Here is a 288,358-nt window from a genome sequence, read left to right as displayed (position 1 = left end):
CTTCCTCGGTTGATAGTTGTGAGTTAAGTTTTTATTTGGGGCAAAATTTTAACTTAACTCACAACTTTCAAGTTGTACATCTCTTTTTTTTTTTAGTCAACACAGGTTTCTCATGAGACAAGTAAGATGGTCTGCTAGTCCTGTCTCTTTGAGAATTTTCCACAGTTTGTTGTGATCCACACAGTCAAAGTCTTTTGTGTAGTCAATGAAGCAGAAGTAGATGTTTTTCTGGAATTCCCTGGCTTTCTCCATGATCCAACAAATGTCAGCAATTTGATCTCTGATTCCTCTGCCTCTTCAAAACCCAGCTTGTACATTTGAGAGCTCTCAGTTCACACACTGCTGAAGCCTAGCTTGAAGGATTTTGAGCATAACCTTACTAGCATGTGAAATGAGTGCAATTGTACTGTAGTTTGAACATTCTTATTAAACAACATGTATTAAACAACTACTAATTTGCCCATTATTCTTTCACTTTGTTTAGTTACAAGTGAAAGTGTTAGTCACTCAGACATGTCCAATTCTTTGTGATCCATGGACTGTAACATGCCAGGCTCCTCTGTCCATGGAATTCTCCAGGCAAGAATACTGGAGTGGGTTGCCATTCTCTTCTTCAGGGGATCTTCCCAACCCTGGGATCAGACCCAGGTCTCCTGCATTGCAGGCAGATTCTTTACCATCTGAGCCACCAGGTTGGATGTACTCAAAAAACAATTTGGAAAATAAAAATATTTCTTATTTCAAGACACCTTTGCCAATGTAGTTAAATAGATTGATTTAATCTGATCACACACTTTTCATATATTTTCACAAAACCCCACAGTGCTGTGAACTATGTTCATTGAATTAATGGGAAATCTCTGCCAGGAAACTTAATTATTAACACCAGCTCTTTATCAAACCAGACTTTTCTTCTGTCAGGAGTCTAACTTTATTTCAGTTCAAAATGATGAACTATTACACATCTTCTTGAGAATTCTGATTCTTCTGAATTCTAATTCTGACATGGATTTATGGATCTGGTGGGAGTCTTGTCCATGAGTTTGGCTCCTGTTTGAAACAAGGAGTCCTCGCTTCTCTTCATCTTCCCTTTGCTTTTGTCTCTCAGGGCTCTCCTTCAGAGCCATGAATCTGGATCAAGAGCCAGAGCATAGAAGAGGCCAGGTCATAAAATTGAATCAGTCATCACTCTGGCCAAGAGACCCGGGTTCAGTCCCTGGGTCGGGAAGATTCCCTGGAAAAGGGTATGGCAACCCACTCCAGTATTCTTGCCTGGAGAATTCCATGGACAGAGGAGCTGGCAGGCTACAGTCCATGGGGTTGCAAAGAGTCAGCCATGACTGAGTGACTAACACTAATGCTTCAGTTCAGTTCAGTTGACCAGTTGTGTCCGACTCTTTGCCACCCCATGGACTGTAGCACACCAGGCTTCCATGCCAGGCTTCCCTGTCCATCACCAATTCCCAGAGCTTGCTCAAACTCATGTCCATCAAGTTGTTGATGCCATCCAACCATCCGACACTAACACGTAACACTGCCCAATACAAATTCAGAATAACCTAACTGGGGTCAAAATACCCCAATTCTAAAGCTAGATTTCACCCTTCATAGAAATATCCCTACAACAAGAAAAAACATAAACTCTTTGGTGGGTTTATTGTGTTTTAGTATATGTGCTGCCAAAGCAAGCACTTGGGTTTATGGTGTTTTGCTCACAGGAGGTTATTCAGACACCATCTCAAACTGTCCCTCACTTGTCCTTGTCTGTTGCTGTTTAGTCACTCAGTCTCTTCGTGACCCCATGGACTGTAGCACCCCAACCCCCACCCCTGGTCTCCTCTGTCTGTGAAATTTCCCAGCATGAATACTGGAGTGGGTTGCCATTTCCGTCTCCAGGGGATCTTCCCATCTCAGGGATCTAACCTGTGTCTCCTGCATTGGCAGGTGAATTCTTTACCGCTGAGCCACATGGGAAGCCCTTAGGGGGTTTTACATCCCTTAGGCAATGCATCTTTGAAGGATGAAGGAGGACTAAGAGGCTTGTCTTCCCACAGCAAAAGAGAAGAAAAACAGTTGTGGAAGAGGCATAGATGCATGTTAGCAAACAGAACACATGTTCATTAGGCAGCTGGAAATTGATACCCTTTAAACTTTCTTGTCTGCGTGTGTCCCCTTGGTCACTGCCACCCCCAGTGTTGGGCTTCCCCACTTGGAAGGCTGCTACTCTGCTCCATGGATTTTTTTTTTTCTTTCATAACCCTCAGCACAACCTTTGCATACCTTATTTATTTCCTTGTCTATTATCTGTTTCTCCTCAGCTTCTCTGGTGGCCCAGACTGTAAAGAATCCACCTGCAATATAGGAGACCCAGGTTCAATCCCTGAGTTGGGAAGATCCCCTGGAGAGGAGAATGGCAACCCACTGCAGAATTCTTGCCTGGGAAATTCCATGGAGAGAGGAGCCTGGTGGGCTACAGTCCATGGAGTGGCCAAGAGTCAGACATGACTGAGCAAATAACACTACAGCATGGAAGAGGTTCAGAAACATCCATCTGGATGCCTTGCTCCCTGCCGTGTCCCTGGAGCCTGGAACACTGCCTGGTACACACTTGGATGTTCAACAGATCTTACTGAATGAAAGAATAAATCGTGTGTCTTATAGCTCCCTGCTGTCAGCGCTAGTAATAAAAAGGTGACCAGACTCCCTAGCTCTTCCAAGAAAAACAGTTAAATCTCCTAGAAACTCCCCTGTGCCACTTACCCGACTCCCAAACCCTGTGAACATGCTGCTCCATTGTAAGGATAGTCCTTGCCCTGTCTGAAGGCAGCTGGGGACACGACTGGGGGCTCAGAGGCTCTGACCATTGCACTGCCAACATAAAAGCTGTTTGCTTCCAGCTTTATTAACTTCTAAGCCTTTTCCTGTTTTCCCATCATGGCCAAACCCAACTCTTGGCAGACACTAAAATCCAAATTTTTGAATTAGATTTCTGAACAGTGATTAAAACAGATTTGGGACCTCAACAAAAGAGATTTCAAACTACCAACAGTATCCAGACTATTCCAAAGAAACTGTGCCCCATGGAGGAGGTGGGGTGGGGTCTCATCCGGTGTGTCTCTTGGCCTCATCTCCCGCGACCGCACCGTCTCCTCTGGGCAGGGGATTCCAGGCTGGCATAGCACGAGGTCTGCGGCGGGGCTGCTGTCATTACCAGGCATGTGTGCAGGAGCTGGCAGGAAAATGAGTGAAGCTGCTGTTTTTTTCACTGACTCACAGCAGCCTTGCCCACCAGCATTTTCACAAGCTCACTTTCCATTCAGGGAAGCTGAGAGAGAGAAAGACCAGGATTGATGTCTTCAAGGCCACCACCCTTCAAGAGAGCAGTAAGATAAACACCAGCCTCCAGCCCTGTCCCAATTCGACTCCCCAGCCTCCCATACTGAGATGCATTCATTCAGACTGTTTGCCAAGCAGTGCTGAGTCTCCATAATGAAGAGCCCTCTGAACACACCAATGAAAGGAGCTTTCTGTGTATATTGGTCTGAATTGTAAAAACGTCCTTCGGCCCCAATGCTTGTCTGTCCGTTAAAAACTCAGTATTGATCAGGAAAAAAAAAAAAAAAATAATAATAAGCCAACAAAATAAAACAAAACAAACAAAAAATGGACTCTCTGCTCTCAACCCATTGAAGGAATCAGCAACCCTTGTCTCCCAACCATCCAACACCTGAATTCAAACCCATTGGTGGAGTCAGTCAGCTTTTTCTTTTGGGTGGAGGATAGAGGAAGGGTTGTACATAAATAAGCAATTTGTTGTTGTGAAAAGAAAAAGTTTCCAGGGGCCTGTGTACGTTGTTTTTGCATTTCTTTGGTGCAGTGTGGAGCCAACATCAGATTCTGAGTATGTCAAATGGGGCATTTCATCTCCCGGGGGAAGGGGATGTTCACACCCAGGCCAGGCCTGGTCAGAGCTCTCTATTCTCCTGGAGTGTGTGGATCCCTCTCTGTGTCTAGCAGAGAAGCCCAAGGCCGCCCCCACCCCACCTTCCCCATAGGACAACAAAATTCACAGGAGCCTATTGATCCACAGAGCTGAATGTTTTCCTTATTGCTTCAAGCAAAAGCACCATGCTTTTAATAAACTAGGGGAAAACTGTGAAGTGAAGGGAAGTGAAGTGAAAGTCACTTAGTTGTGTCCGACTCATTGTGACCCCAGGACCTGTAGCCCTCTAGGCTCCTCTGTCCATGGGATTTTCCAGGCAAGAAAACTGGAGTGGTTTTTTTCCCCCATTTCCTCCTCCAGGAGATCTTCCCAACCCAGGGATCAAACCCTGGTCTCCTACACTGCAGGCAGATTCTTTACCATCTGAGCCACTAAGGAAGCCTCAGACTAGGGAAAAACTGAACATGGTTCCTCGGCCCAAGACAGCTGCAGGGCCCTGCATGAATGACAAAGACTCAACTTTTCTCTACCAAGATGAGGGATAAGAGTGGAGAGGTTGATGGTATGTGAGGTGAGATTAATGGTAAGGACAGCTAGGGGACAGCCAGGTCCAGGCAAACCTCACATCTTCGCTGTTGGGCAAGCAGTAGGTCCTGAATGAGCCAACTAATGAGTTACAAGAGTGAATGAATGAATGACAGCATAAATCCTGAGCCACTGTGAGACCAAATGAAATTATGAAATGGCTATAATGTGTCTTTGGCATCCCAGATCTTTTTATTTTTGTGCGCCTTCTTCTTCTTGGCAATATCCAAGAAACTAGTCTCGTTGTTAGCCGCTCAGTTGTATCTGACTCTTTTGCAACCCCATGGACTGTAGCCCTCCAGGTTCCTCTGTCCATGGGATTTCCCAGGCAAGCATACTGGAGTAGATTGCCATTTCCTCCTTCAGGGGATCTTCCCAACCCAGGAATCGAACCTGTGTCTCCAGCACAGGCATGCAGGTTATTTACTTCTGAGCCAACGCAGGAAGCCCTCTAGTCTCCTTGACATCTTATCAAAACCTGCTCTTGGGAAAAGGAGAGAAAGCCATTCACAGAAAACTCTGCCAAACTGATAGTGCTACATGCCATCTTCGTACGTATACTTGCATTCTCAAAGGAATCAGGTTTCTAGGAATGTAAGCTAAGAAGTGAATACTGTTTATGGAACTTTCAGCTCTCAGGCAGTTTGCAAGGAGACAGAGGTATGCACTGAGATTTGGAGAGGTGCTCCCAGGGCTTTTCAAGCATCCCAGAAACCTTACAAATCACCTGATCATTTTGTCTTTATATCATCAGGCTGACTGGAGGTTTATCATGTGCTGTTGACTCACCCTCCTGGCTGCGTTGGGCTGGGATTCCTCAATGGTGAGGATCTTCTAGCAGGTCCAACAAAATCACAAGTCTCCTTTCACAAATACTGATGGAGAGCATACCAGAGGAAGATGAATGTATCAGCAAGCTCCTGACTGCAGGGAGCTCAGGATATCCTTTGCTGCTGTTTGTCACTAAGACATGCCCAACTCTTTGCAGCGACCCTGTGGACCATAGCCTGCAGGCTCCTCTGTCCGTGGGATTTCCTAGGCAAGCATACTGGAGTGCATTGCCATTTCCTTCTCCAGGGTATCTTCCCAAGCGAGGGATGGAACCCACATCTCCTGCATTGGCAGGTGGATTCTCTACTGCTGAGCCACAAGGGAAGCCCTGAGTGGAATGAGGTGACCCTAATGCTGGGAGGAGATCCAACCAGGCAGGGGGACAGGGTAGGGTCTTCAAATTGTGGATGCACACAGCTTTCCTCGGGGGCATGCCAGCAAGGGATGGAGTCCTCAAATTCTCAAGGTTCATAAGTTTTCCTCTAAAACTCCTGGGGAAAAGGGATGCCATTGTGATAACCCTTTCGCCACTTGCAAAAGAAAGGCAGCTCCCTATCCATCCTGAATTTTGTTTATGGAGCATTTTTCTGGGATGAAAAAATCTCTGTCACCAATGTGATAAACTGTCTTTTCTTGTTTTTTGTACTTTCCCACTTAGAAGTGAATTCAACTGGTTCTATACTTAGTAAATCCTTGCTGGGCATTTTTCTTTCACTCTTACATAATTTTAACTATAAACTATGAAGAAGATCAATTTTTATGGTGATCTATTTTCTTTCTTTTAACTTACGCCACAATGTTAATCACTAGTTTCTAGTCTGATAGATACTATTTATAAAGGAATAAACCTCTTTATGAGGTTATTATGAGGAAAATAATTCTTAAATAAAACATTAAAATTTAGCACATCTTTAAACATAGTCTTGATCCTATGCTTAGCAAAAGGAGGTTTTTGGTCATCATTATAATGCCCTTTGGGTGTGGTATTAATGGACTTTAAAAATTACAATGAAACTTCATTAGGCAGCCATTACTCTTACATTAGGGGCTTCCCAGGTGGTTCAGTGGTAAAGAATTCTGCCTACCATTGTAGGAGACACAGGAGACATGGGTTTGATATTTGGATCAGGAAGAGCCCCTGGAGTAGGAAATGGCAACCCACTCCAGTATTCTTGCCTGGAAAATTCCATGGACAAAGGACCCTGGTGGGATACAGTCCACGGGATTGCAAAGAGTCAGACACAAATGAGCACACATGCACTCTTGGATTAATATTCTTTCTGCTCTGAATCCTTAGTGAAAACATATGCTCTTTATTAAATATTCAAAAATTGTATACTGGTTTTATTGTCAAAAACCTGTGTAGTATTTATTAGCAAATAAACTTTCCCTTTAAAGAAACATCTTTTATGAGGAATTTTTGAAAAGAAATTTTGATAGTTATATAATTAGTAATTGACTGAACTGGACTTTTCAGTTGGCTTAGTGGTAAGGAATCTGCCTGCCAATGCAAGAGATTCAGGTTCGATATCTGGGTCAAGAAGAGCCCCTGGAGGAGGAAATGACAACCTACTGCAGTATTCTTGCCTGGGAAATCCTATGGACAGAGGAACCTGGCAGGCTACACCATGGGGTCACCAAAGAGTCAGACATGACTGCCTGAGTGACTGGATAACAACAACCAATGTCTTGCCTTGTTTGTGTACCTGCTGTTAGGAGCGGGGTTTGGCTCGGGTTGGGGTGTTCTGAATTTAGGATCGGGGTCCTTAACAAGGAATGAGTTAACACTCACGTGTTGACATTGTGAGATGACATCAGGGGCTCTGCTGGTGACACACTGAGAAAATGCAATGGTCTGTGTTCATCCAGCCAAAAATGCGCACCTGAATCTAAACATGAGGACAGATCAGACAAACCCAAACTGAAGGACAGTCTACGAGGCAAGTAGCCTGTCGTCTTCAAGAAGCATCAGGAAAGATAAAAAGAGGCTGAATCAGAATTCTGAGATCTGAAGACGAGTGAAATATGAGGTCCTGTATTAGATCCTGAAAAAAAAAATCCATAAAGGACATAATTGGTACAATTGTCAGCATTTGAATATGGACTGTGGATTAGACCTTAGTGCTGTTTCAATATTAAATTTTATGATTTTGCTAATTCAACTGTGTTTACAAAAGAGAAGATCTTTGTCCTTAGGAAATCCACTCCCAAACATTTAGGGCTAGAGGACTTGATAATGAAGCCAATATGCAAATATTTGTAAATACAGAGATAGCTGATGGTGCAAATGGAGTAAAGGACAAATTCGTGAATCTAGGTCAAGGGTATATAGGAGTTCTTCAACTGTTCCAGCTTTACTGTAAATTTGAAATTATGTCAAAAGAAAAAGTTGCAAACATACAAGGAAATCTGAGCATATGGTGATTTTTCTATATTCCTGTTTTCTATATTTGTTTTATGAATGTATATTTTCATAATAAAAATTAATACATGCACACCATTTGAAAAATTTGTGAGTGATGCTGACACTTTGACATATAACTGGACAATTTTCCAGGTCTTGTATCAAAAAGCATCAAGATGTATGGCTAAAATTTCATAGGTAAAATTTTTATTTAATTTTTTCATGATCAGTGCACTTATTCATTGTGTCATCAAGTCGCAACATGATTCTTTTTTTCCAATTACAGTCAGACTTCATCGTATTTCTCTTTATGATATGTTTGCTATGTTCTACTGAAATAGTTTGGGTATCATTAGGGGGGGCTCCAAGGAGTTCTGATAAATAGTCCTTCATGTCTCAGGACAGAGCAGAACTCAGCGAGAGACAAAAGTGATAGATAAGAAATGATTTGTTAGAATAGGACACTTGTTCGGTTTACCTGTGGGTGGGTGAGGGGTTGCCACACCCCAAGAACTTATTGAACTACAGTTCTATAGTCAATGGAAAAGTTGGGAGGTGGGGAAGAACTTCTTTGTCTTCCTTGAGTAGATATCATGCTTCCGTATTAGCTCTTCCTCAAGGTTGAGCAGGGGTATTTTCTTGTCCCTACGTGGTCAAATTAGGTCCACAAATTATTGTTTTTTATGTGTGCAGAGAGCATGTCCTAGGGATAATTAACTTGATGACACCAATGGGCAGATTGTAAGCCTTATTCTCTACTATTGTTTTATTGTTTGGGGGGGGGTGGTGCTGCTGCTGCTGCTGCTAAGTCGCTTCAGTCGTGTCCGACTCTGTGTGACCCCATAGACGGCAGCCCACCAGGCTCCCCCGTCCCTGAGATTCTCCAGGCAAGAACACTGGAGTGGGTTGCCATTTCCTCCTCCAATGCATGAAAGTGAAAAGTCAAAGGGAAGTCTCTCAGTCGTGTCTGACTCTTAGCGACCCCATGGACTGCAGCCTACCAAGCTCCTCTGTCCATGGGATTTGCCAGGCAAGAGTACTGGAGTAGGGTGCCATCGCCTTCTCCGTTGGGGAGGTGGGGTGAGTATTGTGCAAAGAACATGTCTTACAAGCCAAACAGCATGCTTGGGGTTCACTAACTCACTGAGCTCACTAGGCAGGGTGTAGGTTTCATGCCACCATCATTTTATTGTTTGGGGGCATGTCTTGTGCTTCTGTTGCTTGGTAATTTAGTTGCTAAGCAAGGTAGCTTGATTCCACCGTTAAGCAAGCCAATCTGGCTTTGATGCAAGTGATTTGTTCCGTTTTATGAGTCAAGCAAGGGCTTGCCAGGTGAACTTGCTTGCCAGTGCAGGAGATGTAAGAGATGTGGATTGGATCCCTGGGTCTGGAAGATTCCCTGGAGGAAGACTTAGCAACTCACTTCCAGTATTCTTGACCAGAGAATCCCATGGAAGAGGAGCCTGGCAGGGTACAGTCCACGGGGTCGCAAAGAGTCGGACCGATGTGACTGAGCATGTACGCATGCACAAGTCAAGCAAGCCCACACTGTTTCAGAATTTTCCCATTACTTTCTTCAGTGATCATTAATCTCATTGTAGTCTCCCAAAGTCCTCTAAAGTTCCATCTCTATATACAATTCCCTCATGGGGTTTCTAAGCTAACTATCTCACTCATGTCCAACTCTTTGTGACCCCATGGACTGTAGCCTGCCTGGCTCCTCTGTCCATGGGATTTCCCAAGCAAGAATACTGGAGTGGGTTGCCATTTCCTCCTCCAGGGCATCTTCCTGACCCAGGGATTGAACTTGTGTCTCCTAAATCTCCTGAACTGGCAGGAGGATTCTTTACCACTGAGCCACCTGGGTAGCCCTACTTCCCATTAAAAATATACTTTTTTAATTCTATGATGAAAAGAGAGGTGGTACCTGGTTTTTCAAAAAAGTTTTAGGGAGTCAAGCAAAATTGTGTGCTGCCCATTGAAACAGGGCGTGTGACAGTTTGACTCTGACAGTAGGAGGGGTACTCAGCATTGAGGCGACTCCTGGAGAGAAACGGGGTACTCTGGCAAACAGAGGTAACCCAGTGGGTCAGAAAGCCATGCCAGTTCCCCAGTAGTGGGATGGCAGGAACCAGCCACCTGGTGGGGTCTCGATGTGGAACACTGGTTCCTGAGTAGAACTGAGAGATAATCAGGTTTTCCAGAAGGGACCCTGGGCTCAGAGAGCCAGACAGGGATCCAAGAGACTCAGGAGGCAGGCTCAAAGTGAGGGTTGGACCAGCAGGGGATGAGTTCATGCTGAGTTCCTGTTCATTTGGGTTTCCTTAGGCCAAAAGGAACCAGTTCCATAGAGTCCATGTCAATGGACATCCCTGGGGACTTCCCCAGGAGTCCAGCAGTTGGAACTTCACCTTCCAATGCAGGGGGTAACAAGGTCTATTCCTGGTTGGGGAGCTAGATCACATGTGCCTCACAGCCGAAAAGCCAAAACATGGAACAGAAGCAATCTTGTGGCACATTCAGTAAAGACTTTGAAAATGGTCCACATAAGAAAAAGAACCTCTCCCCTGGAGGCTAGGCCTGGCTGAGGGTTCAAGGGCATAGATGGTCACTGGAAGACATGAGAGGCAGAAAGACCAACAAAGCAACCAGCTGCAACCACAGCAATCAACTGCAACCGTAGCAGTTCTACTCTCAACTGTGCATAGAACCCTCCAAAGTGGGAATAGCTCACCATTTCAAAGAAGAAACTGAGGCTCAGGTTGACTGAGACCAAGGTGGAGCTGAATTGTGATTCCTAAACAGTGAGGCCTTTTCTGGTAAAGTGGGTTCCTTCAGCCCCAGCACAACTTCCCACCCTCCACCCCACCCCCACCCCCACCATCCCTACTCTCATCTTCATCCCACCCTCCTGCTAGATACATTTTGAACCCAACTCACTCACCTAAGCCCAGCATTTATCCCTGAGTCACAGAGGTGCCTTTAATATCATTTATATCTCAGCTCTGGAGCCCTTTGTGTTGAGAAGCAAGAGAAGATGCTGAGAAGTCTTCCCGGGGAAGCTCTGCCTGTTGCCCTGAGACTGTGCAGAGGCCTCAGGGAACACAGGGCACAGCAGTGATCCTAACACTCATTCTCCAGCATCCTTCAGGGAGGAGGGTCCCAGGCTGAGGGTTCTGGCTCTGCTCCTTCTGCATCTTGGGCCCCCACCTGAGGGTGCAGGAGAGGATCCCACTTCTCAGAAGTGACTTACAGACCTCTCTTTCCAGATCCTTAAGCAAGAGAGCACACTACCCAACAGGTTCAAGTCCTGCAACAGAGGGATTGTGGCTCCACCTGTCATTCCAGAAGAGCAGGAAAATCTGTGTGGTCTCTAAATGAATGAATCTCCAAGTGGGGCCTGAGAACTTGTTAGAAAGGCAAATTCTTAGGTACAACCCCAACCTGTGGGTCAGAAACTCTTAGAGTGGGGCCCAGCTCTCAGGGTCTTAATTTTTTTCCCAGCATCTTAATCTTAACCAGGCACATCTGATGCACACTGGCTTTGGAAGCCCCTTGGGAAACCATACTACTTTGAAAATCTGTTTCCTTGGATGTAAAATGGGTATTATCAGTGTTTTTAGTGCAAAGGATATCTTGAGGTTAAAAGAGATAATTCCTAAGGTCCCAGAGTTCCTGGTTAAACGTCACTGTTATCTCGCCAGTTACCACTCTAAGAGCTCAAGCTGTTTCACAAGAATGTAGGAATCTGGGGCTTTCCTGGTGGCTCAGTGGTAAATAATCTGCCTGACAATGCAGGAGACATGGATTTATTTGATCCCTGATCCAGAAGATCCAGGCAGGCTGGTTCAAAATTGGTTCAAAAAGAACGTCAAGGCTGTATATTGTCACTCTGCTTATTTAGGTTCTATGCAGAGCACATCATGTGAAATGCCAGGCTGGATGAAGCACAAGCTGGAATCAAGATAGCTGGGAGAACTATTAATAACATCAGATATGCAGATGACACCACACTATGGCAGAGAGCAAAGAACTAAAGAGCCTCTTGATGAAAGTTAAAGAAGAGAGTGAAAAAGCTGGCTTAAAATTCAACATTCAAAAAACTAAGATCATGGCATACGGTCCCATCTCTTCATGGCAAATAGATGGGGAAACAATGGAAACAGTGACAGATTTTATTTTGGGGGGCTCCAAAATCAGTGGAGATGGTGACTCAGTTCAGTTCAGTTCAGTCGCTCAGTCGTGTCCGACTCTTTGCGATCCCATGAATCGCAGCATGCCAGGCCTCCCTGTCTATCACCAGCTCCTGAAGTTCACTCAGACTCACGTCCATCGAGTCAGTGATGCCATCCAGCCATCTCATCCTCTGTCGTCCCCTACTCCTCCTGCCCCCAATCCCTCCCAGCATCAGAGTCTTTTCCAATGAATCAACTCTTCGCATGAGGTGGCCAAAGTACTGGAGTTTCAGCTTTAGCATCATTCCTTCCAAAGAAATCCCAGGGCTGATCTCCTTCAGAATGGACTGGTTGGATCTCCTTGCAGTCCAAGGGATTCTCAAGAGTCTTCTCCAACACGACAGTTCAAAAGCATCAATTCTTCAGCTCTCAGCCTTCTTCACAGTCCAACTCTCACATCCATACATGACAACTGGAAAAACCATAGCCTTGACTAGATGGACCTTTGTTGGCAAAGTAATGTCTTTGCTTTTCAATATGCTATCTAGGTTGGTCATAACTTCTCTTCCAAGAAGTAAGCGTCTTTTAATTTCATGGCTGCAGTCCCCATCTGCAGTGATTTTGGACCCCCAAAAAATAAAGTCTGACACTGTTTCCACTGTTTCCCCATCTATTTCCACTGTTTCCCCATCTATTTCCCATGAAGTGATGGGACAGATGCCATGATCTTCGTTTTCTGAATGTTGAGTTTTAAGCCAACTTTTTCACTCTCCTCTTTCCCCTTCATCAAGAAGCTTTTTAGTTCCTCTTCACTTTCTGCCATAAGGGTGGGATCATCAAAAAAGCAAGAGAGTTCCAGAAAAACATCTATTTCTGCTTTATTGACTATGCCAAAGCCTTTGACTGTGTGGATCACAATAAACTGTGGAAAATTCTGAAAGAAATGGGAATATCAGACCACCTGATCTGCCTCTTGAGAAATTTGTATGCAGGTCGGGAAGCAACAGTTAGAACTGGACATGGAACAACAGATTGGTTCCAAATAGGAAAAGGAGTACGTCAAGGCTGTATATTGTCACCCTGCTTATTTAACTTATATGCAGAGTACATCATGAGAAATGCTGGGTTGGAAGAAGCATAAGCTGGAATCAAGATTGCCGGGAGAAATATCAATAACCTCAGATATGCGCTACAGCCATGAAATTAAAAGACGTGTGCTCCTTGGAAGAAAAGCTATGACCAACCTAGACAGCATATTAAAAAGCAGAGATATTACTTTGCTGACAAAGGTCTATCCAGTCAAAGCTATGGTTTTTCCAGTAGTCATGTATGGATGTGAGAGTTGGACTTTAAAGGAAGCTGAGTGCTGAAGAATTGATGCTTTTGAACTGTAGTGTTGGAGAAGACGCTTGAGTCCCTTGACTGTAAGGAGAGAAGGACTGATGCTGAAGCTGAAACTCCAATACTTTGGCCACCTGATTCAAAGAACCAACTCACTGGAAAAGACCCTGATGCTGGGAAAGAGTGAAGGCAGAAGGGGAGGACAGAGGATAAGATGGTTGGATGGCATCACCGACTCGATGGCCATAAGTTTGAGCAAGCTCTGAGAAGTGGTGATGGACAGGGAAGCCTGGAGTGCTGCAGTCCATGGGGTCACAGGGTCAGACACGACTGAGTGACTGAACTGAAATGAATGCAATGACACCAATAAAATGCATTAACGTGATGGGGAAGTAAGTTCAGATTACCCTATCTACAGTTTTCTCTTTATGTTTCCAACCCCTGCACTCTCCAGGGTCTCTTCCTCTCCTTATTTCAGGTGTCAGAGCCTATCTGAGAGCCCCAGGACAAGACTTCACCTGGGAGATTGTCAGAAATTCAGAATTTCCCCAGGAGGCTTTACAACATTCTAACAGTGATTGACTGGGTCACTGGTGTTTGAGAAGGGTTGCCTGGGGCTCTGTTTACTAAACATTCTTGGGGTTTCTGCCTTAGGAATTCCCTAAGGGTCTGATTACAATCTCCCCATATGATTCTTATGACAAAGTAAATTTGGAATCTAGGGGTTCACCTTCTCCTTAGGATCTGAAAAAACCCAATTTTCACCCCAGGATGGAGCTTTGGGGCATTCATCTTCTGGCTCTTTTTGTTGAATGGAACTTATGGCATTTGGGAGTGGACCACCTTTCCAACGCCTACCCTTAAGAGAAAAATATTTAATTCCAAGAGTTCAAAAGGAAATAAAACAAATTCTCTTCTTGTTGCTAACATCCAGTACCTGAGATCAGAACCAGTAAAATGGGGATTAGGGGGTCAAGGTCCGGGATTAGAAGGGACGAGCCCCAGCTGGAAGTGCCCACAGGTTGGTGACCTGGTGGGTCCCTTTGACACCCTTGGGCTGTGGCGCCCCACCGACTGACTGCGCGGGTGGGCCCGCGCCCCGCGGCGCTGAAACCAAAGTAGGGAGAGGTTGGATCGCGCGCTCAGCATTTTCCCCACAACTGCCGAATCCCACGAGCCTGCCAAGCTCCCAGCCAGCTCTCTAGGGATGCACCTCCGACCCCCTACGCCAGCCAGAGCCCGCCCGCTCCCAGCCCCCAGGCAAGGGCGCAATTTACCAGTGGAAACCGCCTCTGGCCCACCGACAACAGGAGGACGGCCGCATTTTTTTTTTTAATGCCATCAAATTCAATATTTACAAGAACAATCCCATATTTGGCGCTAAAATGACTGGCCACACAAGAAACAGTTTACTTCTTATAAGAAGAAAAACCCAAGCTTGTGCCTTACTCTTAAAAAGAGAGAGAGAGAATAAATACAGTTTAAAAATCACCCCCCAAAATCGCTTATTGCATGCGCCCCCTTTCCCTCTTGTCGGGGAACAAATAGAAGCCAACTTTGCCGGGACCCATCGGCAGGTCCTAGCACCCCCCGCAGCTGTGGCCTTGTAACTTTAAACCTGGCCTGAGGTCATCGTTTTCGCGCTGGCCAAACACAGGCAGGGGGCGGTCCTAGCGAACCCGAGACTGGGACCACCTTAGCGCGCGGACTCACCCCGCCCTCGCCCTCGTCGGAGAGATAAATGCTGACTCCGATCCGAAAGTTTCCAACTGCAAAGTTTGCTCCTCCGGCAGCTGTTGCGAGCGAAGTAACTTGGGGATTCCTTCCCTCACTGGGACTCCGTTTTCCAGGCCCCACGTCTCGCGCTCCATCAAGGGAAGGCCCCCGGCTACGGAGCTTTTTCATCTTTCCCCAGCCCAGAAACTAGCTGCTCGGCCCCCCACCCCAAAGAACAAGTCAGCTAAGAAAAATGTGGAAGGTGCCAGTTCTGTTCTTCATTTTGGGAAGTGCATCGTTCTGGGTCCTGGCAGAAGGAGGTAAGGCCAGCGGGCGGAGCTCCCCGAGCAGCTAGCTGGTGGGGACAAGCGAGCCGGGACTTGCGGGTTGCCGGGGCCTGGAATGTGAGGTTGCCCGGGGGAGCAGTGTGCGCGCCAGGGTCTGGAGGCCCCGGGAGAAGGAGAGACGGCGGCTTAGCCGGTGCCAGGTCCCAGGCAAAGAGCTGAGCGGGGTGCCAGGGAAAGACCCCGAATCCACAGGTAGCAGGTGGGGAGCAGAGGGTCCCTCGGGGGCGACCCACCTCCTGCCAACCCTTCCTGGCTCCCGAGAGACAGATAGAAGGCTAGCAGCCAGGCGCCTTCCACTGACGGTGATGGGATTTTCTCAGGGCTGTGTATTGGAGACATGCTCATGGCCTCAGAAGTACTGGCCCCTTAGAATTGTGAGGGTCGGGGATGAGGGTGGGATATCCCTGTGCAGCGACGGCCTCCCTCTGGGGGCTGCCAGTGTGTAAGACAGCACGTTGGACACACTCAGGGTTCGGTCAGGGGGGATTCGTTATATCCTCTGTGGAGAGGGCAGTGTGTGGGGGTAAGAACTGAACTGGAGGGTCCTGAGTGTATGAGGGAGTGGCCCATTATTAACACTGATGTTTAAGTTCCTTTGGGGCCACGTGTGGAACTTGGCCAACAGTGTCAATGACCACGTGTTGGTGACTCCTTAGACCTTCACTTCTCTAGAGCTGAGAATGAGGACACTGCTTGCCCATCACTCTCATTATCTCCTCCTTCTTCCCTCTTCTTACGTCTCCTCCTCTTGCCCCTTGCTGCTGTGTTGGTAGCCTCCAGTCACATTGGTCAGTGTTTTCTTTTTCTTGGGTTTTAGTTTGATCTGTTTCCACTGTAGAATATAAGCTCCTGTGGACACAGCTGTGTCTTCACCTTGATCTCCAGGGCCAAACAATATCCGGCCCTTAGTAGTTGCTCACTGAATATTGGTTGAAGGCATTGTAAGCTAACTAGGGATCTTTGCAGTTGAAGCTTGAGGAAATGAAACTCTTTTACATTTTGCAAATTGAGGATGGAGGTAGCCCCGGTGGTGCCGGAGGAATCCTGCTTGAAGGGAGGGGCTTGAAGGAGGCCTCCACACAAAGACAATAATACCCAGCTCCAGCCAGTGAGTGATTCAGGGTGTTTCCCTGTGCGCGCTGTCTGCTTGGAGACTGAGGTGCTCTCTGTGCTGTGCATGTATGCTCAGTTGTGTCCAACTGTTCTGTCAGCCCATGGACTGTAGCCCAGCGGGCTCCTCTGTCCGTGGGATTTCCCAGGCAAGAATACTGGAGCAGGTTGCCATTTCCTCCTCAGGGGATCTTCCGGACTCAGGGATTGAACCCGAGTCTCCTGTATCTCCTGCATTGGCAGGCGGGTTCTTTACCCCTGTGCCATCTGGGTGGGAAGCCCTCTTTTTGTTGGGTGGTGAGCTATTCATGGCGGTCCTGTCTTTGGAACTTCTCTCTCTAGAGCGACATACATGGCTCTGCATTTCAGTTACATTTCCTTTTTGGCCAGACTGCAAATGACACCATTTTGTGCTCAGCAGGGCAAGATGTGGGAGGCCCCCCAAATTGAGCCTCGTCCCAGCTCTGCTCAGGAAAGAGGGCCACTGGGTGGCATCCTCTCCCCTCCCCTAGCCTCCCCCACTCCCACCACTCCCCTGCAACCCCCTTGCCCCAGGGAAGAGTTTAGCTGTAATTATCTTTAAGCCAATTCTGAATATCAAAGGTACTCCTAAACAGAAGTAATAATTTAAAAAAAAATAGTTGTGGCTGAAAAACCAGCCACTTCTGGTAATAGCAACTCGATTGGCAAAGACTGAAGCACCCTGGCCCTGTCCCCGGGGGCTGTGTGTCAATGCAGAGTTACTGGGCTGCTGGCTAAGAGTTGAGGCCCAGGAGGGGTTTTGTCTGAGGATAATGAGCGAGGCAACTTGAATATGGATGAATAACTTCTTTGAGCTGAGCCATTGTGGGCTCTTGTCGGGGAGCTGAGCTAGGGGTAATTATGGTGATGAATTTTATTATCCTTCTCTTAGGAGTCTACTCCCTACTGGGCTTCCCTCTTCTAAAATTATAATCTGGTTCAGTTTTACGATCTGGTCCTCTGGGTTGAGATGTCCTCTGGGTCTCATGAGATGTTAGTGGATTTAAAGGAGCTCAGTGGTCCACACATCTGGCATTTTCCTCCACTGTCAGGCCCCACCTTCACTCTGAACTTTCATCCAAGACACGTACACAGGCCGCTCCGTAAGATCGTTTATTTTGTGAAATTCTGCAGGCTGCTGCTTGCTGAAAACTCACATGTGCTTTTTCCCGGACCAGTCCACCCAGGATTAATCATGCAATGAACAAATTTCCCTGTGCTTTCCCCAAAACTCTTGCCAGTTTCAGAGGCTTGGAAATCTTCATGAGTTGCTAAGAGTTTTGTTGCACTTAAGGTATCTCAGGTCTGTTAGAGCCTTCTCGAGGGAGGCTCTGATGACACTGGCATGTGAGATCCAAGATAGCATTTAATATAGGAAAGCACATTTCTAAAAAGTATCCTTGCTTGAGAAGGCTAAACTGGGACATGGCAAGAGGGAGGAACCCAGGCTGATCAGAGGTACGCGGCGGCCTGCCCCTGCTTCCTCTGGCCTCTGAAGTGAGTAACCAGTGAGTAAGTCTATACTGAGAATTACAAGGACCCCCAACCTTGGCATGAAAGTGGATGGTGTGATCGAGCGGGAGGGACACCACCTCTCTCCCATGCCCACCCCCCACCACATGCCAGGAACGTCACGGTTCCCTCATTAAATCATCATGCATCCTTAAATTATACATTATTATCTTCAGAATATGCCAGATTCCAAAAACAGGCCTAACTCCAAACCTCAAGCTTTTTTTTTTTTTTAACCTGCATTACACATTGGGGGGGAAAAAAAGGTTGAACTTGAAATTAAAGGTTAACCTTGCTTTAAACTCCTTAAACATGAAAACAAAAAATCTTCAAGGTATATAAAGTTCTTTACATTTGATACTTACCGTAATATTCCTTTTAGAATGAAAATGTCACGGTACATTAAAATAGGATTTGTTCATGCTTTCCCCAAATAGGAACTCAGCATCTCCTGATATGCTGGATATGAAATTCTAAGCACTTTTGAGGAAGGCACACCTAACATAAAGCATTGCACTTCAGTCCTTACCAGCAAAACGATGAACGTGTGCTTTAAATTCCACTGGCTTATCTGAATATTTGTCATATTTCTGGCTTCCAAGAACAGGCGTGCCAGGTTACAGCTTGTGGAAATATTACGGGGGAAGATGTTGAGAGAGGAGAGGCTCATGTAGCTGGCAGTACCCTTGTGAGACTTGAAGAAGTTAAATCAACTCCTGTAAGGCTCTCTAAGGACCCTCCCACTCCTTGGGTATTCCAAAGAAATACTCAGTGAGAGTGTTTTGTTGGAAGAGAATCAAATGAGTGGAGTCATCGGGTGGGCTACAGAGATAAATCTTGGGATTCCCACAGGGGTGAGCAAAAGAGATAAAAACACCTTTAAAAAAAATTAAGTATTTATTTTTTGGCTGTGCTGGGTCCATTGCTGGACCCTAATTGCTGGACTAGGCTTTTCTCTAGTTGAGGCGAGCCAAGGGCTACCCTCTAGTTACGGTGCACAGGCTCCTCACTGCAGTGGCTTCTCTTGTTGCGGACACGGGCTGTGAGGTGAGCAGGCTCAGTGTTGCAGCCCCCGTGCTCAATAGTTGTGGTGCACAGGCTTAGTTGCTCTGCGGCATGTGGGACCTTCCCAGATCAGGGATCGAACCCATGTCTTCTGCATTAGCAAGCTGATTCATTACCACTGAGCCACCAGGAAAGCCCTAAAAGCACCTTTTGATTGGAGTTCTGAATCTTTTCCCTACTGATTTCTTAAAACCTTGGGGGAAAGGGAAGTGATGGGGCATTTTATCTGAGGGTTATGAGATGGAGCCAGGTTAGGGAGCAACTGGAATTCTGCCACCTTCATCCAAGGCAGGAAACTGAGGTGACTGTTTTCCTTCCCTTGAGACTCACCCCAGTGCCCACCAGCCCGCCTGCTCCTGGCGGCCAGTCCAGGGCAAGCGTTCCCTGGAGCTTCAATGGGTGGGGACGGATGGGTTTTCCCGATTTTTCACCTGGCCCAGTGCCTTTGCCTCAGGAACTGCTCAGAGGAGATGGGTTTAATCCTCTGAGGGAAATTTGTAGATCTGGCCACTTCATATACCTACTTGTCTGAGCAGCTGCACACTGAAATTGTCAGGGCAACACTAAATTTTATATGGGGGCGGGGAACCCCACAAAACACAAAAACAACAAATTTAGCAATAGGATAATCACCTTTCCGGAAGGTGACCTCTGTCCAGAGGGTCAGTGTTCCAGACAGTAAAGAGAGAATGTCACTGAGCCCTGGGGGAACAGGAATGATTGTCACTGATACATTTGTAGCAGATAGGGAAGGGCCTCTAGAAGATGCGTCAACATTACTAATGAGAGTATTTCCGTAATTCATCACACTGTCTTCATCTGGGTGTTGAAACACGACTTACTTAAGCAGAATTGTGATCCAATGAATGGTATCCTGCCTGGAGGAGTTTGTCTGCCTAGAATCTAGACAGGGAGGGGAAAGGAGTAAGGACTAGATGATGTGAAACTTGTCCTGCCTGAGGAATGCGTTTAGTTAAATATTTACTGAGTAACTTCTTTGTGAGTCAGGCAAGGTAAACGGTATCCTTGCTAACGGCTACTGTAAGGTGTCCTGTCTGGTGGCTGAAGGGCTTCTGGTCTCAGTCCAAGTGCCCCTAGGACTGTTCTGTCACAGTCTGGAAATGTATTCCCCCCACGTGCCCTTAGTCTGTGTGCACCAGACAGCATTTCAGGTATTTCACTCTTGAGAAGGGCATGCCTGGGATAACAAATGTGGATAGAGACCACTGAAGAACTATTTCCCTTTGTAGATAAGCTATTTGAATTCCTGGACTCATAAGAGCGTGGCTAGGGAGATCAGTCCTGGGTGTTCACTGGAAGGACTGATGCTGAAGCTGAAACTCCAGCACTTTGGCCACCTCACGCGAAGAGTTGACTCATTGGAAAAGACTCTGATGCTGGGAGGGATTGGGGGCAGGAGAAGAAGGGGACAACAGAGGATGAGATGGCTGTATGGCATCACTGACTCGATGGGCATGAGTTTGAGTAAACTCTGGGAATTGGTGATGGACAGGGAGGCCTGGTGTGCTGTAATTCATGGGGTTGCAGAGTCAGACATGACTGAGCAACTGAACTGAACTGAGGGAGAAAGGATTTCATCTGATCTAGATCACCCTATAATAAGATTAAATTTCTGAATCTGTAACTAAAGGAACTAGATTCTAGATGTGCAGTGTTCACAGCATTAACTATATATTAGCATTGAAATGTGAAACTGTTAGTTGCTCAGTCATGTCTGGCTCTTTGTGACCCCATGGACTGGAGCCCACTAGGCTCCTCTGTCCATGGGATTTCCCAGGCAAAAATACTGGAATGGGTAGCCATTCCCTTCTCCAGGGGAATCTTTCCAACCCAGAGATCAAACTCAAGGGATCAAACCCTGCATTGCAGGCAGATTCTTTACCATCTGAGCCATCAGGGAAGCCCAGTAAATGGATGTTATTGTTGTTCAGTTGCCCAGTTGTGTCTGACTCTTTGCGACCCCATGGACTGTAGCACACCAGGCCTCCCTGTCCCTCAACATCTCAGGAGTTTGCCCAAGTCCGTATTCATTGCATTGGTGATACTGTCCAGCCATCTCATCCTCTGATAGCCTTTCCTCCTTCTACCCTCGATCTTTCCCAGCATCCAGGGACTTTTCCAATGAGTCAGCTGTTTGCATCAGATGAACAAAATACTGGAGCTTCAGCTTCAGCATCAGTCCTTCCAGTGAGTATTCAGGGTTAATATCCCTTAAGATTGACTGGTTTGATGTCCTTGCTGTCCAAGGGACTACCAGGAGTCTTCTCCAGCACACAGTTCGAAGACATCAGTTCCTTGGTGTTCTGCCTTCTTTACCGACCAGTTCTCAACCCTATGTGACCACTGGGAAGACAATAGCCTGACTATACAGATCTTTGTTGGCAGAGTAGCGTCTCTGCTTTTCAACACACCATCTAGGTTGGTCATCGCTTTCCTGCCCAAAAGTAACCGTCTTCTGATTTCATGGCTGCAGTCACCGTCTGCGGTGATTTTGGAGCCCAAGAAGAGGAAATCTGTCACTACTTCTACCTTTTCCCCGCTTCTATTTTGTATGCAATAATGGGGCCAGAGGCCATGATCTTAGTTTTGTTTTGTTTTTTAATATATTTAGTCTTAAGCCTGCTCTTTCATTCTCCTCCTTCACCCTCATCAAGAAGCTCTTTAGTTCCTCCTCACTTTGTGCCATTAGAGTGGTATTATCTGCATATCTGAGGTTGTTGATGTTTCTCCCTCCTCTCTTAATTCCAGCTTGTAACTCATCCAGCCCGGCATTTCTCATGATGTGTTCAGTGTATAGGTTAAACAAACAGGGTGACAGCAGACAGCCCTACTTCTTTCTCAATCTTGAACCAATCAGTTGTTCCATACAGGGTTGTAACTGTATGGAACTATATAATAACATCGTGTGTGTGTGTGTGTGTGTCCTGTGCTCAGTTGTGTCCCACTCTTTGGGACTCCATGGACTATAGTCTGCCAGGCTTCTCTGTTCATGGAATTTCCCAGGCAAGAATATTGGTGTGGGTTGCCATTTCCTCCTCCAGGGGTTTTTCCTGACCCAGGGATCACACCCGCTTGAGTCTCATGCTTGGCAGTCAGATTCTTTATCACTGCCTCACCTAGGAAGTGAGTGCTTGGTGTCAAGCACTTTGCAAGCCCTACTTGATTAATCCGTCCAACATAACTTGAAGATAGGAACTATTTGTATTTTGTAGATAGGTAAAGAGGCTCAGAGAGATTCGGTAACTTACACACAGACCCAGGGCTAGTAAATGACAGTGGTGAGACTTGACTCCAGGCAGTCCAACCCCAGAACCCGTATCGCTAAACATTCAGCACAACAGCCAGCTATTCTTAGATTGAAGCTGCCAAGGACTCTCAGAGTTGTCAGCCAGTTGATTCCTTCAAGCAACTTTTACAGCATAACATCACAGTTATTTGTTAGACACATAATTCAGATTGAAGAACTAGACTGATATTGGGGTACCTAGTTAAAGGACATAATCCCTGTCCCCGTAAGCGTTTATAGAGCACATATCTTAATAAGAACTTTAAGAGTTAGGAGTCATACATGGGATTGCGGTTCACACAGGGAAGCAAGGCAGATGTCTGTGGCAGATACAGATAAGAACAGAAAAAGTGGTGTAAAACGGCATGTCCTGTGTGACACACAGCATTACCAGATGCAGGTTCAGAGATGAGATTCTTGTGGGCCTCGGGAACTGGAGAAACCCTTCGGGGGAGGATGGGACTTGATCTTGGTGGTGAAAAATGGTGGGGTTGGTTGGACAGGGTGGTAGGGAAGGGCATTCTAGGCAGGAAGGAATGCTCAAGCAAATGCACAGAAATTAGAACAATCTGGAGTTTGTGTGGGGAAAGGTATGGGCGTCCAGGGCTGGGAAAAGCCATGGAGGCTGGCTGGAGTCAAGCGTGTCGAGTTGGGGAATTGCAGGAAATCTGTTGAGAGGAGGCTGAATCCAAGGTGAGTGTGAGCTAAACCTTTTTCTGTAGTATAGTCAAATGGGAGCAGAGTGGGCCATGAATAGTGGCTGTTGGGGAAAAATGTAATGATAAGGGCACCACATGGGATTGAATCTAGTTTATGGGGGACTAGTCTGGGGGAAGGGGAGAATCAGGAGGTAAAGAGACTAAGTGTAATGACAACACATGGGAGAATGAGATCAGATTTGGGGGAATAAGAGCCAGCAAGACTTACAGCACAGTATTTCCAGGTTTCTTTTTTTCATTGTTTTTTGGGCTTTGCTGGGTCTCCCTTGCTGCACGCAGGCTTTCTCTAATTGTATCGAGCGGGGGCGACCTGTTGCAGTGCACGGGCTTCTCACTGGGGGATCTTCCCGGACCAGGGATCAAACCCATGTCTCCCGCACTGGTAGGCAGATTCTTATTCTCTGCCACCAATGATCCTCTAGGTTTCTTATTATTCTTTCCTCATTTCCTGATTTCTTACTCACATCTTATAACATTCATCACTATATTAAAATTTTTATTGATATGTAATTCTCGTGTTGTAAAACTAACCCCTTTAGAATAGACAGTCCAGTGGGTTTTAGTATATTCAGAGTCGTGCAGCCATCACCACCGTCAGTTTTAGAATATTTTTATCACCCCTTCCTCCAAAACCCCAAACCATTAGCAGTTGTCCCCATGTCCCCCCATCTCCCCCAGCAACCACTAATCTGCTTTCTGTCTTTATGAGTTTGCTTATTTTAGATATTTCATATAAATGTCATCATATAGCATGCAGTGCTTTGTGTCTGGTTTCTTTTCCTTAGCATGGTGTTTTCAAGGTTCATGCATTTGTAGCATGAGTCTGAATTTCATTCCTTTTTATAGCTGAATAATACTCCATGGTGTGGCTAATACTGCATTTTGCTTATCCATTCATCCATGGATGGACATTTGGGTTGTTTCCACTTTGGGGTTATTATGAATAATGCTGCTATAAACATTCATGTACAAGTCTTTGTATGGACATATGTTTTCATTTCTCTCAAGGATATACCTAGGAATAGAATTGCTGGGTCATATGGTAGCTCAGGGACTTCCCTGGTAGTTCAGATGGCTGATAGCTCAACTGGTAAAGAATCCACCTGCAATGCCGGAGACCCCGGTTTGATTCCTGGGTCAGAAATATTCCCTGGAGAACAGATAGGCTACCCACTCCAGTATTCTTGGCTGGAGAATTCCATGGACAGAGCAGCCTGACTGGCTACAGTCCAAATGGTTGCAAAGAGCCAGACACAACTGAGTGACTATGCACACACACACACACACACACGCTCTGTAGCTCTTTGTTTAACTTTTTGTTGTTGTTCAGTCGCTCAATCATGTCCGACTCTTTGCAACCCCATGAACTGCAGCACCCCAGGCTTCTCTGTCCTTCACCGTCTCCCAGAACTTGCTCAAACTCGTGTCCATTGAGTCGGTGATGCCATCCAACCATCTCATCCTCTGTTGTCCTCTTCTGCCTTCAGTCTTTCCCAGCATCATCTCTTCTGATGAGTCGGCTCTTCACATCAGGTGGCCAAAATATTGGAGCTTCAGCTTCAGTTTCAGTCCTTCCAATGAATATTCAGGCCTGATTTCCTTTAGGATTGACTGGTTTGATCTCCTTGCTGGCCAAAGGACTCCCAAGAGTCTTCTTCAGCACCACAGTTCTAAGGCATCAATTCTTCACTTATCAATTAACTTTTTGAGGAACTGCCAAACTGTTTTCCAAAGTGGTTCCATTTTACATTCCTACCAACAGTGCAAAAGTTCCAATTTCTCTATATCCTTGCCAAATCTTGTTATTTCCCATTTGGTTGAGTGGTTGGTTTGTTTTTTTTTAATTGTAGATATCCTAATGGGTATGAAGTGGTATCTAATTATAATTTTGATTTGCATGGCCCTAATGTCCAGTGACATTGTACAGCTTTTCATGTGCTTGAAGACCATTTATATATCTTCTTTGAAGAAGTATCTAATCTTGTTTTCTCATTTTAAAATTGAATAGTCATTTTTTATTGTTTAATTCCGTATGTATTAATATTTTGGGTACTAGACCTTTATCAGACTTAAGAATTGTGAGCATTCCTCCCACTCTGTGAGTTGGCTTTTCAATCTCTTGATAGCATTCAATGAAGCACAAATTTTAAAAACTGATGAAGTCCAATTTATCTATTTTTTCTTTTGTTGCCTCTACTGTTGGTGTTTTATCTAGGAAGCCATTGCGTAATCCAAGGTCACAAAGATTTACTCTTATATATTCTTCCAACAGTTGTATGGTTTTAGCTCTTACATTGAGGTCTATGATTCATTTGAAATTAATTTTAATGAAGTAATCGTGGTGTGAAATAGAGGTCCAACTCCATTCTTTTGCATGAAGAAGGCCAGTTGTCCCAATACCATTTGGTTGAAAAGATGATTCTTTCCACTGAATTATCTTGATACCTTTGTCAGAATGATTGCCCATAACACATGTACCCCAATGTTCATTGCAGAACTATTGACAATAGCCAGGACATGGAAGCAACCTAGATGTCCATCGACAGATGAATGGATAAAGAAGTTGTAGTGTATATATATATGATGGAATATTACTCAGCCAAAAAAGGAATGAATTTGAGTCAGTTCTAGTGAGGTGGATAACCCTAAATCATATTATTCAGAGTGAAATAAGTCAGAGAAAAGCAAATATCATGTATTAATGCATATGTATGAAATCTAGAAAAATGATACTGATGAACCTATTTGCAGGGCAGGGATGGAGACGCAGACATAGAGAATAGACTTGTAGACACAATAGGAGAAAGAGAGGATGGGACAGGTTGAGAGAGTAGCAGTGAAACGTGTTATTGCCGTATGTAAAATAGCTAGCTAGTGGGAAGTAGCTGTATAACATGGGGGCTTAACCCAATGCTCTTTGACAACCCAGAGGGTTGGGATGGGGGGTTGGTGGGAGGGAAGATCAAGAAGGTTGGGACATATCTATACTTATGACTGATTCACATTGTCCTATGGCAGAGGCCAACACAACATTATAAAGCAGTTATCCTCCAATTAAAAATAAATTTAAACAGTCACTTTCCCAGAAATGTGTGGGTTTATTTCTGGACTCTCAATTCTAGTCTCTTGGCTTATACATCTGTCTTCATGCAGTACCTCGTGGTGCTGCCTACTGTAGTCCTGCTGACTCTTTGTAGTAAGTTTTGAAATTGAGACGTGTTAGTCCTCCTCTTTATTCTTTTTCAAATCGCTCTGGCTGTTCTTATCACTGTACTTTAACTGTCTGATATATATCTCTCGCTCCTTAGAGAAGAGAGGAGGACCCATCTTATTCAGCACTTGAAAGAAAATATGGTTGGTAAAAACATTTGGCAGGAGGAAGAGGGGAGAAACCCAGCCTTTTGGCAGGAATGACAAGAAGGCAGGTGATAGAAATCAGATTGGAGGGATGAGAGATAAGGAACCAATTTGATGAGAAAGAACAGTAAGTTATGCACTCTTATAGACACAGTGAGTTTGGGGTAATAGTAAGACATCTAGTCTGATGTAACTGATGTGTTCCTGGGGAGAAACTCAGCTAAAACGGCACAGAAATAATAAGCCCTACTTTGCTGCCTGAATTCCCCATTCATCGGAACAAGGGGAGAAAGATGACAAAGAGGGTCAGAAGAGTATTATTTTTAAAAAAGTTTACCGAAGCACACTTCAAACTCCCAAACCAGGCTTCAGACCAAGGCCAAGGGCAGTCAGTGGAAACACAGCTACATTCTGTACATTCCTGGAGGGCCTCATCCTCCTGGGCTCACAGCTGAGCTGTGTGCAAGCTGTATGCGTGGATGGTGAGGTCAGAGCCAAAGGGGCTTCTCTTTTCACTCTTGCGAAATCAGGGCCCGCCCAGCTGACAGCCGTGCATGAATCAGAAGCTCGGTTTCCGAGCAGATGGTGAGGGTTTCCCAACACAGTTGAGATGCTGTGTTCCAGGCCAGCACTTCTAAAGCCTGCCATAGTCATTTGATTATTCAAGTATTAATAACTAAGTGGTTCTCCCTAAGAGGTGGCCTCCTGGCCAGGTTCCGGAAAAGTTATACAAGAGCGTTGATTCCAGTCTACAGCACTATGGACTCATTTCCTCCTTTACTGAGAACATTCTGCTTTTGGTTAAGAGAGAGACCTTCCCTCAGGTTGAGTAATCTTGATTGAGGTTGTAACCAACAACCTCTAGTTTTAACATTTGAAGAGGGGTCCTGAGCCCTGTTTGCAGTTGAAGTGAGCTGATTCATTCTCAGTCCTAAAAAGCCCTGTTTACAGTTGGATAAGCTGATTCATTCTCAGTCCTAAAAAGTGTAAATACTCATTCATTCATTCAGCTATCAGAGACTGCTAGCAGGAAGAAAGTCTTGAATGCAGAGTTATCAAGACCCTGGTGCTAAGAAAGATTGAAGGCAAAAGAAGAGGGCAGCAGAGGATGAGATGGTTGGATGGCATCACCAACTCAATGGACGTGTTTGAGCAAACTCCGGGAGATGGTGAGGGACAAAGGAGCCTGGCGTGCTGCAGTCTGGATAAAATAAAAATAGCTAGTGGGAAGTTGCTGTATAACACAGGGCGCTAGTGAGTTGAGTGTACATGAATTAAGCTTGCAGAGAGTTAGACATGACTTTTAGCCACTGAACAACAGCAACACCAGTTTAGAGGAGGGTACTTCCTCCTGACACCTTGGTGGGGGGTGTTGGGGAGGAGGGAGCAGTCTCTGAAGAAAGGGATGTTTTACCTGGAGCATAGGTAGGGTCTGGATGGGCAGTGATGGAGTTGAGTTGGGGAAGAAAATGAGTGGGAGCTGTGGAAAAGTGACCAATACGCATGAGGGCTGTGTTACACAGTGGTTAGAGCCGGGGATTTCTCTGGAGTCTGACAGATCCTGATGTGTAACCCCTGCATCACCCCTTGCTGACTATGTGGGCAGCTTACTCTCAAGCCCCACCATCCTCATTTACAAAATAGGGACGATGTTAGTTTTCAAGGCTTTTTTGAAGACCAAAGGAGAGTGCTTGGCACAAATGTTTGGTCACCATTATTAAAATATCTGGGGCTTCCCTGGTGGCTCAGTGGTAAAGGATCCACCTGCCCAGGCAGGTGAATGGAACGGCAACCCACTCCAGTATTCTTGCCTGGGAAACCCCGTGGACAGAGGAGCCTGGTGGTCTACAAAGAGTCGGACACAACTGAACAACTAAACAACAAAAATTAAACTAATATCCTCATGGGAATTAACTGGGAGGATTGGTAAAGTTTACGCAGTAGGTCTCAATTCCTTTCCCTCCATCGAAGGGGAAAGAATGGATGTGGTTGGAGACATATTTTATGGGCTGTGAGCCTGCACCTTCCACCTGCCAATGACTTGGCGTGAGTCCTTCCTTCTGAAATGAAATGGGAGTCCCCAGCCATCGCCAGCCCCTCCCCTTTCTTGATTGCTGTGCTCAGCTGCAGAGACTTTCAGAACACTGCCTTCAACTTTGGGAGGTGACCCAGAAGGGCCACCCCGCCCACAGCCCAAAGAAAACTGCTCCCCCCTGAAAGGCATCCTTGGGGCATTGAGCACAACAGCCCCTTCTCTGAAGTCAGGGGATGGTTGCTGCTCCAAATATTAATGTGTAGCGTTTCTTCTGATTTCTCTAGAGGAACTAGTGACACTTGTCTGATCTCTGCAGCCTTGACATGTTTCTCTTGATTTTTATGGGAGAGGAACACATTGCCGATGCCAGCAGTGAGCAGTCTCAGCCCTGTGTTGGAGGGACTGACAGGACTGGACACAGTTAGTGGGCAGGCTGCTGCTCATTAAAAATCAAAGAGCAGAACAGCAGAGTTCATCCTTATAGGAAAAGTATCCTATTTTCAGCCCTGCTGTCTCTTTCATCAGGAGAAGGCGTTTGACAACTCATGGGTGAAGCACAGGGGACAGTGGCAGGAATGTTATAAGGGATAACTCAAAGGAAATCTGCTGTTTGGTTAGAAGTGTACTCGTTCAGTCAGCCACTCAACAAACGCCTACTAAATACTTAACCTATGGTGCCAGGAATGGGGAAAAGGGGATGGTATGCGCTGTGAGTAGTACGGTACTGCCTGGAGGAAAATTAAGAGTGCGTTCATCCCTGTGGAATGCTGAGTGGTGGGGCCAAGCCCTCTCGGAGGGCTTGATTTTCCGTGGTCCAAACTTTGATCCACTAAGCAATTTACCAGGATCCTTGGAAGGGGTGGAGGTGGGTGGGAAACCCATTGACCATATCAGTGATTGTACTGACCACAACCCTGGGTCTGCCAGGAGTTGACGATCAGATGTAGGGCTCTGGATTAGCAAACGGCTTTCAATATTCCCAAGAAAGGCTGGCTGTACAAGGTCTGGATGTGGGCCAGCCTGTGAGACCAGAGGGGTCACTCAAGATGTGATAAATAAAAGCGAAGTCCAAACACCTTTTATTCTGGTTGCAGAAACCCAATTCATGGTGATTTAAGGGAGTGCTATCAAACAGCTATTTGGGACGTTCTGAATGAAGATGAAAGATAGTATAGTGGGTGGTCTGCAGAAAGTTGGAAAACATTGGAGATTGGCACCTCCCTGCAGTTTGGGGTGTGTTTGTTTTCAGGCTTCTGAGCACAGTTTCGAAACATGATAGAAAAATAATACGTAAAAGCCTGTGCCTGGGCAAAGGATGAGAAGCAGACCTTTTTGGTTTTGTTTTCTACATAGATGTTTTGACCTCCCTCTAAAAACATTACGTTCTCCCAAACTTCATTGGAATTATTTGTTTGTAAGCTATCTTACAGTTTTTCCTACAGGGAAAATCCAGAACTTCCTAGGATGTTGCAAGAAAAGAAAAAGAGCATTCTACTTCTCGATGGCCACAAAGGCCATGCAGTCATCCATCTTCAAAGGGTTGTTTGTGCATTTACATGCTGGAGCAGCTCAAGATGCTAGAAAATCTAGACAGCATGAAAGATATCTTAATCTACCAGTTTTCTTTGAAAGCCTGAGGGTAACTCAGCTTGACTTCTTTTAAAATCAACTTTCCCACTTTAATCTCCAGCCGCTCAATTCTGAAGCTTCAGGTCAACAGAAAGAGGACCACAGGGAACTTCTCCCTCATGTGGAGATGGAAAGTGGGCAGAGGCTCTTTGCCAAAACTTAGGAAGGAGACTTCGGAGGCTGTTCTCATAAGACACAGTGGAATCCCAGACTTAGAGAATGAGCTTGTGGTTGCCGGAGGGAAAGATGGCAGGAAGGGATAATTAGGGAATTGGGGATGGACAGGTACACACTGCTGTATTTAAAATGGATAATCAACATGGATCTACTGTGTAGCACAAGGAAATTTGCTCAAAGTTACGTGGCAGCCTGGATAGGAAGGAAGTTTGGAGGAGAGTGAAGACACATTTATGTATAACTGAATTGCTTTGGTGTTCACCCAAAACTATCACAACATTGTTAATTGGTTATGTTGTTCAGTTGCTAAGTCATGCCCGACTCTTTGTGACCCCATGGACTGCAGAATGCAAGGTTTCCTTGTCCTTCACCATCTCCCAGCGTTTGCTTGAATTCACATCTATTGAGTCGGTGATACTATCCAACCATCTTATCCTCTGTCATCCCCTTCTCACTCTGCCTTCAATCTTTCCTAGCATCAGGGTCTTTTTCAATGAGTCAGCTCTTTGCATCTTGGCCAAAGTATTGGAGTTTCAGCTTCAGCATTAGTCCTGATGAATACTTAGGGTTGATTTCCTTTAGGATTGAGTTCTTACCACCCTCCAAAAAAACCACGAGGTAAAATCTAGTAAAGGACTCAGCACCGTATGGGACAGCCTGCTTTACTCAGTTCATCCATTCATATTCTAAATGTTGTTATCCACAGAATGGCAACAGATGGTAAAAGTCTCGCCTCTGAGGTTTCCTGCTTATTTCCATTTGTTGGGATAGTGACTTTAGATGCTTTCCAGTTAATACCTGTCCAGTTCTTTCCCTTCCTGCTGCTCTGCCCTGGTGTAAGCACTGCCCACTTCTGCCTGGACAACAGTCTAAGTGATGCTCAGCTTCAGTCTGACACTGGCACCTTCCCCAACACCTACATCTATTCTGTGGCACTAGAGTGGCTCCTGGGGCTGGAGTTAGGTCCTTCCCACACTCAGAGCATCTTCTGGCTATAAAATGAAGTTCAAATCAAAAGCCCTTAGTACAGAATTCCACCAGTCTGGCCCTCTACCCCTCCCCGGTCTTGTCTCTCACTGTCCAGCCACATTGATCAGCCTGCTTCTCAAGTGTGTGGTGCTGCATTCTGGGCTTCAGGGTTAGTGAGACCAGCTTTTCACTTACCTGGAGATCACTCAGTCATTCGACAAATACTCACTGAGTGCCTACTCTGTGCCAGTATCGTAGACAATGGGGACATCAAGAAGAAACAGCCTTTACTGAGCTTGTGTTCTAGAGGGATAGTCAGTTAGTGAATATACTAATTCACTAAGTAGTATGTTATGATTTCAGTGGATGGTCAAGAAGCCTCCTGAGAAAATGCCCTTTAAGCAGAGATCTGAAGTGGGTGCAGGAGCACCAGCTTGAGATTTTCCTTGTCTGCCTGTTGAGAGTCCTTCCTCCTATCCCACCCCAACAGTACCCAAATCCATAAGAATGGAGACCTCACCTGGTTCACTTTTCTGTTTCCAGTGCCGAGAACAGGGCCCAACATGCAGGTATCATTGTTTAGTCACTCAGTCAAGTCCGACTCTTTTTGCAACGCTGTGGACTATAGCCCACCAGCCTCCTCCATCCATGGGATTTCCCAGAAAAGAATACTGGAGTGGGTTGTCATTTCCTCCTCCAGATTCCAGGGGATCTTTCTGACCCAGTGATTGAACTCGCCTTGCCTACACTGGCAGGCAGATTCTTTACCACTGAGCTATCAGGGAAGCCCCCAGCATGTAAGTATTCTGGTAAATAGAGGTGAACTCAGAAAGGCTCCAGTCTCCATCCATCATTGCTGCTGCCTTTTTTTGTAGAACCAAGAGTACCTCGGCTCTGAGAAGTACAGCCTTTGTAAGGCAGACCACGCCTGTCTTCTAACCTGCCACTTCTGGAACTTCAGTCCTAACAAGGGAACTCATTTGAGGAAATAGAAATTGTGGTCACTACATAATTAGACTGAGGGATTCTAATAGATGGTGTCTCATAAGGGGAGGTGAGATGGTCAAGGAAGCAACTGCTTTCTATAACCAGGATTATAATTTAAGGGAGAGTGAGGATGGGGGTGAAAAGGAAGGATGTCAGAACCCAGGGAAGGGCATTTTCCAGCAACAGGTACCCCAGAGGCATAAAAAAGGGTTTGAGGGGCCAATGAGCAGTCTAAAACACTTGGCTTTGCATCTGCTTACTGACCAGGCCAACTCAGAAAATCGTTAAACTTCTGACCTTGTTAAAGAAAGTTATTCTGGTACTTGTTCAAACAGTTGGAAGATTTTATTCAAGACTATTGCCTCAGGGAAGAGAGATGGGGGTTCAACTCTGAGTACAACGGGGACAGCTGAGGATTCATAGCCAAGAAGCAGAGAAGGGCAGTGGATGGAAAATTGTAAAGAAGAGACCTCAAAGGTAGGGGGATTCTTGCTAAAGGCAGGCCAGGGATTTAGAAATCAAAGGTGGGAGATGGAGAACTTGATTAGAGAGAATCAAGTGATTCTCTATAAACTGACTTAGCAGGGTTCTTGCTGAAACTAGACTCTGTAATGATGAACACTGAAGCCTGAGGACATGGCCTCACTGAGAAGAGGGCTCAGAGGAGTTTCAACAAAGGTTGGTCAAGGAAGGTCTCTGTCAGCCTCACTTTGCTCATCTGGTAAGTGGGGACAAGCACACCAGCTTAATTTTTGGATGAAAATCTAATTTATATTCCCATTTTACATCATGCTTCAAGATAAACACAGGACAAATAGATTCAGTGTAAAAACAAAAACTTACACAAAATGTAGATGAATATTTACATAATCTTGAGAAAGAGTTTGTAAGTATGATATTCAGAGAGACAAAACAAGCTTTATCAGTTTGACTAATGGCAGACCTTGCCACTTATAAGGTATATGCAAATGCCAATTAATTAAAAAAATTATTGCAGCATCTATTCCAAAGAATATATATTTTTCTCAGTTTTATCACTCTAGTCTACCCCAGAAAACTTAAAGAAATATGCTTTATTTCCTGATTTTGTTAAATAAAATGCAACTTGAGCTTATGTTGCATTTGTTCATTTCCTTTTTCCTATTGATATTTCAGTTCTCTGGATTAATTTATTTTTATTTATTTTGGACTGGACTGAGTCTTCACTGGTGTGTGGAGGCTTTCTCTAGTTGCAGCAAGTAGGGGCTACTCTACTCTTACCTTGCAGTGTGCGTGCTTCTTATTGCGGTGGCTTCTCTTGTTTTGGAGCACAGGCTGTAGAGCACAGGCTCAGTAGTCGTGGCACACAGGCTTAGTTGCTCTGCGGCGTGTGGAATCTTCCCAGACCAGGAATCAAAAGTCCTCTGTGTTGGCAGGTAGATTCTTAACCACTAGACCACACCCTCTGGATTAATTTAATGGTGCCAGACGAGTGTTATGAACCAATTAGCCGTGTAGTATATTGATTGGATGCCATAAAAGGTTATATATTAGTTCCCTGTCATACAGAGTGAAGTAAGTCAGAAAGAGAAAACAAATGCGTATTAACACGTATATGTGAAATCTAGAAAATGGTACAGGTGAACCTATTTGCAAAGCAGAAATAGAGACACAGATGAATAGAACAAATGTATGGACACCAGGTGGAAAGGGGAATGAATTGGAAGATTGGGATTGACATATATACACTGCTGCTCCTGCTAAGTCACTTCAGTCGTGTCCGACTCTGTGCGACCCATAGACGGCGGCCCACCAGGCTCCCCCGTCCCTGGGATTCTCCACTACTGTGTATAAAATAGATAACTAATGAGAACCTAAAGTATAGCACAGGGAACCCTAGTCAATGCTCTGTGGTGACCTAAATGGGAAGGAAGTCCAAGAATATATTCTTAAGGCATAAAGAAGACTTAAAAATTATTTAAAGATGAATACCATAAAAGAAAAATGGTCATAAGAGAAGACACTCCCATCAACCAGCAAACATAAGGAACAACTCAGTACCGCAAATCAGAGAAATGTAAACAAACCAAAAAATTGAAAACACTTACTCAAAGGCTTAATCAAGAATTTGGGACTGTTGTAAGACAATCACAGTGACAGTGTAACTAATGTTCCATCAAATTCTAAATATTGTAAATGAAATGCCATCCCATAAATATATGGAAACTAGAATGATTTCTTTGGGCTATTAGATTTTGATGCAAAGATAAAAATGATTCACTTGTGTTAATATTTAGTTATATCCAGCAGCTTCAGCTGCATGCAGCAAATTCTGATAAATTCTCATTTCATTTTTATCCTGTTACAAATATTCTCTAATTTTCCTTATTATGGCTTCTTAGATATACCTATCATTTAAAAGTGGACATTTCATTTCCAAATACGTGAAATTTTTAAAGTATCTTTGATGTTAATTTCTCAGTTTGACAGTTATCATTTAATGGTTCCTTCTCTGTAATCACCCTTTGTGTTTTCAGTGTTTGAACTTTATTGAGGCTTTCAATGGCTAAATCAAAGATCTCTCTTGGTAAATAACACATTGCATTTGAAAATATCTGGGCTATTTTCAAATATCTTTTGATACTGATTTCTAAAATAATTCCACAGTGATAAGAGAACAGACTCTGAATGATTCCAATACCTTTAAGCCATGACATTTTTGCATCTTGTTTTATGCACCTGGATATTTTCCAGTGTCTCCTGGTTTATAGTCTATGGGAACTTGAATTTGTATCCTGCTGTTGTGTGAAAATTGTATAACTCTTAATTATGTTGAATTGGTTCATAGTGGTTTTCAGGTCTACTATATCCTTCTGCTTTTCTGTCTATTCAGTCTATTAAGTTTTGAGAGTTTGATATTGAAGCTCCAACTAAAAATCTTACTTTATCTACTTAAAAAATAATTGTAATATGTAATTTTAATACATAATGAAAATGCAGAACAATGTAGCTTTGTTATGTATTTTCCATATCTCCTGTAAACGTGTTGTCATACTTTCATAATTAAAAAAAAAAAAAACCAAAAAAATGATTCATAACTAGTACCTTCATCCCTGATAAACATCTCTTCAGTGCTTATTGGCTCTCAAACTTAAACACCTTAGGATCAAATCAATTTATCACATCATCTTCTTAGAAGTAGTAGTTTTTAAAAGAATAACATGTACACACCAATTCCAAAGCACATGGATGGCTTACAGACAGAGTTGAAAATTTCCACGGGTTCTGACCCACAGGCTGGGGGAGGCTGGGAGTGGCAGGGAGGTGTTCGTGTGAGCACAAGGGGACATCGCTCTAGAACAGACTCTGTTATTGCAGGTTCGTCACTGCATTTACATAAACAGTTGTGTGTGTCGACTATGCGCACACGTGTCTTAGGAAGAAGAAAATGATTGGAGAGGAAAGACAGCAACACATGATTTGAATTTCACCATTCAAGAGAAAAGGATGTCAAATGCTGGCTGGACACTCAGCAGTTCATCCGCAAAGCCTTCAGCCGAAATAATGAGAGAGACAAGTGAACATCCCTTGTTAAAGATCAGCTTTCCCAGGGAGCAAAAAGAATGCCAGGGCAGTGAGACAAAAGACATGCCTCTTCATCATGAGTGTCATTCATAAAATGCCCCTTTGTCTATTCAGAGCGATTTTAGTCCTTGGCTCTGTGGGCCAAGGGTAGAAAAGAGCAAGAAGGAATTTTTATCATTAGGCTTTCAATGAACTGAACTTTCTACGAAAGAATTCAACTTTAACTAACTTAGTCCTGTACTTATTTATTTTTTTTAAGCAAGGGTGGTTTGGTTTTGCTTTTTAAAGCTAGAGGATGCCATATGGTAAGTGATTTTGCTGAACACTCCAGAAAATGTTTTTAAATGGATGGTTTGTTAAGTGTATTTGAACCTGGAGTGGAAGAAAAGAAAATAGAATGCTAAGTTTTTTAATAAAGACTGCTTGCCTGGCAAAGGGATATTTCCCCTTGAAGTTGATAAATACAAACAAAATTTGCTGAGATCATAATCTTAAGTCCTTAATGAGAGCTGATCACTACCCCTACTCCCACCCTAGCAACCAGCCAGAAAGGGAGCAATCTATTTGCTGGCACTGAGGTATCAGTTAGTTGCTAACTAATGAAAGCCTTTCCCCACCCCAGATGAGAAAAAAATGCATACGCTTGGGAAGCACTGATTGGCAGCACCAGATCAGTAGTACTCAATGCAAAGAGAAGGCTCATGAAACAAGAGAATTTACTCTAGAGGCTTCCTTCCTCTGTGCATCAGCAAAGAAGCTGTGATCAAATATTTATTAGCTGTGGCTTTGGCTGAGCTATCTAAGCACAAGAGTAAGAGGGAGTTTTAAGGCAAGGGCCAGACATCTGCTCTTTAATTAAGCACAGAAGTCTCCAACCACCCCCTCCCTCTTGCTCCTGAGCTGTGTGTGCTTACTTATTTTGCAACTGTATTTAGTCACGAAATTTCTTCCAGAGCCTCTCTGAGTCTAGGGAGGGAACCCATGACCAATGAGTCAGATTTGTTTTAACTTGTGAAAAGGGTTATTGATGAATTGAGATGGCATTCCTACTCGGTCAGGATAAACTCCAATCATTGTGGAAGAGGGTGAAGAAAAGGCCACTTCAAGTTGTCCTCCCTGCGTCCTGGAATTCAACTTGCGGTCCCACCCCCACCTACTCCCTGCTCCTCTGGAAACCTTTCTCATTGGCACAACAGGGTCATTCGTCCAGTGGTAATACAGAAAAGCCAGGGCCAGGGGTTGTCAGGTCTCTCTTTACTTTAGCTCTGGGTGCACTAAAAGTTCTGTTAGTTATCTCAGCACTCATATTACTGATCCTCCCTTGTAGATGATGATCCCAACTGCAAAAGAAGAGGTTGAACTCTATGTCAACCTCTATGTCTATGTGTATGAGATCTGTAGTTAGAGCCAGTGAGTTTAATCATTCAAGCAGACAGCAGTCTCAAAATTAAATGGAGCACGAGGTTGATGTTAACAAGAAGGAACCCCCGCCTTTGGACATTCTGATTTAGTAGGTTTGGGATAGAGCCTACTAATCAACTTTTTTTTTTAAGTTTACTATCTAGCTTTATTTTACTTCATTTAAGTTTTTTTTTTATGTATTTATTTCTAATTGGAGGATAATTGCTCTACAATGTTGTGTTGGTTTCTGCCATACATCAAAATCAATCAGCCATAGGTATACGTATGTACCATTGCTCTTGAACCTTTCTTTCAACTCCCACCCCATCCTACCCTCTGGGTTATCACAGTGCTCTGGGTTGAGCTCCCTGAGGCATACAGCAAATTTCCACTGGGTATCTATTTTATTAATACATGTGGTAATGGATGGGGCTTCCCGGGTGATTCAGACAGTAAATGCCTGCAATGCAGGAGACCTGGGTTTGATCTCTGGGTTGGGAAGATCCCCTGGAGAAGGGAATGGCAACCCACTCCAGTATTGCTTGGAGAATTCCACGGACAGGGGAGCCTGACAGGCTAGTTGATGGCGTGACAGAGTTGGACACGGAGTGAACAGTTTGACACTTTTATGGTAATGTATATATGTTAATGCTACTCTCTCAATTCGCCCCATCCTCTCCTTCCCTCACCGCGTCCACAAGTTTGTTCTCTATGTCTGTGTCTCTACTGTTGCCCTACAAATAGGTTCATTAGTACCGTTTTCCTGGATTCCATATATATGCGTTAATATATGATAGATATTTTCCTCTTTCCAACTTACTTCACTCTTTATAACAGAGAGCCTGCTAATCAGTATGTTCAGAAATCTTTCCAGACTCTAATTGAGAATTTTTCTGGGTCTATATGAAATTCTATTTACCTAAATGCATTAATTCTTTATATGAAACGGCACCAGAAAGAATCAGGTTCATTATTGAAAGAAAAGTCAAGGTGTAAACACACACGCACGCACAAACACCCCACTGTCCAGCACGCCTCAGTGGGAACCAGGGAAGGTCTGGCTGCTTCACCTTTTTGGAGTCCCATCTTCCTTTCTTTTACAATGGAGATGACCAGGCTGTTCTATATATGTAGAATGATTTGTTAAGCCAGAAGGAAAACTCCCTAAAAAGGAAAAAATACCCAGCGGAAATGAAAAAAAAATCTGATTGTAGCTGACCAGTTAGGTCTGCCCATATGATTTCACCTTGAGGTCTGACTCAATCTCCCCTTTTCAGCCAGCACGGTCCGGCCAGAAGACGATGTGACTACAGGTGTGACAAATGAGAAGACGACCCTGGGTGTGGAAGATTACACGACAACCCCAGCTGCCAGTAAAGAATCCTTGGCAACTCCGGTGAGTGTAGCAGGAAGAGAGGAAGTTGCTTCATAGGCATGTGATCACATGCAAGGATATTTTGAGACTGGCTTATTTCAGTATGCTTGAGCTTAATGCCCCCAGTGTTCATCCATGTTGTAAGAATATTTTCATGTGTAAAAATATTTTCCCTTTGGAGGCTGAATAATATTCCACTGTATGTAAGTATATATTACATTTTCTTCATGCATTTGGATTGCTTCCAACTCTTGCCTATTGTGAATAATGCTGCTATGAACATGGACGTGCAAATAGCTTCCAAACCCTGCTTTTAATTCTTTTGGGCTTATACTCAGAAGTAGCATTGCTGGATCATATGCCCGTTCTATTTTCAATTTTTCTGAGGACCTCCATTCTGTTTTCCCTAACGTTGCAACCATTCTACGACCCCATCAACAGTGCACAATGGCTCCAATTTATTTTCTGTTCGTTTGATAGTAGCCATCCTAACTGGTGTGAGGTGATAATCTCATTGTACTTTTGATTTGTTTTTCTCTGATAATTAGTGTGATTGAGTATCTTTTGTTTGTTTGTTGGCCATTGTGTACTATATCTGGAGATTGATTTACTCAAGTCCTTTTTCCCATTTTAAAAATCAAGTTATTAGATTTTTTTGTTATTCATTTATAGGAGTTCTATATACTTTTATTAGATAAGATGATTGTGAGTATTTCTTCCATTCCATAGGTCGCCTTTTCATTCTGCTGATTGTGTCTTTTTATGCACTAAGTTTTTAAGCTTGATATAATTCCACTGATCTATGTTTGTTTGTTTGTTTGTTTTGCCTGTACTCATTAGCTTGTTGAATGCTATATTGACATGAACTTTGGAGTCAACAGAACCATTTCCAAGTCTTGTTCTGTTGCTTGTTGGCTATGTGAGCTTGGGCATATTATCTGATCTCTCTAAGCCTTGTTCATACTATAGGGCTAATAATAGAATTTACTTCTTGAAACTTCCCTGGTGGTCCAATGGTTAAGAATCCGCTTTCCAGTGCAGGGGATGTGGGTTCAATCTCTGGTTGGGGAACTAAGATCCCACATGCTGTGGGGCAGCTAAGCCCATGTGTCACAACTACTGAGCCTGCACACTCTGGAGCCCTCAAGTCACAACTAGAGAAGCCTACACCCAGCAAGGAAGACCCAAAGCAGCCAAAGATAACTTACAAACAAAAAAAAGAGAACTTACTTCTTAGGATTTTTTTGTGGTGTTAATGAGAATGTATTTAGAGGGCATGGCAAATGGTAAGCTCTGGGCGAAAAAGGGCATTAAAAATAATACCACATAATATGTGCTGAGTAAACGTTACAGGAAAAAAAGTACCATTCACGTTCAAGGGAGGAAAAGAATTAATGCCTAGTGACCCAGTATTTTCTAAAAAGTTACACCTCAGGAAGTCAGCATGCTCAACATTTGGGATTTATTTCTGGAGTAGACATGATTTTATTCCTGTCTCCACTCTTGTTTCTTGTGTGTTATCTTGTTTCCACTTTAAATTTATGTCATCATATAGCATATGCATTTAAGCTCCTTTAAGTCCATTTCTGACATAAGACAGAGTATATATTTTACAATATTAAGTTTTATGTCTGTTTTGCCTTCTACATCTCCAATAGATGCCAGCAGGAACAAAGAATGTAACACACGGTCACAGAGAAGATCTGCCAACTGCCGAAAGCACAACAGCCAAGAGCACGCCTGCCAGGAGCACAACAGCCAAGAGCACGCCTGCCAGGAGCACAACCGCCAAGAGCACACCTGCCAAGACCACAGTCCATACCCACGTATCAGCAACTAGTCACTCCCAGGGTAAGAAAAGCAGTCGCCCCAGTACGGGTTGATCTTTTTTTGCACCATCAATGCATCCCCAACAATCCAGGGACAAATATAATCATCAATATGGCACACGTTGGAATGTAAGCACTAATTTTGAACCAAGCTTTGTGTGGTGGGTTCAGAGCTCATATTTATTGGGTTGTTGAATTCTGCTCTCTACTTCGAATGACAGCTAGTGACAATGCCCCACAAAAGTAAGTGAGATAGCTACCAGTGTCATATCGCTGACCCTAAGCTAATATAATGCTACACAAAAAAGCTCTGTGTTGACACCCAAGTGGGTAAAAGTTAGCCAACCTATGTATATCTTAGTAGATTCTGTCCTAACATTGAAACTCAACATTCAAAAAACTGATCCAGTCCCATCAGTTCCTGGCAAATAGAAGGGGGAAAAGTGGAAGCAATAACAGATTTTATTTTCTTAGGCTCCAAAATCACTATAAATGGTGACTGCAGTGAAATTAAAAGACACTTGCTCCTTGGAAAGAAAGTTATGCCAAACCTGGATAGCATATTAAACAAAAGTCTGTATAGTCAAACTATGGTTTTTCCAGTAGTTATGTAAGGATATGAGAGTTAGACCATAAAGAAGGCTGAATGCCAAAGAATTGATGCTTTTGAATTGTGGTCCTTGAGAAGACTCCCTTGGACTGCAAGGAGATCATACCAGTCAACACTAAATAAATCCTGAGTATTCATTGGAAAGATTGATGCTGAAGCTGAAGCTCCCAATACCTGATGCAGGAAGCTAACTCATTGGAAGAGACCCTGATGCTGGGAAAGATTGAAGGCAAAAGGAGAAGGGAGCAGGAGAGGATGATATGGTTCGATAGGATCACCAACTCAACGGACATGAATTTGAGCAAACGCCAAGAGATAGTGGAGGACCAAGGAGCCTGGTGTGCTGGAGTTGATGGGGTCACAAAGAGTTGGACACAACTTAGCGACTGAACAGCAATAACATTGCTAACATTTACTATCTTACTGTACATTGAGTTCATGTCTGTACACATGATGCAAGAATCTATTCTAAGCCTGTCTTACCAGGCTTTGGGGTTATACTTTACAGCTGGTATATGCAGCAATGTGAATGGAGGTGCACCTTGGGGAGAAATTCTGAAGGACAACTTTGAGTCTGCATCACTATTATGAGGTTTAGACCATCACTAATGATTGTGAGGAAAGATGATTGCCATTACAACTTAGTAAGAGGAAGAGCTTCCTATTTCCAGAGCTTTCTTGAAAGAAATTCAGTTATTTGGAATATTTTTTAAATACGCCTTATTTTATAGTAGATAGGGGTGGAAGAGAAAAGGAACTAATCTTCTAGTAACTGCAATGAATGCTTGCTAACTTCAGCAATTTCCTATCATATATACCTAGTTAGGTGTTTTCATCTTTAAATTAAAGTAAACGTAAGGACCTCCCTGAACCCAAGATTCCTAAAACCAGTTGCACAGCTGAACACCTAGAAAGTTATTCCTTATTGTTTGATATACAATTCCCAATCACCAGTCTGGTTTTTAAAACTCTAAAGCACTTCTGCAGATTTTTAAAATGCGTTGTATTTGTACACCTATGGTCACAGCAGCATTATACACCATAGCTGAAACATGGAAGCAACCCAACTGTCCACGAATAGATGATTGGGTAAACAAAATGTGTCATATACATGCAATGGAATATTCTTTAGCCTTTAATAAGAAGAAAATTCTCACACATGCTATAACATGGATGAACCTTGAGGACTAAATGGAATAAACCAGTCACGAAAAGACAAATACTCTGTGATTCCACTTAGATGAGGTAAATAGAGTAGTCAAAATCACAGAAAGCAGAATGGTGGTTGCCAGGGGTTGGTGTGGGGAGGGAATGGAGATGGGTAGAGAGTATCAGTTTTGCAAGGTGAAAAAGAGTTGTGGAGATGGATGGGGCTGATGGTTGCATACCAGGTGAATGTACATAATACCATCAAAGAGTATACTTAAAAATGGTGAAGATAGTAGTGTTTATATTATGCGTACGTTACTACAAAGATAGAAAAGTTTCATAATATGCTTAGAAAATGATGCCTAAGGGTTACTCTAAGATACTAAAGAAATGGTTGGCATTAAACACCAAAGCGAACTAAATAGGGTTAAACAAGGAAAGAATCAATATAATTAATCATTGGAAACATTTCAAAATTTTGGAGAAGCATTGATCGTTTGTAACAAGAGCTGACAGCTTATTCATGGCAAGCCGCAAATGGAGCATTCCAAGTTGAGTATTTTTTTTATATCATACCAGAATATTTCTCCTATTCCTTAAAAAGAAAATGTCTCAATTTCCTGGAAAATACTCATGATTACTTTCTTGTCTGTCTTCTTCCCCACCCTTTCACAAATACTGTGACTTACGGCACATTCCTACTTCATGCATCAGTGTTCCAAGAAATTTTCACATGTGAGTTAAAATGTAATTACAAACACTTGGCTTTTTAAGAGGTAATTTTATTAGGACTGCAAATGCCTTTCCCATCAAACGCCCAAGTTTGATGATGTTCATGTGCATGATACATTCAAGTGATCACAGGCGGTGTAATTGGGAAGAGGCCTAGGGAGTATAAGTCTAGTAAACTTTAATTTAGTGATAAATCATCCACAAACTTTATTTTGGTAATATATTTTCTGGAAAATGGTGCCATTGATGGTGATAATGTGTCATGAGCCACCATGTTAAGACATGAAAAGCAAATGTTTGCCCTGCCTCTACTGGTAGTTGTCAGCCAGGTATAACATTCAGGGAGTTGATAGGATGACACCTTTGTTCTGGGCAGGCCTCAAACCCAGAAGTCTCCCAACTGCTTTTTTATGTGAGTTGGTGTGATCAGCTTGAGCTTCATGTAAATGTTCTAGAGCCATGGGTTCAGCTCATGCAGGAAGAGATGGGTTCAAGGACCTGTACTCTGGGGCCATGAAGTTAAAAGTAGTTAAAAGCTACTTGGAAGGAAAACTATAACAAACCTACACAGTACATTAAAAAGCAGAGACATCACTTTGCCAAAAAACGTTCATGTAGTCAAAGTTATGGTCTTTCCAGTAGTCATGTATGGATGTGAGAGTTGGACCACAAAAAGGGCTGAGAACTGAAGAATTGATGCTTTCAAACTGTGGTGTTAGAGAAGACTTTGAGAGTCCCTTGGACTGCACAGAGATCAAACTAGTCAATCCTAAAGGATATCAACCCTGAATATTCATTGGAAGGACTATTGCTGAAGCTTCAGTATTTTGACCATCTGATGCAAACAGCTGACTCTTTGATACAGACCCTGATGCTAGGAAAGATTGAGGGCAGGAGGAGAAGGGGACGACAGAGGATGAGATGGTTGGATGGCATCACTTGACTCCGTGGACATTAGTTTGAGCAAATTCCTGGAGATAGTGGAGGACAGGGGAGACTGGCATGCTGCAGTCCATGGGGTCTTAAAGAATCAGACACAACTTAGCTATTGAACAATGACAACTCTGGGGCCATCTTGAAAGGATGTCTTTTTTTTTTTTTTTTGAAAGATGGACCTGATACAGAGTGGATAACTTCTTTTCTTTCCAAATCAACCATTAGAAAAAGTAACCATCTTATAGTTGATGGTTGGCTGGTTTCACTTTTGATTAGGAGAATATTGGATATCTGATACTTTGCAAATCGTGAGCTAAGATTCTAGGGGTGAGCCTGATTAAATCACATCTCTCTGTTGTCTCATTAAATTAAGGCCTCTCGACTTTTTCTTTATAAACAACTACCACCCAGAGGAGTGAAGAGCTCAGTATACCAACAAGTTGATGGGAGAAACAAAAGGCCTTTATTTTTTAATAGAATTGTGTAAACATTATCTGAAGAAAACAATGTTATTTCTTTCTTCCAGAGAGGTATTCATAGTTAAGCAACTTATATCCACATGCTAGGTAAATAAGAATATTCACATTTGAACCACTAAATTAGAGTTAGCTGCAGATAGAAATCCTATAATAATAGTGCCATAAATACAAAGGGAATTCCAGAAAAACATCTACTTCTGCTTTATTGACTACGCCAAAGCCTTTGACTGTGTGGATTACAACAAACTGCGGAAAACTCTTAAAGAGATGGGAATACCAGACTACCTTACATACCTCCTGAGAAATCTGTAGGCAGGTCAAGAAGAAACAGTTAGACCCAGACATGAAACAACAGACTGGTTCCAAATATGGAAAGGAGTACGTCAAGGCTGTATATTGTCACCCTGCTTATTAAATGCAAAGTACTTACTTATTAAATGCAAAGTATATCATGAGAAATGCCAGGCTGGATGAAGCACAAGCTGGAATCAAGACTGCCGGGAGAAATATCAATAACCTCAGATATGCAGATGATGCCAACCTTATGGCAGAAAGCGAAAAAGAACTAAAGAGCCTCTTGATGAAAGTGAAAGAAGAGGGTGAAAAAGTTGGCTTAAAACTCAACATTCAGAACGCTAAGATCATGGCATCTGGTTCCATCATTTCATGGCAAATAGATGGGGAAACAAATGGAAATAGTGAGAGACTCTCTATTTTTGCTGCTGCTGCTGCTAAGTCGCTTCAGTCGTGTCTGACTCTGTGCGACCCCATAGACAGCAGCCCACCAGGCTGCCCTGTCCCTGGGATTCTCCAGGCAAGAACACTGGAGTGGGTTGCCATTTCCCTCTCCAATGCATGAAAGTGAAAAGTGAAAGTGAAGTCCCTCAATTGTGTCCGACTCTTCGTGACCCCATAGACTGCAGCCCACCAGGCTCCTCCATCCATGGGGTTTTCCAAGCAAGAGTACTGGAGTGGGGTGCCATCGCCTTCTCCAACTATTTTTGGGGGGCTCCAAAATCACTGCAAATGAAATTAAAAGACTGCAGCCATGAAATTAAAAGACACTTGCTCCTTGGAAGAAAAGCTATGGCCAACCTAAATAGCATATTAAAAAGCAGAGATATTACCTTGTCAACAAAAGTCTGTCTAGTCATAGGTATGGTTTTTCCAGTAGTCATGTATGGATGTGAGAGTTGGAGTATAAAGAATGGTGAGCACTGAAGAATTGATGCTTTTGAACTGTGGTGTTGGAGAAGATTCTTGAGAGTCCCTGGGACTGCAAGGAGATCCAACCAGTCCATCCTAAAGGAGATTAGTCCTGAATATTCATTGGAAGGACTGATGCTGAAGCTGAAACCCCAATACTTTGACCACCTGATGTGAAGAACTGACTCACTGGAAAAGACCCTGATGCTGGGAAAGATTGAAGGCGGGAGGAGAAGGGGACAGAGGATGAGATGGTTGGAAGGCATCACCAACTCAATGGACATGGGTTTGCGCAAGCTCCAGGAGTTGGTGAAGGACAGGGAAGTCTGGTGTGCTGCAGTCCATGGGGTCACAAAGAGTCAGACATGACTGAGTGACTGAACTGAATGAACTGAAAATACAAAAAGTGTAGTCTCATTAAGCTTAAGTGCCCTGTAAGATCTGGATTTTCTATGAAAGAAAAGGAAATTGATATCATAAGATGGGTGATATCACAGTCTTAACCACAACTTTCAAAACATTTTGCTCTCAAAATGATGTTTCTTCAAAATAAACCTCCTCCCAATGGGTGAGTTTTTCATGATCTTGACTTTGGACCAAAGATCAACAGCCTTGGATTCTTTTGTTACCCTAACTTCTGAAATCTTCGACCATTTATTTAAGATCTCTCTGGGCGAGTTACCTTGACTCTGCTCTCTACAGTGGGTGGTGAAAAAAGTAACGTTTACCAAAAAACTATGGACTCATAGGTGTGAAGAAGCATTCATAAATTCAATAAATAATAGTTTTAAAGACAGGATCACATCAGAGCCTGCTTAAAAGTCCCCTGATCCGATTTACTTAAGAAAGTATCCTCTTTGCTTGTGTTTTGCTACCTTCCACTTAGAGTAAATCCATCTTGTGCCAATTGTTAAATTATAGTTATTAACTCCTAATAATTCTTTATCATTGCAACTCTCTCTTTATAGGGAAAACAGATGGAGAAAAACCAAAAAGCACTCAGAAAGGTGGGTTAGATTTTGTTATCAAAACATTCTTATGGGAGTTTTTAAGAAGGTTTCTTTGAACTTTAATCTTTGTGATGAATTAACATTCTTTCCTGGATTGTAATCAACTGGGAGCAGAAAACCTTTTGAAAATGTTTCAAATCTCTTAAGAGAGAAAAGGGAATTGCCTGTATTTGAAAATAAGCAAACCACAAGTGAGTCTTCACAACAGCTGTGGAGAATGGTGTCATATCACAATATATGGTTCCTAAGAATGGAAATAGGGGCTAATTTAATAGCTGTGTGTACACAAAAGCTACCCAGTAATCAACAGTGAAGCCACTTAGTCGGAGTGGTATGCTTCTTGATATATCTTGAGGTCCAGAAATCTTTCCCTGATTAGATTAACCCCAGCTTTTCTCCCCTTCTAAGTCACCTCCTACTAGATAGATAGAGGACAAACAATGTAGAGCATCTTTTGTTATCTACGGTGGGCCTATGGCGTGGCTTATTGCTGCTGTATTGTTAATCTGGGGACTCGGCTTTTTTTCTTCTGTCTCATTCAGGTGGCTTGTCAGTGGGGACCCTGGTTGGAATCATTGTTGGGGTCTTACTAGGCATCGCAGTCTTTGGTGGAATCATCTCTGTGATTGTTCGGAAAATGGGAAGATACTCGTAAGTATAAACCTTAGGCTCTTGTGATGGTAAATGAAGGGAGTGGTTTCCAACCTTTGAACTAATAGACACTGTAAATAAAGATCATGTGCAGAAGCCACCAACCTCCCTAAGCAAAGAGAGCACCCCAGATGGCTCTTCAGTTGATTTCCATTGCAATCTGACCCAATTTGACCTCTTAATTTTCCAACTCAGTGAACTTGAAGGAAAGCCCAACCAAGTTTTAACGATACCCAATCACCCTACTACCAGTCATCAGAGGTAGGTGGTTCTCAGAAGAACATTAGTGGCAGACCCTATTCTGATGAGGAATTCCACTGGTGCTGGGGCCCCTCCCTCCACTCCTGACCTGCATGCACCCAAGGAAAGGAATTATTTCTCCATTAAAATTTCCTAGGAATTCAGAACATTTCAAATTCATAGCCAGAGGAAAACATTTTCTTAGTTCTGTTGGGGAGATATGATTGAATGGGGAGAGGATAAATGTTATACGACTGGGGGAGGGGGTGGTCAAGGGACATAAGCAGCGATACAGTTGCAGATTTATGTGTCTGGAAATGCTCGGGAACCTGACCCTAGGTCAGGCCTGAATCTGATCCTGAGAATCAGGCCTAGAGGAGGGATGAGCAGGGAGAGAAGAGCCCCAGGACTCAGAACTGGAAGATGTAGACAAAGGACCATCAGAACAATGACTCACCGGGTTAGTAGTCACAAAGAAGTGACAGTCACCTTTCTCTTTGTCTTCACAGGCCCTAAAGTGCTAAAGAATTGTGCTGTCCTGCCAATACATTTTAAAAAAGAGTTTCCGACATCCCCCCCTGTGACGTCCCTGAGCACATGGAGAAGATGACCCGTGGAATTGCTTCACCACCACACTCAAAATCCACGGTGATCCCTCCACTCGCTAAAACTAACCGAAGGAAAGATTATTCATCAGACGTGCTCCTCTAAGCCTTTGTCTTTTGAAAAAAAACTATTGTTTTAATATAAATTTTGTGTGTAATTTAAAAGGCAAAATGCATAGAAAATGGAGCAAAGCTGTGTTAAACCTGATTTGTAACTAAATAGACAATAGATTGGGTTGGCCAAAAAGTTTGTTAAGGTTTTTACCGTAAGATCTTACAGAAAAATCTGAACAAACTTTATGGCCAACACAATCAGTGAATGTCAGAAGCTGTAATTGTCTTTGTTTTTGTCTTTGTAATTAGCCTTTGTTTTGACTCTCCTCTGTTATTGTTAAAATGCAAAGGAATCTGAAAATATTTATACCAATGGCGTCCTTGGGGATAGAGCTATGTCAGTTAGTGGCGTAAGTGCTTTGCAGTTTCTGATCTGTTAAAACATACACATTCCAGTCCAATGGGGTCTGTTTTTAGAGCCTGATTTGGTATGGATAATGAAGTAGAAAATTTATACTTGTATAATATGTAATTAGCAACTGGCTTTCACTGGTCCAGGTAAAGCATTTCAAAGACCTCTGTTTTAGATCATAAATAGAAGTCTTACTTTGGGGAAGGCATTTTGTTTCTCACACCAAGGGTCTCGGTGTACTCTGCTGTCTTCTTCATCAATGACTTGATGAATCAAAGGTTTGTTTGTACACAAGTATAAATTTTTTACTTCCATTTTCCTCAGATGATAGAGATCCAGACCTGACGGGGTGGCCTTCTCACTTCCCCATCACCCAAGTCCTCTATATTGGCTTCTTTGTTCTGGAATATGAGGACCTCAGCCCTGGAGGCCCAGTGATGCCAGGGGCTCAGGTGTTCCAGGGACTGAGCCGCAGTGGTCCCCAAACCCTGTGTGTGCTTGTCACAAACAAAACCTGTTGGCTTCCTAGCGTTCACTTTCTGCTTCAGAGGAAAGAAATGGGAATGCTAATTTTTAAAAGGCAACTGGATTTAGAGACTTTATCTTAAAATGGAAGCTGTTTCTGATTTTCACGAGATCCCACATATTTCAGTGGGGTCATGATTGACAGTTCTGTATGGGCACCATCCAGCTCAGGACATGTCTTCCCGTAGGCCAACTGAATTCTTTCCCCTACACAAAAAGGTTTTACACTGAGCAGATGCTGTTATACATCACAGTTGCGGTTATACATTTCTGATAGCCTCTGAATTCATCAGGTTCATAAAACAGGGAAAAGTAGACTATCAGTCAGAAAGCCTGGCCTGTTCCCCTACCTTTTGCAGTAATGGGTGGATGTAATTTGAAACAGTATGCCCTTGTGTCACTCAAGTCCAGCTAGTCCAATATCCCAGGTTCAATAATTGATCATCAGCTGATGGAGAAAATGGGCTTTGGAAATGCTTTATGAATCTCTTAAATACCCTTCCATTTCATCACTCAGATTTCTGAACAGGAGTTGGGAATAATGTTAGTTTCCTCTTTCTTATTCTCTTTTTTTTTTTTTCTTACTGTGAAAAATAATAGTCAACCCCAAGTCATACACTGGACCTATCACCTGCTGGGACAGGGCTATGGGTTTCCTGGTCACATCTGTGTTGTGCTCAATGCAGTGTAGACATGTTTTAAAATAAAACAGATGATTGAGTATAACAGTGAGTCAGATCTGTGATTGGGAATCTCCATCAAGGTTGGATCACCCCTGAGTACATCTCCAGATGAGATTACACGTTATATAAACATCTGCCTCTTGACTTGATTGGGAGTGAATTATAAATGGTCATAGGAGGTACATCCATGGGGAAGAAATATAACTGGACCTTTTACCCAGGGCTCTGGCAAAGTAGGGAAGTTAAGGTCAAGTGGAGGAATGGGAGGAAAAGTGGCACTTTGGGATTAGTTTTGCTCACTCTGGTCACAAATTGTTAACAAGGTTTTGCCTGGCTCCTGATTTCTCTGCCCTGGAGACTGGAGCCAGGAAAGGGGAGCAGTTATACCTTGCTCCTGCCAGCCTACCTGGGAACTTGACCTCAGGTGGGTAGGGCTTGACCACCTAAGAAAAGGTGGTAATAACCCTTGTGAAGGTTTTCTAACTGCCTATGGCCTGGGATGCACATCGCTGCAGAATTCCTGTTCCTGGGACATCTCACTGCTTCTTGACCCTTAGCGCAAGCACTCTGCAGAGTCTAGAGACTGGAGCAGCCAGGCCCTCTGGCCCTCTGTCAGTCTACCTACTCCACACCCCCATGCACAACGCTGCATATGGGACTAATGCCACACCTGTGTCTCTCCCCTCCAACTCTATCTCTATTCGTAAAGGCTAGATTTAGCATCATACCTTCCTCATAATACTCAGTTTTTGTTAAGGCAGGTTTGTTGAATTTGCCAGATGTCTGGAATCCTGAGTGCCTGTTTCTAAGTGGCGAAACTAATAGGAGAGGACTTGAAACTATGCATTTTCTAGCAGAAAACTAACCACATCCACCTAAGTCCCACAGACTCCCAGGCCATCCGCTATGTCAAGTGTCAATTTATACACGCCACCCTCAGGAGACTATTGGGACCAAACAGACTGCCAAGAGCGCTGGGACTTTAAGGAAGCAACTCCATCCTCTCTTCTCTTAGAGATGCCTGGGGACCAAGCAGTGCTGAAGTTAACTGTGAGGTAGCAAAGCATTGTTTGGGCTTCCCTGGTGGCTCAGATGGTAAAGAATCTGCCTGCAATGCAGGATACCTGGGTTCGATCCCTGAGTCAGGAAGATCCCCTGGAGAAGGGAATGGCTACCCATTCCAGTATTCTTGCCTGGAGAATTCCAGACAGAAGAGCCTGGCAGGCTATAGTCTATGGGGTTGCAAAGAGTCGGACACGACTTAGCAACTAATACACACAAAGCATCGTCTTAACCCTTTTTTCCTTTCAACCTGGGAAAAACTAAGTCTTCAAAAAACAAGACTTAGTTCTGCTTTAGTGAACAAAGAATGAGTAACTTAACCTCTTACTCTTTCCATCTTTATTTTAATTTATATTGATTTAGTATCCAGGGTTGCTCCTGACAAATGCTTTGATGGGGCATAATGCATATTCTGACATAAAAACTTTGCTGAGATCTGAAGTCCAGTGGAAGTAGAATTTCTCTGAAACAGAGCTGGATCTTAGCACATACAGTTGGAGCACACAGTTCTCTACCTGTGAGCATCAGCGAACCTGGCGTTCCCTGAAAGCAAGCATTTCTCTTTGCTCTTCCCCAAAGCTTGAAGCTAGGTTAGATGTAAATATACCTTGTGACATGATTACCACAATCAAGCTAATTAACATGTCTATCACCTCACATGTTACTTTTTCGTGTGTGTGGCAAGAACACTCACTGTCTTAGTAAATTCAAGAATACAGTGCAGTATTATTAACTATGGGCTTCCCAGGTGGCACAGTGGTAAAGAATCCACCTGCCGATGCAGGAGACCCAAGAGACATGGATTCCACCCCTGGGTTAGGAAGATCCTCTGAAGTAGGAAATGGCAACCCACTCCAGTATTGCCTGGAGAATTTCATAGACAGGAGCCCGGCAAGCTACAGTCGATGATGTTAACTATAGTCACCATAGTGCACACTTGATCTTAAGGATTTATTCATCTTGCATAACTGAAACTTTGTATCCTTTGACCAGCATCTTATATCAAAACATGTTGTACACCTTAAATTTATACAATTTTTACTTCTCAATTATACTTCAATAACGTTGAGGGGAAAAGCCAGGTTAGGATGTATAGTGGATCCATGGGCTTTTAATTTAATAAACGCACAGGATGTAACCACAGTTCATGGGCAATATGCAGGATAAATGTAAAATCTCTTGGAGGAGAAGAATAAGGTTGGTGTAAGGAATGTGAGATTTTGGCCCATTGGCCCAGCACACATAATTCAGGCAAAATGCCAGCCTGGATTCACCAACCATTAATCCTCAGCACTTTTCACCCTGGGGGTCATATTATCAGACACAGTTGCAAAGCACCCAATGCTTTTTCTGCACCTAAGTGGGGCCACCACACAGAGTCCCATGCATTTTCCTGAAACTTTGTTCCTCCCATGTTCTTTCCTATCCCTTTCCCTCCTAGCACCTTTAATTTTCCACAGATGGCAAGGGGTTGAGAAAACAATCTCCTGCCAGTCACAAGGGGAATATTCCTGAAGGGATGGTGACCCTCCAGATGCTACCTGAGAGGTTATGTCAAATAAGTGCTTGAATACAACCTAAACCACAACAGCGCCCTGTGGGTAAACTCAGGAAGGCAAAAGATGTTCCGAGTGAAGGGAAAGCTTGAGCCTTCCTTTTCCTTCCCTTCCCAGCCTTCCACAGAGCATCTGGGCATGAGACTGAGGCTGTGGATGGTACAGGGCTGGTTGGCAGGAGTTGCAGGGTGTGGATGTTTGCCCAGCAAGACCCAGGGACAAAGGACACTGACGGGTTAACAGGGTGTTTGGGACTGCTGGAGAGATACACCCTCTTGGGACAGAAATAATCTGCTCATTCCTTCATTCAGTAAACATATTGTCAGACCCTGCTCTGGGTCCTGGGGATACATAGCGAGTAAAATCAACAAAATTCCCAACCTGCTGGACCCTTCACTCTAGCATGGGAGACAGACAGTGCTCAAAATAAACAGATAAACCATAGTGTGTGTAGGAAATTAGGGGGTGGAAGAGGCAATGGAGAAAAGCACCAGGGGGAGGGAAGAGGAAGAGCAGGGCAGAGGGACCACAGCGTTGCTTTGGTTAGGCAAGGAAGACCCCACTGGGGTTTGAGCAAAGCCCTAGAAGAGGCAAGAGAGGGATGCCAAGTGGGCATCTGAAGGAAAACATTCCAGGCAAAAAGGAAATATCAAAGGCCCAAGGTAGGAACATGTTAGGGGGGTGGTGGGGAAGCAGAGAAGCTCAGAATGATGGAGCAGAATGAGCAGGGAGGAGAATGGTAGGTGATGAGCCCAGAGAGGTGGTGGGGCCCATCTAAACAGAAGCCATTGGAAGGTCCCGAGCAAAGGAGTGGCATAATCTGAATTATATTTCAAGACACTCTTATTTCTGGCTGGGAACTGGCCAGATAAAAAGCCAGTGTGATCATCTAAGCAAGAGCTGATATTGTCTTACCAGCTTCCCTGGTGGTCCACTGGTTAAGAATCTGCCTTGCAGTGTGGGGGATGTGCGTTCTATCCTTGGTCAGGGAACTAAGATCCTACATGCTGCAGAGAAACTAAGCCCACATGCCTTAACTAGAGAGCCCTGCACCACAAGGAAAGATACCACATGACCCAATGAAGTTCCCTCATGTCACAACTAAGACTCGAAACCAAATAAATTTTTTTTTTTAATGATGGTGGCTCAGACCCAGATGATGGCAGTGGAGGTGTCTTGAGACGGTCTGGTCTGGTTGTATTTTGAAGAAAGTCCGCAGGATTATCTGATGCACCAGACATGGGATATGAGAAAAACAGAGAACTCAAGACAACTCCAATGATTTTGACCTGAGCAATTGGAAAATGGAGCTGCCATCACTCACCAGGGAAGTCTGTGGATGCAGAAGGTTTGGGAGAGGCAAGCAGTTCTGTGTTGAACATGCAGAATTTGAGATGTCTGTTAGAGATCCAAGTAAGGGTATCTCAAGCAGCCACCTGGCTGTATGAGTCTGGAGCTTAAGCCGGAGATCTGGATGGGGGCATAATTTGGGAGTGGTTAATACATGATGTCAGTGATACTGATGAGATCACCAAGAGCATCAATGGAAAAAGACAAGTCGAAAATCAGAGCATTCGTGGACTCCAAGATTTAGAGGTCAGGGGTAGGCAGACGGGTTACCAGAGGAGTCTTCCATCATTGCCTGGATGACATACACCTCACACGTGCCTATGTGTGTGCTAAGTCAACTCAGTTATGTCTGACTCTTTATGACCCTGTGGACTGTAGCCTGCTAGGCTCCTCTGTCCATAGGATTCTCCAGGCAAGAATACTGGAGTGGGTTGTCATGCCCTCCTCCAGGGGGATCTTCCCGACCCAGGGATCGAACCCATATCTCTTACGTCTCCTTGCATTGGCAAGCGGGTTCTTTACCACTAGTGCCACCTGGGAAACCCCGACGTACACGTCAGGATTAGCTGTTTCCCTTTGTCCTCATTTATACCATTGAACAACCTCTGATGAGTAATTCAGTTTTCCAAGCAGCTTAATGCTGGGATGGGGTGCTGTCGATAATGGACACAAATACACCCAACACTGAAAAAGAATCTCACTCATTGAAAATTACCAACCTGGTATGTGGGGTTATAAATCAGTTTTAATGAATCTTATTGGCATGACTTAAGCCCTAGGAGAAGGAAATGGCAACCCACTCCAGTGTTCTTGCCTGGAGAATCCCAGGGACAGGGGAGCCTGGTGGGCTGCCGTCTATGGGGTCGCACAGAGTCAGACACAACTGAAGAGACTTAGCAGCAGCAGCAGCAGCAGCAAACCCTAGGATCAGTTCCATTCTTATGCAATTAAGATTTAAGGATCATAAATCTGAGGACCAGATCCTTTGAGAATGATATCCACATCAAGTTACCAGTGCTATGAAGGCATCTAATTCTCTTTTTTTTTAATTAATTTTTATTAGCATAGAGTTGCTTTACACTGCTGTGACAGTGTGTGCTGTACAGAGAAGTGAATCAGCTATACCTAAACATCTATCTCCTCTATTTTGGATTTCCTTTCCTTTAGGTCACGCAGAGCACTGAGTAGAGTTCCCTGAGCTAATACAGGAAGTTCTCATTGTTATCTGGTTTAAACATGCATGTGTGCTTAGTCGTGTCTGACTCTGCAACTCCATGGACTGTAGCCCACCAGGCTCCTCTGTCCATGGGATTTCCCAGGCAAGAATCCTGGAGTGGGTTGCCATTTCCTACTCCAGGGGATATTCCCAACCCAGGGATCAAACTCGTGTCTCCTGCATTGGCAGGCAGATTCTTGTATACATCTCAATCCCAATCTCCCAATTCATTCCACCCAGGCATCCAACTCTCCTCCTTGCACAGCACTTCTGTTGTAAGTCTTAACTGTAATGGTGCCTCCATGACCTCCCACAATCTAGCTTCCACCCACCCCACTGACTTGCTCTGACCCAGCTTCCCCCATTTGTCAATGCCAGCAGCATTGGTCTTGTCTACTTGGTCTTGTCCTAGGCAACAAGCCCCAGCAGCCAGCCCTGTGGACCTCCTTCTTGCTTTTGGTTGGCCCACCATGTTACCAAGCCAGTTGCCCCTCGGGCCCTCTGCTTGCTGCTCCACTGGTTCTTTTCTTGTCTTTCTTTCATCCTCTTCCTCACAGGCATATCTAAGCCTCACTATTCACTTCTCCCTTGGAAAGCTTATCTACTCTCACAGCTTCAGTGACCAGAAGCTCCAGGAGGGCAGGAGTCTGTTAGGTTCTCTGCTACGTCTTTGGCCCCTGGAGCAGTGCCTCGCACGTAGCAAGTGAACAATTCTGTCACCCTTTACATACACACCGCCACCCTTCTCAAGATCCTTGAGTAGAACCTTGACATTATCGCAAAGTTAAACATCTGCTTTCCATCTCTCCCTGCTCTTACCTGATCTGTATTCCATGAGTGGGACCTTCCCAAGGCATCTTTTTGCACATTTAACCACCATATTCTAAGATCTGTCCCAGTGGCTTCCCACAAAATAACTTGAGATTCAGAGCTTCTACACTTTTTCAGGGGGCTGCTATCACATTTGTACAGCCACTTTTGTGGAGTGGAAAGAGCTTGAATTTAGACCAGATTCTGGTGGCTTTAGTTCCAGGCTCTCCCATTTCCACCATGGAGGAAATGCATTAACACTTTTATGTTTCTAGGCTCTTGATTGCAAGGACCAGAGACTCACCCAGGTGTCTTCATGCATGGCTTCATATTCTATGGCTACTTGTGAAAACAAGGGTGAAAAACCCTATGGGAACCCCCAAGCAGAAGCAAAGCTCAACCACAAGGAAGTGAGAGTGTTCTCAACAGTGCTGGGTTCTGAATTATCTGGACACTTCCATCACTGCACTGGACAGTTTTCATTTGTCACTCTGAGTCTATTCTCCTTCTTTCATCACCTGGCTCTGTGACCAGGCAGGCAGACCTGAATGACCAATTCTCTTGCTTTCCAGGTTCTGGTTGGGTTTGGCTAGTGGGAGGCACTGACAGGTGATTTGGGAAGAAAATCACCCCCAAAAGAGACCCAGGTTGGTGTATTTATTCCTCCAGCCCCTTCCTTGTCAGGTCAACATGTTACTGGTAGTTGTGTTTCTTTACCAAAAGCCACAGCTCCTGGGACTTGCCTGGTGGTCCTCTGGTTAAGACTCCATGCTCTTCAATGCAGGGGACAGAGGTTCAATCCCTGGTTGGAGAACCAAGATCCCATATGCCACATGGCATGGCCAAAAATTAAATAAATAAATGAATAAAATTTAAAGCCACAGCTCCTATTGAATAAAGCTATAGGTCTGGCCGGGTTCCAGTAACAAATTCTCCTTTTGCCTAATTAGGACTGTGGACCCCCATGGTTGTTAATCCTAGGAGCCTCATCGTTCCTTGTTGGTTTCCTTAACCCTGTGTCACCGTTGGTAAATTGTCCCTTTATCCAGCTCTTCTCCATCCTTCTTTTGAGGGTACCACATGTTTCCAGCTGGGACCTTGACTGGTCCAACCACATGAGAGTTTGTCAATGTACAAATATGAGGGTGATTTAACCCCGCATTTTCCCTGTCACTACCAACCAACAAACCAGTTCTGTCTTCTGGGCATCTAGTCTATGCTTCCTGGCTTCTGCTTATTTACAACTTGCACTGACTCACAGCTCACGTAACACATGGTCCAGTGGTGTCCCCTTAAACACACCTGCCTCCCCCCACTTTGGCATCCTATCTCCATGTGTTCTCTCAGCTTTGATTCCTGCCACTAATGTCTGATTCACTCTCTATTTCCCAGACTATAATGTCCAAAGAAATCTGCACAGCCCGGTTATCTCGGTTGGTCAGAACTTTGTGTGCCGGGTCACAGGTGGGTCGCAGACCACTGTAGGTCCTCCATCTCCTAGTCATTGCCTCTTTCTTGTTGGCAGAAGTTGGTTCTGGAAGAAAGAGCATGGGAAAACCGTATGTTTCAGAGCTTTACTGTTTCTTATGTAAAAATAATACTTATATCCTAGAGTTGTTATCAGCCTTAAAGGAAATAATAAATGTTTAGTGCCTGTCTGAAAACACAGCTACTGCTCAATCATGAGTAGCAATTGTTCCAAAGATCACTTCTTACTTCTATTACCATAGCCTCATTTACTCTCACAACATCCCTGTGAAGTAGGCAAGACAGAGATTATCCCCATTTTACAGATGACAAAACTGAGGATCAAACAGTTGCCTAAAATTATAGAGTTACAAAATGCCTGAATCATCAGCAGTGAGCAGGTGTCTCTGGCCCTCCATTGTTTAAAGTAAAAGTGAAAGTCACTCCATCATGTCTAACTCTTTGCAACCCCATGGACTATACAGTCCATGGAATTCTCCAGGCCGAGATACTGGAGTGGGTAGCCTTTCTCTTCTCCAGGGGATCTTCCCAATCCAGGAATCGAACCGGGGTCTCCTGTATTGCAGGCAGATTCTTTACCAACTGAGCTATCAAGGATCACATTTTTAAAATCAATGCCTCTCTATCAGCTCAACAGTAGTATATTTTGAAAACACAGTTTCTTCAGCCAGTGGAAAATACAGAACTTATTTTGTTTTAATTTGGAAATATTTTAAACATACAGAAAAATACAGAGATATACACATTTCCCATTGAAATGCACCCAATTCAGGAGAATGGTCCTTCTGGGAAGAGAAGAAGGAAGAAACTGATGTCATGAGGATTCTTGACAAATTTTTATTTCTAAAAAAAAAATTATGTAATAAATATGAGAAAATGCTAGGGTTTGCTGAAGCTGAGTGGTAGGTATATGAGACTTTGTTATTGCTCTCTGTATTTTTAGCAAACCCTAGCATTTTCTCAATGAATTAATTTGGGGGATATTTAAATATACAGACTTGACTAAGAATTACTTGGCATCTTTCTTATGAATGTGATACTCATAGAAAGAAGGTCTAAATTAATTGGATTTAGTGGCCAATAATTTTACAATAATTCTTTGTCTCTACCCATCCATTTTCCTTCAAATGACTGTCTGATTTTTTTCCTATATGAAAATATTGGAAGGAAATACATTTATTATTTTCAAAATGATAGAAATATTTCACCTACATTTCATGAAAACATTTTTGGAGCTAGTTAATTACTTCTAATAAAAATACAACAGTGAGATTCAGAGTCAGCATTTTTTCTAGGTACAAAGTGATATATCAGATGTTGGAAGATATTTTCTAACTTGCAGAAGAAAAATAATTTAAAAACATGAAGTTGGCTCCTGAGAAAAATCCTTCTGGTGATCCACAGTCCAAAATATTTATGAAGCAAATGTTAAAAATGAAAAGATTCCATAATAGACATTTTCTCTGAAATGAAAAAGAACTGCTATGCACACAAAAATTAAATTCAACATTTCCCTCTTTTAAAGAAAAAGTAAGGAGTTCTTGATGTTGATTGAGAATTTCTCCACATATCATTTTATCAGTACCATTTTCAGAAAGTTGCGGCTTTCTTGGCTGTCCAATGGTTAAGGCTTTGCTTTCCAGTTCAGGGGATGCAGATTTGGCCCCACATGCCTCAGGGCTAGAAAATCAAAACATGAACAGAAGCAATATTGTAACAAATTCAATAAAAACTTTTAAAATGGTCCACATTACAAAAAAAAATCTTAAAAAAAGAAGGTAACGCTCCAACCTCACCTGTAGTGGTTCAAATGTGGCCCCCAAAAGATATGCCCAAGCCCTGGGCCTCAGTCCCTGTGCAGGGGACCTCACTTGGAAAAAGGGTCTTTGCAGACATAATTAAGTTAAAGCTCTATCTCAAGATGAGATCTTCCTGATTAACTGGATGGGCCTTAAATCCAGTAACAAGTGTTCTTAGAAGAAGAGGAAAACCCAGACAGAAGCGGTAAAGCATAAGGGAGGCCATAGGAAAATGGAGGCAGAGGTCAGAGTGATGCAGCCACCAGCCTAGCAACACCAGGGACCCGTAGAAGCAGGAGGAGGCTGGAAATCTCCCCTCGAGCCTCCAGAGTGAGATTCACCTGCAGACTCCTTCATTTGAGACTTGTGGCCTCTGAAACTATGAGGAAAAAAATACCTGTTGTTTTAAGCCACCCAGTTTGTGGTCATTTGTTACAGCTGCCCTAGGAAATATAAAACATCCCCCTACCATCCCCGCTGAGTAACCCATCTGCAAGGGCAGCTCCCCTCTGCCCATCCAGCCCATCCCAGATGGAAAGTGACACACACCTCTTCCACTCTGACCTTGAGCCATTCCCTTGATTCTAACAAACAATGGTTTGGCAGCCACTACACTTCCTCTGGGACAGACAGATGTTACTAAACCTCCCCATACTGTCATTCCAACTTTGCACTCAGATTGGAAGAATCCATGGTGAAAGAAATGTGACCTAAAACAATAGGCAAAGTCAACCCCTGCAGGATGAGTGGAACACAAAGGCAAGTCCAGCCATACTCACCTCACCACCCTTTGTGGTGACTAACCCAGAAAGGCTTCAATGACGATAAAACCCCAAAGTCTATTGAGTGAGCATTCAACGGATATTCACCCAGCACCTTTTATGAGTCAGGCACTGCCATCGGTGCTAACAAGGAGATGGAATTATTCTAATGACTCATCAAATGTGCCAATAATAATAATCCTTTGGGTCTGGTGGCTAAAGGAGAAACTGTTTGGGGTCTGAGAGGCTCTCTTCAGTCATAGACCTCCAACTTACAATGGCAATGGTTTTCGCAGGTTGTTGTCAGACAGTGGTCGCATGGCTACACAACACCAGAGATGGTTGTGACAAAATTAAGAACTTCTCTGTGCCACTTACCTCCCTCTTCTTCATCTACTCCTCCCCCCACCCCAGGCTCCTAGTCTTACCTCCATTTCCATAGGTCTGCCGGCACCCCACTCCAGCACTCTTGCCTGGAAAATCCCATGGACAGAGGAGCCTGGTAGGCTGCAGTCCATGGGGTCGCTAAGTCAAAGACTCAGCGACTTCACTTTCAATTTTCACTTTCATACACTGGAGAAGGAAATGGCAACCCACTCCAGTGTTCTTGCCTGGAGAATCCCAGGGAAGGTAGAGCCTGATGGGCTGTCGTCTTTGGGGTCACACTGAGTCAGACATGACTGAAGCGACTTAGCAGCAGTAGCAGCAGCAGTCCTCAGTTGACTACTAACAGATCCACCTAAAAGGAAAAAAATAGAGTAGAAAGAACCATCTTCAAGATCAAGGATGGGAAAATCTGGGACTTCCCCGGCTGTCCAAAGGTTAAGACTTCGCCTTCCAATGCATGGAATTCGGGTTTGATCCCTGGTCAGGGAGCTGAGATCCCACATCCCTAGTGGCCAAAAAAACAACAAACAGAAAACAGAAACAATATTGTAACAAATTCATAAAGACTTTAAAGGTGGTCTACATCAAAAAAAAAAAATCTTAAAAAAAAGAAAGGAAGGAACAACCAGACTTGGAGTTTACTCTGTAAAAATTAAAATAACACAGTCCACCCCAGCTCATAACACTGCATCTGAGGAAAATAGTATGTGTGGAAGTGTTTTATAAATTATAAAGCAATATAAAACAGTCAAAGGTGTTGTTATTTATTAGGCAATCGTCGCATCCGAGCACATGATAGATTCTCTTACATGAATGCATCTAGTCCTTCCAATAACCACAAAATGTATCACTGTTGCCCTTTCTTAGGGCTTCTCTGGTGGCTCAGACAGTCAAGAATTGGCCTGCAATGCGGAAGACCTGGCTTCAATCCCTGGGTCAGGAAGATCCCCTAGAGAAGGGAATGGCTACCTACTCCAGTATTCTTGCCTGGAGAATTCCATAGACAGAGGAGCCTCAGGGCTGCAGTCCATGATGTCGCAGAGTTGGACATGATTGAGCAACTAACACTTTATTTTTGGTGGGGAAGCCAAAAGTTGGAATGATTGAAATTACCCAAGGCCATGCCATAGCGGGTGAAGGAGCTGCAGCCCCACATCCATGGCTTTTTCACTATAGGGCTCCAGTATAAGGTATTATATCTATAGACGCTCACTCAGATGAATGTTTATGTCTCATCTAGAGAAATAAATTGTTTTCAAAATCTAGGAATATCGAAGGAGTAGCACTGATGGTGGAAATTCAGGCACTGGGACAGGGAGTAAGATGTGGAGCCCCATACCAAGGTCATAGTGTGGAGGCTTGGACCAAGGTCACAGGACAAAAATTTCTGAAATTAACGCAGCCCCATAGCAACTGTTGCCATGAGCCTCCTGATCTAAACTGGCCAGTTCTTTTGGCATGTTAGGTAAAATACCCACCCTATTCACTACCCTATAGCATCCTAACCAATCACCTAATGCCACTCTTCCGGTAGGAATTTTCTCTCTTGTGAGGCTACAAACTGGCTACTAGCCTGTGAAAGGGGTCTACTCTCCCTTGAGCCAGCCCACTCTTCTAATAGAGTCTTATGTGCTAATAAACTTTATTCTCTTCTCATTCCACTTCATGTCTGGAAATTTTTTTCTAACCCACACAGGGACCACGACATGAAAGATCTTTTGAATGGAGACCCTGCGAGAGTACCTGAAGTCATGCCATGGAAGCCACCACCTGCTTCCTGCACACTCCTTCATGTTTATGTCACAGACCTGGGATCTGGCTTCATAAAATCTTACTCTTTGGTGTAACCCAACTCATGGGGCACCTCTCCTGCTGAGGGAGGTCAAATCATTGCTACTGTGAGTTCTGCAGCCATGAAGCCATGGTAGGAGCACATTCTCCACTCACACCCCACACAGAGGGCCACCCAGGACTCAGGTGTGAGGCAAGTGGAGCTCTGGATGCCTTTGACATGACCCCATCCTCCAAGTAGTTCAGGTGGTGAAGAATCCACCTGCAATGCTGGAGACCTGGGCTCAATCCCTGTGTCAGGAAGATACCCAGCAGAAGGGAATGCCAACCCACCCCAGTATTCTTACCTGAAGAATTCCATGGACAGAGGAGCCTCTGTTCAGTTCAGTTCATTCACTCAGTCATGTCCGACTCTTTGCGACCCCATGAATCGCAGCACACCAGGCCTCCCTGTCCATCACCAACTCCCGGAGTTCACCCAGACTCACGTCCATCGAGTTAGTGATGCCATCCAGCCATCTCATCCTCTATCGTCCCCTTCTCCTCCTGCCCCTAATTCCTCCCAGCATCAGACTCTTTTCCAATGAGTCAACTCTTCGCATGAGGTGGCCAAAGTACTGGAGTTTCAGCTTCAGCATCATTCCTTCCGAAGAAATCCCTGGGCTGATCTCCTTCAGAATGGACTGGTTGGATCTCCTTGCAGTCCAAGGGACTCTCAAGAGTCTTCTCCAACACCACAGTTCAAAAGCATCAATTCTTCGGTGCTCAGCCTTCTTCACAGTCCAACTCTCACATCCATACATGACCACAGGAAAAACCATAGCCTTGACTAGACGAACCTTTGTTGGCAAAGTAATGTCTCTGCTTTTGAATATGCTATCTAGGTTGGTCATAACTTTTCTTCCAAGGAGTAAGCGTCTTTTAATTTCATGGCTGCAGTCACCATCTGCAGTGATCTTGGAGCCCCCCAAAATAAAGTCTGACACTGTTTCCACTGTTTCCCCATCTATTTCCCATGAAGTGATGGGACCGGATGCCATGATCCTAGTTTTCTGAATGTTGAGCTTTAAGCCAACTTTTTCACTCTCCACTTTCACTTTCATCAAGAGGCTTTTGAGTTCCTCTTCACTTTCTGCCATAAGGGTGATGTTATCTGAGGTTATTGATATTTCTCCCGGCAATCTTGATTCCAGTTTGTGTTTCTTCCAGCCCAGCGTTTCTCATGATGTACTCTGCATAGAAGTTAAATAAGCAGGGTGACAATATACAGCCTTGACGTTCTCCTTTTCCTATTTGGAACCAGTCTGTTGTTCCATGTCCAGTTCTAACTGTTGCTTCCTGACCTGCATATAAGTTTCTCAAGAGGCAGGTCAGGTGGTCTGGTATTCCCATCTCTTTCAGAATTTTCCACAGTTTATTGTGATCCACACAGTCAAAGGCTTTGGCATAGTCAATAAAGCAGAAATAGATGTTTTTCTGGAACTCTCTTGCTTTTTCCATGATCCGGCGGATGTTGGCAATTTGATCTCTGGTTCCTCTGCCTTTTCTAAAACCAGCTTGAACATCAGGAAATTCATGGTTCATGTATTGCTGAAGCCTGGCTTGGAGAATTTTGAGCATTACTTTACTAGCATGTGAGATGAGTGCAATTGTGTGGTAGTTTGAGCATTCTTTGGCATTGCCTTTCTTTGGGATTGGAATGAAAACTGACCTTTTCCAGTCCTGTGGCCACTGCTGAGTTTTCCAAATTTGCTGGCATATTGAATGCAGCACTTTTACAGCATCATCTTTCAGGATTTGAAAGAGCTCAACTGGAATTCCATCACCTCCACTAGCTTTGTTCATAGTGATGCTTTCTAAGGCCCACTTGACTTCACATTCCAGGATGTCTGGCTCTAGGTGAGTGATCACACCATCGTGATTATCTGGGTCATGAAGATCTTTTTTGTACAGTTCTTCTGTGTATTCTTGCCACCTCTTCTTATATCTTCTGCTTCTGTTAGGTCCATACCATTTCTGTCCTTTATTGAGCCCATCTTTGCATGAAATGTTCCTTTGGTATCTCTGATTTTCTTGAAGAGATCTCTAGTCTTTCCCATTCTGTTGTTTTCCTCTATTTCTTTGCATTGATCACTGAAGAAGGCTTTCTTATCTCTTCTTGCTATTCTTTGGAACTCTGCATTCAAATGCTTATATCCTTCCTTTTCTCCTTTGCTTTTTGCTTCTCTTCTTTTCACAGCTATTTGTAAGGCCTCCCCAGACAGCCGTTTTGCTTTTTTGCATTTCTTTTCCACGGGGATGGTCTTGATCCCTGTCTCCTGTACAATGTCACGAGCCTCAGTCAATAGTTCATCAGGCACTCTATCTATCAGATCTAGGCCCTTAAATCTATTTCTCACTTCCACCGTATCATCATAAGGGATTTGATTTAGGTCATATCTGAATGGTCTAGTGGTTTTCCCTACTTTCTTCAATTTCAGTCTGAATTTGGCAATAAGGAGTTCATGGTCTGAGCCACAGTCAGCTCCTGGTCTTGTTTTTGCTGACTGTATAGAGCTTCTCCATCTTTGGCTGCAAAGAATATAATCAATCTGATTTCGGTGTTGACCATCTGGTGATGTCCATGTATAGAGTCTTCTCTTGTGTTGTTGAAAGAGGGTGCTTGTTATGACCAGTGCATTTTCTTGGCAAAACTCTATTAGTCTTTGCCCTGCTTCATTCCGTATTCCAAGGCCAAATTTGCCTGTTACTCCAGGTGTTTCTTGACTTCCTACTTTTGCATTCCAGTCCCCTATAATGAAAAGGACATCTTTTTTGGGTGTTAGTTCTAAAAGGTCTTGTAGGTCTTCATAGAACCGTTCAACTTCAGCTTCTTCAGCGTTACTGGTTGGGGCATAGACTTGGATTACTGTGATATTGAATGGTTTGCCTTGGAAACGAACAGAGATCATTCTGTCATTTTTGAGATTGCATCCAAGTACTGCATTTCAGACTCTTTTGTTGACCATGATGGCTACTCCATTTCTTCTGAGGGATTCTTGCCCGCAGTAGTAGATATAATGGTCACCTGAGTTAAATTCACCCATTCCAGTCCATTTCAGTTCGCTGATTCCTAGAATGTCGACATTCACTCTTGCCATCTCTTGTTTGACCACTTCCAGTTTGCCTTGATTCATGGACCTGACATTCCAGGTTCCTATGCAATATTGCTTTTTACAGCATCGGACCTTGCTTCTATCACCAGTCACATCCACATCTGGGTATTCTTTTTGCTTTGACTCCATCCCTTCATTCTTTCTGGAGTTATTTCTCCAATGATCTCCAGTAGCATCTTGGGCACCTACTGACCTGGGGAGTTCCTCTTTCAGTATCCTATCATTTTGCCTTTTCATACTGTTCATGGGGTTCTCAAGGCAAGAATACTGAAGTGGTTTGCCATTCCCTCCTCCAGTGGACCACATTCTGTTAGATCTCTCCACCATGACCCGCCCGTTTTGGGTTGCCCCACGGGCATGGCTTAGTTTCATTGAGTTAGACAAGGCTGTGGTCCTAGTGTGATTAGACTGACTAGTTTCCTGTGAGTATGGTTTCAGTGTGTCTGCCCCTGTTGCCCTCTTGCAACACAACCGTCTTACTAGGTTTCTCTTACCTTGGGCATGGGGTATCTCTTCACAGCTGCTCCAGCAAAGCGCAGCTGCTGCTCCTTATCTTGGACAAGGGGTATCTCCTCACCGCTGCCCTTCCTGACCTTCAACATGGGATAGCTCCTCTAGGCCCTCCTGCGCCCTTGCAGCCACGTCTCCTTGGACGCCTGGCTGGCTATAATCCATGGGGTTGCAAAGAGTCAGACACAACTAAGAGACTGATAACATACTCCAGGGAAGGACCTGATCGAGGAGGTGGGGGATAGGAGTGGGAGAGGGGAAAGGCAGAGAAGAAAGTTCTGGGAAGGAAATCTCACTTTCCTAGGTTTGGGCTCAAATTCCACACTGCAAAGCCCCATGTCCCAAATTACAATTCTCATACTTCCCACTCCAAGAGGCATGCCTGGAGCAAAATGCAAACTAATCAAGCTTCTCCATTGTCCCTGGCTCTACTAACATGGGGTCAAGGCTAGGTGTTCCAGAGAGACTAGAGCCATTGAAAGTTTGATGTCCCAACTCCAGGGCTTAAGATCTGATTTGGAGAAGCAATTAAAGGGTAAAGCAGTACTGGTTTGATAGTGTGGTCAAAACCTTTTGATCCGTAGTAGTAAAAAATGTGAGTGCTCACTCCCAGCGTAGTATTAGATTCATTCACATGAAAACTGTCATTTTTGTAGGATAAAAAAAAAAGTTCAATACCTTTGTGTAACCCAATATATGTTTATAAATTGCATACATTGGGTTGGCCAAAAAAGTTCGTTCTGTTTTTTTTATAAAATGTTAAAAACCTGAATAAAACCTTTTGGCCAACCATGCACCTCCACCAGATTTCATAACGAATATTAGAAAGGATTCGCTTCTTTCTTTTTTTGAAGAGATGGATTGAATAAAAAGAAGAGTTCTCAAACCTTCCTTTTGTATCCCAAACGATCTTGGTATGCCCTTAACCTTCCACCCCTGACTCACTAGATCACTGCTGCAGACAGAGAGGTCTCACCCCAGTCCCCAGAGGGACCTCCAAAAGTGATCATTTTAGCATGACATGCAAACCTTTAACCATCCTGCTGTCCCTCTCCCCTGGGGCCCCATGTGCAAACCGTCTGCAGGGGAAAGTTCTGGGCCCTCAGGTCAGACCACCTCAGTGACCCAAGGCCTGAAAATAGTTCCCAGCTAATCCCAGCCTAGCCTGGGTCACCATCTCAGGTGGGTGGTGGGGGGTATGAAAGGCAGCTACGGTGAGCAACTGGGTGGAGGACATGAAACCCAGGAGATCACCAGAAAAGCAACACAGGCCTTAGTCACAGCCTGTTCAGCCCTCCAGCTGTGGTCTGAGTCCACTCAGTAAACAAGCCAGCATCGCACCAGCTATGGGCCTCTTTGTCTGCATCTGTAGATTTAGGCATCAGACCAAACCCACGGGCTCCTCCCAGTAACAAACAGTTGGGTGAACATACAAATATCTCCATTCAACTCGTTGCTTGTTAATTTCTCTGAGTTGAGGAGCACAACACTTAAAACCCCTGTGCAAATCAATTCTGAGCCCATTTTAACAGGCTAGGCCCTTTGTATTTTCACATAGTTTCAGGTATAATATCTAGCATCCAGGGGGTTCATACCCATCACTTCTGGTCTGGAGGATCTCGGACCTGGTAACTGAATGTCCTGGACATGGAATAGGACGGAGCATGGGGGAGAGGAGCTGATGATTGTTATTTAATCTGGGAGGGGGTGGTCTGCAGCGTTCAGCAAAAAGGTAACACATTTAGAATCAACCCCTGTGATTCTTAAATTCAGAGAATCTTATCCTCTTCAATGGCTCCATCAGACATCTTGAGAGAGGCCATGGAAATCAAAGATCTTCTGGAAAGAAGGCCCCAACATCCTTTGAGATTTCCAGGATCTCTTTACAGTAATCAGAGGGAAGCCCTGCCAGCCACTGCACGGGTCTGGGCTTCAAATTACAAATAACATCTGAATATCACTTCAGGCAGAAGTCCCCATACAAACAGCTTGTTTCATATTCATGATGAATCCTAAAAGGAGAGGCTTCCCTGGTGGCTCAGATGGTAAAAACAAAAAGATACACACAGTGCAGTGTTGACTTATATATAGAAGAAATTCAGTAAAAGCCAATGATTACAGGAAAGAATAGACTCTTTGATGGCTTCAAGAAAGACTCAAAATTATGTTTAAAACATTATACACATATGGCAGAATCTGCTTTAAATAGAAATAGGAGAAAACACAAATTTGCATCCAAATACCATAGCCCAGGGAAGAATCTCAAAATCTCGTTTGATGGCACCTAATATATTCTGACACATCACTGAAGCTTATTATTCTCTGGGGTCTCTGGCTAATAGTTTTACACCAGAATTATAGTGCCTCCTTATTTAAGAAGAAGACCAAAGTCTTGACCTGAACGCTGAAAGTCAGGACATGCATTGCAGATCCCTCCAGAGAATGCAATTTTGTGTGAAGAGACAAGCTTAGGGTACCTATTTTATTTAAAATAAAACAAATGATGCTCAATTTTCAGAAATTATATTCAATCCATCATCAATCACCATTTATCCTGAAAAGCCACAATTGCACTTAAGTAATTTTTCAATGGAAGAAATGGAATCTGAATTTTATAAGTACTTGGATCATAGCTGACAAACTAACTTTGAAATGCCCTTCATTTTAAGAAAAGTGAACCCTCCTACACTGTTGGTAAGAAGGTAAAAGGGTGTAGCCACTGTGGAACATAGTATGGAAGTTCCTCAAAAAACTAAAAGTAGAGTCTCCATATAATCCAGCAATCCCACTCCTAAGTATATGTCTGGACAAAATTCCAGTTCAAAAAGATACATGCACCCTTGTGTTCATAGAAGCACTATTCACAATAGTCAAGACATGGATACAACCTGAACGTTCATCAACAGATGAATGGATACAGAAGACGCAGTATATATACACAGTGAAATGTTAGCCATAAAAAATAATGAAATAATGCCATTTGTAGCAACACGGATGGACCTAGAGATTATCATACTAAGTGAAGTAAGTCAGAAAGAGAAAGGCAAATATTATATGAAACCACTTGCATATGGAACCTAAGACACAAATCAACCTATCTATGAAGCAGAAACAAACTCACAGATACAGAGAACAGACTTATGGTTGCCAAGGGGTAGGGTGAGTGGTGGAGGAATGGAGTGGGAGTCTGGGGTTATCAGATGCAAATTATTTATATAGAATGAATGGACAACAAGGTCCTACTGTATAGCACAGGGAAATATATTCTTACTTTGTGATAAACCAGAATGGAAAAGAATATAAAAAAGAATGTATGTATGTATATAACTGAATCATTGTGTTGTATAGCAGAAATTAACACAATATTATAAATAAACTATACTTCAAATAAAAAATAAAATAGCCTCTATTTTAAAGTGGTCTGACTGTAGACAACTGGTTTGTAGCATACGTCATACTTGGTTCTCCATACAGGTTCAACAGCACCCAAGCTGGTCTATAGTAGAGGCTTTCTACTCCAAGATCAGTCCTCAATCATGACCTTGGATGTCACAGCAATATCAAATTGCCATAAAAGTTTCTTAGTATTTACTTTCAATTTCTGGACTTTTTGTCATGAACCAGTAACAGTTTTTAGACTACCAATTAGTCCACCAATGAATCAAGTACAACTCCCAACCCTATTTTTTTTTTTAACACATGACTTCATCCAATCATTCATTTACTCAGCAAATAGCAGCTGAGCATCACGCATGTACCAGACATCAGGGCTAGAGGAGTGAATGCTTCAGAGAAGGTCCCTCCCCAGACAAACACAAACATGCGATATAAATTCGGATTGTGACAACTGGTACTCAGAAACACAAAGCAGAGAAAGGGATGGAGAGAGGAGGACGGTAAGGATGCTATTCTGAGACACTCTGAGTAGTGGAAATGGTGAACATCTGAGTCAAGAAATGAACGAAACATGGGAGGGGGCTGTGTATGGTCCTGGGAGAATTTTGGTATTTGGAGGAAAAGTAAAAAGGCCAGTGTGCCTGGTGGAGAGAGTGAAAGAGAGAGGAGTTATGAAATAAGTATGCGTGGGACTTCCCTGGTGGTCCAGGGGTTAAGACTTTGCCTTCTAATGCAGAGCATGAGGGGTGAGCTCCTTGTTAGGGGACTGAAGTCCCACATGCCTTGAGGCCAAAAGATCAGAACATACACAACAGAAGCTATATGGTAACAAAGCCAATAAAGACTTTAAAAATGGTCCACATCAAAAAAAAAAAAAAATCTTAGAAAAAAAGAAAATTAGAATGCAGAAATGAGAGGTGGCTAGATCACATAAGGCCTTTAGATAAGAAGTCTGGTTAAGACTTTAGATTTTATTCTGTGTTATGAGGAGCTGTTAGAAGGTTTGGGGCAAGAAAGTAAGTTTGATGTGCAAAAAAAAGGTTGGATCCAGTTAAAGTGAATAAATTTATAGGAATGACACCCAAGGATCCTCATCTTATGACGTTCACACCCTGTGTAGACCTCTCCAACATAAAATAGGCCTGACCTTTGTAACTAATAGAATATTGCAGAAATGGAAGAGTGTGACTTCAGAGGTCAGTTCATAACAGGCCATGTAATTTCCTTCTTGCTTTTACTCTTGGGAAAAGACTGAAAGTCAGCTGCCATGTTGTGGAGATGCTCAGATGACCCTCTGGAGAAGTCCAGGCCCAGGGATTGAGCCCTCATTTCCTGCATTGGTTGGTGGATTTTTTACCACTGAGCCACTGGGGAAGACCATGGAAAAATCCACATGATGGATAACTGAGTCCTCCTAACAACCAGCACTGACCAGTCAGCCACATGAGTGAGCCGTCTTAGAAATGGATGGTTCAACATCAACCACCACTGTCCCTCACCACAGCCCAGCCGACATCTTGACTGTAACCTCTTGAGAGATTCTGAGCCAGAACCTCCCCACTAAGCAGCTCCCAAGTCTCCAGGCCATGGAAACTATGAGATAACATGAGGTCTTATAAGATGCTGACCTTTGAAGTAACTTGTTATGCAGCAACAGATAACTGATACAGGGAGTACTTTTGGAATCTTGGAGACTATTTTATCAATGCAACATAGAGGGTAAGGGGATTCTGAAAGAAAAGCTGACTGGTACACCAAGGTGAATAGCACTTTGAAAGGGTGCCAGCCCCAACCTATATCAGTGAGAATTCTAGAAATCAAGATGAAAGTTGCATCAGGGAGATAGAAGAGAATGCAGAGGTTGGCTGTCACCTGGAACACTTGGGAAAGCTCAGGGAAGATCCATTTTCCACTTAAAACGATCTCTAAAAAGAGAATAACCAGTCCTGGTTGGAGATAAGGCTGGAGAACTGTGAGTAGACCACTATTCATTCAAACAATATTTGCTGAGAACCAAGAATGTGGACAATATCATATGCTAACAAATATATGTAGAATCTAGAAAAATGGTATGGTGAACCTATTTTCAGGGCATGAATATAGATACAGATGTAGAGAACGGACCTGTGGTCACAGCAGAGGAAGGAGAAGGTGGGATGAACTGAGACAGTAGCAATGACATATATATGCTACCATGTATAAAGTGGATAGCTAGTGGGATGTGGCTGCATAGCACAGGGAGCTCAGCCTGGTGCTCTGTGATGACCTAGAGGGGTGGGAAGAGGGTGGGAGGGAGGCTCAAGAGGGAGGGGGCATAGCTGATCCATGCTATTGTACAGAAGAAACCAAAACAACATTGCAAAGCAATTATCCTCCAATTAAAAATTTTTTTAAATGTTTATGGAATAATAAAAACTTTTTTCTTTATGCTCAAAGAACAACAACAACAACAAAAAACAAGAACATGATAAGTGTCAGAAATGGAATAGGACACATCCCATTTGGATGGATGTTTCTGTCATGGGGGTCGGAGACACCAACAGTGATCAAATAATCCCACCAGCAACTAGGAGGTGCAGGTGGGCAAGTACATTGAAGGAGAAAAGGATATAAAAATATATGGCAGGGACATGAAAACTAGTTTGAGAAAGTTTTCCTGAAACTGAAATGTTTGAGTTGGATCTAAAGGAGATCTTCCTGAAAGGCTTCCTGAAAAAGTAATGTTTGAGCTGGATCTGAAGGACTAGGAGGATTAAGGGGCATTGACGGGGGGAGGAACATTCCAGCAGAGGGAGCAGCATGGAGGGAAGCCCAGAGGCCAAAAGGACAAAAAGGCCTTTGAGGAACCAAAGGCCAGTATGGTTGGATGCAGAGAGCAAAGGGAGTGAAACCAGAGAAGGCCAGGCAGTGGGCAGGGCCAGGCCAGGCCCAGCCTCATAGCATGTTAAGGATTCAGGTTCTTTCTTTTTAATATTTTTAAAAATTTATCTATTTTTTAATTGAAGGATAATTGCTTTGCAGAATTTTTTTTTGTTTTCTGTCAAACCTCAACATGAAGGATTGTTTTTTAACCTAGTAGCAATAGGAGACGGAGAAGGCAATGGCACCCCACTCCAGTACTCTTGCCTGGAAAATCCCATGGATGGAGGAGCCTGGTAGGCTGCAGCCCATAGGGTTGCGAAGAGTCAGACATGACTGAGCGACTTCACTTTCACTTTTCACTTTCATGCACTGGAGAAGGAAATGGCAACCCATTCCAGTGTTCTTGCCTGGAGAATCCCAGGGACGGGAGAGCCTGGTGGGCTGCCATCTATGGGGTCACACAGAGTCAGACACCACTGAAGTGACTTCGCAGCAGCAGCAGCAGCAGCAGCAATAGGAGACCAGAGAGTCCTGGTTCTGCCATTGGTTCCCACTAAGATCAACTGATGTTATATTGACTCTCCAATTCATTTTTGTGTTTTCTTCCCATCGTATCCATTTGGGACATCAACCAGTTCCCCAGATGAGATGATTGTTGGTTGACAATGGTAGAAGATGGTGTCCAAAGGAGGCTCAAATTGATGCTTTTGAATGTGGTGTTGGAGAAGACTCTTGAGAGTCCCTTGCACTGCAAGCAGATCAAACCTGTCAATTCTAAAGGAAATCAGTCCTGAATATTCATTGTAAGGATTGATGTTGAAGCTGAAACTCCAATACTTTGGCCATCTGATGCAAAGAACTGACTCACTGGAAAAGACTGATGCTGGGAAAGATTGAAGGCAGGAGGAGAAAGGGATGACAAAGGATGAGATGGTTGGATGGCATCACCGACTTAACAGATGTGAGTTTGAGCAAACTCTAGGAGTTGGTGATGGACAGAGAAGCCTGGCGTGCTGCAGTCAATGGGGTGGCAAAGAGTTGGACACGACTGAGAGACTTAACTGGAAAGGAGGTTCATCTGCGTTTGTGCTTACAGATCAGTGTGAGCTCTGAGTTACCAGCCCCACAGCTCCTCCAGAAATAACACTGGGGAGTCCAGGGAGGCAACTGTGGCCTGGCAGGATTGCTGCAAGGAGAGCAAACCAGTTAATCCTGAAGGAAATTAACCTTGAATATTCATTGGGAGGACTGATGCTGAAGCTCCAATACTTTGGCCTCCTGATGCAAAGAGCTGACTCATTGGGAAAGATCCTGATGCTGGAAAAGATTGAAGGCAAAAGGAGAAGGGGGTGACAGAGGATGAGATGGTTAGATAGAATCACTGACTCAATGAACATTAATTTGAGCAAACTCAGGAAGATAATGAAGAACAGGGGCACCTGGCGTGCTGCAGTCCAAGGGGTCGCAAACAGTCGGACACAACTGAACAACTGAACAACAACATCATTGCTCTGGGTTGGGGATTTGGATGAAATTCAGCCCACCTGTCATTATTCCACAGAGTCTCCTTCAGGATGAAGGCTGTGTCTCCAGACTTGCATTGTGCCTGAGAACTCAAACAAATATTTGCGTGCATCAACTTTCCTAAATTTGTCAGATGACGTTCAACATTACCTACGATGGATGTTAATTTTTCTTCAAAGCAAGCACAGTTTTCTTGGCTCTGAATGTGCATTCAGGAAATGGAAATGATCATTGCTTCAAGTGAACTGTTGCTCTGGAAAATTATAACATTTCATGCTGCTATGGGGACAGTCCACAACTATAGATTTGCATGCCAAGGCAATGTCATTGGGAAATCAACTGCGTGCTCAGATGCTCAATCATTTCTGACTCTTTACAACCCCATGAACTAGCTCATCAGGCTCCTCTGTCCGTGAGATTCTCCAGGCAAGAATACTGGAGTGGGTTGCCCTTTCTTTCTTTAGGAGATCTTCCTGACCCAGGGATTAAACCCCTGTCTTCTGTGTCTACAGCATTACAGGCAAATTCTTTACCACTAAGTCACCTGAGGGGCTGGGAAATCATGGGGTTGTATTGAAAGGACTTTGACATTGTCAGCAACCATTAAAGCAACAAGCCTGGTTGTCAGAGGGGGAAGAGGGACCCAGAAGCTACACCATGTGGTGCCAAGTCTTCCTGGTTCCCAACTCCTTGGTGATCATCTCCAAACTCTGGGAGCAGATACCATGGGATGAACGCTGCTGTAGCCAGTGAGGACAGTTTGATCCATAATGAGATACTGCACCTTCCTCTGGCCATTGTCACTGCACAGACTTGTCATCTATAAAGAGAATGGGTCATCTGTGACTGATTCCCCAACATCCATTATCTCTGAACAGTCATTCTAGGTCAATCTCAGAGCTCAGTTTCCTGGTCAGTGACTGATTTAGAACAGCTGTGCTGTGCTCAGTCTCTCATCGTGTCCAACTCTTTGTGACCCTATTGACTGTAGCCACCAGGCTCTTCTGTGCATGGGATTGTTCAGGCAAGAATAGGTTGCCATTTCCTTTGCCAAGTGATCTTTCCAACCCAGGGATCGAACCTAAGTCTGCTGTGTTTCCTGCATTGGCAGGCAGATTCTTTACAACCGAGCCACCTGGGAAGTCCCTGATATAGAACAGGTGGGAAAATTCCAGACTCCAGAGAAGACAGAGCAGGTCTTCTGGGGCTGGGGCCCTCGGGATAAGGAGCTTTATTTCTGAGACTCCATTTCTTCATCTGCATCTTCCTTAAAGAGCTGTTTTCGAGGATTAGTTTCCTGCTTATTAAGAAGTTTTTACTAAAAGGGGTCGTTTCCCTAGAACAGTGACTTATAAACTTTTTGATCTCAGGACCACTTAGTATTAAAATATTATTTAAAACCAAATACCTTTTGTTTAGACTTCCCAGGTGGCACTAGTGGTAAAGAACCTGCCTCCTGATGCAGAAGATGTAAGAGATGGGGGTTCGATCCCTGGGTGGTGAAGAACCCCTGGAGTAGCAACCCACTCCAGTATTCTTGTCTGGAGAATCCCATGGACAGAGGAGCCTTTTGGGCTACAGTCTGTAGGGTTGCAAAGAGTCAGACATGACTGAAGTGACAACACACACATTCATTTCAAAATACAGTTTAAAAAAACATGATATAGTAATGTAGTTTAATGAAAAATAACTATATATTCCAAGACGAAAACAATTTTGTGAGGAGCGACATTGTTTTTCATTTTTGCAAATCTCCTAATGTCTGATATAACAGAAGACAGCTGGACTTTCATATTTGCTTCCAAATTCAAGCTGTAGGTTCGGCGTTGAAGTACATGAAGAAAATCACACAGATAAGTGAGAAAACAGAGCCCCTGCCTCTTAAGAGGCTTCCAGGATCCCTCAGAAATTCTTGGACCACATCCTAGTATGCTCAGAATCACTACTCTAAAAAACCAAATATCCACGAGTTGATCCAGAGACAAGGTACTGTGTTTGCTAGAAGAGAAATCTTCCAGATAGGATTTGAAACCGAGGGTAGTCATCAGTTAGATCTATTAAACTCGAACTTGCTTAATAAATAATGGACTATAACCTGCCTTTATTCATTGGGTTCACTTTAATTGTTGTACAAATATTTGCATGTCCTCCAAGCCTCATGTAGCCAAAACAATAAGATGTTTGCTGGAGTTGTTTCTCAGGAACTTGGAGTCAGCTGTGTCCAGTTTGAGCTTCAGCCTGTTGAGTCTGGTTAGGACTACTGACCCTCCAACTGGTCTTGCCCAACAATCCAACCTCAGAACATTTTAACACCCCATTTTCTGAACATCCATCGCATGAAGAAGCCTGTAGCTCAGTTGCACCTGTGCAGAAAGACAATAACCTCACCATTCTCTTATTTCCAATCACCTTTCCCCTGAATCTTTATCCCACTAGTGTTCTGAACCCCAAGCTCTGAGGGAGACAGATTTGAGATTTATTCTCTCATCTCTTCACTTGGCTGCCTTATAAGTTAGACCCTTTCTCTGCCACAAATCTCAGGGTCTCAGCATCTGTCTTTCTGTACATCAGGCGAACAAACCTGATTGGTTAACCACGTAAGTTGGCTGTCCAGTCACAGAACAGGAGTCTGGGGATTTTAAAAATTCATTTGTCAATAGACTTCCATGCTGTTTAGGCTTCCATTTAGTTTAGAACATACACTGACATTCTGATGGACGGTGCCTGTGGTACCCTGACAACTGACTCAAGGAATCACAGGATCTCAGAGTCTAAAGGACTCTAGAATTCTCTGCCAGTTCTGTGTCCTATCTTGTAGTTCAGGTTCTGTTCAAGCACCTCCCCTAAAAGGACGTTTGCTGCTCATGGGACAGTTCAAAGAAGCAATGGGATTGGGACTCACCTGACCAGAGTCTTAACCTACCATTAAGGAACTTCCCAAGATCACACAGTTCATTGTTGACACAACCCAGTGTTTCCTTACTTTGTATGTTAACTGTTTTTGAGCCCAGTTTATAAAATCATTTGTCTTTGTATGTGTCTACATTGAAGAAATATTTCCTTCTGGAAATAAACCAACCACTTAGTTTTGCATGGTATAATTTAAGCAGCCACAGCAAGTCTAGGAGCTGAGGGACACTTCTACTAAATGAACTGTTTGAATTGGCTTGTTAAGTTAAAGACAAGCATGGTTTCCAAATCAAATGTTTCTTTAGTGTGTATTGAAGTCCCTGCAGCTCATATGGCCAGTTGGAGCACTCCCACCTGTCTTTGAAAGGCCCTTCCCTTAACCCCTTGCAAAAGTCACTGTCGGGAGCAGTGGGCAGGAAACTTCCTGTCCAGAAGGTCCATCCAGTGGTGAGATATTGATCTTTTTGGCAAAGAGCCTCAATGATTCTGTTTTACTTTTTACATTTTTATTATAAAAGTTTTCATAACAAAAGCATAATGAATGGGATAAACCCCCATAGACTCTTTCCTCCAATTTAGTAATTAGCACTTATGTTTCATTGCACTTGCTTTATCAAACCATTCTTTATCCCTCCCTTCTTCCTTTTCTTCTTTCCTTCCTCTCTTTCTTCCCCACTTTGGTATTTAAATCTTATCCTCAATACTCTGTCATTTTGCCTTGAAAAATTTCTGTAGATATTTCTAAAATATAAGGCCATTTTCCCACAACACCATCATGTCATTTAACTTACACATTCCTTAGATGTATTAGTCTATTTATACTCTAATTTCTCCACTCATTGTCTCCGATGTCCTATGGCTCTTAAGTTCTTTTTAAATCTGGAACAGCCACTACCTCTTCCCTCTGTTCTTCTTATGCCCTTGACTTGTTTTAGAAACTGGACCAGTTTTTCTATAGGATGCCCCACATTCTACATTTCTTTCATTTTTTAATTCTGAAGTCCTTTAACATATTGGTCTGTCCCTTGTTTCTCCTGTAAACTAAAGATGAGGTCTAAAGTCTTGATTAGATTCTTTGGCAAGAATATCTCACAGTGGTACTTTCTATTGTATTCTATTTATGGATGTACTTTCTATTTTATCTCATACCATCCAATCTGGTTGTGCTACATTTAGTGATGCAGTCTGATCCCTCCATTGTAAACTTCCCTGTCAATCATTCTCCATTAGGTTTTGCATCAATTCAATTTCTGGGCCAATTATACAATTAGAAGTTGAAAATAGTTATTTTTTTCTACCACTTAAATTCAATTATTCCTTCTAAGTTTGTTAGCTGGGATTCTCCTGCAAAAAGAACTTTTCCTCATCATCTAGAGCTATTTAGGAACCTGAAAATGCAGTTCATATAGAACAAGCAGGATAAATGCTTATTTCTTTCCTTTTAATGATCAACTCTCAGAGTAAGGAGTTTGCTCTGGTCTATAACAAATACCAGACTGCATTAACTAGCTATAACAAATACCACAGACTGAGTTAACTAGCAGACACATATTTTTTTACAGTTCTGGAAGCTGCAAAGTCCAAGATCAGATTCAGTATCTGGTGAGGACCCTGTTCCTGGCCTGTAGACAGCCACCTTCTTGCTGTGTACTCACATGATGGAGTGAAACAGAGGGAGCTCTGGTCCCTTCCTGTTTTTGTGCCATGCTGTGCTCAGCCACTCAGTCATGTCCAACTTTCCAGTCCATGGGGATTCTCCAGGCAAGAATACTGGAGTGGGTTTCCATGCCATGCCTTTCTCTGGGGGATCTTCCCAACTCAGATATCGAACCCAAGTCTCCCACGTTGCAGACGTATTCTTTATTGTCTGAGCCACCAGGGAAGCCCAAGAATACTGGAGTGGGTAGCCTATCCCTTCTTCAGGGGATCATCCCAACCCAGGGATTGAACTGGGATCTCCTGTTCTTAAAAGGACACTAATCCCACCATGGGGGCTCCACCTTTATGACCTCAACTAAACCTGAGTTCCTCTCAAAGTCTCCACCTCCAAAACTTTCACATTAGGGGTTAGGGTTTCAACATATAAATTTGGGGAAATACAAACCTTTGGTCCATAACAGTGTGATGCCCCAGCTACCAGTAGTGGCTTCAGTGAATTTTGTAGAGCTACTATTTCCATTCTTTATTCTCGCTCTGATTTTATTGTGAACCCATTGATTCATATATATATATATACATATATATATATGTATATATATATATTTGTTTGTTTGTTAAGTTGTAGCATGTGGGATCTAGCTCCCTGATCAGGGATCAAACCTTGGCCCCTGCATTGGGAGCCTGGAGTCTTAGCCACTGGACTGTCAGGGAAGTCCCTCATTGTGGTTTTAATTTATGCTTCTCTACTGACATGATATTGAGCATCTTTTTATATACTTCTTTGATATCTATACATCTTCTTTGGTGACTTGAATGTTTAAATCTTTTGCTCATGTTGAACTGGATTGTTTGTCCTATTATTGAGTTTTTTAAAAAGTTTTCTTTGTACACTCTAGGTACAAGTCTTCAAAAAAATTTTTTTTTAATTCTGGCTATGCTGGAATGGGAAAGACTAGAGATCTCTTCAAGAAAATCAGAGATACCAAGGGAACATTTCATGCAAAGATGGGCTTGATAAAGGACAGAAATGGTAGAGACCTAACAGAAGCAGAATATATTAAGAAGAGGTGGCAAGAATACACAGAAGAACTGTACAAAAAAGATCTTCACGACCCAGATAATCATGATGGTGTGATCACTGACCTAGAGCCAGACATCCTGGAATGTGAAGTCAAGTGGGCCTTAGAAAGCATCACTACGAACAAAGCTAGTGGAGGTGATGGAATTCCAGTTGAGCTCTTTCAAATCCTGAAAGATGATGCTGTGAAAGTGCTGCACTCAATATGCCAGCAAATTTGGAAAACTCAGCAGTGGCCACAGGACTGGAAAAGGTCAGTTTTCATTCTGATCCCAAAGAAAGGCAATGCCAAAGAATATTCAAACTACCACACAATTGCACTCTTCTCACACTCTAGCAAAGCAATGCTCAAAATTCTCCAAGCCAGCCTTCAGCAATACATGAACCATGAGCTTCCAGATGTTCAAGCTGGTTTTAGAAAAGGCAGAGGAACAAGAGATCAAATTGCCAACAACCACTGGATCATCAAAAAAGCGAGAGAGTTCCAGAAAAACATCAAATTCTGCTTTATAGACTATGCTAAAGTCTTTGACTGTGTGGATTACAATAAACTGTGGGAAATTCTGAAAGAGATGGGCATATCAGACCACCTGACCTGCCTCTTAAGAAACCTATATGCAGGTCAGGAAGCAACAGTTAGAACTGGACATGGAACGACTGGTTCCAAATAAGAAAAGGAGTATGTCAAGGCTGTATACTGTCACCCTGTTTATTTAACTTCTATGCAGAGTGCATCATGAGAAACGCTGGGCTGAATGAAGCACAAGCTGGAATTAAGATTGCCGGGAGAAATATCAGTAACCTCAGATACGCAGATGACACCACCCTTATGGCAGAAAGTGAAGAAGAACTAAAGAGCCTCTTGACAAAAGTGAAAGAGGAGAGTGCAAAAGCTGGCTTAAAGCTCAACATTCATAAAACTGAGATCATGGCATCCAGTCCCATCACTTCATGGCAGGTAGATGGGGAAACAGTGGAAACAGTGGCTGACTTTATTTTTGGGGGCTCCAAAATCACTGCAGATGGTGATTGCAGCCATGAAATTAAAAGACACTTACTCCTTGGAAGGAAAGTTATGACCAACCTAGACAGAATATTAAAAAGCAGAGACATTACTTTGTCAACAAAGGTCCATCTAGTCAAGGCTATGGTTTTTCCAGTAGTCATGTATGGATGTGAGAGTTGGACTACAAAGAAAGCTGGGCTCCAAAGAATTGATGCTTTTGAACTGTGGTGTTGGAGAAAACTCTTGAGAGTCCCTTGGACTGCAAGGAGAAACCAGTCCATCCTAAAGAAGATCAGTCCTGGGTGTTCATTGGTAGGACTAATGTTGAAGCTGAAACTCCAATACTTTGGCTACCTGATGCGAAGAGCTGACTCATTTGAAAAGACCCAGATGCTGGGAAAGATGGAGGGCAGGAGGAGAAGGGGATGATAGAGGATGAGATGGTTGGATGGCATCACCGACCCAATGGACATGGGTTTGGGTGGACTCAAGGAGTTGGTGATGGACAGGGAGGCCTTGTGTGCTACGGTTCATGGGGTCACAAAGAGTTGGACACGACTGAGCGCCTGAACTGATGCTGGGTCTTTGTTGCAGCACTCAGGCTTTCTCTAGGTGTGGAGCACAGGCTCTAGAGCACACCTGCCTAGTAGCTAAGGCACACAAGCTTAGTTGCCCTGCAGCATGTGGGATATTAGTTCCCCAACTGGGGATCAAACTCAAGTCCCCTGCGTTGGAAGGCAGATTCTTAACCATGGACCACAAGGGAAGTTGCCTAATATATTTATTTTGTGTTAATCGGTTGTAGTCGTTATTCTTTCTGACACAAAGATTGTCCCATTTCAGGCCACGGCAACCTCACAAACTGAGTTTTTGACATGGCCCCGTTAGTCTTTAATGACATCCTTTATTCTGGCATGAGAAGCCCCAGAATCAACTCAAACATTTCCTGCTTCAAATTTGAACTCAGCCATTTCTCTACAAAACCTTGTTTGTTTTAGCAGGAAATGGCATGTTCATTGTATTGAGCTGTTATGCTTCTGTTAATTTATTTAGGAAATACATATTTTTCAAAGAGAAAAAGCCTAAAATATTCACAGTGATTTTTCTGCTTCAAATTTAACATCATTGGGGTTTTTCTTAACTTCTTTGATTTTATATTTGTGTGTCTTTGCTGTTATACTATAAATCTTCATTCCTAAGAACAATTTTTATTGCTGCAATGACTCATTAAAATATGATACACATATAATAATTTCTTAATTTCAATGCCAATATTGCTATTAACAAGATTATTGAATGAAGTTTACATTTTCTTTGCAGTTTGATTTTTTGACCTTAGAATATATCCCAATAATGATGTACAGTTCAAATGTTACATTCAAAAGTGACTTGAAGTAGCTCTAATATTTTTGTGATACGACATCAAGTTGACATGTAATTTAGTGCTAGTTTTTATTTGTTTTCAATTTTTAAGGAATGCTTCTTCCCACTGCCCCTCTCTCCTTTTGATTTAATTTTCTTTTTTGAATTTGTAAAATAATTCCTGATTCCAACCTCAAAGCTTTCTAGCAAGATATATTCAGAGAAGCCTCATTTCCTTTCCTGTTTCTGCCTCTCATTCCCCATTCTTCCCAATATTTCTCCCGTTATTTGTCCTTCTTGCTTTGAAAAGGCAAGAAAATACAAGAAAGCATTTGTGTGCATGTGTATTTCCTCCCCACCTTCACTCAAAAGGTGATATACTAGGACGTCCTTGGTGGTCCAGTGGTTAAGAATCCATCTTGCAAAGTAGAAGATTGCAATGCAATGCAAAACTAAGATTCCACCTGCTGAATCTGAGCATCATAACTACTGAGCCCACGTGCCACAACGGAAGATACTGCATGAGGTGACAAAGATCCTGCATGCCACAACTAAGCCCCAATGCAGCCAAATAAATAAATAGATATTGTTTAATGTGCTATACTAGATACACTGTTTTTCAGGTGATATTTTCATTTCTTTTGCCAATGTATCTTGGATAGCCCTCCATATATATGTATATTGAGATGTTGCCTCATCATTTTCATGATATGTTGTGCTCCATTGTCTGGGTTTTTCATAATTTAGTCAAACATTTCCTTATCGATGGGTATTGGGTTGTTTCCAATCTTTTACATTATAAAGAATATTGCAATGAATAACATAAACATGTCATTTTGTTTGTTTGCAAATATATCACCAGAATTCTTAGAGTATATTTTTCTAGGAATATATAAATATATATATGCAATAAATATACTTTATAAATAAATTTATAGTTTATTTATATTTATATTTTATATTTATAAAATATTTTCTATTTATATTAAATTAAATATTTATCTAATAAAATATTTATAAATATATATTTCTAGGAGTAAATATATTCCTAGAAACAGAATTGCTGCATCAGGGGATAAATGCATATGGAATTTTGCTAGATACTGTCAAATGGTTCTCCATCTACCAAGAATATAAGACAATTCCAATTTTCCCCACACATCTGCCTATGGTGTCTGTTGTCAAAGTTTTCACTTTTTGTCAGTTCGATAGGTGAGAAATGTTATCACAGTGTGGTTTTCTCATTTTATGAGTCAGGCTGAGCATCTTTTCACATCTTTAAAGACCATTCACTTTTCATTTTCTATGAACTGTTTGAAGCTTTCATCCATTAAAGTAAAAATCACTGGAAGCTCCCTGGCAGTTCAGTGGTTAGGATTCAGCCCTTTGACTGCCATGGCCTGGGTTCAATCCCTGGATGGCAAACGGAGCTCCCACAACCTGCGTGGCATGGTCAAAATAAAGATAAAAAAATAAAATAAAAATCACTCCTTTTCTTCTCAACTTTTGGAATTTCTCTCTATAAATTTTTTTATCTGTGATATAGGTTGCAACTATTTTTCCCTGTCTGTTATTTGTTTTTTGGATTTGCTTATACTATTTTCATCTTTTAAGAAGTCTTTAGTTTGTTTTGGGTAGTTGAATTCACAGTCTTTTTTTTCCTATTGCTTCTGGATTCCAAGTCATAATTAATAAGGTTTTTCTCCCCTTCTACATTACAAAGGAGTTCACCTACTTCTTTTCTTGCATTTACATAATTTAATTTATAATTTAGATCTTTGGTTCACATGGAAATTATCTTGACATACTACATGAGTGACAATATTTTCCTAGGGTCTGTGATTGATTATGTTTTCAACTCAGTTGAAATGATAGATGTTCTGATTCATTGGATATTCATCATTAACATAAGATAATATCCTTTTCCAAATTTTCAGCACCTTGTCATTGATAGGTTAAAATTCAAGAATATCTAAAAGTTACAAGTCAACATTATGGGGGAGAATTGTTAGCTTCTTTTTATCCTGTCATTTTAGAGCTTTTTAACTGTACTAGTTACATTTTTATCTCAATACCAGTGCAATGCATAATGTTATACAGGAAGCCAGGAAGAGAAAACTATTCTTCTCAGCCAAGCTGCTGAGACCATCTGCTTCCCCTCGATTTTGGATGCAGTATCATATACCAGATACAGCTGGGGATAGAAGAATCTAATATTTGCTATTGACACACACAGTGGCTCACACATGTCACAAAACATTGCCCCTAAAGGACTTCCTTGGTGGCCCAGTGGTTAACATTCTGTGTTTCAAATGCAGGGGGCATAGGTTCAATCTCTGCTCAGGAAAATAAGATTCCTCATGCCACACAACATGGCCAAAAATAGTAGTAATAATTGGCCCTGAGAACATTTTCTGTCTTGTAACCCCATCGGAGGAATTGCTCTAAGTTACTTTTACTAATGCTGAAGTTGACACTTTAGATACATTAATTCAGAATAATCATGCAATGGATATTTCTGAACTTGGTTCAGTGATTTTTAAAGAATTTATAATGATGATAGCATAATAAAATGAAACTCGATTTGTGAAAATTTCCTAAGTATTTTGAAAGGTGATATATGCATTTAACTCAAACAGAAATGGAATTGTCAGCAAATTTTTATCAACAGCCGAAACTTTTCTTCTGCACGTTTTTGTCGTAAAATCTGTGATTCTTCACCTCTTGAAGATAACTGAGGTTATCAGCAGATTGCAGAGCATGAACCTCTGTGTTGTTTTCTCAGGAATGGTGAAAGACCCCACATTTGCCAAACACTTTCAGTGGCCTCAGTAAGGTGGCTGAACCACAGCCATAGACTTCAAGGAAGTGCATCTGTCTAAGAAAAAACCAAAATGTCAGCCTTAGGGACTTCCCTGATGGTCCAGTAGTTAAAACTCTGCCCTTCCACTGCAGGGGCGCAGATTTGATCCCTAGTCAGGGATCTCCTGTATGCCATGAGGCATGGCCAAAAAAAAATAGTCTTGGCCTGATTCATGCTATCCTCTATTCAACCAAACCAGCTATGGAATTAAAGTTAAGTAATGCATTGATTACCAGTAAAGTGATTGATGGTGAAGGAACAGAGTGAAAGAGCCAGCTTAAAACTCAGCATCCAAAAAATGAAGATCATGGCATCCGGCCCCATTGTTCATGGCAAACAGAAAGGGAGGAGGTGGAAATAGTGGCAGATTTCCTCTTCTTGGGCTCTAAAATCACTATAGATGGTGACTGCAGCCATGAAATCAGAAGTTTGCTTCTTGGCAGGAAAGCTATGATAAACCTAGACAGTGTGTTGTAAAGCAGAGACACTACTCTGCCAACAAAGGTCTGTATAGTCAAAGGCTATGGTCTTCCCCAGTGGCTCAGATGGTAAAGTGTCTGCCCGCAATTCGGGAGACCTGGGTTCCATCCCTGGGTCAGGAAGATCCACCCTTCCAGACAGACAGGGTGCTGCAGTCCATGGGGTAGCAAAAAGTTGGACATGACTGGGTGACTGAAAAACAACAAAAGTGATTGTTAACTAAAAATGACATTAGTGAGTGGGTAGAAAGATCACCCCACAAAAAGATATCACAAGGAAGGCAATAATAAACAAAAGAAATAATTGGAAACAAATATTTAGAGAGAATCAATAAAACCAAAAATTAGTTCTTTAAAAAATGTATAACATTGACAAACTTCTGTGATTTGGAAAAAAAAAAAGAGAGAGAGAGAGAGAATTCACAAATAACCAATATCTGGAATCAAAAGGAAATGATACACTGGGAATTTCCTGGCAGTCCAGCAGTTAGGACTCCATGCTCTTCTCTGCTGAGGGCCTGGGCTTAATTCCTGGTCTGTGATCCCACAAGCTTCAGGCCACATTGCCTCCCAAAAGGGTACCCTATCAGTGTCACAGACATTAAACAGAAAATAAGATATGATACACAAAAGTATGGCAATAAATTTGAATATTTACACAAAATGGACAAATTCTTAATAAAAGAATAGCAAAATTGACTTAAAGGGACCATACGTCCAGTTATAAAATAAATAGGTCTTCCCTGGTGACTTAGATGGTTAAGAATCTGCCTGCAATGCAGGAGACCTGGGTTCCATCCCTGGGTTGGGAAGATCCCATGGAGGAGGGCATGGCAACCCATTCCAGTATTCTTGCCTGGAGATCTCCATGGACAGAGGATCCTAGCGGGCTACAGTCCATGGGGTCATAAAGAGTCGGACACGATTGAGTGACTAAGCACATAAAATAAAAAAGTCACAGGAATGTAATGTAGAGCACAGGAGATATGTGTGCTCAGCCTTTCAGTCATATCAGCCTCTTTGTGACCCCCTGGACTGTAGCCCACCAGACTCCTCTGTCCATGGAATTTTCCAGGCAGGAATACTGGAGTGGGTTGCTTTTCCTCCTCCAAGGGATCTTCCCGACCCAGGGATTAAACCCACGTCCCCTGCATCTCCTGCACTGGCAGAAGGATTCTTTTACTGAGCCTCCTGGGAAGCCCACAGGGGATATAGTCAACATTGTATTTGTTATAGAGGGTATAATCTATAAAAATACAAATCAATTTGTTGCACACCTGAAACTAACATAATATTGTAAGTCAACTATAGTTCAGTAGATTTATTGTAAAAGAACAGGAAATACAGCACCTGAAAGTTTCTACAACCATTGAAGAAACTGAATTGGGGGTAAGAATTTTTTCCATTAAAAATTCCAGACTCATAGTTCTAATGAAGTGGATGAACCTAGAGCCTATTATGCAGAGTGAAGAAAGTCAGAAAGAGAAAGACAAATATCATATATTAACACATATATATGGAATCTAGAAAGATAGTAACAATGACCCTACTTGCAGGGCAGCAAAGGAGACGCAGACATAGAGAACAGACTTTTGGACACAGTGAGGAAAGAAGAGAGTGGGACAACTTCAGAAAATAGCACTGAAACATATACCTTACCATATGTAAAACAGATACCCAGTAAGGAGTTTGATATATGATGCAGGGAGCCCAAAGCCAGTGCTCTGTGACAACCCAGAGGCATGCGATGAGGAAGCAGGTGAGAGGGAGGTTCAAGGTGGGCCACATATGTATACCCGTGGCCGATTCATGTTGATGTATTGCAGAAGCCAATATTATAAAGTAATTATCCTCTAATTAAAATAGTTTTGAAAAGGAAAAAAAAATTCCTGACTCGGCTCTCCTGGTGACCTTCACCAAACTCTCATACAAGACATTATTCTAATCTCACACACATTCTTTCAAAGAAAAGAGAATTTGCCAACCCTATTTTGTGAGGCTAGCATAACTTCAATACTAAACCCAAAGAAGACAGACAAGAAAGAAAGAAAATAAGCCAGTCAATCTATTCTTGAACCTGAAGACAAAAATTCTATTAAAAATCATTAACAAACCAAAACAAGCATTCTATTTAAAATGGATAAAAGAACCAAGTAGAGTTTATTTTTTTATACCAGGAATGTTAATTTGGGTTATCCTTTAAAAAATTAATGAATGCATTCACAACATCAGAAAGTAAAGGAGAAACATCAAATATTGGTTCAATAAATGCAAAAAAGCATTTGATAAAACTGAATACATATTAATGACAAAATTCAGAAAACTAAAAACCTACAGAAAAGGCATTAATAGTGAAATGGTGAAAAGTCTTCGTTTGCTATCAGGGACAAGACAAAGATCCCTGCTCTAATCATTACTACTCAACATTGTAAAGGAGTCCAGAAATACACAGTAAGGCAATAAAAAGAAACATACAGTGAGTTAGGAAAATATAAATAGGAAACAGAGGAAGAATAACCCTCTGGTATTGGATTGAGAGCCTAATGGTGAATTCATATGAAAATAACATAAATGCTAATTGTATCATATGTGTTTGTTTATCAATATTTATTTTTGTCATTGTTCAGTCTCTCAGTCGTGTCCAACTCTTGGACACCAGGCTTCCCTGTCCATCACCATCCCCCAGAGCTTGCTCAAACTCATGTCCGTTGAGTTGGTGATGCCATCCAACCATTTCATCCTCTGTTGTCCCCTTCTCCTCCTGCCCTCAATCTTTCCCAGCATCCAGGTCTTTTCTAATGAGTCAGCTCTTCGCATAAGGTGGCCAAAATACTGTGGCTTCAACTTCTGTTTCAGTCCTCCCAATAAATATTCAGGACTGATTTCCTTTAGGATCGTCTGGTTTGATCCAAGGACTCTTAAGAGTCTTCTCCAGCAACACACTTCCAAAGCATCAATTCTTTGGCACTCAGCCTTCTTTATGGTCCAACTCTCACATCCATACATGACTACTGAAAAAAACATAGCTTTGACTAGATGGATCTTTGCTGGCAAAGTAATGTCTCTGCTTTTTAATATGCTGTCCAGGTTGGTCGTAGCTTTTCTTTCAAGGAGCAAGCGTGTTTTAATTTCATGGCTGCAATCACCATCTGCAGATATTTTGGAGCCCAAGAAAATAAAATCTGTCACTATTGCCATTGTTTCCCCATCTATTTGCCATGAAGTGATGGAATCAGATGCCATGGTCTTAGTTTTTTGAATGCTGAGTTTTAAGCCAGCTTTTTCACTCTCCTCTTTCACTTTCGTCAAGAGACTCTTTAGTTCCTCTTCACTTTCTGCCATAAGGGTGGTGTCATCTGCATATCTGAGGTTATTGATAGTTCTCCCAGCAGTCTTGATTCCAGCTTGTGCTTCATCTAGCCCAATATTTTGCATGATGTACTCTGCATATAAATTAAATAAGCAGAATGATAATATATTGCCTTGTCATACTCCTTTCCCAATTTTGAACCAGTCTGTCATTTCATATCCAGTTATAACTGTTGCTTCTTGACCTGTATACAGGTTTTTCAGGAGGTAAGTAAGGTGGTCTGTTATTTCCATCTCTTTAAGAAGTTTCCACAGTTTGTTGTGATCCACACAGTCAAAAGTTTTAGTGTAGTCAGTGAAGCAGAAGTAGATGTTTTTCTGGAATTCTCTTGCTTTTCCTATGATCCAACAGATATTGGCAGCTTGATATATATATATATAATTATATATTTAAATCGGGCTTCCCTGGTGGCTCAGTGGTAAAGAATCTGCCTGCTAATGCAGGAGTTGTGGGTTCAATCCTTGAGTCGGGAAGTTTTCCTGGAGAAGGAAATGGCAAGCTACTCCAGTATTCTTGCTTGGGAAATCCCATTGACAGAGGAGCCTGGTGGGCTACAGTTCATGGGGTCGCAGAGTCATGACTTAGCGACTGAGTACACACACATACATTTATATGAATGTCAAATTGTAAAATAAAAAGAGTCCTGGCTATCTAGCCTTGTGGTTTCCTTCAAGGAGGACTTTAACCACACAAATTTGGGGGTTAATTTTTTTTTTCAGTTTTTGAAAGATTTTGTTTTTAGAACAGCTTCACGTCACAGCAAAACTGAGCAGAAGTACAGGGATTCCTCATATAGCACCTGTCCTCATGCATGCATAGCCTTTCCCCTTTATCAGCGTCCAGAGGGACACAGTTGTTAAAACTGATGAACCCACCCAGGCACGTCATAGGTCCATAGTTATGTTATGATTCACTCTTGGTATTGAATCTTCTGTGGGCTTGGAAAAATGTACAACGGTATGTGTTTGTTGTTGTTTAGTTGCTCAATCGTGTCCGACTCTTTGTAACCCCATAGGCTGTAGCCCACCAGGCTTCCGTGTCTGTGGGATCTCTCAGGCAAGAATACTGGAGTGGGTTATCATTTCCTTCTCCAAATGACACATATCCACCATTGTAATATCATACAGAGTAGCTTCACTGCCTAAAAATCCTCTGAGCTCTCCCTAGTCATCTGTGCCTCCTAAACACTGTCAATCACTGATCATTTTACTGTCTTTTCATAGTTTTGCACTTTACAAGCATACTTGGGGATTGATATTTTTTTAGATTGCCTTTGTCTTTAAGATCTTTTTGTTGTTCAGTCGCTCAGTTGCATCCAACTCTTTGCGACCCCGTGGACTGCAGCATGTCAGGCTTCCCTGTCCTTTACCATCTCTAGCCAAAACAAATCACTATGTGTAAAATTCAAGAGTAATAAAAATAAGTTTCTGTCTTAGAAATGATAATGAAATCAGAAACTTCTAGTGTTGAAAGAGACTTTATAGTTTGTCTCGTTGATAAGGAAATCTTTTCTGTTTGTAAGTGCAGCTGGGGGTGGCAGGCTTGGAAGACCTGCTTCCTCCACACTGGAAATAACATAAGGGCATGATGTCAAACAAAGAGGAATGACCCACTTAGGGTGACTGATCTGGGCTGATTCAACGTAATTGCATGTTTACTAAATGGTATCCTAGCACCAGCTAGTGGCAAGAATTAATGAAAACATTAATTGCCAGGGAAAATAGAAAGACATTTGTCAAAAGGAAATCTAACAGTTTCTCAACCATTTTTAGGTGCCTTTTATAGTACATAGAAAGGGAAAAAGTGGAAACAGTGACAGATTTTATCTTCTTGGGCTCCAAAATAACTGCAGATGGTGACTGCAGCCATGAAATTCAAAGATGCTTGCTCCTTGGAAGGAAAGCTATGACAAGTCTAGACAGCACATTAAAAAGCAGAGACATCTCTTGCTGATAAAGGTCCATATAGTCAAAGCTTTGGTTTTTCCAGTAGTTATGTACAGCTGTGAGAGTTGGACCATAAAGAATTGATGCTTTGGAAGTCTGGTGCTGGAGAAGACTCTTGAGAGTCCCTTGGACAACAGGAAGATCCAACTAGTCAATCCTAAAGGAAATCAACCCTTAAGATTCATTGGAAGGACTGATGCTTAAGCTCTAATACTTTGGCCACTGGCTGCAAAGAGCCGACTCATTGGAAAAGACCCTAATGCTGGGAATGATTGAGGACAGGAAAAAAAAGGGGTGACAGAGGATGAGATGGTTGGATAGCATCAGCAACTCAATGGACATGAGTTTGAGCAAACTCCAAGACATATTGAAGGACAGGGAAGCCTAGCATGCTGCAGTCCATGGAGTTGCAAAGAGTCAGACACAACCTAGTGAATTAACATAGTAAAACATAGTACATGATTTTTATCCTCTCAACTAAATAACACAAACATCTTTATTTTAAATGCTGAAGAGTGCTATTTAGCTAAAAATGGATGAGCAACTTACACAGCAGGGTTGTCAGAACTCCTGGAGCAAAGCCAGGATAGGAGTGGCTAAGGAAGGCAATGAAAAACCTTTGTATTTGGAAAAAAAAAAAAAAAAAAAACAAAAAACTACCCTTGAATATGTACAGCTGCAGGGAGCATGTAAGTACACACCAGTGTCTTGGTATCTCACCCTGAAGGATATTCTAGCTGTCCTTGAGAGCAATTATTAACCATTGGAACCCAGCCCATGTATCACATCCAACACCCTGTGATGGAAAATCTAGAATTTCAAATAGACTCACCAATCACATTCTGAGCCAGCTCTGACATTGTCTTGCAGGGTCTAAATAGACAGAGAATTAAGGGCTTCAATGGCAAAGTTAACATTGGTAACTAGCCTGCTTGGCCACTGTCATAAAGCTTACTTCTGTGACTCAGTCATGTCCAACTCTTTGTGATCCCATGGACTATAGCCCGCTAGGCTTCTCTGTCCACGGAATTTTGCAAGCAATAATACTGGAGCAGGTTGCCATTCCCTGATCCAGGGCATCTTCTGGACCCGGGGATCGAACCTGCATCTCCTATGTCTTCTGCATCGGCAGGCAGGTTCTTTACCACTAGTCCCACATGGGAAACCTGTTTACACACCCAGAAAATCTGTGGAGTCTAAATACATGTAGTATTAGTTCATGATGGTCATGAGGAAGGATTAAACTGGATGCAGTGCTCATACAGTTGGACACAACTGAGCAACTAACACTTTCACTTTCACTAACGCGCATCTTCTGTGACTATAAAGGAAAGGACCGGAAAACACACTTTTGTTATCCAAAGGAGGTTCATGTCAAACTAAAATCCCAGAAATAAGAATTACCTTTGTAAAAGTTAAAACACAGTTCAAAAGATTGTTACTGAAGAATAAAACTTACTGGTAAAGGCTTTTGTTCTGTAGTGGTCCTAGGATCTAACACATATTTCAAAAAAGATACACAAACCTACTGTGTAATTTGTTTATACAGAGAAATTATGTATGTGTGTACGTGTGTGTGTGTGTGTGTGTGTATTAGTCACTCAGTCACATCTGATTCTTTGATTCCATAGAATTCTTGCCTGGAGAATCCCCAAGGACAGAGGAGTCACAAAGAGTCAGATATGACTGAGCGACTAAGGACACACACACACATGGACTGTAGCCCGCTGAGCTCCTCTGTCCAAGGAATTCTCCAAAGAGTACTGGAGTAGGTAGCCATTCCCTTCACCAGAGATCTTCCCCACCCAGGGATTCTACCTGGGTCTCCCACATTGCAGGCAGATTTTTTACCATCTGAGCCACCAGGGAAGCCCAATGTGTATATATATATGAATATATTTATAAAATCCAAACACACAATGGAGTTCCTATGGGTGTGCTTTTGCCTTCTGAAAGATAATTGGCTCAATGCATATAACAATACTGAAAGGTTGTTGCTGAGCTGTGAAAGATGCCGGGATTCTTGGCCTCTAGAGGAGAGGAATTCAATCCAGGTCCAGCGACGAGGCTTGATCGCTCAGAGCTTTAGTATAATAAAGTTTTATTAAAGTATGTCTGGGGAGGCCTTACAAATAGCTGTGAAAAGAAGAGAAGTGAAAAGCAAAGGAGAAAAGGAAAGATATAAGCATCTGAATGCAGAGTTCCAAAGAATAGCAAGAAGAGATAAGAAAGCTTTCTTCAGCGATCAATGCAAAGAAATAGAGGAAAACAACAGAATGGGAAAGACTAGAGACCTCTTCAAGAAAATTAGAGATACCAAGGGGACATTTCATGCAAAGATAGGCTCGATAAAGGACAGAAATGGTATGGACCTAACAGAAGCAGAAGATATTAAGAAGAGGTGGCAAGAATACACATAAGAACTGTACAAAAAAGATCTTGACGACCCAGATAATCACGATGGTGTGATCACTCACCTAGAGCCAGACATCCTGGAATGTGAAGTCAAGTGGGCCTTAGAAAGCATCACTACGAATAAAGCTAGTGGAGGTGATGGAATTCCATTTGAGCTCTTTCAAATCCTGAAAGATGATGCTGTGAAAGTGCTGCACTCAATATGCCAGCAAATTTGGAAAACTCAGCAGTGGCCACAGGACTGGAAAAGGTCAGTTTTCATTCTGATCCCAAAGAAAGGCAATGCCAAAGAATGCTCAAACCACTGCACAATTGCACTCATCTCACATGCTAGTAAAGAAATGCTCAAAATTCTTCAAGCCAGGCTTCAGCAATATGTGAACCGTGAACTTCCTGATGTTCAAGCTGGTTTTAGAAAAGGCAGAGGAACCAGAGATCAAATTGCCAACATCCGCCGGATCATGGAAAAAGCAAGAGAGTTCCAGAAAAACATCTATTTCTGCTTTATTGACTATGCCAAAGCCTTTGACTGTGTGGATCACAATAAACTGTGGAAAATTCTGAAAGAGATGGGAATACCAGATCACTTGACCTTCCTCTTGAGAAATCTTTATACAGGTCAGGAAGCAACAGTTAGAACTGGACATGGAACAACAGACTGGTTCCAAATAGGAAAAGGAGTACGTCAAGGCTGTATATTGTCACCCTGCTTATTTAACTTCTATGCAGAGTACATCATGAGAAACGCTGGGCTGGAAGAAACACAAACTGGAATCAAGACTGCCAGGAAAAATAACAATAACCTCAGATATGCAGATGACACCACCCTTATGGCAGAAAGTGAAGAGGAACTAAAAAGCTTCTTGATGAAAGTCAAAGTGGAGAGTGAAAAAGTTGGCTTAAAGCTCAACATTCAGAAAACGAAGATCATGGCATCCGGTCCCATCACTTCATGGGAAATAGATGGGGAAACAGTGGAAACAGTATCACACTTTATTTTTTTGGGCTCCAAAATCACTGCAGTTGGTGACTGCAGCCATGAAATTAAAAGACGCTTACTCCTTGGAAGGAAAATTATGACCAACCTAGCTAGCATATTCAAAAGCAGAGACAAAGGTCCATCTAGTTAAGGCTATGGTTTTTCCTGTGGTCATGTATGGATGTGAGAGTTGGACTGTGAAGAAGGCTGAGCACCGAAGAATTGATGTTTTTGAACTGTGGTGTTGGAGAAGACTCTTAAGAGTCCCTTGGACTGCAAGGAGATCTAACCAGTCCATTCTGAAGGAGATCAGCCCAGGGATTTCTTTGGAGGGAATGATGCTGAAGCTGAAACTCCAATACTTTGGCCACCTCATGCGAAGAGTTGACTCATTGGAAAAGACTCTGATGCTGGGAGGGATTAGGGGCAAGAGGTGAAGGGGACAATAAAGGATGAGATGGCTGGATGGCATCACTGACTCGATGGGCGTGAGTCTGAGTGAACTCCGGGAGTTGGTGATGGACAGGGAGGCCTGGCGTGCTGCGATTCATGGGGTCGCAAAGAGTCAGACACGACTGAGCGACTGAACTGAACTGACTGAACTGAAAGTATAAAAGAGATAGATAAACATCGGAAGGGGGCAGAAAGAGTGCCCCCCTGCTAGTCTTTAGCTGGATGTTTTATGTCTGTTCAGTTCAGTTCAGTTCAGTTCAGTCGCTCAGTCGTGTCCGAATCTTTGCGACCCCATGAATCGCAGCACGCCAGGCCTCCCTGTCCATCACCAACTCCCGGAGTTCACTCAGACTCACGTCCATTGAGTCAGTGATGCCATCCAGCCGTCTGTTAGAAAGCTATTAATCAGATAAGAGAGATACCTCAGGCTGAGGGAGTTTCACCAGGCCCCTCTCCCACAACACACATTTTTGTGATAGGATGGCATGAGGTGTGTCCTCCCCCATCGACAAAACAATTGATATGAATACTGGTTTGTCGAGTTATTATCAGCCCAAGGTTAGAGAAAATAAAAAAAGTTAGTCTTACGTGGAACCATTTTGAAGAAAGGCAAATTCCAAAGCAAATATATAGTTTCATTAACATAACTTAAGAAAAACATTTCCATGAGAAAAACGCATTGGCTAGCTCAAGGTTTGAGAAAAGTTAAGCTCAGCTGGAACAAGGTGTCATCATGGCAACACAGAATTTTAGGAGAAACCTCCTTTTAATTTTGTATAAAGAAGGAAAAAATTCTGACACTTGTAGTGTGTTTCCTCCCGCCACTTAAGGGAGAGATAAAAAATGTCTGATACTTGCAGCCTATTTCCTCCATTTGGAAACCCCTGGCCTTCCTGCCTGTTACCTTCTCAATATTTTTTTATTGCTGTATAATTGCTATACAGTGTTGTTAGTTTCTGCTATACAGCCATGTGAATCAGCTTTATGTGTACATATATCCCCTCCCTCTGGAGCCTTCCTCCCACCCCTCTCAGTTCAGTTCAGTCGCTCAGTCGTGTCTGACTCTTTGCAACCCCATGAACCGCAGCATGCCAGGCCTCCCTGTCCATCACCAACTCCTGGAGTTCACTCAAACGTCCATCGAGTGGGTGATGCCATTCAGCCATCTCATCCTCTGTTGTCCCCTTCTCCTCCTGCCCCCAATCCCTCCCAGCATCAGAGCCTTTTCCAATGAGTCAACTCTTCACATGAGCTGGCCAAAGTACTAGAGTTTCAGCTTTAGCATCATTTCTTCCAAAGAACACCCAGGGCTGATCTCCTTCAGAATGGACTGGTTGGATCTCCTTGCAGTCCAAGGGACTCTCAAGAGTCTTCTCCAACACCACAGTTCAAAAGCATCAATTCTTTGGCGCCCACTCCTCTAGGTCATCACAAAACACTGAGTTGAACTCCCTGTGCTACACAACAGCTTCCTGCTGCTAAGTTGCTTCAGTCCTGTCCGACTCTGTGCGACCCCATAGACGGCAGCCCACCAGGCTCCCCCGCCCCTGGGATTCTCCAGGCAAGAACACTGGAGTGGGTTGCCATTTCCTTCTCCAATGCATGAAAGTGAAAAGTGAAAGTGAAGTCGCTCAGTCGTGTCCGACTCTTAGCGACCCCATGGACTGCAGCCTACCAGGCCCCTCCATCCATGGGATTTTCCAGGCAAGAGTACTGGAGTGGGGTGCCATTGCCTTCTCCCAACAGCTTCCTACTAGCTATTTTAAACACAGTAGTGTTTATGTATCAATCCTACTCTCCTAATTCATCTCACCCTCCCCGCCCTTTCCTGTGTCCACATATCCATTTTCTACATCTGTGTCTATTCTCGCCCTGCAAATAGGCTCATCTGAACCATCTTTCTAGATTCCATACATATGTGTTAATATATGATAATTTGTTTTCCTCTTTCTGACTTACTTCACTCTGTGTGACAGACTATAGGTTCATCCATTTCAGTACAAATGACCCAATTCCTTTCCTTTTTATGGCTGAGTAATATTCCATGGTAGATCTGTACCACATCTTCTTTATCCATTTCTCTTTTGATGGACATCTAGGTTGCTTCCACGTCCTGATTATTGTAAACTGTGCTGCAATGAACACTGAGGTGTGTGCATCTTTTTGAATTATGCTTTTCCCAGGGCATATGCTTTTTAGACAATGTCCTTTAATGTGGCTTATAGGACTTTCAGATGTTAAAGACTCCCTTCTTGTTGAGTTCCATTGTGATGGTAAGCTCTTCTGGAGCTCAACTGCTACTCACAGGTGGAAAAGAAGCTCATAGACTCTGCATCTCCAAGAGTCAGGCAGCCTGCATACCTCCCTCAAGACCAAAATAGGAGAATCACTAAACACAGTCACAGCCAAGCCCAGCTCTCCCTCCAGTTAGAGTCTTGCATTGTTGCTGCCTCCACACCTACCTCAGCCCCAGGGCCTAGGACTCCCAGTTCACTGAGTCTACAGTCAGTAGGACCACTGTTCCCATGACATTCATACCTCCTATCACTCACTGGTTCATCTGTTTTTTCAACATATGCTTATTTAAAATCACTATATGTTAATATACAGTATTTGTTTTTCTCTTTTTGACTTCCTTCACTCTGTATGACAGACTCTTGGCCCATCCACATCTCTACAAATTATCCAATAGTTCATTCCTTTTTTATGGCTGAGTAATATTCCGTGGTATATATGTATGACATCTTCTTAATCCATTCATCTGTATATATATGTACCACCTGAACTTTCCAGGTGGCACTAGTGGTAAAGAACCTGCTTGCCAGGGCAGGAGACATAAGAGACATGGGTTCGGTCCCTGGGGTTGGAAAGATTCCCTGGAAAAGCAAATAGAAACCCACTCCAGTATTCATGCCTGGAAAATCCCATGGACAGACAAGCCTGGCAAACTACAGTCCATGGTATCACAAGAGTCAGACAGCTGGAATGACTCAAGACGGATATGTACCACATCTTTATCTATTCATCTGTATCGTATATTAAGGCGTATAAGTGGAATCTAGAAAAATGGTACAGCTGAACCTATTTCCAGGGCAGGAATAGACATGCAAACGTAGAGAAAGGACATGTGGATACAGAGGGGAAGGAGGGTGGGATGAACTGGAAGATTAGGATCAACATACACTAACTACAGTGTGTAAAATAGCTAGCTAGTAGGAAGCTGCTGCATCACACAGGAAACTCAGCTCGGTACTCTGTGATGACCTAGGTGGGTGGAACTGGGGGATAGGGAAGTGGGGGAGAGGTCCAAGAGGGAGACCATACATGTGTGTATATATACATATATATGTAGCTGATTCAGTTCATTGTATAGCCAAAAAGAACACCAACTATACTCCAATTTTTTAAAATAATAATACATATTAATAATATATTATATATAATATAAATATATTATATATATATATAGCTGATTCAGTTCATTGTACAGCTGAAAAGAACACAACATTGTAAAGCAACTATACTCCAATGAAAAAATAATAAATAAATAAAACCACTATATGGTGAATGCTGACCTTTCAGAGATAAAACCCTCAGAACTGTCCTTACTGGCTTCACAGTTTAGCAGCAAGAAAGACACATCAACTGACAAATAATACACCGTGAAGGGAAATGGTCTTTAATTTCTAAATCACACTAGCACCAGAGTAAGAGATTTACACGATGACCTCGTTTAATTCTTGCACAAAAATGGCGTGAATACCAATACCATCTTCATTTTACACGCGCAGAACAAAAAGAGGCTCCAGAAGGATGACTGATTTGCCACAGCTGATAAAGTTAGAAGTGGTAGAGATAAGATAGGATGTCATCAGACTCCAGAGTCTGTTCTAATGCTTCTCTAACAGGCAACTTTTTTTTTTTTTTTTGGCCCAGAGGCATGCAAGCATCTTAGTTCCCCAACCAGGGATTGAACCTGGGCCCTCAGCAATAAGAGTTCTGAGTCCTAACCACTGGACTTCCAGGGAATTCCCTCTAACAGGAATTTAAAAAAAAATAAATTTAAAAACTTTTCTCATCCTCTAACCCAAAATAGATTTATGTATTATTCCCCATTGACATATATTAGCCTGGAATCATAAATAGCTATTTTATACTTTGGTTTATAATTCAAATACTTCTGACTAAGCACACACACAAGTTTACAATAACGGAGTTAGTTCATTTCTTTCCATTGGTCCCCAAAATTGATGAAACTATCAGTCTTATAATATCACACTCACTATATTCTACATTTTGCTTTTGTTGAACATTTCCGGAAAAGTGCAAACAGCATTCCATTGCCACAACATGAAAGTTTAAACTAGTTGTTTTGGAGAAAAATGAGACCAGAAGAACATGTCCCTCTATGACATCTGCAGAGTTGCTCAGCCTCAGCACTATGGGTGTTTGGGGCTGCATGCTTCCCAATCATAGGGGCCATCTTGTCATCATGGAATGTTTAGCATTGTCCTTAGCCCTACACACTAGTTGCCTGTTGGATATGGATGTGTGTGTGTGCTCAGTTGAATCCTATTCTTGGCAACCCCATGGACTGTATCCCATCAGGCTCCTCTGTCCGTGGAATTCTCCAGGCAAGAACACCGGAGTGGGTTGCCATTTCCTCCTTCTCCAGGGGATCTTCCCAACCCAGGAATTGAACCTGCATCTCTTATGTCTGCTGCATTGGCAGGTGGATTCTTTACCAACCAGTCTCCTGGAAAGCCCCACTAGATGCCTATATCACCCACCAAGTTGTGACAACCAGAATGTCTCCACACATTGTCAAACATGCCCATTTGACTAAATCACCCCCCAGTTGAAAACCACTGTTAATAATAATGACAACCTGAGAGCTTTCTAAGTGTGCAGCATTGCTGCAGAAAGGAGACACCAAAGTCTTAAAGTAAATAATCGTTTACCATGTCAGCTGATCTGCTTTGACTCCCTGGGTGGGACTAAACTGGACAAGTCTGGACAAAGGCTACCTCCCAGGACCAACAGAGGTGGTGCTTGGGTAATTTGAAAAGTGATTAAAAAGGCCGGAAGGTCACTCTGGTTCACTGGTTAAGACAGCTGCACCTGGTGGGTGGGAGCTCGCTGTGTGGTCCCGGCCCACTGCCAGCCCAGGTGACTCCAGTCTCTCCCTTCTCAGTTTCCCTTCCAATTTCCTCTGTGCACAGTGCCTTTCTTTACTTCTGTTCTACCCTGCATGACTAAATCATAATTATTCTCTTAGCTTCCAGCGATTAGAGGATATTAATCTGCGATTTGTTTGTACTGTTTAAATCAGCAAAGCACTGGAGGATGAAAAGGGCAACTTGAGTTTCCCAGTTTGTCTCTGTGGGATGCAATGGTAGAAAGAAAAATCACCTTTAAATAATCTTGCTAAACGAGAAGAGTTAACCAATTGTTCATAAATCTACACAGGGCTTCTCTAGGTAAAGACCCATCCTAAAGGGACTGAGACCAAGCCAATCACAATGTCCAGCACTCGATGTTCATACGTATTTGAAGAACCTACTATCCTTATGTAACATCTTCACCCAGCTTGCCTCTGATCAGATGCCTTGCCCTTTCCAGAAACTGCACCATTCTCCAGACTTTTCTTAATCTTTGTTCCCAGGTAAACTGCCAGCCCTGTATTTTAACACCGGTATAGGCCTGTTTCCATGCAGCAACAGTGAATGGGATAAACTATGGAGGACAAATGTGTCCTGGTTTGTCCAGGACTTGCTGGACTTTGGAACAGAAAGTCTGGGTCCCAAGAAATCCTTCAGTTCCAGGCAAACTGGGTTGACTGGTTACCTTATCTTTGAAGGCAACCTCTGTATCTCATCTCCAGTGACCTTAACCCTCTCTTTACACACCTCCCACCATTAGGTCAGGAAGTGATATTGCATGTTTTGTTGTTTTTTTGTTCAGTCGCTCAGTCGTGTCCGGCTCTTTGCGACCCCATGGACTACCACTCACCAGGCTTCCCTGACCCTCACAGTCTCCTGGAGTTTGCTCAAACTCACGTCCGTTGAGTCGATGATGCCATTCAACCATCTTATCCTCTGTCTCCCCCTTCTCCTCCTGCCCTCAATCATTCCTAGCATCAGGATCTTTTCCAGTGAGTTTGCTCTTCTCATCAGGTGGCCAAAGTATTATTGGATCTTCAGCTTCAGCATCTGTCCTTCCAATGAATACGCATGTTTTAAATACCTGAATGAGAGAAAACGGAAATTAGCTGCAACTCTCTAGCTGGCCACGAGGGGGCGTAGCATTCCGCGTAAACTGCTGCACATAAAGGAAGGAATGTTCCAGGTTAGGAGGATCAAGTTAAAACGGCTCCGTCAGTGAGTGCCCTAGGGGTAGAAATTTTTAAAAAGTCAAGTCAGTATCATTTCTGCCTCTTAAAATAACAAAACAAAAACCAGTGCTCATGAAACTGATGCTCCAGGCGACTTCCTTGGTGGTCCTGTGGTTAAGAACTGGGCTTGCAATGTAGGGGACGTGGGTTCCATCCCTGGTCAAGGAACTAAGATCCCACCCGCTGTAGAATAACTAAGCCATGTGTCACAACTACTGAGCTGGGGCACCACAGCTAGAGAGTCCGAACGACACAAGGAAAGATCCACGTGACACAATGAAGATTCCATGTGCCGCAACTAAGACCCATTGTAGCCAAATAAATAATTTTTTAAAAAGAAAAAAACATGGAGAGAACAAGATGGAGGAGGAATAGGTGGAAATGGGAGTACATCTCTCTCCAGGGATACATCAGGAATACACCTTTAGACACAGAAGTGCATGCAGAACACCAGCTGAGAGCCGACAGGAGTACCTGACCACCAGTAAAGAATATATAGAACCATGTAAAACTAGGTGGGACAAGGAACTAGGGGAAAAAACAGGAGTGTTAGTGAGACTGGACCTGCCCTTGGTAGGTGAGGGAACAGAAGCATGGGTCTGATCCCCACACGAGGGCAATTGTCTGAGTCGGGGGAGAACCATTTAAAGCTGAGAGTGCAACAGCTGATCTGTGGCAGCCTAAATGGAATGAGAATCAGACAGCCCTTGCCGCAGCTATACAAACCTCAGACCGGGATGCAGGTCCCTTGGAAGGCACAGCAGCTGGGACCTGGAGTTTAGGGATTGTGGAGCAATCCCAGGGCGCGGGCTGCTGTTGACTTCGGAGAGATGGATCGAGGGGATGATCGAGGGGGTGTGAGGGAGGAGATTGTAGAGGGAAATGCCTGTGGAGGAAGGCTGGGCAGCCATGGAAGCAAAGCAATACTGCTGAGTCACACGAAGGGGGTGGAGCCATCACCCTCGCGTCCGTCTCCCCACACACCAGCATCCGCAGCCGAACAATAGAGAGGCTGGCCCATCCAACTCCTGGCGCTGAACTACAGAGTAGGACCCCACCCAGGGTGCCCCTTTAAGTGTCTGACGTGCAGAAAAACAGAGAAGGACCCCAGGCAAGGGAGCCCTCTAAGGGCGTGAACGGGTGGAACTACAGAGAAAGACGGGCCCAAGAGGCCTTCTGATCACCAACTACAAGAGGCTCAAAAAAGACTTGGATAGGGCCATAACTCCTGCGGCAGAAGCAGTCTGTGTCCCTGAACACTTGGCACCACCAGGGGCCCCACAAGCCAAGGAACTGTGCCACCTTCATGCTCAACTCTCACTGGGGCAGAGCTGCCACGGCAAAAAAAGTCTTCCTTCTATGCGTGAGGGTCGCTTCCGTCGTGTTCCACTCTTTGCGACCCTGTAGACGGTGGCCTGCCAGGCTTCTCGGTCAGAGAGGGAGGTTTTCCAGGCAAGAATACTGGAACATATTGGCCAATACTGGTTGCCATATCCTTCCAGAGCACTATATTTCCTTCTGCCCTAGCCGCCAACTCCCCTGAGTACCTAGTTCTGCCCAAACCTCTGCGATTCAAGTAGCTGCACCACCTCCACACCTGGCCCTCACAGGGGAAACCCACGTCCTCCAGGGCAGCCTCAGGAGCAAAGCCCAGTGGACGACCCACATACAGAGGTGGAAATAAAACCACAATTGAAACCCAGGGACAGAGTGGCTAATGAAGAAGATCCAAACCCTTCCCACCAGCTGTACAAGCTGGAGATTAAATCCACATGATCAACTAGGCAGACTCTGTCTATGGAATATATAAAAGGCATTGAGAGCTCCCACAAAAGAAAACACACTAGCTCTGACAGCTGTGGACAATGGAGGCAAGAACACACAGGAGTAGGACCAGATTAGAAGCCGAGCTGCCCCCACAGCAGGTCCAGAGATCAGCACAGTGTTGGAGGGCATCCTAGGGAAGTGAGGCCGATTGTGACTCCCAGAGAGGGAAAGGACTCTGACAGCAGTGACTCAGGAAAGACATTTATTATTCTTATGTTTTGACTTGCTCTGTAAATTCTTTTGGATTCTTTTCCTCCTTTTTATCCCCCCTCTGTTGTAGTTGTCGATTTTATTGGCACTATGAAATCTAATTAAGCTTTTGAGCTTTTTGGTTTTTTCTCAGTCACATTTTTTGTTGTTGTTATAAATCTCTGCCTCTTCCTTGGGCTTTTGCAGTTCTGTGGAGTTTTCCTTTTTTCTCTCTCTCTCTTTTTAATTTTAATTTTTTAAACCTATTATTATTTTTCTACATTTATTCCTTTGCTCACTTTTCCTATTGTTCTTTTCCTCTTGCAGTTAATCTCTAATGTATATAAATCTTCTTCATCTACCTCTATTTAACTTTGCATATCTATCCTTTTTTTCCTTTCCTCTCAACATATTTGTTTGGAGAAGGAAATGGCAACCCACTCCACTGTTCTTGCCTGGAGAATCCCAGGGACGGGGGAGCCTGGTGGGCTGCCGTCTATGGGGTCGCACAGAGTCGGACACGACTGCGGTGACTTAGCAGCAGCAGCAGCAGCAACATATTTGTTAGTTTTATTTTCATTGCTTTGCTCCCTGACTGGCACCTTACTATAGTTTTGTTTTCCAGTTTGTATTTTAGTTAGTTTTGTTCTGGTAGATATACTTTTTGGTTTCCTTGTTGACTGGGTCAATATATTGTACTTTATTTTTGTTAGACTGTTTTGATTTTGCTTATGGGTGTATATGTATACATGTATATTCGGTCACAGTTTTTATTGTTGTTAGGGACCTCTGCCTTTACATCGGGCTTTTGCAGTTCTGTGGAGTTTTCCATTCCCCACCCCGCCCCCCCCCGCCCCACCGCCCCTCCTCTTTTTTCCTTCTTCTTTTTTCTTTTCTCTTTTTAATAATTCTTATTTTTAATTTTCTTGAACCTATTATATTTGTTCCACATTTATCCTTTGTTTGCCTTTCCTACTATTCTTTTCCCCTTGCAGTTAATATTTAATGTATATAAATCTTCTTCATCTACCTCTATTTAAGCTTACATATCTATTTCTTTTCTTTCTCTCCTTTCCTCTCAACATATTTGTTGATTTTGTTTTCATTGCTTTATTCACCACTTGGCACCTTGTTTTAGTTTTGTTTTCTAGTTTGTGCTTTAGTTTTTTTCTTAACTGGTAAATATAACTTTTGATTTCCTTTGTTTGCCAGGTCAATCTACTGTACTTTATTTTTGTTGTACTGTTTTGACTGTGATTATGGATGTGTATGTATATGTGTATATTCCATTATTTTAATTATTATGTGCCCGATTTTGTGACTGCCATTTGTCTGGGGTTCATCTTTGGTTTCTCCCTTTTGGTTATTTGTCTTAATCTCACTTAATGCCATAACACACCATGTGTGGAATCTTCATTCCTGACCAGAGATCAAGCCATGAGCCTTTGAAGTGGGAGCACTGACTCCAAGACCCTAGACTCTTCAGTTCAGTTCAGTTCAGTCAGTCAGAGAACTAATCCTAGGGAGTATTAAATAATGAGAACTCACACAAAGGAACCACTTGAATATAAGCCCCAGCATCACCCAACCACCAGTAGCACCTTGTGCAGGACACCTCATCGAAAGGACAAACAAAGCAAAAATAAAAACTCAATCATCAGCAGACAAGATTACCACCTCGCTTAACCTTGCCCATCAGAGGAAAAACAAACAAACAAAAGCTCAGCACAAATCTCACCCTATAGGAAGCTTACACAAACCACTGGACCAACCTCAGGAGGGCAGAAACAAAAAGGAAGAAAGAATTCAACCCTGAAGCCTGGTAAAAGGAGACCTCAAACACAATAAGTTAAAAGAAAATAATGAAAAGGCAGAGAAATACTAAACAAATGAAAGAACAAACTAGAAACACAGAAGTCCAAATAAATGGAGAGGAAATTAGCAAACTACCTGAAAAAGAATTCAGAATATTGATAGTAAAGATGATCAAAAAACTTGAAAACAAAATGTAGAAAATGTAAATCAATTAACAAAGATCTAGAAGAATTAAAGAATAAACACACAGAGACAAACAACACAATTACTGAAATTAAAAATACTCTAGAAGAAATCAATAACAGAATATCTGAAGCAGAAGAACAAATCAGTGAGCTGGAAGATAAAATCGTGGAAATAGCTTCTAAAGAGCAGAATAAAGTAAAAAGAATGAAAAGAACAGAGGATAGTCTCAGAGACATCTGGGACAATATCAAACACCAACATTTGAATTATAGGGGTCCCAGAAAAAGAAGAGAAAAATAAAGGGTATGAGAAAATTTTTGAAGAGATTATAGTTGAAAATCTCCCCAACATGGGGAAGGAAATAGTCTATCAAGTCCAAGAGGCACAAAGAGTCCCATACAGGATAAACCCAAGGAGAAACATGCCAAGACACATACTAATCAAACTAACAAAGACTAAACACAAAGAAAGAATATTAAAAGCAGCAAGGGAGAAGCAAGAAGTAACATACAAAGGAAACCCCATACACTTAGCAGCTGATCTTTCAGCAGAAATTCTGCAGGCCAGAAGGAAATGGCAGGATATATTTAAAGTACTGAAAGGGAAAAATATACAACCAAGATTACTGTATCCTGCAAGGATCTCATACAAATTTGATGGAGAAATGAAAAGCTTTTCAGACAAGCCAAAGTTAACAGAATTCAGTTCCACCAGACCAGCTTTACAACAACTGTTAAATGGGCTTATATAGCCAAGAAATACAAGAGAAGAAAAAAGATCTACAAAATCAACCCCAAACAATTAAGAAAATGGAAATAGGGACATATATATCAATAATTACTTTAAATGTAAATGGATTAAATGCTCCAACCAAAAGACAGACTGGTTGAATGGATACAAAAAGAAGACACATACATATGCTGTCTACAGGAAACCCACTTCAGACCTGAAGACACAGATAGACTGAAAGTGAGAGGATGGAAAAATATATTCTATGCAAATGGAAAGCAAAAGAAAGCTACAGAAGCAATCCTCATATCAGACAAAATAGACCTTAAAATAAAGAAGATTGCAAGAGATAAGGAAGGACATTACATAATGATCAAGGGATCAATCCAAGAAGACGACATAACAATTGTAAATATCTATGCACCCAACATAGAAGCACTTTAATACAGAAGACAAACACTAACAGGCATAAAAGGAGAAATTGATGGTAGCACAATAATAGTAGGAGACTGTAACACCCCACTCACACCAATGGACAGATTATCAAAACAGAAAATTAATAAGGAAACACAAGTCTTAAATGATACATTAGGTGAGATGGATCTCATTGATATCTTCAGGACATTCCACCCAAATACAGAAGAATACACCCTCTTCTTAAGTGCACATGGCACATTCTCTAGGATAGACCTCATCTTGGGTCACAAATCAAACCTCATAAATTTAAGAAAATTTAAATCATTTCAAGCATCTTCTCTGATCACAACGCTGTGAGACTTGATATCAATTACAAGAAAAAAACTGTAAGAAACACAAACACATGAAGATTAAACAACGTGTTTCTAAATAACCAACAGGTTACTGAAGAAATCAGAAGGGAAATCAAAAAATTTCTAGAAACAAATGACAATGAAAACACAACAACTCAAAACCTATGGGATGCAGCAAAAGCAGTCCTAAGAGGGAAGTTTATACCACTACAATCCTACCTCAAAAAACAAGAAAAACACAGAATAGACAACCTAAATTTATACCTAAAACAACTGGAAAAAGAAGAACAAACAAAGGAAAGAAACCCAAAATTAGTAGAAGGAAATAAATCATAAAGATCCATGCAGAAATAAATGAAAAGGAAATGAAAGAAACAATATAAAGATTAATAAAACTAAAAGCTGGTTCTTTGAGAAGATAAACAAAATTGACAAACCTTTAGCCAACTCATCAAGAAAAAAAGAGAGAAGAATCAAATCAACAACATTAGAAATGAAAAAGGAGAGGTTACAACAGACAATGCAGAAATACAAAGGATTATAAGAGACTGTTATAAACAACTATATGACAATAAAATGGATAACTACGAAGAAATGGACAGATACTTAGAAGAGTTCAATCTTCCAAGACAACCAGGAATAAACATGTTATGAACAACCCAATTACAAGCACTGAAATTGAAGCTGTGATCAAAAATCTCCCCCAAAACAAAAGCCCAGGTCCAGATGGCTTCACAGGAGAATTCTATTAAACATTTAGAGAAGAGCTAATGCCTATTCTTCTAAAACTCCTGCAAAAAATTGCAGAGGAAGGAACACTTTCAAACTTTCTATGAGGCCACCATCACCCTAATAACAAAACCAGACAAAGACAACACACAAAAAAGAAAACTACAGGCCAACATCACTGATGAACATAGATGCAAAAATCCTCAACAAAATTTTAGCAAACAGAATTCAGCAACACATCAAAAAGCTCATGTACCATGATCAAGTTGTGTTTATTCCAGGGATGCAAGGATTCTTCAATATATACAAATCAATAATGTGATACACCATATTAACAAATTGAAATATAAAAACCATATGATAATCTCAATAGATGCAGGAAAAGCCTTTGACAAAATTTAGCACTATTTATGATTAAAACTCTTCAAAAAATGGGCATAGAAGGAACCTACCTCAACATAGTAAAGGCTATATGATAAGCCTACAGCAAATATTATTCTCAACGGTGAAAAACTTAAAGCATTCCCCCTAAGATCAGAAACAAGACAAGGGTGTCTACTTTCACCACTATTATTCAACATAGTTCTGGAAGTCCTAGGTACAGAAATCAGAGAAGTAAAAGAAATAAAAGAATCCAGATCCAGAAGTAAAGCTCTCACTGTTTGCAGATGACATGATAGTGTACAGAGAAAACTTTAAAGATAGTATCAGAAAATTACTAAAGGTAATCAGTGAATTTAGCAAAGTTGCAGGATACAAAATCAATATACAGAAATCACTTGCATCTCTATATACTAAGAAAGAAAAATCAGAAAGAGAAATTAAGGAATTAATCCCATTCACCATTGTAACAAAAATAATTAAATATCTAGGAATAAGTTTACCTAAGGAGACAAAAGAGCTGTACACAGAAAATTATAAGACACTAATGAAAGAAATCAAAGACAATGTAAACAGATGGAGAGATATTCCATGTTCCTGGCTAGGAAGAATCAATATTGTGAAAATGACTGTACTACCAAACACAATCTACAGATTCAGTGTGATCCCTATCAAATTACCAATGACATTTTTCACAGAACTGGAACAAAAAATCCCACAATTCATATGGAAACACAAAAGACCTCAAACAGCCAAGGCAGTCTTGAGAAAGAAGAATGGAGCTGGAGGAATCAACCTTCCTTACTTCAGATTATACTACAAAGCTACAGTCATCAAGACAGTATGGTACTGGCACAAAAACAGAAATATAGACCAATGGGAAAAGATAGAAAGCCCAGAAATAAATCCATGCACCTATGGGTACCTTATTTTTGGCGAAGGAGGCAAGAATATACAATGGGGCAAAGATAGCCTCTTTAATAAATGGTGCTGGGAAAACTGGACAGATACATGTAAAAGAATGAAATTAGAACACTTTCTAACCCCATACACAAAGATAAATTCAAAATGGATCAAAGACCTAAATGTAAGACCAGAAACGATAAAACTGTTAGAGGAAAACATAGGCAGAACACTCGATGACATAAATCAATCAAGATCCTCTATGACCCACCTCCTAGAGTAATGGAAATAAAAGCAAAAGTAAACAAGTAGGACCTGATTAAACTTAAAAGCTTTTGCACAGCAAAGGAAACTATAAGCAAGGTGAAAAGACAACCCTAAGAATGGGAAAAAATAATAGCAAATGAAACAACTGACAAAGAATTAATTTCCAAAATACACAAGCAGCTTATACAACTCAATACCAGAAAAACAAACAACCCAATCAAAATGTGGGAAAAAAACCTAAACATACATTTCTCCAAAGAAGACATACATATGGCTAATAAACACATGAAAAGATGCTCAGTATTACTCATTATTAGAGAAATACAGATCAAAACTACAATCAGATATCACTGCACACCAGTCAGAATGGCCCTCATCAAAAAGTCTACAAACTATAAACACTGGGAAGCGTGTAGAGAAAAGGGAATGTTCTTGCACTGTTGGTGGGAATGTAAACTGGTACAGCCACTATGGAAGATGGTATGGAGATTCCTTAAAAAACTAGGAATAAAACCACCATATGATCCAGCAATCCCACTCCTAGGCATTTACCCTGAGGAAAGCAAAATTGGAAAAGACACATGTATCCCATTATTCATTGCAGCACTATTTACAATAGCTAGAATATGAATCAAAAATAGCTAGATGTCCATTGACAGATGAATGGATAAAGAAGTTGTGGTACATATACACAATGGAATATTACTCAGCTATGAAAAGGAATGCATTTGAGTCAGTTCTGATGAGGTGGATGAACCTAGAACCTATTACACAAAGTGAAGTAAGTCAGGAAGAGAAAGATAAATATTGTATTCTAATGCATATATACAGAATATAGAAAAATGGTACTGAAGAATTTATTTACAGGGCAGCAATGGAGAAACGGACATAGAGAATAAACTTATGGACATGGGGAGAGGGTGAAATGTATGGAAAGAGTAACATGGAAACTTACATTGCCATATATAAAACAGAGAGCCAATGGGAATTTGCTGTATGGCTCAGGAAACTCAAACAGGTGTTCTGTATCAATCTAAAGGTGTGGGATGTGGAGGGAGATGGGAAGACGTTTCAAAAGGGAGGGCATATACGTATACCTATGGCTGTTTCATGTTGAGGTTTGACAGAAAACAACAAAATTCTGTAAAGTAATTATCCTTCAATGAAAAAAATAATTTAAAAAAATAAAAAAGAAATTGACCCTCTAGTCTGAGTACCACCAGGTCCCTGAAGCCTTGAATACATTATTTTCGTTCCTCACAAAGATCTTGCCAACTGGGAACTGCGGTTAAGTAGCTTAAAGTCACAAAATTGGGTGAAACCTTACAAAACCCACCATGTTTCCACTATATCACATCACCCTATTAGTTCAAAGAGCCATGAAATGGGAGCATTCAAAACTGTTCCCTTGGGGCTTCCGAGGTTGCTTGGTGGTAAAGAATCTGCCTGTCAATGCAGGAGACACGGGTTCGATCCCCAGTCTGGAAAGATCCCACATGCCGCGGAGCAGCTAAATCCAAGTGCCACAACTATTGAGCCCATGCTCTAGAACCTGGGGAGCTGCAACTACCGAGCCCACACGCCGCAACTACGAAAGTCTGCGTGTGCTAGAGCCCATGCTTCACAACAAGAGAAGCCACCGAAATGAGAAGCCTTTGCACTGCGACGAAGAGGAGTCCCCACTCACCACAACTAGAGAAAAGCCTGTGCAGCGATGAAGACACAGCATAGCCAAAAATAAAATAAAAATAAATGCATTAAAAAAACAAAACCAAAACTGTTCCCTTGACTTAAGACAGGGAGGGGGCTGTGACGCAGATGATGCCTGAAGGAAATCTTTGCCCATGCCCACCATGTGGAGCCCAGTGGAGGGGTGTCGGGCATCACTTCCCAGTGTGCACACCAACAAGAGGCTGGGTAGGAAATAGGAGCACCCCGGCCTCAGAGTGATGGAGAGGCAGGGATCCCCAGTGTTTGTTCCTTTCCTTTTTCAGGACAGCTGAGAGCAGAGGTTATTATCAGTGCTGCACCATGTTTGGGAACTTAGAGCAAAGCAAATGTGACTTAGGCACAGAGTCTGGGGCTGTTCAGCCTGAGAGCTAACCAAGGAGTCCATAATGGAAACCTAGGGAGGAGAGCCAGGTGGGAAGGCTTGGTGCTTCAGGCACCCAGCCACCTGTGACTGCCGCCTGCCAAAAGGAGCTGGCAAAGCCAAGGAAAACTAAATTCAGAACTGAAATACCAAGCATACCCCTAGGGGGAAAAAGAAATCTGATGGTCGATGTTAAAGCAAAGACAAAGGAAGAGCATGGCAATTCTACTAATAGGCAAATTAAATGTCTTAACCCTGGGTTGGTGGGGAGGTGGGGTGTGGGCTTCTCTTAGAAATCTAAATTCAGTTTGATTTAGATTCCTTGCTGCTTTTCACACCTTACAGATGTGTTCAGGAGTCCTGGGGTTCGCTTGTTCTTTCCTCTCTTTTTTAATGAGAAAGCTCAGCAATAGGTTTCACTGTGCAATAGAATTGATTTTCTCTTTTTTTGTCAGTATCTACCATTTGGGCAGTCACAGCTTGGGAGACCTGCTGAGCTGTCGGGGAAAGGGCTCATCTTTGCATTACTTTAACCAAGACAAATATGGTTTTAAAAACTATAAACTAGATTACCATATCAGTCCCAACTTACTTGGCTTCCACCAAACGAACAAGGCTAACATTTCTGAATTGCAAATAATCCTTTCCTGTGGATATATTTTTATCCAGGGCAATATCCCTCTAATTCAAGGCTTGAAAATTGAACCCCACATGATTTCAAGAAGATGAGCACTTTTAAGTTGCAAAGCATGTTGCAGCCTAAAAAAGAAATATATATCCTTCCAAGAGAATCATCTCTCCGGTAACCAAAGGGGGAAAAAATTTCTGACTGACAGCTCTTTTCAAGTGCAAATGAGAGTGACAGCAAGAAGAAGTTTAAGATTCTCATTAAGTGTGATGGTACTTTTACTCTTTCCATGTAAATATTGATATGTAATCTGGTCTCGCCCTTCCAAAAGTCACTCATGCATACAAAGATGCTCAGTTTTTAATAAACGTGTTCCTTTTCTAAGTCCTGTAGTCTTTTCTTTATAACACCCTTCTCAGAGGAGCAGACAGTGTGATCTATGACCAATTTCAAGATGGAAGTACAGAAGAGCAACCAAAATATTTGCCCATAAACCAGCAAAAGGGCCAACGTGTTTACATAAAAGAAAGTCTTATCCCATTAAAATTTTTTTCAACAGGCGTCCTGAAAAGGGGTCCAAAGGACATACTTCCAAATAGAACTGGAATGTTGTAAGTCCACTGTGGAAGGGGATGGGACACAAGGGGAAAATTTCAGCCTGGGTTTCTCAAACTAGCAGCACCTATAGGATGTTTAATGGCTTTTTGGTGTGCAGACAGCTCTCCAAATTTATCTTAAAATTCAGCATATTTTAAATTTTATTATAGTTCTTTATGTTGTAAACAAAATAAAGCACATTTCTAAAATTAAGAATAATACTCATTTTTGTACTTCTCTGGTGCCACAGTGGATAAGAATCTGCCTGCAGGGGACGTGGCTTCGATCCCGGGTCCTGGAAGATTCAGCATGCCACAGAGCTACTAAGCCCATGCTCTGCAACTACCAGGCTCTCACGCTCTAGAGCCTGTGCTCCACAGAAGCCACTGCAACGAGAGGCCTGTGGTAGTAGTCCCCACTCTCTGAAACTAGAGAAAGTCAGTGTGCAGCTACACAGACCCAGCACAACCACACACACACATACAATAATAATAATAATTGTTTATATCAGTGAATAGCATAGTACTGTCCCTTATTTTAAAAAGGTATCCATAGTGTGTTAATGATGGGTAGGCTGAGCCAAAAGTCTGGCTCCAAATTCAACCGGTTTCTGTTTTTTTCTATTTTTTCTATTTTTCTATTCTATTTCTGTTTTTCTATTTTTCATTAGTTGCTTTATTGGCTAGTGGCAAAACCAATACAATGAATATGAGTTCAAGCAAACTCCAGGAGATAGTGAAGGACAGCAAAGCCTGATGTGCTGCAGTTCATGGGGTTGCTAAGAGTCATATATGACTGAGTGACTGAACAACAACAATGTTCTCTTGCCAGTGATAAATCCCAAATTAGCTTAATCTAAAAACAGAATTTATTGGCTTGCATAATCAGAAAGCTCAGAGGTACTCCAATTTTAGGAATGACTGGATCTAGGTGCCTTAATGAAGTAATCAAGAATGAGTCCCTCTTCACCTCTTGACTCCATTTTTCTTTTTGGTTTTATTTTCCGTGTGTTACCTTAATTCTAGGCCCTCTGTCCATGAGGCAAGAAAGATGACCCCAAGCTACTCTAGACTTACGTACCTTATTATGTAAGGTATCACATGATATATGCATAATATATTAATATACATACCTTATTGTCTATGTTTCCAAAAGGACAGAAAATATCTCCTTCAACAAAAATTTTGCCCCCAAAAAGGGAACTTCTCCAGTGGTCCAGTGGTTAAGACCCTGCATTTACACTGCAGGAACCACAGGTTCGCTCCCTGGTCAGGGAATTAAGATTCTACATGCTGCATTGTAGGCCAAAAAAAATTTTTTTTTAAGAAATAAACCTTAGAAAAGTCTCCTGAAGGGCAGATCCGTGACAGACTCATCCTCCTAGATCTAAAACAATGTCTGTCCCAGGAAATGCAGGAATCCACTGGGTAGGCCTAGATTCCTCCCCATCCTTCAAACTTGGTATGGCAGCTACATGAATGACATGGTCTGGGAGCAAGGAAGGGCAATTTCCCACAAAAAATTTAGGACATGAGTTTGAGCAAGCTCTAGGAGATGGTAAAGGGCAGGGAGACCTGGTGTACTGCAGTCCATGGGGTTGCAAGAATTGGATACAACTGAGCAACTGAACAACAACAGCAAATTAATATCAAAAGTGGGGCCTAATGTCTGGCAGGGAAAAATAACACTTGTCCAATTCATACACTAAATGAGAAGTTCCTGACTAATAGTTTGCATTGTTGAGAATGGCAGTGGGTGGCTCACTCGGAGTGTAATGAACAAGCTAGAACAAGGACCAGAAATCACGGGCAGGTCTCCCAGGAAAGCTACTTTCCAGGGCTCATTCCCAGGCTACCACAACCAGAATGTCACATTCATTCTGGAAGATTCCTATTTCCGCTTGGGAAGGAGCCGAGTGTGAATTCCTGTCCCCTTTTCAGTTGCTGTTGGCATAGCAACCATTTCTTCCTGTTGCCTGAAGCATTTGGATGTGATATTAAGATTATTTTCAACAACACATCAATGAGTTATTTCTTCAGTGAGTATAGAAAAGTATTGTTTTTTCAGGGGAAAAAAGCAAACACTCAACTTTTGAACCACGTGCACCAGATTTTTGTTGTTTTTCAGTTGCTCAGTCATGTCTGATTCTTAGCGACCCCATGGACTGTCGCATGCTAGGCTTCTCTGTCCATGGCAAGAATTCTCCAGGCAAGAATATTGGAGAGGTACCCATTCCCTTCTCCAGTGGATCTTCTAGACCCAGGGATCAAACCTGGATCTCCTTCTTTGCAGGCAGATTCTTTACAGTCTGAACCACGAGGGAAGTCCAGCAAGTCAAGAGATATCTGGAATAACAGGGCAAATTTGGCCATACAGTACAAAATGAAACAGGGCAAAGGCTGACAGAGTTTTGTCAAAAGAACACGTTGATCATAGCACACATGCTTTTCCAACCACTGAAGAGATGACTCTACAATGGACATCACCAGATGGTCAATATTGAAACCAGATTGATTATGGTTTTTTGCAGTCAAAGATGAAGAAACTCTATACAGTCAGCAAAAACAAGAACTGGAGCTCCTTATTACAAAATTCATGCTTAAACTGAAGAAAGTAGGGAAAATAACTAGGTCATTCAGGTATGGCCTAAATCACATCCTTTATGATTATATATTGGAGGCGATGAATAGATTCAAGGGATTAGATCTGGTAGAGTGCCTGAAGAACTATGGACAGCTGCTGCTGCTAAGTTGCTTCAGTTGTGTCCGACTCTGTGCGACCCCATAGACGGCAGCCCACGAGGCTCCCCTGTCCCTGGGATTCTCCAGGCAAGAACACTGGAGTGGGTTGCCATTTCCTTCTCCAATGCATGAAAGTGAAAAGTGAAAGTGAAGTCGCTCAGTCGTGTCCGACCCTCAGCGACCCCATGGACTGCAGCCTACCAGGCTCCTCCGCCCATGGGATTTTCCAGGCAAGAGTACTGGAGTGGGGTGCCATTGCCTTCTCTGAACTATGGACAGAGGTTTGTAATATTGTATAGGAAGTGGTGACCAAAGAAAGAGAAATGCCCCACAGTTTGGTCTCCTTATAAATCCAAATCCCTTATGGACTTACTGTTAAAGACCATGCCATTTCATCTTCAGGTAAGAGGTTCCAGCTTGTGGAATATCCTACTTAAGCACAGCACCAATCATGATAGAAATGGTATTTATTGGATTATCAAGTTTATGGAGAACTGTTTTCGTTATCATTCAGTTCTAAGAATTTCTTAATTTCCGTTTTTCATTTCCTCTGCATCCTAAGATATAGTTTTCCAGACATATGGTATTTTTGTGGTCATACTGCATTCTGAAATTCTAATTGCGTTATGGCTGAAGAACTTGGTCAATATGGTATATGTGATTTTGGTTCCTTTGGAATTTATTGGGGGTTCTTTTATGGCCTAATTCATGGTCTACTTTTTTGGGTATTTTTTCCATATGTACTGGAAAATATGCAAGAAAAAGATGGTGGTTTTTTTTTTTTTTTTTTTTGGTCCCTTTTCTTTCACTATATATTATCCTGAGCAAAGATCTGAAAATTCAAAAACTGCAATTAATAAATTCAAGATGTATAAATATCTGTATGTATTATATATATATGCATACATGTCATATACATCAATGCCTCAGCCTAGCAGGGACTTGTGGTACCCTCAAACACCAGTGACCCAGAATTTCCACAGGGAAAGGGAGATAATCATTGTTTAAGAGCGTTGCGGGGAAGAACTGAGAACAGAACTTTAAAATCTTTCCTCCCGCCTGATCCCTTAGTGACACTGCAGCTTCCACCACCCAGAATTGCATATACCCACAACCACATCAAGACAGGTTTTAGCCAGAGTTTCCAACCTTTTGTTACTGTTTTCTGTTCTTACTTTATGGAAGCCTCATCTTTGTGGCTTGTTCATTTTTCAATAGTTTCTCCAAGGTTGGTTTTGGGAGGAAAGAAAGAGCAGCCTGTATTATCTTGCCATTTTGACACTCTGCAGATCAAAGAAATGTATTCACTTAGCATTCTTTTCAGAGTCGTCTGGGAAACGTTTGCTGTTGGTATGTTCCAGAGTACTTCCTGTTCATCTTATTGCACACTACGCTCAAAGTATGTAAGTCAATGACAGACATCTGATTGTCTTTACAACTGAAAAGTTGAGATATAATTCACATACTGTACTTCTTTAAAGTTCAAAATTCAGTGATTTTTAGCATATTTACAAAGTTGTAAATCATCATTATCGAATTCCAGAAATTTTTCATTACCCCCAAAAGAAATCCCATGCTTATTTGCAATTACTCCCCATTTCTCTCTCCCCCTAACCCTGGCAAACATTAATCAGATTTCTGTGTTATGAATTTGATTTACCTATTCTGAATATATATTATAAATGAAAGCACACAAATGCAGTCTTTGGTGTTTGACTTCTTTCACCTAATATTTTCAAGATTCATCAGTGCTTCATTCTGTTTTATGACTAAACAATATTCCATTGTATGAATTACAACACATTTTGTTTACTCTTTCATTACTTGATGGGTGGTTTGCACTTCTGGATATTACACACAATGCTGTATTGATTATTCGTGTACAAATTGTTGTATGGACATATGTTTTCAATTCTCTTGGATATATATCTACGAGTGGAATTGGTGGGTCCTATCGTAACTCTGTGTTTAACTTTTGAGGAATTGACAAACAGTTTTCCAAAGCTGCAGCACCATTTTCAAGTCCCACCAGCAATGTATGAAGGTTCCCATTGATCTAATTGCTCCCTGCCAACACTTGTTATTGTCTGTCTTTTTGACGATAGCCATTCTGGTGAGTATAAAATGGTATCTCACTGGGGTTTTGATTTGCATTTCCCTATGACTAATTTGGTAGAACAGCTTTTCATGGCTTATTGACCATTTAAAAGTCTTGTTTGGAGAAAAGTCTCTTGAAGTCTTTTGCCTTTTTGAAAAACTGGGCTATTTTTCTCTTTATTGTTGAGTATACATTTCTGGATTCTAGACCCTTACCAGATATATGATTTGCAGATGTTTTCTCCCATTGTCTGAGTTGCCTTTGTACTTTCCTGACAGTGTGCTTTTGATGGACACAAGTTTTAAATTTTGATGTAGTCCAAGTTATCTTTTTTTTTTCTTTAGTTTCTTTTGTTGTCACGTCTATAAAACCATCTACTCAAGTTTCATTTCATGAAGATTTACTCTTACATTTTCTTCTAAAACCTTTACAGTTTTAGCTCTTACATTTAGATATTTGATAATTTGATTCATTTTGAGCTGATTTTTGTGTTTGGTGAGAGAGGTAGGGGTTCAGCTTCTGCCTTTAGCCTGTGGCTTTTCAGTTGTGCTGGGCTTCCCAAGTGGCCCTAGTGGTAAAGAACCCGCCTGCCAATGCAGGTGATGCAAGATATGTGGATTTGATTCCTGGGTCAGGAAGATCCCCTGGAGAAGGAAATGACACCCCAGTATTCTTGCCTGGAAAATTCCATGGGCAGAGGAGCCTGGTGGGCTATAGTCCATGGGACCACCAAGAGTCAGACATGACTGAGCGACTGAGCACACGTTCACTGTTCCAGCACCATTTGTTGAAAAGACTATTCTTTCCCTATTGTATTGCTTGGCACCTGAGTCAAAAATCAATTAACCATAAATATATGGGCTTATTTCTGGACTCTCAATTCCATTTTATTGATCTATGTCTGGCCACAACAACTGAGCCCACACTCCAGAGCCCTAGAGCCACAACTTCTAAGCCCACGTGACTAGAGCTCATGCTCTCCAAAAAGAGAAGCCACTGGAGTGAGAAGCTACACACCACAACCAAGAATAGCCCCCACTCACCACCACTAGAAAAAGCCCTCCCGCAGCTACAAAGACCCAGTGCAGCCAAAGAAATAAATCTTCTATTTTTAAAAGAAGAAGAATAGGTCATATTAGGGACATTGACTGACCCATTGGGCTTCCCTTGTGGCTCAGCTGGTAAACAGGAGAAGGGAAAGGCTACTCACTCCAGTACTCTGGCCTGGAAAATTCCATGGACTGTATAGTCCACGGGGTCACAAAGAGTCAGACAGGACAACTGAGAGATTTTCACTTTCACTTTCAATTTCAAATGCGCCATTTGAATTTGATTGTTAAGATTCTTTTAAATGAATTTTACCTTCAAATACTTTTCTCTCTGAAGTTCTGAGAGAATAAGAATAAATTGTTTCCCTTATTTTTATTACTTTGGCAAGGTATAATGTCAACTTCGGCTGCATCTAGTTTCTTTCTCTGCATCAGAGTGAGGGACACTCTTCAGGTTCATTTTCACTCTACACTGAACTCATCATGTCATCTTTCATTTATTCATTCTACAAACATGCTTGAGTACCTACTATATATAGGTAAGGCACAGTGACAGATACAGAGGAGATAGCAAGGGTATCTCTGTTTGGTGAGCAGCTTGCTAGTATGTGACAGACATGGTGACAAATGCTTCATATACATTATCTCTGTCTTCACTACCCGCTGCTGAGGCAAGTTTATCGTTATTATGATCATACCTTTGGTATTATTCTTGTTATTCACCAAGGCCCAGAAAGGTTGAGTGGTTTGTCCAAGATCATCCAGCCAATTAGTGATGGAGGTAGGATGCAAACCCAGGACTAGCTAAGTGCAGAGTCCAAAACAGCCCTGAGAACTAGAGCCCGCTCTCCATATTACAGAGGTAAGTAACTCGAAGTCTTTACCCTCCTGCTTCTAATAGCTTCCTGGGGACAGACTGACATATATACCAAGTAACTGGAGGATGTATGCTAACACAAGGGTGGTTTAGAAGAGATACACATTCCAGGGGATCCAAAGAGGGCTTCCACCTGGGGGTCAAGAAAAGCAGTAAGTTGAAGGCAGGAAGAAGAAGGAGGAGGAGAAAGAGAATAAGGAGGATGAGGAAGAGAAGAGGAAAAAGAAGGAGGAGGGGAAGGAAGGAAGAAGAAGAAGAGTAAGAGGAGGAAGAGAGGGAGAAGGCAGTAAGTTGAATCTTGATGGCTGGGGACACTCCAAAGCAGTGAGCGAGGGAAGAACATTCTGAAGAGCAGTAGTGTCGAAGTGAGGCGGGTGCATGATGAATTTGAGGAAATGTGTAAACTGTCACTCACTATGTTTGTATGTGTGGGGAGCTAAGGCTGGATGGGGAGATGGGAGCAGATGCCTGGGAGAGCAGAGCAGAAGAGGGTACATTTTGAGATGTGAAGGAGAGGGTTGGGAGGGGTGGATTTCTGCACACAAGGAAGATAACCATCCAGGCTGACAGCCATTTCATTATTGTCTCTGTGAAGGTCAGATGGGTCTGGAGAAGGTAGGGACCTGAAAAGTTTGTTCCTCACCCTTTCAGCTCAAGGTTCTGGATCCAGACTTTCATATGTGATTGAGATATGGTTAATTAGATCCTTAAATATCTAAGATTTATGACAGGATGAAAGTTGTCCTTGAAAACCGTTACGGAACTGGAAAGTTGGTGTTTACACCCAAATTCACTTTCAGATCTGACTAAATGAGGGTAATTTACTAATCCCATCAGTAGCATCTATTGTATGTACTGTGTGACAGGGTGTTGTGACAGGACTAAACTTAGCCCTGGACCCTGTCCTGAGATAATTAATAGTCTAGAGAGACAGAATGACATGTATACTGATAATTAGGATTACAAGGTAGGAAGATGTAAATGTGATAAAAGCAGGCCATTAGCCCTAGGAAGTACAGGGAGTTTAGAGATGGGGGTGGAAGGGGCGGAATTTCTCTCCACCATGGGATGAGGAAGGACCAGGGAATGGCTCACAAACAGGCAGGTGAAGACAGAATAGGATGTGAGCACGTGGACCCACAGGAGAGGGGTTCTTGGGAGAAGAAGAGCTGGGAAGGAAAGCAATATGGGATGGGGATAGGGATGAGTCAGAGGGAATAAAGAAGACAAAGCTGCAAGGTTAGTGATCCTCACTTTCGGGAGAGCAGACTGTGCCTTAATCCACTGACTGTGAGTTCCAATCCCATAGAGCCAGGACCAGGGTCTGTCTTGCTCTCATGAAATTGACACTGAGTGAATGGATGAATCTGCACTAAGTAAACCTCACTTCGACATCTGGTCAGTTTAGTGATAGAGTTAGCAACTTTGTCATGATTCTGGCTCAGTTAATCTAAATGTGAACAGGGGAATAAAATCAGACAAAGAAGGCAAAGTGAAAGGAAAAACAGGGTAAGGTACATCAGGTTCTGTTCCTATGGTGTTTCAAGAGAAAAAAGTTACTTAAGAGTAAATAATTCTACAATTGGTGCTCTATTTATTTGTATTCTTGTTTTTGCTTTTAGATACAATCTCATATAATATTTTTCCTAATAAATGCTGTGTGTGTGAACATGCATGCTGGAAAAAAAGAACTTTCCTCTAGGAATTTGTAAGTGCTTTAGTAGAAATACATTTCTTTCTACTTGTTAATAATAGTCTTTAAAAATGTTTATAATAAAAAATAAATTAATGTGTATTATAAAATATTCCAAAGCAATAACAAATTTTCCCAAACTTCACATCAAGACTTGTCTGAGTCGCACATGTTAATCTGTAGCTAAACACGTGAAAATGCTAAAAGAGGTATAAACATGATGAAGCTTGTATTTTTTTTAATTTAATGCATTTTTTTTCCTTTTCATAAAATAATCCTCAGTTAGAAGTTCACATGCACGGATAAAGAACAAAGTGTAACAGAGTGCAGAAGATTCAACAGCAAGCATTTCGTGCTATATTTTAAGGAGAAATACTGTAGGTCTGTGAAAAACCAAGCATGGCCTCCAATATAAAAATCACTGACAGGAAAAAAAAATTCTAGCTGTTCAGTTTAGTTCAATCGCTCACTCATGTCCGACTCTTTGCGACCCCATGAACCGCAGCACGCCAGGCCTCCCTGTCCATCATCAACTCCCGGAGTCCACCCAAACTCATGTCCATTGAGTCGGTGATACCATCCAACCATCTCATCCTTGTCGTCCCCTTCTCCTTCTGCCTTCAATCTTTCCCAGCATCAGGGTCTTTTCAAATGAGTCAGCTCTTCGCATCAGGTGGCCAAAGTATTGGAGTCTCAGCTTCAACATCAGTCCCTCCAATAAACACCCAGGACTGATCTCCTTTAGGATGGACTGGTTGGATCTCCTTGCAGTCCAAGGGACTCTCAAGAGTCTTCTCCCACACCACAGCTCAAAAGCATCAATTCTTCGGCGCTCAGCTTTCTTTATAGTCCAACTCTCACATCCATACATGACTACTGGAAAAACAATAGCCTTGACTAGATGGACCTTTGTTGGCAAAGTAATGTCTCTGCTTTTTAATATGCTGTCTAGGTTGGTTATAACTTTCCTTCCAAGGAGTAAGCATCTTTTAATTTCATGGCTGCAATCACCATCTGTAGTGATTTTTGGAGCCCCCAAAAATAAAGTCAGCCACTGTTTCCCCATCTATTTGCCACGAAGTGATGGGGCCGGATGCCATGATCTTAGTTTTCTGAATGTTGAGCTTTAAGCCAACTTTTTCACTCTCCTCTTTCACTTTCATCAAGAGGCTCTTTACATTCTAGCTGTACTGTTATCTAATATTATTATAATATACTTAGTACCAATGCTACATTTCCATTATATTAAGCATGATCAGATGCCATTTTACAGTATTATTATATCTTTGTGATGATTAATTGTATGTATCAAGTTGGAGGGTGTTTTGGATGAGATTAGCATTAAGGGACTTCCCTGGTGGTCTGGGCTTCCCCGGTGGCACTAATGGTAAAGAACCTGTCTGCCAGTGCAGGAGATGTAAAAGATGTGGATTTGATCCCTATCCCGAGTTTGGGAAGATCCCCTGGAAGAGGACATGGCAACCCACTCCAATATTTGTGCCTGAAGAATCCCATGGATAGAGAAGCCTGGAAGGCTACAGTCCATAGTGTCCCAAAGAGTGGGGCATGATGACTGAAGCGACTTAGCAGCAGTAGCAGTAATGTTCTCCATAGTGGCTGTACCAATTTACGTTCCCGTGCTCACTTTGGCAGCACATATACCAATTTACGTTCCCACTAACAGTGTAGGAGGGTCCCCTTTTCTCCACACCCTCTCCAGCATTTATTGTTGGTGGATTTTTTATGGGGGCTTCCCAGGTGGCGCTAGTGACTGAATGGCTTTCTTTGTTTTGCGTATGTTTGTTCACCCTCTGTATGTCACCCATAATAAAAAGTGAATTGCATATGATTTTTACTTAACTAGGTTTTTTTTTTAATGTGTATTTTTGGAGTGTTTCTCACAAAGTAAGAGATATCCCAACTAATCATTTTTAACCCAAAATATCCCTCTTGTCAATTATGAAACTTTCAATTATGAAGCTTTTATGCAGTTATTTATATAAGCAATCAGAATAATAGATCTTAGAACTAGAAGGACTCTTAGGGGTTTGGTCTAGCTCCTTAATTTCACAGGTATAAAAATCAGACCAAAGATATTATGCACCAAACTTTAAGAATGTGTATGACCTTTAAGAAGTCATACACACTCAAAAATTCTTAACCACAAATTCTTAAAAACAAAAACAGAACACTAAAATAGCTTTCTAATACTGAATCAAGTATTTTAAAAAGAAACACCGGAACCAGCTTTACATTGAAGAGCCTTTCATAATCCTACATAAAAGATTAGTTTTGTTGTTCAGTTGCTCAGTCATGTCCGACTCTCCGACCCCATGGACTGCAGCACGCCAGGCTTCCCTGTGCTTCACCATCTCCAGGAGCGTGTAAGGAGTAAAATATTTCTTTGCTTGGCTGTAACTATAATTGCCATATTTCACCATAATCAACTATAAAACATGGTTGGGGTGTTGCAATTTGCAATATCACCTGAGTAAATAAGAAGCAATTCATAGGAATGACTGTTACTTTTAATCCTATCAGGAGAAGAAAACGTTCCAAAAACATTGCCCAGGGTTTGTGGCTTTCTCAGGCATTGGGTGCTGTCTTTGAAAGTAGATATAACCCTGACTGGCATAAAAATATGTTAAGAGGTTTCAGTCTTACTAGTTAATTTTTTTTGACATTTGTTCTCACATATTGTTAATATTAAACTTTTTATATTGCCATCTTTATATACTGCATCATGACATACATATGGAAACAGGCAAGGTCCCTCTTTAGTCCAATTGGAACCTGAGTTTGCTGATACCTTTAGTTCAAGTAACAACAATATGAGGTTCAGTTTTTTCTCATTGTTAGAGGGTTCCAGCTGGTTTTGGGCAAGATTCCTCTTTGGTTCTGTTAAGCATAGTCCTGATCTTATAATGGAAATACACTTGGCATGAACAGCATTCTTATTAAAAATAATAGGGGGAATGATATGTTATGAATACAACACCCCTATTTTGATCAGTGTATTCAACCTTTGTGCCAATCATTTTTTACTCCCTTATTCAGAATGAAATTGATTTGTGTTCATATATTCTCAGTAGGGGCAAAAATTGGTTTCTTGGGAGATACAAAAATCTAAGCCATAAAACATTTAAAAACTCTTGGCCGTACATTCTAAAAACAAAACACCAAAAACTTTTCAAAGTCTGAAACAAATATTTTTAAAAAGAAATATAGGAGCTAAATTTATATTTAAAAGCCATTTATAAGCCCAGAAAAAATGGTTGCATATAAAGTCAAATTATTTTCAACAAGGGTGCCAAGATCATTCAATGGCAAAAATACAGTCTTTTGAGGACATTATGCTAAGTGAAATAAGCGAGTTACAGAAAAGACACCTTAACACTACTGAACTGTACACTTAAAAATGGCTAAGATGGTAGATTTTATGTGTATTCTACCACAATTAAAAAAACTGTTTAAAACCTTCATAAAATATTAATTTATTCCTTGTTACAATATTTGTTTGCTCGTAAGTGACTACAGCCATGGCATTTCACCAGAGTGTAAAAATCTCAGCTGTACAGCTCTTCCCGACCCAGGATCGAACTCAAGCCTCTTTTGTCTCCTGCATTGGCAGGTGAGTTCTTTACCGCAAGCGCCACCTGGGAAGCCCCCAGACAGATATTAGCTATGATATTAAAATTTCAGATATAAGGTATAGCTATGATATTAAAATTTCATGGCAGGGGGAGGACATTAGGGGGAAAAATGTCTAAAAAAAAGACTTCTGAGATGGGGAAGGTAAGGAAAAACAAGTTGAGAAATACTCTTTTTCCTTAATGAGTTACTGCTTTGTACTTCAAAGGGGCTTCCCTTGTGGCTCAGCTGGTAAACAACCCGCTTGCAATGCTGGAAACCTGGGTTCGATCCCTGCGTTGGGGAGATCCCCTGGAGAAGGGAAAGGCTACCCACTCCACTCCAGTATTCTGGCCTGGAGAATTCCATGGACTGTATAGTCCATGGGGTTGCAACGAGTCGGACACAACTGAGCGACTTTCACTCACTCACTCACTTCAATTGGACAGACACATGTCTAATGGTTAGACTGGAAAAAAGCAAAATAATCTACAATCTACAGTAGGGTTTCTCAGCATTTGGAAATTTGGGGCCAAAATAGTTCTTTGTCATGGAGGGGGCTGTCCTGTATATGGTAGAATGTTGAGCAGCCTTCCTGGGTTGGGAAGGAAATCCCTGGAGAAGGAAATGGCTACCCACTCCAGTATTCTTGCCTGGGAAATCCCCTGGAAGAGGAGCCTGGAGGGCTACAGTCCACGGGGTTGCAAACAGTCTGACATGACTGAGCCACGAACACACAGACACACACAGACACAGACAGACACACAGACACACACACACTGGCCTCTGCCACTAGAGTCCACTAGCACCTCCAGTCCAGATATAACAACCCCATTTATCTCCAGACATCCACCTGGGGCAAAACCACTACTCCACAATTAATGCAAGTTAATCATAACTTGGACAAAGGGTAGATTCTGAATAGGGGCTCAGGCTCAGGTGTCTCAGCCCTGGCAGGTATCAACAGGTGTTGTTTTCAGCTGTGACCTGTGTATGAATGCTTTATATTAAATGATGATCTCTGTGACAAAGGAATGCCATGCCTCCTGAACCTGTTTGGGAAGCTTTGGGAAGTTATCATTACTTCTATTGTTAGCCAAAGAATCTGGGGATGACAACAAAGTTTAAATGTTTGGGATGGGTGGAGGAGGCAAACAGTCAAATTAAACTGGAAGAAAAATGAATTCACAGCTCAGGCCTAGAGTTCTTGCTAACATGGTCTTGCTAACATGGCCAGTGGAGGTGATGGAATTCCAGTTGAGCTATTTCAAATCTGAACAGATGATGCTGTTAAAGTGCTGCACTCAATATGCCAGCAAATTTGGAAAACTCAACAGTGGCCAGAGGACTGGAAAAGGTCAGTTTTCATTCCAAGCTCAAAGAAAGACAATGCCAAAGAATGTTCAAACTACTACACAATCGCATTCATCTCACACACTAGCAAAGTAATGCTCAAAATTCTCCAAGCCAGACTTCAACAGTAGGTGAACTGTGAACTTCCAGATGTTCAAGCTGGATTTAGAAAAGGCAGAGGAACCAGAGATCAAGTTGGCAATGTCCACTGGATCATCGAAAAAGCAAGGGCGTTCCAGTAAAACATCTACTTCTGCTTTATTGATTATGCCAAAGCCTTTGACTGTTGGATCACAACAAACTGTGGAAAATTCTTAAAGAGATGGGAATATCAGACCACCTTACCTGCCTCTTGAGAAATCTGTATGCAGGTGAAGAAGCAACTGTTAAAACTGGAAATGGAACAACAGACTGGTTCCAAATCGAGAAAGGAGTACGTCAAGGATGTATATTGTCACCTTGCTATTTAACTTATATGCAGAGTACATCATGCAAAATGCCAGGATGGATGAAGCACAAACTGGAATCAAGATTGCCAGGAGAAATATCAATAATCTCAGATATGCAGATGACACCCCCCTTATGGCAGAAAGTGAAGAACTAAAGAGCCTCTTGATGAAAGTGAAAGAGGAGAGTGAAAAAGTTGGCTTAAAACTCAACCTTCAGTGGCAACCCACTCCAGTATTCTTGCCTGGAAAATCCCATGGACAGAGGAACCTGGTAGGCTACAGTCCATGGGGTCACAAACAGTCGAACATGACTGAGTGACTTCACTTTCACTTTTCAGAAAACTAAGATCATGGCATCTGGTACCATCACTTCATGGTAAATAGATGGGGAAACAATGGAAACAGTGTCAGACTTTATTTTCTTGGGGTCCAAAATTACTGCAGATGGTGACTGAAGTCATGAAATTAAAAGATGCTTGCTCCTTGGAAGAAAAGTTATGACCAATCTAGACAGCATATTAAAAAGCAGAGACATTACTTTGCCAACAAAGGTCCATCTAGTCAAGGCTATGGTTTTTCCAGTGGTCATGTATGGATGTGAAAGTTGGACTATAAAGAAAGCTGAGCGCTGAAGAACTGATGCTTTTGAACTGTGGTATTGGAGAAGACTCTTGAGAGTCCCTTGGACTGCAAGGAGATCCAACCAGTTCATCCTAAAGGAAATCAGTACTGAATATTCATTGGAAGGACTGATGCTGAAGCTGAAACTCCAATACTGACTCATTGGAAAAGACCCTGATGCTGGGAAAGATTGAAGGCAGGAGGAGAAGAGGATGACAGAGGATGAGATGGTTGGATGGCATCACCAACTCAATGGACATGAGTTTGAGTAAACTCCGGAAGTTGGAGTTTCCTCAACTCCAACTTCCCTGTCAGGGAAGGACAGGGAAGTCTGGCGTGCTGCAGTCCGTGGGGTTGCAAAGAGTTGGACATGACTGAGCGACTGAACTGAACAGGGCTAATGTGCTTTTATTTCACAGTTCACGTTTAAATTACAAGACCGTGAACAGGTTTTTATCAATCTATATTATTTATTGAGGGAACAAGTGTCTACCACTGTGCAGATAATGTAGGCTTGTGCAACCTTGTTTTCACTCTATGGGGTGTAGAATATGTTTAGGACTTAAAATACACTCATCCACTCACACCACTAGCATTTGATTAATTGCTGACAGTGATTGTGTGGATTCATATAAAGATGAAACCATCAATATGGGCTCTACTCCTACACTGGGTTTAATAGTGTCCCCCCTCCCCAAAATTTATTTACACTCAGATCCATGTGATCTTATTTGTAAATACTGGGTTTACAGATGTAATTTGTTAAGATGAAGCCATATTAGACTTCTTGTTGCTCAGTTTCTAAGCTGTGTCCGACTCTCTGCCACCTTGCGGCCAATAGCACACCAGGCTTCCCTGTCCTTCACCATCTCCCAGAGTTTGCTCAGACTCATGTCCATCAAGTCAGTGATGTTATTGGACTAGGGTGGGTCTAAACCCAATGACTAGAATTCTCACTAGAAGGCCATATGAAGACACAGAGAGACAGAGGGAACGTGACCATGTGAAGATGAGAGATTTGGAAAGATGTATCCTCCCAGCCAGGGAATGACAAGGAAACCACCAGAATCTAGGCGAGGCATGGATAGAGAAGGACAGGCAAGCCTGGCACACTGCAGTCCATGGGGTCTCAAAGAGTCAGACATGATTTAGCAGTAGCCTCCAGAAATATGAGAGAATACATTTCTATTGTCTTAAGCCATCCTGTTTTGTGATACTCTGTTAAGGCAGCCCGAGGAATCTAACATAACTCCTATGTGGGGATTTCATCAAAATGCTGAAGAGAGAAGAGGTGATGAGTGAATTCTAGATGAAAATCAAGGTGAAGGAAAACAGAGCAAAGAGTTTCCAGGATGTAGGTGTGGGTGGTGAGAAGTGGGAAATTAGTGTGACACATGGTTCATGTTGATGATGAATGAGCTCTGTCTGGGTAGGTAGGACGGGCTGTCCTGTCTGTGGACACCCCGGGAAGGGACACACAAGAGCTTCCAATCTGCAGAAACAAATGCAAGTCAAGGCTTTACCTCCTCAGGGCTATCTGCATATTTCTCTACCTGATTTATTTTCTATTCCTTCTCATGCTGCTTGCTATTTCCTGCTGAAAAATATTTTCACTTTATGTCTTTGTTGCCAACCTATATGTTTTATTCATGCTCTCATGGTGGTGTATCAGTGAATTAATTCTGCCTTCAAGGAAGATGCAGTCTTTAATAAACTTCCCTTTGTATTCTCTAGAACAAAACTACACTGGCTTTGAGCTTGTTACACAAGTGGTTCTGAAACAGGAGTGAATGATGCTACTTAGGGACTTCTGTGTGGGAAATTCAGTACTTTTTAACAGATTTATTAATGTGTTTGGTTCTAAAAATGTGGTATAAGAGATGTGATGAAAAATCTAGATACAGTACTCTGAATCTTTTTAGAGGATGGATTACATTTATTTTAGGGGTCATGAATTTTTAGAAATGTTAGCATGTTGTAGTTGATTTTCTTTCTCTTCTTTCTATATAATTCTTTGCTGCTGTTCCAATCCAGAAAAGGTTACTAGACAAACCACAACTGTACAAAATAATAATTCATTCACTTTTGTGCAGCTCCTCCCCAACATTCCTCCCTTTAAAAAAAAAGTGATTTGAGGGACTTCCCTAGGGGTCCACTGGTTAAGATTCCATGCTTCCAATGCAGGGGTTGCAGGATCAATCCCTGGTTGGGGAACTAAGATCTCACAAGCTGCAGGGTGCAGCCAAAAATAAATAAATAAAATAAAAAGCGTTTAATATTAGTTATATTACAAAACCACTATAATAAGTCTAGTTAACATCTGTCATCACACATACAGAAATTTTTTTTTTCTTGTGGTGAGAACTTACAAGATTTTTTCTTAGCAACTTTCAAATATGCAATACAGTACTATTAACTATAGTTGCCATGCTGTACGTTTCACGCCCAGGACTTATTTGATGACTGGAAGCTTGTACCTTTGAACGACCTTCATCCATTTTGCCCGCCCCTCACTCCCACCTCTGTTCTCTGTATCTATAAACTTTTAGTTTTATTTGATGTTGTTGCTGTTTTATTTTTTAAGATTCCACATATAAATGAGATAGTATGATATTTATCTTTCTCTTACTTCACTTAATGCCCTTGAGGCCCATCCATACTGTCAAAAATGATAAGATTTCATTTTTTATGGCTGAGTAGTATTCCATTTTGTTTGTGTGTGTCTATTGCATTTCTTTATCCATTCATCTATTTATGGGCACTTGGGTTGCTTTTGTATCTTGGCTATTATAAACAATAAACAATGCTGCAATGAATATGGGGGTACATATATCTTCTTGAGTTAGTGTTTTCAGATAAAAATCCAGAAGTGGAATTGCTGGATCATATGGTAGTTCTGTTTTTAATTTTTTGAGAAAACTCCATGTGGCTTCCCATAGCAGTTGTATCAATTTACATTAACACCAATAGTGTACGAGTTTCCTTTTCTTCACATCCTTGCCAACATTTGCTATTTCTTGTCTTTTTGATAGTAGCCACCATAGGTATGAGGTGATGTCTCATTGTGGTTTTGATTTTCATTTTCCTTATGATTAATGACATTGAGCACCTTTTCATGTGCCTGTTGTCCATTGGTATGTCTTTGGAAAAGTGTCTATTCAGATCCTCTGCCCATTTTTTAAATCAGATGGTTTTTTGGTGGTTTTTTTTTTTTGCTATTGAGTTGTATGAGTTCTTTATATATTTTGGATATTAACCCTTTATCAGATATATTTTCTCCCATTCAGTAAAGTAATATTGAAAAATAAAAAAAGGTGTGGGGTGCAAACCTTCATGGAACACATACGGAGCAACAGGATGCTATTCTTGTCTTAGTCTATGGCCATACCACCTTGAATGTGCCCAATCTGGTCTGTTCTAGACTTACACTGTGCCCTGCTGCACTTTTGTAAGCAAGTCCAGTCTGCTCCACTAGACCCTAAGTTCTTGGTGTGGAGGTTGGTGTACCTCTGTGCTCTTCCTAGTGCCTAGAAAGTGTATTGCTAAGAGCACCTTGATGCCTGGGAAGCGGTCTGGCCAGCAGAGCAATTGTGGACTTTGACCCTGGACAAGTCCTTGAATTCTGCCTCTCCACCACTGTGCCCCCCACAGCCTGTGCTTTAGTGTCTTCACCTGAAAAACAGCAGCTACTGCTGCTGCTGTCCTGAGGATTACAAGAACATAGTATCAATTTCACGCACAAATTAACCCTCAACAAAGGTTCCCGCCTTTCCCCTTCTTACCATTACATCTCACCACTGTTAAGATTCCTCTATACTTGTGGAGGCTGCACAAATCTTTTCACTGAAAACATGCAGCCAAAAGTGTCCATCATGCAATAACTTGTCTCTTTAGTCCCTAGAGTTTCTATCTTTGAACTTCATTCGTTTATCTTTAATCTGAACCCAGAATCCAAGTTTCAAATCTGGCTGCTGGTGCGCTTGCTCAGACGTCATTCCTTGTTTGGGTAAGTGACTTGGCAGAGAGATGGTGAGCAGGGAGGGTGAGGTGGAGAAACTGGGAGAAGAGACTCTGGATCTCATTCAACACAACTTGCAGTCAAGAGGAAAGGGGGCTCAGTATTTCTAAAAAAAAAAAAAAAGTAAGTGATGTTTTATTTGACTAAAACATGAGTTCATTTGATGTCGTTGCCCTTAGACACTTCATCCTTTTTCTCCTCATGTTCTTCCCTGATAGTCCAGGGAGAGTATTTAGAATGGTCTCTTTATGCAGGTGGCTCAGCTGGTAAAGAACCTGCCCGTAATGTGGGAGACCTGGGTTTGATCCCTGGGTTGGGAAGATCCCCTGGAGAAGGGAAAGGCTACCCACTCCAGTATTCTGGCTTGGAGAATTTCATGGACTGTATAGTCCATGGGGTCACAAAGAGTTGGACACGATTGAGCAACTTTCACTTTTCACTTTATGCAGGTATTTAAAAAAAATACTTCCCAATTACTACCCCAACTATCTTGGGAATAAACAGTTGAGAGCATGTAGTGACAGAGTTGCCTAGAGCAGTTCTCAAGTTTCTTTTAGTTGAGGGGAGTAGGTTAATTTGTTAGACAGCTTAGTAGGGAGTTAAGCTGTCTAGGTTCAAAACCTGGTTCTGAGGACTTCCCTGGTGGTCCAGTGGTTAAGAATGCTCCTAATGCTGGGGATGTGGGTTCTATCCCTTAGTCAGGGAACTAAGATCCCACATACCTTGGGGCAACTAGGTCACGTGCCACAACTACACAGGCTGCAAGAAGATCTCACATGTTGCAATTAAGACCTGATGCAGCCAAAAATAATATTTAAAAACAAACACACCAATCACCCCTCTCCCCGCAAACCTAGTTGTTTCTAAGCTTTCCTGGCCTCCATTTCCTCATCTGTAAAGTGAGGACAGTGCTAATCACATATGGTTGCTATGAGGATGAATGAGAGAGTCCATGTAAAATACCCAGAATGGAAGCCAGTGGAGACTTACCATTGTTATAATCCAGGTAATCTGAAGTCCACTGACTTTCCCATTGGCAATGTGCTGTAAGTTCTTTAATCTTGGCAGTAAAGTCTTTCATCTTTTTAGAAGCACTGCTGTAGCTCTCCTGGCTGGATGCTTAGCAGGAGCTCTGTGGTTCCTATTGTAACCATATGCTGTCTTTCCAAAGCACAATGTCTTTGGTCCACACATATTTGCTGAAATCCAGCCACGTCAGAAGAAGCAGGGAGAAGACTTTTTTTTCCCATTAAAAGGCTCTGTCTAGCATTTCTTCTCGGAGAAGGCAATGGCGCCCCACTCCAGTACTCTTGCCTGGAGAATCCCATGGATGGAGGAGCCTGGTGGGCTGCAGTCCATGGGGTCGCAAAGAGTCGGACACAACTGAGCGACTTCACTCTTACTTTTTCACTTTAATGCACTGGAGAAGGAAATGGCAACCCACTCCAGTGTTCTTGCCTGGAGAATCCCAGGGATGGGGGAGCCTGGTGGGCTAACGTCTATGGGGTCGCACAGAGTCGGACACGACTGAAGTGACTTAGCAGCAGCGGCAGCATTTGTTATGTGCTACACACAGTTCTAGGTATTGGGATGACAAATGACGATTGTCCTCTATAATGGTTCTGCATGCCAAGGTACAAAACCGGCCAGGACCTGTGCTAGATGTATCTGTGTAGAATTGAGTTTCATTCTTGTTGTAGATCCAAAGTCTGCATTTTACATTTCCATCCCTTGATACAGAAATGGCTCATGAGATGTGATGAAATGTCTCAAAATCCTTCCTTCTTTCTTTAGCAATATTTTTGCTTTTTAAAACCTTTTCAAAGAGGCAAAACAGTGATATTTAGCATATCAGACAGATAATGAACACTCATGAAATCACACTGTATTATCAATAGTTCATATATTTTTTGATTAAATTGAGGAAATATTTATTATTTTTCCTGAGATGTAGTACAAATTGAAAAATACAAAATATTCAAGAGACATATGCAGATAGAAAATACACAATGGCTGAAGAAGAGGTGGAATTTAGGAGTGCTAAAGATAGGCTCAATGTAGCAGGCTAAATAATGTCCCCAGAATACAAGTTCAAGCTTCTCAGGTGGCTCAGTGTTAAGAATCCACCTGCCTATGCAGGAGACTTGGGTTGGATCCCTGGGTGGAGAAGATCCCCTGGAGAAGGAAATGTGAACGCACTCCAGTATTCTTGGGAATGCCTGGGAAATCCCATGGACAGAGGAGTCCGGTGGGCTTACTGACTCAAAAACAACAACAAAGATATTTTCATGTCCTAGTCCACTATGGAAAGAGGATTTTGTGATTAAATGAGATTTTGAGATGAGATTATATTGGATTACTTGGGTGGGTCCCAAATGTAAATACATGTATCCTTAGAAGAGGAGGGCAGAATGAAATTCAACTGCACACAGAGGAGGTGAAGAGAGGATGGAGCACTGTGTTCAAGATGCTGGTCTTGAAAACTGATGTAGCCACAAGCCTAGGAATGCTGGCCGTTGCCAGAGCAGAAAGAGGAAAGATTCTCCCCTAGGGCCTCTAGAGGGAGAGTGGTCTTGTTGATATCTTGGTTTTGGCTCAGTGATACTGATTTTAGACTTTTGGCCTCTAGAACTGTGAGAGAATGTATTTCTGGTGTTTTAAGCCACCCAGTTTGCAGTAATTTGCTGCAAGAGCAACAGGAAACTAAAACACCCATTTAAATGAATGGCAAGGAGGACAACCACTCTTTTCCATGTTCCACCATCTCTTGGCATGTTGCTTTCTAGTACACCTTCTGGCTCACTGTGTCACTTATAACTTATATGTTCCTTTATTTTCTTTTGCATTCTTTTGAATGCCAGATGGCACATAGCTTTTATTTTTTTTCAAGTTTATTTGGATACTGGTGTTTTGATTATGGTGGAATATGGGTGGTGGAGTCTCCCTCACTTATTTCTCTGATGAGGTTATTATCTTCATTTGTTCACTATAGTGGACTAAGTCGTTAGCATCATCCCTTCACAATAAGATGATAATGCATGTTGACTCATCATGTTTTCTTAACATTAAACCCTAGTTACATAAACAGATTTGTAGGCTCCTTCAGAAGTTTCAAAAGAGAGACCAATTGCATCTAATTTACTGTGTCTCCTCCTTAGGGTGGGTCCTTTCCACAGGCGCCTTATGCCGCCCATTTCATTTAGATTCTTCCTGATTCCATTCTCAGGGCTTTATCTTCCAAGTCGTCATGGCCTTACATACCATCCATATGGGATAGAACCCAACTTTCTATCTCATCTTCAGCCTGCAGCTTTCCCCCCCACTTCGGACTCCTTGCCGACAACTTCCTGCTAGACATCGCTCCTCGGAAGTCTATAATAGAGACCTCCGACTCAACGAGGCTCATCTCCATGAGAGCATTCACTCATCATCATCCAGGCTGTCTACTTCCTCATATGTAAACAGTTAAGTTCCACAGGACAAGGCCAATGTCATGTTCTGTGCATTACTCCCAGCACGTAGCACACTGCTAGCCACATGGCCAGCAGACAAGAAATACTCTTTTGTAGAGAAGGCAATGGCACCCCACACCAGTCCTCTTGCCTGGAGAATCCTAGGGACAGGGGAGCCTGGTAAGAGGCCGTCTATGGGGTCGCACAGAGTCCGACACGACTGAGCGACTTCACTTTCACTTTTCACTTTCATGCATTGGAGAAGGAAATGGCAACCCACTCCAGTATTCTTGCCTGGAGAATCCCAGGGACAGGGGAGCCTGGTAAGAGGCCGTCTATGGGGTCGCACAGAGTCGGACACGACTGAAGCGACTTAGCAGCAGCAGCAACGAAGAACAAAGAAACCCAGCTGCATCTTCCCCTTGGAGCTGGATCTTTTCGGGGTAGGCTAGACTGCTCCTTTAGAGAGGAGTGAAGAAAGGGGTCTATGTTTCCTCATTTGACAGGGACTTAGTGATAAAGCCATTTTCTTTTTCCCTCCAGGTCCTCGTAGTAACTTTCGATTGCGCAGAATCCTAAGCCTTTGGTGCAGGCAGAGTGGTGGTGGCAAGCCCGGGCCTGGCCGCCGGGGTCCTCGGGGTCCCTGTGAGGACGGCCGTGTGTCGGGACGTGTGCAGTCCCGGTGGTCGTGCCACCGCGAACCGAAGTCGGGGCTCCCGGGCGAACACACCTCGGAGCCAGGGCGGCCCGGGTCGGGGCCCCCCGGGCGTCTGAGGCCGGGGTCGTGGTCCTCCCGTGGAGGCGCGTCGGGGGTCTGCGCAGTCGGGGGTCGCGGCCCTCGGCGACGGCGCGGGCGGCGCGGGTCCCGGAGGTCGCGCGGCCGGCGCCGCCCGACGTCACTTCCGACCGGAGCCAAGATGGCGGTGGCGCGGCCGCGGGCGCCGGGGCGGGCGGAGCGGTGGCGGCGGTTCGGGCGGCGGCTCTCCGCGCTCTGAGGCGCGGGGCGCGGCGGGCGCAGCCAGGTAAGAAGCAGCCAGGGCGGGTGGCTTCCGGGACGGCGGCGGGTTCCGCGCCGGGACTCCAGTCTCTGTCCGCGAGGAGCGAGGCGGCGGCGGCGGCGGGAGCGACACGCCGGGGACCCGGGCGCGCAGGGCCGGGCGGGCCGGCGGCGCGCCCCCTTCGAGGTCTCAGTGTCCCGCGCTCGCGGGGCCCCCCGCAACGAGGCGCGGCCCGCGGGCGGCCGGAGTCCGTCCCTCCCGCGCCGAGCACCCGGGCCCGGCCTTGGGCCCCGGCGCGGGGAAGTTGTGGGGTCCGCTTTGTCGCCGTTGGTTAGCCGCGCGCCCCGCGGGGAGTACGCGGGTGGGCTGCCGGGCGGCGGCGCCGGGCGGGCGGCTGCGACTCCAGCGGGATCCCGGTCCCGGGTCCACGAGGGTGGCCACCGGTCCCAGGGCCGTTCCAATTTCAAGTGGTCTTGCTCTTCTTTTTTTGTGTTCTAACAGAACGTGTCTCTCACACTTGGATTCTGAATTTGTTCAGTGTTTCGCGTCTTTGTGTTTCCTAAATCCACAAAGTGTAGTTTAAGCTCGGAAACGTTCTCCCTCGATAATCCCATCACAGACCCACCGGTGTTTTGTGTTTAACAGACAGAGCATTTATCTCTTAGGCATTTTGTTACTAAAGATGCCCACGAACCTATATTTGATGGTAGCAAGAAAGACACAAAGTAGACCAAGCAGGTCAGCGTCTTTCCCCTCACCTCCGTGGTGGCTCCCGACCCACGCGTAAACCCCTGTCCACCGTGTGTCCAGACACGAGCTTCGGAAACAATTCCACGTTGACCCGGGGAGTCCACAGTACCTCCACTACGCAGCTGTAATTTCCCCAGAGAGAGGACACGCATGCTGGCCCCTCATCTTCCATTGAGCGTTGTTGTTGGGGTTTTGGTTTTATTTCAGAACGCGTTTTGGTGAATCCCAGTTAAGTCTTTTAAATCCCTCTGATCAGACACCAAAATGGCCCTACCCAGAAGGCGATTAAAATATTAAAGTTTTTGTTTACTACAGGTTTATTGTTAAAAGCAGTCACAGTCTTTTAACAACAAACAGACCTTTTCAGTGGTTCTCGTAAGATGCCAGACTTCGTCTCGATTTGATCAGTTGCGTTCAAGTATGTTGGGGAAATGTAGGCCTTTAAACCTTTTTTTAAAACATGTTATGAAATGTGCTGTAAGGAGCACATTAAGGAGGAGGAACTGAGAGACATATTGTATGTTCCTTTTTAGTAGGGTCTTGTTTTTGAGGTGGCATGCAGCTTCCCCTTCATTCTCCTGTAGGCTTCCTTACAAACACTCGTTTGCCCACATTGTTCACACATAGAATCTCAGTATAGCCTTGAGAGGATCTTTAAAGATAGTCCAGCTCCCTCATTGCAAGCATTGGAAACTGAGATTGAAATTCATAGTGGGACTGACGTTTGTTCACAGCTTCTAGTATTCCAGGGCTTTTTTTACACATCTTTTTTGGTTTGGTTTTAATAAGTTAATATATTTGAAGTGCTTAGAAAATCACCAAGTGCATAATCAAAGCGCTCAGTAGAGGTTCATTTTTGTTGATTCTGGAGATGTTTTTTTTTTTTCATTGAAAAGTCGGCAGGTTCACATTTGTTTTTTCTCATTTTGTGCACAGTTCCTGAAACAACTGGGCGTAAATCTGTAATAACGTGTTAGTTTTGTAAGTACAAAGTGGAACAAAAGATTCTCATTCTAGGAGAGTTTGAAAATGGAGAAAAACACAAAGAAGGAATAGAAATAGACCATTCCCTTCCCACTCAGATAACCACTGTGAACATTTTGGCAGACCTCCTCCTTTCTGTCTCTTGGTGTGCGTGTGTATATTTTCTTTCCTTGTTTATATTTATTCACTTCTGTATGTTTGCACTGTGTACAGGATAGATATCATATGCTATATATTGTTTGTAATCTCTCTTCCTTTATGATATTGTGAGCATATATCCTTGCCACTAAATCTTCAATGCGATTTTTAATGGCCACATTGTATAGGGTGGGCCATAATTTATTTATCAATTCCGTATTGATCAGTAAGGTTTCAACAGCTTGAGATTTTCTTTTCGTTAAGATTTATTTAAAAGTTTTTTCTATTATGGATTTTCAAGCCCTGTCATTTTTTAAGATATGTGAAAAATGTAAATTCTGTTTTTTAGCCTCTAAAGACTCATTTTTCCTGCCAGTGCAGTTTGAAGAAATAGCGCTCCATTTCAGCTCCGTTTTATTCTCCCTCATCTGGGTCTGTGCAGTTACAGACATATATCTGCATGAATATTCTTTTGATGATTATTTTACCTTAGATGTTTGTTTATTCATGGGACTGTTTCTTTAAGCTGCCCATCTCTTTTCAAGTTCCAGATCTGATTTACAAACCTTTTAAGTCCTGTTAAATCATAGACTTTCCGGGATGGAAAGCACCTTAGGTTATTTACTATTTTCATGTCTTCTGACTTGCTTTTCATGCTATTTTTAATCCTCGCGCAGAAGAAAAAAAAAGCCCGTGGGCTGCCTTAGAAAACTCCGTAGTGGGGAGCAAAGAGGGAGTAGGTGGACAGTGGGGGGAAATTGTCAAGCTTGTGTGGCAACATGTAGATCCAGGGAGTTTCCAGGTGATGGGGACGTTACCCGACAGTGGTGACTGCAGATCCTGCTGACATCTGTCCAGGGCTGTGCAGTTTGCCTAGAGATCATCAGCTTTGCCTTCGCTCCTCTGAGCCTTTGCTTAGAGGTCTGGGATACTGTTCTGGCCCTCTCCCTTTGAAATTAGATGCTTTTACTTATAGCCAATAATATCATCTTCATAGGGTGACTGAAAGTAGTACTTAGATCCCATTGAAACAAGGTTTCTTATCCTCACCATGGTTGTGGGGCTGGATCATTCTTTGTCGTGGGAGCTGTCTTGTACCCTGTAGGATATTTGGCAGCATCCCTGACCTTTGCCCACCAGATGCCAGTGGCCGCCCCTCCCCCCCCCAAGTTGTGACAATCCATAAACCCTCCAGACATTGCAAGATGTCCCTTTAGGGCAAAATGACCCTTTAGGGTGAATACTCCAGTTTTTAGCCACTGCTTTAAAGGAAGGCCCATCTCACTGGATGGTTGAATCATAGAAGCGGTTTATGGAATCTCTTTAGTCAAAGATCTATTAAGAATATATGCCGCTGGTTTATGTGAAGTTCCCCTTGATGCCAGGGAATAGGCTTGTTACAGGTGGAAGTTCTTTTCCTGAGTTTGGTTTTATGACTTTGTCCATTTGATTTTTTTTTTTTTTTTTTTTTAAATCTTTTGGCCATGCTGCATGGCACATAGGCTCTTTGTTCTTCCATGAGGGATTGAACCCGTGCCTCCTACATTGGCAATGCAGTCTTAACCATTGTACCACTAGGGCACTCCCGATTTTATGACTTTGTTGAATGGTCACTTTCAGCAGTTTTGCTTTGGTGCCCCTTTCATGGCAAGAGATAAAGGAACTTGAGGTAACATGGAAACTAAGGAGTTTTCCTGATATAGGATCAGCATTCCCAGTATGTAGATTAAATGATTACGAACTAAAAATTTTCATAGACTTGAAAAATGGTGAATAATTTAAGCTTGTGGTCTATTATACTGAATAGCACAAAAAGAGCGGTCTTCTAGAAAATGGAACTTAGTGGAGCAGCCCCTTGAATACTGCAGGAAGCAGCCTAACTAATGTTTTCTAAAATTTCCTTTTTTTAAAAAAAAAAAAGAAAAAAAAAATTCAGGGTTATGAACTGAAAGTGAAAAATTTGTCCTGAAGAAATAAAATTTACTTTTGCAGTGTTTAGCTAACTTTATTACTTTATAACTTAAAGATAGGTTATTGATATTTGTGACAAACCTGCACCTTCCCCTGGGGGGAAAAATGTAAGTTGTCAAGTCTTTATTTGAATTCTTTAAAAGAATAGATAGTATAGATTGAATTTTTATCGTGGCATAAGTAATCTTTAATAAGTTGTAATAGTAATAATAATAATGTTAGAACTCACTGATAAAACAAAAAAAGAGAGGTGCTCTTAAACAACATTTGGTAATGGAGTTGTTTTCTGAATGACAGAATATCTGAATGTACAGAATCACATTCATTCACTGGAATGAATGCTTATGTCATTTAACTATTCTTACTTAAAGAGAATGCCTTTCTTTCCCTACCTCCACTTCCCTGAAGCATGAATTAGAGTTATTGTATGTAATAAATCTGGTTCATTTGGAGTGAAATATGCTTATAATATTTTTCTCAGTACAGTATAATATTTTTTCTTAGATTCTTGGTTCATGTCATCTACTCTGTTTTCATTTATTAGTCCTTTGGAACATGCAACTGAATACTTATATATTTGCCAGCCATTTCGGTGAAAAGAATATTTTGTACCTCTTGCAATAAATCATATGATAGGCTTTGCTTTGAAAGAGCTAAATTATTTCTTGGCATAGCTTGCCTGAAATATGGAAAGCAAAATGCAACTGTTAGTTTGATTACAATGGGCAGCCTGTCTGGAAATTGGTAACACCTACAGATTTTACATGTGCTTGTATGTAGTTCCACTAAGACTACATTAAATTCTGGTAGGAAAATTTTCTGGCATTTTCAAGTAATTTAAATGATGCCATCAAAATTTGAAAAGAGTTGTGAGATTCATCAGCCCTTATTATATACAAGTATGAATGCTGCCCATTTCATAAGGCCTTTTAAGACCACGTAAATTAAACATACATTGGAGGATCAGTATGAAAACTAGATCCTAAATGTTTCCCATTCCATGAGACTTATTTTCGGGACTTTGCCATCATCCTGAAAGGCCTAATATTAAAGTATACCTAAAAGAAGGAATTTTAAAAAGGAAGGAGTCTTAGGACAGATGTGTGAAGCTCTGTTACCTCTTGTTAGAGGTTGTTGAGCAGCTCAGTTCCCTTGTTTTGGGAGATGAATATTGTGTTAGTGCAATTCTCTGATAACAGAGTGCTGCCTTGATATACAGAATGAACTATATCCCAGGTATGTTCAGGGACGGCATTATTTCTGGCAGTGGGAGGGGTAGGACAGTTATCCTCTCTCTCTTCTTTGTATTTGAAAGTGAGTACAGTGATTACCTCTATCTTTTATTTGATATTTTAAGATGAACAGATGAATATGTGAGCAAGCAATTTGAGATTCTTTAGGTTTTTCAAAAGCAATACTAGCATTTTGCTTAAATTTTTTTTTTTAATAGGTATTTTTTTTTTGAGGGATGTTGTTGTTCTTTAATCTCTAAGTCACTTCCGACTCTTCTGCAACCTGTGCACTGTAGCCCGCCAGGCCCCTCTGTCCATGGCATTTCCCAGGCAAGAACCCTGGAGTGGGTTGCCATTTCCTTGTCCAGGGAGTATTCCCCACCCAGGGATCCAGCCCACATCTCCTGCATTGGCAGGCGGATTCTTTACCACTGAACCACCAGGAAAGTCCATTGAACGCTAATGTGGCACAAGGGTTTCTTGGAAGAGAAATCCTTCCAGGTTATTTCTGAGTCCTAAAGTTTTTTTTGCTTATCCCATCCTCCCTCTACTGAACATGGTGAAAGGGGAAACTTTTTTCCTACTTTCTTCCATGCCTTTCACAAAGCCCAGTCCTTTGTTTTCTACACTCTTGCTGGGTATTTTTTCCCTTGGGATTTCCTCTGTCTCTGGGTCTTCCCCTGGTGGCTCAGAAGGTAAAGAATCTGCCTGCAATGCAGGAGACCCAGGTTCAATCCCTGGGTCAGGAAGATCCCCTGGAGAAGGGAATGGCTACCCACTCCAGTATTCCTGCCTGGAGAATTCTATGGACAGAGGAGCCTGGAGGGCAACACGACTTAGCGACTAACATGCTTTCCTCTGTCCCTAGGCACCCCCTTGTGGCTGAAGACTTCTAAATCTCAGTCCCCCTCCTTGAAGACAGTCTGTGCTGGGACTTTTTTTCCCGTTTGATGGTGGTTTTCCGTGGATGTCTGGCCTCTCTTCTCAGAGTCTGTAAAATGGAACTCGCCACCTTCCACTTAAATGCTACCTGTACTCCTGGCTTATCTGTCTTTAAAATACACTCATTCTTCTTGCAGTCACATTCCAGATTTTGTTGAACTCATCTTCACCATCTCTTTTTACCTCCTGTTAGGTTAGAAAACACATTCTGTTCATTCTTCCTCTGCAGAGTTAGTCACATTTTTCGTTTCTTTTCTGCTATCATCAGGGTTTCAAAGGTTTATTGCTTATCATCCAGATTCTTAGCCGGCTTGCCTGGCCCCAGTCTTTCTGGCTGCCCTTTCCTCTCCTGCCTCCTCACTCTTAACCTGTCAGTTTAACCTTCCTACACTGTTAGGCCTCACTTGGTTTGTGGCAGTTCTCAAACTTTCTGGGCCATGTTACCCACCCCAGGGCAAAGCTGCCCTCTTGATGGGCAGCCCTGGAAGCAGGCTGTTTCCCTGGGCTCCTCCTGCCCTCATGCGTTCACTGGCTCTGTTTTTAAGAAAATCCTTGTTTCCATCTTTCTCTAAAGACCCTCAGGACTTGTGTCAGGAGGGGACTGGGTGGATACTGACTTCTCCTTCACTATCTTTGAGGAACATTTCCTACAGGTCAAGTTTACTTTTAACCTGGAACTCAGACACCACCCTTTATGCTGGGAAAGATTGAAGGCAGGAGGAGAAGGGGATGACAGAAGACTAGATGGTTGGATGGCATTACTAACTCAGTGGACATGATTTGAGTAAACTCCGGGAGATGGTGAAGGACAGGGAAGCCTGGTGTGCTGGCGTCCATGGGGTCACAAAGAGTCAGACACAACTGAGCGACTGAACAACAACAGATGCCCCCAAGAACTGTCCCATCTGCAGTGGGACAAAACTGTGGAGCTCGGCACAGACCCTGACTTGAGGGGCACTGTCTGGCTTACTCCAGCTGGTTGCACCAAGAGGTGGTCCTTCATCCTCTGTGTCATATATTGAGTCCCCAGATAGGGGGAGGAATTCCTCTTTACCTTAAAACCAGAACAACTAATTATTTATTTTGAGAAAATGTGTTTTTCAGTTACTGAGTTGTGGAGAAGTTGAGGAAACATACTTTCCTTTAACAATAAAAATTCATATATGTATAAGAACTTTTTTTTTATTAATTTATTTTAATTGGAGGCTAATTACTTTACAGTAATGTATTGGTTTTGCCATACATTGACATGAATCCGCCACGGGTGTACACGTGTTCCCCATCCTGAACCCCCCTCCCACCTCCCTCTCCATACTGTCCCTCCAGGTCATCCCAGTGCACCAGCCCTGCACATCCTGTCTCATGCATCTAACCTGGACTGGCGATCCCTTTCACATATGATAATATGCATGTTTCAATGCCATTCTCCCAAATCATCCCACCCTCGCCCTCTCCCACAGAGTCCAAAAGACTGTTCTATACATCTGTGTCTCTTTACTTAAACTGTAGAGCATTACACAAACGTCACTCTGCAAACAGTTTTTGTTGTTGTTATTTAGTCGCTAAGTCGTGTCCAACTCTTTTGTGACCCCATGAACTGTAGCCTGCTAGGCTCCTCTGTCCGTGGGATTTCTCAGGCAAAAATACTGGAGTGGATTGCCATTTCCTTCTTCAGGGGATCTTCCCAACCCAGGGATCAAACCCAGGTCTCCTGCATTGGCAGGAGGATTCTTTACCACTGAGCCACCGGGGAAGCCCCTGCAAACAGTAGGTGTTGGTGTTACTTTAAAATGCTGTTGAGACTAGAAATAGTTACATATTTAGAGGATAGACTCCAAACTTCAGGTTTCATTTAAAGTAGGAGAGTTGCTCCCTACCAAAATAATAATAAACTCTTGGGAGAAAATCTCAAGAAATACACTGATTGTTGACCCTGCCATCTTAGCAAAATATAGTTGTTACTCTTATCTGGTGTAACTTGTAATTTTGCTATAGGTTGTTCACTCACGAGTTTCAGAAATCTCCTTGTCATTTATGTGTAGTTTGTGGACGGTGAGTTTTCCTATATACTTTATTGTATGGGAGAAACCAGAAAGCCTCTGAGCAGCCACTTGTAAGATGACTATATTGACGCTCAGGTTTGAAAAGATGCATACTTGAGTGGCAAGACCGGTTCCTCACAGTACTGAAGCTTTCGTCCCCTTTACAGAAAATTCACAAGTATTTTGCAGGGTTCCTGAAAGTCCCTTAATTTTTAATGTTTAATCACATCAGTTACATCTGCATTGGGAACTCCAGGGGGAGAATAGTAACTCAAGGGGGTTAACCGAGAGTTCATTTTATTTGGGGAATTGTGAAGTGAGCTGTCATGGGGCAACTCCTTGTAGAAAGTCTGTGTTTGAGTTGGAAGCTTGGCATTTGAGTGTGAGGAAAGAATCAGCTTAATTTTCCCTGTTCTTAATGTAACCAACATGGAAAAATGTTACAAAAGCATCATTTTATAGGAAATTCTTTGAGTTTAATGCTGTTTTGCAGAATATATGGAGAATACATAGTCAACAGTTGGTTAGTTACAATTTTCAGCAGAGAGATGGGAATTATAATAATGATCTTGAATCTGCATAGTTCTTATCAGACAGCAGGGACTGGCTAGAAAGCACTTGTAGAATTTTTGTAGAAACCCAAAATAAAACCTAAAAGTTTTGATGTAGTAAATTACATGTTCAGCATAATATAATGACATAGGTGTATACATTTAATCAAAATCATAAGAAAGTGAAAGTTGCTCAGTCATGTCCAACTCTTTGTGACTGCATGAACTGTACAATCCATGGAATTCTCCAGGCCAGAATACTGGAGTGGGTAGCCTTTCCCTTCTCCAGGGGATCTTCCCAACCCAGGGATCGAACCCAGGTCTCCCACATTGCAGGTGGATTCTTTACCAGCTGAGCCACAAGAGAATCCCTTTTACTTTCACTTTAGAGTAAGAGAGTGCATGTGATAGCCATCCCTAACATTACCAGGTAAATGATAAATAATCAGCACTTGCTATATATTTATTGCTAGCTCTTTATTAGTGAATGCTTAGAGAGATGTTTCTTGAAAATTTTCCCTTATATTAAAAAAATTTTGTTTTTTTCAAGTAAAGGAGAGAGATTCTAGGGGAAGAAAAGGCCCCTGCTGCTGCTGCTGCTGCTGCTAAGTCACTTCAGTCATGTTCGACTGTGTGACCCCATAGACAGCAGCCCACCAGGCTCCCCCATCCCTGGGATTCTCCAGGCAAGAACACTGGAGTGGGTTGCCATTTCCTTCTCCAGTGCATGAAAGTGAAAAGTGAAAGTGAAGTCGCTCAGTCGTATCTGACTCGTAGCGACCCCATGGACTGCAGCCCACCAGGCTCCTCCATCCATGGGATTCTCCAGGCAGGAGTACTGGAGTGGGGTGCCATTGCCTTCTCGTGCCATAATCTAAATTTGCATTCATATTACTCTCCTAGTTTATCTGCTGGTCTCTTATTAAACATTCTACTATGGTATTGTTTAACTTAGAGATATTTCAGACAAAAGTAATCAACCTCATCCCATCAGAGCTCTGTGGCTCTAAAGCCATTCGAAACAGCAGACTTTCTTGTCTTCCTCTCAGTTCTGGGGGAGCTGTGTTGTCAATATCAAGTTCTCCTGTGTTGTGTTAGTTGCTCAGTCGTGTCTGACTCTTTGCTCTCTGTGGACTGTAGCCCACCAGGCTCCAGTGTTCCTGTACTTTCCCAGGCAAGAATACTGGAGTGGGTTGCCTTTTCCGTCTCCAGGGGATCTTCCCAACCCAGGAATTGAACCCAGGTCTCCTGCATTGTGGAGAAGGCAATGGCAACCCACTCCAGTACTCTTGCCTGGAAAATCCTATGGATGGAGGAGCCTGGTAGGCTGCAGTCCATGGGGTCGCGAAGAGTCGGACATGACTGAGCGACTTCACTTTCACTTTTCACTTTCATGCACTGGAGAAGGAAATGGCAACCCACTCCAGTGTTCTTGCCTGGAGAACCCCAGGGACGGCGGAGCCTGGTGGGCTGCTGTCTGTGGGGTCGCACAGAGTCGGACACGACTGAAGCGATTTAGCAGCAGCTCCTGCATTGTCGGCAGATTCTTCACCATCTAAGCTATCAGGGAGCCCATCAAGTTCTACCTGGAGTAAATTCTTTAAACTCTGCCTCCTTATTTAGTTTGGTGTCAGGACACTCTGCTCTATGAATTTGGGGACTCAGGCCCTGGGATATTTGTCTGTGGTTTTCAGGGTATCACTTAGGAAACCAATTTATTGAAATGGGATAAATTACTGATTTATTTGTGAGCATTAAGTTCTTTATATCTCTTAATACACACTTGAGTTTGGGAAATTCCTCTCTTGATGTGCTGTTATACTGTTGCTTTTGCCTTGGCTAGAAATCATTCTAGAGGGTGAGAGGCATGAGCAGTTTTAAGCTGTTAGAGTTCATATTGTCCGATTTACCAAAGGGGTTATTACCTGATAGCTCAGTTGGTAAAGAATCCGCCTGCAATGCAGGAGACTCTGGTTCGATTCCTGGGTCTGGAAGATTCTCTGGAGAAGGGAAAGGCTACCCATTGCAGTGTTCTTGGGCTTCCCTGGTGGCTCAGCTTTTAAAGAATCCGCCTGCAATGTGGGAAACCTGGGTTCGATTGCTGGGTTGGGAAGATCCCCTGGAGAAGGGAAAGACTACCAACTCCAGTATTCTGGCCTGGAGAATTCCACGGACCACAAAGAGTTGGACACGACTGAGTGACTTTCACTTCACTCACCAAAGGGTTGCCAAATCTTTGCTGTATTCTCAAATCTGTTTTTTTTCTCTTCACACACACACACACACACCCCCCTTAATGAAAGTGATAAACATACCAGTTTTGATTTTTCACTTTAGCTTATTTAATTTGGTGACATTGTCTTTTTAAAGGAAAGTTGGGGGTATATTTTTCAGTGTGAAACTAAATGTTCTGGATGAGTATTCCAGTGATATTTTATGTATAATTTTAGAAAAGGAAAATGAATGACTTCATTTAGCAAATTCCTAGGCAGATTCAGTATGAATTATGTGATTCTTCCTAATCCCCAAGAATGGATGCTAGATGTTTTTATGTTGATAGCTAGAGTTTATAGATTGTAACTTGGTGATTCCATTCTTCTGGTAGAAATTGTGAATGGTAGTTTTTGATAGTACATTAGCTGTGTTTGTTAATGAAAACTGCCTTTGAGAAGTTGGCATGCTTTGGATATTTTAATTATTTTTCTAAAAGTTTCTTGGGACTGCAAGAATCTTTTGGTCAGAGAAAGTTAAGATTTACAGTGTAAATCTGTAAATCTACTTTGCTAAAAGGTTGATCATCTCGGTGTTTGCCACAATGATATTCATTTACCATGAGAGATCTACTTTATGTAGTGATTAGTTTTAGAATTATTTTTGTTTTCTTATGTAGGTCATAAACATTCCAAGACTTCTTTTACACAATGATATTTTTAAAACTTTTTTTTCTTTTAGTCTATGTTTTCAACATATTTTTGATTTTTAAAATTTTGCTGCAGTCATGCCAGTTCTCTTATTTCTGTTTTACTATTTGTCCATAAATTGTGTGTTGCTTTCTGAGTCTTGAAAGTTCGTTTCTTTTGAGTTTTGATGTTGTTGTTCAGTCACTAGGTTGTGTCTGACCCTTGGACTGTAGCACGCCAGGCTTCTCTGTCCTTCACTATCTCCTGGAGTTTGCTCATATTCATGTCCATTGAGTCAATGATGCCTTCCAATCATCTCATCCTCTCTCGCCCCCTTCTCTTCCTGCCTCAATCTTTACCAGCATCAGGATCTTTATGAATCAGCTCTTCCCATCAGGTGGCCAAAATACTGGAGATTCAGCTTCAATATCAGTCCTTCCAATGAATACCTAGGACTGATCTCCTTTAGGATGGACTGGTTGGATCTCCTTGCAGTCCAAGGAACTCTCAAGAGTCTTCTCCAACACCACAGCTCAAAAGCATCAATTCTTCGGCGTCAGCTTTATTTATGGTCCAATTCTCGTATCCATACATGACTACTGGAAGAACCATAGGTTTGACTAGACAGACTTTGCTGACTTTGTCAGCAAAGTAACATCCCTGCTTTTTAATATGCTGTCTAGGTTGGTCATAACTGGTTAGTTGCTGTCATGTGAAATGAGCACAATTGTGTGGTAGTTTGAACGTTTTTTGGCATTTTCTTTCTTTGCGATTGGAATAAAGACCTTTTCCAATCTTTATGTTACAATGTGGAATTTGTAATCTAAGAAAATAATTTTAAAATAACATTAGTTAATAATTTATTTTCCAAATAGCCCCCCAAACCTAAATTGAATCAAAAGAAAAGACCCTTATGCTGGGAAAGATTGAAGACAGGAGGAGAAGGGGATGGCAGAGAATGAGATGGTTGGATGGCATTGCTGACTTGATGGACATGAGTTTGGGCAAGCTCCAGGAGTTGGTGATGCCAGGTGTGCTGCAGTCCATGGGGTTGCAAAGAGTTGGACAGGACTGAGTGACTGAACTGAACTGAATATCAGTAGCTTACAGGTGCGCTTCCCAGGTGGTGCTAGTGGTAAAGAGCCCGCCTGCAATGTAGGAGACATAAGAGACACCGTTTCGATCCCTGGGTGGGGAACGTCCCCTGGAGGAGGGCATGACAACTCACTTCAGTATTCTTGCCTGGAGAATCCCATTGGCAGAGGAGCCTGGCAGGCTACAAAGTGGGGTCGCAGAGTCGGACACAACTGAAATGACTTAGCGTGCACATAGTGAATGTGCAAATCAAATATTTATATTCCTAATTCTTTGCCCTTCCTCTCAGACTTAGACTAGTCTTAAAGAATCTGCTGTTGCTTTTTCTTTAAAGGCTTTTCATATTGTTTTGTAGGCTTCACAAGTCTACAAAGGACAGATACGACAGTTTGATGTGTTATATGTAGTGCATTAATGTTAGTCTGTAACTTTCTTTTGTTTGATCTGCATTATCTCAGATGATGTGATAGAAGTATGGCTGGGCCTGCAGGGATGGTCTGACCCCGGAACTGCCTGTTTGTATGGGGTTTCCTGCATATTTCTAGATTTTCTGGTCTCTGGCTACCATGTCAGATGACAGCAGCTTAATAGTTGTTCAGATTGTCTTGATCTCCTAAGGGACCAGTATTTGAATAAAGACCCTCCTAATTATTTTATTGTTGCTGTATTCATACTGATTATATATAGTTAAATCATCTTTATGATATTACTAAATTAAATATTTGTACAGATGATTTGTCCTAGAATTTGGAAGCAGTATCTTTAAAAGTTAAGTACATGTATGTTATTAAAACCTTCGATCAGTAAAATCAAGATCAAACTTTTAGTTTTCTAAGAGTATGTGCTGTTAGTGAAGTATATTTGGTGATAGAAATTCACATGCTCTAAATTTGTGGATCTGTCTAATGTAGTTTATCTGAAAAACATCAGCAGGTGGAATGGAAGGAAATGTAGACATTTTAAAGAAGTTTTGGTCAGGCATAGAAATCCAAACAAGAAACTAAGAATCTATGGTCCCAAAAGTCCAGGATTTTAAGTTTTTCATTATTTACTACTGGAAAATTGGAGGCACTTAATTCTTAAGCATTTTATTTAAAGTTTGATAGAATTCCTCAGTTTCAGTGGTAGGTGTGGAAAGATTCCTCTCGGCCGCTATACTGGTATGATTGATACTTCAAGTTACTGTGTTTGATAAAACACAGACCCTGAGATAACTGTGTTAGAAAGGTAGGTATATAAATCAGTGCTGTTCAAGTCAACACTGAATGTAAAAGTTATGTAGAACTGCCATGCACTTCCACAGGGGTTTTGCAATCCTGGAGGAATTTAGGGAAGTTATTCCAATAACAGAGTTTAGAATCTATAGTTGCTTTAAAATGTATTATCATGGTGCAGCTAGTACATGATTACTACAGTTCAGAGGTTCTCCACCAGAAGGGGGTCTGGGGATGTGTGGCTCAGAGGGAGCTGCTGGCATTGATTTCGCAGTGCAGAGCTAAGTGGCCTTAATGAAAGGGACAGTCTTGCACCGGAGTGAGTACTCAGCTCCAAATGCAATGGTCCTGTGTTGAGAGACACTGCCAAAATCTTAGTTCTTTTCTTGTAACATCTCTTGTTTTTAATATAGTTGAATATCCTAATTTAAAATATCATTTGAGAAGTCAGTGTTAGATTTGTGATGTTTTTCATTATTGTAAAATATTTTAGATATATAATCTGATAATATTGTTAGTCAAGAGAGAGAAAAAAAAAAGAGGGTCTTGTTTTTAGCAATTAGGATTAGAAGTGATAGAGAGGAGGGTCCAAGCATACAGCATCAAGAATAAATAGTGAACCCTTAAAGATGTTAAGGTCTTTCTAGTTTTTGGAAAGAAATGATATTGTTGCTGCTATTTAGTCGCTAAGTTGTGTCTGACTCTTTGCGACCCCATGAACTGTAGCCCACCAGGCCCCTCTGTTCATGGGATTTCCCAGGTAAGAATACTGGAGTGGGTTGCCATTTCCTTCTCCAGGGAATCTTCCCGACCCAGGGGTTGAACCCGCATCTCTTGCGATGGCAGGCTGGTTCTTTACCATTGAGCCACCAGGGAAGCCTGAAGAAAGGATGCTGCTGCTGCTGCTGCTAAGTCGCTTTAGTCGTGTCTGACTCTGTGCAACCCCAGAGATGGCAGCCCACCAGGCTCCTCTGTCCCTGGGATTCTCCAGGCAAGAACACTGGAGTGGGTTGCCATTTCCTTCTTCAGTGCATGAAAGTGAAAAGTGAAAGTGAAGCTGCTCAGTCATGTCCTACTCTTAGCAACCTCATGGACTGCAGCCCACCAGGCTCCTCCATCCATGGGATTTTCCAGGCAAGAGTACTGGAGTGGGTTGCCATTGCCTTCTTCGGAAGAAAGGATGAATGCCATCTAATTTGGACAGAGAGGGAACAGACAGTGTAGAAAATCAGATTATTATTAACTCATGTAACAATCTGAATTACAAGTTTTTCATTAAAAAGTTGAGATTCATTGAAATAAATGAAAGAGTAAGATGTTTTAAGTACTTTAATATTTTAGCTATTCATTTTTAGATGTCACAGTATCTGAGTTGTTTGGTTTGTGCCTGTGAGCTGGCAACTATGAAAGGGGAGGAAAAGGGAGGGAAAATGTATTAAATAAAGAGGGAAAATAAGTGAAAAGCAGATGGAAAGAAGGAGATAGCTTCTCAGAAAATGGCTGCTGTATCCTTCCATGTCCTTAGGATGAAAACCCTGGTGTCATCTTTGACTTCCTCTTTTTTTTTTTTCATACATGGCATCAAATCTGGCAGCAAATCCTGGGGACTCTATTTTAAAAATAGATCAGGATCTGCCGACTTGTCACAACTCTGCTGTGTGGACCAAGGCCCCATCATCTCTTGCCTAGATGGGGACATTAGCCTCCTAAGAGGTCTGCTTGCTTCCACCCTACTCCCATATAGTCTCCTTTTAAATCTAAGTCACACTAGGTCGCTTCTGCCACCGTAAGCCTCCCAGTGGCTTGCCATCTCTGGATGAAAAAGCTGTAGCCGTTCTGGTGGACGGTGCTTACCTTGCAAAGCATATGTTTCAATCCGCCTCTCCTGTTCCCCACCCCACTCTGTGCCATTGTGTCCTGCACTTGGCCTTTTGTCTGCTGTGTACAGTCTTCCTCCTCACGATGCTTTTCCTCCCTCCCTTGTTGACTCTCAGCTCCTCACCTGCTTTCTCAGTGAGGCCTTCTCTGACCATGTGATGGATTCACTGGCCAGTGTTGAGATGGAGATTATAATCCCTGTCTCCCTCTTCAGGTGCCTGTTTTCCTCTAAAGCACTTTGATTATCTGACATACTACACGTTTTGCTTGCTTATTTGTTAGAGGGCAGGGATCTGTCTGCTCACTGCTCAAAAGTAGAGCCTGGCGTGTAGTAGGTGCAAGGTGAGGCAGGAATAAAAAAGCTGGTGAAATATGGTTCAGAAGCCATAGCAGAAACCAAAGTTACTGAGTAATTTTAGCTTCCTTGAATCTCTGTCATTAGTTGAGAAACTAACCTTGTGAAAATTAACTGAGCTGGTTTATGTGACGGTAGCCCAGAGCCTGCTTGTCTTAGAAGAAGCTTCCTAATGATAATCAATGATTCTTGTGAGAAGGAAAAGACGGAGCAAAGGAAATGGTAAAACATCTTTCCAAAGATCTTTCTCATTAAAACATTTGCATTTTACTACAGGGTTTTTTTCCTTCCCCTCCAAAGCTAGTTCTTCATGGCCAGTGTTAGTAAATCCATTTATAAAAGTGTAGTGAGAGGGTAGATGAAATCCCTGCCATTTCTTTCACTCCTGGGTGCCTCAGGTGTCACCAGGACCCTCCTGGTGGAACTGAATAGCCATAATAGAAAAGGCTTAATTTCAGTGAAGAATATGTATGCTAAGGAAGGACATGTTAAATGTATGTGAGAAAGATGCTGAATATTATAAAGTTGAAGGAATGAACTTCATGGGTTAATTACCAGTTTTCTGAAATCATATTCACTGCATATTTACTTCTGCAGAGTGTATATTGATTTGGCTAGCGCTGAGCTTTCTAACAAATTGCAAGTTGTCAAATACATTACCTGTGCCAGTTATGAATAAAAACTAGTTCAGGTGACTAGGCCTTAACTTAAATATAGTGCCTTTGATTGTTAAAGGTGTTCAGGTGAGTGTGGCTAAAGACCTCAAGGAGAAAAACCTGAAATAATCCTTATTAATGAAACCGGGAGAAATATCAAAGCACTGTTCTTGATGATAGGGGGCAGGCAGTATATTTTAGGATGAAGAATGTCCCTAAGTTATAATTTCCTGGGGTATTAGCAGTTAGAACATGAAGTACAACGTAAGTCTTGTGCGTCTAGGAAAGAAACATGAACGTAGGTAAATCCTGAAGAAATAGAATTCTGTTTAGTGATGTGTCTCCGTGCATGATGAAAACAAGACTGTTACAGCGGCAGGGCTCCTCTCATGATCTCCATATATTATGAGTGACTCCTAAGACAGAAGGTGCGGAAAGGACCGTCTTCAGGGCTTGTTCTCTAGAAACAAGTATGTCATTTGCATTTGCAAGAAATAATTCTGTCTTTCCATTCCTATACTATGGATAAATCGAAGAAAAATTTTAAAGGAGTAATTGTAGTTCTTTCCAAACAGCTTTTATTAAAATATTTGCATTTTACTACAAAGTTTCCATTCTTTTTCTCAAAGAGAAATCTCCACGGAAATGTTAGTAAACTCACCCTTTCTACTTCAGGAACTTGAAAAACAAAATAATGTATAGGGGTCTAATTGTGTTTGTATTCAACACAGTATTGATATAAGTCAAAGAAGAACCTTTACATTGCTTAATAAATTACTCAGCACTGCTTTGTGTTTCTACTAACAAAGCTAATTTATTTCTTCTTAGGTATGCTTCAGTTCCAAAGCAAAAATCTGATGTCATTCTAATGAGTCTGCTTTCAATTGTAGAGTACAATGAAGCCCCAGTAAAGGATAGTAAGACATCTATTTTATTGTAGATAATAAATCTGCAAAGTAAGTTCTTAGCGTAGATTGAAGTTGATCTAGCATGGAGTTGCTTTATGAATAGTCCTTTGAGCAGACTCTACAGTTCTCTATGTGGTTTTAAATCACTGTAAATTTGTAGGCAGGTACATATCACAATTGTCTGTTTTTCTTTTTAGGGCTCATGTAATCAAAGAAGTTTCTTTGTTGTGTGTATCTTTTCAGAACACAACAGGAATTGAAAATGAATCAGGTGAGTTTAAAAATAAGAATTTATACAAATACATTATCTAGATGTTAGTCCAGTTCTTAATTTTTAAAAGATAGTAACACACACCTTCATTCCTCTTAGATTTTTCTTTCTGTTGCTTAACACCATTCGTTAGTTCGTCATTTTCATAGTGTGTGTGTTCGTGGAATGGAGTGTGCATTGTCTTGCGTGAGTTGGCGTTTCTGTGGCATCTTAGGGCCTCAGTTCAGGCTTCCTTTTTCTTTGCTTTCCCTGGTGTTATTTTGTTTTTGTTTTGAAGCTTATTAAGCTTCCATTTTTAGTGCTTTTTATTTTGTAATAACTTGTTGGTTGCAAGGAGAAAATTGAAAGTTATTTTTAGAGACCAAAGCTGAATGGGAAACTTTAAGCCTTCTGTCCTTTAAAAACCAATTTAGAATAAAAACAAGAGGATGGATATTGAAACATAAGATGTGTTTCTCCCTACAGGAGGGTGTGGGGTTACCTGGAGATTAAATAATTCTGTAGCCTTAAGGGTGTTCTGATAAGTAGAACCAGTTATGTAGATTTTATATATTCTAAAGTAGGATTCTTGTTTTCTAGTCTTAATATCTTTTCACTTGCAGTTACAGGAATGTATGGATATTAGAAGCGTTCTCTCTTGACATCTTTATAAAACTTTTTTTTTTTTTAATATGAAGGAAAGAACTTAAATATGTGAAGTCTGTAATTTTTGGTGCTTAGCTTAAAGCTCTCAGGCTTGAAAACATTTTGTACTCCTTATCAACTGAAACTTCAGACACCTTTTTTATCCTTTACAGGTGCCTCTTGCTGGAGATCACAAGTCCAATTTCATTAGGTGACCAGGTTTAATACATTCAGGTCCTCTGTTGGGATTGAGAGAGGTGAAATTTTTGGAATGGATTCTTTTGATTTCTTTTCATTACTTTCTTTATCAAAAATTTGTTGATTTTAATGCAGAGGACCATACATCATAAAAAATGAATCTGGCGAACACATGGGGCACATGGTTTCTATTATTCTTAAAGCTTGCAGATTTACTGACATGCTTTTGAAGGCAGATTATTTTTGAAATGGTGAGATGGGGGAGGGAAAAAGAGAACAGAATGGATTTTTTTCATAGTCACTGTTCATCAAAGTTATGTGCATATACATGTCATAAAGTTCATTTATTTTCCTCTTTTAAGATTGAGTCTTAATGCTGACCTTGTCTCCTCATGGAACTTGCTTTTCTACTGTCTCAGAGCTGTTGTTAGAGGAGCCTTGATTCTGGACTGGAATGATAGTCAAAGCTTCCAAAGCAGAACCTAAATATTGACATCACTTAGGTTGCATCACTCTTTGGCGTCATTTATTTCAGGTGGCTAGCCGTACTAAGCTAGTAATATTTTATTTAAAGTATATTTAGACCTGTGTGACACCTCACACTTTTGCTTTAATATTGCAGTTATATCAGAAGAACTTGCATTTAAGGAAAGGCCACATGCCGTTCAAAGAGTTGGAGCAATAACCAGTTCTTTTTTTGGCTTTTTTACAATTTCTTGTAGAGAACTCCCTTTGATGCCAAATATCAGTGGGAAAGGGTCCTCTTATGTTTCTAATGGCTAGTGCATTTCTGATTTGGGTGTAACTTTAGTGGTCTGGTAGTGATGAAACTTTTATTTGGATTATAAAAATGTCCACTTTTTATAGTAAAATTTTCAGCATCTTTAGTTATATTCTTTGAAGAGTATTAGTCTCATGATACTGAGACCTGATTATTATATCATGACATACAATCTGTGAGTATTTTTCAACAACTGTCCCATCTCCATGATTTTTAAAAATTAGGAATTGTTTCAGGACATTTGCTGTTTTTCCCTCTTGTGTTTATTTTTATTTTCAGCCACTGAAATTGAGCAGTAAGTGCCTGAAAAGCCTCAAAATAACTACACAAAAATTTAGATATTAAGCAAGTTTTAACTTGAACAGGGTTAATTTTTAATGAAAATCTTGATGATGACTTTAGGGTTAGATATTTCTCTCTAGGGCCTGGTCAACATTGCTTTGGTGAATCTTATGGTTGGTATCTAAGTTTCTAAGACAATATCATGGAGTCTGTCATTTATACATGCCTGACAGCTGAGTGTTAGGGACTGAAGGATCCTTGGAGTCAGCATACCATATTGTTTACAAGGGAGTCCTTTAGAAAAAACCACCGAGTACAAAGCCTCCTGGCATTTTAAGCACTGACTGTTGAAGCAGTGTTTTGAACTGCTGTCTTATCAATCAGTATTCCAAGGCTTTGCAGTTGTAGCAGGCCAGGCTGTATTTCCACCCTCAGCCCTGGGATCGACAAAGCTCTAGACCCACATGCTCTTTGCTTATTTTCTCTTTATGTCTGTTCTCAGCACTTAACCCTTTCTTACTGTTTCTTATCTTCCTAATTTAGAACCCAGCCTTTCCAGCCATTGTCTCCCCTCACTCTCCATTTTCTTTTCTTTCTACTTTCAAATCATAGTTACCTTTGCTTGCTTCACTATCATTCCATACCCATCCCTGTTAACTTTGAGATGTTCTACAATTCTTATCTTTTCTTAGATTTTTCTAGGAGAAACCAGAACTTTATAAATGGCTGTCCCAGAGTTTAGAATGCTTTACTTTCTAGAACATCCAGGGCCACCAAGTTCCATAATATAAATATGTTCATAGTGGCTTAAAGTAGATGTGCTAAAGTTTAATGCCACTTGCTATCTAGTGAGCACTTAATCAACATGCCAGGCACTGTAGTGTGTGTTACATATATATTATCTCAACTCAAGTCTTTGCAGCCACTGTATGAAGAGTGTGGTGGTTTGGTCACTAAGTTGTGTCCAACTCTTGTCTAACTCTCTAGGAAGAGTAGGTATTATAAGTATTTTATGGATGAGGACATTAAGCCCAGAGGCCCATGATCTCTCAAATAGTAAGTGACAGAGCTTTGAGTCACACCAGGCTGGTCAGATTCCACAGCCCAGGTTCTCGATTCCCATGCTATACTGCTGTACTGGTCAGGATGAGCTGTGTGATGCTGTACTTACAGACAGGCAGCTCCAAAATCTCAGCATCTTACACAGCAACTGTTGATTTCTTGTTCTTGCTAACATCCAGTGTGGATCTCAGTTCAGTTTCAGTTCAGTCGCTCAGTCATGTCCGACTCTTTGCGACCCTATGAATCGCAGCACTCCAGGCCTCCCTGTCCATCACCAACTCCTGGAGTTCACCCAGACTCACGTCCATCAAGTCAGGGATGCCATCCAGCCATCTCATCCTCTGTTGTCCCCTTCTCCTCCTGCCCCCAATCCCTCCCAGCATCAGAGTCTTTTCCAATGAGTCAACTCTTCGCATGAAGTGGCCAAAGTACTGGAGTTTCAGCTTTAGCATCATTCCTTCCAAAGAAATCCCAGGGCTGATCTCCTTCAGAATGGACTGGTTGGATCTCCTTGCAGTCCAAGGGACTCTCAAGAGTCTTCTCCAACACCGCAGTTCAAAAGCATCAATTCTTCGGCGCTCAGCCTTCTTCACAGTCCAACTCTCACATCCATACATGACCACAGGAAAAACCATAGCCTTGACTAGACGAACCTTTGTTGGCAAAGTAATGTCTCTGCTTTTCAATGTGTTATCTAGGTTGGTCATAACTTTCCTTCCAAGGAATAAGCGTCTTTTAATTTCATGGCTGCAGTCACCATCTGTAGTGATTTTGGAGCCCCAAAAAATAAAGTCTGACACTGTTTCCCCATCTATTTCCCATGAAGTGATGGGACCAGAGGCCGTGATCTTCGTTTTCTGAATGTTGAGCTTTAAGCCTGCTTAAGAACCAAGGATGACCGAGGCTTTGTGTCAGTACACATGTCTTTTACTTAATTGGCCAAAGTTACTCTATGGCTACATCTAATTTAAAACTCAAGAGGGGAAAGCAGTGCAAACCCATCATGTGCTTAGGAGGAGAAGAGAACTGTACTATTTAGGTAGAGCCCCAATGATTTTCCCCTGCTTTATCGAGATACTGTTGATGCATAACATTGTGTGGGTTTAAGCCCTAATGGTTTAATACAGGTGTCTTGATGACTAACTTATTGAGTCACACAGTTTTTTTTAAGAACCATTATATAACTCATTGTTATGAATATATGAAACTTTCTGTCAGTATAATAGATTTATGATTTGCTGTTGTTTTAGTTGCTGTCGTGTCCAACTCTTTGTGACCCCATGAACTGTAGCATGCCAGTCTTTTCTGTCCGTGGGATTTTCAAGGCAAGAATACTGGAGTGGGTTACCATTTCCTTCTCCAAGGGATCTTCCTGACCCAGGGACCTAACCTGTGGCTTCTGCCACGTCTCCTGCATTTCAGGTGGATTCTGTACTGTTGAGTCACCGGCAGCAACTTAATATATTGATCAATCATCCATGGTATTGTCAGTAATGAGTAGCAAAGCAATTCAGCCTTCCAAACTTGTTCTAAAATTTTACATACTGAAATAAGCTTTTAGTCACTGATGCTGCAGATCCAACTCTTAGAATTGTGATAAGCTGTCAGAATAATGGAAAGATCCAGAGTGCATTACTTTAGCTGTTCTGAATGTTCTCTCATCCCCTCTTTTGTCCTGCATAGACTGCATCCCATGTGTTGTGAATTCTGCCTGCAGGGAACTAGACAGGCAAGGGCTATGCTTTGTAACTTATCTTCTCTTAGAGGGAGACAGTTAAAAAGCAGGATGACAAACAAGATAATTTCACTTAGTGAAAAGTGCTGTGAAGACATTGAAATAAGGTAGTGTGATAAAGAATGGTGCGTGATGATGGGGGAAGGTTCTCTGGATTACATGGTCAGGGAAGGCTGTTCTGAAGAACTGATTAATAATAGAATAGAGACTCAAGTAATAACCAGGAACCAGATGTGTGTAGCAAAAGAAAGTTATTGGCAGTGTGAACAAATAGTGAGTGCATAGACGGGAAGGTGAGAATGAGCTTGCTGGTTCAAGGAACAGAGAGCAGCCGGGGCTGGTGCTTGGTGAGCCGTAGGGACTCTGGATAGGATGAAGTTGATGTGAGAGGTGAGGGCCAGTTCTGTAGGGCTTCCCGGGTATTTTCAAATGGTAAAGAGTCTTCCTGCAATGCAAGAGACCTGGGTTCAATCCCTGAGACAGGAAGATCCCCTGGAGAGGGGTATGGTAACCCACTCCAGTATTCTTGCCTGGAGAATTCCATGGACAGAGAAGTCCAGTGGGCTCCAGGCCATGGGGTCACAAAGAGTCAAAGATGACTGAGTGACTAACACTTTCACTTCACTTTTAAGAGCCATGAGAAGTTATCTTTTATTCTGAATGCAATGAGGGGGCCTTCTCTGGTGGCACAGTAGATGGGAATCTGCCTGCCAATGCAGGAGACATGGGTTCGATCCCTGGTTCAGGAAGCCACATGCATCAGAGCAACTAAGCCCATGTGCCCACAACTACTGAACCTGTGCTGTAGAGTCCAGGAACCATAGCTACTGAGCCCATACACCTAGAGCCTCTGCTCCACAGTAAGAGAAGTTAACGACAATGAGAAGCCTGCACGCAGCAACAAAGACCCAGTGCCACCAAAAATAAACACATTAAAAAAAAATAAATGCAACGGGAAGCCACTGGACAGAGACATACTCTGATTTCCAGTTTTTTAGAATGTCACTTTTCCTGCCCTGGGGAGATGAGACTGTTAGCGGGCAAGAGTGTGCTAATATGTTTGTTCACTGCTGCTGCTGCTGCTAAGTCGCTTCAGTCGTATCAAACTCTGTGCGACCCCATAGACGGCAGCCCACCAGGCTCTCCATCCCTGGGATTCTCCAGGCAAGAACACTGGAGTGGGTTGCCATTTCCTTCTCCAATGCATGAACGTGAAAAGTGAAAGTGAAGTCGCTCAGTCGTGTCTGACTCCTAGCGACCCCATGGGCTGCAGCCTACCAGGCCCCTCCATCCATGAGATTTTCCAGGCGAGAGGACTGAAGTGGGTTGCCATTGCCTTCTCCGTTTGTTCACTATTAATACCATACTTGAGGACAGTTTCTTCAGCTGGACAGCCTAATGGACCTGTCAGCCTTCTGAAAGAGGGCACTTTTTAATGTGTTTTTGAAATTGTTTGACTGCTGTTCTCTTGCAAAGATGGTGTATGTGATTTTCTTGTTCTTTATCTTATCTGCTTATCCTCGCTGCAGTTTCACTCATTCCTTAACCAAGTACAATTTAATGCTATTTCAGGAGACTGAAGCTCGTTTTATTTTTTTCCCCCAGCATCTAGAACAGTAACCAAGAATATTGTTTGCAAGTCTAAACAAAGAAGAATTGTTCATGGAATTGGAGTGTTTTAATACTCTCTGATTCAGATGTTTTTGCTGGTGACAATTGCTGTGGTGATTAGTATTAGTCTGCTGTGCAGGAATATGTGAATATTTTTCAAGGTTTCATAGTATTGTGAATATACTATGTTGTGTACTTAATATTAAGGGATATTGAATCTGAACTCTCCTGTTGCCTACTGCTGTTGCCCCCCGCCCCCCAACCTCCACCCCAGTGCTGGTTTTGGTCAAATTGATATGTAAGAAACGAGGTGCTTTAATTAAATAGGTTAAAACTGATACAGTGACTTGCAATCAATCTCTGGGTGAAGTGTATAAAGAGTTACTGATAGAAATTTAAGTGAAATGTCAGTAAAGCTTGTTTCTTCTTATACTTTTAAAAATAAAGACATTAGTATGAGACGGCACATGCAGTCTTATGTAATAGCAGCCAGTGCCACTGCTCTGCTATGTACTGAACCCAGTGACTGTTTATCTGAGACTGTGGAGAGAAGGTGGAGCAGACTGATTCCAGGCCACATGTGGTATTGGATCAGACCTGTGGTCATTGTGAGGACCAGAGTGGACTTTACTTAGGGAGATGGGACATTTTTGGAGGTTTTGGAGCAAAATAATGCTTGACTTGGGTTAAAGAAAAACCTTGAAAAATTTTTTCTATGGCATTGACTTTTTTTATTTATTTTCTTTTTTGTTGTTGTTTAGTCACTAAGTCACATCTGACTCTGTGATCCCATGGACTGCAGCACATCAGACTCCTCTGTCCTCCTCTGTCTCCTGGAATTTGCTCAATTCATGTCCATTAAGTTGGTGGTGCTATCAAACCATCTCATCCTCTGCCGCCTCTGTCTTCTTTTGCCTTCAATCTTTCCCAGCATCAGGGTCTTTTCCAGTGAGTTGGCTCTTCTCATCAGGTGTCCAAAGTATTGAAGCTTCAGCTTCATCAGTAGTCCTTCCAGTGAATATTTAGGGTTGATTTCCTTTAGGATTGACTGGTTTGATCTCCTTGCTGTCCAAGGGACTCTCAAGAGTCTTCTCCAGCACCACAGTTCAAAAGCATCAGTTCTTGGTGCTCAGCCTTCTTTATGGTCTAACTATTACATGCATTCATGACTACTGAAAAAACCAAAATTTTGACTATATGGACCTTTATTGGCAAGGTGCTGTCTTTGCATTTTCATAGGCTCAGTTTGTCATAGCTTTCCTTCCAAGGAGCAAATTTCATTTTAGCATGATTTAAAGAGAGACTGTAGGATTCACTTAGTTATTTTACTTTAAAATCAACTTTGAGGTGTAATTTACGTATAGTAAAATATACTCATTCAAAAGAGTGTTGACAAATGTTCACACTCATGTCACTACGCACCACTCTCAATATATAGGGCGTTTTCATCACCCCCAAAAGTTCCTTCTTGCTGCTCTGCACCCCTCGGCCTCCACCCCAGGTGACCACTATCTTGCTTTCTGTCCTTATGGTTTGGTCGTCTTCTGTTCAAGACTTTCAGGTAAATGAAATCATATAGTGTATGTTCCTTCGTGTTTATCTCCCTTTGGTCAGCATATGTTTTTTAGATTGATCCATTTGTTCTGCATATTAATGGTTTATTTATTCCTTTTACAGGAAATCTTTTATGGGAGACCATCTAACCATCTAGATAAATCTGTTCGTAATATTTCTAAAGATTTGGTGAAACTGTGGGATGGCTGCTATCTTTCATTTTTGATGTCTCTCCTGATTTTTTTGTAATCCTAAAAATATGTATGGTGTAAAATATCAAAACCACTTTTGCATTGTAGCATATCATTAATTTAGAATTTTATTTTTTGTAGGTAACTCTAAATACCAGTTTGATGTTAAAGACTTAAAAAAGCCTTCCCCAAGTAAAGTGATTCCAATCCGTTATAACTTGAACCTCAATTAGAGAACGTGTAGTTCAGGCAGCTAATGCATTGAATGATGACAGCACTTAAATCTCACTTAGAATCATGTATTCTACTAGGTAAATAGCAATTTTTATAAAATCCAGGACGTTGTCTTTTGGTTAGAAAATGTTAGGTTATTTCTGAAATTTGAAAAAGAAATTAGCCACTCGAACAGCATTTCCTTACATAACTGTGGAGGGAACTATGACAGAAGGCTTATCTTTCTTCTTGTTCAGATGTTAATACTTCATTAGAGAAGGTTACAGGGTGGTTCAACTCTGCCTCACCTTTGCTGTCCTGTGACCCATATTTCTCCTTCAGTCCTGGCTTTGCCTCTCCAGCTGTCTGAACTTGGGCAAGTCACTGCCTTCTCGGTGTTTGTTCTCACCTGTTAAATAGGGATAGTAGTGGTTCCCATCCCATGTGGGCAGGAGTAAGAAAGCAGTAAATGTGAAGCACTGAGGCTTTATCACATCTTGTCACTCCCCTGCTCTAAACCCTGCAGCGCCCCATGCTTCCCAAAGGCTGGTCTCTGAACCTTGGTGGTGAAGGTGCTGCAGCATCTGGTGGCGGCCGCCTCTGCTTTCTCCTGGCTCACTCTGACCTGACCTCTTTTGGTTCGTAAACTTGCCAAAGCCTTTGTCTCCTCAGGATGTTTCTCTGGAATGCTTAGTCCTCCCACATGGCTCATTCTCATCTTTCAAGACCAAGTCTCTGTATCATCTTCTCTGAGATGTGCCTGCCTCACCCCCAGCTACCCTAACTAAAATAGAGTTCCCTTCTTATCTCTGATTATCACAATGAGATGATTATCAGAGTTCACTGGTCCCGGTGGGAACTCCCCACTAGTCTCCTGCATTGGCCGGTGGGCAGGACCCCGCCTCCTCCTTGTTGCTTTCTTCGGTTCCTAGGGTAGCGGGTGCTGGCATGAGGGGCACCAATTGGACATCTGTTGGAAAAGTGGGAATTGCTGTGCTATTTCAGGTTTAACGGATGGGCAGTGGGCATTGGAGGGAGGGATCAGATACAGCAGATTTTAAAGGCTCACCAGCAGTCTTTGACTGTTGACCTCCCTCCGTTCCCTGAACCTTTTCCTGGCCTTTCTGACACACGCTCCTGGTACCCCTCCTGCCTCTGGGATGTCTTTGTCTAGGTCTCCTCTGCTCCTTTGACCCTGAAACAGTGGTGTCCTGAGGGCTGGTCCTCACCATTCTCTTGCTCTCTGCTCCCCAGTCTCATCCACTTCCTTGGACTCTGTTACCAGCTGAGTGCGTCTCCTCTTAAAGCCATCATGGCTCCAGTACCTCCTGGCACTTGACTGTCAGACACTTGTTTGTTTGACTGCTCGCAGTGACCACTGCTCTGAGCTAGGCATCTGTGCTGGGCTCTGGGTGTGAGGCAAGTGAAACAGACCTGCGCTGTGTGTCTGGGACCTGTTTGCTAGAGAGACCATCAACCAGGCCAGACTGTAAGTGTGTCAGAGTATAGTGTGCAGTGAAAGGCAAGAGTGGGAAGCAGGCCTGATAGGGACCCTGCTGGGTAGGACTGTGGGGACAGGCTTCCTCTGGGTAGGGAGGGGCGTAGAGTGTACACACACACATTCACACATACACATACTCCCTTGGGAATCCCCAGGCCTTTTCTGAGATCGCAGCAGCTCCACCATCACACAGACACACACACACACAGAGACACATACACACAGACACAGACACACACACACACTTGTTTGGGAATCCCCAAACATTGCTGAGATCGTAGCAGTCCCACCATCTGGGGCTTAAAAGCAAAGGGTAAGAACTCTGTTTTCCTTGTCCATTCTTACAGGAGCCCAAATGGGACAACAAGCTGTTGCCTTTAATATACCTCAGTTTGTTCTAGTCTCTTTTACTTGTTCTTCTTTAGTGAATAGCCATGAAACCCTTAAAAAAAGCCAAACCCTTGTGCCTGTAGGGGAACAGCCCCTCCCATCGTACTTAGGAAGCTGTGGGGGGTGAGGGGGCCTGACTGTGGCTCCGGCCTCCTCCCTGATCCTCTTGTCACCACACACTCCAGTCCTCTGCCTCTTGGTCCTGAGCTAGGAGGTGCCAGAAGGTCAGGGGTGGTCTTCCTTAGTCCAGCCATCCTCAAGATTTTTGTATATGTCGATTATATATTTTGACATTTCCTGTGAAATTGAAACAGATTTTAGGGAGAAATAGGTTCACAGGAAATTGTAAAAGTATTAATAGTAGAGCCTTGTGTGGTCCTTTGCACTCAGCTTCCCCTGATGGTAATGTTTTTACTCTAGTGCAGTATCAACACCAGGGAATCAACATGGTCCCGTGATATTAGTCAGACTATAGGCCATATTCGTGACTCAGAATATTGAAAACACAATATGAATGAAAACATCGCACATTCCATTAGCCAGTGGAATGATGACATCATCATATGTCAAAGGCTCCAGAAAACTCCCCTGTACACACCTGAGAGTCAGAAAGGCAGGTGACATCTTAGTATGATTATAAAAATGGCCCTGACCGTATGGATGCCCAAAAGGGACTTTCCAGGCATCTCCGGGTTGCAGTGATGGTTTAGTAGTGAAAATGTGGACACCTGTATGGGTTTACTTTGGCTCCATGACTCTGTGATTTGGGAAAATTACTTGACCGGGCTCCTCTGAGGCATGGTGTTTGAGAGTCTTGCCCCTGAAGCTGACTGTTCAGGTTTGAATCCTAGCTTTGCCACTTACTGGCTGTGAGCACAGTCAGGTTTCAGTTTCATCTGTAAAATGCAGTTATAGCAGGACCCACAGCTGGGTGGTAGTGTAAAGATGACATGAGGTGCTGCAGAAAGAGCTTGGAGTTGTGCCTGGTTAGTACCCTAAGTACTGTCAGCGTTTGCTGTGAATATGGTGAGGACTCTCTGAGGCCATGTGTGGAAAGTGTTTGGTAGTGCAGAATTTGGCCCAGAGGAAGGAGCAAGAGTCCTGGTCCCTGGGCTGCCACCATCTAGCCTGGAAGGTCACCCTTGGTCAGAGGAAGAGTATTACAGGAAAGCATAGAGGACCTTTGAGAGGCTCTGCAGCAAGGTCAAAACTGGAGACTCCAAATACCTGTAAGGTTTTTTGTGTTAGAAAGCAGAGCAGGAGCAGTTCCTCTGCTGGTGGTCTTGAGGAGGAGGCCTGGGTCAGCTGTGTTAACTGACTCATTGGGAAAGACCCTGATGCTGGGAAAGATTGAAGGCAGGAGGAGAAGGGGACGACGAAGGATGAGATGGTTGGATGGCATCTTCACTGCCAGCATGTGCCAGCACTCGGGAAGTGTTTGTTAGTGACCGAATGATGGGCAGGATGCTTGTGGCAATTGATTGGGGCAGAGAGGGGATACTGACTTTCTTTGACTTTGAGATAGGAATTTGTGACATAGAATTAAGGAGATCAGTTAATAATTAATAACGACGTAGCTTACTATCTTAATCTTACTATGGTAAATCTGATACTACCATTCCAGATCAGTTCACTGATAACTTGTTTCACTAAGTAGGGAATTCAAGGGTTCTTATGCTTTCTGTTACATAACAGGTAAGTAGAGAATCCTCATAGTTTCCACTGTATTTGTCACAGTGATCAGTGTCAGAAACCTTTGAAATGGGCCTGGGCCTTGATTCTGGGCTATTTCAAATCCTAAAAGATGATGCTGTGAAAGTGCTGCATTCAATATACCAGAACATTGGAAAACTCAGCAGTGGCCACAGGACTGGAAAAGGTCAGTTTTCATTCCAATCCCAAAGAAAGGCAGTGCCAAAGAATGCTCAGACTACCACACAGTTGCACTCATCTCACACGCTAGTAAGGTGATGCTCAAGATTTTCCAAGCCAGGCTTCAGCAGTACGTGAACTGTGAACTTCCAGATGTTCAAGCTGGATTTAGAAAAGGCAGAGGAACCAGAGATCAAATTGCCAACATCCATTGGATCATCAAAAAAGCAAGAGAGTTCCAGGAAAACATCTACTTCTGCTTTATTGACTATGCCAAAGCCTTTGACTGTGTGGATCACAGCAAACTGGAAAATTCTTCGAGAGATGGGAATACCAGACCGTCTTACCTACCTCCTGAGAAATCTGTATGCAGGTGAAGAAGCAACAGTTGGAACTAAAACAGACTGGTTCCAAATCAGGAAAGGAGTACAGCAAGGCTGTATATTGTCATCCTGTTCATTTAACTTCTATGCAGAGCACATCATGAGAAATGCTGGACTGGATAAACCACAAACTAGAATCATCATTTCTGGGAGAAATATCAATAACCTCAGATATGCAGATGACAGCACCCTTATGGCAGAAAGCGAAGAACTAAAGAGCCTCTTGATGAAAGTGAAAGAGGAGAATGAAAAAGTTGGCTTAAAACTCAACCTTCAGAAAATGAAGATCATGGCATCTGGTCCTATCACTTCATGGCAAATAGATGGGGAAACCTGCTGACTTTATTTTTCTGGGCTCCAGAATCACTGCAGATGGTGACTGCAGCCATGAAATTAAAAGATGCTTGTTCCTTGGAAGAAAAGCTATGACCAACCTAGACAGCATATTAAAAAGCAGAGACATTACTTTGCCAACAAAGGTCTATCTAGTCACAGCTATGATTTTTCCAGTAGTGGTGTATGGATGTGAGTTGGACTGTCAAGAAAGCTGAGCACTGAAGAACTGATGCTTTTGAACTGTGCTGTTGGAAAAGACTCCTGAGAGTCCCTTGGACTGCAAGGAAATCCATCTAGTCCATCCTAAAGGAAATCAGTACTGAATATTCATTGAAAGGACTGATGCTGAAGCTGAAACTCCAATACTTTGGCCACCTGATGCAAAAAACTGACTCATTTGAAAAGACCCTGATGCTGGGAAAGATTGAAGGTGGGAGGAGAAGGGGATGACAGAGGATGAGATGGTTGGATGGCATCATTGACTCAATGGATATGAGTTTGAGTAAACTCTGAGAGTTGGTGATGGACAGGGAGGCCTGGTGTATTGCAGTCCATGGGGTCGCAAAGAGTTGGACATGACTGAGTGACTGAACTGAATTGAACTTGATTCTGGGACAGCAGAGATGGGGGCCTGGGAGGCTGTTGGCCCCTCTGGAAGGAGGAGTGTGCAACCTGGCCTCTACCCCTCTCATTCTGTGTGATTCATGTCTTTCCAGTGGCATTACCCTGCGTCCCTCCCCCGCCACAGCTCTGGCCTTTCCGCTGTCCCCTGCCCCGCTCTGGACACGTCAGTCTCTTTGCCTGTCTGATCCCTGAACTCACCACACTTATTCCTGTCTCAGCAAGGTCCTCTCCTGGCCTGTTTTTCCTGCATGCTGTCACCCAATTTCCTTCTTGCTTCTCGAGAGGTCTCCCATGAGCACTCTGTCTGAAATATCCCCTTTCCTTTCTCCCTTCACTGTGTCATCTTCTCGTTCTTGATTTCTCTTCAGATCATCAATAGCTACCAAGCACTGTATATCTTTGTTTAATTTTGTCCATCTTCTTCACTAGAGTGACACAGTATTGAGGTATGTGTGATGCTTAAAACATTATCTGGCCCACAGAACGGACTCAGAAATCTTGTAATAAATCAAGACGCTCCAGTGTCTTTTAGAAAAAATCAACCTGAGACGTAGTCCCAGGCCTGTTGTTCTTTAGTGTACGAACCAAGGTTACCCTGTTTTGAGTATAGTGTTACATGTAATATATTTTATATATATTTATATATATATATATAACCCCAGTTTCCCAATTATGGAAATGTTGGGAAGTGAAATTTTCTTTAAAATATGCTTTTGTTCCAAAGGTTTACTTGTCAAATGATTGCTTGAAATTGAGAGCATGCCACGTTTTCTAAAAAAGAATCCTTACATTGACCCAGAAATACCTATCTCAAATTCAGGCATGCATAGAGAAAATGCTTTCAGATAGATGACTCAGCTGTGCTTTCCTAGCCTTCTTTTTCCTAAAAAGTTCAAGTTAGCTTGCAAGAATCACTTATTCATTCAAGTATATAAGTGACAAGTGTTTCAGGTCTGCTGCTGAGTATTGGGAATGGAGCATGGAGTAAGGTGGATGCCATCTTTCTTCCCTGCAGTCTGATGGGGGAGGTACAGTAAACATAATTATACAAGCAATTATTTAAAATTGTGATAAGAGCTATGAAGGAAAAATAAGGAAGGAGAGAGGATGGTTCTGTTTAGGCAAGCCATCCTACCTCCTCCTACTTCCAACTTCCTAAAAAATGTTCTCTGCAGTTTCCAGCAGTAGGCACCATAGTGGAGGTTCTGACAGCCGGAGAGGTGAGAGGAAGGCCCTGGAGCTGGCCAGTGTCTGGAAGGAGGTCCTCGGGTTCTAGTTGAGCCCTGTTGTAGTGTGAAGGATACTAAAACAGGAAAAAAGCTTTCCTCTTCTAACTAAAGGGGCCCAAATTAAAAATCATGGATTTGCTGAAGGCAGGTAAGTATGTATATGGGAATTTTTGTTGTTTCTTTTTCCTGTGGTTCTTCTGCTGACGTCCTTTATATTCCCAGGTGTCTCAGAAATTTTAATATAGATGGCCTCCAACTTAGGCTCAAGTTACAAATTTTCTGTGGGGATGACCATTCCTCCCTTAGGTTACCATCTCCTGTTGACATTTCTATGGAAATTTGGAGATTTTAGGGCAGAAGTTGTCAGATTGTATTTCAGCAGAATCTTCTCCTTTTGAACTCTTTGCTTTACTGAGGTATAATTGACAAAATTGTAAGATATTTAAACTATGTGTACATTGTGGTGGTTCGATATACCTACACATTGTGAAAGGATTCCTACTGTCCAGTTAATCAACACACCCATCAGCTTGCATGTTTCTCTTTTTCTTTCTTTTTGGGAGGAGGAAGCATTTAAGTTGTACTCTCTTAGCAGTTTCAGTTCTGCACTACAGTGCTATCAACCAGCGTCACCGTGTTTACATTTACATCCACCTCAAAGCCGATCTAGCAGAATTTTAACTGTAAACACCACAGTGGTTATAGGCTTGGGCTCTGGGGATAGACAGAGACTCAGTTCCTATCCTTGGGCAGCTTGGACCACTTCCTAAGCCTCAATTTCCTCTTCTGTGTGTGTGTGGTAGTGGGGCAAGGAGCTGGGAGGAGGCACTAACAGGGCCTTCCTGTTGGGCTGTCTGGAGCAAACTCGGTCTTGCACACAAGATGGTTAGCACAGTGCCTGAGGCCCAAGGAAGTTCCAGGACACATTAAGTCTTTAGTGGTTATCGTGATAGTGCCTGGAAGTATCAGTTTGAGTTAGCTGACACACTGTCTTTTCAAAGTTCCTGGGAAGGTTAGATGGTGTCACATCCTTTAAAATCTTTTCTAGGGTTCACTCTGAAAAGGGGGAAGGAAATTCCCACTTACATACTAACTGGCTATGTGCTAATGACTGTGGCTATGACTTGTTAATATTGTTTAATTTATCCAAGTTAAACATAATTATTATGTAGCCTGGATATCAGTTACCAATGTAATACCTTTTCCCTCTTTTGAAAAATTTAGTCACATTTCCGAAATTCTGGTTTATAGATTAAAATTTTTTAAAAATGAGAGCACTGTATTTAGAAGTGAGAAATTTGTGTGCTAAATTTATTCACACTTTATCTGCTAAAAAATACCATAAGATCATTTTCTGGGGCAGTTTTGATATTCCCGTGTTTAGGAAGGTGTTGAACTTGTGCTTGGTGATACTGTCAGGACCAAGGCTTAATCAGGCAGGATGGACGTGTGTGTGCTTCTGGAGTGCATGCACCGTCACGTCTGCCCTGTCCAGGGAATGATCCCCAGGCCTTATGTGCCCACTTTCGCACATCCCAACTCAAAATAGCAGAGTAGACCTTCACAATGACTTGCTTGTTGTTGTGGGATCTATTTCTTTCCAAGCAGCCTGTTGATATATATATGTATATTTTTAAGTTGAAATGTTAGGAGTACAGAAATTTGAATGATACTCTCTTCTTGGCACAAAGCATTCTTAAAACTACAAGATCTTCACTGTGGGAAAATTAATCATTTTATCTTGGAGTTTGCTGCTTCCCTGGTGGCACAGAGAGACAGGAAAGAACCTGCCTGTGATATAGGAGACCCGGGTTTGGTCCCCGGATTGGGAAGATCCTCTGGAGAAGGGAAGAGCAACCCACTCCAGTACTCTTGCCTGGAGAATCCCATGGACAGAGGAGCCTGGCAGGCAACAGTCCCTGGAGTTGCAAGGAGTCGTACATGACTGAGTGACTTAAACTTCCACTTTGCTGTTTGCCTATGTTGGTTCCTTTGAAAGTCCTTCAGAAATATTTCCCTTTGCGAAGTGAAATAAAGAACATTCAGACTACAAAACCTATCATTCTTAGCAGGGTCATGATCTGCACGTCAATTCTTTAGGGTCTATGTGGTGCCAGTTAATAGCCACCTGATCTTTCTTTGATTTGAAAGTTAGTTTTAGAATAACAGTCATGATCTATGAGTTGACTCGGTTCTCCCCTTTCTATTCCCTTAGATTTTTATTTTTTTTCTATTCCTTTAGATACAAATCTAATAGAAATTTTATTTAATATTTACAATGAATTTTTGCATATACTTAGTAATTTCTAAATTCTCTATTTCTCTGAGACTGTGTAATTTTGTGGAGGTGTTGCTGTTTAGTTACTTGGTATATGGTGATACAGTACTGTTTCCTGGAAAGGTCACACTTCTGTGGAGGGCCCAAAATAAATTGTAGTGTTCTTGCTGGAAATTGTCAAGCTCTTGTTGCTGGAGGAATGAAAGCATGGATGGGCTGGGGGTCCAGTTGGCTGGCATGGCCTTTACAGCATGTGCCAAAAGTGTTCACTTAAATAGAGAGTGTTAATTTTTTTTTTTTAACATCCTAAGATGCTGATGGTAGTCTTTGATTTAAAAGTAAGCTTAAGATGTAATTTGCTACCAGATTCTGTGGGAGATTAAAACAGTATGGTGCCGAAGGTTTACATAGTTGTAAAATGGTCACAGGTGGCTGGAGCAGATGAACACAGACGTGCTCGAAGGTTACAGTGGTTTCCTTTGGAGACTTACAAACAAGCAAAAAAGCACCTCCTGAAATGCTTGACATCATCGTTTTAGTCTGGCTTGCTAGCTTTAGGTTTCACTTACATTTTTGCATATTTGTTTATTGGACCAGAAAAAAAAAGTCAAAACAGAACTGGGTTTTCTTCTTTTTGCTATTATCCTTCTGTTTCTTAACTTGCAGAACGCAGCTGAGCCTGTGGCAGCCACGGAGACCCTGGCCGAGGTACCTGAACATGTGCTTCGAGGACTTCCGGAGGAAGTGAGGCTTTTCCCATCTGCTGTTGACAAAACTCGGATTGGTGAGTGCTAGGGTCGGGAGGAGAGGGCAGGGAGAGTGGGCTGTGGCCAGGCTTCCTCTGGGGGCTTCTCAGGTGGGGAGCTCACTCCAAAAGCAACACTTCTATACTCTTGGCTTCTTTTGAAGAGTTTGTTTTACAGTTAAGAATCCAGGGTGGACAGGAACACCTTCACATGCACCCACCCTCCTTCGTGATTCAGCCTGAGCAGCCCCTTCCTCTGTGTCTCCCCAGGGCTCTTCTTTCCGCAGAATGTATTGCTTCTGCCTCTGATTTCACTGTGATTTGAGTGTGATGATGGTATTATATTTATTTCATTATTTTGTATTTGTTTTCATATCCATCACTTGCATTGATCGTGAGTGTCTTCATTTCTTATTTATCTTCATGCCTCCAGTAACTGATGCTCTTCATGGGCCTCAGTGGGTATATGAGTGAATGATGAGTGTGTCCCAATGCTTCTTGCTAGAATTTCTTGTTGAATATAGCCAAGCTTTTTTGTATTGAGTCTTGTTTTTGTGTTCTAATCTTTAGATAGAAGGCTAAGGAAATAAGTTACAAAAGTTAGAGTACAGTCTTAGAAGAAATCATGTTTATGTCCTGTTTTCTTTTTTAAAGATGTTCTTCTGATATTCTGATATATATGTGTGTGAATAAATTTTTAATAAATGCTTTTCCTAATTCTCGTTGAAAATTATTCAATGAGTAATTTGTTCATGAAAGTGGTTGATTTTCTCTCTCCACTAATTAGTTATTAGCTGGGATATCAAATGGGATTCATAGCAGACTTACAGGTGGTAGAATTAGTTCATCATAGCTGAGCCACTGGCTGAGACCACAGCCTTCATCTATACATGAGGAAATGGAGCCCGAAAGGTAAGGGAACGTGTTCAAAGCAGTGCTGTCAGTAGGCGATACCGTGGCACTGGGCCCATTGACCAGGGTGTCTCCTGCTGTTCACCCACTGCTTCTGCATCTTGTTTGCCTTATGGTCACTGTGAAGACTATGGAAATACCCATGAGAATACCACAAAGCAGTATACATCTTGGTTGTTTTAAACTCGGAAGAGTGAGTTGTTTAAGCTTTCAGGAAACAGAGCAGAGAGCAAACAAACTTCAAAAATATTTACTCAGGACACTATGTTTCCAACCATTTAAGGGTGTTTTTTTTTTTTTTTTTTTTTTTTTTTACAGTTTGAAATCTGTAGAAAAGGAGAAAGAGGAACTTTGCATTTTTACTGCATTTGATATTTTTTTCTCTTAATTGTTGTGATTATCTCTTCTCCACGTGTTTGTGATTATGCTATCTGGGTAATTTTACATGTAAAAATTAAAAAAAAAAACCATAAGATAATCTTTCCTGCTTATAAAACAATATAGATTCTTTACAGGCTATTAGGAAAATACAGAAGACTGTTAAGAAGAAAAATAAAAATCCCCTTTGAATACTTGATTTAATTTGACTTTCTGTTATCTCAGTTAACATTGTCTTGCTTTTAGGGTGACTGGTCTTTTCAGTATTTTGTGAAACTGAATTGCTTTTAGTGCTTTAGTGTTTAACCACAATGCATTGTGAAACTGTTGGTTTTATTTTCTAGGTGTCTGGGCCACTAAACCAATTTTAAAAGGCAAAAAGTTTGGGCCATTTGTCGGTGACAAGAAAAAAAGATCTCAGGTTAAGAATAATGTATACATGTGGGAGGTAAGAAATGATCCTTGTCCTTTGCTTATCAGAGTTCAGTACATTTTTAAAGGATTTGAAAGGATTTATTTTAAAGGATTTATCTTCTCAGGATTTGACCTTCTGAAATTAATCAGTCAACTTAACATGTTCTTTAAAATAAAGAATAGTTTTAATAGAAAATGTGTTTCCTCGGATACAGATTGCTGTTTATATTTGCAGTTTGAAAGTGCTTTGCTGTCTTCGACAATAAATGTCAAATTGGTGTTTTATTTGCCTTATTCAGGTTGCTTTGCTTTGCTTTGCAGCTAAGAGTTTGGTCTACCACTTTATAGGCTTGCAGATGAACGCCAGTAAAAGACACACCAAGGTGGCTACTAATATCAATAAAGTACAGTTAGGATTTTTGCTGTCATTTAGAAAGTAGTCTCTGTGTTGCTGAAACATTCAGAGTTGGACATTCTTAGCACACTGTGTATTTATATAGTTGTTGTTGTCTAGTCCCTAAGTAGTGTCCAACTTTTTTGCTACCTCATGGACTGTAGCCCACCAGGCTTCTCTGTCCATGGAATTTCCCAGGTAAGAATACTGGAGTGGGTTGGCATTTCCTTCTACAGGGAGTTTCCCTGACCCAGGGATGGAACCTGCGTCTCTGGCATTGGCAGGTGATTCTTTACTACTGAGCCACCTGAGAAGCCATGTTTGTATAGTGGTTTGACTTTTTAGAAAGGCTTTCATTCTGTTCGTTTCACATTCTCTCAATGATCCTGGAAGAAGGGGAGCGTTCACACACTCCTTATGCAGGGACGCTGTCTAGACCAGAGGGAGTGGCTCCCTTCTTGGGCACACGTGCAGAGAGTGTTGTCAGAGCAGAACCACAACCCCCATGTGTCCTGCTGCCTGACAGTAAGGCAGTTAGAAATGTTTCATTGGTTTGGTGGTGGTTTGTGTCTGACTTTTGCGACTTCATGGACCTGCCAGGCTCCTCCGTCCATGAGATTTCCCAGGCAAGAATACTGGAATGGGTTGCCGTTTCCTTCTCCAGGGTATCTTCTCCATTCAGGGGTCGAACCTGGTTGGATTGAACCTAGGTTGGTTGTGTTGCAGTCTGTCTCCTGCATTGCAGCTGGATTCTTTTACCGACTGAGCCAGGGTTCAAATCCTGCCTTTGTGACCTGGGTAGGGCCCTTAACCTTTGGGCCCTAAAACCCTCCATTTAAAAATGGGGAGAATAAAAAAATAATCTCATGAAGAAAGCTGTGAAGATAAAATATCTTATTATTGTTTCTTAAAGAGTTGCCTATGAATTAAGCATTTCTATTAAATTTAATTCCGGTCAGCAGCCTCCATGAAACTCCTCAGGTTCTTGTAGAACTCAGTGGCATGACTCCCAGCCAGAGAAGTTTTTTTGGTGGTGAGGAAAAGCATTCCTGTCAGATTGTCTTAGGTGGAAATCACATCTGTTTCACATGTAAACATATAAAAGCCTAAAAATAAAATTCGCCTGGGAAATGTCTGGAGACAGTTTTAGTCAAGAAGTTCTGTGGTGTTTGTCCGTCTGTGGTATGTTGCTCTTTTTCTCAGTGCTGTGAACAGTGTTTCTTGCCTTGAGACTTCTAAGTTTCTCTCAGTAATTTTGAGAGTTTCTCTGAATCCCTTATAATAAATATAGTGATATTTAACCCAAGGGGACTTAGGAAATGATGATTTACCATGGGAGTAATTACTTTGTTATTTCACAACTTTCAAGTTAAAAGAGTGCTGTATTTGTGGAAAAAATGCCCAACCCCCCCAAAAATTTAATTATTCAAGATAATGGCCAAATGCTTAAAAATGTCTTAACCACAAAATTATGTTCCAAAATAAACTGTATTTTTAATTTTAGAAGTTTCACAAGGGAAACCAACAGACATGCTTTATCAGGTTAGCATTAATCCTGGTGAGGAACCAGAAAACACCTACTCTTGTTCTGTGTGTATCTAAGGTTGAACAAATGTCATTAATATTAAACCTAAGTTTGTGGTACCTGCTTTACTTAACAACAATTTGATATTGTTGGGCATTTTATATAAGTTACTAATAGTGCCTTTTGTAAATTAGGTTTCATTTGCCTTGAAATTCCTAAAGTATGAATTCGTAGTAGCTTGTTTAAAAAGTATAATTTGGAGCCATGATGTATTAGATATTAGCGATTCAGTTTTTCCTGTTAACTTGTTAACATCCCATTGTTAATTTAAGATACTTCTCCTTATGTTCTGCCATAGTTGGGAATCTTTATAAAACTGCCAGTTCTTGTTAGTCAGGTTTAAAGATTTAGTTCTTGTCAAGGCTGGATTTTCTTCCCTGCAATTAAAAAAAAAATTTTGGATGTTATTCAGATGGTTTCAACTCTGAGGTCTGTAGTCCATATAGAAACCTCTAAACCTTTTTGCTCTGTTAAAATAGAAGTAGATATATTTGACATACACATGTGGAAGTATGTATTTGGCAAAGTGTAGGAAACAAAAATTATAATGTACATATTTCTTATAAAGAAAATAAAAATTCAGGTAAAATTTAGTGTTTCCCCATTAACTTATTCTAACTTTGGTGTTATCCTCTGACTTGCATCAGAATGCCTCCTCTTAATGTCACAGATACTGCTTATCATTAAAATCTCATTTGGCATTTGTTCTTCCATTAAAGCCCCTTAAGACCAGTTTATCTTTTAGCAACCTGGTCTTTTGCCTCCACTAGAACTCCATGAGAAAGTGTTAAATTGCTTTTCTTGAGCCTTTGACTATCTTATGCAGCCTTCAGTCCTCTAAGTTTCCACTGAAAGCATGCTATTACATCAGAAATAACAGGAGAGAAACAGGAGAGTATCCTCAGGGTGAATGCATGGAACAGTCAGGTTCTGGAAAGAGGAGAGTACTCTGTGGTCAGTTCCTGTTGGGGAACTGCTGGCAGGTCAAACACTGGACTTCATGTACCCCCCCACCGCCACACACACACACACACCACACACACATACACACTGAGCAATGTGCAGTATTCTGAAGCCTTTCACATTCACTTCTGTGGGGCTCAGATTGTTTCTAATGAACAGAACTTTTGAATTGTTTGCATGTTTTAATATGTATTTTTAAGAATAGCCTTTAGTTTTTAGATCACTTTAGGTTAACGGGAAAATTGAGCAGAAAGTTCAGTTGCTTATCTCCTTCTCCCCCCTGCCCCCACCTCTATGAGATATGCACACACAGTTTCCCTCACTGGCTTCATTTCCACCAGAATGGGTTATTTGTTACAGCGGACACACCATTATTGCCCAGAGTCCATGGTTTACATTAGGGGCCACTCATTGTGTTGTACCTTCTAATAAGTCTTTTTTAAATTATAAAAGTAATACATGGTCATTGCAAAATAATATAAACAGAAAATTATAAATGAGAAAGTAAAAATCACCTGTCAACACCATGGTGTGCATTGTTTTAACTCTGCCTCTTTGCCTCCTGTTTTTCTTCTGTCTCTCTCACACAGGTACCTATACAAACACCATATCTCTAGACATTTCATACACAGTTAAGATCAAACCGTATATGTATGCAGTTTTGTAACATGCTTTTGTATCTTAATATGTTATAGATGTGTACCTGTCAAATGTATATCCCACGTCAAATGCTTATCCACGTCATTATTTCTTATAGCTACCTAGAATTCCATTGTATCCTTCCACTGTTAAACCAGTGGATATTTAAGTAGTTTTAATCTTTGCATGATATTAATAATTCTTTGGGAGAGAAGGATTGGGGGTTTGGGATTTGCAGATGCTAGTATAGGATCAGAGAACAAGGTATATTTACTGTATGGGAGAGGGCACTATAGTCAATATAATGAAAAAGAATATACTTATGTATATAACTGAATCAATTTGCTGTACCAGCAGAAATGAACACAGCACTGTAAGTCATCTCTACTTTCATAATATGAAAAAAGAAACCCAAATTCTTCCAAGTATGAAACTAACTGTATATACATATTTGCTCACTTGTCTGGTTGTCTTCTTAAGATAAATTCCTAGAAGTATAATTGTTGAGTCAAAAGTTATGTACATTTTAAGTTTCAGTAAATTTTCCTAACAGACCTCAAAAGGGATTGCACTAATTTATATAGCCACCAGGGGTGAATATTCCTTTTTAGCTTTTTAAAACCAGTGTTGTTGATGTTTTTTGATAGTTTTTTCCCCTCTTTCTTATCGATGAAAACTGATAGTCCACTGCTTTGATTTGTATGTTACTATTCAGGCAACAAATTTTGAGTCCAGAGGGTAGAGAGAAGAAATAGAATTGCATTTCAATTAAAATTGATAGAGAATTTATTTCTGTATAATGAGACTTTAAATATTGAATAGTTTTTTTTTTCAGAAGTGAAAACAAACTTTTTATCATTCAGCACTGTTATGATCAGATACTAACAAGCAGATTTCATAATTTTTGCTATCTCAGTTCTTCTAATTTCAAAGTATTTCTAATTTAAAAATGGACAAAACTATAAAAGAGAATAGAGAAGTCAACCAGCTGATTCTGTAGACCCTTTTGTCAGAAAGTACCACTCAGCTCTTACTGCTCCTTTCCAACTTCTACACCATGCAGAATGTCCTAAGAAAAGACCTAGCTCGTGGGGGAAATCCAACCTGCCATCCGTTTTTGCAGTCTAAGAACTGAGAATGGTTTTTACATTTTCAAGTGGTTTAAACAAAGATCAAGTGTTTTTTGACACATGAGAAGTATATGAAATTCAAACTTCAGTTCATTAATAAAGTTTTGTTGGAGCACAGCAATGTTCATTTGTTTACATATTGTCTGTGGCTGCTTTTGCCCTGTAGTGGCCAAGTTGAGCAGTTGTGACTGAGACCGTATGGCTTGTAAAACCGAAAATACTTCCTAGTCCTTTGCAGAAAGTCTGCTAAGCCCTTGTCTATGTGTGTAGAGAGAGGGAGTGAACGTGGTGATGTCTGGGGTCTTAGGTTTACTGTGAAGCAGTGTGATTAATAGAAGTGCAAAGATTTTGAACCTGTTACTTAAAAGTGGGCTAGCCATAGAGTTGTTTGTCACAGAAACCGCTGTACCAGTCTTATTCTTCTCTTAGTACCTTCAGGAGGGTGGGGACGTTGAAGTACAGAGAATTAAGCCATTTTTCTGAATAAGTGAACTTGTTACTAGATTGACAGCATGTTAATGGTGCAAGGAGAAAATTGAGAGTTTATTTACTTATTTAACCCCTCTTTGTTAAGCTTACCATGTGACAGGCACTGTCCTCAGTTCTGGAGCACTGAGCTTGGCATATAATACTTGTGGTATTATATAGACGAATGACAGTACCATGGGGATTTTTGTTTGTGAAATAAAGAATACCAGAAACACCCTAAATCTTCCCACAGATGACAGATCTGAAAGCAGGTGGCCTGCCTGGGGTTCTGAAACTGTCAGTCAGGATGCCCAGGTTTCATGGTTGCCTGTTCGGTGATCTTCCCACTAGCAGAGTCTACCTAGAGAGTCTTAGTCTCTGGCATGTTGTGGACCCATTCGAAAATCTCCCCAGCAAATATACAAATGTACATAAACACAGAACATTTTGCATACGATTTCTAGGGTTATATGAAATTTTTAAATGGCTCAGTGGTAAAGAATCTGCCTGCAATGCAGGACACATGGGTTCAATCCCTGGGTCGGGAAGATCCCCTGGAGAAGGAAATGGCAACCCACTCCAGTACTCTTGCCTGGAAAATCCCATGGACGGAGAAGCCTGGTAGGCTACAGTCCATAGGGTCGCAAAGAGTCGGACACGACTGTGCGACTTCACATTCAACTTTCACTTTCTTCACTTTGTAAACAGAGACTATTTACAGAGGAAAAACTATTGATTATATGGAAGTATCTCTCCTTAGGATCAAGTCAGCTAGGTATTTCTCCGTCTTTATAAGGATGTGGAAATAGATTTGTTATGTAACATTGTTGAGTTAGAGCTGGGGTGTGAGTTGGACCTGTCTTGGCACGGTCTCTATCTGAAAGGGCAGGAGTCTCACTCTCCTGTCTTTGCCCACCCTGACTTCATGGTGTGGTGGTACATATGCAGTCTCGTAACTTGCACATATATTGAGCATAATTCTGTCACATTTTAGAGATAGGTTCTGTGTATCAGTCACTGAAGTTAACTTTGGTTGGAAACCACTTGGGATTCCAACTAAGGTAGAAATTGCATGAAAACATTTTCATCCCAGTTCCAATTACAGGTGAGACTCAGTGAAAATGAGAAGGCTACATATTTTTTTAAAGATGTGTGTGTGATGATGATGACAGTGATGGGAAGAGGATGAGAGTGTGAGCCTAGCATTCAGCAGACCTTGGCTGCCTTCCTAGCCTGCTCTCCCCACCCTCTTCCCTTTTTACTTAGAGATTACACTAAATTAGTGGAGGGAAGGTAGAAAATTCAGATAAGCAGAAGAGGGAAAATGAAAATTACGAAGAATCCCATTTTCCGAGGAAACCATTATTAACATATTCATGCATTTAGATTTCAGATCATTTTTCTCTTCATATATTCATATGTTTAAGCCATACTTTTTATAAATGGCTTTATTCAATCATCAGTGTATTAAGACTGTCTTTTCTACTGATTATTTATATTTCTACATCTTCTGGTCATCTTTTTCTCCTAATTATAGAGATAATATGTGTTTACTACTGAGAAAATTCTTAAGAAATACAAAGATTACAGAAAGTAAAAGTTTCCATATCAGTCAGTCATTCATACAACAGTATTTTTTAAGTTCTCTCTAGTATTCCACTATATTCCAATATTACCATACTGAGCTAATCTGTGGTATTCTCCGTTTCACAATGAGTCTATGGTAAACCACACTGCTGTGGACATCTTTGTACATACATCTTGGTGTGGTTGCCCAATATCTCATGAGAATAAATTCCTATAAGTGTATATGCTGATTAAAGTATGTGCATTTTAAAGTTCTTTAGTCAGTATTGCTTAGTTTGATCCAAAAAAAGATACCAATTTATTCTCTGATCAGCATTTTGGGAGAATGTCCGCTTTCTAATTCTGTGTTTGTTTTTTTTTTCCTCCTTAAAAAGCAATTTTTAACCATTTTGCGAGTTGAAAAAATTACTTATTTTTGATTATTAGGTAAATTTACTTTTTTTCCTTGAGATTTTGGCTATGTGTATTTCTTTGTGAATTATTAGTTTGCACATTTTAAAAAACTGAAGTGTTCATCTTTTCTATAAAATTGAGCATTTTAGTCTAAGTGTGACTTAGTAGATTCCTTAGTCTTTTTTGTAACAAAATGAGCTCTACATAAGAACTTTACTCCAGTGAACCCCTTGCTCTTTGCAAGGGTCATTATTGACCTGCGAGCCAGGAAGTTGCGGCACAGTCTTATTGTGGTAGGTAGACGCTTGTGACTTCTCCCCAGCTGCCTTTAACTGTGTGGGATTTTCCAGCACCATCTCTGCAGTGTTTGTAGCTGTGTCAGTATGTGCGTGGGAGTGTGTGGGAACTCTGCTGTCTCCTATGATAAATCAAAACAAGACTTTTCATCCCTAAGTTATTAAAAAGTAACGAGTATGGACTGACACTCTTTAAAGACCAACTAAATATTCCCATTTTTGTTATTTTATCATACGGGCAAACTTGGCAAAAGTATCTCATAAGCATTTTAAAGCACCTTAAATTGTTTTGGTGTGTGAAGTTTCAATTTTGTGTTGTGATTCTGTCTCTTCCACACATACCATGTGGGGCTGCACTTTCTCTTTGTTTTCAAGGGTGAAGAGTGTGTGTGTGCCTGCTTGTGTGTGCGTGAGCCGAGAGTGAGTGTGACAGTGAGTTTGAAAAGGAGTCAGATGTGACCTGTAGCCTCTTGTCAGGTGGTGCAGAGAGGTGTTAAAGTAAACAACCAGCTGCTGAATAAGCCCACTGTGGTTCTCACAGGATAGTGAAAACACTCTCCTTGACACTTCGTGGGGAGTAAATAAAGTAACTGCAGAGCACTTTCTAGCATGATCCTTGTCGTGTAGGTGCTCATCAAATGACAGTTACACGTTTGTATATGATAATATCATTTCATTAATTTCATAGTTATTTGTTGAGAGCCTACTCTCTGCCAGGCACTGGGCAAAGTCTTAGAGGTACTACAGGGAATGCAAAGACTCAAATGTTTTCTCATGAAGCTAATACTCTGGTGTGGGGAAACAGTTACTAAGTAGGAAAATAAGAGCATAAGCACCATGAAGAAAAATAAATCAGGAGATGACTAGATAACTGGGGGTGCTGATGGAAAGAGAAGGCTTCATAGTTTTAGCTGGGATGGTCAAGGAAGGCACTGGTAAACAGAGGTCAAGCAGCACTGGAATTAAGGCCATCTTTAGTACTCACTAAGTGAGTGACTTTGGGAAAGTTATATAATCTTTGATCCTTAATTGCCACATGTGGCAAAAAGGGGTAATAACCTGATGCATAAGGTTAAATGAGATAATATGGAAAGCATGCAGCATTATGCCAGATGTGTAACCCCTAGCAGGAAGAAAATGTTGTTCATGGCCAGTAAGGTGGGCGCCGCCCTGGCAGTCCTGGGCTGGGAGACAGGCATGCCCAGAAGAGCCAAGAGTTGGGGGCTTTGTTCCTGAAGGAAAGAAACCTGCAGTAAACAAACAGTGTTTAATATGAAAAGAAGACATGAGCGGTGAGGGTCATGACTGTAGGAAAGAAATGGAAGCATCAAGAGTCTCTCCTTTCTTCCAAAGGAGAAAGTAGAAGACTCATTTCTTTTGCTTTGTTTTTGACTGACTGTCATCAGTTGATTCTATTTCAGTGCCTAATCAAGTGTTTTACAGTCTAAATTTGGGAAAGTAGAACATAGATGTATGTATGTCTGTATCTACAAAGTAAGAAACAGCTGCTCAATAGATTCTCTTTAAATGAAGGAATGAGAGCCAGAGGCTTCTAGGAGGAGGAGTTGATGGCGAGTGGATGATCAGGGACGGCTTCTGTCTTGCAAGTGTGGAGTTGATCTGACTCCTCAAAAACAGGTCGGGATTTTGGCCTTGTTTCAGAAGGAAACTGGTATTTCCCAGAATACAGATTCTCTGGGGAGAGAAGTGTTTAAGGTCAACAGCGTCTGCAGAAGAAGCATCACGCCCTGTCACCCACATGAGGTTCACACTGCATGCTTCCTTACTGAAGTTTCTGTCAGCACTGCAGCAAAGCCACCTGCGGAGCTGTGGACTCCAGCAGGACTGGGCCCCACTCTCGAATTGCTGAACAGCCCAGGAGGCTCCGGGTATTTGGGTGCTGAGGAGCACTGCTGCAGGCTCACACTTGCTCTGCTACATGGAGAGGAGAGCTATCATTAGGCTTCGTGTTCGTGTTTGCGAAGGATTTGGAGACCATCAAGCACATTTATTATATAGCACATAAAGTTTAGGAGAAAAAAATTACACCCAAATGGAAAAATAACTGATGAGGATTATATCATTTGGGACCTCAGTTTTCATTTTTATTTTCCTTTTTTATGCTGCTTATTCTGTTGATGTGAAATGCTTTATGGAGTACTTCATATAATGAACAGGAATTGTCTTAGAAGTTGAAAATGGAAATATTTAAAAGATAGCCCTATTTTAACAGCTGTCCTTTTACCCCATCCAAGGTCTATTACCCAAATTTGGGATGGATGTGCATTGATGCCACCGATCCAGAGAAGGGGAACTGGCTGCGCTATGTGAATTGGGCTTGCTCAGGAGAAGAGCAAAATTTATTTCCACTGGAAATCAACAGGGCCATTTACTATAAAACTTTAAAGGTAAGAGTGTTAGAATTAGTCTGCTGTTAGATACTCTACATGCATTTCTTCAAATGCTGTCCTTAGTCATGGCTATCAGTAATGACTTTGCAGACCTTGAAAGGGTTATATTTGAAAGGGATTCACCACCTTCAAAGGTCTGTGTTTTAATTATACAGTTGCCACTGCTTATGTGAGGAAGGGCACTAAAGCATGAAGATTGTGTTAAGTAATTACACACGGCATCTTTATTGATACTGATGAGTTAAGCATGTGGCAGATACTTCTCTTAAGACACAAGTGCACTGGGAGCTGTCTGATGGGCCAGTTTATCTAACTGTACTAAACTCAACAGCTCGGGTGGTTCTGTGTTAAAGAAAACACATTCTTAGTCTTCAGTCTAGTGTAGCTTTGGATTAGCTTTTCTTTTGCCTAAATCTTTGTAATATAAGTGTATTTATTTATTATTTTTGGCTGTGCTGGGTCTTTGTCGCTTCTCAGGCTTTTCTTTCGTCACAGTGAGTGGGGGCTACTCTCTGGTTGCAGTGTAGGCTCTTCACTGTGTGGCTTCTCTTGCTGCAGAGCATGGGCTGTAGCACGTGCAGACTTCTGTAGTTGCAGCACGTGGGCTCAGGAGTTGTGGCTCCCGGGTTCTGGAGCACAGGCTTAATGGTTGTGGCACGCGGGCTTAGTTGCTCCATGGCATGTGGGATCTTCCCAGATCAGGGACTGAACCTGTGTCTCCTGCTTTGGCAAGCAGATTCTTTACCACTGAGCCACCAGGGAAGCCCCATCGTTTCCCTGAATTTTATTCAGAATGAAAATTACACAGAACATGTTCCTTACTTCTGCTAAAGTTTTATTTGGAGACATTAATAGTGGAGATGAAAAAAAGAGGAAAATCATTTTTTAGAGTTTGTGGTGAGGTCAGAGGTCACTGAGTACATTCAGGGAAGTTAGAATTGGAAGGGTTGTTACTCTGCAACAAGCAAGCCCACATCTGTCTCCCTCATTTCCATGTTCTCCTGGAAGGCAAATCTGCACTCATCGTCCAGGGAAATGTTCCCAAAGGCCAAGTCTTGAAGCTCTAAAGAGAAAGGATTGTTGCTCTTTGCATTCTGGATTAGATATGTTTACTAAAATTGCTGCAAGGCAAGTTTTTCTTTATTCACTTACTTTCATTAAAAATGACATAGATTGCAGGCCAGTCCTTGAAAAAAATTAATCTCCATGGAGCTGAAAACTCTTTTATGAGCAAGCATTTAAGATGATGGTCATCTTCACAGCATGCTGAGTTTTGACTGTATCTCGCACTAGAACTTGGCAAGTTATCTTAGAGCTGTTTAGTTTTCCTTTGCTTTCCTTTGTATTTTTCCCTGTCGGCTTTAGCCAGTTGGTTTGTCCTTTTTCTCATCTAAACCCACATTCTTGCTTCTAGTTCCTTCAGGAAATACTTCTTTGTAGTACTTTCTTATTTAAAACTTCTGTAACCTTCTTTCCCATTTTCTTTCTGCTGGATGATTTTTCTGGCATGATTTCCTAGTAGGCATTACTGTACAGTTTTGTTACACTGGAGTCTGAGATTGGATTCACACTTTGATTCAAGAATTCATTCTGTTTCTCAAATTTATTTAAAGTGGAAGTTACATCTGATTACATCAGCGAGGAGAATCCTGGTGGAGAGGAAGTACCAATGAAGGGTGCATATGAGACAGTCAAGGGAGTGGAAATGAGGTTCCAGGGCAGAGGAAGGCCAGGGAGATGTTGGGACACTTGGCAATGCTTTCATCAGACTTGAAGTTGAGATGTGTTCATCTCTGATGGCAAAGCCAAGAACCTTTCAGAAGCAAAAGAGAATAGTGTTTGGAGTGAACTCTGGAGCCAGACTCCTGGATTAAATCCTCACTTGCTCTGTGACCCAAGGCAAGTCACTGTGATTTTACCAGATGTGCAACCTTAGGCAAGTCACTTTCTGTGCCTCAGTTTCCTTGTTTGTATGATACAGATAATTATATATTGACCTCAGAGGGTTATCAAGAGGATTGCATAAGTGATTGTGGGTAGAGTTCTAGCACGTGATAAGTACTAAATAAATGGTAGCTGTTAGTTTTGGCAAGGCACAATAGTGTCATGAGTAGGAGTAGGGACTGGAGCAGACTGCCTTGTGAGCAGATTTTGCCTTCGAGAGAAGCACAGGGAAGAAGACAGGGAAACATGAGAAGTTACACCTTCTGTCTTAATTTTCTCATCTGTAAAAATGGAGATAATAGTAAAATTAATAATGTTGTTATTGTTGTTTAGTTACTAAGTCATGTCTGACTCTTTTTCGACCCTATGGACTGTAGCTCACCAGGCTCCTCTGTCCATGAGATTTTCCAGACAAGAATACTGGAGTGGGTTTCTATTTCTTTCTCCTGGGGATCTTCCTGATCCAGGGAACGAACCCAGGTTTCCTGCATTGCAGGTGAATTCTTTACCATCTGAGCTACCGGGGAAGCTGAACATTAATAATACAGTCATGAAAATTAAACAAGCCAACATGTGCAAGATTCTGTGAAGAGTTCCTTGTCTAACCTAAGTACTCAAAGTGCTACTAACTACCTGTACTGTCATTTTTACCTTTCTTTGTTGGAAGTCAGGGAGCTCTAATCTTTGTAGGCCTCCTCCATTCTTGACCTTTGATTTTGCTCAAGTATGCATCAGGCGTTTTAGATTCTTTTACTAGTGATTATATTCTGCGAGGTTAAGCTTTCTATGGGTTCAGTTCAGTTCAGTCGCTCAGTCGTGTCCGACTCTTTGCGACCCCATGAATCGCAGCACGCCAGGCCTCCCTGTCCATCACCAACTCCCAGAGTTCACTCAAACTCACATCCATCGAGTTGGTGATGCCATCCAGCTATCTCATCCTCTGTCATCCCCTTCTCCTCCTGCCCCCAATCCCTCGCAGCATCAGAGTCTTTTCCAATGAGTCAACTCTTCGCATGAGGTGGCCAAAGTACTGGAGTTTCAGCTTCAGCATCAGTCCTTCCAAAGAACACCCAGGACTGATCTCCTTTAGAATGGACTGGTTGGATCTCCTTGCAGTCCAAGGGACTCTCAAGAGTCTTCTCTAACACCACAGTTCAAAGGCATCAATTCTTCGGCGCTCAGCTTTCTTTCTTCACATCCAACTCTCACATCCATTCATGACCACTGGGAAAACCATAGCCTTGACTAGACAGACCTTTGTTGGCAAAGTAATGTCTCTGCTTTTGAATATGCTATCTAGGTTGGTCATAACTTTCCTTCCAAGGAGTAAGCAACTTTTAATTTCATGGCTGCAAGTCACCATCTGCAGTGATTTTGGAGCCCAGAAAAATAAAGTCTGACACTGTTTCCCCATCTGTTTCCCATGAAGTGATGGGACCAGGTGCTAGGATCTTAGTTTTCTGAATGTTGAGCTTTAAGCCAACTTTTTCACTCTCCTCTTTCACTTTCATCAAGAGGCTCTTCAGTTCCTCTTCACTTTCTGCCATAAGGGTGGTGTCATCTGCATATCTGAGGCTATTGATATTTCTCCCGGCAATCTTAATTCCAGCTTGTGCTTCATCCAGCCCAGCGTTTCTCATGATGTACTCTGCATATAAGTTAAATAAGCAGGGTGACAATATACAGCCTTGACATATTCCTTTTCCTATTTGGAACCAGTCTGTTGTTCCATGTCTAGTTCTAACTGTTGCTTCCTGACCTGCATATAAGTTTCTCAAGAGGCAGGTCAGGTGGTCTGGTATTCCCATCTCTTTCAGAATTTTCCACAGTTTATTGTGATCCACACAGTCAAAGGCTTTGGCGTAGTCAAGAAAGCAGAAATAGATGTTTTTCTGGAACTCTCTTGCTTTTTCCATGATCCAGAGGATGTTGGCAATCTGATCTCTGGTTCCTCTGCCTTTTCTAAAACCAGCTTGGGTTAGGTTTTGTAAGTAACTTACATGTGATGATATTCTTCTGGGCTCTGTATCACCTTCTCAGCTATCAATTGGATAGTTGAGAAATCACAACACTGGTTTTGTTTGTAATATGATTAAACACTGTTTTAAACTCCTGAGGATTGTTAGCCTGCTCTCCATTCATTCACCTATTCATCAGTTCTTCATTGTTGTTGTTCAGTCTCTTAAGTTGTGTCCCGACTCTGCATTCCCATGGCCTTCGGCGTGCCAAGCTTCCCCGTCCTTTACTATCTCCCGGAGTTTGCTCAAACTCATGTCCATTGAATCGGTGATGCCATCCAACCATCTTGTCCTGTCGCCTCCTTCTCTTCTTGCCCTCAGTCGTTTCCAGCATCAGGGTCTTTTCCAATGAGTCAGCTCTTCTTATCAGGTGGCGAAAGTATTGAAACTTCAGCTTTAGCTTCAGTCCTTCTAATGCATATTCAGAGTTGATTTCCTTTAGGATTGACTGGTTTGATCTCCTTGCTGTCCAAGGGACTCTCAAGAGTCTTCTCTAGCAGCACAGTTTGAAAGCATCAGTTCTTTGTTGCTAAGCCTTCTTTATGGTCCAACTCTCACATCTGTACATGACTGCTGGAAAAACCATAGCCTTTGCTATATGGACCTTTGTTGGAAAAGTGATGTCTCTGCTTCTTAATATGCTGTGTAGGTTTGTCATAGCTTTTCTTCTAAGGAGCAAGAGTTTTAATTTCATGGCTGCAGTCATTGTCCACAGTGACCTTGGAGTCCAAGAAAATAAAATCTGTCACTACTTCCACTTTTCCCCCTTCTATTTGTCATGTCGTGATGAAATCCAATGCCATGATCTTCGTTTTTTGAATGTAGAGTTCCAAGCCAACTTTTTCACTCTCGACTCTTTCACCCTCATCAAGAGGCTTTAGTTCCATCCATCTTCACTTTCTGCCATTAGGGTGGTATCATCTGCATATCTGAGATTGTTGATGTTTCTCTCGGCAGTCTTGATTACAGCTTGTGAGTCATCCAGCCCAGCATTTTGCATGATGTACTCTGCATAGAAATTAAATAAACAGGGTGACAATATATAGCCTTGTTGTATTCCTTTCCCAATTTGGAACCAGTCGATTGTTGCATATCTGGTTCTAACTGTTGCTTCTTGACCTGCATACAGGTTTCTCAGGAAACAGGTAAGGTGGTCTGGTACTCTGATTTCTTTTAGAGTTTTCTACAGTTTGTTGTGATCCACACAGTCAAAGGCTTTAACATAAGTGAAGCAGTAGATGGTTTTCTGGAATCCCCTTGCTTTCTCCATGCTCCATCAACTGTTGGAATTTGATCTCTGGTTCTTCTGCTTCTTTGAAACCCAGCTTGTACATCTGGAAGTTCTTAGTTCACATACTGCTGAAGCCTAGCTTAAAGGATTTTGAGCATTACCTTGCTAGCATGTGAAATGAGTGGAATTGAACAGTAGTTGGAACATTGTTTGGCACTGCCCTTCTTTGTGGCCATTGCTGAATTTTCAAAATTTGCTGGCGTATTCAGTGCATCTCCTCAACAGCATCATCTTTCAGGATTTGAAATAGGTCAGCTGGAATTTCATCACCTCCACTAGCTTTGTTCATAGTAATGCTTCATAAGGCCCACTTGACTTCACACTCCAGGAAGTGACCACATCATCACAGTTATCCAGGTCATGAAGACCTTTTTGTATAGTTCTGTGTATTCTTCCCACCTCCTGTTAATCTCTTCTGCTTCTATTAGGTCCTTGCCATTTCTGTCCTTTATTGTGCCCTTCCTTGCATGAAAGTTCCCTTGGTATCTCCAATTTTCTTGGAAAGATCTGTAGTCTTTCCTATTCTGTTGTTTGCCTCTATGTCTGCATTAATTCTGCAAATGCTGAGTGTCTGCTACATAGTAGGTATTCTTGTGTAGTAATGAACTGAACGGACAAGGTCTCTGGTGTCATGGCGCTTCCACTTCATGGAGGAGGTGGCAGATAATAAACAAATGAACAAGTAAACAAGGTAACTTCCAAGAACAGTAAGTGCATTGAAGATAATATAATGTGATGGAGTGACCAGACAGTCAGGGAGCTGCTTTAGCTCTGGTAGGTCAGCAAAGACCAAAGGTGGGCACACTTCCTCTCTCTCTGCGCAGCCCTGAGATGGAGCCAGCCATGAGAAGGTTTTTACAGGAAGAGTGTTTCAGGAAGAGGGTTCCTGGTAGAAGCAGAGGTATTGAAGTGGGAGTAAGCTAGATGGGGGGCCAGCGGTTGTTTGTTTTTCTTTCTTTCCTTCTTTTTTATAAAAGGAATAAAAGCTAGTTTGGCTGGAGAGAGGAGAGGAATGGTGGATGAGGCTAGTGAGATAGGCCAGGATCAGATCAGGGGTGGGGCTTCTGGCTTGTATGGAAAGTAGTGTTAGTCTTCAGTTCTATTCGCCCATTTGAGAGTTGAGTCTGTCTGACTGTTGACTTTTTAAAAGATCATGCTGCAGGATAAGATTGTAGGTGGGTAAGCATTTGTGTGTTCTCATAATTCTGGAGTATTTCTCTTAATTTGTCCTACTGTCAGGAATATTGGTGGAAATTATTGCCTGTAGCTAATTGCCCTGGTAACATTTCAAGTTTATATTTACTAATATTTAGAGAAGAGAGAGTGCTTAATTCTATAAGCACTCTTATAGAACCTGTCAGAACCCAAAGGACAAGTTTAAAGTCTTTTTGTTGTTGTTTTTTGTTAAATATCAGAATAATTTTTAAAAAAGTTTGTTTTGTCTTTTGACTTTATGTTTTAAAATGTGGGTTTATATTTCCCATGTCTCGGGACATAAATTTTTTTATAAAACCTTAAATGTGCTTAGCAATGCAGAAGAAACAAACACTACAGTAGAGACTCAAGCAACCGTTGATTTTAAAAGGTGTGTTATTTTCCTCTTCATAAATGCCTGTGGTTTGTTTGGCTGTCTTACTAAGTTGGGAAGCATATAGCTCAATAAGGTAATGGTTGTCTCAGTTGCTACAATTTTGAAGTGTGTTCAATAGCTAACAAATCAGGTTGCTCCTAATCTAGCTGCTCACCAGCTCATTAACCATTTAGAAATTTTGTATTAGTGGTAAAGACAGATATTGGAATGTTTTGTGTTTTTAGCATCTACAAAAGAGTACCCTCCTAAGTAGAGAGTTTGTGCTGATATTTATCAACTTCTTCCCGTTGCTCGTACAGTTAGTACTGTGTAGGAGGTCGAAGTGGAATAAATGTGAACACTTGGGCTGAGTCGAGGAGGAATCTTGAAGATGTCTGGTGGGTTCTTCTAGCCAGTGTTCTGGTTATATTGTTTTGTTTAGGAATAAATGGGTGATAGATTTTTCCTCACTCCTTTTCATGTTCTTTTTTACTTTGATTTTATTTAACACTACATATTTCTGCCCACTCTAATCACTTCAAGTGGTTATATATATATATCACTTCACCATTTCATAAATATGTGACTTGTAATAAAAACATAGAGAAGCATAGAATTAGTTGACTTATAGAAGCTCATTCCTTCAACTGCCGCTAAGTCACTTCAGTCGTGTCCAACTCTGTGTGACCCCATAGACAGAAGCCCATCAGGCTCCCCCATCCCTGGGATTCTCCAGGCAAGAACACTGGAGTGGGTTGCCATTTCCTTCTCCAATGCATGAAAGTGAAAGGTGAAAGTGAAGTTGCTCAGTTGTGTCCCACTCTTAGCGACCTCATGGACTACAGCCTACCAGGCTCCTCCGCCCATGGGATTTTCCAGGCAAGAGTACTGGAGGGGGTGCCATTGCCTTCTCCACATTCCTTCAACAGAAACAGGTTATTTCATAAGGGTGCCAAAAGGCATCCGTAATGGATATTTTAATGCATTAAAATTTTATGTTTTATATAATTTTATACATGTTTTAGTTTTTTGGTTTATGTATAACTGATTCAAGAAAGGAAAACACATTGGTTTAAAGACAAAAACAGCAGGTTTTAGCCATCCTTGGGGAAACAAAGGAAACAGTGGCTTCTTCTTTTATCTTAAAGAACTTAGAATATTTTAAAATTTGGATAACATAAGCACTGAGTTCTGCAAAGAATGAAACAAAATATTTACTTTCAAAGGCTTTATCTAGAATAGAAAGTATGTTGAAGAACTATGTTGTTTCTAAGCTGACATCTTAGATGGAATTTCTCCTGCCCCTAAAACGAACGTATCCAGTCCTCTTTCATAAGTATAGTGCAGTGATCAAAATCAGGAAGCTTACACTAGCAAGGTATTTTATTAGCTAATCTGTACACTCCAGTATGAATCTGCCTGCAATGTGGGAGATCCGGGTTTGATCCCTGGATGGGGAAGATCCCCTGGAGAAGGGAATGGCTATCCACTTTCAGTATCCCTGCCTGGAGAATTCCATGGAGAGAGGTGCCTGGAGGGCTACAGTAAAGAGTTGGACACGACTGAGAAAATAACACACTTTCACACTTTATTCAAATTTTGTTAATTGTTCCAATCAAGTCTTTTTAGGCAAAGAAAACTCTTGGCATTCAGTTGTAATGTTTCATTAGTCTCCTTAGTTTGGACAGCACCTTAGTCTTTGTTTTTTATAATCTTTCAGTTTTGAGAGAACTGATCAGTAATTTTGTAGAATGTCCCCCCAGTTTGGCCTTCACGTTTATGTATTTGGGACAGAAATCTCCAGAGGTGATGCTGTGTTCTTTTCTGTGCATCGTATCAGGAGGCATATGATGTTGACTTAGTATACTGTTTTTCACTTGGTCATTAATGTTTTATGGGAAGATACTTTGAGACCATGCAAATACTATATTATTCCTCAAACTTTCATCTACTAGTTTTAGCATCTATTGATGATTCTTACCTGATCAGTTATTAATGTCATGAATGTCTAGTTGTGATTTTCTAATTCCATTATTTCTTTTTCGTTGATTAGTTGGGATCTACTGAAGGAAGAGCTTTCCTTATTTACTTGACTGTTGATCCATTCATATCAGTTTGGACTCATGGATTTTTATTTTATTCACGGGGTTATAGGTGGAATCTTACTTGTTCTGATACTCTTGGAACTTTTTGACAGTTGAGTCATTGTGAGAGAAACCAATAAGCCATTTGCTTCAGTTTTATTTAGGAGTGTAATCTTTCCACTCAGTATTACCTTCTCTTCAAGATCTTATTCTCTAGGTAAAATCCGCATGATGGTGTATACATGGCTTTAAGAATGTTTTAGGAGCTGACACGTGAGGTATTTATAGGCATTTCCTTCTAAATTTCAAAGTTGTCTTGTAGACTCGAAGTGTAGTACAGAGGGTAAGGCAGCGAATCCTCCAAGGACCGGAGCAGGTTGGTAGCAGCGCAGAGATAACGCGCTGCCAGGGCGCTCACGTCCTTCGCACCGGCTCTTTTAGCATCTCCGTGATATAATTAGCTTTGCGTTTATAAGTGTACAGCGGCATGTGGTTCTTATGCTTAACTTGCTCTTGGACTCTTGAAACCTGCGCTGATGATTAGTTTTCAGCACTTCTCTTTCCAGACTGCCCGGTTCTTTTAAACTACTCTTTACATTTTCTTATCAGCTTAGATTTCATGGGCAATATGGTTCCGTGTTTTTTTTTTTTTCCTTTCTTTCTGCGAGGGTAGTCTTGAGGCTTCTAACAGTAAGATTCCGAAGCATAAATCAATTTTAAGTTTAAACTGGTCCTATCAGAACCCGACCTCCACCGGACGGACTCCGGGGGAGGAGGCGGCCAGGAAGTGAGGTCCTCCCTCCAGCAGAGGGTCCCTTCCCCTGCCGCCCGGCTCGCTGCCGCCGAAGCAGAGGAGCCCTTCCTGCCGGGTTGGCCTCCGGCACGCCGCCCGGTCTAGAGCGCCGCCCGCCTGCCCCGCCCCGCCCCGCCCCGCCAACAAACGCCGCTCTGATTGGCCCGTCGCCTGTCTCTTCTCTTCCCGCAGCCAATCGCGCCGGGCGAGGAGCTCCTGGTCTGGTACAATGGGGAAGACAACCCCGAGATAGCAGCTGCGATTGAGGAAGAGCGAGCCAGCACCCGGAGCAAGCGGAGCTCCCCGAAAAGCAGGAAAGGTAGGAGCCCGCCGCTGTCCCGGCTCCCCGCGCGTTCCGAATCCGGGCCCGGGAGGCGCCCGCGGCTCTCCGTGACCTTTTCCGGACCTGGTGCCGGCCCCCCCGGCGCTGCTGAATCACGGCGCCGGACGCCGCGCTCGGACTCTTAGCTAACTTGGGGCCGAGGAGCCGGCGCGGAAAAGTGAGCGGACGCGCACCGAGAGGGAGCCGGGGCCGGTTGTCATTTCCCTCTCCCACAACCCGGGTCTCGGGACTTGGGGGTGGGAGCGGCGACCGGTCCCTCCAAGCCGTGCATGCCCGATATATTCTTAGCTTTTTGTGCTATTCGCCAGCGACGCGTCACAGAATGTGTTCTGAGAGTGACATTTCCAGGTCCGCAGATTCGGCGGCCTCGTGCCCATCCTCCCGGACTGGGCAGGAGGGCCGGACGCTCTGCGGCCGATGCGCTGGCCTCCCGGGGCAGGGAGAGGACGCTGCTCTCGCCACCCCGGCCCCCACTCCTCCACGGGCCGCGCACTGCCGTCCCGGCTACCCCACTCCAACCCGGCCGGGCAAGGCACTACCACTCCGACCCGTAGTCCTCCCCGGGCCGGGCCCTAGGCCACTCCACGTCGCGCAAGACCGCGCTGCGCACGGCTGCAGCACTCTCAAGATTTTAGCACAGATATTGTTGAAATTAGGCCGTTAACAAAATGGAAGTTGAACAGTGTGCTGTTTCGTTACTTTTGACTCAACTCCAATAGTTTTATTTTGTTTTCAAACAAAAGGTCTTTAAGTGTAGTCACACTTAAATAGAAGGCGGGGGATAATTTCTGGGAGGGAAATAGTTTGGTTGGATATATCGTATTTCCAGCTGGCATTCTACACTTTCTTTTTTCCTTTTAATGGAGAATTTTAATATTAATTCGTGAGTCTTTCATAGAGCCCAGTTTGAATGTATGCCAAGGCACGGTATGGTAGTTTGTCAGTAATAGGAAAAAATTTTTTTGTGTTTTTGGTGGGTTTTTTTTTTTGGCTCACTTTACGTCTTAAGTAAATTTTTGTAGCCATCTGAACTTGAGTCCGGTTCTTTACTTAGAACACTGAAGAGTGAATGGTGGAAGTCATACTGTAAATGAACTCATAGTGTAAACTTGATTTTGGAAGAATGTAAAAATAATATTTTAAAATGTAGGCAAGAAATCCATTCTGATTGTTCCATTACATATTCTTTGTATTTCACAGTATAGTCAATAATCCGTCCAGGGCATTTTGTTGGGACTTCTCCTGACTACATGTTCTCTGTTTAACCTTGTATCTTAATAGTTTTTGATCATTAAGTGCTTTGATCATGAATCAGATGATCATGGTCTAGAAAATTTGCCAGGTGTTTTTACTGTTGTCTACTGTTTTATGTGAGTGCTGAGATTTTTGTTGATAGTAGGCATAGTGCATAATTGTTTGCAAACTCTTCAGGTAATTCAGATTGTTCCTTTATTTAGTGTTTATTTTGTGTGTAATTAATGTCACCAGCCTTTCCAGGTAAGTTGTGATTTGCAGGGGCTGGAGTTTGGAGGGCAGGAGATCTTTACTGTTACTAAGCATAATTAACTCATATTTAAATATAGTCATAGGTTAATAACAACTTCATCCTAAGGCTTTTCTTTGTTCAGCGTACTTTGGTGTGCAGGTTTAGAACATTTTATTACTTTTTCCTTTTCTTTTTTATTCCTTAATTTTTAAAATTTGAATGTGAAGGAAAAAACTGAAAGTAAACTTTTGTTAGTGGTACGTGAGCTTACACATCTTCGTTTTTATACCTGTCCATATTGCTGGGTTTTTGTGTTGAGTTCAGTAGTTCATATTTCTTATTACCCTGTTATTTATAACTACTCCAAGCTGTGTATAACCCACTGAATCTTAAGTTTTAGTTAAAATAAGTACATGAACCTCACTCTGGAAACTTAACTGTTTTGAACAGCTTACTGGTAAGGAGTCCTTTTTGCTCTTTATGATCTAAAGTTTAAATAGTCAAAACCTTTTTGTTACTCTCTGTAAAGCTAATTTATGGCTTACAAAGACCTGAAATGGAGAAAATTTTTATATTAACTTAGTTCTTTTTAGGTCTAATTTAAATGACCTCAGACATTTAAATACCTTTTCAGGCAGTGATGTCAGAGAATAAATCAACATAAATTTCATTCAGTAGTTATATTAACTTAGTATTTCTGAAAGCCAGATGTTGAAGACAGGCAGCTGACAGGTAGATGGACCATGGACCTAACTTCATTTAGGTCAGGAGGCAGGCAGAGAGAAACAAAGGGTTGAATTCTTCGCAGTTCTGAGCCTCTGCTCCTTTGCATGACAGCTGCTATGCCTACAGCTGTGCATTGCATGTGGTGCCTTTCAGAGTTCATCAGCTCGCTGGTGGATCATGAAGCGTGTTCTGGGCAGTAAAAAGCCCCGATTCCTTTACATACAGAGTGGCCCCTTCTCTTCTCTTCTGTGTCTCAGTCACCCATTGAATTAATGTCTGCTAAGCCCCGCCATGTGCCAGTCACTCTGCGAGGTCACACAGGGCAGTCGGTGAGCAAAACAGCAGCAGTAGCTTTTCTCCTGGCACCTGTGGAGACAGGAGCAGACAAACGTTCAATCAGTAAATTGCTGATCAGTGCCTAGGTGGTTGGCATGGAACAGGCCCTCAATAAATATTTGTTGATGGGCAAACAAAGACTCACACAAACCTGTAATGAAGGAAGGGAACATAGTGCTATGAGAACACAGTTCATATTGTCTCTGACCAGGGAGCATGCAGTTTTGCCAGTGGCCAGAGACGTACATATGTTAGACACTTTGAACTGGAATTATGCATTCTTTCCTTTGTAAGTAAGCCTAACTTACGTGTCTGAGTAGCCCCTGTAATGAGATTGAACATGAGAAGTTCCTTGAACATATTGAAACTTTTCAAGTGGAGAGGAAGGGAGGGTTTTTAGTGTTGGGTGTTTCAGGTTATTCTTATTTGCTCCACGGGAAGACTGTGATCTGTGAGGTAACACAGGCCAAATTTAGAAGTCTTTATCGTGTTGATTTCTGTTCCTTGTTAGCTATGGTGAAAAATGAGGGATTGAAGGTGCTTGCTAGCAGTAAATGATGTTGGCAAATGTTCTTTTTAAAATACAAAATGTAACAGCAGAATGTCTCAGCTGCATCAGAGCCTTACCCATAGTTCTTTTTACTCTAAAGAAACAGCAGTGTCTTAATGCCCCTGGGCTTAGTGGAAGGAATGAAGAACACGGAACTCGGGTTTTTACCAGATGTGTGACTGGGCAAACCATGTCTGGGGGTACAGTTTCTATAGATTTAAAAATAGGTGTCATAATGTGGAATGGCCCTTGTGCTACATAACCTCACTGGGTAGCTGTCAGGAGCCGGAGAGATAATAGAAAAGAACATCTCTGTGCAGCCTGTGGGTCCATGGTACCAGCAAGTGCCACTGACAGAATGTGGGTGACAGTTACTTATGTGGTTCTTGAGGAGCTACAGAATTGTGAGTTATTTAATCTGTCAGTGTTTATGGAGCACCTGTGAAAGCTCAAAGGAAGCTGGGGGTCCTCCGTCTCCCCTCTCATGGCAGGGCCGCAGTGTAGGCCGCTTCACTCTAATTTTAGGCCTTATTCTAATCTGTTGACTTTCCAGTTCATAGCAAATTAGGAGGAGGAAATTAGAAGAGTTATTTATAGCATCAAGTAGTTGTATTGCTGATAGCCAGACAGTTAAGAAGACAAAGTTTATAACAAAAACATTAATGAACTATAAAGAGCACAGTTCCATGAGATCACTTAACAGGGTCCCATAATCTTTTCTAAAAACTATAAATAGTCCCCGAGATCCTGAGATCAGCTAATTTTTAGTATTTATCTAAAAGACTTATAGTCACTATAGGACAGTTCAATTATAACCAACTTAAGAAAATGTTTCATCTCTTTCCATAATTTAAATTGTTCACATAAAAATCCTGGAGGTATTCCACCCCCCCCCACCCTGCCTGGCACACACACACACCTTGTTATTTAACAAGTATTGATATTTTCTGTGTCAAACACTCCTAGGTGCCAGAACTGTAGCAGAGAACTAAAACAACCCAGGTTCCTGCTTTCAGGGAATTTACACTCTGGGGAGAGCAGGGACAACCAGCCAACAGATGAACAAGAAAAGTCTTGTAAAGTTAATAAAGTATGTGTATCAGGGTTGTTAGGTATGTCACTGGGGATGGTTGGCCAGGGGTAGCCTGTCAGAGGCTGTGACTTGATTGACATAGAGACGGGCCCTGTCAAGTCTCGGGACTGAGAGCTGCAGGAAGAGGGACCAAACTGGGTGTTCTTTTAGCTATGTGGGTGCTTTATTGCTGGGGTGATGTATAGTATAGGGAGAGCCATCTAGAAACCCACATGGGTCTTTGTGTGAAACTCAGTTTTGCAGGGGGACATACTGGCCCTTTCCTACCAGCACTGCACATAGTGCTGGATTGTTGGGGAGATTAGAGAGATGAGTGTGAAAGTCCGAGGAGGAGCACGTTGCCTGGCTTATGGGAGCTCAGTGCAGGTCGGAACACCAGAACCAGGTGTTCTGGCTGATGTGTGTTCAGGCTTCAGGATAGGTGGGGATTGCCAAGAGTCCTTTGGGAGAGGAGGTGATGCTGCCTTCTGATCGAATAGCTGAGCCCATTGGGGAGGACTCCTGTGAAGAATACTGAGGAGGGGAACAGGGAATGAGTTGGGGAAAGAAATTCACAGGGACATGAGAGGTCACACAGCTGGGCTGGACAGCAGGTAGAAACAGAGGTGGATCAGGAAGCTCTGATGGAGAGTTGGAGCCACATGGGCTGTACGGTGCTGAAGCTGGAAGGAGGAATGAGCTTGGAGAAGTGCTGAGGGGTACTGAGCATTCTTGTGGGTGATCCCGTTTAGCCTCTGCTTCTTTTTAAAATAATTTGATTGAATGATTGATTGATTGGCTATGCTGGGTCTTTGTTGCTGAGCGGACTTTCTCTAGTTGTGGTGAATGGGCTACTCTCTAGTTGTGGTGTATGCAGGCCTCTCGTGGTGGTGATGTCTCTTGTGGAGCATACGCGCTAGAGTGCATGGGCTCAGCAGCTGTGGTTTCAGGGCTCTAGAGCACATAGCCTCTACTTCTGCATGGTAAGGCTCCAGGTGAGGAAATGGACATCCAGCGAGGGTGGATAACTCCAAGCTCTCTCTGCCAGTGAATGTCAGAGGCAGAACATGAAGCCAAGTTTTCCATAAAACCTGATTTCCACATGGTTTTGCGCAATACTCTTGCTTTTTGTCCAGTTGTACATGTGGAGGTGGAGAAGGGAACAGCAACCCACTCCAGTATTCTTGCCTGGAGAATCCCAGGGACAGAGGATCCTAGCGGGCTACAGTCTATGGGGTTATAAAGAGTTGGGAGCAACTGAGTGACTAAACAGCAATAACATGTTGAGGACAACAGCAGTAGAAGTGCTCGCATTGGTTCCATTTAAAGTTAAAATTAGAGAATACATTTAGTGAAAGCAAAGAACAGGTGGGCTTCAGTGACATTTGATGTCTTGACCTGCCCTGCCCTAGCAGCCAAACAACTCTGTTTGAGGCTCCTTGGCCAAAGCTGAAGGGTGGTGCTGAATGACAGAGGCCTGGCCATGGTGCCTGAGGACGATGACAGATGGGCCCTGAGCTTTCTGGGGCCTGGTGGGCAGGTTCTGTGCCCGCTTACAGTGCACTCATCCCTTGGTCTTGTTGGTAAGTGTTGGAGCAGGGCGTGGGCCACTTGGAAGTGGCTACAATTCTGTAGAGATAGGGCCCCGGCATTAGATGTCCCATGGCTTGTGAGCTTGTCCCTTGGACTCAAGTGAGCAGCATCCTGGTTGGTCCCCAGGGGAACTCACTGCCTCTAGCTCAATGATGCCTTTGCTCAGCACTGGGTGACCTGCCTTTGATGGTTGCCTGCTGAGTTGATCTTGCTATTTTTGCGGGGGTCTGTTTTTAAAAGCTCAGTGCAGTTTCTGTATTTTTTTCAACAGTACGATTCCGGGAATTTTTTTTGATTTCTAATTCTACTTCTGCTGCTACTGAATTGCTCTAAATTTAGGGAAATACGTTGGTTGGTATTCTTGATTCTTACTATGTATAACTTTGTTCATAGGAAATTCATGGATTAACTAAAATTTTTCAAAGCATCTTGCAGAGTTTCAACTGCTTTGCAAAAATCCTAATATATAGCGTAATTGAGTGTGTTAGGAAACACGCTATGCTCTGTGTAAGGTTGTTATTCTGGTTCTTCTGTCCATATGGAAACTGAAGGTGAGACTTGCCTCATAGAGGGGAAAAAAAAAATGAATTATGATTAAGTTTTCTAAAAGGTGAAAAGACTTGAATGTAGAAAGTTCCAGTAGTTAATTTTTAAAAATTCAATTGTAATTTGAAAGTAATATAAATAACGAACAATTTGCTATGCTTTGCCTAGGCAAGAATACTGGGTTCTTTTTTTTACATTACGGATTCATTACTGTTTTTTTTAAAGCTTACCGAGTATTTCCTTAGGCAGTTTTACATTCCTGTTTACGGATGGGCTGTTAACACTACATGAACTTCATGTTCATAGAATTACAGAGAGAGTATATATAGTTTTATATTTGAAGCTGCTTCTAAGAACTGAGGAAAGGAATAAATACTCCCAGGAATGCCCTCCAGCTGGTTAAAAATTAATAGACATTTCTTACAGTTAAAGGCTGGGTGGCAGACTGGGAGTTGCAGCTTCAGACAGGCTCTCATGGCGCTCTTGCTGGCATTCACAGTATCTGCTACATGCTGCCGAGGACAGCTCTCAAATTTGCTTTTATTAATGTTAATAATTTGGTTGGCATAGTTTAGGAAGTTGAATGACTTGGAGAGACTTGATTTGAAAACATTACTGTTGTTTCTCAAAGTGAAGAAGATAAATACTGAAAGCAACTGTTTTTCTTTATTACCATTTAGATTAAACCAGTGTCAGATGTTACGAGAGTTCCTGGCTGAATTCATTGATTACACTGCGTTTTGATAGGGACATATCAGGATTTGATACTGTGCACACCATGTCATCACGTGATGAACTGCTGTCTGTTGACGGTGACAGTGGCAGCATGTTTCTCGTCTGCCCAGCACTGCGCTCGGTGCTTCATGTACATTGTTGCTCATCCTGCTCCTAGCCTTGCAGCGGGGAGTCATTCTTCTCCTTCATGAATGAGGACACTGATGCTCTAGGGCTTCCGTGATTTGCCCAAGTTTACCCAGCTACTGAATTAATTGGCTCCACTTTGCCTAAACCTAGGTTTTGTTCCTTAATGTTTCTAAGCAGGATGCCTACACAGAATAAGTAGCAGTATTTTAAAAGGATTTGCTAATTAGCCAAGACGAATTTTCATTGCTCTCTTCAAAATTGCACACCTTAATCTTAAATAATAAGGCAATGTGATTAAGTGAAATCTTTTGTGTTAGAAAGCTAAGTTATGGTGAAAACTAATGCCTTCAGTTATTTTTTGCTTTGGGGTTTATGGATTAAATAGATTTATTTTATTCCTTTGAGCATCTCAAACAGTTTTTGAAAAAACTAACAGATCAGATTTTAATCCCTTTCTAGCTCTTGTCTGTTAAGTGTTCTTTTAATGACATATTTGCTGGTTTGAGCTTCTTATGAATATTTCATTTCTCTTAAGTTGTGTATTATTTTTGAAATCAGTTTTGAAACCACAGGAACCGAGTGAGACATTGTCTTGGCCTGACTCCCTCTGCAGTGCGGATGGCAGAGGCATTGTGTCTAGGATTGTGGAGTTCTTCCATCTTGTTTTGTTGGTTGTTTTTAAGAAGCCAGTGATGTTTAGCATCCTGCTCTGCTAAGTGTTCGCTTGTTGAGAATGACTGACTGATTTCCACTGAATAGAAAACAACTTTAAAAGTTCCCTTAAGCTGAATGTTATAGATCATGAACATGTTTTAATTAGTATACTAGTTTTAAAAGTCTAGAAACTGATTTTAAGTGTAATTCTGATTTGTTTACTGGATAATTGAGTTAAAATATGCTTGTTAGTTTCCTTCACTCTTATGATGTGACACCAGTAAAAGAGGGGTTTTGTTTGTTTTGTCAGAATGCGTGTGTGCATGTGTGTGTGCACTCGTGTTCACTCAGTTGTGTCCGACTCTTTGCCACCCCTGGACCATAGCCTGCCGGCCTCCTCTGTCCATGGGATTTTCCAGGCAAAAATAACTGGGCGTGGGTTGCCATTTCCTTCTGATGGGGGTAGGTTTTTATTTTTTACCTTTTCCTTTAAGAAGAATTCATCTGAACTGTTTGAAGCAGTAGCTTCTTATGAGGTTTTGTTTGCTGATAAAGCTGTTCCTATTCTAGGGACTTGACTCATTGCAGAGGAAAAGCAAGAAAGGAGACAAGGAGAGAAGAGCTGCCCTAACCTGTCTGTGTGCACTCCCGAATCCTCCTCACGTGGGGCAGGAGGGATTCGCCATCATGTGTATCCCACAGTAGAGTCTTTAGAATGTGTGTGCATGTTTACAACTTAATGCTTCTTGGATTTGTAATTTGTAGGGTATTTAGTTTTTCTGTAGAGATTTAGTAAGTCCATAACACCCTCATACGCCCTGTAGCCTGGACAGAACTGCTGCTTACTAATCTGAGCTTTCATTTTTTCATGTTTCTTAAGCACTTTTCTTTCTTATTTAATTTTCTCTAAAAATTAAGGGGAGGTAACGTTGTTTAAAAGGTTTAAAATTGGCACATATATTAAGAAAAGTCCTGAGGGATTATGGGTAAGAGACTAGACCATGCTCAGTATTCTGAAGCTCTTATTGTAGCTACTTATTTCCTCTTCCCATTTTCGTGGTCATGACCCTGAAATTTTAAAATATTTTTTTGATAGAAGTTTTTCATTGTAGGATTGTTTAGTTATTTTAATTGTTATTAAATTTAATATATTTTAATATCACAAAGAATATTTGAATAGTTTCAGAGGTAGGAAGTTTATTCTAATAATAAAATAATAGCATTGTGTGTGATATATAAAAATGTCACCTTCTAAAGTAAGATTATGATATCCAAAATCCTTGCTATTTTGATACTTTAAGGAATTTTTATATGTCCTTATTAGTTTAATCATTATCTGAATGACCAGAACCTGATTTCGCCCTTAACGTGATAGCTGTGTGTTACGCGCTAGGTAGAGTTGTAGAGGATTGTCTTTGCTTTGGTTAAAAAGAAAAGCAGTAAATACTCCTTAGGCTAAAATTCCTCCTCCCCCTTATTTCTATTAAAGCCACAGTGATAAACAATCTTTTCCTGTTGTGCTTATAATCCTACCTCTTGGTGCAGTCTTTCGTAGGTTTCCTGAGCCACCACATGCCACAAAAATGAAGGCAAACTGGTTTGTTCACCCTTGTTTAGAACCCCAAAACCAAATTATGCGTGCTGTTTGAAGTTCCAGGACAATTCGGAATTGAAATTTCTGTGCCTTTTGTTATTTTTCTACCATTTGGCCTCTTAGTTTCAATTTTCATTCTCTTGCCGGTTTGGGGTATAGAACATGCCTTTCTGGTTCTGTTTGGCTGTATTTTTGTTTTTAACCCATGAGGTTTTCACAGCCCATTTTTCTGTGCAGTAAAGTAGAAAGTCTCAGGTTCCAGTGAGGAATGGGAGGTCACTGCCCTCCACCTTCTGCCTTGGTCCCTTCATGGTGAAGATGTTCGTGGTGGCATCAGTGGAAACCCGTGTTCTCTACCAGATTTGTGCTGCCGCCAGCACAGTGCTTATTAGTTGGCAGTTCTGATTTTTGTCTGTTTACACATATGGATTGTAATTTTTGTAGGATTAACACTGGAGGTGAAATTGCAGCTTCCCTTCTCACTGTCATCCAAACAAATAATAAAAAGCAGTCTCAATCTTGGTTGGATTTTTGAACAAGGGGTTTAAGATTGCAGATTTGCTTGTTTTTAGGAGCTGTGCTGCACGCTAAGTTGCTTCAGTCGTGTCTGACTCTTTGCGACCTTATAGATTTTAGCCCACCAGGCTCCTCTGTTATAGGATTCTCCAGGCAAGAATACTGGAGTGGGTTGCCATGCTCTCCAGGGGATCTTCCTGATCCAGGGATTGAACCCACATCTCTTTATGTTTCCTGCATTGGCAGGTGGGTCCTTTACCACTAGGGCCACTTGGACTGCCCTTTAGGAGTTATATTAGTCGCTAAAATACATTATTCAGGATGTATCTTTTTCGTTACATAGAAGTATTTGATAACAAGATCAAATTTGAGTGTTAAGCTTATTTAAATACATCTATTTTCAGTTTTGATTCCATCAAAATTATAAATCTAGGGATTCAGACTGGAAAATAATGTAAATTACTGTCTGTATGCCAAAGCAAATTAAATTCATGGTTGAATTAGAGTGTGGAAAATATTGAATCAAGAAAGAGTGATCCTTAACTAACACTATTTATGACCCTTTTCAGTTTTAGAGAAGTGAGGTCTTCTAAATCTCCTGGGCAGTTGTCAAAAAATTCAGTTGCTAAGTGGTGCCTGACTCTCTGCGACCCCATGGACTGCAGCACACCAGGCTTCCCAGTCCTTCAGCGTTTCCCAGAGCTTGCTAAAACTGATGTCCATTGACTCGGTGATGCCATCCAACCATCTCATCCTCTGTTGTCCTCGTCTCCTGCCTTCAGTCTTTCCCAACATCAGGGTCTTTACCAGTGAGTTGTCTCTTCGCATCAGGTGGCCTGAATATTAGAGCTTCATCATCAGTCCTGCCAATGAATATTCAGGGTTGATTTCCTTTAGGATTGACTGGTTTGATCTCCTTGCTGTCCAAGGGACACTCAAGAATCTTCTCTAGAACCACACCCGCAAGCATCAATTGTTTGGCGCTCAACCTTCTTTGTGGTCCAACTACTCACATCCATACATGACTATTGGAAAAACCATAGCTTTGACCATACGGACCTTTGTCGGCAAAGTGATGTCTCTGCTTTTTAATATGCTGTCTAAATACCTTTGTCGTAGCTTTTCTTCCAAGGAGCAAAAATCTTTTAATTACATGGCTGTAGTCACTGTCTGCAGTGATTTTGGAGCCCAAGAAAATAAAATCTGCCACTGTTTCCATTTTTCCCCCATCTGTTTGCGATGAAATGAGAGGGCTGGGTGCAGTGATCTTAGTTTTTTGAATGTTGAGTTTTAATTCAGCTTTTTCACTCTCCTGTTTCATCCTCATCAAGATACTCTATATTCTCTTCACTTCTGCCAATAAGGTGGTATCATCTACATATCTGAGATTGTTGATATTTCTCCCAGCAATCTTGATTGCGGCTTGTGGGTCATCCATGCAACTGACCTCCAGTCCTGTGGCCACTGTTGAGTTTTCCAAATTTGCTGCTGCTGCTGCTAAGTTGCTTCAGTCGTGTCCGACTCCTAGCGACCCCATGGACTGCAGCCTACCAGGCTCCTCCGTCCATGGGATTTTCCAGGCAAGAGTACTGAAGTGGGGCCAAATTTGCTAGCATATTGAAAAAATGTTGGTGAAATTGTTAAACTGTTTTCACAATAGATTGTTACGTTCCCCCCAACTTCTTTCTGTGTTAAAGCGTTAGGTGTGTTGCTCAGCCTTCACTGTTGCTTCCATATCAGATACAACTGGATAAGTACTTTGCCAATGAATAACTTGTTTAAAAGGAACCTGACTTCTGTGTGTTGAGTGGAGACAAGAAGGGAAAATTTGCTGATGCAGCTAAACCTCTGAGTGCTGGGAGATGTACAATGTGTGGACTTCATTGTGGCTTTCTACAACATAGCCTTAGGGTTACAAGGCCAGATCCAGACCCTAGATCCACCAGTTAACAGCAGTGTGACCTTGGACAGATTACTGTACACATTTTAATCTTCAGTTTGCTGCTGCTGCTGCTGCTAAGTCGCTTCAGTTGTGTCCGACCCCATAGATGGCAGCCCACCAGGCCCCGACGTCCCTGGGATTCTCCAGGCAAGAACACTGGAGTGGGTTGCCATTTCCTCCTCCAATGCATGAAAGTGAAAAGTGAAAGTGAAGGCGCTCAGTCCTGTCTGTAAAATGAGGTCACACCTACCGTGTAGAGTTACTGTAAGCAGTAAGTGAGAGCCTCCCAGGAACATGGGTGGCACACTGATTTTGGTCCATGCCATTGTAATTGGTGGGCATGGGCAGTGGCAGAATCATCTCTGGAAGCGCTGCCTATTCCTTGGCCTATGGTGGTACTTCTGGATTTAAAAAAATGGACAGTTTCAACATCTTCTAACATGCCCTTTAAAATTAAATCCATATATTTTTCTTTGGCGACACAGAATGAATGAAGTAGGTTACAAATTAGGTGAGAGTAAGGAGCTTGTTTGGATCTGCAAGTAGATACACAAGGGACACTAGAGAATTCCTCGGGTGGTAGAGACTGCTTCTGTTTTGCATGCTGTCTTGTTTACTAGTTACCCCAAATAGGGTGAATTAGAGAACTCTGGGAATTTGATTTGTTACACAGGCAGAAATAAATATTTCACGGTTTGCTTGCTGCCCAAATGAGGGGCTCACCGTCTTCCTGTTTGTCTGTCTTACCTTTGTGTGATCCAGATCACTGGTAACTCTACTGTTAAAACCTTATTTTCTGCAGGTGAGATTTTAGATGAATTTTGGATACATTTCCTTAAAGTAAATTACCAGATACTCGTGAAGGTGACTGTGTTGGAGCTATTTCAGTACTATATATGACAACATAGGGAATCTTGTCATTTTACATGTTACTGGATATGAATTCAAGCAAAAACAAAAGTGAAGGAGACATTTTCTTAGGAGAAGTTACTATTTGAGAATGTCAGTTTTATCTATTATGTATAGTAACTAAATGTCCTGATTATCTTGCAGTATTTGTTAGTATTATCTCAGCAGTCTGGGTTCTTTTTAGTCTGTCAGTAAACAAATTTACATAGACTCACAACTTAAATATGTAGTAACACAGGTGTCCCCGAGCCCCAGATGTTGTGTTTATGGCTGTTGATGACTATGGGGGAGCCTTAGGTGCTATCTGATTATCAAAGAGGTCTAAGGTTTCTTTCCAAAGAGATTAGGAATGTTGAGTGCACTAGTATGCTTAGTTAAAAAATTAAGCACAGAGTGTTTTTTAGAAGCAATAAAATCAGTGGGTTATAGACTTTCACAACTTCTGCTGTTAGAGCATTTATGTGTATTGATAGGGATGTTAGTATTTGGAATAATTCTGTCTCCTCTCAATTAAACGTCTGTCCTCATTGGACTTGTACATTTCCGTAATGATATCTGGGTGGGATCCTGTGAATCAGTGTAGAACAAATGAGCAAAACAAATGGATGAATTTGGATTTGTTAGGGAAGCAGAATGTTATTGTCTTCATAAGAAGGAACATATGCTGGCAATTTAGACTTGCAGGCTTGGGGTTTCTGTAATTTGTTTAGGAGAATCTACTGTGGATAATCCTTGCAATTGATTCCATTTACTGAGTCTTTGTCAAGCACTGTGCAAAGTTCTTGATGCACATTATCTCACGTTCCCTTCCCTAAGATGGCATCAGGTAGTCATCAGTATGTATCACAGTTAGTTCTCCTCTGCCTTGAACATGGTTACATCAAATCATTAGTCAAATCATGGTCCACAGTATAGTTGCAGTTTTGTGAATTCCCTTTTTTGTGTGGTTCTTGTCCTGTTGTATTCAGAATACCACCCCAACACCAGGGAAGGAGAGGGGGAGAGCCCAGTCAGATCTCACTTATTTGAGGTCATCTCTGCAGGGAAGATGTGTGACCTTGGGACACAGGAACCTTTTAGGGGGACAGATGGAATGAGTGACTGAATTGAAAGTGAGACCCCTTTTCCCAGCATGGACACTGGCCTAGGAGGCAGCTGTGTTTCAAATCCTTGTCTTTTGTGAGCTCTTCCTCCCGGACTAATTTGTTGTCGGGGGCATTGTTTTACCCCTGCATTGGCAAAAGAGAGCAGCATCAACTTGGAACCCTGTGGGAAAGTCCTTGGAGGCTGGCACTGAGTACGATTTAGTGTTTCTGATGTCATCTCAGTCCTGAAGGCTGTGTTCCCACCTGGGATGTGAGGGAGGACCAGAGCTTGCAGCTGGGTTATTAGCAATTCCTTGAGCCTCCTCACTTTACCTGGCCGGATGGCTATTACATCACCTTCCTCCCACCCCGAAATGACCCCCCCCCCCCAACCCCATCCTTCCTGCTTCGTTTTTCCTTCATTCCCTTCTTGTTATTTTTAAGGAAATCCATATTTTTCTGAAACATTTTTTTCCACTAGAAATTTTCTATTTATTGACATTAGTAGGGCCTTTCTGCAAGGGAACTTGCTTTTCACAAAGTTAGACATATAACTTCCATTTTAAATATCTTTGGGGCAGACATGTATGTATTCCCTGTGGACTTCCCAGGTAGCACAGTGGTAAAGAATCTGCCTGCCTATCAGTAAAAAATCTGCCTGCTAATCTCAGAAGATGTAGGTTCAATCCCTGGGTTGGGAAGATCCCCTGGAGAAGGAAATGGCAACCCACTCCAATATTCTTGCCTGGGAAATCCCGTGGACAGAGGAGCCTGGCAGGCTATAGTCCATGGGGCTGCAAAAAGAGTCAGACACAACTGAGCTACCGAATAACAAAAATACGTATTCCCTCTTAACAAAGTGTCTTGTAGATAATAAGCACCCAAGAAAAATGATCAAAATTTCATTTGATCATTCCAGAAACTTTACAGTTATGTAGAGGAAAGATTTAGTAGTCTAATAGGCTAATACATCTGAGAATGAGATAAGTTGTTAAATAGGGTAGTGCGTGCTAAGTTGCTTCAGTTATGTCTGACTCTTTGCGACCCCATGAACTGTAGTCCACCAGGCTCCTCTGTCCATGGGATTCTCCACGCAAGAAGACTGGAGTGGGTTGCTATGCCCTCTTCCAGGGGATCTTCCCAACCCAGGGACTGAACCTGTCTTTTAGGCTCCTGCATTGGCAGGTGGGTTCTTTATCACTAGTGCCACCTGGGAAGTCCTAAATAGGCTAGTAGGATTTTGCTTTTAGGTCGAGGTCAGTAAAAGAAAAAATGTGGAGTTGAATTTATATGTAACTTGTGATTTAAAAAAATAATTGCTTTGTGAAGAGAATACATTTGACTTCCTTCCATGCTTCTTGAATCTGAAAGACAACCCGGGCAGTTTTGAGTTTGCCAGAGGGGTGAACTTTTGCTGGCCCACATACATGGCTGAGCCCCTGAGAACTCCTAGCTCTTTTTCAATAGGAACAGAGAGATGTCAGCCATGAACTCTGAGAAAGGTGCATCTGCAGGCATGAGAGGGGCTGGAGGACGATTGAGTGGTGAACAGAAGGGAATGGGCTCATCTAGCGGTAGTGACAAAAGGTCTTAAACATTGCACTGGCGTGAAAGTGTCTCATTTCATGGTAGAGCCCAGTGATTAGGCAGAGTAGTATCCGTACATTCTTTTGTGTTTATAAACGGATTTCCTAAACCTTTACCAAAACGTGTCATATTCAAATGCCATTGCCTAAATTTTACATTTTCAGAGAAGCAAAATAAAAGGTAGCAAAGAAGACTCTCATTATCCTAGTTGACCACCAAAACATTGGTCCTTAGCTTATACCCGGAGAAGGCAATGGCACCCCACTCCAGTACTCTTGCCTGGAAAATCCCATGGATGGAGGAGCCTAGTGGGTTGCAGTCCATGGGGTCGCTAAGAGGTGGACACGACTGAACGATTTCACTTTCACTTTTCACTTTCATGCACTGGAGAAGGAAATGGCAACCCACTCTGATGTTCTTGCCTGGAGAATCCCAGGGACGGGGGAGCCTGGTGGGCTGCCGTCTCTGGGGTCGCACAGAGTCGGACACGACTGAAGTGACTTAGCAGTAGCAGTAGCTTATACCTGGGAGGCACTCAGCATGGTTGTTTAGAGTTTTGATTCAGATAGTTATGGGTGTGATACCCAAGTGCATTGAAACAAATAGTATGGCTGTTCAAAAGGAGGAGACAAATCAGTTTTTTGTTTGAAGTTATGTGATGCATGGGAAAGAGAGTTGAAGGATATATACCAAAAGGCTCACAGTGATAATGTGAATGCTTGGGCATTCAGTTGACCCTTGAAGACCACTGCTTCAAGGTTCTGCTTATAGGTGAATTTTTGTTCGTAATGAATAGTATAGTACTCAATGACCTAGGGTTGGCTGAACCCCAGGATGCAAAAATGCGGCTATGGAGGAATCACATATATGGAGGGCAGGCTTTAAGTTACACACAAATTTTCTATTTCATAAAGGGTCAACGCCCTGAACACACACACACAGCATTGTTAAAGGGTCAGTTGTATTTTAAATATCCTTTAAATCTTTGTTACTGTGTCTCCATTGTGAATTTGGTTTTCTGGGAAGAGCACATTTTTCTGGACACTGTGCTGGTGTGTGAGGTGGGAAATGGGAAAGAAAGACACTACGGGCTTTTGCTGTGCAGCACAGTGCCAGATTGTACTGATGTAGAATCGCCTGTGTTAATCTCAACCAAAAGAAACATTTTTCAGTTGTCTCATTACTTTTGCTTTTGTCGGTATTTCATTTTTTTAAAAAATCTTTTTTTTTGCATCATGTATTGAAATGTTCATCTAGAAAAATTAGAAAATACAAACAGATGGAGAAACGGGTATCATACCTTCATCAGTAATCTCATCGCTGGGAGCCACCTGCCAACATCTTAATGCAGATCCTTTTGGTTTATATCTGTGGGTGAATTGTAGCATGATTTTATTAATTAGTGATGTGGCTTGACCATTGTTCCTCTGAGCATTTTTGTAGACAAATGTAAAGAATGAATTTCAAATACTGCAATTGTGTTGATTCAGATTTAGATCTAGATTTTACTTCCTGAAAATATTTTTAAACCAAGTTTTGTGATTAATTCATCAGGATATAGCATTGTAAAACTTATATTGGGCTTTGAGAGGGAAAAATAGCCTTTCTTTTCGTTAAGACTAATCAGTTCTCAAGGGCGTGGCTGTCCCTTCTGTTTTAGGGTTGCCAGGCACTTGTAACACACCACCTCCTTGCACAGCTCCCAGGCCTGATTTGTTTTGCCACAGGGGACTTATACCTGAACGTAAAGTTAGTTCCTTGCTTTAAGTTGGCAGTTCATTTTTTTTGTGGGCTTCCCCAGTAGTTCAGTCGGTAAAGAATTTGCCTGCAGTGCAGAAGACCGGGGTTCCGTCCCTGAGTTGGGAATATCCTCTGGAGAAGGAAATGGCAAGCCACTCCAGTCTCCTTGCCTGGAAAATCCCATGGACAGAGGAGCCTGATGGACTGCAGTCTATGGGGTCACAAAGAGTTGGTCACTACTAAGCGACTTTATTTTCAGTCTTTAGATACCTTTTTTCCTTTTGTAAGACAAAGGCTAATGAAAATCCATGAAAAGAACTTGAGAAATTAAAATGATTATAAAACAGAACAGGCTAGCAGCTTGTTTAAGTTTCAGAGGTATTTAGTTAGTCTCTGAGATCATTTTGTTTATGCCACAAGACTTTTTTGAGGTTCCCAGGAGTGTAAGGAAATTTAAAGCTTTCTTAATTTGAATTTACTAATGTTTATTTGGGAATCCATTTCTAATATTTGGAATTAGCCCGCTAAAAGCCTTTTCTTAAAAAGAGAAATTAGAAGCTCCCTTCAGAGGTGATCTTTGCTGTTCTTCCATCAGCCTGACATTTGGAAGAGGTGGGGAGCCAGAGCTCCACAACAGCAAAGACTCTGCACCCCGCCCTGCCCCCCCATCTCTCTAGCGGGCTGCAAGCATTCCAGGAATTTATACTGTGATCTGCAGTGCTGAAAAATCCAGAACTTTGTTCCATTGTTTCTGTTGAAGCAAAGCCTGGAGTCCTATTTTAATGCCATGAGCAACTTAAAACCGGAGAGGTTTTATTTTTATAATTTGCCTCCAGAGTTACAGACAGCTCTTAGTGAGAAGTTTACAGAAAAAGATTTGAAATTTTGCCCAAGCAGCATTCAGAATTTTTACTACCAGGTGTATTTCAAAGTTATTTTTTGTGCAAAAGAAATCTTTAGAAAATGTATAGCCTTATATATCACTTGTGTAAAAACCAACTGTGGTTGCATCGCACTGCTTCACATTTCTCTCTTTGAAACACCGCGGCCTGATGGAGCTAAGGCCGCAAGTGGCTTGTTTGCCCACTGATCTTACCTTGGCCAGTTGTAATGGCCACTTGTGGTCATCTGATAAACACTTTCTTGTGTTACGTGTAGGGATGCTGTTGACCTTACACAGGGAAGCCTTTCTGGTTGCAGTTTCTCACATCAGTCCTCAGGTTTCCTTCTGATGACTTCCAGGGTAGCAAATTCAGTACTTTTTGTTTATTTTAAGAATATATGAAGGATATTGAAATGACCTGTTTATTCCTTGCGGAAAACCTAGCTTTGTGTAACCATTTCTAGCTTCTCTTCTCCCTATTCATCACACCCACTGCAGAATATTAAACTACTGCCAGATGTGCTGAGGCCTAAGACTGCCCACCCTTTAGCAGTTCACACAGAGTACTGTTTTGGCCATACTTTAAGCTACCAGTTTTGCTGTTATCCATTGGTTCCCCTTGCTTAGTACCTGATCTGTTAGAGATTTTGTTTGTGGGTTTTTTTGTTTTAAATCCTGTGTCATTTAACATGAACTTTATGCCTTTTCCCCAGTTAGGCTTTTCACCTTATTTTGGACCTGCTGTCGTGAAAACCCCTCCTTTGCCTTTCAAAAATTGAAAAAGATGTGTAATGACTTTGTATGTCCATGATGAATTTCTCAAACTTGCCTGAAATGCAGATGGTACTCTTAATTCATTTTAAGGGTGAAATTGGAACCCACAGAGTGTCACTAAGAAGGCTGTTAGAAGACAGTGGTTAGAATAGTGAATTGGATGAGAATGAAAGTCCCAGTTCTACTACAAACTTGCAATGAGATTTTGGGCAATTCTTGTAAGGAAGTAAAGCTCAGAGAAGTGTATTTGTGAAGTTTGGTTAAACCATCTTCATGGCTCCTTCTCCTCCAAGTCTTAGGGTTCTTCTCTCTCTTACCTTTTAAGGTAGCCCATTAATTCCATTATTCCACGTCTGTTCTCTAAGATCTGTATCCTCTACTTAGCTGGATACTTTATCGAAGCCTTGCTCCAGCCTTGTGTGAAAGCATCATCATCAGGTTTCCTGTGGGGAGCCTCTCATTTCAAGGCAGGAGGAAAAGGAAGATTTTTGCCAAAGATTGGTTAGTGGAGGAGGATAGTCTGGTAATGGTATAAGGCCCAGGAGAGGAATTTTAAGCTGTAAAGGCCATCAGACTGTTAGATGATGAGAAGACACTGGGGGGCAAGTAGAGAACTTTGGGGGTTTGTGATTTCAGGATTAGAGGTAGCCATCCAGGTGGAGTTGCGGCAGCAGGGGTGAAGGGCTGTGTGAGTGAGGAACTGGAGGTGGCAGTCACGCCCACCCTATGGTGGTAGGGTGGCGGTGGTCATGGTTGGTCCCTGTTCAGGCCAGCCCAGCCCCTTCGGGCTAGCTGATCTTTCATGGTGCGATTGTGGGTCTCACCTCACAGATGGAGTCTTGCCTGGTTTGGAATCGTCTCTGTGTCTGAATAAGAGGGTGAGCTCTCCAAACAAGGATGTGCTGGCCCTGCTTCAGCACACTGATACTGAATTCTGTCTGATTTTATGCTTCAGAGTTGGGTAGCTCCCCAGTGAGGAGGCAGGCAGTGCACGTAGAGTTACATATGGTTCTAAATTTAATTCATTTAAATCACCAAATGCATGAGCCTTCACTGTTGTGATGAATTTTTAATGTAACTTGAGCAAGCCTTATAGAATTTTGCATCTCTCTGATGCCTGAACATTTTTAACTGAGACATTATTCTTTAGAATATCCTTGTTGTCTAGTTCATCAGAAGAGTAGAATATAGACAAGAACTTAAATTATTCACGTGATGCTTTAGGCAGTTTTGGTTTTGCACCTTACATTGCAGGCACCAGCAGCTTCATGCTACATGTTGTCTTTAACATGTAGTTGATGCAAATGTAGAATTTCTCTATATGGCAGCTATTTCTCTAGAAAATCCAGTTTTATTGATATTTAACGTATTTGCTTAGATTGGGGTTCTGTGCTGTTGACTGATACTTGTTTCTGGCATAACATAAAATGGAAATGGAAAATGTCCGCATTCCAATTTGATGGTTCCTTTTCTATAAATGTAGTGAAAGTCTTTATATTTCTTTACTTTCATCTGCACTTGAAAGTGGGTGAAATAATGGATATAAAGTGGTGTGTAAAGAATAAGATATTTGTATCATGCCGTTATTGGTTGTAAGAAATAAGTGTATTAATAGTTTAGTTAGTAGAGCACTTTTGGTACCGTCAGCCTTGGATTTTAGTTCTGACTTGAGAGGCGATTTAGTTGTGTGATCTAGGCAGTTGACTTCATGCCTGTGGTCCTTGGGTGTCTCTCTAAAATGAGAGACATAGGTTGGGACTTCTGGCAGAACAGTACTTAAGTAGTAAGAACATCAGTCATGAGCATGGGCTAGGCCGGAAGTAAGTATACCACATCCTATCCCCCACTGAGAACACAGAGGCTATTATTTGTGGGGGGGTCGGGGGGAAGCCTCGATGTAGGGGGTGACTGCTGTTTTCCTTCTGTTTCATTCCGTTTTCTTCATCTTTGTGTGTTTCTTTTCCTTATATACATAATGTTTTGTGCTGTCCTTCGTCATGTTCTGTGTCATTGTCTCCATTCTACTTTCCTTGTGTTTTCATTCCTATATCTTTCTTGTTTAGACCAAGTGGAGCACGCAGCTGGCAGAGCCTCTATGTAGGACCCTTCAGGAACCTGAGGGTAAGTGCACACGTGTACTTACCAGGCTCCCAGCAGCTCTGCCGGACCATTTCCCAGGCGCTTCCTGCCTTACAGACAAGAACTAACACATGCCCCTCCCTTCGCAGAAGTCCTTACAGGTTGTTTTCAGTTAGAAGTTGTTTTTGTTTACTTTTAATTTGATTACATGTAGAAGAAAAACCAGCTATTGGGGAGAAATGTATTGATTTGAGGAAATGGAGTAGGTGCCACCAGGTGCTGTTACGGTATTTGTGAGTGACACTGGGCGTACCTAAGAGTGAGTCAGGGTTCCCAGGGTCAGACTGCTCTACTGTCAGAGCCTGGGTGGTTCCCGGGGGACCCTGGTCTTCAGTTTCTAGCACAGAAATAGCAGGTAGGACTGGGGATAGCCCTTGCATGTCTAGTCTTGGTCCTAATGGGAAGTACCTTGAGCATTAGAGGATTCTGATAAAGACTGAGAAAAACATTTTATGTATTAGATTATCTCAGTTCCGTTAATTAGTGATGATTAGATTCATGGTAGACTGGTGTCCATCATAAATTAAGTCTATCAGTGTTCACCAAAGGCACTTAAGAGGTAAGTTTAATTGTTCCATAGCTTAGTTTTTAGAGTTGGCTTGTTAAGTATTATCAAATACTTTAAAAATTTTAAGAAATACACAGACTGTGCAACCCCATATTGGTTTAGCCCAGTGGTTCTTAACCTAGAGAGACACTGTCTTTGGGTGAGGCTTCGGCAGTACCTGGAGACTTCGCTTGTCACAGGCAGATGCAGGGGCACACTGTTGGCATGGATGGGTGGAAGCCAGGGATGCTTCTGGATGTCCTGTGATGTTTCAGACAGCCCCACAGCAGAGAGCAGTCTCACCTCACATGTCAGTTGTGCTGCAGTTGAGGGGCTTGCAGCAAGCCTGGTGGGTGCTCTTGTTTGCTCTCCAAATAGACTGTCCCTACCGCATGTGGCTTCTCTTCACCAGGCAGAACTGGGTTTCCTGGTCATGGCTTTTAAAGAGGATAACAGGGGCAGCAAGGGGTGGGGGCAACGGGTAGAGGAGTGGGGTAGTTTGGTGATGGCATAGCTGCTCACTGATTAGGAGAGTCTAAAACTAAGATATTTGAAGTTCAGTATCAGCTAAGTGTTCTAATGTTCTTTTAGGCAGGAAACTAAAACAGCATTTTTAGCTATGTACTTTCATTCTTGGTACGTACTCATGAATGGTATTATTAAAGCTGTGATTTGCTTTATGTAAATCTAGAAGTTTTACTATTTTAGTAGTCTGTACATATAGGTCAGTTTGCCTTTTTTAAGCTGAAGAGTTAGGGATTTAAAATGGTATTTTGTTTTTTAAGACTAATAAATCAAATGGCTGATTGTTAAGTATCTTATACTTTTTTTTCTTGTTGCATCTCTTAAATATCTATCAAAATATGGAGGTGTTTTTGATGGTTAGTATTTGTATTGTAGTTGATGTTTCTGTTTTTAATCAATTTTTTAAAACCAGTTTTAAAGCACTATCAAGTGTTTTCATATAGCACTCGATAGGTTTCAGAAAATTTTCTGCATTGTTTTTTAAGAAATTGTAGTACAAGTTGACACCTGTTCTATTAAATCTTATATTGACACCTGTTCTATTAAATTTTATAGTGTGACTTAAAGGTTTATTCATAAGAGGTGGAGTTTAGACTTCCCTTTTTATTTATTCATACTTGCAGAGGTAGAAAGTAAGGTTGGTAGAAAAGGGTTATATTGTTTAGCCTGTTTGAAGAACATGAGGTGGTACTGATGTCTTATAACTATTTGAGGATTTTGATTCAGGGAAAACGCGTTCTGAATATAACTTTTGAATCAGGCGTCTGCAGGCACTGGGACCCCTTTCCATGAACCCCTTCAGACTGGTACTGCAGTTACTAGACCAGTTACATTCATAGCCAAGTAATCATTTGTGTTTGCCTTGTTTGCTACCGGTAGTCTGATATGGGCCAGGCACAACACACAAACAGCACGGCGTGTATCATAGTGAGGATAAGAAAACTGGTTGAATCCATATTCCTTTAAACACACCTGGATTCTCAAGAGCCTTTGTCATCATCAGATTTAGGCTAAGTGCTGTTAAGTTGGCAAAGGGTGAAAGACTCGAAAGAAGAGGCTATTTCTTACCAGATGAAAAGCTGTGTTCATATCCTTGCCCCTTGCAGAAGGGATTGGTTCATCACATTTCCACCTGGAAACACGAATTGGCCAAGATACACACAGACTCTTAGCTTGTTTCCACCAGAGTGTGGTTCCAGTGAAGTACACGCTTGTGTCTCGGGTTCAACTTCAGCTGCCTTTAGAAATGAATGGAGTGAGGTGTTACTAGGAATTTGAGTTTTATATAATTGCAGGAGACATCTTCAGTTTTTTTTTACAAGCTGAAGAGTTAGGGATTTAAAATGGTATTTTGTTTTTTAAGACTAACAAATAAAATGGCTGATTGTTAAGTATCTTATACTTTTTTTCTTGTTGCACCTCTTAAATATTTATCAAAATATGGAGGTGTTTTTGATGGTTAGTATTTGTGTTGTAGTTGATGTTTCTGTTTTTAATCATGAGCTTTGTAGTGGTGATATTTTGTGTCTCTGACCTCATTTCATTTGTTGTCTATGTTTTTATTAGTTACTCTCCTCTGTAGTGATTGTCTACACTAGTGTTAAGGAGAATACCATTTTCCAGAAGCTATGAGTGGTTTCTAGTTTCTAGTCATTTACTAAATCAAAGATGAAGGTGTCAAGAGCCTTGTTCTGAAGAGAAAAGACAGTTCCAGGAGCTGTTGAGGCCTGGTTGGGGGGAGTGTCGCAGAAAGAGAAGGAAAGTTTAGAGGAAGGTGGGTGGAACTTATTCTGAATCTGAAAACTGAAAAACAAAAGCTCCCAGGAGCAAGAAATGTAGAATTTAAAAAATGGAACAGGGTCACAAATTCTGAATAAATCCCAGAGAGGCGGAGCTTCCAAACCTTCAGCATTAGTACTTCTGTAGAGAAAATGGCAACCCACTCCAGTATTCTTGCTTGGAAAATCCCTTGGGTGGAGGAGCCTTGCGGGCTGTAGTCCAGGGTCGCAAAGAGTTGAACAAGCGACTTCACTTTCACTTCTTTTTCATAGTAGTTCTGTAGGGAAATGTTTGTCCATGTTGAACATCTTGGTGACTTTAGTTTATTGTTCCAACTCGTCAGAAATTTGTTGCATTTTGATGTTATCTTTTGAACTCTTCTTACTACTTGGAATGCAGCTAGCATTTCCTGACTTCCATTCTCTGAGTTGTTAATGAAATACTGAATTGTGCTGAACCTAGAGTTGAGTCCCTCCAGACCCTGAGAATGCCGTGCCGGCTGACGGTGAACTATTCAGAATTACTCTGCATTTGATATTTGAGCCGTGGTGTATGGTATGATATCCCTTGCTGTTCAGCAACATCTCTGCTTCTGTTGCTTTACTTTGACAAGTCTGGATAGTTTTTTCTCTGATGTGCTTCTTACAGATAACTAGACTTTCGCCAGTTCCTGTTATTTGTGTGGTGTTGAAATTTAGTGCTCTTCTCTAATTTTCCTTGGACATTCAGTTTTGTTAACTCTTCTGGAATATATTACATATTAGTTTGATAGCTGTTATAAGGGGAAACATTACCCAGGATTCTCAAAAGTACAGGATTTGTGGGTTTCTATTTTCTTTGACATAATGTAGAGGTATTCATATTCATCATCTGTTTCTTTCTTCAGGAATCTGAGGTGATAATTGCCTAGAAATAGTTTGAATTAGTAATTGCCTCCAAAAATTCAGGGTAATAGTGACCAAATGAACAAACAGACAAGCAAACAAATAAATAAATATTGTGTTTCAGGGAAGAAAAAATCCCAAGAAAGTAAAAACAAAGCAAACAAAACCGAAGACATACAGCTGAAGACAAGTGAGCCAGATCCCAGCCCTGCAAATATGAGAGATTCTGCGGAAGGTAAGCTTGGAGTTGGACCTGTAGGATGCGGGCGTGTTTCCCCACCAGCTGCTTTGACTTTGTATCCCTGCAGTGCCTTTCTCAGAATCACCCAAGAACTGTAAAGGGTTAAACAGCAAGAAGGCCGCCTACATTTAATATGGCAAGCTGAGCCTTACTCGTCCCACCTCCCCTTCAGGAAATTATTGAAGACCTTCCTTGTTCAAGATGAAGTTATTCCCTGATTAAAATAAAATGAAACGAAGTGAAATGAAACATACTATGTAACTGTATTTATAAATAATTCATAAAGTTCAGAACCACTAGAACAAATCTGTGATGATAGAGGTCAGACTGGCAGGGACAGGAGGAGCCTTCTGGGGTGCCAGTGCCAGCTGATCACAGTGTTGGGGTGAGCACAGCAGTGTATTTACTTTGTGAACATCTTATCTTGCAATATTCTTCTTTATAGTTTGCACTTCAGTTAAAAACTTACTTGAAAATATCAAACACCTTGGGTTGTATGTGTTAGAATGAAAAGGATAGAGAATGAAGTGTTTCTCTTTTTGGTTAGAATTTAAATTTCTGCCTTATCTCTTTGTATTTCTCCCTATAAAATTTTCTTCTTTAGAGCTTTTTCTAAAAATTAATACTCTAGGCCCTCCATGATGTAAGAATTCGCAGAGACAGGGACTGAAGTTGCTCAGAAAGGCAGGTTGCCCTCTGCCTGATGCAGCTGAGACACCACACTGACCCTCTGGCCAGTAGAAGCGGGGGGTGGGGAACAACGTGGTCTTACATTGTTATGTGGCAAAATCATACAGAGACTGAGCTTGCCCAAGAGTTCATAGTGACCCAAATAGGCTGATTTCAAAATACAGACTATGACTCTTTCAAAAAACATTTGTAGAGAAAAAAAGAAATACTGTAGATGCCTTTTATGATCTTTTTATTAGCACTTTTTGTGGGGATGACATTCTTAAAGGATTATAATTTTATGCAGCATTTTAGGAAGCAAGAACAAATACACTTCCTAGAGTCCTATAAAACTAAGATCTGCCAGCTGATAGCAGGTTTGCTAAGACATTTGTTGGAACAACAACAAAAAGGCCAAAGAACCTTACTACTGGTAGTGGTGGAATTAAAGAACAGTCCAGCAGAACCCTCTCCCCTTCAGCAGTTCAGAACAGTTAATTTTTTTCCTGATATAAGTTCAGGTCCTGTAGAAAAAAAGATACTTAGTGTCTACCTGTTTGTGGAACAGCTGGTCAGTATTTGATTGGGTTGTCAGCATCTTGCGCAGGTTCTGTTTGGCCCTCAAAAAGTGGCCGGTGTGTGGAGCAAGTGGCCAGACTCTTCTGTTGTTTCCCAGGCCATCCTTTAGGTTTAAAACTCAGCAGACCTCAGTGAGTGTATGGACACAGTTGGGTTCATAGAGCTGTGTGCATTTTGGTTCATACTACTTTGGACAGCTTTCAATCTGGAATTATTTACCAATCGTAGAATATTTCCATTCAAAGCTGTGGATTTTGGCTGAAGATAAATTCTGTAAAGAAATTTTTGAGCCTTAGAGATGTTATTCGTTATTTTCATTTCTGTTTTCTCATTTAGGTTTTTTTTTTTTTTTTTTAAGTGATGTACTGGGTCTTTGTTGAAAATGTATTTGAAAAGGGAGTTAGCTCCTGGGGACCTCCATCAGATGACTGGGTTCCGAGTTTGTGGAAAACTCATGCAATGTAAGAAATGCATCTGGAGGAGAGAAGGCTGGAGTGTATGTAGAGGCAGAAACCTCATTGCTAGTGGATGAGGTGGTAGGTAGGAAAAAGTTGGATAGACCTTCTTAGGAAGCAGGGGGAGGGCCAGGACAGAATCGTTGCTCGTGTTAATACCTCATATGCGCTGAGTTTGGAAAGGTTGGCCCTTTAAAAGCCTCCCTTGTCCCATGTATCCAGGCAATCACAAAGTCTGACAACAGGACTCTGGTGTCTTATCTCGCTCTGGCCACTTTTCTCCTGCCTCTTCTGCTTTTCTCCATTGCTGTCTTTCGGTGTAGGCAGCCAGCATCTCCCTCTACTGCCACTGCGTCGGTATTGGTTTCTGCCTCCTCCCAGTCCCTTAATACATACTGCAGCCACGTCTCCCCAGTGGCACTCTTCTGCCTTAAAATCTCTTACTGGCTCCCCACCGCCTCCAGCTCAGTCCACACTCATTTACAGTGTGCTGCATGTTTGATGGTTCCTGCCTAGTTTTCCTCGTCTGTCCTTGCAGCCTCTCCATGATTGATTAACAAAGCCACCAGATATTCCTCCCTTGTGTTTCTGTCCTTAACGTTGTTAACCATGTACTTCCATGCGCTTAACCATTAATTCATTGGAGTGGTGTTGCCTGCTTGCTTAACTCCTGGTAAAGTAGAGCTCTGAAAGGATGAGGATCTTGGTGGCCTTACTGACGTTTTGTCCAGTGAATGAAGGAAGAGCCAGTGAATAGAAACAGGAGAAGTCAGAGCAAGCTGTTTCTTCTACAGAACCTTTCATAACTCTTCAGGCACTTACAGTAAAAAGAGGTGCAATTCTGCAGAGACTTAGGTGGTCCTGCAGAGAGAGCAGTGCCGTGGGCTGTCCCCACCAGCACTAAAGGCTCTGTGATTGCTCCTGTCTCAGAGGCCCGTGCTGTCCCTGGATTCCCTTCTAGCCACTCCCTCATTCCTCGGCTTTCCTCTACAGCTGAACTTGAAAGAGTTGCTTCCAGTCTCCCTGTCTCTCCTTCTTTCTGTCTCTCCTGGCCTTCAACAGGCGTTTGTCCCCACTGCTCCACCAAAACTGTTGCCACCGTCACCACACCCCTACCTGCGCAGATCGCATGTTCTGTTCTCAGCCCTATCTTACCCAGCCTGTTAGCAGTTCTGGATACAACTGATCACACTCTCCTCAGTTTAAGGGCTGCCCCTCTCTTGGCTCTCCAGATCCTCCCTGGCCATTCCTCTGACCCCTGGGTACTGGAGTCAACTGGGGGACACAGCCATTCCCCTATCTGCATTCACTTTGAAGGTGACCTCTTCCAGGTCCCTGCTCCAACTGCTGTTTCTAGTTTGAGGAGAGTCATATATAGCTACTTAGTATCTTTACTTGGATGTCTTATCAGGCACCTCAGACTTCAACACATCCAAAGTAAACTCTCATTTCCCCCCAGTACAAACAAACGCACACAGACCAAACTTGCTTTTCCCTCAGTCTAGTGAACAGGATAACAGCAGTTGCTGCGGAATCTCTTTGACCCTTCTACCACCACCACCAGCCCCTACCCTTCCCTGCCCCTGTCCCACACCATAGTCAGCCAACACACTCAGCTTGTTAGCTTCCTCTCCAGAGTACATCCAGAGTCTGGCCACTTCCCAGTATCTTCAGGCCACTCTAGTCTCCCCCGGCTCCCCTCCTGGAGGGTGTGGTCCACCTCTCTCATCTCCCTGGCCCGCTGCAGTTTTCTGTCTTTCACGTAGCACCGAGAGTGAGCCTCCTGTATTTTAGTTGCTCTTCTGTTTCTCTTTTGGCTTCTTGTTTCCACTTAGAATAAAGGTCAGCAGCCTATAAGTCTCTGCATGAGCTGATATTATCTCCTGCTCTCCTCCTCCTCTCCCTGCGCCCACCCACCTCCAACTTCCTGGCCAATTCTTGAACACATCTGACATGTTACTGACTCACAGCTTGCACATTTGCCATTTCCTCTATCCAGAGGACTTCCTTCCACCAAATGCTGTGTGACTGATTTTCTTTAGATCTCTACTCACCTATCTTGCTGGTGAGTCCTTCCCTGACCACCTTGTACCATTAATCTCAGGTTGGGCTAGACTGGGCTCCTCTTGGGCATTGGGACTTAGAAGTGACTTTAGATTTCTTTTTCATTCTCTGAGGCCCACCTGTTGTTATTGTTCAGTTGCTAAGTCCTATCTGACCCTTTGTAACCCCATGGACTGCAGCACGCCAGGCTTCCCTATCTTTTCACTATCTTCCAGAGTTTGCTCAAACTCATGTCTATTGAGTCGGTGATGCCATCTAACCATCTCATCCTCTGTCATCTCCTTCTCCTGCCCTCAATCTTTCCCTAGCATCAGGGTCTTTTTCAGTGAGTGGGCTCCTCGAATCAGGTGGCCAGAGTATTGGAGCTTCAGTGACTAGTCCTTCCAGTGAGTATTCAGACTTGATATCCTTTAGGATCAACTGGTTTGATCTGCCTGTGGTCCAAGGGACTCTCAAGAGTCTTCTCCAGCACCACACTTCAAAAGCATCAATTCTTCAGTGCTCAGTCTTCTGTATAACCCAACTCTCAAATCCATATATGACTGCTAGAAAAACCATAGCTTTGACTCTATGGATCTGTGTCAGCAAAGTGATGTCTTTGCTTTGTAATGTGCTGTCTAGGTTCATCATAGCTTTTCTTTGAAGGAGCAAGCATCTTTTAATTTTGTGTCTGCTGTCACCATCCACAGTGATTTTGGAGCCCAAGAAAATAAAGTCTGTTACTGTTTCCACTGTTTCCCCATCTATTTGCCATGAAGTGATGGGACTGGATGCCCTGATCTTTGTTTTTTGAATGTTTGAGTTTTAAGCCGGCTTTTTCACTCTCCTCTTTCACCCTTTTTAAGAGGCTCTGTCGTTTCTCTTTTCTTTCTGCCATTAGGGTATCATCTGCATATCTGAACTTATTGATATTTCTACCAGCAGTCTTGATTCCAGCTTGTAAGTCAGTTTGGCCCAGCATTTCACATGATGTACTCTGCATAGAAGTTAAATGAGCAGGGTAACAATATACAGCCTTGAAGTGAAGTGAAGTGAAAGTCGCTCACTCGTGTCTGACTCTTTGTGACCCTGTGGACGAAACAGACCTTGAAATTCTCCAGGCCAGAATATTGGAGTGGGTAGCCTTTCTCTTCTCCAGGGGATCTTCCCAACCCAGGGATCGACTCCAGGTCTCCTACATTACAGGTGGATTCTTTACCAGCTGAGTCACAAGGGAAGCCCTATACAGCCTAAAGATACTCCTTTCCCAGTTTTGAACCAATCCATTGTTCCATGTCCAGTTTTAACTGTTGCATGTTGACCTGCATACAGGTTTCTTAGGAGACAGATAAGGTGGTTTGGTATTCCTATCTCTTCAAGTATTTTCCACAATTTGTTGTGATCCACACAGAAGTCTTTCAAGTAGTCAGTGAAGCAGAAGTACATGTTTTTCTAGAATTCCCTTGCTTTCTCTATGATATTGCAGATGTTGACAATTTGATCTCTGGTTCCTCTGCCTTTTCTAAACCCAGCTTGTACATCTGAAGTCCTCCGTTCATGTGCTGCTAAAGCCTAGCTTGAAGAATTTTGAGAATTACCTTGCTAGCATGTGAAATGAGCACATTTGTACGGTAGTTTGAACATTCTTTGGCATTGTCCTTCTTTGGGATTGAAATAAAAACTGACCTTTTTCAGTCCTGTGGGCATTGCTGAGTTTTCCAAATTTGTTGGCATATTGAGTGCAGCACTTTTAACAGCATCATCTTTTAGGATTTCAAATAGCTCATCTGGAATTCCATCACTTCTACTTACTTCATTCATAGTAATGGTTCCTAAGGCCCACCTGGACTTCACACTCTAGGATGTCTGGTTCAAGCTGAGTGAGCACATCATTCCGATTATTCTGGGTCATCAGGACCTATTCTGTACAGTTCTTCTGTGCATTCTTGCCACCTCTTCTCAGTTTCTTCTCCTTCTTTTAGGTCCTTACAGTTTATCATGCCTATCCTTGCATGAAATGTTCCCTTGCTATTTCCAGTTTTCTTGAAGAGATCTCTAGTCCTCGCTAATTTAATAAGGCTCAGAAGAGATGGTCTTCAAAGTTCCTTTTACATGAAAAATGCAGATCACATAATTTTGGAAAATGTTAGCTCTCGATATATAGTTTTGGTGAAGAAGAAGGGAACGAATCAATTACATTCAAGGCAGACCACTAAGAATATTACCTGGTAGTATGTTGAGCAATTTTCTTGTTTCAGTTTGGAATCATGAAAAATTAGAACTCATGACTAGACAAATTTCAGTATCAGCTATTCCCAACACAGTTTTAAGCAGTACAGTTTCTGTAAACAAAAGTATGTTTATATCTGTGTGAGGAAACACAGAAGAGCCTGAGTTGCTGTGGGCATTTATTGCTCAGATTGAAGCCTCCCTCACTGCCCACTGAGCTTCCTGGTGCACTGCAGTCGTTTGTTGAATGAATGAAATGGATTTATATCCTGTATAACTTCTTAAATGAGAATGTAGAGTGGTCTGTTGCTACAATCTCCCTTATGCATTTTAGATGATAAAGGAAGTAACATGGATAATGAAAACTGATCACCAGTGGCTCGTGTTTGACCTTACTTCTGCCTCCCTGTGCTTTCCAGGCCCCAAAGACGAAGACGAGAATCCTTCCGCTTCCACCGCTGAGCAACCAGCCTTCCCTGAGGAGGCGGTCAGCCAGGATGTGCCTCCGGAGCTCGCCCTCCCTCCCCCTGCCCACGAGCCCCAGACAGGACCAGATGCGGAGCTGGAAGCAGCGCTCTGTGAGGCGAACGAGGTGGTGGAGGAGGAGGAGGAGGAGGAAGAGGAGGAGCTGGAAGAAGAGGGGGACGAAGCAGCTGATGTGCCAAATGAAAGTTCCCTGAGAGAGCTGGAGATCCGGTGTGACGAGAAGCCCGAGGATTTGTTAGAAGAACCAAAAACTGTTTCAAAGGAAACTCGCGCAGACTCTGTGGAGGCATCCCCTGTCATGAAAACTCCCAGAGCCAGAGAGGAGACCAACGGGGATGTGTTTGAAACATTTCTGTTCCCATGTCAGCACTGCGAGAGGAAGTTCACGACCAAGCAGGGGCTGGAGCGGCACATGCACATCCACATGTCCACGGTCAACCACGCCTTCAAGTGCAAATACTGCGGGAAGGCCTTCGGCACACAGATCAACCGGCGGCGCCACGAGCGGCGCCATGAGGCCGGGCTGAAGCGAAAGCTCGAGGATCCAGCCGGCAGCAAGGCGCCCAGCGACGGTGCTCCTCCCCAGGACGACGCACAGCCCCCCGGTCTTGGGCAGGACGGTCTGACCTTGAGCTCAGAGAAGGCGTCCCAGGACTCAGTGACTCCTTCCGTTGTAGAAGAGAACGGCGAAGCGAAAGAGCTTCACCCGTGCAAGTACTGTAAGAAGGTTTTCGGCACTCACACGAATATGAGACGACATCAGCGCAGAGTTCACGAGCGGCACCTGATTCCCAAGGGGGTGCGGCGGAAAGGGGGCCTCCTGGAAGAGCCACAGCCCCCAGCAGAGCAGGCCCCTCCCACCCCGAGTGTCTACGTCCCCAGCACAGAGCCAGAGGAGGAAGGGGAGGCGGACGACGTGTACATCATGGATATTTCCAGCAATATCTCTGAGAATTTAAATTACTACATTGATGGTAAAATTCAGACCAGCAGCAGCACCAGTAACTGTGACGTTATTGAGATGGAATCCAATTCGGCAGACTTGTACGGAATAAACTGTCTGCTCACTCCAGTCACAGTGGAAATAACTCAAAACATAAAGACCACGCAGGTCCCTATAACTGACGATCTCCCTAAAGAGCCTTCCAGCAGCACAAACAGTGAATCCAAGAAACGGAGGACTGCTAGTCCGCCTGTGTTACCCAAAATTAAAGCCGAGACTGAGTCTGATCCTGCCACACCTTCCTGTTCCTTGAGTCTGCCTCTCAGCATATCAACCACAGAGGCGGTGTCTTTCCACAAAGAGAAAAGCGTGTATTTGTCATCAAAGCTCAAACAGCTTCTTCAGACCCAGGATAAATTACCTCCTCCTGCAGGGATTTCAGCCGCTGAGATACCCAAATTAGGGCCCGTCTGCGTGTCCGCTCCTGCGTCGATGCTACCCGTGACCTCAAGCAGGTTTAAGAGGCGAACCAGCTCTCCCCCCAGCTCTCCCCAGCACAGCCCCGCTCTGCGAGACTTTGGAAAACCAGGAGATGGGAAAGCCGTGTGGACTGAGGCAGTTCTAAGCTCCAAAAAACCCAAATTAGAGAGTCACAGCAACTCACCAGCATGGAGTTTGTCTGGGAGAGATGAAAGAGAAACTGGGAGCCCGCCAGGCTTTGATGAATATAAGGTGTCTAAAGAGTGGGCAGCTAGCTCTACTTTCAGCAATGTGTGCAACCAGCAGCCACTGGATTTGTCCAGTGGTGTGAAACAGAAGGCTGAGGGGCCAGGCAAGGCTCCGGTCCAGTGGGAAGCTGTGTTAGATCTCAGCGTGCATAAAAAGCCCTGTGGTGACTCTGAAGGCAAGGAATTCAAAGAAAACCATGTTCTGCAGCCATCCTGCAGTGCTGTAAAGAAAAGGAAGCCCACCACCTGCATGCTGCAGAAGGTCCTTCTCAACGAATACAACGGCGTCGACCTCCCTGTAGAAAACGCTCCAGATGCGTCTGGAAGCGCCAGTCCCTGTAAACCTCTAGATCCAGACCCTGACCGTGGTCTCAACTCCAGCTCGTCTGCCGCTGTTGTCGAGTCTCTTCCTGACATTTCCTCGTCGTCACCTGCCCTGCAACCATCTTCCCTCTCTTGCGGGCAGCTGCCGCCTCTCCTGACCCCCACCACCCCCTCCTCCCCTCCACCCTGCCCTCCCGTGTTAACTGTGGCCACCCCGCCCCCTCCACTGCTCCCTACTGTCCCTCTTCCAGCCCCCTCTTCCGGGGTGTCCCCTCACCCATGTCCCTCTCCACTCTCGAACGCCACCGCACAGTCCCCACTTCCAATTCTCTCCCCGACAGTGTCTCCCTCGCCGTCCCCCATTCCTTCCGTGGAGCCCGTTATGTCCGCTGCTTCACCGGGGCCTCCAACACTCTCCTCATCTTCCTCCTCCTCTTCCTCCTCTTCTTTCTCATCTTCCTCCTCCTCCTCTTCCCCTTCGCCACCTCCTCTCTCAGCAGTGTCATCTGTGGTTTCCTCTGGGGATAATCTGGAAACCTCTCTCCCCATGATATCTTTTAAGCAGGAGGAACTAGAGAGTGAAGACCTGAAAGCCAGGGAGGAAGCCCCATCCACCACTGAGCAGGAGATCGTCCAGGAGACATTCAACAGAAACTTTATCTGCAACGTCTGTGAATCACCTTTTCTTTCCATTAAGGATCTAACCAAACATTTATCCATTCACGCTGAGGAATGGCCCTTCAAATGTGAATTTTGTGTGCAGCTCTTCAAGGTGAAAACTGATTTGTCAGAACATCGCTTTATGCTTCACGGCGTTGGGAATATCTTTGTGTGTTCAGTGTGTAAAAAAGAGTTTGCATTCTTGTGCAATCTGCAGCAGCACCAGCGAGATCTCCACCCGGATAAGGTGTGCACGCACCATGAGTTTGAAAGCGGCACCCTGAGGCCTCAGAACTTTACGGATCCCAGCAAGGCCCATGTCGAGCACATGCAGAGTTTGCCGGAAGACCCTCTAGAAGCATCTAAAGAAGAGGAGGAGTTAAACGATTCTTCCGAAGAGCTTTACACGACCATCAAAATAATGGCTTCCGGAATAAAGACAAAGGATCCAGATGTTCGATTGGGTCTCAACCAACATTACCCAAGCTTTAAACCACCCCCATTTCAGTACCATCACCGCAGCCCCCTGGGCATTGGTGTGACGGCCACAAACTTCACTACGCACAACATCCCACAGACGTTTACCACCGCCATCCGCTGCACCAAGTGCGGGAAAGGCGTGGACAACATGCCTGAACTGCACAAACACATCCTGGCATGTGCCTCTGCGAGTGACAAGAAGAGGTATACCCCCAAGAAAAACCCGGTCCCGCTGAAGCAGACTGTGCAACCCAAAAATGGCGTAGTGGTTCTGGACAACTCTGGGAAAAACTCCTTCAGACGAATGGGCCAGCCCAAAAGACTGAACTTTAGTGTGGAGCTCAGCAAAATGTCCTCGAATAAGCTCAAGTTAAATGCGTTGAAGAAAAAAAACCAGCTCGTCCAGAAAGCAATCCTACAGAAAAACAAGTCCGCAAAGCAGAAGGCTGACCTAAAAACCACTCCCGAGTCGTCCTCGCACGTCTGCCCATACTGCCACAGAGAGTTCACGTACATCGGGAGCCTGAACAAGCACGCTGCTTTCAGCTGTCCCAAAAAACCTCTTTCTCCTTCCAAAAAAAAACTTTCCCACTCTTCCAAGAAAGGGGGGCACCCATCACCTGCCGGGAGTGACAGAAACAACAGCAGCAGCCACCGCAGACGGACAGCAGACGCCGAGATCAAAATGCAGAGCATGCAGGCACCTCTGGGCAAGACCAGAGCTCGCAGCTCAGGCCCCTCGCAGGTCCCGCCACCCCCCTCGTCCTTCAGGTCCAAGCAGAACGTTAAATTCGCCACTTCGGTCAAGTCCAAAAAACCAAGCTCCTCTTTAAGGAACTCGAGCCCCATACGCATGGCCAAAATGACTCACAGCGAGACCAAGAAGCCCAAAGCTGCAGCCAAGAACCATGCAGCTCCCCTCTCAGGCAAGACGTCGAGGAGCCTGCACGTGCGGGCGCAGAAGAGCAGAGCCGTCTTACAGAGCAAGTCGGCCTTGGCCAGTAAGAAACGGACAGATAGGTTCAGTGTAAAATCCAGAGAACGGAGTGGGGGGCCGATCACCCGAAGCCTGCAGCTGGCAGCTTCTGCCGACCCGAGTGAGAACAGGAAGGAGGACGGGAGTGGCAAGCAGGAGCTGAAGGACCTCAGGTAAGCAGAGCTCCAGGGTCAGAGGAGTTCAGAGCTCAAGAGCAAGGGGGGAAAGACAGTTGGAAGAAAACACTTGCCCAGTGGCTCCTTTTCCTTTTTCCTGCACGATTTTGACATAAGCATATAAAGGAAATAGCTGTTGCTTAAGGTGTAGGCAGATGTGGAGGAGGGTCAGTGCTTTGGCTGCTGCAAAGATGGACGCATAGCTTTTATTTCACATGTAAGACTCACAAAGTGGTACCATTTCTTTAATAGGGCCAGTTATGAACTGGATTTGAAGCCATGAAAAGCTCCCCAAAGTACCCTACTATGAAACGGTGAAATTCTCTCAAACTTCTTTATATCTTGGGTGGTATCCCAATGTTACTTGTATTAACTTTACCATCATAGATGTCTTCTTATGTTCTGATGTATTGCGGAGTTCATTAAAACCATATTACAACCTGATTTAATATTTCTGTGACTTAAAGAGTGGTTGTAGCAACTGAGACTACTTTTTATTACTCATGCTTTCTTTTATTGTATTTTAATTTTAAAAATTTGCCTCTTAGTCAAAATAAATCAAAGCACGGTACCCTATTCCTTTTAAAATGCTGCATGTCCGTGTCTTCTCCTGTCCCCCCCACCCCCCACTGGCTCATGTCTCCAAGCATAGGGTGTTAAACAGCCAGATTCCCACGGCCAGGGAGGGATGAGGAGAGAGTGCATGCTGAGGCCAGACCCTGTGGTTCTTCCAGGTGTGGGTGGGGACCCAGGACAAGTCACCCCACTTGTCAGTGCCTTTGTTTCCCCAGTGTGATGTCAGAGCTCATCTTAGATCCAAGGTGATTTCTCTGTTTATTCTGTGTTCTAGGGCAGGAGTTAGGTTTGTTGCGTTGACTTCTTAAACTCTCTACGTTACTTCGCCTGTGAGTGGAGTATACTTTTGGTATTCCTGCTGCTTCCTGCATAAGCCTGCAGGTCCATCTCTGGTGCAGTTATTCATCATCAGCTAGAATTTCTGTGAAGTGTTGAGAAATCCCGTCCTTTCAGAGTGAGCTGTGTGAGTCTAGGCTGTTGGCTGTAACTTTGTGTCTCAGAATCCTTTGGTATTTTAAGCGAACAGAAGCAGAGTTAACGGCGGGGGGCGGGGGGCAGGGGGGCGGAGGATGACTGCTGTCTGGAGAGGTCGCGGGGGCTCGGAGACGCTGTTACCACCACACAGTCGATGAGGCAGAGTTCTTGGTGCTGGTGCCGTAAGTCATGGCTGAAGGTGGAGAGAAGGATCATTAGCCGAGGGCAGACTGGAATGATGGACTGTAGGAATAAAGGATCAGATTTTTTTTGTTAAGCTTCTTCATAAAAGTTATGTAGCTCTCACTCAGCATCTGGTGTCTGACCCTGGCATGTGCGTATACAGCATCTTGGAGCTTAGTCCTGGCGACAGTAAACACCTGTTGATCAGCTGTCCAGACTGCCTGCCAGTAGCAGCCTCACTATGTACCTCCTTGTATTTGGTCTGTGTTCTGGAAGTTCAACAACAACAGGATATTCTTGAGCTGTGCTTTCCAAGGTTAAAGAACCCAAAACATGCTGTCATTTTCACAGACTGTGCCAAAAAACGTTTCCCAAGTGGTTGATGCTTAGAATGTACTCTGTATTCCTCTTTATCTCCAATAGTATCTGAAAGAGTCACTTATTTTGTATTGGATCACATTTATACAGTTCAAAAGTAAAATTGATATGGAAAAATTAATATTGTAGAAAGGAAACCTGAGTGAGGTTCATCCAGTGGTTTTGAAAGGACCCTTAAAGACTGCAGAGGAACCGAAGTGCCTAATAAAATTGTGTCTCTGTTTTTTTGCTGCAGTTAGTTTTAATTATTTTGCTTTGTTTGTGAGTTAACATTGCTGGCATGAAATTTGACCTAAGAGGAAACAAGAATCAGATAAGAGGTGGGTAAATTGTTCTGGCTGTGTATGGTGGCTGCAGGCTTCCGTGGAAGTGGCCACAGCTTTGTGTGAGACACACGAGCTGTGCTGCGGACGCGCCTGAAGGACGCGCCTTTCACAGGGGCCACTTACAAGCGATCGTAAAGTGTTTGGGGGAATTACAAAATGAACGTTCAGTGGGACATCATATTTTGATTATCTGGGCAGAAGAGTGGGCGTTGCTTCAGAGAGCTGTGGTCGTTTCGGTACCTTGTAGTGAAGTTGGTGTAACGCCGGGGTGCTCGGCGCAGGCCTGGAGGATGTAGTGGTCCATCTGTGTCAGCCCCGGGCCCCTAGCAGAGGCCTGTCCTTCGTTCATGTTTGTTAGCCTACATTGGCAGGGAGTTTACTAGACGTCTTTCCTTTTCAGTGTATTTCTACTTTGAAATTTTATTTAGGGGGGATTTTGTAGTGCAAGTTTGGAAATACCCGCTTTCATTCTGTTTTCAGTGTTTTGCTGTACTCTCCCCATTGCGCATTCAAGGACTTACCCCGGAACTGGCAGCACACCCTTTTCCTGTGTGTGTTTCATCATAACTGTGATTAAGGGCTGGTCCTCAATGCACAGGCATTTTACATTCAAATACCGGTTTAGAATTCCACAGATTTTCAAGTATACACTTGCAGTCAGCCGTGAGAACAACGTCAGTTTTCCATCCCACACTGAGGGCTCAGCAGAATTTGCCGTTTGGTCATTTCCTGGAGCACAAGCCATTGTGCCATTCAGGGTGTGAAAGAGGCATGTGCTCCAAATCCTTTTCTTAGGACAAAGCTGCAGAGGCATACTCCTCTCTAGATTCTCCTGTTACAGCTCTTAATCCAGCACACCCTTTATTGGGCTCACCTTCACTGGTCGGGACAACCCACTGGTGGCTTGTCAGTGGAACTGCATTTAGAGCTGTAGCTGAGGGCTCATTTCCCTGGGCTGTAAGACGAAAAAGACAAGGAAAGAGGTATATTTTCTGCTCCCTTCTTAGCCATCTTTAGTCTTTGTGAGTCCCAAGGCATTTTTATGTTCTTCAGTACTGCTTTTAGAGCAACTTTTTTTTTTTTTTTTTTTTTAAATACTGTGCTCCCATTGCAGCCAGTTAAGGACATGTAAATAAGTGATGGAGAAGTAAAATAAAATTCTAGACCAAGTTTTTCCATTTACCACGAAAGTGATTAAAAGAGGAAAACGGTGCTGATTTCTCACATCCCATCTCTGCCACACCACTCCAAGGAGATCGTCTGTGCCCCTCCCAGCACATCCCTGCACATCTTCCTAGTCTGGTGTCTGACCTGTTGCTGTTCCTGTTGCTGTCTTCACATTTGTCCCATGGTCTCCCTACCTTTTCTTATACTTGGTCAGTTCATAGAAGGTTGTGTCATGTCATTTATCTTCAGTTTTCTTATTTTCTAGGAACTTCCTGTAGAAAAGTCCCCCCAAACAGAACAAACCTTAATAATTGACTAAATATCTTGCATGCTCAACGTAGGATAAGCACTACGGCAAAGGATACGAAATCTACCAAGCTTCTGAGACCAGTTGAAGCTGACTCAAAAATTCTAACACACAGCTGATTGCCAGCGGGCTTCTTGTTACCATGGGTAGAATCAGGCACACACTCCTTCGCTGGCACCCAACCCGCAGGCTGGGCTCGCAGATGATTGAGATGCACAGTGGAGGGCGCTGTGAGACGGGCTGGCTGACCCAGCTCCTGGTCCCCGGGACTGGTAACTCAGACCTGAGTGTGGCCCTAGTTTTTGGCACATAGCAGAGAAAGGAACGATTTGAACCTGACCTTGCAAAGCAAGTTCTCTGTTTCATCAGTAGTCCTGAGTGTAGGTTTCAGGGGTGGCAGATTGGATGCACTCGTTTTATAATGTTTTGGTCACACACACCAGCTCTTGATGCCTTTCCTTTAAGTCAGTTGTAGACAGAGGCATTGAGCTTCTTTCTTAGCCTGTTTTCATGTATGTTTGTTGTTTTTTAATCACAAGCCGATTGCCAGCATAATGGAGAGGAAACCAGATTGGATATGGACTCTTTTCTATGCCTCTTCCAGTGTCATGTTTATATATCCAAATGGACATGATCCTCTCAGATTATATCTGGCACTAATTTGTAACTGTTATATTATTGGAAATGGTAGCTGTATGTCAGTGCCCAGGATACATTGCAGGCTTGTGCAGATGTATGTCTTCACATAAGTGTAAATGAATTTACATGTCAGGTTTTACACTTCAGTCTCTAATAGAGATTTAAAAAGCCCAACAAATTGGCCTATTTATGAGTGTATAGGTATCATTTTTCCATGGATTATCTGCCTTCCCCCTGATTAATGATTGAGTTGGTGGAAAATGGCTAGGTTTTATTCATGTTTTTTTGTTGTTGTTCTCAACTTTAAAAGTAATCTACCTCTTAAAATTTGTAGTTTAATACTTGTTTGGTGAATTTGTGCCACTTTAACCCTTTCACTATCATTCCCATTTTGTTACATTTCTGTTATGGGGACTTTATGTTGAAATATTGTATAAAGCATTTGTAGCAGTTTAAAAATAAAATATTTAAAATTATTTAAATTGTTTTGGACGCTTCAATTGTATTATATGTGATTTACATTTTACATTTTTGTTTGAGTTGTTAATCTGGAGAGTGTTCTTGTATTGAAGTTTGCTGTTAGTAATTTTATTCTTGTTGGAGAGTGATATAAAAGACTATTCTAAAGAAAACATTAAAATTTACAAAATGACATACAAAAGGGGTTGTCCTTTGATTTTAACCAATGTAGCCTTGAGAGAGAGAGAGGTTAATAATTATAGACAAGAGTGGTGTTTGCTATGTTTTCCCCTTCCAGCATGAAATAAATCATTTGAGCTTGTCAAATGTATGGAAAAGTTTTTTATGCTGTTGCTAGCAAGCACTTCATGACGAGGGGGAATTCAAATGATGCATTTTATATCATTGTAACCAATAAAAAACTTTCTGAAAGCTGTGAAAGGACTGCATTTTGTACATCATTGGGGCCAGTTAAGGGGGAAAATGAAGGTGCGTGTAGGAGGGGCGCTCACAGGCTACATCGCTGCACCGCTGAAGTGCAGTGCTGAGCCCCCCAGCCCACCTCCTCCCACTTGTCTCTACTTGGCATTGATTGAATATTTGTGAATTCATGTCGCTTCTGTACCACCTCAGGGGTAAACATGCAGCCAGCCGCTGGTGCTAAGTGCATAGACAGAACTTACCTTTGGTAAGAGTGAAATAATTGCCCACGTGGAGTGTCATCTTCTTTTGTATACTTGTGGACATTTCACTCTAGTCTGGAGACTTATTTTTATGAATCCGCAAAGAATGAAACAAGTTGTAACAATTGTATTAGGTTGCTGTGAAATTGCTGGGTTTATTTTTTTTTTAAGATTAAAAATGGCTGAAACAGGCAGTTTCATAAAGTCCTCCATGGGAGTACTTGTCCTGATACTTTTTATCTGCCTGTGTCCGTGCTGTTCAGGAAAGGGTGGTAAAGCTGAAGGTGTGATCAGCCTCCCTCAGTGAGATGTTCACACTTGTGGCTTATGGATTCCCAGCTTAGAAAACCCCAAAAGGCTTAGGAGGCACGTGTGTGGAAGGAAGAGGCGGAGGCGCGAAGTCGCTTTCAGCATTACCCCTTTAAATGCTCTAGAAGCCGAGTGCTGAGCCCAGAACCAAAGGAGGAGCCCCGGGTGCTGTGACTTGAAAGGGGCGCTGCTCTGGGAGCAGGGAGTGGCTGTCCGCCTCACCCACCTGCTGTCCCTCCAGGCCCCTGACAAAGCACCACTTCCATCCCCCTCCTCGGTGGCTTAGCTTTGGGCAAGTATTTTGCTTCACCCAGGGTGGGGAATGGGCAAGATGTCTCCCGAGTTTTCCTTCTAGCAGGAACTCCTCCCAGGCTGTGTATGCTTACATATCTCCCATCGACTCTGAAAGAGCCGGGTGAGGGCTGTCACGTCCCCCTCAATGTGGGAATACTCAGATACTTAATCAGGTGAGGGTCCCCAAGAAGGCGCTCAGGTCCCTCCACAAGAATGGCTTAGGGTTTAACTCTTTGTGGAGTGGAAAATTTTTTAAAGCTATTAACTAAAGCCTTATGTCCCTGCAGCTGTTTGGGAGCATCCGGCAGTATCTAGGCTGGCTCTTTTAATTTGGATGTTACCAGTACTTTGTCGTGCAGTTTTTTAAAAAATCACAGTAAATTACTGAGTATCTATCGTATAGTAGGCTGCGTTCTAGACACACATTGTGTCCAGTTTACATCAGTGGACAAAAGTCCCCACCTTTGTGCAGCTTGCGTGTGGTGCCTGTCTCTAGTTTTTATTACTTCAAAACCTCTCTCACTTCGTCACAGTTCTCCCAAGGCTCGGAGGCCAAGAAGATGCTTCTACCTTAATATTTGAGGGTGGATATTTAGATAACTGGAGACTTTTAATATGTTAAAGCAACTCTTCTAAAATTAATCTCACAGTGCATTCGATTAGATGGTTAGATAGCATCACTGACTCAATGGACATTAATTTGAGCAAACTCGGAAATAGTGGAGGACAGAGGAGCCTGGTGTGTTGCAGTCCATGCAGTCGCAGAGTCAGACATGACTCAGTGATTGAACAACAGCAAATGCATTTGTTATTTTATTTCTGTGTATTTTGGCTTGCTATCTGACCTCACTTTGAATTGAGGGACTTACCATTAGAAACACTTATAAAGGACACTTTGCCTTGAAAGTGGGTTAGAGTACAGATGGGTGAGGAAAGGCTGTAAAGTGAGGAAAGTGTTAGTAGCTCAGTCTGTCCAACTCTTTGCGACCTCATGGACTGTAGCCCGCCAGGCTCCTCTGTCTATGGGATTCTCAGGCAAGAATACTGGAGTGGGTTGCCATTCCCTTCTTCAGGGGATCTTCCCAACCCAGGGATCAAACCCAGGTCTCCTGCATGGCAGACAGATTCTTGACTGTCTGAACCACCAGGGAAGCCCCGAGGAAAGGTTGACGCAGACATAAAAGCCACAGTTAAAGTAATCCAGAGACCAGGCTGAGGATTGAGGGAAATGGTCTGCCATTTCTGTCATTCATTTTGGAGAAATTGCCATGGCCTCCTCTCTCCCCGGCCGCATGAACCCTACTGCTGCTGCCCCTTTGGGGTCCAGTCTCTCTGTGAATGTCCTGATACAGCACTACTGAGGGGAGTGTGTTCAGGAGCCTCCAGAGGGTTATCAGGCCCCAGCTCGGCATTTTTCAAACTTAACCCAGAGGTGGCGCTCAGGCTCCCAGCTCCAAGGACCTAAAACCAGCCTTTTTAGTAAAGTGAGACCTTGGGGTGTGACCTGGGTAGTGTGTCAGGTCACCATCCCAGGTGACTTCAGTGCACACTGCGGAATTTCAGAATTTATGTGGGAAAAATAATGACTGTGCACCTCTTAATTGCTGAAGTTCTTGTGTTCTCAACATTGGCAGAATAGGTACTAACAGCATTGATTCACATTTTCTGAAAGCTGGGGGTCTGGTCTTGAGCCTGGGCTATATGCCTGCAGGAGACAGAGGTGATCGGTCTCCAGGGGAAAAGGAATGGCCAGGCTGTTGTGCAGTTTCTTGCTGAGTGTGTTGCTCAAAGGCCCCTCTTGGGGCCCCACCTTCCTGGTGCCTTGACCCTTTCCTGGGAGTTTGCCTGCAGGATGTAAGGCCTTAAATACGGCAGTGCTGTGGAATTTAAAAAAGAAGAAATATATGTTGGTGAAAATAATGACATCTGTATTACCGTTGAAATTCTTTATAGACGAAAATGTCTAGCATTCAAAAAACAAATGTTGAATGGAACAGAAACAGGTTTGAGTGAGTGTGATATGGGGACAGTGTGAAGCTGCTCATCCCTTCAGGCAAATGCCCACTCAGAGTTCTGTTTGAGGGCTGCCCAGCACGGCTCCATGCCACCCACTGCCATCCACTCCCTGCCTCCAGCCACACCAGCGGCCCTCAGTTCTCCCACTCCCCTCCCTCGTGCCTCTTCCTCTCCAGAGGTGATGGAGGTGGTCTGATAAGCCCTGGGGTGAAGCTGACAGTTTCCAGGTGCTTGCTTTGTGCAAGCTGCTGTGCAAAGCATTTTCCAAAGTTGACAAGAACCCCACGAGGTGGGTATCGTTTACAGATGGGGGAACAGACACCAGGAACGGGGAGTGATTTTTGTTCAGAGGTCACACAGCTCTCAAGTGGAAAGCTAGGATTTGAACTGCCTCCAAGCTTAACAACCTTCTGTTGATCATTTTTATAGTTTTTTTTTTAAGCTTCATTTTCTCTAAATGTAGAATACAGGACTTGCTATCGTCTCTAGGGAGGGCTTTTCCAGCATCAGTGAGCAGGTGGAACCATCCCTTCTGGGTAAGGCTTCCTGGTGCAGCAGGACTGTTGATAGTGTGGAGCTGCTCATGGGAACACATCTAGTTTTCACTGTTTTAATTGTGGGCTATGCTTCCTCCATCGTAGAGCTTTCAGGTCCACTTGGCTTCATGGTGGTGGTTTAGTTGCTAAGTTGTGGCTGACTGCAACCCCATGAACTGTATGTAGCCCGCCAGGCTCTTCTGTCCATGGGATTCCCAGGCAAGAACACTGGAGTGGGTTGCCATTTCCTTCAACAGATACTCTTCCTGACCCAGGGATCAAACTCACATCTGAATTGTAGGTGGATTCTTTACCGATGAGCCACCAGGGGAGCCCAGTTGGCTTTTTAGATCAGTCTGATTAGTCGACAAAACTGTTTAATAATAATAATGTTCTTTGATTTTGGAAGTGGTTCTAAAGCAAGGTTCACCAGGAGTATTCTCAGATGTCATGTGAGAACCTTGACCCATTTGGCCAGAATCAGAGTTGCTCGGGGCTTCCCTTGCCATGTCAGCACATAGTCCATTGAGTGCAAAGAAAGTGAAGTCGCTCAGTCGTGTCCAACTCTTTGTAACCCCGCAGACTGTAGCCTACCAGGCTCCTCCGTCCATGGGATTCTTCAGGCAAGAATACTGGAGTGGGTTGCCATTTCCTTCTCCAAGGGATCTTCCCAACCCAGGAATTGAACCCGGGTCTCCCGCATTGGAGGCAGATGCTCAGAGGAGGCTAACCTCTGAGCCACCAGGGAAGCCCCTATTGAGTGCAAAACGAAGGGTTAAGTTTTTGTCAAAAGTTATTTTTAAAATATTGGAGCTTGAAGGGTGTGTAGGTTTTATTTACTTTCCTGATTAAGAATTGGAAAAAAGAAAAAAACCATCGTGATGCTACAGTAAATTATTAGCTGCTGCAAAAGTGACATTCGGTTGTGAACCATTAAAGGACTTGGGAACACTTTTATTAAACTTGCTGAACCACTGGGGTGGTAGGATTTGTATGAGCTTCTGTTTTCTGCCTTATTTGGGCCAGCTAAATTCTGTTTTAAGGGTCTTAGAGAAAGCGACCTGAAATTCAGGCAGATGGTCCAGAGAATATAAAAGCTTTTAATGGAATAAGTTCATGCCTGAATATGCCTTCACAGGTCCAGCTTATAACCCACAGCAGGATACCAGACAAAGAGCCGACGTTTTTGAAAATTCCTTGATAGATGCTACCCGGGTTACTCAGTAGGGTGTCATTTCAGTATTGAAAGAAAGCTACAGATAGGGTTTAAAGTATTGCTTTATGTCCTGAATCAGAACATATTTAAGCATATTTGCATGTCAGTGTTTAGACAAGAGCCTACTGTATGATAATGTTATGTTTAGATGACCTCTTGAGTCTTAGCATTAAATCTTAAGTGTAAATTTTAAGTAGAAAACATTTTTAAATGACCTAGAGTTTGTTTCACAGGTAAGTTAATAATAGAAGGGGTTTAGGCTTTGGGATACAAATCTGGCCATTTTTTTAGGTTAAAGTAGAATTTAAATTGAAAATTGCATTTGTGTCAGAACTTAATACTTGCCAAAAATACAACATTTTAATATTCTCTATTGGAATGAAGTTATTTAAAACTCATGTGGATTCAATTTTCCTTGCAGTAACATTCTCTTCTCACTTGCTTTTTATAATCACATCCAATCCTTGCCAGCCCAGCTCGAGTTTAGGGACATTTTCAGATGGCTTCTATTTCCAAAGCTATTATTGGGCCTGTGAATTCAGGCACATTTTCCTATAGTGATTCAGTCAGCCAGCCATTCAGAAAACAGCTTTCATGGTCAGTCTGGATCAGGAAGGTGTTGGTCAGTAGACCTGACAAACTTTGTCCCATATACAGCAGTTTTCAAAGGACCCTTGGGGTGTAACTGGACACCATTCAGGAGCTGAGGGTATTCCTGGCTGTTTTCTTCCCTCCAGACACTAACTCCCAGAAGGCTCTCCCACCACCTGAGGTAGAACAGTTGCCTTCATTTACAGAGAAATCGACTGAGTCTGACAAGGACCACATCACCTGCATTCTGCCCCACTGCAGTGAACGATTCCAAACCCCGCTGGTTCCAGCTCTTGGCCGCTGTGTGAAACCATCTGATTCACTGGGGTTTTACGTAGATGGGCTTCCCAGGTGGTGCAGTGGTAAAGAATCTGCCTCCCAGCGCAGGAGACTCAGCGACGTGAGTTCAATCCCTATGTCAGGGAAGTTCCCCTGGAGGAGGAAATGGCAACCTGCTCCAGGGTTGTTGCCTGGAGAAGCCCATGGACAGAGGAGCCTGCTGGGCTACAGTCCATGGGGTCACAAAAAGTCGGACATGGCTGAGCACACACATCCTATGTAATCACTGCATTCCCCAAGTGACTGGTGCTGATGGGGTTCTGTTGGGGAGAAGTTGGGGAGCATGACAGAAATAAACATTGGCCTTGAATGCCTAGCCATCTGGCTAATTCCCTGGGTCCCACATGTCACGGGTAGGACAGGCCGCTGGCTGAGCCCCAGGCCTGGTCTGTGAGTGGCTGGGCTAGAGGAGGTGGTGTGTGTTCCTGTGAGGCTGATGGCTGTGGTGGTGATGGTGACCACTGTCGCTCAGTGATCAGGACTTGAGTCCTCACAATGATACAGCCGGGGAGGCCCCGCTGAGGAAACGGATGGGATGTAGTGACCGTCCTTGGTGGAAAGAGCCGGAACGTGGCAGGTGATGACTGCTGAGGAACTCGCGGAACAAGTTGCTGAAGAAACTGCTCATGCTTTCCAAGCCCTGGGAAGGAAAAGAGATTCCTTTATGGAAACTGACAAACCTCAGTTTGTCTTAGTTGTTTCAGAGAAACACTCCCAAAGGCCCTCAGATGGTCCTTGCTCTCCATCTGGGCCCCCAGGCACAGCGAATGAGCCTGGAGCACCTGAGGATGCAGAGGTCTCCAGGGAGCTCTGGATGCCTGGCCTTGCAGGGTTTTGCTGAGACTTCATTTCAGGCACTGGGATGTAGCTAAGGACACTGACTGGCCCCAGACCCTGAGCTGCTTATCACCTGTCCACCCGACCTGAAGTACTGCCCTCGTCCCTCCGTCTCCTCCCTCTGCTCTTCTGTTCTCAGAGGCCCTTCACTCATTCATACATTCTTTTCTTGATTTGTTTGCTTGGTTTACTAAATGTGCCCCCTCCCAGAATGAAAGTTCTCCCTGAGCAGGAACTTCAGTGTGTTCGCTGCTGCATCTCCAGCTTCTCCCACACTGCCTGCCAGGTAGCAGCTGCTTAATAAATGTTTGACAAATGAATAAAATGTTTGATCCTGGCTTCATCCCCTTATCAGCTCTGTTAGCCTTAGGCAAGTTCCTTAACCTCTGAGCCCCAGCTTTCCTTTCTATAAATAGCAATAACAGTCCATCTGACCAGAAAGGATGGTTGTGAAGATCACAGGTGTGCCCGCCCTTGTGTGGGTTGCTGTTACCTCCGGAATCTGTTTGAATCTGACTCACGGTTGGGGCTGGTGCTCAGGTGCAAAGGGCTGGACTTTGGCTAACGGTGAGGTTCTATGGCCTCACAGGCCGTGCTGGCCAGAACCTTCCTTCATCATCTCTTGCCTCCACCCGGAGAAGGAGCTCAAGTGGCTGTCACTCTGGCTTCTGCTGCCCGTCACCCTGAGGCCCTTTGCTGTGTCTTAGGCAGGCCTGTGCTTTATGTACTGACTTGTTCAGTCACTCAGTCGTGTCCGACTCTTTGCGACCCCATGGACTGCAGCACGCCAGGCTTCCCTGTCCATTACCAACTCCGGGAGCTTGCTCAGACTCGTGTCTATTGAGTTGATGATGCCATCCAACCATCTTGTCCTCTGTCGCCCCCTTCTCCTGACTGTAGCTGCTTCCCTTTCTCCCATCAGATAATGAGCCATAAAACGAAATCATTTTTCAGATCATAGTGGGAGAAAAAAAATTCTGTCATCTCCCCGTGTAACTTATTTTCTGTCGGTTTTTAATTTCAAAGTTAAAGTGTAAATTTTTAAAAGAGTTTGGAAGAAAACACTTCACTAGCCCTGTGAAACCATGAAAATTTAACGAGGGGACCCCAGTTCACCGAAATGAGAAGGATGGTCACTGATATTTCAAAGCACTTGATGATGGCCACTGTTTTCAGGGTCTTACACATACTGCCCCGTTTAATCATTGTACCAGCCCTATGAGATACTTTTATATTTCCCATTTTACAGATGGGGAACCTGCAGCACAGAGGTTATGTGGCTTGTTAGTACCCAGCTGCCCAGGTGTGGACAAGAAGCACCAGCTAATTTGAAGGATTAAACTTATACTTGAGGTGAACGAAAGTCTTGGTCCTTTCTGTGTGCGTGCTCAGTCATGTCAGACTCTGAGACCCTACGGACTGTCGCACGCCAGGCTCCTCTGTTCATGGGATTCTCCAGGCAAGAACACTGGAGTGGATTGCCATGCCCTCTGCCAGGGGATCTTCCAACCCAGGGACCAAACCTGAATCTCCAGCGTCTCCTGCACTGGCAGGTGGTTGGTCCTTCCTGGTCAAGTCCGATTTGTATGTTCTTGGGAGACCACGCTGAGCAGTCTCAGCCAGCTCGGGTGTGAGCAGCCACCTCGTCTGCCAGCTTTGTTAGGGGATGAGCAGATCCAGGCACCAGAGAATTAAACCTTGCTCCCTGGCATCAACTTTTTAGTTTTTAGTTTTTTGTTTTTTCTGTTTTCATAAGAGTCTTTCCAAGCCATGGTTGGCAAGTGGGTTTTGGGTTTCCATCTGTGCAAGGGGAGCAGCTGCCAGGGGTGCCATGAGCAGGATTCCAGGCAGGGTCATGCTCAAGGATCCGGGTCGGGCCGAGTGCCCGGTGTCCGTCTTGGACACAGGAAGGGGGATGCCTCTATGCACATATGTTTTGCTGTCAGGTCTAATGAAGCTGCTACTTCCCTCACTTTTAAAAATTGCCCAGAACATCATTTCACCTTTCCTGGAAGGCTCAAGGTGACCAGCACCTTGTCTTTTGTGGTGGTGAAGTGACACTCTCAGAGTTCAGGTGTCCAGGATCCAGAAGCTTGAGATGTGGCTCAAGTATTTTTGGAGAAGGTTGTACTTCTCACCATCTCCTTTTTCATCTGTTATTTGTGGATATTGTCTGTACTCCCTGGCAGCCTTTAGATAGTTTCTGATCATTGTGGGCTGGGAAGCTGGATAGGGGCCCTATTGATGTGGTATGTAAATAAGGAGGTGGTTGTGTGTGCTCAGTCATGTCTGATTCTTTGCGACCTCATGGACTGTAGCCATGGACGGAACACTCCTCTATCCATGGGATTTCCTAGGCAAGAATACTGGAGTGGGTTGCCACTTCCTACTCCAGAAGCATCATTCTGACTCAGGGATAGAATCTGTGTCTCTTGCATCTCTTGCATTGGCAGGCGGGTTCTTTACCACTAGCATCACCTGGGAGTCCTCTAAAGAGATGCTTAGGACCTGAGAACACCCAGAGACCTCCCTAGTAAGCAAAGTGCACTGCAGAGAGGGAAGTGTTGAGTGTAAAACACACTGAACTTGAACAGTAGACTGCTTGCTTGCTTTTAAGCTCACAAAAGCACATGTTCTACACGTGGAGAGAATCAAAGGAATGTTCTGGTGACAGGGCACACAATTAGTTCCTCAGCAAAAGTTTGTCGCAGGAGAAGCACCTTAATTCTGCATTAAAGGTACATCTTTTTTTTTGGCCATTCCTGTGGTATGTGAATTCTTAGTTCCCTGCCGAGGGATTGAACCCAGGCTCCCTACATTGGAAGTGCAGAGCCTTAACCAAACTGGATCACCAGGGCATCATTCCCTGCACCTTGATCCTTACCCGTTGCCTCTGTCCTGTAATCTCTGTTTGGGATAAATGTTTTATTTGGTGCCAAGTGCTCACAGGTGATTGAATCTGTAAGGAAACGCCTGGATATTCGTTCCATCCCAGGACTTGCCGCCCAGGCTGCTGGCCCTGCCTGTGGACTGAATTTCCCTGTTTAATTTATGATATTCCTCCAGAAGTTTTTCAGAGTTTCTCTTATAATCAATGCATGGGCTTATAGGTGTTTTCTCCTCCTACCTCCTTCATTCACGTTTAGACTCCTTTGAATGAATTTTAACCAGTGAGTTTGGTGAGAGGAAGCCTGGGTTAACTTGGTCTTCACGGAGGGGCCAATTCCTTTGATGTACCTCAATAGATTGGCATCAGATACTGTAGCTGATTTGTTGGTTCTGTTAAGTTACTTCATCACAGTAATTAACACTAGTGTTAATCATTTATAGCCTTAAAAACTAAGAAATTTTAGTTGTTTAGCCCATTGGTGCCGGCCAGCAGCAGGTGTTCCATTAATGTAATGTTCTGAATCCAGCTGGGCAGGTGCTTAGAAGGGAGAGTAGTTTGCTGGTCTAGTAGGTATCGTCTGGTTAATTTCAGCCTGAGGTGGTAAATTTCCTGTGTTCCCAGCTGTGTGAAGGGGACCTAGTTTGGATTATTTCACCGGGATGTTCACTTAGGGGACCACCTGCATCAGAAAACCACCTAGGAGGCTTATTAAGAATTCTGGACATACTAAACCACCATCTTTGGTGGGGGCGGGTGGTGGGTCTTTAAAGTCTTCATTTTTATGAGCTTCTCCAATGAGTCTTACCCAGACTTCAGAGTTCCCCTTTGGGTCTTGTAAAGGGGGGGAAAGAATGACATGATATCACCACATCTCATCATTTCATTTGCTTCTGGTTTCCATTTTTAATTATATTCCTTTGCTTTTGCAGTCTTTTTGATATATTCATGACATTTTTCATCTCTGAATGCTTATATAATAAAACACCCTGTGACAGATGAGCCAGGGCCACCTAAGAATTAGTCGCTTCTGAGGGTCAGAGCCGAGGTGACCCTTGAGGATCCCTTGCCTTGCTCATTGTTGCTCTTCGTGTATCTTTTTGAGGGGAATATATGACATTAGGTCATTAACTGGCACAAGACTAGTGTCACACAGAGCCCTGCTGGTGCCGTGTTCACGCCACCCTGCACCTACTGCAGCACCAAGCACACAGTAGGCGCTTAGCGTTGTTGTTGTTTACTCACTAAGTCGTGTCTGACTCTTTTGTGACCGCATGGACTATAGTCCACCAGGCTCCTCTGTCCATGGGATTTCCCAGGCAAGAATACTGGAGCGGGTTGCCATTTCCTTCTCCCGTGGATCTTCCCGACCAAGGGAACGAACCTGTGTTTCCTGCATTGGCAGGTGAGTTCTTTACCACTGAGCCACCAGGGAAGCCCCAAAACAAGGTCTTCCTCCCTCTGTCTCCAGTTTTACTTCTGACATCTACTAAGTAGTCCCTCTCAAGTAGACCCTCTACAATACATGGCCATGGCTGGCTTCTCTTGCATGTTTTGTTATTTTTGCTCAAAACGAGGAATGCCTCCCTCTGAGAGCCTAAACGCTGTTTGGTTTCATGATGCCATACTCACTTGACAGGGCTGTGCCAAACAAAGCTGTTGCCCAGGCTGGACTCAGAGCACATCTCACCTGGGCCGTTTCTCCATCTCATCCATGGGCCAGAGCTTCTGTGTAATGGGATCCAGCCAATGGAGTCAGAGGGCTGCACACAAGCCCTTGAGGAAGGCAGCACAGAGGTCTCCCGTTTGCAGGTCATCAAGTCACATGTTCACCGTGACCTAAGGAATAATTGGCGTGGGTGCACTTTACAGAGACAGGAGCCGGAGGGTGGGGTGGTGCCAGACATCTTTCTGAACTGCTCTTAGGATCCCAGCTGTGGATAAAACAAGATAAGAGCCGAGGCTCAGTTGGTTTTCATTTAACCAACCCGGCATGTGAATGGATGCTCCTCACTCCCCCGATGACACAGGGAGCACCCAAGCCCTCCAATGCTCAGCTTTAAATGTAGCCAAGAGTCAGCTCTACTTGTTTCCAAACCTGTTTATGCCACTATTTTAACAGTGTTTTATAATAATACAAACATAATCATGTGTATGGCTTCCCAGGTGACTCAGTGTTAAAAGAATCTGCCTGCGAAGCAGGAGATGCAGCAGGAGTGGCGGGTTCAATCCCTGGGTCAGGAAGATCCGTGGAGGGGGAAATGACAACCCACTCCAGTATTACCTGGGAAATCCCATGGACAGAAGAGCCTGGCAGGCTACAGTCCATGGGGTCTCAAAGAGTCAGACATGACTTGAGCGACTAAAAAACAACGATTGTGTTTATAATAAACATGGTAATAAATATGCCAGTATTATTGGATGTGTATGATTTAATTAAATAGTATCCGAGCCTATGAAATATGAACATAGAGGTGTTTTTTTTATGAAAAGCAAAGTTGGATGCTGAGAAAGGCTCGTGGTAATTTGCTTAAAAACCTACCGTCCAATTAGTTGTGGGTGAGAAACGTTGAAAAATTCACATAAAGACAGAAACATTTTGCACTCAAGTTGCTCTTAAAAATTTCTTAAGTTCTCGCTCCACTTGAAGCAGCAAGTGGAGAACAATAACTATGTGATGCATTATCGGGTTTAGTTAAGAAAGATGGTAGATCTCGGCCCTTCATTCATTCATTGATTCATCCACTCACTCGAGAATGCAGGGCCAACGCCTGCTCTCATGTGTTGGGCATCGTTCCAGGAGGATGTCGCAGAGAGCAGAACTGACAAAATTCCCCACCCTCATGGAACTCCCGTCCCCCTGGGAGAGACAGACGGTGAACAAGCGAGTAACTGCATAGAATGTCAGCTGATGAGTGCTGTGGGGAGAAGTGAAATGGAGAGGGGAGTAGAGTATTGAGTGAAGTGAGGGCTACCATGTAAATGCAGCCTGACTGTAAAGGGACTATATGTATATATATAGAGAAGAGGGGGTGGGGAGGGAGAAGGGAAACGATGCCTGTGGACATGGGGCAGGAAAGCCCTTGGCAGAGGGGACAGCAAGTGCAAGGGTCCTGAGGCAGCAGCATCTGTGCTCAGGAGACCAGGTCACAGGGAGGACCAGGAGAGGAGTGCAGGGAGGTAACCAGGGGCCAATTTAAATTGGCTCATGCAGTTCTTGGGAAGATTTTGCTTTTATTCTCAGTGAGTTGGGAGTCATTGAAAGGTTTTGAAGGGAAGAGTCATATGATATGACTTGCTTTTTGAAAGAATCACTCTGGCTGATGTGTTAAGAATAGGCTGAAAGGGGCCAATAATAGAAATACTAGGAGGTGCGCACAATAACCCAGGTAAGAAACAGTGGTGGTTGGACTGGAATGTAGCAGTGGAGGTGGTGAGTAGCAGTGGAATTCTGGATATCTTCTGAGGGCAGAGCCTAAAGATTTGCTGAGGACTGGACGAAAGAGAAGTCAAGGATGATGACAGGTGTTTCTGCCTCTGCATCCAGAGAGATAGAGTTGCCATTCAGTGATTAGGTGATGGAGCCAGTTTGTGGGGTACATGTGTGCTGGGAATTCAGTTTAGGGGCATGTTAAGTTTGGGATGCCATTAGACACTCAAGGGGAGGGGAGTTGAATACACAGGTTTGCGTTTTAGAGGAAGGGACCCAGCTGGAACTGTATTAATAAATTTGAGAGTCCTCAAGAGTACCCATGAAACTGAAAACCATGAAGCTGGCATCCTCAGGGAGTGAGTACAGATAAAGAGGAGCAGCCTAGAACTGAGGCTGGGGGAGCTGGGCCTACTGTGCCATCTGATGCAGGGGACCTTCATGGGCCACAGGCTCCTCTCCTGCATTTGAGTAGGTACTCTCTGCTTTGCACTCCTAAGTGGTTCTCCTCTTCACCATTGTAGAACGTTTTGGGGCCCGCGGTGCTGGTGGACATGGCCCCTAGCCTTGTCCAGGTAGACATGCCAGCTACAGTCACCCCAACTTGGCTGCCACTCCTCCAGGGGGGTGGACCATTTCTGCCTGAGAAACCTTCTGCAGCAAGCCATGGGGACCCTAGGGCCACTCACAAAACTCTCGGACCAGCTTCCTGTAACAAGCATGAGATCCCAGATCTGTAGTTCATGGTTCAGAAAAGGCCAGAGGAACAGACTTCATGAGCTCTTACTCCAGTCCTTTTTCCATCTGCAAACTCCCCAAATCCCCTGGTGTAAAACTTGCTTTGAGACTCAGGCAGGAAAATGAGGATAGGAAAGGTGAGGGTGAGGGTAGGTAGTAACAAAGTAACAATCCCCTCTCTGTCCTCAGGAGTGGCCTTCAGAGACAGAAATGATCCCTTCTAGAAACCCTGTCTCTCTTCTTGCTGGGGTAAAGTAAGTTACACCTTTTTTGCTTTCTTTTTCCTTCCCTCCCCTCCCACCTCCAAATGAAGCAAAGCAAAGGACAGCATGGTAAAGTGAAGCCAGTCCCGGAATGTGTCCTGTACATTCCACGGAACCCAAGGCTCAGTCAACAGAAACTATTGGGGATGAATGCAGAGCACCCCCACCCCTCAACACAGTGTTTCTGCAGTCAGGTCCCTTGTCTGAGCTCTTGTATCCTCTCTTTTTGCTCCTTCCTGCTAATTGCCCTTTGTAATTTTATATTTGCTTTTGTATTATGCAAGTAATGACCTTCTCCTTCCAGGTCACACACCCCAGTGTTCTAGACACCAGGTCTGTTCGCTTTACTGCTCTAACACTGTGCCCGGCATGGGGTCTGGTACATAATAGATGCTTGATGGATCAGTGCTGATAATCATGAGGATGCTTGGTCTTGTTTAGTGTGTGGACAAGGCTCACTCGCCTTCATAGGCCCAGAGGACACCTCTCCTTGATGGCACATGATGCCGTGTGTACATGTGCAGAGTTGAAAATCTGGCTCCCAAAGAGAATAAGAACTCAAATTCAGGACGTGTTGCTTCATGTGGCTGATCTTAGAAATTTTCTGTCTAAAAAGGCTAAATTAAAAAAAAAAACAAACACCAAACTTTGGAGTGCTTAAAGGGTGCCCTCTGAGGTTCACCATGACCCAAACCATCCCCTTGCAGTCACTGTGCCTTCAGAGTTCATGTCTGCCTGGCACCCCACTGTGCCCCCAACACCAGGCCAGCACAGAGCAGTCGGTCAATACATAGTTATCAGATAAATGAGGAACACACTTTTGGGGTGAACGACATCCTGCATCCTCCTCTTGGGAAACTACACTACCCGTGGGCATGTGAAAAACTCAGAAATCCTGCACAGACATGTCTGTTTGACTCCGTGACCCCATGCTCTGGAGTAAGTGGCTCTGACTTCAGTCCCACGTCTGCTTCTCGCCAGCCAGCTGTGTGTTGTTGGGCAAGGTGCCGAACCCCTCAGTGCCTTTTTTCCTCACTCATACACCAAGGCAGTACTCATCTCACAGGCATCTCGTGGAGGCTGCATTTGTTATTCCATGTCAGGCCGCAGGCACTGCGCTCAGCATGCAGTCAGCATGGACATGCTGGCTGCTGTAATGAGCATGGGTAATGAGAACCTGGGAAACATCTGGGCAAACCTGTTCCACTGAACCTCAGTTTGGGAGATGCTGATCAGAAGGAAGGAAAATCAGGAGGGATTTCACTCCCCGTCTGCAACCATGAGACTGGGGGCTCCTCAGGAGTGTCTGGGTGGTGCCTTATGTAGGGAGGGAGCCCTCCACAAGTGAGCGGTTCCCAAACCAAATGGAGTGCAAGATCCTAGTGAGACCCAAGCAGCTTAGAGAGGAGTCAACGGCCTGCGTCCAAGTCATTTATCATCTATAGGTCACCTCCATTTCCTGCTCTGTAAAAAATAAAAAAGGATGAAACTGTCCCAACCCTGGCCACTGGACCCCCTCTTTGAGGTCAGCTGGGATTCAGGGTGCAGGCCTTGGGGATCTCAGGGCAGAGATGGGGAGAAGGTGCAGGGGCAGCCTCTGTCCAGTCCCCTTCACCCTTGAGGAGGATGCCTGCAGGCCCACAGCACCCCTCCCCTTTGGGCAGCGTCATCACCCACTGACTCACATCTGGTTCAGGCACATAGCAAGCGTGTCTTTCCCCTGGTTGTGCCAGCCCTGCGTCTGGGACGCCCTGCCAGCCAAGCATGCCCATGCCTCCCAGGACAGGCTAGTCAAGATGCCTTGGGTAGCAAAGAGCCCCTGAGATCCCACAAAGCTTTCCATCAAGGCAGCCCCCTCTTCTCGTTGATATCCTCGGACAGGCAGCAGGCATCAAGTTCGAGAAATCCTGTGATCAGGACTCTAAGTTCCAACAACTCCAGATCATGCGAGGGTTTATCCCTGGAGTTGACTTAATCTTTTTAACTTCTTTGGTCTTAGACAACTTTAAAAGATGGAGTGTTCGTAATAATTAAATTTTAGTGTCCTTATAGAATTTTACAGTTTCAAAGAGCGTTCCCATCTGGACCTCATGGGAGCCCGTTTCTGTCCCAAATTGGGAATCTGTTTTCTATGCAATCCATCAGTCTTGTCACACTTGCATTTGTTCCTGTTTTCTTTTTGGCTTCCCTCCCGTTCTTACAAGTTTCCTTTTGAAGAAAGCAGACTGTTTTGGCTCATCTAGAGAAGAGAAGGGCCAGCATCTGGGCTTGAACCGAGTGGTTCCAGGAAAAAAAAAAAAAAGGCAGCGGCAGAGATGTAGCCAGGGGTCAGAGCTGAGCACCAAGGAGTCTGCTCCTCTCTCCCTTCTGTCTGGGCTGCTCATCCACAGCTTGCACCTCTCAGACCGTGACATCTCCTGCAGGTGTGACATCCTTCAGACATGACCCACTGCTCCGAGTGGAGTGGGGAGGGTGTGTTGGGGACCCTGGTTTGAGTGGGGTGGTGAGAGTAACCTTCTAGGAAGACACTGCCTTTGATAATTTGGTCTTGGAGTGACACAGCCAGGCCCAGTTAGGGTTGGACTTCATGGGGAGCCCAGATCCTGATCTGCCTTTATCGTTTAGGGAACCGTCTCTGAGAACACCTCCTGGTGGCAGGTGGGCAGGTGGGTGAGAAGTGCATAGACTCTCTGTACTCTCCATGATTGAGTCCCCAGGGGGCAGCAGGTGAGTGGAAGCAATGACAAAGTTGGGAGTGCCCTCATCTGGGCCATGCCGAGGAGGCCGCCTGGCCCCCAGGGTTACTTTTGCCCAAGTCCATCAGGGCCTCATGCTGCCCTTCCTCATTGTCCCCTACAAAGCAGTGCGACCAGGCATGCCCCCTCACTCCTTCCCAAGAAGAGCTTGCTGTGTGACCTTGAACAGGTTACCATCTTGCTCTGGTTCATTGTCCTCATCTGAGAGTGATGGGCTGCTGACTTGGCCTCTGGGATCCCCTGCCCTTCGCCTATCCTGGCAGGACCAGAGGCAGCCATGGCCAGGTTCTCCCAGCCAGGAAACTTCCTTTGGCAGGGGCCATTGCTGGCTGGGCCAGCCTTCCTATTGACCGGCTTGTGTTATGAGCTGTCATGTGCTTGGTGTTTGGAGTTAAAGTCCAACAGGGTTGGGGAACACATGGCTTCTGCAGATCTAAGAAAATGAAGTGAAAGTGTCAGTTGCCCAGTCGTGTCCAACTCTTTGCGACCCCATGGACTGTAGCCTGCCAGGCTCCTCTGTCCATGGGATTTCCCAGGCAAGAATACTGGAGTGGGTTGCCATTTCCTTCTCCAGGGGATCTTCCTGACCCAGGAATTGAACCTGGGTCTCCTGAATTGCAGGCAGTTCTTCACCAGAGAAGCCTGAAGACCCAAGAACCTGGCTTAAAAGCCTCAAGACCCAGGCGTGGTCTTTTGGAGCCAGCCCCAGCCCATGGCCACCCTCAGGGCTGATGAGAGGGAGGGGAGCTGCCTGTGGAGAGGCAGACTTCAGTTCTGGGGTCAGATCTCTGAGAATCCTGCCTTCCTTTCTAACTTTCCGTCTTTCCATTCTATTTGCACCTCTCTGTGACCTACAAGGAGCTACAAGGAGTTGCTCCCTTGCAACTGTCTCCTCAGCCATAAAAAGGCACAAGAAGCCATCTCACATGGTTAAGGGAAGATCAAATGGGAAAAACCACCTAAGCTACCTGGAGAAGGAAATGGCAACCTCTTCCAGTATTCTTGCCTAGGCAACGCCATAGACAGAGGAGCTTGGTGGGCAACAGTCCGTGGGGTTGAAGAAAAAGTTGGACATGACTTAGTGACTGAACAATAAACAACAATCTAAGCTACCAGGGCCCAAGATGCCAAGAACCACAGCAACTGCCCAGGCCAGTAGTTTTGAATGGCTGCCCCATCCCCTAAGGACCACTTTCATTTCCCTTCCCCCAGCCCTCCCACTGCAAAGACTTTCCCTGTACAACTTCACTAGGCACCAGGTCCTGCCCCAGATTTCAGAACTAGGCCACCACCGAGCATGCCGCCTGCAGGGGTTTTCCCCCAGCCCCATGCTCCCCCAGTTGCAGCACACAGGTGCCTTTCCAGGGACCTTAATTAAAAATGTAGGTTCTGGGACTTTCCTGGAAGTCCAGTGGTTAAGACTCTGCACTTCCACGGCAGAGGGCACAGGTTCCATCCCTGGTCAGGGAACTAAGATCCCACAGGCCGAGCAGCATGGCCAAAATAAATTTTTTTTTTTTTAAATCTAGATTCTGACTCAGAAGGTCAGATGAGGGCTGAGTAGCTGTCTTTCTAACAAGCTCCCAGAGACTACTGATGCTGGTCCGAGGACCACACTTTGAATAGATGGATTCAGACTGAGGCTCTCAACAACTGGCTTTTAAAAAATCCTCCGTGCCTGGACTCCATACCAGCTAAATCAGAATCCATGAGACTGAGGAGAGGGGCAGGCACCGAGACTGTTTTCTTGTCTCCCGTATTGGAGTCTGAGACCTGCTGCCAGGGCTCCTCTGAGCTGACATGGTTCCACCCAAAGCTGCCTTCTGGCTTTGTGGGTGGCCATGTGGCTGTTCAGTGGGCAGAGGGTCACTCTTCAGGCCCTTTGGAATATTGAAAAGAGCTCTTTGACCCCTGTCACTACAAGGACTGTGTCTGGAAAGGGGCCCAAGCTTTGGTGTCAGGTGGTCTTGGCTTCAGAGCTTGACTGTACCCCTTTTGGCAGAGATAGCATGTTTGTGGGGCCTCCTCACCTCTATCGAGCCTCTGTCTCCTCCTCTCTGAGATGCAGGTCATCACCATCCCGTCCGAGAATGAAGGCCCTACAGTAACTCCTGGGGCGTAGTTGTTGTTGTTCAGTCGCCCAGTCACGTCCGACTCTTTATGACCCCATGGACTACAGCAGGCCAGGCTTCCCTGTCCTTCACCATCTTCCGGAGCTTGCTTAAACTCATGTCCGTCGAGTCAGTGATGCCATCCAGCCACTTTGTCCTCTGTTGTTTCCTCTTGCCTTAAGTCTTTCCCAACATCAGGGTCTTTTCCAATTAGTCAGTTCTTCATGTCAGGTGGCCAAAGTATTAGAGCTTCAGCTTCAGCATCAGTCAGTCCTTCCAGTTACTATTCAAGGTGATTTCCTTTAGGATTGACTGGTTTGATCTCCGTGCAGTCCAAGGGGCTCTATGCTCCTGGAGAAGACCAGGGCATAGTAGGCACTCAGTAAATACACAATTACCTTTCCCCCTTGTTTGACATCCTCATTTTACAAACAAGACTACCATGGTTCACACAGGTGGAGGCATCTCCAGAGGTCACATAGCAAGTTATGGGTGGTGGTTCAAGGACTGAAGTTCAGGCTCCGGCATCCCAGGACTGTTCCTCTACTCCCACCCTTGACTCTCAAGCTGGGGGCGGTCCCATTCGAGTGGGCGGGGCCTCCCTGGAGCGGAAGGTGGAGCCTGCTTCGGATGCCAACCATTCCCGGAAGTAGTGGGTACCAGGAAGCAGGTAGTGATCTATTCACGCTTCCCCCACCTCCAGGGAATGTCATCTCAGCTTATCTCACCTGGGCATCGGCTTGCACACCCTTTGCCTCTCCCTCGCTGCCTGCAGAAGTGCTGAACGTCAGACGCTGACTTGAGATGAATCACTTTCTTGAGAATTTATGGAGGGTTATGTAAGACTCCGCGGCGGCTGCGTGGCCAGCCAGCTCTGGGGGTTGTGTCCCGAGAAATCCCTCCTGACCTGACTCATACAGGCGGAAGAGGCAAACAGGGGGTGCAGGCAGGGATCTCTGCTCAGAAGGCCCAGGCAGCCTGGTGGGGAGCACGGTGGGGACCCCAGAGACCCAGAGAGCCTGTCCTGGAACCGGCAGCCCCTCCCTTGACCTAAAACTCCTTGGTGGAACTCTCTGGGCCCCTGCCTCAGTTCCTCTCCTCCCCATCTCTCTTGAGCTCACTTCTCTCAGGTGTTTGTCTCCACCATATCCTGGAAGCTGTTGTTACTAAGGTTACCCGCAGCTTCTGGGCAACAAATGCCGCGATCGGTTCTCTATCTTCCTTGACACGTCCGCAGAGTTGGACACCTTTCATTCTTCTTCCTCCTTGAAATACATGTCGACTTGGACACCACTCTCACGGTCATCCCCTGCTCCTCCACATCCCATCCTGAGTCCCTGCACCCCTACCCTGGAATTTGTCTAGACAGGGGGTGGCTTTCCCCTCCCCTGAGCCTGTCCAATCCACCTGAATGCTGACCCACCCCAAGCTCATTAGTTTCATTTAATTTACCCTCTTTGAGGTCTCCTTTGGGTGTCTAGTGAGTGTTGCAAAGGTGATCCTTTCAAAACATAGCTCCCAACCAAGTTTTCTCTTGTCTTCCCCTTCTCAGTTAAACAAACTACCCACTCTGGAATTGGTCTAGACTCTCATCCACCTGCCCCATCCCCCCCATCCAGCTCCAAAATGTATCCCAAATCTACTGCTCACTTCTCAATGTCCTTGGCCACCATCTTGCTGGACTAACCTGTCTCCCAGCTCTGTTCTTGCTTATCCTGCTGTGTCCAACACAGTGGCCACGTTGGGTCACGTCACTTGCTGCCCAGAGGGATAGTCTGGCTCCCAACTTACCCAGGCCTATAAGACCCTCCCCTCCACCCCCTCTTCCTTCTCTGATGTTCCGGCCGAGTGAGGAGATGCTCTCAGGAGATGGGGGCAGGTGGACTCAGCCTCCCCAGGTGTCAGGAAACCTGGGGGCAGCCCTCATCCTTCTCTCCTTCCCTCACCTACAGGCACTGCCCATATGGCACGTGTCCCCAGTCTGACCTGGGAAAGCGGCCTCTTGTGTTAACTACTCTTCCTGGACAGTTGCAGGGCATCCGGGCATCTTTGCATATTCACCAGCTTTGGACTTCTCTGTAAATTGCCTTTTCATGTCATTAAATGATCTGTTCAGTGATTGGCAGCTTTAGCTCATTTTTATTAGGCACGCCTTAGTTTCTGTTGTTGCTCCTTCATTTCCCTCTGCCCCCAGATAAGAGATCAGGTATGGGCCCTGCTCCTTGACGTTACCTTCTCCCCAGGTCCCCAGAGCACAGTGAGTTCAAGCTCTAGGAAGACCAGCTAAGGTGCTGCCCTGCTTCGCCTGTGAGTCATCAGCTTGTGCAGACACCCCATGCAGACAGACCAGCCCTGTTAAATCCTCACCAGGTCCTTGCATCACTCTCTCTGCTTGGGACCTACGCTGGGCCCTTTTCCACATCACCTTTCCCCATCTTCTTCCTGACCCTGGTCTTCCCTCCTGCTCTTTCTATTTTCTCTTGTGTAGTTCAGGGTATCTGCTGCCTCCTTCACCAGAAGCCACTGGGGGTTGAGAGAGAACATGGTTACTTGGGAGCCCAGAGGCCCCAGTCTCGGCCACCTCGCGCGTGGCATCGGTCTCCCTCTGAAACCAAGCGCTTTCCCCTTTAGGCATCACTAAGTCACACATAGACCATAACCAGGTGAAGACCTCAGTGTACACCATTTACCAGAGCTTTCTTGGCAAAACACTTAGCAGGTAGCAGACATGCCATTCATCCGGCAAATAATGAAAGGCCCCCTACTGCGTGCCAGGCATGGGTTTAGATGTGGGTCCATCAGGGACAAAATGCCTCCAATGGAGCCAGAAAGCAAACAGCAGTTAGACACCGAGCGTGTTGGTGTGGTGAATACAGTAAAGAAAGAAAAATGGACTGGAGGCTGGGAGTGTCAGGGCAGAGCAGTTGCTATTTCAAATAGAGTGTTTGGGAAGGAGGTTCAATGAGAAAGAGGCCCTTGAACAAGAACTTGGAAGAGAGACGGAGAGCCCTGTGACTGCTGGAGGAAGCGTTCTGGGAGGGTCTGCAGGAATGGACCACTGGAAACAGAAATGACACCTTCAAGAGCCAAATGGGGCAACTCTGCCCTTCCGGTGCCTTCAGCGTGGGGGAAGGGTGGTTCTGACAGTGAAGAAGTGGTCGTCCTGCCCTTTCTGGGCACCTTGGGTTCTGGATAATGAGCGTCACCCATCTTACAAGGTTCTGAGGCGGGATGCTCGAGGGGCCCACTAACCAGGGTGCTGGCTTCTGCACTGAATGTGCACAGATTTCTGTGTCTGAGACGCCTGTGTGTGGGATGTCTAGGGTCTAGGATCACTCACTGCCTTTTTTTTTTAACTTTTTAATTTTGTATCAGAGTATAGCCAATTAGCAAAGCTGTGGTAGCTTCAGGTGCACAGCAGATGGGCTTAGCCATACATAGAAATGTAGCCATTCTCCCCCGAACTCCCCTCCCATCCAGGCTGCCACATAACATTGAGAGAGTTCATGTGCTGTACAGTAGATCTTTGTAGCTATCCATTTTAAATATAGCAGTGTGTGCATGTCGATCCCAAACTCCCTAACTGTCCCTTCCCCCTGGCGACCAGAAGTTCTAAGTCTGTCACTCACTCCTTCATTCAGTATGTTTTGAGGGTCTGCTGTCCATACACGCAGAACTAGGTGTTAAGGCTGCAGTGATGAGCAGACCCAGCCTGATTCTGTAGTCCTAGACCCGCACTCACCACTATCTCATAGATAACGTGGAGCCACCCTTGGAGGTGAGGGTTGTGTGGGCTGAGAACTCAGGGGGCCAGCCCTGGACCATCTGCAGGGCACTGGTTCCCAGCCTGCCCCCCACCCCCGTTGAGACCCCTGTGGGTCTTAAAAGATGCTGCTGCCTGAGGCCACCTCAGAGATCTGATGTCATGGGCCCGGGGGTAGCTTCAGGGGACTCTGGTGAGCATCGGAGGCTGAAGGCCACGGGGAGGAGGGCTCCACGTCGATGTGCTGAAGGAAGTCTTGTGAAGCTGGGGAAACAGGAGCCGAAGGAATGAGGTGGCTGGGAGGTTGGCGGGGATGGGCTGTGCATGTAAGAGCTTGGTCCCTGCTGGGAGCCCGGGGTTCGGGGACACGTCACAACCTTATGGGAGGGGAGCCAGTGTGGAGGCTGTGCAGAAGACCTGACCAGGTGATGGAAGAGAGGGAAGAAGGCGGACAGAGCAGGCAGGGCCCAGCAGGCCTCCTGCTTCCATGTTCCCTCCCCTCCCATTGCCTTCCCAGGACATTCAGAAACATCCCCCTCTAGCTGAATTCTTCTCAGAAGGCCAAGGATCCTTCATTCCCAGTCCCTCTCTATCCCGGCTCTGCATTAGCAAGCTCCAGGGGTTGTCTCTATTTTACAGATGAGGCGACTGAGGTTTGGAGGCCAGGAGTTAGGGAGGCTTTCCAGCGAGTATGAAGGTGGGAACTCGCACTCAGGTCTCTGATGGCCAGGCTGCCTCCTCCACCCCACAGCAGCAACAATCAAAACACCATGCTCATTGATACTGCTCACTGATACTGTATTTTATCGGCATCATCAACTCAACGGACTTGAGTTTGAGCAAACTCCAGGAGATAGTACATCAAAACCCTAATCCCTTAAAGAAACACCCAGCTGGTGACTTAGTGTCCCCCTGCAAAATTGTGGCTCATGGAGCTGAAAGATCTGGACTTTGCTCCCCAGGAAAGTCTCCATCTGTCTGAGCCTCAGTTTCCTCATCTGTGAAATGGGTTTAAAAGCACTTATTCCTTCCTTCCTCCTGCACTGCTGGCAGACTCCAGATTTAACAGAAGAGAGAGCATTTGGGAATCACAGGGGTCCTTGTGCATGTCAGCCCATGTTATCTTCCATGAGGCAGGGCAGTGTGTGAGGGGTGGTGAGAAGGCACCCACCTCTGGGGACCTTGCCCCTGACCAGGTGGACACCTACGGTTGAGAAGCAAACCTGCTCCTGAGTGTCGATGGCTGTGAGGCTGCAGGAGCCTGAGAGTAGAAGAGAGCATAAGGGAGCAGAGGTGCCCATGGCAGCTGGAGAAGGCTGGGAGGTCGAGTATCACCTTTGATTGATTAGGGTTTTTTTTTTTTTTTTTAATGTTTATTTATTTATTTTTGGCTTCATTGGGTCTTAGTTGTGGCACTTGAGATCTTTTGTTGCAGCGGATGGGTTCTAGATCACGTGGGCTTTGTAGTTGTGGCATGTGGGCTTAGTTACCCTGTGGCATTTGGGACCTTAGTCCCCCAACCAGGGATCGAACCCACACCCTCTGCATTGAAAGGCAGATTTTTAACCAGTGGACCACCAGGGAAGTCCCTGACTGGTTAGATTTCTGAATGTTTGATAGATGTGTGATCATGGTGACAGTGAGAGGAAGAAACTGGAAATTGAGGATGCTAGCCTGTTGTCCCCAAAGCTGCCATTTGTCCTGCTCTATTCCTCTGGAGACATTGCCCCAGAGAAGGGACAGCGTGGGGTACCTGCCATGTGCCAGGATTGTCCCTTATTCTTTGGCTGGACAAGGTTCTGCAGGTCATCTATGTTTCCAGGCAACCTGGCAGCTGACTGTCCCTTCCCAGCACTGGGTTAGCTGGCTGAGGGGTCTTGTCACCCTGGGGTGCCCTCCACAGGCCACCTCATGGACCTTTTAGTCTATCTGGGGCACAGGCTTGCTGCTGAGCATGGGGTCTCTGTTTTCTGCCTTAAATCTCGCTCAGGCCAGATCGCACAGTGCAGGGGAGGAGTTGAAGCAGGGGCAGCCCTGAGCCACGGCTGCGAGCTAGGTCCTCAGAGGGGGTCCGGTTTGTGGAGGGGCAGAAGTCTTCCCCTGACAACTTCTGTGTTGGGCTGTTTATACGTTCTTCTATTCTGGGAGAGCTTCCCAGGTGGCTCAGTGGTAAAGAATCAGCCTGCCAGTGCAGGAGACACAGGAGGCTCCAGTTTGATCCCTGGGTCGGGAAGCGCCCCTGGAGGAGGACATGGCAACCCACTCCAGTATTCTTGCCTGGGAAAATCCCATGGACAGATAAGCCTGGTGGGCTACAGTCCATGGGGTCACACAGAGTTGGACATGACTGAGAGACTGAGTACGCATTCTCGACAGGTCGTGGTGCTTTTAATATCTGAGCAGATCAATTGTTGTGGGGGCATCCTGTGCATTTTAGGATGTTTAGTTTAGCATCCCTGGCCCCGCCTACCAGATGCTGGGTGTCAGTATCCCTGCCCTCAGATGTGACGACCCCAAATATCTCCAGACATTGCCAAATCTGTGCCCTGGCTGAGAACCTCTAATCGAAACCCTGATGTTTCACCTTTGAGATGGACCTCATTCCTAGCTTGGCCCTGTCCAACAGAGCGGGCCACAGCCAACACCTGGAAGAGAGCAGCACACCCACCTCACTTCCATTCTTCTACCCAGAGAGGCAGACTTGGGACCCAGAACAAGTTACTTGACCATTCTGTGCCTCCGTTTACCCATCTGTAAATAAGAGTTAATAGAGTATCCCCCATGTATGAAGAGTAAGACACTTGATATATGTAAAATAGCACAATTCTGGGCACCGTATGTGTCATTCTTTTTTTGGCTGCACTGAGTCTTCATTGCTGCACACAGGCTTTCTTTTGCAGCAGATGGGGGTTACTCTTTGTTGAGGTGTGCAGGCTTCTCTTGGCAGTGGCTTCCCTTGTTGTGGAGCACAGGCTCTAGGCACGTGGGCTCAGTAGTTGTGGCTCATGGGTTTAGTTGCCTTGTGGCCTGTGGGATCTTCCCAAACCAGGGGTCAAACCCATGTCCCCTGCATTGGCAAGTGGATTCTTGACCACTGGACTATCAGGGAAGTCCTTGTGTAGCTCTTATTCAACAAATATTTGTTTTTGTGACGCTAAACTGAGGATGCGGCAGTGAACAAGACAGGGGCCCCGACCTTGAGACTGCATAGCTCCTGAGGGAATTTGACACATGATTCTGTGACTGTGACTCAGTATAACAAGTGCTGTGATGAAGAAATAGGAGGGGCAGTGGGAACCCACAAGAGGGACATCTCATCCAAGAATTAGAGAAGGAAGGCTTCCTGGGGGAGGTGGTATTCCAGCTAGGATTTGGAAGATGAGTATGAGTTAGGTGGATGAAGGAAGGGGAGGAATGATGGTCTTGGTTACCTTTTTTTTTTTTTTTTAATAGAGTATTCAGGTTTTTATTTTTATTATTATTAGTTTTTTTGGCCACGCCACACAGCATGAAGAATCTTAGTTTCCCGGCCAGGGATTGAACCTGTGCCCCCTGCAGTGGAAGCGCAGAGTCTTACCTACTGGGCCACCAGGGAAGTCTCTGCATTAGCTACTTAAAAAATAATAATAATGCTTTCCTGAAAAAGAAATCCTATTTGAAGGGCTGTAGTAGCAAATAGGACCAAATGGTGTCAAGGGATTCTGGTTTACACCCACTCTGAGACCCCTGACACAAACGTTCTTGGCACAGTGAGACTGGGATGGCTGCCAGGTGCAGAGTTAATGGCCTGGAGGGGACCCAGCCCTCCCTCCTCTCCTTTCTGCAGGCAATGGTTGTAACTTGGTACCAAAGCATACCCAGATGCTTTTTTGCGGGGAGAGCAATGCCCATGAAAGGAGGTGGGGAAGCGGTCAAGCTGCCATCTGCATGGCAAGTGTCCATTCCTGGCTCACCTGCCCATCCAGTGGGGGTCCTCAGGGTGGGCCTTCCCTGTACAATATCTCAGAACCTGGCAGTTAGATGCTTCTCCTGGTCTGTGCCTCCCAGCAGAGGGAAGCGGGTAGATGGAACACGGTGGTTGTTAAAACTCACCTCCCATTGGCCTGAAGGTGCCTGGAGAGGGCATCAGCACCAAGGCCCTCCAGGTGCTGCCTGGGACACCCACTGGGCTGGGCCCCTGGTGACGCTGTGTGTTATTCCTCTCCCCACACAGCTACAGTCTCCGCCTGGCATCCCGATGTCCTCCACCAGCCGCCCCATACATCACCAGACAGTGTAGGAATGTCAAGGCCACAGCTGCAGCCCAGCTCCAGGGATCCCTCTTCAAAGAGTAGGTGCTTCGCCTGCTCCCTGACAGGTACTCAGAGGGTGGGGCAGCCTCCCGGGGCTCTAGGGGCTGGGGGCGGGGCTTGGGGTGGGCTGGGCAGGAGAGAGGGGGATGGGCATGATGACTCCTGGAGCACCCTGCTGTGTGCTCAGTGGGGCAGGAGGCCTTCCTGCTGGACTGGGTGAGAGTGTGGACCCTGGACCACCTGGTTCAATCCCAGTTCTGTCACTTACGGGCTGCGGGACCTCAGCACGCTACTCTCTCTCTCTCTGAGCCTCAGTTTCCACATCTATAAAATGGGGGTGACAATAGTACCTATTTCATAGGATTGTGAGAATTGCAAGTGTCAAATGTATGAAAGCACTTAGAACCTTGCCTGGCACAGAATAAACACCAGGTAAGTCTAAGTACTACTGATCGCACTCAACACTTGAAACCTTCAGTGGCTTTCAGCCCGGAAAAAGCTGTTCCATCATGTATTTGAAAGTGGAAGTAATATTAATTCATAAAATATAAAACTGAGATTTATGTTGAACCAGAAGCCTCCGTCTAGATTTTCTGATGATGAAACCTGAATTTATTCATGGAAGCTGGACTTTTCCTCTTGAGGGGCTGGGCTTTGCTACTGACTTCGAGCTGGCTTGGGTTTCTCTGCTGGTGACATGGCATGTCTTCTTTCATTGTGTCCCAAGACCAGCATTTCAAGTACGACTGGGGCGACTGTGCTGTCGCTTCATGTATGACTCTTTGCGGCCCTATGGACCTTACCCCTGCCAGGCTCCTCTGTCCATGGGATTTTTCCAGGCAAGAACATTGGAGTGCATTGCCATGCCCTCCTCCAGGGGATCTTACTGACCCAAGGATCGAACCCATGTCTCATAAGTCTCCTGCATTAGCAAGCGGGTTCTTTACCACTAGCGCCACCCAGGAAGCCCAAATGATTGGGTACTGGTTAAAAATACAGACCCCAGGGTACCACTCCAATTCACTAAATGAGCACTCTGGTGAGCAGGGCCTGGGAATTTGCATTAGCAAGTGGTCCTGAAGTTCTGGGACCCACTCAGGTTCGGGGATGCCTGCCTAATGTGGCCAAGGTTATTTGGAATGAGAATGCAGTTGTTTAAGGCAAGAGGGGCTGAGTTTTGAAGCTCTGGGGTCTTCTGTGCTGAGCCTTCCTCCCTCCCGCCTCTCCTCTTCCCATGGCTCGCTCCCTTTTCCCTCCCTCAGCAGGTGGAGTTTCTGGCCTTATTTCTCTGGGAGTTCATTCAGGAGGGGACCAGATGTAAAACCCACTTCCCCATGAGAGCCTGTCTGTGGAGCTGACACTGAGCCTGCCTCTTGGGACCCAGCTCCCGAGATGGGAGCTGAGTTGAGTCAGGAGTGCAGTGGAGCAACGGTGCGATGGATGCTGCTCAGGACTGGGTGGCCCAGGACACCATCCCCGCACCCGTTTTACAGAGGGAAGAATGGGGGCCCCGAGAGGAGACTTGGTTTGGCTAGAGTGTTCTGGAGAACAGGCAGGCAGTGCGGGCTGAGCAGTTCCCCACTCTGGTCCCAGGTGTGTCCTGGGATCACCCCTGTGGCAGCTATGTGGACTTTCATGCTGATGGGCTGGCTGGATGTGGCTTTCAGCCCAGAGAAGGTATTCTTTGCAGCCTGAGGGGGGTCAGGTGCGGCTGGAGTGATTTCTGCACAGACTAGGGCGTTTCTGTCGGCTACTGCAGTCTCAGCCGAAAGCAGGCCTTGCAGGTTCAGGCCCTCCTCTGGGGCCCGTGTGCGACCCTAGACAGGTGTGTTCTTTTCCACTTAGTTTCAAATGAGTACAGCTTCCCAAGCTGGGTGCTTGGATACCTAGAAGCCCAATTTTATTTGTCTCTGCAGCTCACAGCTTCTTCTGTTTACTCACCAACAGTGAATGCTCAGAACTCAACAGTTTAATTTCAAAGGGACTGAAACTTGCTCCTTAAAATCTTATTTAATTTTTTCCCTAATTTTAGAATTTTTATGTTTTAAACTTTTAAATAAGTATGTCAGGAAGATTCCCTGGAGAAGGAAGTGATAACCCTCTCCAGTATTCTTGCCTGGGAAATCCCACGGACTGAGGAGCCTGGTGGGCTACAGTGCATGGGGTCGCAAAGTCAGACATGACTTAGCAACTAAACAGCAACAATAATAAGTATGTATAACTTATTATTTAAAAATTTTTATTTTTAATTGAAGGATAATTGCTTTACAATATTGCCTTGATTTCTGCCATATATCAGCATGAATCAATCCTAGGCACACATATGTCCCCTCCTTCTTAAACCTTCCTTCCATCTCCCACCCCTTCCCACCCCTTTATGTTAAGAGTCCTGGTTTGGGTTCCCTGAATCATACAGCAAATTCCCATTGGTTATCCATTTTACACATGGTGTGTATATGTTTCCATGCTACTCTCTCTATTTGTACCACCCTCTCCTTCCTCTCTCCCTCCTGTGTCTATAAGTCAGTTCTCTCTGTCTGCATCTCCATTGCTGCCCTGAAAATAGGTTCATCAGGACCATCTTTCTAGATTCCATACATATTTGTTAATATATAATATTTGTTTTTCTCTTTCTGACTTACTTCACTCTGTTTAATAGGCTCTAGGTTCATCCACCTTATTAGAACTGACTCGAAAGTGTTCCTTTTTAAGACTGAGTAATATTCCATTGTATGTATATACCACAACTTCTTTATCCATTCATCTGTTGATGGACATCTAGGTTGCTTCCATGTCCTAACTATTATTGTTAATAGTGCTGCAGTGAACAAAGGGATAGAAGTATCTTTTTCAATTTTGGTTTCCTCTGGTATATACCTAGTAGTGGGATTGCTGGGTTGTTGTGATAGCTTTATTCCTAGTTTTTTAAAGGAATCTCCATACTGTCTTCCTAGTGGCTGTATCAGTTTGCATTCCCACCAACAGTGCAAGAGGGTTCCCTTTTCTCCACACCTTCTCCAACACTATTGTTTGTGGATTTTCTGATGATGGCCACTCTGACCTGTGTGAGGTGATATCTCATTGTAGTTTTGATTTGCATTTCTCTAATAACGAGAGGTGTTGAGCATCTTTTCATGTGTTTATTACCCATCAGTATGTCTTCTTTGGAGAAATGCCTGTTTAGGTCTTTGCCCACTTAAAAAATGACTTAAAAAAAAATCCGACTTATACTGTGTGTCTTAGTTTGCTTGGGCCACCACAGAAAAATACCACAGACTGGGGGGCTTAAGCAATAGATATTTACTTCTAACATTTCTGGGGGCTGGAAGGCCAAGATAGGGGTACCAGAATCATCAGGCTCTAATGAGACCTCTCTTCCTGGCCTGCAGATGCTACTTTCTGGCTGTGTTCTCACATGGCAGAGGGAAGAAGCCCTGGCACCTTTTCTTACAAGGGCACTAATCCCATCATGAAGGCCCCGCCCTCATGCCCTCATCTAAACCTAATCACCTCCCAGAGGCCCCACCTCCAATTGCCATCACATTGAGAGTTAGAGTACGATCATGGGCAGGTGGTGGATATTGGAGTGGGGGCACAATTCAGTCCATAGCACTATTTAACACAGTTCCAGAATGATGTTTTGAGATGCCATGGCAAAGGATTTTAGCACAGGAAGGGATGTATAGGCCAGCACCCTCTATTTATGGAGAGGGGAAGCTGAGACAGAGGGGGTCAGTCTTCTGATGCCCAGATGGACAATGGACTTTGTGGTCTGTGCCCAGTGTACACACACTGGACTTTGTCCTGAGGAAAATGATAATGTCCTCAGAGCACCCAGGACTGCCATTCATCCTCCTGCTCTCGCCCAGGTAGAGGCTCTGTGATCAGCCTACTGGACAGCCTGACCCAAGTGAGGGACCAGCACAGAGCAGCCTGGCTTTTCTCCAGCACCTGCCTTCCACTGCCTCCTCTTCCATGTTCTCATGATGTCTCAGGCAAAGCCCAGCACTTTCACTTTCAGGTGTAACAAAGTGCCACATTGCCTAGTCCAGCGTGAAGCTCCCACTGTACATCCTATTTCACCTCCGTCTCTTTCAAGTCCTAGGCACCAGCCAGACTTGTGCCCAGGGGTCTAGGAGGGGCTGTCCAGGGTAGGGACTAGGAGCAGCTGTCTGGGACAGGGACTGGCACCACTCACTTGTCTGGTCAACATGTCATGCTCCTCTTGGCTGTCACTGCTCCTTAGCTAAGACTGGCTAGCCTTGGGGCAGGTTTCCTGATGCTGGCCCTCCCATGGGGTCCTGGGAATGGATGGTGGAGGGTCTCCGTGAGAGGTGAACTTCCCCCTGGCACAGCTTCGGCCAGCTGTCCTTCATCTCCAGTCCCAGGGGTCCAGTCTGCAGCTGTGATCTCCTCCCTGGAGGGCTGCCTTTCAGGTCGGGGGCTGGCAAGATGGCTTCTTGTATGGATCCCACTTGAAAACCCACAGGAAACTTACATAAATGAGCCACACTTGGCCAGGGGGAATACAGGCTGCTGCATGCTGGCCTGCCTTCCTTTCCTCCTGCTGCTCCTGCTCAGATGGGCAGGGCGCATGCTGGCCTCCAACCGGAAGGAGGCTCCCTCTCTCTAAGGCACCTAGTGCCACCAGGAGCAGCTCTCTTTCCAGCCCTGTCAAAGGGTCTGTGGTTGCGGGGAGTAGAAATTGACATAGGAGCACACTTCATGGAGCTGAATCACCATTCCAATAATCCTGGCAGGTACTTCACTTCTTGTTTCAATTTGCCCATCTGTAAATGTGGGTTAATAAAATTCCACACTACACCACTATATATAAGGGATTTGAGCATCTGTGGATTTTGGTATCCTTGGGGGTTCTGAGGGCTTCCCAGGTGGCTCAGTGGTAAAGAACCCACCTGCCAATGCAGGAGATGCGGGAGACATGGGTTAGATCCCTGGGTTAGGAAGATCCCCTGGAGGAGGGAATGCCAATCAATTCCAGTATTCTTGCCTGGAGAATCCCATGGACAGAGGAGCCTGGTGGGCTACAGTCCATAGGGTCTCAAAGAGTTGGACATGACTAAACATGCCACACATCAACAGGGGTGCTGAAGCCAATCCCCTGTGGATAGCAAGGGATGAGCATACCCCTCTCACAGTTATATTGTCAGGACTGCAAAGGTTAGCACATGGAAAGCACTTCGTATGCCTGGTATGTAGTAAGTCTTCCTACAAATCAGAGATATAATTATTATTCTTTTCACTGAATTATTGTATTATTATTAGTAGTAGTAATAGCAATAGTAGATAGTACCTGTAGTGGTAATAGTAAATGATGACCAGTTCCACTGGATGAGAGACCTGAGCCCCTGAACTTGGCCTAGCCCAACTCTAGGCTCATAGTCAACCCTGGGCAATAAATGTCATTGAACAGTCACTCATGGGCCTGGCTTTCTGTGCCAAGTACCGTAACCAGGGTTTTCTTGGAGGCAGGATGAGGGGTAAGCCACTCCCTCGGGACACAGGGCACACATAGGCTCGGGACAGGGCCTGACCCTATCTCTGTTCATCAGACTGACCTTGTAAAGGTTCCTTCTGCTCTCTGAGCCTGTCTCTTCCATTGAAACGGGGATCTGTGTCACTTGCCACCAGGGTTGTTTAGTGTATTAGCATGAATGAAGTGACGGTGTAATTACTTTGGAAAACTGTCTGGCAGTATCTGCGGATGCTGTACCTATGCCTTCCCCAGGGCCCAGCAATTATATTGCTAGGGGTACACTCAGCAGAAGTGTATACACATGTGTACCACATGTTCATATGTTATATACACACACCCTACTGCCCAGCATTTCCTCTTAGCATAAATATGTACACATGTGCACCATACATGCCTTCTAGACACATATAAGAATGTTCTAGTGACATTACTCATGATGGCCCCAGACTAGAAACCACCCGTCTGTGCATGGGCAGTGGACTAGGCAGATGAAAGTGGCCTGACCTTGTACCAGAATCCATAGCATGGACTGAAAGAACCAGGGCCACATGCTCGATGAGCGTGTGCATCCTCGGGTGGGTGCATCTCCAAAACATTATGCAGAAGCCAGACCCAAAAGGCACATGTGCCAATTGATTCCATTTATTTAAGTCAAAAAATGGGTTATGGCTTCCCTGGTGGCCCAGTAGTTAAGAATCCAAGTGCCGATTCAGGGGAAATGGGTTTGATCCCTGGTCCCAGAAGATTCCACATGCTGTGGGTCGACTAAGCCCAGGCTCCTCAACAAGAGAAGCCACCGTGATGAAAAGCCTGCTCACTGCAACTAGAGAGCCTGCTTGCAGCACTGAAGACTCAAAAATAAGTAAAGAAATAAAGTAAATAAAAAGCCCAAAACAAGTAAATAAATAAATAAAAACAAGTGAAAGCAATCTATGGTAATTAGGTCAGGAGAGTGGTTATTCTAGGGGATGAGGGTGGGCGGGTGTCCTCAAGAGGTGCCTGGCTGGGTCTGATGGGAGTTTGGTCATGTTCTGTTTCTCCATCTGGGTGTTGGTCACACAGGTGTGTTCACTAACAGTTCATCAAGCCGTGCTCTTTCTGTACAGGTGGTATACGTCTGAAAATAATTTAACTAGAAAAATTCAGTAGAGGGACCATGCTCAAAGAGGTAGGCTCTTGAATATGTAGCCGTCATTGTTATTTTTCTTCTCTTTTTCTCCTCAGCACCTGAAGTGACCTGGAGTCAATGAAGCCAAAGGGACTGGCCTTCTGCCCTGCAGGAAGTACCGACCTATTCCAGATCCATGAGCCTGCAAGAGAGGAGTGCGTGTGTATATGTGTGTGAGCGTATGCGTGTGCCTGTGGTCTTCAGACGAGGGTCCTGAACCCCAGGGAGGCTGGAGAGTAGCTGACTCGGCACCGAGGATGACACTTGGGTGCTGTCCCGGGCCGTGACCTGCAGCTCAGCCTTCCTGTTGGGAGAGGCCCCTCCTACTATGCAATTTTTCAAGAGCTCCTTGATCCTGCTTTTTGCTTCTCTGGTTGTCTTTTGCCACGGCGGGGACTTGGGTCTGGCCCCAGGGGTCAGCTCCAGCCCTGTCCAAGCAAGGCCTTCAGGAGGAGGCCAAGTTCCCTTTCTGGCCAGCTCCGCTCCCGCCCCCTCCTCCACGGCCCCCCTCATCTCCCCCCACCCCTGCCTTCCCTCACCCCTAATGTCTCTGGGAATCTGTAGCCTGTAGACACTTCGGAGCCTCGCTGATCATCCCCCTTGGCCCTTGCACTTGGAAGACTTTTCTCTCTGCCTGAGCAATCTGAGCTGCTGGCTCTTGAGTTGTTTCCAGATTTGCCATTCTCATCCGTCAGGCCCTGTGCGTCCGGGAAAAAGTCCTGGTCTCCCTTTATAGATCAGACTCCTCCTGTGGGAGAGGCAGAGGACGGGAAGGGATCTGGTCGGGGCAGGGGGTGAGCTCCTCGTGTACTTCTTTGCCTCACTTGGTGGGACCATCAACACCCTTAGTGTCTGAGCTTCTCAAATTGGCTGAAAAGGGAAACAAACAGAAACTGGGAAATGAAAAATAAGTTGGATGATTAAAAAGCCTGGGGGTGGGGGGGGGCTGGGGTGGGGGAGAGATTTCCGGAGACCGTCCATCGCCTGCCAGGGAACAATGGAACTGACTTCGTCTCTGATGGAGCAGTCCATGTCTCGGAGAAACGGGTGAGCTGAGCTAGGAGTGTGGACCCAGTTCAGTGAGGGTCTTGGGTTTTGTGCCTTTGGGGCAGACCCCAGACAAGGATGTCTGAGACCACTTTGGCGCTGTCTTCTCAGCCCCATTTTTGATGGTGATGCACCAGACCCAAAGTGGAAAGAGGGGACCCTTTAAGAGTATGTAGGAATGGTCATGCAAAAAAAAAAAAAGGGACTTTTTTCAGGGCTATTATGGTTGATCTTGCAACTCTGTAAATATGTATGTACACACTTTTAAAAGCACGTATTTATGTCCCTGACTGTAAATGCCCCATTTTTAAAGTTTTATAACTTGTGTTATTTAATGAATCTGTCGACTGGCTGCAGCATGGGGTCTGATAACGGTCCAGGAGGAAAGTTTTGTGAGAGCCTCACGTGGGCAGAAAAGTGCTGATCATTGGCTTGTTCCCATCCTTTTTCCCACCCACCCAGCTACAGACCATGATTTGTTTTAAATTCTCACAAACTGGAATCTTTTAGCCTGCTCCTAAAATCAACCCTCATGAGCATGAAAATCTGTGGCCGTTCTTTATCCTAACGATACGATTTTGTCCCCTCCATATTGACACTCGTGAACTGTACCCCAGCCTCTCAGTTCTTGAGGGTTTGTTTTTCCTTTCAGCAGCGAGGAAGGCCCACGAACCCAAAGCTTGGAAAGTCGCCTTCAGCCGGTGGAAAATTCTGGAAAATGTGGTGGGAGGGCTGGGGGGCACTCATTTTTTTTTTGCATGTGCAAACGTGCTGGTCATCCTCCGACCCTCAGACTTTCAGGAGAACTTTCACGAATGTTCCAATCATGAAAATGGGGGTGGGTGGGTTGGTCTTTTTGTTTTTTAAAAAGCGGTGTTTCCTGGTCAGTGATGGTCTTCGAGCGTGGGTTTGGATTGCAGAAGAGGACATGTGAAGAAAATTAACAATGAAAGTTAATTTATCTGCCATGTGAAGAAAATTAACAATAAAAGTGTGAGGCAAGATTGTGAGGAACAGGCGTGGGAGTGATCATTTTGGTTCTGGTACTTGGAGTTCTCTGTGGCCGAGGGGTGGGAGTGGGCTGGGGGTCCTTGAAGGTTCCATTCTAGCCATGAGAGAAACCTAAGGCTTCCAGGAAGCTCCCCGTGGAAATACCCCGGCTGGTGAGCAAGCTCACTCTACAGTCATGGCCCTCTCCCACCTGCCAGCCAGTGAGTTGATAAGCCACGTGGCTGAGACTAGAAAGGCCTCCTGTGATTGCAGACATATTCTTTTCTTTAAGCAGCCTCATTGAGCTCAGATTCGCATACCATGCAATGTATCCATTTACGTGTATACATCATTTTTAGTATATCCAGAGTTGTGCAGCCATCACCATCATGTTTTAGAACATTTTCTATCACCCCCCAAAAGAAACCCCACACCCAATAGCAGTCACTTTCTTCTTATTTCCAAGCCCTTAGCCCCAGGCAACCACAAATGTGCATTCTCTCCCTGCAGATTTACCTATTCTGGATATTTCATGTCAATAGAATCATATGAAAAGTGGTCTTTGTGACCAGCTTCTTTCACTTTGCTTATTCTCAACGTTCATCCAGGTTGTGGCATGTCTTGAGACTTCATTCCTTTCTGTCGCCAAATACCCCATTATATGGATATGCCACATTTTATTTATCTATTCTTTGGTTGATAGATTTTTGTGTCGTTTCCACTTTGGGGATATTAAGAAGAATGCTGCTATGAACATTTCTAAAAAGGTTTTTGTATGGATTTTTTTTTAAGTATATCGCTGGGAAGGAATTGGTGGGTCATATGGTAAATCTATACTTAACATTTTGAGGAACTGCCAAACTTCTCCAAAGTGGCCACATTATTTTACATTCCCACCAGCAGTATCAGGATTCCAATTTCTCCACAGTCTCCCTAGGCTTTGTCATTGTCTTTTTAACTTTTGCCATCTTCGTGGGTGTCAATACAAATGAATTCTTTTGAAGAGCTAACCATCCTAGCAAAGTTGAACAGGGCCTGGAGAGGAATTCTGATGGAAGGCGAGAGATAAGCACCTTGGCTTTGGTGCTTATTTTGGGTTTGGGGTGGGTAAATGGTAGGAGGTCAGCCCCCATATGGAGGCCCATGCCCTGATACTGCAGAGGAGTAGGAGGAAGAGCCTCGATTTCTGTCTTTTCATTTAAACACTTTCTCTAAAAAGATGTGAAATTAGAATTTTCTAGAGAAACAGAACCAATGGTGTGTGGGTGTGTGTATATATATATATATATATAATTAACTATGGGAATTGGCTCACAAGATCAGTCACTCGGTGGTATCCAACTCTTTGCGACCCCATGGACTGCAGCACGCCAGACCTCCCTGTCCATCACCAACTCTCAGAGCTTGCTCAAATTCATGTCCATCGAGTCAGTGATGCCATCCATCTCATCCTCTGTCATCCCCTTCCCCTGCCTTCAATCTTTCCCAGCATCAGGGCCTTTTCCAATGAGTCAGTTCTTTGCATCAGGTGGCCAAAGTATTAGGCTGAGAAATCCTATGATCTACCCTCTGCAAGCAGGAGACCCGGGACAGCTGCTGGTGTGATTTATTCTCAGTCCCAAAGCCTGAGAACCTGGAGAGCTGATGGTGTGACTCCCAGTTCAAGCACAGGAGATGAGACGTCCCCAGTTCAAGCAGTGAGTCAGGACAAAAGGGTGAATTTCTCCTTCCTCTGCCTTTTGTCCCATTCAGACCCTCAATGAATCCATGAGCCCACTTAAACCAGGGAGGGTGACCTACTTTACTGAGTCCTTACAGAGTCCAGAGATTCAAGTGCTAATCTCACCCACAAACACCCTCACAGACACACCCAGAAACAATGTTTCATCCAGGCACCCCGCGGCTTGCTCAAGTTGACGCAAAGTAACCCTCACACATGACTTTTCATTCTCTGAAAGAAACTTATCTAGAAAGCAAACACAGTGGAACCTCCCAGGGAGGTGAAATCTATGCTCACAGGCTTCTCCACCTTGGCTGACCCCTGGGCTGGACCAGCAGAGAGACATTTCCCACAGGCCTGGCTAAGGGAGGACTCAGCGGTCATGGGCGAGGGGGCGGGGGAGTAGATGCAGAGAAGGGAGGCAATTTCGATATGAAAAGGGTTGATGCCGAGCTCAGCCTTGGGTGCTTTGGCGCATAGAGGTGGGACTCCTCATCCAACCTGGGGCATTAAGGAGGGCTTCCTGGAGGAGGACTCTTGCAGACCTTGACTGTTCTCCTTACCTAATCTTCACATTGGGCCTTAGAAAGATTCATGGTTTCTTAGTAATTGCAAGTAGCCTTGCAATAAGGAATAACAACAGAATTCATTAATGGACAACTTTTCAGCTCCATCACATACCCTCACACACATAGTTCCTCTCATTCTAGTAAACCTTGACATGGATGGGGCAGGTCTAGGGTCTCTTGTACCAAATGGCACCCTGAAAGCAGGCAACTCAGTTCATACCTGTTCAATGTCAGCTGGGATCTGAGCCAGCCTCCGACTCCCAGCGCAGGGCTGTCACCCACGGGCACTATTCACTGTCACGTGCCAGATGTGCCCCACACTTCCCGTCTCCTGTCACTTACCCAACGGCGTGGTACCTCAATAGCCAGTTCATAGAGGAAGACACGGAGGTTCACGATAGGCTATTTATCCACGGTCACACAGCTGGCAGGTGTAGGTCAGGAAATGGACGCAGGCCCTACAGGCCCAACGTTCACTATTTCTCACTCTCCCCTTACTGTTCCTCCCACCACCCTTCCCCAAGACACCTGCAGGTGGAAACACGGCTATGGAGGTTAGTCCCACCCAACCCCCACAACACAGCAATCAGCTGTGGAACTTTGCTCCAACCCAGACATGTGGTCATAGGAAGTGAGGGCTTAGAAGCACAGGCTCAGAGGTCCCCAGGCTGGGTTAAATCTCAGCTCTACTCCTTACTGGCCGTGTGGCCTTGGGTTAGTCACTGACTTCAGTTTTGTCCCTTGTCTGCTGTACGAGGGACTGACCACTGTACCCACCTTCCTGTGTTCTAATGGGTATAAATCAGCTACGGCTGTGTCTCTTTAAGGTCAGTTAATGTACTCACCTCCAGCATCACCTGGCTGATAAACAAGAGGGTCTCAGCCTCCATCCCCCACATCCCCTGAATCAGAATGCCCAGATGGGTCTGGGCCTCCTGCACTGGCAGCAAGTTCTGCGTGTCCCATCAAGTTTAAAGCCACAGAGGTCAAGGACTAGGGTCATAGCAGGAACTGAAAATAAGCATTCAGCCTCAGCCAGACTGGGGACTCAGGGGCGCCACTGGGGCCTCAAATTCGCATCAACCAGCATCAATCTCTGATGATTTCCTGGAGCATCAGGCTGTACCTGACGCTGCTGGGAGACGGAAGATCTGCTCCAGAAGTGGATTCCTTCTAGGAGCTTTGCAGATCCTGTTGGAACTGGCCGTCCACCTACGTCCGGTGAGAAACAACAGCAGAACGTTGCTGGGGACAGAATCAGGAAACAGGGAATCGCGCGGCCGCCTTTGGCTGCCGCACGAGGGATGAGAACTATCTGGAATTCCCAGGATGGGTTAGACCCAGACGCTCCGGGATGGTGGTGGAGACTCTGGCGAGGGCTGGAGTCACCTCTCCTGGAAGCGGGTCTACCCAGGTCTGCGCGTCCGCGAGGTGGGAGCCGGGGACCGCGACCCAGAGCGCCCCCGAGGCTGTGATGCTGACAGCCGCCAGCAGAGGGGGCCCTCCACGAGCCGCGGCTCAGGGCCCGGGGAGCCAAGTGCTTCCAGTTACCGTTGATTAAGGTCAAAGGAGCCTCAAGGCCACAGAGCTGCTTGGCCGGGGGGCTCAAGGAAAGTTCCTAAGCTCCCCGTTCCGAAGACAGAGGTTTGGCACCCCTACCTCAGTGTGAGGCGACGGCAGAGAAGCAGTGGTCTGGGGAGACGCCCAGCGCCCCCTGACCCGCTGGGCCCTGGGAGCAGAAGTCCACGAGGCCAGGGGTCTAGAAATTTCAGAATGCCCCAGCAGCCTTGCCTCCCCGCGGTTGGGCTGATAACGCTGACCCCCAGATGCTGCAGACGGTGCCCTAGAAGGCGCCCTGGTCCCAGTGTGCCCCGATTTACGCCCTTGCTCGTGGGGATGGGGCAGGACGCGCCCAGCCAGGTGGGAAACTGACCCTGCAACCTGTTGTCAAAGGATGGAGCGCGAATTAAGTTTGTCTCTTGTCTTCCTGGTCTGCCCTCCTACTCCAGTGGCTGGTCAGATAACGGGCAGGTTTACTGTAGGGTGAGGCAGGGGACGTCACTCCCGGTCAGGTGCTCCCTGGTTATGGACTTCCATGCAGGGTCTTGGGGAGGGGCGCTGGTGGGCTCTGAGAGCACCAATCTCCTTAGATTTTACACCCTAAACGCCTTACCTGACTCCTCCTAGCCCTGTTTTGGCAGCCTGTGATACTGTGTATGTTCCCTGGGCTGTGCTTACCACTCTGAATTCCATCATGTCCCTCTAAAACCCCCCCAAGGATTTTTGAACACCTAGAATAAAACCCAACTCCTTTCTAGTTCAGAAACCCCTCTGGCCCTAGCCTCCCCCTCCACAAGGCTCTCCCTTTCCCTGCTATCTCTTCCAGCCATAGCAGTTTTCAGTTTGCTCCTGGACTCTCTAAGCTCTCCTCTGCCACAGGACCTTTGGACATACAAATCTTTCTGCCAGCATTGATTTTCCCTCCAGTAGCCATATGGCTCTCAGCCTAAATATCGTCCCTGCAGCTTCCTTCCCTGACTGCTCAGTCATTTGGTCTTTTTTCCACTGCCTGAGATGCTCTAGTTTCTCAGCTTCTCTAGAGTGTCAGCACTATGGGGGCAGTGGGACCTTACCTGTCTATCTCCTTGTTGACTATGATGTCCAACACCCAGTAAGCCCCTAGGATTCACTGAGGATCCATTGAGAGGTATTGCTGGGGTAAAGTGTCCTTAGAGGAGCCCTTGATGAGCTGGGAATAGAAACCAGGTGTGTAAAAAGGCTGTTTTGCAGCCTCTAAGGTGGGTGGAACATTCTGCCTGATTCTGTACCATGGCCTGCTTCTGTGGGAAGAGGGGAAAATGCGGGGATTTTTCTTTTAAATACCATTGCTTCAGAGGTAGGGTTGCCAGATAAGGTCCAGCCTGTCCAGTTATGTTTGAATTTCAGATAAACAAGGAGTGACTTTTTAAAGTGTAACTACCCAAATATTGCAGGAGGCCTACTTCTACAAAACATTTTTTTGTTGTTGATCTGAAATGAAAATGTAGAACTGAATGTTCTCTGTTCTTATTTGCTAAACCGGGCAAGCCTGTTCATCGGGCTGAGGCCCTCCATGATGCCCTTGCCTTCTGAGTCATCTGGCCGGGGGTTCCAGCTGGTCACCATGCACTCGTCAACCAGCCCTGGCCCTCAGCCCAGCCGCCGGGGCAGGGGCTCCCCCTGCTCTTAATTACAGCTTGAGCCTTGGACGCGAAGGTCACCAAATGTCAAGTGGGGCCCTGAGGACTCTAAAGAGCATATAAGTGGCTCTTGACGCCTGCCTACTTCTTAGGGTTGTGGCTCTGACCTTTGCTTTACGCGTAAGTATTTATTTTTTTAAACCACCTCGCCTTCTGATAGGAAGTATTCCTTGACAGAGGGGCAAGGGAATGGAGCAGTTTGGGCTTCAGCTGGCAGCATGTTACAAATGCCATCATTCTTGGGCAGGGAAGGGCTTCTGCAGCTGCAGGCCCCCTGCCCCTCCCTGGGCAAAGCTGAGTGAGCCCGTCCACGCCAGCTGCTGTGTGGTCCATGTCTGCTGCATCTCACTTAAGTGCTGTTAGGTGCTCCTGGCAGGGTTAAGGTGCAGAGAGATAGAAAGCAGGGGTGTGGCGCTCACAGATGCTCACGTGGAAGCCCAGGAAAGGGCGGCCTGTACTGTGGGCCCTCCATCCCTCTGGGACTTCTTAGGCCTGGGGTGTGCCCAGCTCCTAGTGAATGCTTAACCTGTGTGTGCTACCTTACACTGAGGCACAGTGTCAATGCTTGTGTGATTCCTTAAACAAATTTTATTTTTCTTTATTGTTTTGGCCACAGCATGCAGGATCTTAGTTCCCCAACCAGAGATCAAACCCTGCTCCCTGCAGTAGAAGCACAGTCTTAGCCATTGGACTGCCAGGGAAGTCCTGAATTTTTAATTAAAAAAAAAAATAATTTTATTTATTTCTGTTTTTGGCTGTGCTGGATCTTTGTTGCTGCAAGGGCTTTTTTAGTCTAGTTTCACCCAGTAGGGGCCGCTTTCTAGTTGTGGTACACAGTCTTCTTCTTGTGGTGGCTTCTCTTGTTGCAGAGGATGGGCTCTGGGGCATGTAGATTTCTGTAGTGGTCGCTCCCAGGCTCTAGAACACAGGCTCAATAATTGTGGCACATGGGCTTAGCTGCTCCATGGCACGTGGGATCTTCCCAGATTAGGGATTGAACCCATGTCTCCTGCATTGGTAGGTGGGTTCTTTACCACTGAGCCACCAGAAATTTTTTATTTCTTAACTAGAAATTATACTAGTAACTTGAGAAAAACTAGAGAAAATTCCAAGAAATCCTGTCACTGATGGGCTCTTTAGTACCTAATCCTTCAAGTTTTTATGTAAACGCATTAGCTAACCAGCTGTGCCACCAACCAGCTGTGTGACCTTGATAAGTTATTGAACCTCTCTGTGCCTGTCTCTTCTGTACAGTGGAAATGACTGTAGTCCACAGAAGAGAGAGCTGAGTGTAGAGTTGGTGTGGGCCTCAGGGTGTACAGAGAACATTAATCTGAGGCTTTGCTGTATTAATCTCTCCAAGGCCTCCCCAAGGATGCATGGCTTGTTCCTTGCCAAGTTCACTGTTTGTAACCCATGCCTAAGTCCTGAAGTCCAGAAACTTTTACCTGTGCACGTTCCCACTATGGGCACATCAGTCGGGGTTATTTATGTCGTGGTAACAAATAAACCCTTGGGCTTCTTTGGTGGCTCAGACGGTGAACAACCTGCCTGCAAAGCAGGAGACATGGGTTCGATCCCTGGGTTGGGAAGATCCCCTGGATGAGGGGATGGCAACTCACTCTAGTATTCTTGCCTGGAGAATCCCTGTGGTCAGGCTACAGTCCGTGGGGTCACAAAGAGTCGGACGTGACTGAGCGACTAAGCACAACAAACCAACCCTTAGTGGCTGATGCTTGCCGTATCCTGTTGCTTAGTCATGTCCGACTCTTCGCAACCCTATGGACTATAGCCCACCAGGCTTCTCAGTCCATGGGATTTTCCAGGCAAAAATACTGTAGTGGTTTGTCATTTCCTACTCCAAGGGATCTTCCTGATCCAGGTATCAAACACACATCTCTTGTGTCTCCTGCATTGGCAGGCAATTTCTTTACCACTGAGCTACTTGGGAAGCCACTCATGGCTGATGATATGTGCTTATTATTTGTTCCCATTGCCTGTTGATAGCAGATTGGCTAGGCCACTTCTCCCACATTTGGTAACTTCTGGATCAGCAACCAGACAGAGAAGCTGTTATCTTTTATTTTTAAAATTTACTGTAAAACAAAACACAAATGCAAAAAAAAAAAAAAAATCACACAGAACAATGTATAGTTTGGTGAATAATATAAATTCCCCCGTAACTACCATCCAGGACAGGAACGGAACTTTGCCAGTCACCCAGTCCCAATCCCAGATGCCCTCTTTCCCTCCAAAAGTAACCATTGTCCTGGCTTTCATAGTGATGACCTCCTTGTATTTGTTGTTGTTAAGTTTTTTGGCCATGCCTTGCAGCTTGTGGGATCTTGGTTCCCTGACCAGTGGTTGAACTGGGGCCCCTTGGCTCCCTGCAGTGGAAGCACAGAATCTTAACCATTGAATCACCAAGGAAGTCCCATGGGGTTCAGTTCATTTTTAGTTAAACTTTATTTTGAGATTAATTGCTGAGTCATGTGTAGTTGTAGGAAAAGAATACAAAGACTCCAAGTATTTTTTGCCTAATTTCCCTCAGTGGTAACTATGGTGTAATATTTATATTACCAAGTCCAGGCTTGCTCTGCTCACTGCACGAAAGGCCAATAAATCCGAGATGTGATGTTGAGGCAAGAAATACAACTTTATCCAGAAAGCTGGCAGACTGAGAAGATGGCAGACTAATGTCTCAAAAGAAACTATCTTATCAGGGTCAGGATGCCAGGGTCTTGTATAGAACAGAGATTGTGGGAGATGAGGAAATAAAGTAAAAAGGCTATTAACCTTGCAAATACCTCCTAGAATGGCAAACCTTGGGGAGGGGATGTGTTAATCTTCCTTCTTGTAGCCATCCACAAGTGAACAGGCTCCTCAACAAAGGCACTTTGGTTTAATATTCAGGCAATGGGGCAGCATTCCCTGAGGCAGACCATTGAGTACAAACAGTATCCTTTTAGTGAACATTGCTTTGGGAAGCAGAGTTAAAGAAACAGATCTAACATGGAGTCAGAATTGGCCCTTCCCTGCAACAATTACACAGCCCAGAGAATGACCTTGTTTTCCATCTTTGTCATTTCAAGAATGTTCTATAAATGGAGTCATTTATATACTCATTTATTTACAGTATATACCCATTGAGGATCAGATTTTTTCATCCTGCTTAATTCTCTGGAGATTCATCCAGGTTGTTGGGTGAATCAGTAGTTTGTTCCTTCTTACTGCTGAATAGGGTTTCATGGTATGGATAGATCACTGTTTGTAGAACCATTCACACATTGAAATGCATCTGGGTTATGTCCAGTATGGGACTATGATGAATAATGCTCCTAGAAACTGTTGTGTACAGGTATTTATGTGAATGTGGTCTTCATTTCTTTGGGGTAAATTCTTGGGAGTGAAACTGTTGAGTTCCTGGCCGACTTTTGTTTTTAAGAAATTGCCAAACTGTCTTCCAAAGTGGCTGGACTATTCTGTGTTTCCCAGTGTAGGAGTGATCCACTTTCTCTGTATCTTTGAATGGTATTTGGTGGTGTCACTATTTATTTTTGTCATTGTGGCTTTGATTTGCATTTCCCTGATGGCTATGGATCCAAATCTTTTCATGTGTTTATTTGCTATCTGTATATCCTCTTTGAAATGTCTGCTCATGTCTTTGTCCAGGTTCTAACTGGATTGTTTGGTTTTTGCTATTGAGTTTTGAGAGTTTTTTTTAATAAACTCTAGACTGTAGTCCTTTGTTGAATTTGTATTTGCAAATATTTTCTTCTAGTCTGAAGCTTGTCTTTTTGTCCCTTTAACAGAGATTTTCACAAAATAAAAGTTTCTAATTTTGATGAAATTCAACTTACCAATTTATCCTTTCATGGATCATGAATTTGATGTCAAATCTCTTTGCCCTAGATTCTAAGAATTTCTCCTGCTTTCTTAATTTTTATTTTCCTCCCAATTTTATTGAGATAAATTGAAATATAGCTCTATGGAAATTTAAGGTGTACAGCATAGTGATTTGATTTACATACATCATGATGACCACAATAAGTTTAGTGAACATCCATTATCTCATATAGATATAAAATTTAAAGTTTTTTTTGTGTGTGTGTGATGAGAACTCTTGAAATTTACTCTGTTAACATTCTTATATAATATACAACGTGCATACATGCAAAGTTGCTTCAGTCATGTCCAACTCTTTGTGACCCTCTGGACTGTGGCTGGCCAGGCTCCTCTGACCATGGGATTTTCCAAGCAAGAATACTGGAGTGGGTTGCCATTTCCTCCTCCAAGGCATCTTCCCAGCCCAGGGATCGAACCCAAGTCTCAGGTCTCCTTTATTGGCAGGTGGGTTCTTTACCACTAACACCACCTGGGAACCCCATAATATACAACAATGTTTATTATCTTAGTCATGTTGTACATCACATCCCTACTACTGATTTATAAAGTCTGTACCTTTTGGCCACTTTCACCCAATGCCTCCTCTCCTCACCCCTGCCTCTGGTTACCACAAATCTGATCTCTTCTTCTATGATTTTGTTTTTGAAGCATAGTTGACCTACAACTGTATGTTAATTTCTGGTACACAACATAGTAATTCAATATTTCTAAACAGTACAAAATGATCACAAAAAGTCTAGTTACCATCTGTCACCATACACAGATATTATTATGTTAAAACATTATTATATTTTCTTTATTAAAAGTTTCATAGTTTCATATTTTACATTTAAGCTGGTGATCCATTTTGAATTATTTTTTTTTGGCCTCACCGTGTGGCATGTGGAACTTTCCCAACCAGGAGGATCAAACCTGTGCCCCTGCATTGGAAGCATGCTGTCTTAACCACTGGACCACCAGGATAATCCTTGAATTAATTTTTATATAAGATGTGAGAGTTAGGCCCAGGGCGTTCACCCCTTCCTTTGAATATCCACTTCCTTTAGCATGTTTGTTAAAAAATGCTGTGATTTCCTCCACTGGATGGCTTTTGCATCTTATCAAAAATCAATTGGGCATATTTGTGAGAGTAAGCCTATTTCTGGATTCTCTGTTCCATCAGTCTATGTGTTATCTTTTTCTTGTCTTCATATGGGCAATTGACTGTGTGCCAATATCCAATTTTGATTAATTGCAACTAATTACAATTAGTTTTGAAATTAGGTAGAGACTAATTTCTCTAGCTTTATGCTTCCCCCCTCAAATTGTTTATCTATTATAGTTCCTTTGCCTTTCCATATAATTTTAGAATTTGAGAATAATCTTGTCTATACCTACAAAAAAAACTTTGTTGAAACTTTAATATGAATTATTTTAAACCTATATATCTATCTGGAGAGACTTGATATTTTTACTGTGCTGAATATTCCAATTATGAACATATGTCTCTCCATTTATTTAGATATCCTTTGATTGCTTTTATCTGTTAGTTAACTACACTAACTATTGTGTGGTTTTCATCATGAAAGCTCTGAACATAAATCGTTAGATTTTATCTAATATTTTGTTTTGAATGATTATAAAATAGTAATGTATATTTTAACTTTGTTCATGTGTTCCTTACAAGTATAAGAAATATAATTGATTTGTGCGTGTAGATCTTGTATCTTGTGATTGATAAGCTCACTAGTCTAAGAGTTTTGGGCAGATTCCTTGGAATTTTCTGTATAGACAATAGTCATCTGCAGATAGAGACCATTTTATTTCCTCTTATCCGAATGCTTTTTATTCTTTGTATAACATTGAAGTTCATTCTTCTCTAAATATTTGGTGTAATTCTCTAGCAAAACCATCTGGACCTGGGAATCTCTTTCTTCAGGAGTTTTTGCATTATGAATTCAATTTCCTTAATAGCTACAGAATTATTCAAATTACCTATTTCATATTGGGTGAGTTGTTATAATTTGTGTTTTTAAATGAAGTGAATCAGTTTCTTGAAGTTGTCAAATTTACGTGTATACAGTTGTCCCTTATTAACCTTTTGATCCCCATCTCATTCCTGATACTATTTTTATTTTCTTCTTTGTCTGTCTTGCTGGAAGTTTATCAATTTTATCCATCTTTTCTAAGAACAACCTGTTTGTTGCATCAGTTTTCCATACTGTTTTTCTCTTCAGTTTCATTGATTTCTGCTCCTTAGTGTCTCCTTCCCTCTGCTTTTGTTCTTTCTGGCTTAGTTTGTTCTTCTTTTTCTAGGTTTTTGAGCTGGGAACTTAGATCACTGATTATAAACTTTTCCTCTTTTCCAATGTATGTATTTAGTGCTATAAATTTCCCTCTCAGTGATAGCTGTGTCCCAGAAACTTTGATAGGTTGTATTTTCATTTTCATTCAATTTAATATATTTTTGATTTCTCTTGAGACTTACTCCTTGACCCATGAGTTATTTAGAAATGTGCTGCATAATTTCCAAGTCCTTGGAATTCTGTTATCTCCTATCACTGGTTTCTGGTTTGAATCCATTTGGTCAGAGAATACACGACATATGATTTCAGTTCTCTTACATGTGTTGAGGTTTATTTTTTTCAGTTTTATTGACATATAACATTGTATTAGTTTTAGGTATACAACATGACTCTATCCATATGATATTTATTTATTTATACATGGCTGCAAATTAAAGCACATGTAACCTGAAGCAATGGCACCCCACTCCAGTACTCTTGCCTGGAAAATGCCATGGACGGAGGAGCCTGGTAGGCTGCAGTCCATGGGGTCTCTAAGAGTCGGACACGACTGAGCGACTTCACTTTCACTTTTCACTTTCACATATTGGAGAAGGAAATGGCAACCCACTCCAGTGTTCTTGCCTGGAGAATCCCAGGGACAGGGGAGCCTGGTGGGCTGCTGTCTATGGGGTCGCACAGAGCCGGACACGACTGAAGTGACTTAGCAGCAGCAGCAGCACTATGTGGCTTGCAGGATCTTAATTCCTTGACCAGGGATTGAACCCAGGCTGTAGCAGTGCACCAGGGAATTCCTTATGTATATTTATATGGGGCTTTCCTGGTGGCTCAGAGGGTAAAGAATCTGTCTGCAATGCAAGAGACCTGGGTTCAATCCCTGGGTCAGGAAGATCCCCTGAAGAAGGAAACGGCAACCCATGCCAGTATTCTAGCCTGGAGAATCCCAAGGACAGAGGAACCTGGCAGGCTACAGTTCATGGGGTCACAAAGAGTCGGACACCACTGAGCAACTAACACTTTAACTTTCATACACACACACACACACACACACACACACACACACACACAAATATTTGGGCTTCTTAAGTGGCACTAGTGGTAAAGAATCTACCTGCCAATGCAGGAGAGGTAAAAGACATGGGTTATTTGGCAATATATACCTATATTTTGAGGGGCTTCCCAAGTGGCACAAGTGGTAAACAACTTGACTGCCAGTGCAGGAGACATAGTGGACAGGGGTTCAATCCCTGGGTCAGGAAGATCCCCTGCAGTAGGGCATGGCGACCCACTCCACTATTCTTGCCTGGAGAATCCCATGGACAATGGAGGCTGGTGGGCTACATTCCATAGGGTTGCACATAGTCAGACACGACTGAAGCGACTTAGCAGGCACACATATATATTTGGAAAATATATATATTTCAAAATGGTTACCACAATCAATTTAGTTAACATTATCACCTCACATAATGATAAAAACCTTTTCTTGTGATGAGAACTTTGATTTACTTTCTCAGCAGCTTTCAATATGATATAGTATTATCAACAGTATTATCAGCTGTAGTCACCATCAGTTCAGTCAGTCAGTCAGTTCAGTTGCTTGGTTGTGTCCGACTCTTTGCAACCCCATGAATCACAGCATGACAGGCCTCCCTGTCCATCACCAACTCCCGGAGTTCACTCAGACTCATGTCCATTGAGTTGGTGATACCATCCAGCCATCTCATCCTCTTGTCATCTCCTCCTCCTGCCCCCAATCCCTCCCAGCATCAGGGTCTTTTCCAATGAGTCAACTCTTCGCATGAGGTGGCCAAAATATTGGAGTTTCAGCTTCAGCATCAGTCCCTCCAATGAATACCCAAGACTGATCTCCTTTAGGATGGACTGGTTGGACCTCCTTGCAGTCCACTGTAGTGTACATTATATCCTGCAAACTTATATATCTTATACCCGGAAGTTTTTAACCTTTTAACCACCTTTACCTGGCGGCTCAGAAGGTAAAGCATCTGCCTACAATGCAGGAGACCCAGGTAGGATCCCTGGGTCGGGAAGATCCCCTGGAGAAGGAAATGGCAACCCACTCCAGTATTCTTGGCTGGAGAATCCCATGGATGGAGAAGCCTGGTGGGCTACAGTCCATGGGGTTGCAAAGACTCGGACACGACTGAGTGACTTCACTTTTACTTTCACTCTCACCCGTTTTGCTCACCCTTCACCTCTGGCACATCAGTCTGTTCTCTGTGTCTGTGATTTCACCTTTTTCAGATTCTACATGTAACTGCAATCATATAGTTGGCTTAAAACTCAACATTCGGAAAACTAAGATCATGGCCTCTGGTCCCATCAATAGATGGGGAAACAGTGGAAACAGTGACAGACTTTATTTTGGGGGGCTCCAAAATCACTGCAGATAGTGACTGCAGCCAGGAAATTAAATGATGCTTGCTCCTTGGAAGAAAAGCTATGACCAATCTAGACAGCATATTAAAAAGCAGCGACATCACTTTGCCAACAAAGGTCCATCTAGTTAAAGCTTTGGTTTTTCCAGTAGTCATGTATGGATGTGAGAGTTGGACCATAAAGAAAGCTGAGCGCTCAAGAATTGATGCTTTTGAACTGTGGTGTTGGAGAAGACTCTTGAGAGTCCCTTGGACTGCATGGAGATCCAACCAGTCAATCTTAAATGAAATCAGTCCTGAATATTCATTGAAGGACTGATGTTGAAGCTGAAACTCCAGTACTTTGGCCACCTGATGTGAAGAACTGACTCATTGGAAAAGACCCTGATGCTGGGAAAGATTGAAGGCGGACGGAGAAGGGGACGACAGAGGATGAGGTGGTTGGGTGGCATCACTGACTCGATGGACACGAGTTTGAGCAAGCTCCAGGAGTTGGCGATGGACAGGAAAGCCTGGTGTGCTGCAGTCCACGGGGTCACAGGAGTTGGACTCACTGAGTGACTGAACTGGTTCTAACAGGCATGAGGTAATATCTCCTTGTGGTTTTGATTTACATTTTCCTGATGAGTAGTGGTTTGAGCACCTCTTCATGTACCTGATGCTTGATCCTGTATCAAGTTACTTGATGCTATTCTGATTTTTAATACCTGTTTTTGTTTTCAGAATTTTATCTGATCTTTATCCCTAATATTCAGAAATGGCACAGTGCTTCTAGGCCTGGCTCCCCTTTTCCTTTGTTTACCTGGTGGGTACTCTGTTGGGAGCTTGAAACTTTCCTTTTTTTTTAAGATTTTTTTTTTTGATATGGACTCCTTTTATTAAAATCTTCATTGAACTTCTTATAATATCACTTCTGTTGTTAATGTTCTGATTTTCTGGCCTTGAGGCATGTGAGATCTTAGCTCCCTGACCAGGGATCGAACCCACACCCCCTGCATTGGAAGGCAAAATCTTAACCACTGGACCACCAGGGAAGTCCTGAAAGTTTCCTATTAAAAAAATTATTAAAAAATTATAAAAATATTTTTTTCCTCTTTCCAGAACTTCTATTGTTTTAACATTTAGTTCCTGGATTAAATGTCTAGTTTTCTTTTTATGAAAAATTTTGATTTTGATTCTTCTATATTTTCTGTTACTTTATTAGTACTGCTGCTGCAAGTCGCTTCAGTCATGTCCAACTCTGTGCGACCCCATAGACGGCAGCCCACCAGGCTCCCCCATCCCTGGGATTCTCCAGGCAAGAACACTGGAGTGGGTTGCCATTTCCTCCTCCAATGCATGAAAATGAAAAGTGAAAGTGAAGTCACTCAGTCTTGTCTGACTCTTAGCGACCCCATGGACTGCAGCCTACCAGGCTCCTCCATCCATGGGATTTTCCAGGCAAGAGTACTGGAGTGGGGTGCCGTTATTAGTACTACTGCTCACCTATTTGTTTTCTACTTTAGTCACTTCAAATTCTTAAGAGCTATACACTTTTTCTGTTCCTCTGCATAAGTACCCATAATTTCATGGGTACAAAATCATCTCTCATTAACATTTTTTTGCAACCATACATAACACATTGAGTTTCTACAGAACTGCTGTCTCAAGTTTATTTAGACATTATGTAGTTCTTTCATATTCCAGGCACTGTTCCAAATAGTTGTACAAGGGTTCCCTTCCTGAATCCTCCATCTGGGAGGTAGGTATTGTGAAGCAACCTAAAAGTCATTTGTCTAAGTCTCACAGCTGACAAGGGGCCAGGCTGGGATTGGAACTCAGGCCTTTGGCTCCAGAGCCCACTGTGGTTGGGGACCAGAGTCCTGCCTCAAGGATCAGAGGTTCTGAGCAGTCTTGTCATCATTGGGTGATGCTCTCCAGCTGGCTGGAAGCTCTACGTGCATGGGGGGACGTCTGTCTACTTGTTGGCCTTTCACAGTTTTTGGAAGGGGTTCTGCAGGGACTCTTGAGTGCTTCTGTCTATAGGTTTTTCCTTTGTGATGACTAGTTTTCTAAGGAGAATCCCAGGAAGAGGATGTGTCAGGGTGATCAAATTGCCAGCATTGAGAGCTGAGTGGAGAGATACCACATGCAGATTTATTCATTTAAATGTTTATTTATTTATATTTATCTATTTGGCTGCAGTGGGTCTTAGTTGCGGCCTGTGGGATCTTTTAGTTGTGGCACGTCTGTCCAGTCAAAGCTATGGTTTTTCCAGTAGTCGTGAATGGATGTGAGAGCTGGACCATAAAGAAAGCTGAGCGCTCAAGAATTGATGCTTTTGAACTGTGGTGTTGGAGAAAGCTCCAAGGGACTGCAAGGAGATCAAACCAGTCAATCCTAAAGGAAATCAGTCCTGAATGTTCATTGAAAGGACTGATACTGAAGCTGAAACTCCAATACTTTGGCCACCTGATGTGAAGAACTGACTCATTGGAAAAGACCCTGATGCTGGGAAAGATTGAAGGCAGGAAGACAAGGGGATGACAGAGGATGAGATGGTTGGATGGCATCACCGACTTGATGGCCATGAGTTTGAGTAAGCTCTGGGAGTTGGTGACAGATAGGGAGGCCTGGCGTGCTGCAGTCCGTGGGGTTGCAGAGTTGGACACCACTGGATGACTGAACTGAGCTGTCTGTAGTATCATTAGTTTCAGCATGTGGGATCTAGTTCCCTAATCAGGGATGGAACCCAGGCCCCATGCATTGGGAACATGGAGCCTGAGCCACTGGACCACTGCAAAGTCCCCTTGTACAGAGTTTCTCTTAACCTCCCTGTTTTCATTACAGTCTTTGTTCTCACCCTTAGCTGTGATTGACATTCATGAGTCCAGGGACTTTGTGGTTAAACTGCTCCTGGGAATGTACTTGACATTTTCTGCTGCATATCAGAAAGGAACGGGGGCAATCAATGTGTTTCTTACAGACTTCCAGCCCAGCTCCCTGTTTCCCAGCCCTCCTTTCAGAGAAGCCTTGTACCTCCAGTACCTGAGGCTTTCTGGATTTCCATGGCTGGACTGTAGCCTACACTGCAGGCTATACTCCTGCCCACTACCTACACTGCAGGCACCCCATTTTCAGCCTTCCCTGCCTTAAGACAGATAATTATCTTTGTACATCATTCTTCCTGCTTCTGAAGTGTGTTGATATTTTTTGTCTTCTATCACATCCCTCCTCTGCCCCTGTGGGTTTCTACATTAAAAATAAATTACTTTATAATTCTATTGGAGTTTTGGGAAGGAACCGACATAAATGCATGTTTAATCTCTCACGTTTAAACTACTACTTTAACCAGAAGGAAACACCTCATCCTTACAATTCCAAGCTAAGCAAATAAGTGAAGATGGCTTAAAAAAGAAGAAATGACAGGCATTTAGAAAACAGCTTTGCACAGTGTCTGGTAGCAAGTCACGTGTCATCTCTATGGAGAAGGCCCCACTCTATGTTAGAGGAAGAGTGAAAAGTTCTGATCTGGGAGAAATAAAAGATGAGGCAGGGATGGATTAGGGAATTCTACCTCTTCTAGGTTTTGTGTTTTCCAACCAGATCCCTGGGAACCTGTTTCTAGCAAAGGATGCAATGGATGTCTGGAGTCCTTTTCACATGTGAGATCAGTTTTTACACCCTGTAGTTACATGAACATACGTTCAATCCAGAGACACCTGGAGGAAATAGCACCTCTCTGTTCTTGGAGCCTGTGTTGTTGTTCAGTCGCTAAATCGTGTCTGACTCTTTTCAACCCCATAGACTGCAGCACACCAGGCTCCTCTGTCCTCCACTATCTTCTGGAGTTTGCTCTGATCATGTCTTTTGAGTTAGTGATGCTGTCTAACCATCTCATCCTCTGTCGTTCCCTTCTCCTTTGGCTGTCTTCCTTTTCCCAACATCAGGGTCTTTTCCAGTGAGTCTGTTCTTCACATCAGGTGGCCAAAGTATTGGAGCTTCAGCTTCAGCAGCAGTCCTTCCAAAAAATATTCAGGATTGATTTCCTTTAAGATTGGTCTCCTTGCAGTCCAAGGGACTCTCGAGAGTCTTCTCCAGCACCACAATTCAAAAGCATCAGTTCTTTGGTGCTCAGCCTTCCTTATGGTCCAATTCTCACATCTGTACATGACTACTGGAAAAACCATAGCTTTGCATAGATGGACCTTTGTCAGCAAAGTGATGTCTCTGCCTTTTTTTACTCTGTCTAGGTTTGTCATAGCTTTCCTTCCAAGGAGCAAGCATTTTTTATTTTCGTGGCTGCACTTACCGTCCACAGTGATTTGAAAATGATGGCTTCACAGTCTTTCAGATGGTGAATCTTCATGGTGTGGAGTAGAACCCAGCATTTTTTTCTAGCTCAGCATCCATTTCCCGTCTGATGATGCCTTGATGCTCTGAGGGCACATCTTCCCCACCTGAGTGGTTTAGTTAGGACAGGTTGAGTCAGTTGTCTGCAGAATGTTTAGTCGCTGACGGGGACCCAAGCTTTGCCCGTCAGATGCCCTTGTCTGAGACTTTGAATTCTGAGAGAGTGAAAAAAGCACCAGGAAAAAAAATGGTTGGCAGTCATACATCTCAGCTGGTGTTCCTTGAGCAGACACTTGGGCTTTGAGAAGGCTCTCCCAGGTTTTGCTTCCAGGTCCCTGCAGATGTCTTATATGTTCTTGTACCAATTACAGTTTTGGTTGCAAGGTAGTTCTTGGAAGAAGAAGGCACCTTAGCATTGGTGGGAGGCTGGAGAACCAGACTTGGAACATGGGCATGGACCATGACTATTTGTAGGGTTAAGGAAGAAGCACCATGAAAATAATGTTTCAGTAGAAACAGTCCACCAGAGCATATTGGCAGCTGCTGAGTAAGATATGCTGCTGTGTCATCAGGTTACCCATCCTTCTTCCCCACCCCCCTCCTCCTATTTGTTGTTTAATCACTAAGTTGTGTCTGACTCTGCAACCCCATGAACTGTAGCCTGCCAGGTTCCTCTGTCCATGGGATTCTCCAGGCAAGAATACTGGAGTGGGTTGCCATTCCCTTCTCCAGGGGATCTTCCAGACCCAGGGATGGAATCTTCCTCTCTTGCATTGGCAGGCAGGTTCTTTACCACTGAGCCTCCTGGGAAGACCCATAAGAAAAAATAGAATGCTATAAAAATGCTCACAAGACTTTTCAAAAGCTACATTTGAAGCAGTAAACAAAACATTTAAGAAACATTAAAAAAATTTTTTTTTAAACCTAACAACTTCTAGAAAGTTCTGGGTATGGAGATGCCCGGAATTCACAGTTTCCCTGGGGCTTCTGTGACTTCTTCCACAGTTAAGATCTCTTTCTTGTTTCATGTGTAAACGTCTCCCAGAGGATCTCATGGTCGATTTGATGGTTATTGTTCAATTTGTCTTTGATCTGTGGAACCAGCAGAAATAACCTGTGCATCCCTAGGAACCTTTGGAAAAGGCAGCTGAGGTTCAGGCCACAGACAAGAGTCCCCAGGACAACCAGTACATAGACATGCACCCAGCTGGATTCTGGTTCTTCAGAGCCGAACTCAGTGGGCTGGCTCCAGGCACCCCAGTGGACTTTCTGGGTGTCTGCCGCCCTTATCTTCACAGTAAGTTTTGCTTTGAACCTTGGTTTCAGGAAGTTGTATCTATTCTCCAAGTCACAATCAGTTGATTTCTACTGCTGCTGGTATCATGCTCTCTCTGAATGTCCAGCTGGTGCCAGAATCCCCTGTTGGACTGTGTCTGTCCTGGGCTTTTCCCACCAGCTGAGGCAGTGTGATTCATTGCAATGGATAGTGATATTGTCAGGTGGGTTGTACTGCTCTATTTCCTTTAACAACAGAACTGAATTGGAGAATTGGATTCTTATTTCTTGGCTGGTACCGTTAACCAGGAAGTAACTGTACAAAGTTAATCCTGAGAGATCTTGGAGGTGACATCCCATGTGGGTCCCCGAGTCTTTCAGGTAATGAGGACATTCTCTTTCAATTTTTTTTTTCTTTGAGTCTCGTGTATACAAGAAATATTGGACATCATCGGGGCCTGCTTGGCTTTTGACCCAGGTGCATTTCATGAAATCCGCATTGTAGATAAGACAGGAGAACTTTTGGGCAGCCGTGCCTCTGCGTTAGTGTAGACCAGCATTTCTGAAAGCTGGCTTTGGTTGATATTTACTTCAACAGGGAGTGTGACTCACCTGTGGAGAGAATAGTTTGGAAAGGTGCACTGATATTCCTTGTCTTTGAGCTTTTTCTTAATTTGCCCCTTCTCCATGTGAATCAACACATATTCTCCATAGGTAGCATTTTTCTTGTAGTCCCAAATTAGTTTTATTGTCTTTGGGTCAAACTTCACATTTAGACTGCAGTTCATTTCCAGGGTTGAAAGATTCTGGTGCTCCTGGGTCAGTAGGAGTGCAGGGTCCAGCAGCATGGACCCAGGGGATCCACGGGCTGCCCGGAAGTCATGAAAGGGCTTCAGATCCTGACGCATGCCTGGAAGACGGAGAGGCAAGACTTAGTCTGGTGCTGGATGGCCACTCTTTGGGACCCTCATGGGAAAGGCTGTGCTACCTTTGAGCTGCCCTCCAGGAGACATTCTTGGCTCCAGTCATCCCTCCACAGTTTGGGTCTCCTGGGTGTTAGACCACACCCTCCCCCAGGCTCATATCTCTGCCTTCTCTCTTCCCCCACCCACACTGCCTAGTTCAGCTTTCAGTTTCCCTCCCCCTATAGCTTCTCTGGAATTATTCT

The 288,358-nt window shown here is 43.4% G+C and overlaps 3 protein-coding genes, 2 long non-coding RNA genes and 1 other non-coding gene across 19 annotated transcripts; 3 read left to right on the top strand and 3 right to left on the bottom strand.

Moving 5' to 3' along the window:
- The first annotated feature begins 14,959 nt into the window (after positions 1–14,959).
- Positions 14,960–49,734, top strand: PDPN (podoplanin). The gene is made up of 6 exons (XM_055582650.1): positions 14,960–15,315; positions 38,473–38,591; positions 40,229–40,421; positions 46,480–46,518; positions 47,064–47,172; positions 47,922–49,734. Exons 1-6 carry the CDS (start codon positions 15,249–15,251, stop codon positions 47,926–47,928), a joined length of 534 nt encoding a protein of 177 aa, XP_055438625.1. The 5' UTR covers positions 14,960–15,248; the 3' UTR covers positions 47,929–49,734.
- Positions 49,735–64,355: 14,621 nt separating this feature from the next.
- On the bottom strand, positions 64,356–65,159 carry LOC129654030 (craniofacial development protein 2-like; the record flags this gene model as incomplete). The annotated part of the gene is given in 1 exon segment (XM_055583637.1): positions 64,356–65,159. A coding segment is annotated over 1 exon segment (804 nt), but the record flags the coding sequence as incomplete, so codon positions are not given.
- Positions 65,160–97,833: 32,674 nt separating this feature from the next.
- Positions 97,834–97,906, bottom strand: TRNAK-CUU (transfer RNA lysine (anticodon CUU)). Its single transcript has one exon. It is a non-coding gene; the product is annotated as a tRNA-Lys (tRNA).
- Positions 97,907–131,822: 33,916 nt separating this feature from the next.
- Positions 131,823–267,489, top strand: PRDM2 (PR/SET domain 2). 14 transcript variants are annotated; one of them, XR_008714979.1, is made up of 11 exons: positions 134,262–134,388; positions 152,178–152,251; positions 169,782–169,899; positions 171,495–171,598; positions 181,275–181,427; positions 191,323–191,449; positions 216,329–216,439; positions 222,840–227,190; positions 258,685–258,828; positions 265,485–265,583; positions 267,131–267,489. XR_008714979.1 is itself a non-coding variant. In XM_055582640.1 (10 exons), exons 5-10 carry the CDS (start codon positions 171,590–171,592, stop codon positions 258,803–258,805), a joined length of 4,872 nt encoding a protein of 1,623 aa, XP_055438615.1. In that variant the 5' UTR covers positions 131,823–133,378; positions 152,178–152,251; positions 153,049–153,132; positions 169,782–169,899; positions 171,495–171,589; the 3' UTR covers positions 258,806–258,816. The 14 variants fall into 14 exon arrangements, 12 of the variants coding, with proteins under 12 accessions (XP_055438615.1, XP_055438608.1, XP_055438618.1 ...); XR_008714978.1 differs by having other exon boundaries at positions 267,128–267,489; XM_055582640.1 differs by lacking the exons at positions 134,262–134,388; positions 265,485–265,583; positions 267,131–267,489 and adding exons at positions 131,823–133,378; positions 153,049–153,132 and having other exon boundaries at positions 258,685–258,816.
- On the bottom strand, positions 265,339–266,102 carry LOC129653202 (uncharacterized). Its single transcript, XR_008714980.1, has 2 exons — positions 265,968–266,102; positions 265,339–265,570 (listed from the first exon to the last, which is right to left on the bottom strand). It is a non-coding gene; the product is annotated as an uncharacterized LOC129653202 (long non-coding RNA).
- A 3,043-nt stretch (positions 267,490–270,532) lies between the features above and the next one.
- Positions 270,533–278,595, top strand: LOC129653204 (uncharacterized). Its single transcript, XR_008714984.1, has 2 exons — positions 270,533–270,975; positions 277,801–278,595. It is a non-coding gene; the product is annotated as an uncharacterized LOC129653204 (long non-coding RNA).
- Positions 278,596–288,358: the final 9,763 nt, after the last annotated feature.

The sequence above is a fragment of the Bubalus kerabau genome, chromosome 5 (genome assembly GCF_029407905.1).
Source record: "Bubalus kerabau isolate K-KA32 ecotype Philippines breed swamp buffalo chromosome 5, PCC_UOA_SB_1v2, whole genome shotgun sequence".
Taxonomy (NCBI): domain Eukaryota; kingdom Metazoa; phylum Chordata; class Mammalia; order Artiodactyla; family Bovidae; genus Bubalus; species Bubalus kerabau.
The sequence above is the reverse complement of the archived record's forward strand: the minus strand, read 5'-3'. Positions and strand labels throughout refer to the sequence as shown.

What these genes read in the sequence shown, in the direction of transcription:
- PDPN (XM_055582650.1), top strand. Translation starts at nt 15,249, where the DNA reads ATGTGGAAGGTGCCAGTTCTGTTCTTCATTTTGGGAAGTGCATCGTTC. An exon ending in CTGGGTCCTGGCAGAAGGAG is followed by an intron (nt 15,316 to 38,472) that starts GTAAGGCCAGCG and finishes TCCCCTTTTCAG; the next exon opens with CCAGCACGGTCCGGCCAGAA. An exon ending in AGCAACTAGTCACTCCCAGG is followed by an intron (nt 40,422 to 46,479) that starts GTAAGAAAAGCA and finishes CTCTCTTTATAG; the next exon opens with GGAAAACAGATGGAGAAAAA.
- PRDM2 (XM_055582633.1), top strand. An exon ending in CTCCCCGAAAAGCAGGAAAG is followed by an intron (nt 191,450 to 216,328) that starts GTAGGAGCCCGC and finishes ATTGTGTTTCAG; the next exon opens with GGAAGAAAAAATCCCAAGAA. An exon ending in TATGAGAGATTCTGCGGAAG is followed by an intron (nt 216,440 to 222,839) that starts GTAAGCTTGGAG and finishes TGTGCTTTCCAG; the next exon opens with GCCCCAAAGACGAAGACGAG.